Below are 288,358 nucleotides of genomic sequence, written 5' to 3' on the forward strand. Positions count from 1 at the left end.
ATTTTTGTACATTTAGTATGCTGCAACTTTACCAAATTTGTTGAAGAGCTGTTGTAGTTTGTTGGTGACATCTTTAGGATTTTCTATGTGCAGTATTATGTCATCTGCAAACAGAGACAAGTTTATTTCTTCCTTTCCAATTTAGATTCCTTTTATTTCTTTGCCTTGTCTGAGTGCTGTGACTAGGACTTCCAAAACTATGTTGAATTAAAGTGGTGAGAGTGAGTATCTTTGTCCTGTTCTTGATCTGACAGAAAATGGTTTCAGCTTTTCCATGTTGAATATTCTATTGGCTGTGAGTTTGTCACATATGGCCTTTATTATGTTGAGGAACATTCTCTCTATACCTACTTTGTTAATACTGTTTATTATAAATGAATGTTGAATTTTGTTAAATGCTTTTTTCTCCATCTATTAAGATGATCATATCATTTTCATTCTTCAGTTTGTGAATGTGGTGTATCACATAGATTAATTTGCTGATATTGAAACATCCTTGCATCACAGGGATAAATCCCACTTAATTATGATGCATGGTCCTTTTAATGTATTGTTGGATTTGGTTTGCTAATATTTTGTTGAGGATTTTTGCATCTATGTTCATCAATGATATTGGCCTGTAATTTTCTTTGCTGTATGGTATTTTTGTCTGGTTTTGGTATCAGGGTGATACCGGCCTCATAGAATGAGTTAGAAAGTGCTCCTTCCTCTGCAATTTTTTTGGAATAGTTTCAGAAATAGAAGGGTTAACTCTTCCCTAAATAATTGCTAGAATTCATTTGTGAAACCATTTTGTCTGGGACTGTTGTTTGTTGGAAAATTTTGATTTTTTAATTACTGATTCAGTTTCACTACTGGTAATTGGTCTGTTCATATTTTCTACTTCTTTCTGGTTTAGTCTTGGAAGATATTAACATTTCTTGTAAAGCTGGTTTACTAACTGCTGAAATATTTTAGCTTTTGCTTGTCTTTAAACTTTTGATCTCTCCTTCAAATCTGAATGAAAGTGTGACAAATAGAATATTCCTAGTTATAGGTTTTTCCCTTTGATTACTTTAAATACATAGTTCCATTTCCTTCTGTCCTGCAGAGTTTCTGATGAAAAATTAGCTAATAATCTTATGGGAGATTCCTTGTACATAACTCATCGCTTTTCCCTTGCTCTTTTTAATATTCTCTCTTTATCTTTGTTTGCCTTTTTTTATTACAGAGTGTCTTGGTGTGGTCCTCTTTGAGTTGATCTTTTTTGGTACTCTCTGTTCTTCCTGGATCTAGACGTTTGTCTCCTTTCTCATGTTAGGAAAGTTTTCAGCTATTATTTCTGCCCTTTTCTCTCTTCTTCTTGGACCCCTATAATGCAAATGTTAGTATGCTTGATGTTGTCCCATATGTCTCTTAAACTGTCCTTGTTTCTTTTTCTTTTTTCTGTTCGGCTTCAGTGATTTCCACTACACTGTCTTCCAGCTCTCTGTTCTCTTCCTCTGTATCATGTAAGCTTCTGTTAATTCCTTCTAGTGTATTTTTTTTATTTCAGTTATTGTATTATTTATCTGTTTACTTTTTATGTTTTTTAACTCTTTCTTAAAAACTTCTAACTTCTAGCTCTGTTCATTCATTCTTCTCCTGGGTTCTTTGATCATCTTTATAATTACCTTGAATTGTTTATTGGGCAGATTGCCTATCTCCACTTCCCTTAATTCTTCTTCCTGGGTTTCATTTGGAGCATGTTCCTCTGTTGCTTCATTTTGCTTGATTTACTGTTTTTATTTCTATATGTCTGGTAGGTTGGTTACATTTCCTGACCTTGGAGAAATGGCCTATTATAGGAGATGTCCTATGCATCCTAGCAGTGCACTCCTCTCTGGTCATAAGTGCTATATGCTGATAGGGCTGGCTCCCAAGGCTAAAAAGTTAGAGAGAGAATTCCAATATGGTGTTTGCCAGCATCAGTGTCCATCTGGTAGAACAAGTTCCCAAGAAAGGCTGCCACTAGTGTCTGCGTTTCCAGGGTGAGCTGCAGTTGCCTCGTGCCTCTCTGTGAGGCCCTCCAAGATCAGCAGCTGTGTCTGACACAGGCTCCTTTGAAATTACTGCTTCTGCCCTGGGTTCCAGAGAATGTGAGAATTTTGTGTGCTCTTTAAGTGTAGAGTCTCTATTTTCCACAACCCTCTGGGTCTCCTGAAAGTAAACTCTGTTGGTCTTCAAAGCCAAACATTCTGAGGACTCGTCTTCCCAGTGCCAGGACCCAGGGCTGGGGAACCTGATGTGGGGTTCAGATCCCTTGCTTCTTGAGGAGAAACTCTGCAATTGTAATTATTCTCCCATTTGTGGCTTGCCCACCAGAGGGTATGGGTCTTGACTATACCGTGACTCTATCCCCCCCATCCATCTTGTAGTTCCTACTTTATATCTTTCTTTATAAAATATGTTTTCTAGTAGATTCTGGTCTTTCTCATCAATAGTTGCTCTGTAAGTAGATGCGCATGACCAGAGGTGAGCTCAGGGTCTTCCTACTCCACCATCTATGCCAAGCTCCAAAAATATTCTTTTACTTACTAATTTTAGATTTTGTCAGTTAATCTTGCCTATAGTAATTATTACTCTGCTGTTCTAATATTTTCTATTTCTCTCATTTCTTCTACATTTATTTATTGATAGTTTTTTTGAAAGAAGACTGTCACATAATTATTATTTTTATATATGTATATATGTTTCTATATATTTTGGTTATCATCTAATAATCTCCATATTTATTTTGTTGCTCAAATTATTGTTGCTTTAGCCATTGGAAGTTCTTTCAGAGAGTCTCCTGTGTCCTTTTGGTATAACCTCTCCTTTTCTTCCTTAATTTTTGGAACTAGCAGATGCTCCAGAATCACCTGGTATTTTCTCTGCCTCAGCTCCAGAGTTAGCCATTTTTGCTTCCTTTATCTGGAGATTGTTGTTTGGAAACCAAGATCTGAACACTGGATATATTTTTGCTACTTAAGTGTCATTGCTTCTAATCTCTTTCAGTGGACAATGATAGAACATATATGTATGACTATAAGTCCATACATTCACACCATAATCCAGCAATACAAGTTTCGTTATAGTCTTCTGTCCATGCTTATTTGTATCTTCTTTCCTGACAGTGAGAAAATATTCCTGTTATGAACAAATTGTTTATTTGTTCAACCCTAGTTTGCAGGTAAAATAATATCAGAATTAATAATATATTCCTCTGTGAAAAACAAATTTACCAACTAGAATATAGTGTATATGTGTAGTTATTTTTCATTTAGCCTTACAGTATCCAGTCAAACAATATTTACCAAACTTAGTTCAGCTCTTTTTTTCCCCGTCTCTTCAGTAAAGTAATGCCATACTTTTGCAATACAGTTAGATTCATGTCACAGTCAACATTCTGTTCTAGGATTCCCCAGCAATCTGGTGATTTTTTTATTTGCATATAGTAAATTTCACTGTTTGTGGTATGCACTTATAAGAGTTTTGACAAATGCATAGAACAGTATGAAAAAAATCTCTTCCATAATCTAAAATCTCCTTATGTACCTACACTTACCACAACCTGACAACCACTGATCTGCTCTCCATCCCTAAAGTTTTGCCATTTTCAGAATGTTATATAAATGGAATCACACAATATATGGTCTTTTGAGTTTGGTTTCATTCACTTAGAAAAATGCATTTATGATTCATTTGTGTTTTTGTGTGAATCAATAGTTGTGTTCTATTGCTGAGTAGCATCCCATTATACAGATGTACCACAGTTTGTATGCTCATTCGTCTGCTGAAGAATGTTTCCTATTTGAGTTAGAGCTACTGAAACATTTTCATACATGTTTGTACTTAAGTTTTTATTTTTCCGTAGGAAATACCTAGAAGAGGTTGAGGTGTGTTATATGGCAACCATATGTTTAAAATTTTTAAGAAACTGAAAAACTGATTTGGGGTTTTGTTTGTTTGTTTGTTTCTTAATTTTTAAAATATTTGGCTGTGCTGAGTGGCTTGCGGGATCTTAGTTCCCCAATGAGGGATTAAACCCGTGCCCTTGGCAGTGAAAGCACGGAGTCCTAACTACTGGACCGCTAGGAAATTCCCCTGTTAAAATGATTCTGAAGGTAGCTATACCATTTTGCCTTCCCATCAGCAATGAATGAAAGTTTCTGTTTTTACAAATACTTGCCAGCATTTGTTATTGAAAGTGTTTTTGATACTAACAACACTCATAAGTGTGTAGTAGTATCTCATTATAGTTTTAATTTGCCTATTCTTAATATTTAATGGTGTAGAGCAATTTTATATACTTATTTTCCATTTATATATTTTCTTTGTTGGAAAATTTGTTCAGATTTTTTACCTACTTTTAAAATTTTGGTTGTTTCCTTATTCTTGAATTATAAGAGTTCTGTACACAGGTCCATTATCAGATATGTGTCATATAATTAAATGTGTCACATGACTTAATTTTCTTAACAGGGCAAACATTTGTTTTTATTTCTGTAAATTTCAATGTGTGATCTTTTTTCTTTTATGGATTTCACTTATAATGTTATAACTAAATATGCATCATCACCAAACTTAAGTTCACAAAGGTTTCCACTATGCTTCTTTTTTAATGTTCTATTTTTAACCTTTAAAACTATGAACTGTTTTAAGTTAATTGTGTATAAGTTGAGACATATGTGTTTCAAGGTTTTTTAAAATTTTATTTTATTTTTTGGCTTTCAATGGCTAAGATTTCCAGTAGGATGTCTGAGTCATGACAGAAGATAGAAGTTAGCTGTGTAGGTTTTGTTTGTTTGTTTTTTGAATAATATTTGTTAGGTTCAGGAAACCTCATCCTATTTTTGGTTTTCTGAGAGTTTTTATCACAAATGTATGTTGGATTTATTTATATGCTTTTTCTGCATCTGGTGTGATATTCATTTGGTTTTCCATATTTAATCTGTTCCTATGGTGAATTTTGTTAATTGCTTTTAAATATCGATCCAGTCTTACATTAATAGAATGAGCTTCGTTTATGATATAGTTGGTCATATATTGCTGGATTCAATTTGCTAAAATTTATTGAGGATCTTATGTATCAGTGAGGGACATTAGACTTTGATTTCTTTTCTGGTAATGTCTTTACCAGGATTTTGTATCAGGGGGTTGCTTGCCTCAAATAATGAGTAGAAAGAAGTTGTCTCCTCAATTTTGTGAAAGAAATCATTTAGAATTCATACTATTTCTTCCTTAAATATTTGGAAGTACTCATCAGTGAAATATTCTGAATCTTTTAATTTATTTTTGAATATTTTTAGCTATAAATTTAATTTATTTAATAGGCATAGAGTATCCAGGTTAGTTATTTCTCCTTGAGTGAGATTTGATTGTTTATATCTTTCAAAAAGTGGCCATTGATCTAAGTTGTCAAGTTTATGTTCATAAAGTAGTGGCATTATTCACTCACTATCCTCTTAGTGTTTGTGGAATCTGTAATGATGTTCCCCTTTCTTTCATGATATTGGTAATCAGTGGCTTCTCTCATTTTTTCTTGATCAATCTGACAACAAATTTATAAATCTTGATGATTTTACAAGAAACAAGCGTTTGGGTGTCATAGATTTCCTTAATTGTTTTTCTCCTTTCTATTTTATTGTGTTTTTTTCCCAATTTGTATGCTTTTCTTCTTTGTTTATTTTGCTTTACATTCTCTAGTCTCTTAGGGTGGAAGCATAGGCTACCAATTTTAGATATTACTTTTTAAAAAAATTTTTATTGGAGTATAGTTGATTTACAATATTGTTTTAGTTTCACAGCAAAGTGAATCATTTATGCATATACATATGTCCACTCTTTTTTTACATTATTTTCCCATGTAGGCCATTAGAGAGTATTGAGTAGAGTTCCCTGTGCTATACAGTAGGTCCTTTTTAGTTATCTATTTTATATATAGAAGTGTGTATATGTCAATTCCAATCTCCCAGTTTATCCCTCCCTCCTCTTTCCTCCCTCATAACCATAAGTTTGTTTTCTACATCTGAAACTCTATTTCTGTTCTGTAGATAAGCTCACTTGTACCCTTTTTTTAGATTCCACATATGAGATCACATGATATGTCTTTCTATATCTGACGTACTTCACCCAATATGACAATCTCTAGGTCCATCTATGTTGCTGCAAATGGCATTATTTCGTTCTTTCTTATGGCTAATATTCCATCGTATATATGTACCACATCATCTTTATCCATTCCTCTGTTGATGGACATTTGGGTTGTTTCCATGTCTTGGCTATTCTAAATAGTGCTGCAATGAATATTGGGGTGCATGTATCTTTTTGAATTACGGTTTTCTCTGGATATATGCCCAGGAGTGGGATTGCTGGATCATATGGTAGCTCTATTTTTAGTTTTTAAAGGAACCTCCATACTGTTCTCCATAGTGGCAGTAGCAATTTACATTCCCACTAACAGTGTAGGTGGGCTCCCTTTTCTCCACACCCTCTCCAGCATTTATTGCTTGTAGATTTTTTGATGCTGGCCTTAGATTTTTATTTCTAATATAAGCATTTAATTTTAACAATCTTAAATTTTACTGATGCACTTTTGATGTTAATATGTTTCTCATTGCTTGTAATATTTTATTACTCTATTATCTTCTTTCTTTCATTGTTTCTTTTATTAAGTCACCTTTAAATCTTACTGCCGTACCTTCAACGGTTCTCTCTCTCTCTCTCTCTCATTCTCTTTATGTTTAGTATTCTCTCTTTGCTTTTGGATTCTGGCAGTTTTACTATTTATATTTATCCTACTAATTCTTCTTGGGGTTTGTAGTACATTTTAAAGCCATGGTTTGAAGTTATTTTTGTTTTTGAAAATTCTCTGCCATTTTGTCTTCAAACATTGCTTGTGATCCTTTCCTTCTCATACTGATATTGAATATATATTAGAACTTTACATTGTATATCTTATGCTCAACTATAGTTTTCTGTTTGTTTGTTTTTAATCTATATACCTTATTTTGGATATTTATATCTGATCTACCTTCCACTTCACTAATTCTCTCTTCTGCTGCATGTAATTTTCCATTAATCCCAAATGTTAGTTCTTACCTTTAGTTTTAGGTATTTTGTTTTGTTTTCATTTCTAGAATATCCATTTTGATCTTTTATATAGACTCAATTCATCTGACAAATTCTTAGTCTAAGCTTTTATTTTCCTGAACATAATAAGTATAATTATCTTAGTCATGTCTAATAATTCCATTATTTAGATAACTATGAATTTCACCCCATTGTCTGTTATTTTTCCTGGATTTTGATACTGTTGTTTCATCTCTGCTAACATGATTATTTTTGACTGATAGTCAGATATTATTTATGAAAGAAATTATCTCAGGTGTTAGATAATATCTTCCTCTAGAAATGTCAAGAGGATTTATTTATTTATTTATTTATTTGCACATGGCTATGGAAATTTATTTTATTTTATTTTTTTAAATGTTATGTTAACATATTTATTGGAGTATAACTGCTTTACAATGTTGTGTTAATTTCTGCTGTATAGCAAAGTGAATCAACTATATGTACACAAATATCCCCATATCCCCTCCCTCTTACGTCTCCCTCCCAATATCCCTATCCCACCCTCCCTATCCCACCCTCTTAGGTGGTCACAAAACACTGAGCTGATCTCCCCATGCGATGTAGCTGCTTCCCACTAGCTATCTATTTTACATTTAGTAGTGTATATATGTCAATGCTACTCTCTCACTTCGTCCAGCTTACCCTCCCCCCTCCAAGTGTCCTCAAGTCCATTCTATACGTCTGTGTTTGTATTCCTGTCCTGCCCCTAAGTTCACCAGAACCATTTTTTCTGTTTTTTTTTTAGATTACATACATATGTGTTAGCATACGGTATTTGTTTTTCTCCTTCTGACATCCTTCACTCTGTATGACAGACTCTAAGTCCATCCACCTCACTACAAATAACTCAACTTCATTTCTTTTTATGGCTGAGTAATATTCCAATGTATATATGTGCCATATCTTCTTTATCCATTCATCTGTCGATGGACACTTAGGTTGTTTCCATGTATGGGTTATTGTAAATAGTGCTGCAGTGAACATTGTGGTACCTGACTCTTTTTGAATTATGGTTTTCTCAGGGTATATGCCCAGTAGTGGCATTGCTGGGTCATATGATAGTTCTATTTTTAGTTTTTTAAGGAACCTCTATACTGTTCTCCATAGTGGCTGTATCAATTTACATTCCCACCAACAGTGCAAGAGGGTTCCCTTTTCTCTACACCCTCTCCAGTATTTATTGTTTCTAGATTTTTTGATGATGGCCATTCTGACTGGTGTGAGATGATACCTCATTGTAGTTTTGATTTGCATTTCTCTAATGATTAGAGATGTTGAGCATACTTTCATGTGTTTCCAGGCAATTGGTAATTCTTCTTTTGAGAAATGTTTATTTAGGTCTTCTGCTCATTTTTGGATTGGGTTGTTTGTTTTATTGATTTTAAGCTGCATGAGCTGCTTGTATAATTTGGAGATTAATCTGTTGTCATTTGCTTCATTTGCAAATATGTTCTCCCATTCTGAGGGTTGTCTTTTGGTCTTGTTTATGGTTTCCTTTGCTGTGCAAAAGCTTTTAAGTTTCATTAGGCCCCATTTGTGTATTTTTGTTTTTATTTCCATTTCTTTAGGAGGTGGGTCAAAAAGGATCTTGATGTGATTTAGGTCGTAGAGCATTCTGCCTATGTTTTCCTCTAATAGTTTTATAGTGTCTGACCTTACATTTAAGTCTTTAACCCATTTTGAGTTTATTTTTGTGTATGGTGTTTGGTAGTGTTCTAATTTCATTCTTTTACATGTAGCTGTCCATTTTTCCCAGCACCACTTATTTAAGAGGCTGTCTTTTCTCCATTGTATATTCTTGCCTCCTTTATCAAAGATAAAGTGATCATATGTGCGTGGGTTTATCTGTGGGCTTTCTATCCTGTCCCATTGATCTATATTTCTGTTTTTGTGCCAGTACCATACTGTCTTGATTACTGTAGCTTTGTAGTATAGTCTGAAGTCCAGGAGCCTGATTCTTCCAGCTCCATTTTTCTTTCTCAAGATTGCTTTGGCTATTTGGGGTCTTTTGTGTTTCTATACAAATTTAAAAATTTTTTGTTCTAGTTCTGTGAAAAATGCCACTGGTTGTTTGATAGGGCTTGCATTGAATCTGTAGATTGCCTTGGGTAGTATAGCCATTTTCACGATGTTGATTGTTCCAATCCAAGAACATGGTATGTTTCTCCATCTGTTTGTATCATCTTTAGTTTCTTTCATCAGTGTCTTGTAATTTTCTGCATACAGGTATTTTGTCTCCTTACGTAGGTTTATTCCTAGGTATTTTATTCTTTTTTTTGCAATGGTAAATAGGAATGTTTCCTTAGTTTCTCTTTCAGATTTTTTATCATTAGTGTATAGGAATGCAAGACATTTCTGTGCATTAATTTTGTACCCTGCAACTTTAACAAATTCATTGATTAGCTCTAGTAGTTTTCCAGTGGCCCATTTAGGATTTTCTATGTATAGTATCATGTCATCTGCAAACAGTGAACAATTTTACTTCTTCTTTTCCAATTTGGATTCCTTTCATTTCTTTTCCTTCTCTGATTGCTGTGGCTAAAACTTCCAAAACTATGTTGAATAATAGTGGTGAAATTGGGCATCCTTGTCTTGTTCCTGACTTTAGAGGAAATGGTTTCAATTTTTCACCATTGAGGATGTTGTTGGCTGTGGATTTGTCATATATTGCCTTTATTATGTTGAGGTAAGTTCCCTCTTTGCCTACTTTCTAGAGAGTTTTTATCATAAATGGGTGTTGAATTTTGTCAAAAGCTTTTTCTGCATCTATTGAGATGATCATATGGTTTTTATCCTTCAACTTGTTAATATGGTGTATCACATTGATTGATTTGTGCATATTGACGAATCCTTGCATTCCTGGAATAAACCCCACTAAACCCTACTTGATCATGGTGTATGATCCTTTTAATGTGCTGTTGGATTCTGTTTGCTAGTTTGTTGAGGATTTTTGCATCTATGTTCTTCGGTGATATTGGCCTGTAGTTTTCTTTTTTGGTGACATCTGTGTCTGGTTTTGGTATCAGGGTGATAGTGGCCTTGTAGAATGAGTTTGAGAGTGTTCCTCCCTCTGCTGTATTTTTTAAGATTTTGTGAAGGATAAGTGTTAGCTCTTCTCTAAATGTTTGATAGAATTGCCTGTGAAGTGATTGGGTCCTGGGCTTTTGTTTGTTGGAAGATTTTTAATCACAGTTTCATTTTCAGTGCCTGTGATTGGTCTGTTTATATTTTCTATTTCTTCCTGGTTCCGTCTCAGAAGGTTGTGCTTTTCTAAGAATTTGTCCATTTCTTCCAAGTTGTCCATTTTATTGGTATATAGTTGCTTGTAGTAATCCCTCATGATTCTTTTTATTTCTGTAGTGTCAGTTGTTGCTTCTCCTTTTTCATTTCTAATTCTGTTGATTTGAATCTTTTCCCTTTTTTTCTTGATGAGTCTGGCTAATGGTTTACCAATTTTGTTTATCTTCTCAAAGAACCAGCTTTTAGTTTTATTGATCTTTGCTATTGTTTACTTCATTTCTTTTTCATTTATTTCATATCTGATCTTATGATTTCTTTCCTTCTGCTAACTTTGTGTTTTGTTTGTTCTTCTTTCTCTAATTGCTTTAGATGCAAGGTTAAGTTGTTGATTTGAAATTTTTCTTGTTTCTTGAGGTAGGATTGTATTGCTATAAACTTCCCTCTTAGAATGGCTTTTGCTGCATCCTATAGGTTTTGGATCATTGTGCTTTCATTGTCATTTGTTTCTAGGTATTTTTTTATTTCTTCTTTGATTTTTTCAGTGATCTCTTAGTTATTTAGTTGCATATTGTTTATCCTCCATGTGTTTGTATTTTTTACTTTTTTGTTTTCCTGTAATTCATATCTAGTCACATAGCATTTTGGTCAGAAAAGATACCTGATACAATTTCAATTATCTTAAATTTACCAAGGCTTGATTTGTGACCCAAGATATGATCTAACCTGGGGGATGTTCCATGAGCAGTTGAGGAGAAAGTGTTTTCTGTTGTTCTGTCTGATGGAATGTTCTCTAAATATCAATTAAGTCCAACTTTTTTAAAGTGTCATTTAAAGCTTGTGTTTCCTTATTTATTTTCATTTTGCATGCTCTGTCCATTTGTGAAAGTGGGGTGTTAAAGTCCCCTACTATTATTGTGTTACCTTTGATTTCCCCTTTTATGGCCTTTAGCATTTACATTATGTATTGAGGTGCCTTTATGTTGGGTGCATAAATATTTACAATTGTTATATCTTCTTCTTGGATTGATCCTGTGATCATTATGTAGTGTCCTTCTTTGCCTCTTGTAATAGTCTTTATTTTATAGTCTATTTTGTCTGATATGAGAGTTGCTACTCCAGCTGTCTTTTGATTTGCATTTTCATGGAATATCTTTTTTCATCTTCTCACTTTCAGCCTGTGTGTGTCCCTTGGTCTGAAGTGGGTCTCTTTTAGATATCATATATACTGGTCTTGTTTTTGTATCCATTCAGCCAGTCTATGTCTTTTAGTTGGAACATTTAATCCATTTTGATTTCAATTAATTATCTATATGTATCATCTTATTACCATTTTCTTAATTGTTTTGTGTTTGTTTTTGTAGGTCTTTTCCTTCTCTTTTGTTTCCTGCCTGGAGAAGTTCCTTTAGCATTTGTTGTAAAGCTGGTTTGGTGGTGCTGAATTCTCTTAACTTTTGCTTGTCTGTAAAGATTTTAATTTCTCTTTCAAATCTGAATGAGATCCTTGCTGCATAGCATAATCTTGGTTGTAGGTGTTTCCCTTTCATCACTTTAAACATGTCCTGCCACTCCCTTCTGGATTGCAGAGTTTCTGCTGAATGATCAACTGTTAACCTTATGGGGATTCCCTTGTATGTTATTTGTTGCTTTTCCCTTGTTTCTTTTATTAGTTTTTCTTTGTATTTAATTTTTGATAGTTTGATTAATATGTGTCTTGTTGTGTTTATCCTTGGATTTATCTTGTATGGGACTTTCTGTGCTTCCTGGACTTTATTGAATATTTCCTTTCCTATGTTAGGGGAGTTTTCAATTATAATCTCTTCAAATATTTTCTCAAACGCTTTCTTTTTCTCTTCTTCTGGTACCCTTATGATTTGAATGTTGTTGTGTTTAATGTTGTCCCAGAGGTCGCTGAGATTGTCCTCAATTCTTTTCATTCTTTTTTTCTTTATCTGTGGTAGTTATTGGAGTTATTGTGGTAGTTATTTCCACTATTTTATCTTACAGGTCACTTATCCATTTTTCTGCCTCAGTTATTCTGCTACTGATGCATTCTAGAGAATTTTTAGTTTCATTTATTTTTGCTGTTCATGATTGTTTGTTTGCTCTTTAGTTCTTCAATGTACTTGTATACGTTTCTTGCATTTTCTCTATTCTGTTTCCAAGATTTTAGATCATCTTCACTATCATTACTCTGAATTCTTTTTCAGGTAGACTGCCTCTTTCCTCTTCATTTGTTTGGTCTGGTGTGTTTTTACCTTGCTCCTTCATCTTCTGCATATTTCTTTGTCTTCCCAGTTTACTTAATTTTCTGTGTTTGAGGGTCTCCCTTTCACAGGCTGCAGGTTCGTAGTTCTTGTCGTTTTTGGTGTCTGCCCTCAGTGGGTAATGTTGGTTCAGTGGCTTGTGCAGGTTTCTTGGTCGAGGAGATTGTTGCTTGTGTTCTGGTGAGTGGGGCTGGATCTTGTCTTTCTGGTGGGCAGAAACTTATTATGTGAACTTATTATGATTTTAGGCAGCCTCTCTGCTAATGGGTAGGGTTGCATTCCTGTCTTGCTAGTGGTTTGGCATGGGGCCTCCAGCACTGGAGCTTGCTGGCTGTTGGGTGGAGCTAGGTCTTAGCTTTGAGACAGAGATCTCTGGGAGAGCTCTCAGTGATTGATATTATGTGGGGCCAGGAGGTCTCTGGTGGTCCAATGTCCTGAATTCTGTTTTCCTACCTCAGAGTCTCAGGCCTTACACCAGACTGGATCCCCAAGACCCTGTCAGTCACACAGCTGCCTTGAGTCACGTGTACTCTGTCCAGATGATCTCAACCCCACACTCCTCTCTCAGGGCTGCCTCCTTGAAGTAGCACTCACTGTGGAAACTGGGCAAAATGCACATCCCAAAGATGAAGGAGGAGGTGAGCGCATATGGAATTTTATAATGCTAATTAACCTCAATAAAATACAAATTTTTTTCTAATCTGGGTTTCAATTCCTAAGAGAGAATATTTCTGCTCCAGGTTCAGTCTTCCCACAACCCCTCACTCCACAGTGTGAGACACCGAGCTCTAGTTTTGAAACCCGAGCCCTTTTTGATCCATCAAAGATTGTGTTTAATTTCTCAGCCTTTCAATTTCCTTCCTTAGATATTGGCCAATATTAAGAACCAGTGGTTTCAAACACTTGTTTCTCCTTTCTAGATTTTCTTTGTCTCCTAGATCTTGAGCCTGTAATTCTTCACTCTTTTGATAATTTTCCTGTGCCTTTAAATGTATTGATATGTTTTAAAAACGATTTCATTATAGTTTTATGATTCTTAGTAAAAACAGTGGTCCAGATAACTTATCCTATCATTACTGGAAACAGAATTTGACATACACAATGTTAAAACATACGTAATGTTATTTTTCTTCCTAAAATGCTATTTGAGCATTTCATTAACTAACTTTACCCTTTATCATATAACGCAACAACTCAATTATATCTTTATCTCGCCCGTCTCTTCTTCCATTTTAATCTAATATTAATATTACCCGAAATTTTAGATGCAGACTTTATGGAAAAAATAATGCCAAAAGTGTTAATACTCTGCCAGTTTTTCCCTATCTTCTTATAGCCAGTGTTACTGATAGAAAAATTAGTTGTCAATCCCTGTGACTATATGGTAATACATTTTTTTTTTACTCTGATATATTTTTTTTGTTTCTCTTTGACCTTGAAGTTTTAAAATGTCACTATAATATAACTGTATGTGTTTTTCCTTATTATCACATGCTACTTGGAGGTCCCTGTTATTCTACTCACATCTTGATGAATTTCTTGGTAGTTTTCAATGATTATTTCCTTCTTTTATTTCCTTATGTATGTCTATTAGATTAATACTGGCATTGGAATGTATATCCTTAGCCTTTTTTCATACTTTCCATTTCTCTATTTTTACTTGATTTATTTTTGTGGTGTCCTTTGATCTTGTCTTCTAGTTATTTAATTTGGACTTTTTTTTTTGTTGTTCTATTGTGCTACTCATTCATCAACTGAATAAACCCATTGAGGTTTGTGTGTTGTGCTCTTCAACCTATGTATTCATTTTTTTCATAAGCAATAGTATCTTTGAATTATAAGGTATTAAGCTGTTTTTTTTAATTACTTATTCTTGACTTCTATATATTCTTCCCTATTCTTACCTTTCTTACCACTCTATATCTTGTGTATCTGCCACACCTCATACTTAATTTTACTCATTTTATATCCTTTCATGGTTGTTCATTTAGATCTTTTTCTTGGGCATACATTTTTCTCTTTGAATGCACTGGTTGTTTTTAGATATCTTTTGATTCCACTACATGAACTCATACATACACTTAAGCAATTCTTTAAGCATGTCAGCATCCTCCTCTTGTGCAGTCCACTTGGGATATGGAACAAAATCTACTGTCAGGGCAAATGATCCTAGCTGAGTTCTAGAACATTGGGGAAAGGATTGAATACACTATCATGTAGATGCCTCCATTGATGGTCTTTTAAGATCAACTGTTTCTCATTCCTTCCAAGGAATCCCATAACATAAGGCATAGCCCCAATGTTGTATCCCTAGCTCCTGCCAGACATCATGAAATCTTGTTGAAATTGCTTTCTTTCAGGGATCAACTATAATTTGGGCCTGGTCAGCCTGATTGCAACCACTACGGGAATCCTTACCTCTGTTAATTGACCAACAGGCCACTCATATCTATGCCCTCTATCTCCTGTAGACATGAAATCTTTAGCTTTGTTCCTGTCTTTACAACTCTTACTCTCCTGAAATGTCTTCAACTGTCTAGGCTGTTCTCTTTAACCAAATCCTGCCAGTTCAGTTTCTGTCTCTCTGATATTTCCCATCTTGTTCTGTTTCTACACATAATCCTTTCTTTGCCAAAATGCTTTTTGCCTTTTCCAGTATATAGGGAAAACATATAGCATGTATTTAGCATGCTGTCTTGTACCTGAACTCATACATCTAGGCTTTTCTGCTATGCATAGCTTAATTTATTCCCAAAGAGTTCTACATATTGCACATAAAATCCTGCACCTTCTTATTTATTATGAAATTGTGCCATTAGGCATATTCATATTTTCATGTAGTAAATATTTGTAAAATGTCTGCCTGGTTTTCAATTTAGGGGCTGTATCCTGATTAATCTGACAAGTTCTTAATATACCAGTTGATAATTTCATTTTTCAGAAATGTAAAGAAATGATAGGGGAACTATGGCTCTAGCCCTAATTATGCATAATAAGGAGAAATAAGTTGGTGGAGTGCAGATGATAAGAACCTTGGGAGAAAGTTATCATGAAATCTTTTAGTCTCTGATAGCCAGACAGGAAATATAGATTTTACCCTAGACTTACAAAGATAAATTGCAAATCATTCAAATAAAAGGTAGGTAGTTTTACATGTATTTAATTTTAAAAACTCAAAAGAGTAACAAAATTCTCATAAAGAGATTTATACTTATTCTATTAAATGGTTCAGAGGATACCATTTTTTAAATGACACTGGTAAGAAGAATGAATTGGGAGTAGCCTATGAGGACAATGAAGTTCCCCTGGCAAAAAAAAAAAAAAAGGCTGATTTTTAAAGAACAAGTGTTTCACGTGGCAAGAAGAAAAAGAGCAAAATAACTTTATAAGCGGGTATCATGTATCTGTCTGATATGTGCTGATATGTGTCTCAATGGTGTCCAAAGGGTTCACTGAATAGTGTTAGATTAAACTGAAAATGAGATAAAGTTTGGAATAAAAATTCTTGGATCTTTAAAATTTGATCTTAAAGATATGCTCAGAACAAGAACATTTAAAAAAATGATCAGCAATCAAAAAAACACATAAAAGTATAAAACTAGTCAGAAAGACAAATATAAACTTAATTGCACAGGGTGAGATAAAAATTTCATTGAACATTTTTCTAAACATAACTTTCAAATCACATTTTTAAAGCATATCTTTCTAAACTATATCTTATTTTGATCTCTATCGATTCATTTTGTATTTTATTTTTCACCTGAATTAGAATTTTTTTAATCTGGTGTATTTATTGAGAGATGACCTATTCATCCCTAGGTATATTATAATATATTAGTTTGTATTTGATTATTCTTATGTTTTGGGTAAATTTTTCTTTAAAATTTTCCTTTTTGGAAAGGGCTCAGTGCTGAGAGCTAGTGAGTGCACTTACAGAACAAGGGTGCTTTGATGCTCATCAAAACTTGATGCTTATCAATGCATTGCCTCTACCTTTCCATTTTCACCTCTCTCTAATACAATGAATACTGAGATTTTTAAGGGGCTGTGTCCCCCTTAAATTCTATTTGGTCACATACTTGAGGAGCACTTATAACTTGGGACTGGAGACACAACCAATACATTTGGCTTTTCAATGTATTAGAGAAAGAAATGTGCACAAAACAATTCCATAAGTTTGGTCGACAGGACTCTCATTATTTAGGATTACTACAAGCAAAGCTTTGCCATTAGTTAGGTGATCTGGTCAGAGCTTAGTTGAGATGTCTCTATGAGCAGAATCTTTATTCACTCTTCCACCACATTATGGACATCTGGGAAAGCCAAACTTCAGGAAAGGTCTATTTCATTAGTGATTCCTGCTCATAAACTGTGAAATAAAATTTCCTTTCATGTCATCTTTTACCAAAAGTTCTGGAAACTTCCATGAGTCAAGGATTTGAAGAAAGGCAAGTTAGGCTTCATGCATGACAATATTCTTTCTCTCTTGCCTGATTAAAATGAGAGAAAGAGAGAACCCTGAGGAGTATTTTTAATACATTTTCCCCTGACACTGCATAAACCTAGGAACGTTTATATGCTAATCAAATCAGAATAGGAATTATTAGTGACTGGAGAGCCCCAACATGGCTGTTATTTTCCCATCAACATATGATAACAGCTCTGACGCTGAATTAAGGAGCTGAATATTATATAAGCCCCCAAAGGTTATAGTACATGACAGGTTTAAGCAATATTGAAACCTGGAAACACTGCCCCACGTATTACATATTTATTCGGTATTACAAATTGTAAATATTTAAAAATACACAAAGATACAGTGTGGGTAAATTCTTAATGTTTAATGAAATTATTCATGATATACAAAGAGTCGAATAACTCAACAAATACCATGAAGGTTAATGCATGCAAATGAATCTGAAGAGTCCAGCAAAGAGAATAACACACTATGTCCTTTCCTAGGATGATCATGAAATGAGTTAAAATAGCCTGATATTCATGGTTACAGGATATCTCTGGGGATAAAAGGAAGCAACTTTCACTGAAGACCTACTAGCAGCTAATCGAGATCCAATATCAGATCTCCATCTCACAGGCTGGAACCCATTGATTATTTGTACACTTCTCATTTTAATACCTTTTAAAGGAAGAAGCCTGTTCCTGGTTAAAAATCCATTTATTTAGCTTGTCTTTTGGCAGTTTATCTTATCACCTATTAAGAGATCAGCAGCTCGTCGGAAAGAGCTATGCTATGTAATCTCAGATGAGCAAATAATGGGAAATTCAAGAAAAAGCGAACAAAAAGAGCTGGTGTAATAGGCCCAGTAGGGACAATTTTATTTTGATATCCAGGGTTTCTAGTGTTATTATTTATAATGATCACAGATCATAATATTGGAGGTATAAATTTACACTTCCCATTTTTAACCCTGCAATACCCACACAAGAAAACCTTGTCCACAGTGAATGGGTAAGCAGAAGAATTTCCTTACCAGACTCAATTTGCACCTACATTTAAAATGCCTTTTTCAAGTTCCTATCCTCAGTATCAATAGCAGAATTGTTCTGATGTCTACAGAGCTTTAAGGAACTGAGACAGAAAAGAGGTGTGGATAAGGTTTCAGCTAATGTCCTATGAAAAGTACAATATTTATAACACAAAATGAAGATTATTGGAAAAAGTATCTGTTAATAGTAGAATGTTACAACTATCTCTGGATAGTTTAATTGCTAGGATTTCATCTTTTCAATATCTATTCATCTATCCATCCACCTGTGTATTCTGACTATATATATAGTCAGAATTCTTATTTTTTTAATTGAAAAAGGAAACGATGTTTGTGTGAAACTCCACTTTCTTTCTAGAAGCAAAACAGTTACATTGGATTTGCATGCATTTTTCATGCTTTCTAAGAAGATACATTCCATCGTATAATTTTTCAGTTAGGTGTATGTTGCTTTTTAGTATATTGATTTTATTAAATGAATATCTTTGCTCTTAAAAGAAACATTATTGATTAGTAAAATTTTTCACTTAATTGGAGTAATAAGCTTAATTTTTGAGTGTTAATTAGAAGGAATTACTTAGATTACATCAAATGGGTAAGATTTTATGAATCTTTTGAGGCACAATTTTCTTATTAAAAGGGAGATAGAGACCTGGTTTTATGTAACAGATTTGATTGGTTTGGGAAAAATTATCTGTCATTTCCTGAAAAAACAATAAAATATTACATCACTTAGATTCTATTTAATCTTCATATTTTTGAGGTGGATTAGTGGGTGTTTAATTCAGATTTAATGGTTATTTGATTACTAGTACTTATGTAGATATAAATGGAAAGACCTATTTCCATCCTGTTCAATGATTTCTTCTTCTCCCTATGTAACATACAAACAAATAAACAGACACAAATAAATATATGCATAAAATGTTAAGGTTTGGTCTTAGGATCCAGGCAAATTTGAGTTTTAATTTACTTGCAGAAGTTACCGACAACAAGGAAGCCAATTTATGTAATCACTCAGAACCTTAGGTTACTGGTGAACAAAGTAGAGGTGACAATACTACCCAACTTATAAGGTCATCTTAACTAATTTCTAACAAGTACAGGACCTGGGTTCTAATAGTCATGCAATAAATGGTAGGCAACTATATGTGCTAATCTTCTGGTAATAGTCAATACCTCTATTGACCAACCGATTTTGAAAATTAATCATAGTGCTTGTTGACTCAGCAGCAAGAAGTTGGTTTCACACATGCCAAATGGAATGAATGGAGCAAGCAAGCATAAAAATCATTTTTGAAAAATCTCAAAGCCTTTTCTAAATTCTAAATATTCAAGCTAAAACCATTCTGTATAGTTAGATAAATACTCAGAATAAAGTTTTTTATTAATGTTGCAAAGAGTAATCCTATCATGTCCCAAAACTTGCCTGTACTGTTTCCCACTATACTTCATTACCAAGTATAATCTGAGGTAGAGAGGAAAAACTTAAAAAAAAATATTTGTAGTATAAATTAATTGAACAGAGGATTTTTATTCAAGGCTTACTCAACCAAGGATATGTTGTTTCTACTTAATATTCAGAGTATGTCAGAATGAGATTAAAGTCCAATCTTTTGTGGGACTCATAAATAAACAAGGAGAATGATTTAAAATTTCCAACTGGGACAACAACACCTATTAGATAAATTTCTGCAAAGTTAGCCCAGCATTCAAAATTCTTCACAAAAATTCTACAAAAATTTTAATCCTTATCTCCTACCATTGCAGCAAATCCACTGCATGTTATTTTATCAGAACAACATACATTTCTTCTGTGACTTTTAGCCATATTTCACTTAGTATGCAGAACATCATTCTTAACTCACACATATAAAAAAATGCTTTCATAATTCAAAGTCCAGATAAAATATCATTAGTTCTATAAAGACTTTCTAAGTTCCTGCTGAAAATTAATCACTTCCTCTTCTATTATCCCATAGTCATTGGGTACCTGTCTCTAATGTGTCTATTATCATATTTTGTTATAAACAGTTTTATTTATAATTTTCTTGGGACACAGCATGAACTCCTCTAGGATAGGACTTTGTTGATAAGTTCATGTTTGTATACCCTGTACTTAGCTGGTATTTAATTTTGGTTAATAAAGTCTGTTGATTTATTGAATTAGATTTAGAAAGAGTAGGCAAGCAGAAAAGAACAAATATGAGATAATAGTTTAACATTTCACACTTCTAAGTACTGAACTAAAATTCTGGTTGCTTGCAGGATGCTTCAAATTCAACCTTTTTCAATTAAATTGTGAGAGTTTTAGTGGGTAAATAACCATTCTATCATAATTTTCAGCAACAATCTGATGGGATTAAAATGTAAATCAGGGTATTCATCACACTTCCTCCTGTCAATGGCAAATATTCTACATCTCTGGATTTCTCAGAGTAATGGACATGTCCTTGTTGTCTTTCTCTTTACTGGAGACAAGTGTAGCTTTGCTCTGAAGAATATTCTCAGCAGTTGAATGTCATTAAAATTAAAAACAGTGATGAAAGAAATGAGCAGAAATAAACAATGAGCAGTTCATACACTAAAAACAGTGACATAAGGTGGAGAATAATGGAAAATGAAAAAAATATATATAATGATGACTGGTTGACAGATTGCCATCATTTTACTCTCTGGGGTTTTGTCACAACCTTCAGTAAGGAGATAACATTGAACATCTGGTGGACAACCAGTGCGGAACCTCAATGAAGCTGAGCATGTGCAGTAGAAGAGGGATGAGCGTGAGGCTGTGGCTCGTCTCCTCACACATACCTAAGAAAATAAAATGAACCAAGAACAGTATTGAAATAAAAATAGTTGACTTCTAGGAAAACACTTGAGTTGTAATATACATAATATCCTCTGACCTCAAATAATATAAAAATCAACTGAAAAATGTTACTCTTGTTTATGTCATATACCAGCTATCTGACCTTGGGCAACATTTAACCTTAATGAGCCTAAGATTTCTCACCTGTAAAATATGGAAAATAATAACTTTCAGTATGATTAGTTCTATTGTTATAACAATTAGGATGATATTGCTATCTGTACTCTGCAAACTGCTATATGAGGATATAGGTACAATGTAAAGATAAGCATTGCTTTTTCTCTTATAACTATGTAATTAGCCACAGTTTTGTTTGAATTTATTTATTTATATGTTTATTGGTGTTTGAAGAATAGTCTCCTACATTAAACATTTTTTAGATTATTTACTGGCCTGACATGTCTTTGCATCAGTGACCTCAATTTGACTGCAGGCTTTAGTGATTGACATATCTGATCCCTTCTAGCTGCCATCACCTACCATCAGTTGTACACTGGTAAACATTTAAGAACTGGCTCTCTGTCTCTTGGGGGGAAATGCTGATATGTAGCATTTCCCAATTTCTTTGGTGTGAATACTCTCACTGTGGCCTTCAAGCTGTCAACATGTATCACGTTGCAAAGTTGGAAGAGTTGTGCATAATCATCTCTCACTACTCTGCATAGTCAATATAAACTAATTTCTTCTAAGAGTCCGTGAAAAATTGAGAATATTTCTAGTTTCTTTATTAACTTGCTATCTATCTCTGAACCAAACAGGGTTTTACTAGTAAATACTGAAAAGAACAGTGGAAATTGGTGAAAATAATAAATAATTCAATAGTACTGGTGCCAAGTTCCAAGAAGTATGAAGATAGTTGTGTCTGGATTTCATTCAAATATAAACGGGGCTGAAGTTTGCTGAAACACCTAGAGCCAGATTTCTTGCTAAGAGCCCCAGTGAATAAAGACCCTTTGCTTCTGCTGCCCTGATTACTGTGTATCTCACCTCTCCTAATTACAACAACCTGCCCCAATGAGAAATCTGTTTCCAGGGCAAAAAAACCCCAACCCTAATATTAACGTTGAGTGGTCCAAAAAGGACAGAGTTCTGTTTCATAGCTCAGCTGTTTTTGCTCTGAGGTTCTCAGGAAACAGAACCTGGAGAGAGGGGCACCCTTCTCACCGAAGACAGGTCCTCCTGTACTGGAGCAGTGATGATCCTCATCTCTAGGCTGTTCTGTCTTGTAGGGTTCATTTTGTTTTCTGCCCAGTAACTCCCCCAAAATTAAATCTGACTCCCAGATAAAGATGAGAGTTTCCTATCCAGATTCCAAATATGTCTACTCCAGAACTTAGGCAGTGCCACCTTTGACCTTTATCATGGCCTCTTTTTACTATAAACCATGGAATTCTTTCCTTCATTCCCATTTGATATATTTTTGCTCCATTTTCTTTTAAATCTTGGAAAAATTTTTTTTTCATGAAATATATTTAAAAGACAATTGTTAAGGTTGATTCTAGCCTGGGTATATTCTCCCCAGTGCCTTCTTTCTGTGGTTCCTGTGCATTATATCATTTTCCCTGGCAGATGCCAGTACCTTAAATTCTTGAAGATACTGACACTTTTGGAAGCTCCCCTTGTGATTGTTTTTCATTTTTAATCAGGGCAAATATTACTGAAATAACATGCATCCAGTGAGTATCTAGAGCTGTCTTGATCTGACTTTCGAGTTCCTTCCTTTTCCGAGCTGAGCAACTCCAACTCTCCCACCATGAGCTCCTCTTAAATGCTGCTAAACACCATTGCATTAGACACAGCAGAAAACAACACTAGACTACATTCTCCCCCCTCAAGAGCAATTGAAGATTTGCTTTATGCAAATAACATTTTGTGTTTAGGACTAATTGGCAAATGTATTCCCCAAATGATAACACTAGTTCAGACTCTAGAAAGTGGAGCAGAGGAATGGTATACCTTCTCCTGATTCCCAAAGACTAAAAGGCAATAGGCTTTACTGAGATAATTCTGCTCCATAGAAACCCTTCAGGCTCACCTCCCAGAGAACGGCAATTGGAGATGAGTCTTGACCCAGCTCTGCTAAGAACACAACATACCACATCTTCTTTTATGGTTCTGAAATGAAACTAACAACCTTGGTGTCAGATGCTAAAAATCGTAACAGATGTAACTTGCATAGAAAAGTATCAAGTATCCCATTGAATTTACCCATCTCATGCTGAGAGATATGAAAGAAGATTGTGTTGCATTAGAACAAGCAAGAATAAACATGACAGTTAAAGCTGCCAACTTTTAACTCCTTGGGTGTCTGCTTATTACCATAGATACGATGGAAAGATTTTATATCACTTTTCCTTCCAACTTATGCTCCCATGATTTTGCTTTAATCATTCAATACTTAATCATGTCTAACATATATTTAAGTTCTGAGACTTTGCAGCTTTATGATGTTTTCTCATTGGATCCTTGCAATAAACCTTGAGGGGAAATTTGGCCGGGAACTAATATGGTCACTGTTTAACACAAAAGGGAGCCTAGGCTCATAATCCACCAATGGTAAATTTAAATTTTAAGCTTCTTTCTAGATGTTCAAATTATAACTTTTTTTAGGTGCTTTAGGTGCTTACTTCTCTTTCGAACATATTCATCTTTCTTTCCACCCCCATGATCAAGGTTGTTTTTAAGCTATCTAGTATTGACTTAATCATTCTCCTACATGAAATTTTGCACATTCATTTGACTTTAACTCTGAGGCAATCTTATTCTCTGAAAACTGGTAAAATCCACGATATATACATCAAATGAAGAGGGCCCAGGGGACAGTGAAAGTTGATAAGCTCTCAGAGAAACATGGGAAACGTGTAGTCATAAGAGTAGTGAGTCTTATGGGAGCATCTGGTCTTTCTTGACCAGATCTAATAAAAACCTAGAGTATGGGAAAAATAACAAGAAATGGAGAAGGGTGTGTTTTCTCTCCAGTACAATCATAAAATGTAATGTTTGTTTCCTCTATGGAGTAGAATGGAGAATAATGATAAATATTATTAAGAGGATGAACATTAAGAATGTTCATCCTCTCAATAATCAAAAAAAGAAAATTAAAACACCAACAAAATAACATTTATACCTTTCAAACCGATGATCTTCGGAGAAAAAGACTATGTCTAGTATTCTTCAGGCTGTGAAGAAAATTTACTACTAAAGAATCATGTATTTATTGATATAGATGAGAATTCTGGCAAGAAAACAACTTCTACCTAGTAATTTCATATAGTAGATTTTGAAGTAAATATTTCCTGATTGGTTAATTATAGTACATTTCTATTTGTTGGTCATTTAGTCATCTCAGAAATATTTGTTGCTTGTGTGTCTTTGGGAAGATAATGCATACTCAAACCCATCAAATAATTATACAAAGTTATAAATAATAATGATATATACATAATATGTGTGATAGTATTCTAGGTTTTTAGAAGAGAAAAATAATCCCACAAGAACAAGTAGCCATAACAGGCCTCTCAAAGTTTGAGTGACATTTGCTTCATCTTATGGATAAAACTTAAGGATATAGAGAGCAAGGAAGAGGGAATTCTAGATGGAACATAGCTACTGGAGAAGGAATGTCGGAATATTTGATACCCAGTACACATTAATCTGAGTGACTGGAACATACAAATATGACACTGGATAGGAGATACAGAACCATTTCCTTCCAACTTACTCATGTACTATCACTATCTTACCTCTAATGCATTTTTGATGAGATTTTAAAAAACCATGATAAAAACATGAGAATTTAGATTCTTCTAGTTTAGTTGATTTAGATCAAGACCTTGAGTAGTTTCATAAATAGAAACCTAATTCATTTTATTTTCAGTAATTGAATCTTATGTTCTAAATTAACTGAGTACCTTTTCATTCCATCTATTCTTAAACTAAAGATATACAGCAATTTCAGTGAGAGGCTATTTGAATGGCCTGTTATTCCTAAAAGAGCTCAATGAGTTCAAAGTGACTATTGCCAACACATGTCATTTGTGTTTACATTTACTTTCTATACTGGATTTGATTGTATTTAAACACAATCTTACGTAAAGTATGTCCCTTAATTCTCCCTTCAAATATACTTCAGATTATGTGATAAATAAAATCCAGCTGCCCAATAGAATTAACCTTAGCTGGGGAGAGTACAGGACATGTCTGCTCCCCGGAAGAATGTGGCTAATGAAGAGACATGCATTCTTCTCTGAAATTCTATTACCATAATTATCAGGGAGAAGCTTTTTGTTTCAAAGATTCAGCATTTTTAAATGAATATAGTTATATTCGTAGTTCATTTTGTTCTCTTATATTTTCTTAATCCTCCAAATGACAGCCTCAGAAAATAATGGCAGAAGCTATATTGTGTATAAAATAAGTCTATTCTTTAAACTCCTAGGTACAGTACATTTTATGTTATCCTGGGATACAGACCCAATTCACTTTCATTTTTCATGAATTTCAAAAGCCTCCAGCTTGTTTACTAGTAGATTTTATATAATTTCTACTCTTAGAGCATTTCTTATCATCTGTCTAAGGAAATGGTATTCTTCAAGACAAGAGTGATCTCCTCCACCTACAACCAAATGCATTTTGACCCCAGGATTGCTTATAATACCTTTCCTTCTTGGACATTCTTTTTCCCCCCTTTATTTATTTTATTATTTTTTTTTAAATTTATTTATTTATTTATTTTTGGCTGTGTTGGGTCTTCGTATCTGTGCGAGGGCTTTCTTTAGTTGCGGCGAGTGGGGGCCACTCTTCATCGTGGTGCGCGGGCCTCTCACTATCGCGGCCTCTCGTTGCAGAGCACAGGCTCCAGTCACGCAGGCTCAGTAGTTGTGGCTCACGGGCCCAGCTGCTCCGCAGCATGTGGGATCCTCCCAGACCAGGGCTCGAACCCGTGCCCTGTGCATTAGCAGGCAGATTCTCAACCACTGTGCCACCAGGGAAGCCCCCCCCCCACGTTTGTTTTAGTAAGGACTATCCATTCTCAGCTTAGAGGCTTCTCTACTCTGCTGCATCCAATGTTGATAGAATCTATTGTCTACAGATACTCAGATCTTCAGAGATATATGAGAACAATTTAATGTAGTAGTTTCAACTTTACCATAGTGATGCCTTTTATCTGTAATGTTATGAAACTTCTGAATCATCTTATATCTATTATATCTTGTATTCATGGGTAACTCTCATGTTATCTGCACTGATATCAACACATCACTTATTTCCCTTCCTTTCTGAACTACATGTTTGTGTTGTTTATGTGGAGATCTGTCCATTTTTATGGCTTTCTTTCTTGTCCTGTCTGCTTATAATCCTGGAGATAGTAGATTTGTTCTCTCCTCTACCTCAGAAAACTCTGCAGATTATTTATTGTTATATGACAAACTCAATGCCTTAATATTATGCCAGTGCTTTGTTTTATTAATGAATCTTATATTTGGGCAGGGTTCAGTGGAGATGGCTCATCTCTGCTTTACAGGACATCAGCCGGGCAGTTTGACTGAGGCTGAAGTATCAATTTCCAAATGGTTCACATGCATGCCTAGAAAGTTGGTGTTGGCTGTCAGCTGAGATCTAGACTGGTGGTCTTTGTTCTTCTACAAAAGACCTTTGCCAAGGGGCTGCTGGAGCTTCCATGCAGCGTAGCAGTTGTACTCCAAGTCTCATGATTTTAAAGAAAAGTTATCTGACCCTACATGCATAACATATCATGTGAAAGAGGATAACTACAGTAGACCCTTCCATTGAGTAAAGGAAGTATTAGGATATACATAAAATTCGTTGGCTTACAGCATTTTTGAATCATAGCTAGGTACATGCTGTCCGTTCATTGATTAGTTCTCAGTCTTATTCTCTGAAAATGATTCACCATGGCTTTTGGTTTTTCATTCAGAATCACCCTTTACTTTCCATCAGAAATACTCCATTTTTGCAGCTAAGTGGTTTTCTTAAGCTTCTTTTGTTGTAGAGAATTAGGTGCTCAAAAGATATATTTTTTTCATTTTGTCTTATTTCTGTACTTTTCAGTCCATGCTAGCTAATTACTTTAAAAAAATTAGGAGAGTTTCTATGAATCAAATAAAATCTGTTCAAAGCTAATATTATCAAGATAGGCTATTTTGTGCCCCAATAAGGCTACAGTGGAACAACTCCTTTAATATTCTTAGAAACCCTATTGCTTAACTACAAAACACGCTCTTAAGAATATTAGACGCCCTATTAGTCATACCCTTAAATCTTTCTGAGGTCTAAAACAATAAGGTCTTACAGTCAAGTCATGGAAACCTTTAGCGTCAGGCCATTCTATTCTGATAGTCCACTGAATTTGGTATTTGCCTAAAGCCATTTCTTACTTTGAGAATCTATTTTCTGGTAGAGACCAGAAATGAGAAACATTCCTATTTCCAACCCTTCAGCTCTTGGGTTCTTTATATTTTGTCTAAATTCTGCTCAATAACTTAATGAGTACTTAAATTCTTTTCTCATATTTTATCTTAGGCAGCTGGAAAACTTCAGTTGGCAATTTCTATGTCCTTTCCTGAAAATCTATCCAGTGAAATATACAGTGAAATCTATCCATGACTTCATCAGGACTCTCTATTTCCCATGTTGCCATAGGCAATTGTGATGACAATCTTTTGACCATTTCCTAAAGGGGGACCTCTTTTCTCAAGCCTGCAGTGCACATAGTTTAGATTTGTGTACAGTGGCACTCCATTTCCAGAAACCAAGTTTGTTTTAGTTGTCTATTGATGAGTAAGAAGTAACCCCAAAATGTGATGACTTCAAATAATGATTTTATTTCATCTTATCATTCTGTACCTCAGGAACATGTCCAAGGCTCAGCTGATGTTAAGCAGACAGCCAAGCTTAGCACCAGAGCGAGGATGGCTGGAAAACTGGCTAATATGAGCCTCTCTCCTGCATGGAATATCAGGGCTTTTCTCAGTATTCTGTTCAACTGAGTAGTTGGGTTTTTCACTTCGTGGCTCAGGACTCTAAGATAGAGGAACAGGAAATTGAAGCTATCTGTTACTTAAAGACCGGACCCAGAAACTGGCACAACATCACTTCTCTGTATTCTCTTGGTGAAACAGTCACAGAAACTGCCCAGATTCAAAAGCACAGACCCTCCATTTCTCAATGGGAGCAGTATCAAATAATGCATGGCTATCTTTAATCTACCACAGGGAATGTTTAAATAACAATATGATTTCTAGCACAGACTTTTCAAATTGGATTGATTTACATTGTACAATCAGACACAAACCTTTAAATAAAGGTGGTGATCTGGGTTATACATTTACATACTCTTTATTGGAGAAGACTTGGAACATATTTTGATCCCTTGTTTTCTGTTTTTTCAAAAGATTGATATGGTTTTGAGGAAAAGAAACATAACTCCTAGGTGTTACACTTGGATGCTTCTATTTTATTTGATTCATGTTTGCCAAAACATTTATCCTTAATACAACTTTTGTTCTTTGTATCTTTCTCTTTGTAGCTGTCCATTAACTACAGGAAAATTTTCCCAAGAGTAGGAAACTACTCTGAAGGTCCATGTTCATTTTCTCTGATCATTTCATTTTTTACGCTTTCACCTCCTATTAGTTTCTGCTAAAGCTGATGAACTTCATATGCTATTCTTTGTTGCAAGCTAAGAGATCTTTCTGTCTCTCCCTGAAATTTTATCTGCTATCTCTTGCCTTGAAACCATCAAGCTTGCTGTTTTTATATCTTAATTGGTTTTCTTAATTTACCCATATTTATTCCCTAAAAGATGGCAGGATAAATTTTTCAATTTCCTCCAACTCTTTACAGATTTCACAACATTTGAATTTGCAGTATACTAAAAAAGCATATATCTTTTCATTTCTAATGTCTTCTAATAAGGCTCCATTAACATTTACTCTCTGTTTCTTCTCATACTTGAGCCTGATAACTATGTAGCCAAGAAAAAAATTGTAAAGCAGAGAATCATATTTTTTGCCTTGTAAAAATAATAATTTGCTTGACCAAAACTTTATTTTCAGATGTTATTTGTTTCTTTTTTGTCTTGAAATTTAGCTTATCAAATCTAGAAATTGTGTAGGATTCTTGACCCACTATAATCCAGAAATATACTTAGACTGGGCATAAAGCAAGACTATGACCTTCTCTGAACTCTGTCCTTTTTGTAGAATAAAAACAAAGAGCAGCCACAGAAATGTAGAAACACTGACAGAAAACCTGTGAAGTAAACCTCAACTCAAAAAAATTCTCTATTTGATACAGAAAGTCCTTTTTTGTTTTTTGTTTTTTTCTAGTCTTCTATGGATTACTCCATTGTAATCTATAGTATAACATTGTCAAGGATCAGAATAAACTCTTTTAGGATTATTTCATTCAGGCTATGAGATTGGGACTAGAGAAAAAAAAAAAAAAAAAAAAAAGGCTAAACTGACCCTAAAATAAATATATGTCAAATTCCCTTTTAAGGATTGTTCTCATTGGACAATAATAGGCGTGGAAAGGAAAGGTCACTGCTCCACCAGACTGTTTTATGTTATGTTTTTCCTCTGACAACACATACACACAACACACATAAGCACACAATTGAATTGTTTATGTTAAAGAATTTGGAATGTTTCTTTCATTGTCATCAACATTAGAAATTCCTTAAGGTATGCTAAATACACACTGTTGAATACTTGGGATACACTGCTGTCAGGATAAAAATTAAGACACATTTGTTGAGCATTTGCTGAGTGACTAACCTTGTGTTAGGCATGTTCATTTGTGTTATCCTTATTACAGGTGGTAATACCAGGCAGTTTACCAAATAAATAATATAGACTATAAATGACAAAATCTATAGGAATTCCAAAGAAAGTCACCTTGATGAGTACTTACTCATAAAATACAGATTTCATAAGAAGAAAACTAAGCAGTATGCTCATTTTACAAAATACTCAACTGAAGGGAATGACATTAGTTTGAACCCAAAAAAAGAACCCTGCTGGAGAACAAAGTGTATATCTTACTTTTTGAAGCAAGACTAAAGCCAATAGAGATATTCTTCACATTATACCATACAAATTTTCCTTCTTCTGCAACCTAAGGGAGTTCTTCTCTCTCAGGTGAACCACTAAGACAATGGTCTTTGGAAGAAGACTATATAATCCTTGGGTAACAGTACTTGTCTAGAGATGGAAGACTGGGTGAGGTAACAAATTCAGCCTCTTAAGGGTTCTCAGTCATACCTTCATTTCTACCTATACACATTACTTTTGCGCACAGTCATACTTCTCGTTTTTTATTATATAATGTACCCAAATTGGTTAATTTTTTTACAGCTGCCATAGGAGTTAGAGCAAGAAAATTTTAATATACTACATTAGAACACATAAGGGAGTGTCAAACTATGGCCCACAATTGAAACCTGATTGTTTTTATACAACCACAGGCTAATAATATTTTTTACATTTTTAGGTGGTTGAAAAAAAACAAACGAAAAATAATATTTCATGATGCTTGAGAATTTTATGAAGTTCAAATTTCAGTGCCTATAAATAAAGTTTTTTTTTTTTTTTTTTGAACAAGAGAATGCTCATTTGTTTACCTGTGGTTGATGGCTGCCTTTGTGTTACTACAGCAGAGTGGAGTAGTCGGGACTAAGCTATATGGTCCATAATGCCATATTTGCATATTTACTATCTGGCCCTTTACAGGAAAGTTTGCTGACCATTGTAATACATGTTCAAGCAATTCTTTCAGAATTGAAAATTCTCTTAAACTAATGTGCATTGTAAACCCGGAATAGTGGAAGGCCTTGATTAATTCTTCTTTGGACTTGGGTTGAGGGTGCTCTCAGGCACAGAACAAATCCTTGCATTTTATGGACAGCATCTGCTGACAGTGACTTGAAATCAATATATTTGCCAATCAGATGAAAAAGGTGAAAAAATGGTTTAAAATATAGAGTAGACTGCTGTAAACGTTTCCATTTGATTCTTTATACACTGACCAAATGGAAGGAATCAATGAGACTTGTAAATTCAGGGAAAGGAGATATTGTCAATAGTTTTGCAATAAATTTCCCACAAACAGTAATGTTGGTGGAAAACAATAATACTTACTTCTTTAAAAAACGTCTTTTATCTGCTGATTTCAAGACATTGCTTTAAAAAGCTTTAAAACTCCGCTCTTTTTGGTAGCATACTTTTTCCAGTGGCATAAACAGAATGCTTTCTTCTTAGTTCAGAATTTCTATTTCCATAGGTAGGTTGTCCCTGAAATTGTTCCTGATTCATCAATCCTTGATCTTTAGAATTATCTTAAGGTATTTCCAACAGGATTGAGGTTCTAACCTTAGCTTCCTGAAAAAAATTTTTCCTATTGGCAAAGACTTCCATGGGCTATCCAGATAGCAAATAGCCACCAAAGTCACTTTGGAATTTTCAATTGACATCATATCAATTTTAAAAGGACAGGTTGGAAAATAGGACCCAGATAGTATCAAGGTGACATTTTTAGTACAAAAAATAGTAGTGCAATGAGTTTGTATCTTAACCATTCATGAAAAGAATGTTGTGATGTACTTCCAACCTCTGAACAAATTCAAGAAAGGTAAGTCAGCCCAACTATTCTAAGCTAAATCAAACCACCAAAATATATCATTATAATGTGGAGATAGTGAGGGGTAATACAAATCATCCACTATATTTCTGTCTTATTCATCTCAAACCAGGTGAATTACCTCTCAGTTACATCATCTTATCCCACCATCCATGTATTGCCTCCTGTTGTTTCTTGTGCCTGGAATTATTCACATTTTTCCTTTCTTGTAATAGCTAACAAAATGACTCTCAGACATTGGGGACCAGTTAAGGATTAGAAAAACCAGTACCAAATGGTAAACCAAATAGACAATTGTTTAGTTCAGGTTCCAGGCACAAGTAGAAAGCACAGTAAATATAATCTTGGTAAAAATTTTATAATAAATAGAAATAGAGGTAAGAAGACTAATTTAGACATGAGAAGGAATTGGAGAGGCTCACAGACTCGTTTCAGAAACATAATCAAGAAAATGATGGAGAAAGCTATAGCAGAGACAAACTGACTTGAAGTTCATACATCAAGAGTACAGATTCTCCACTTATATTTGGAATCTAAAATATGACACAAATGAACTTATCTATGAAACAGACTCACAGACATAGAGGACAGATTTGTGGTTGCTAAGGAGGAGGGTGGTGGGGGGAAGGATGGATTGGGAGTTTGGGATTAGCAGATGCAAACAAGTATATATAGGATGGATAAACAACAAGGTCCTACTGATTAGCACAGAGAACTATATTCAATATCCTGTGATAAACCATAATGGAAAAGAATATGAAAAAGAATGTGTATATATATATATATATATATATATATATGTATATATATATATATATATATAATATATATATATATATGAATAACTGAATCACTTTTCTTTACAGCAGAAATTAATACAACATTGTAAATCAATTACACTTGAATAAAATAAATTTTTAAAAAAAGAGTACATATTTTCCCTATTTAACTTCCCTGTATGGGCCTGTGAAATTCTAGTTAACAAGTTTTGTTGAGATTTCTGCCACATACTTATGCTGAGGTACTTGGTAAACACTCAGTTTAAATATTTTCTTCTAGTAGTCTTGACAACTTTCTTTCCCCTGATATGTCACAAGATACTCTCACCTTCCAGGTGGCTGACAAACAGTGATGGGATAAACTTTATGCAGGAACTTCTTTTCAGTTTTGCTAAAGAACATAGGGCTACAGGAAGACTAACCTTGCCACTTGGATCTGGAAAACTATTTCCATTGGAATATTAAACTTAAATAAAAATATTTCTCATTAATTACTGTATTGAACATCATAGTTATTATTTAGTGGACCCAGTATAGTGATTTAGAAATTCAATCACGTATCAAAGATGGTGAAGCAAAAGCATTTTATTTTCTGTTCTTTAATATCTACCCAAACTAACTATAACACAAATGCCATTTGAGAACCTCATTTTTGTGTCAAATCATAGTAAAAGCAATTCCACATTCTGTAAAGCTTTCAGAGTCTGACCCTTGTTTCTACGACATATAGGCTGAAGGAAGTGCCAGAGGGGTGGCTATGTTTTCAATAATGCTGCTGACCATGGATAACACTTTCCTATTCTATTTCTGGCTAACACTGCACTTCAAAATTTGAAACCCAGTCAACTACACTGGTTTACAAAAGCACACCAAAAGCGAAAATCTACTTACACCAAGCATCCTGAGATGGTAACTTTATAATCAAGGGAAACCATCCTACTTGATCTTCTTACCCTCTTTCATTCTCAACAAACTGCCTCTTCTTAGCTCCTGTTCCTAAAGGTACATTTCAAAGTACATAAGAGCAAGAAGAAACCTGTCAAAGAAGTAACATGATCTATCTGGCTTAAAACACTTTGAGCTTTGGGTTAAACCACACTACTAGGAAAAGGAAAAGAGAAAGAAAAGAAAACCAAACATATGTAAGAAAACAAAACAAGATATGGTCACAATCTCAATCCATAAACAATGAATATTTACTTATGTAACAACATCTGAATTCATCAAGAGATATATGCTTCCACTGATTTTGAGAAAGATTCAGATTTATCTCAAATTCAAATAGTTCACTTTCTTAGTTTCTACTAACAGCACTTTACTTAGTGTAGTGAGGCCTCTTTAACTCCTGTGAACTGAGGAAAACAAAATAATGCCCTAGAAGGAACTGAGATGGGCGAGATGGCCTGACCAGGATCACACAGCTGATAATCAGCAGAACTAGAACTTAAACCAAGTTCTACCTGGCACTGTGTACACATTCTTTCCACTTAAAAAAGTCAGGTGTGAGTGTCATCTTTTAGTTTCTATTTAGGTTATTAATGCTTGAGTTCTCACATACAGAAAACTGAATTTTGTCTGACTAATGTATAATTCTTTAGTTGTCTACCTCCTTAGTGTTTAATTCTGCTTAACTCTTTAAAATGATACTAATAATAATGAGGATGAGGACGGTGATAAGAAGTGACAGTTATTAAGAACTTACTTAGTTCACATATTTTACTAAGATCCTAGAATCCATCTTTTTGTTTACTATATGATATAATAAAAGGTAGATACAACTATTGTCCCCCATTTTGCAGATGAGAAAAGTAAGCCTTATTATACAGATTATATATACTTTCAAGATCACACAGCCACTAAACGGCATAGCCACATTTTACGCTCAGGTCAACCTGACACCGAAAATCATCTTTCTTAACACTACGCTATGCCTGTACTTACAGATAAATCTCCTTTATTCTGATGCAAATAACCGTTCATCCTTCAGAGTACTATCCATTCAAGCTACCTAAAATTTACCTTGACATATAATATCTCAACATCTTTATTAGTTCCACAATGTTGAAAGACCTAAGGCCAAATTCTGTAGTTTTATTTCTAAAATATTCCACAATCTGGACTTGTGCTAACTTTCTCTTATTCTCTACTACCCCATTGCATAACCCCTCTGATGGAGTTAAAATGGTCCTTCCACTGTTTTCCCTAAGGTACTGTGCACATTTTCATCCTGGCTTCTTTTGTATACGTATCGTATCACATCTGGGGTATTCTCTGTCCTCTTCCTGTTTTAAAATACAAAATAGTCTGATAATCTAGCCATATAATCCTCTCCCTTCCAAGGAATTTCATAGACTATTCTACTCTATTATTCTACCCCCAGAAATCACAGCATTTAATATCTCTGTTGCTTTTTTGTTCAACTTACCTTGTAGAGGCTTAGGATTTATAAACATCTTACAGCATTATTTAATTTTAAAAATATATAAAATTCAACTTCCTTCTCAGTTATAACTTGATGAGGGTGGGAACAGTGCCTTATGTGCTAGACTTCTCTATAGCCTCTAGCACTGTGGCTCTTTACTAGTGAATGCATTATAATGATTTGCTGATTTAATTTTATGTATAGACTATGAGTTCAGAATTTGAACATAGAAAAAAATCATAGTTCCAAATTTATATTGGTTAGACAAGAAATGTAACATTAAATTTGCTTAATTCTAGCAGTAAGTGAATTTTAGAAAGAAAAACATGGTATTATGATTGTGATTTTTTCATATTATTATGCTATTTGTCACAGGCGGCTTCTGAGATGGCTTCAAATGATCTCTTATTCTGAGTATTCATGTCCTGTGCAATTCTCCACCCTTGAGTGTGGGACAGACAAGGTTACTTGCTTCTAATGAATAGAATGTGGTAAAAGTGATGTGATGCTACTTATGTGATTCAGCTATATAAGATTGGGACTTCCATTCTGCTGGTAGACTTGCTGTCTTGCTGGCTTTGATAAAATAAGCTGTCATGTTGTAGAGGCTCACACGACAAGGAACTGAGGGCCACCTCTAGCCAACAGCCAGCAATGAACTGCAGCCCTGAGTCCATCAGTCTACAAAGACCTGAGTCTTCCTAACAACCAGGTCAGTGAGCTTGGGAGTAGATCTTTCTGCAGGTGATCTGCAGATGAGACTCCAACACCTGATAACAGTTTTTTGAGAGACCCTGAAGCAAAGGATTCAACTAATCATTTCCTGGACTCCTGCCCCACAGTAACAGAAGTGATACATGTAATGTTCTTTTAGGCCATTAAGTTTTGAGATATTTTATTCATTAAATAATTTTATTTCCTTCATGTACACTTACATGGTTTCATTTCCATAAAATCAATAACTGAGACTTTACATCTTGATTTGTTGTAGTCCATATTCTCTGCCTGAGCAAGAGTAGTCAGTCATGTATCCCAATTCTAAGAGTAAAAACTGACAAGGGTTTGTACCTGTCTTATCTCATTTCAAAGTTACAACAATGCTGTGAGGTACACTGATATGGGTGGGAGCAGATGTCTATATTATTGCCATTTTAGAAGATACCAACACTAATAAAGGTTGATGTGTAGAAAAGAATGGAGCATGTGTCGATTAAAATGAAAGTAAAATTATATTTTAAGGTCTTCACGTCATTGAGCAGTTGCCTCCTTCACAGATGTTTATGATTTCTCCTGCCCTTTTAATGGAAAAATTATGAAAAGAAAAGAGACTGTAATTGTATGTTTGTGTGTGTGTGTGTGTATCAGAAGGCGCATCAATACCATTTTGTTTGAGAATATTGTATTCCCCTCTCGGTAAAAGCATGCCATCCTCCACTTTCCAGGGAGATGAAAGAATCAAACCATTTATGGCATCTAGGCTGGGTGAATTTGAGATCCCCACAAATAACTTGTTCTCCTTAGACTAGCTCAGCATCGTTACACATAAAGCCTGAAATACATGTGTCCTCCTTGTGCAACTGTACAAATTCATAGAGGACTTTGTGGTTTTCCCCAGCATTTGCTTTCACACCTTTTTGTGCCACGGAGCAAATATTTACCACAGAGAAAAATAACAACAATCTGTTCTAACTGGTAAGCACGCAATGCCAAGTTATAGCAGCTTTCTGGAGACTAAATATCCTCGGTTAATAATGTGTGTGTGTGCATGTGTATGTGTTATCATACACTTCATCAACAAAAGATCATGACTTCGTATTTATGAGAAATGCCAGAAAATGTTTTAAAACTGAAAGAAATATTATAAGCAGCATACCTGTATATGAATGTATGTACATACATATGTATGATTATATAAAAATATGTATGTATATCTAGCTTGTTTTTTAATCAATAGTTTGTTAATCCAGACACTATTCCTGGGGCTGATTATGATCAAGCAGTGAGAAGCTCTCCGGAACTAGCAAGGACTCCATAAGTATTCAATATTCAGGGTCATTGCTAGCATGGAGCTTGTTGTGTGAGACACAGGCAGACGTGAGGTACTTCTTGGGTCCTGCACTAAAAGGGCTGAAACCCACCATCATTATTCCCTTTCAGTGTTTTTCCTCAGGGGAAGCAGTACTCATTGTCTTGGAAAAACTGTTCCTAAAACAAAATCTACCTTCCCACACCTTGCCCCTGATATTGTATAATGTATCATTCAGATTTTGTGCTTTGCCTTTTTTTTTTTTTTTTTTTCTACATCTGTGCTTTCTACATTGGATCTGGCCCTAAATTCTTCACGCAGTGTCAGTCTTACCCCTCTCTCCAGGACTCAGGAGCCTTTCACAGGGGCACTGGAGTCGTACTTCAGGAGCCTTGTCTGGTACTTAGAACAAGGGCCATTGTGCTGACTGAGAATTTTCTACTTTACACCGTACTCAGAAAGTTGTTAAAATAATTAAATTCTGGATTAGACCTCCATTTCTTAATTTCTGTCTGAATCATCTTAATCCCTGTAGTTATACCTTCATTTTATGGAAGAAATGGTTCCCTCAAACTCTCAATTTTGGTAAATTGGCTCATATTTTGTTGCTCTGTGAAAATTAACTCTTTGGAATAATTTCTTTTGTGAATTCTATTTAATGAACAATTATGTCCAACTTATTTTGTTTTTAACAACCAATGAAATAGGGGAGCCTTGCTGCTATGCAAATAAACCTCCAAAATATGCTAGATTAACATGGTAAAAGATAATCTCTGACTTAGGCAGGAGACTGGTGCAGGTGTTTCTTGTCTACAGGTGGATTTCCTCTGGGCTGTGATCCAGAGGCCAAGGAGTCTTGTACCTTTTGGCTCCACCTTCTCCTATTGACTCATGGGTTCTGTGCTGAACGTCAGTCGGTGGTAGGTGTGAGAGACTGGGAAGAAGGCATGCCTGCATTCCGCTCCTAGTCACACGGCTCCCCCTGTATGCAAGGGGGCTTGGAAATACCCCAGCTGGGCCTCTGCCTCCTGCCACAACTCACTATAAAAGGGAAAATAAAGAGTGGGAATTATAAACATTTGGTGCTTACCTAGCTGTCTATAATTTCTCAAAATTTCTTCCTCTCTAACTCATTAAAATTTATCTTACAAAGACTAATACGCAATTGCACACTTTTTATATTGGATTCTAATCATTTGGGGGTGGTTGGCTGTTTCTATAGAAAATTAAAAACAGCTATGAGGCAAGGACCATGAATAAAATTCCTGCATAAGTAGAGCAAAAGGAAAATTTCTGAAATACGATAATAATGTTACTAACAGGTATACTTTGCATTTGTATAGTGTTCGTAGAGTGTCTTTTATTTTTCAAAGCACTTCCATAGTGTTTATTATATTTAGTTTTAGTTTTGTTTTTTAAAATTTCTATGTCAGTTTTACATCAACTGCATTTTTCTTTTAAAATTTATTTATGTATAGATTAATTATATTTAATTATATTTAGTTTTTAAATTTATCTGGTGATATGGGAAGATAGGTATTATTATCTCCAATAAAGCATAAAGAAATTTTAGCGCAATGTGGACAAAGCAGTTCTTTTTGTATTAGTAAAAATTAACGTTAACACTAGGACTCGAATGAATGTTTTGGGTTTCACAATCCATTTTTTAACAAAATGAAACAAATTGCAAGCTCTTTGACAGGAGGCAAGTTTCACTTTCAATTTTCATTAACTATTTGTACTTTGAAAAACATTGTTTTAATTAAAGAACCTATGAAGCCAGTGGTATAAGTGATTAGAATTTAGCGTGGCTTCTGCTTATTCAATTTTTACCTTTTCCCTTCATGAGCACATGGTGAAGACATCTCTCATTGTATTGCTTTAGAACTATCTCTTAACAGACCATTTCTGCAGTTCCAAGGGTATAACCCAGAGTTTTCTTGCTGCACCATAGGATGGTCTATAGGTTTTTCTTCTTGACCTGAATGCTAAGATCAGGGATGCGTCCTAAATATTTTAGTACCCTTTAGAATCTTGTTATGAGAGTATGGTCCAAATTTGGAAGTTTTGTCTTTTTTCAAATTGCAAGGATTTTTACTTAATGAGTGTCATGTATTTACTCTTCCTTTGTGTAGTAAGACATATTTAATGTTTAAAATTTAAATTGTTTGAGTTTCAAGAGAGTCTCAGCTTATTAATTAGTCTTCCAGGATTCAGTGGTCAAGGTTGTATTCCCTCAAGCTGGTCCCTTCACCATTTTAAAAGCAGTAGTTTTATTCTCCTCCTAGCCTTCATTTTCCAGACTAAGAGTCCCTAACTCTTTAGTCTCTTCCTCTGAGGATATGCTACACACATAAATCAGGCTTCCAAGAAAGCTAAAGGAGGTAATTATTATTTGCATTTTGGGCATTTAAAAACTCAAAGCTCAGAAGTGAGGATACTTAATTCTAGCTCCTTCACCACATTATAAATTTCTCCTGGGAACACAGCTCCTTCTGTTTGCTTTATCTACATCTCTACTCCTTAAGATTCTAGTGATACAACCATTCAGATAACATGACTCTAGTGTTCTGAATAAGAAATACATTAAGACCCATCAATTTACTAATCCCAATTCTGGTTTCTAGGTCTTTCTCTGTAAAGGATAGTAGACTTGTGTTATTATCTAGGGGATTACTTTACCAAAAGAAGGAGTCTGTTTAGAACACTGAGGTGAGAAATTTACTTTTACTTTCTATATTACAAAAGTATTTCTGTCTGAATGATATGGATCCATGTCTACCTCTCTTGAGTGATGTAGGTACAATCCAAGTATACTGCAAAAAATCATCTGCCCCAAACTGAATGGTTTCCTATATGGTTTAGTTGCTACCAGAGGACAAGGCAGAAGTTATTTTACAAGTCTTTTTTAGAGTTTAAATCAAATTTAAAACCTCTTTTTTCTTCTTTGGTCTCAAAGTTACATTTTAATTACAGTGCAATAATTTGAGGAACATTGGTAATAGGGAAAACTTTTAGACCTTTTGTTCTTTAGTGCAGTCAAGGGAAACCTCATTAGAGAGGATTTTCTTAGTTAGCAGGGTTTCGAGGTTAATGAGCTGTGAGTGATAATATATAGTAGTAATCCCTCCTGGCAGTAACAGGTTGTATTTTATAAATTCCTTAATCTCAGTAGGAAAGGAGGTGATGGGAGAGGGTGAGAAGGAAACCAATTTAAGGGGCTTGGGGATGTTCTTAAAATCCCACTACTGGTATGAATCATAATTGAAAACTTCACATGTTCAAACCTGAAAAGCTAAAAGATGAGTGGATAGAAACATTTCTCCATAAACTGATTTCAGTGAAAAAATGGTGACTTGTGATTTTTCAAGCTGAACTGAATGAGGTTCCCTGATATTTGTCATCACCAGGGGCTAATTTCCTTTTCCTTCACAAGAAGGAGCCAACAAAGTTTGGAGTCACAAATTTTGGATAAATATGATAGAGATTATAAAGAGTAGGAGGATGAAAGTAGATGAGGGTGGTGTTAATAAGGAGACATCCTGAAATAAATGCAATTTGGGGGATAAAATTTATACAACTTAACTCCAAAGTATAGATTATCATCTCTCAAATGAGACTTTTTATCAAATAGTCTTACTTTTAGTTACAGCACAGTGACTTGTGCCTTTTTACTCAGAATCATAATTTTGAGGTTTATATGCTAAAATAAATAACACTATCATCTATATAAATCTTATAGCCTTGATTTAGAAATTTAAGTCCTTAAGAGAAGGACATATTGGCAATGGGATAGAATTTTGTTACCATTGCAGAGATGTCCTTAAAGAATTGTATTATTTTTCAATCTCTCTTAGATAAAGTAGTTACCTAGAGTTTTGTAAGCAAACTTGAAAAAATAAGGTCCAAAACTTTTCCTAGAGTTTAATGTTAATATAGTCTTATTCCTTAACGAGATCAGTTCTAAAATATTTTACTGAGAATTCTAAATAGCTGAGCACAGTGAAGGTAACACTTCACCAGAGCTCATTAGGCTGGGAAGTACAAAATGGAAGAGATTGAGAAAAGATGTATGAAGCTGCCACACTACCCTAGAAATTGAGAGTGCTTTACCCATAACCTTTTTCTTCAGATTTCTATATCTGGTGTCATAACTCTCATCATATATAAAAACTTTTAGATATACTATTTACAATCTATTTTTTCTTTTATTCATGGTTTAAGTCCTAACATTGATCTTGATGTTCCACTTACCTGAAATATAAGAACAAATATGACTGGAAAAGAGAAGGATGCAAAGGCTGAGCCCACTGTGCTATATGCTCTGGGCCAAATGCTTCAGGTTTGTCCAAAGCCTTTTCTTTCTCCCTCCAGTGGAATAAATTGTTACCACTGTCATTTCCTTAGAAATAGGTAACATTAACCTTTAGCAATTCCTGAAATTAATCCATTCCCAAACTCCGTTGTATTTACTTTCCCCAAACTACTAACATTAATAGTCTGTTCTCAAATTCCACTTGGATTAAGTCCACCAAGTTTTCTGGATTAATTCTTATTTAATTTAATTTATTTATGTTTAAAAATACTGCAAACACTATATATAATGAACTGTTAATGTAGAAATCATTTGAGTTTTGTTTGATTCAATATTCTCATTTACTGAGTGTTCACTATGTTCAAACCATCTGCCAGGTACTCTGCAGAGGTAAAGACAGTGTTAAATGTAATGATTATTCCTAAAAAGAAAACAAACAAACAAGCAAACTAGATGTGGTCATGAGTCTAGGTTTTAGAGAAGATTCCTACTTCCCATGTTCTATGCACACCAATCCATAATCCATTCCTGTCATCACACCCTCTGGAATATATTTCTAGTTCTGCTACTTCTCTACAGCTCCACCACTGCCATACTCATTCAAACCACTATCATTCTTTACCTGGACAAAAGAAATAGCTTTGTGAATGTCCTTCCTCCCCCAACAGCTGCCTACTAATCCTTGTAGTACATTTGTCCAAAAGCAGCCAGATTTTTAGAAATTTCAAAGTAGATCATGGTCCTCTACTGCCTTAAATATTCCCAATGAATTAAAATAAAATCCCAAATCATTTATCTGTTTTCTTGCTTTTTCTCATAACACTACCAGTCAGTTAAGGCAGTGTCACCTGGGATCAGCATCACTCTAGGTCAGAATCACTGGGATGGAACCCAGGAATTGGCATATTAACAATCCCTCCCAGGTGATTCTGATGCATGGTAGAATTTGGGCTTATTGACCCACAGCCCTTTTTTTCCTTGTTGTGTTTGTCCCAACCCTACATAATTTATTTCTGATCTTTGAACCTGGGAATACAATTCTATTGTCAGGAATTTTAACCCTTTATCTGCCTGGAAGGTACCTACTCTTGATCTTTGCATGACTTCCTTCTAGTCAGTCAGGTTCCTGTAAAATACTATCCCTTCAGAGATGTTCCCCTGACCACACCAGTCAATGTTGTCCTCCTCATCCCTTTCTCCCACGTTAAATTTAATTTTCCTAATAGTGATCATTACTATTTTAACTTATTTGTTTTTGTATCTATCAAGATAATAGACTGAAACTGAAGTCCTAAGACAATAAATGCCTTATTCTAAAGCAGGGTGCAAGGCTGGCCACAGGACCGGTAAAAGGAGGATAGAAAAAAAAAAAACAAAAAACAAAACTATTTGGTACCCTTGCAGAATCATTCAACTCCAGTGTATAAAAGAAGTTTGAGTGGCCTGGAAAAGCACTGTATAATAGAAAAATGAAGTGAGGAGGTGGCTGATGAGCTCTGGGTCTCACCCTCTTCCTTAGGTAAGGATGGGCATGTTTTCCTCATCATCCCAAATGACAACAGAAGACCTCAAAGAATTGAGAATTACCATGTGTAGAACACTGGATTTGTGTCTGAGAGAATCTCAAGTGTGAGAGATGGGCTAGTTACCTGTTCTGGCAGTGAAAGGGTGGAAAAGTAGTTGGATACCTTGGGTGATCTGTGCTCCTAGACTTTGAAGAGGAAAAACAGGTATGGTAAGCATCTCCCTTAGGCCGCATGGTGTACACTTAAATCCCACCCTAAAGTTCTTCAAGAAAGGCAAAAAAACTTCATAGAAAGAAGTAGAAGGTCCTCATGGATGGTCTTAGGCTAAAGAGGGTGTTCTGAGCAACCAGCTGTAGGAGAGAGAATCAACCACATAAACGGAATGACAGGTCTCCCAGGAGCCCACTTGAGCAAATCAGTTTTACCAACTTACCCAGCCACAGAGAGTGGACCTATCTCACATTATTAGTCAAGTAAGGACTCCACTCACCTACCTGCTCCTCCTTTCTTAGCTCTGAGCCTGGAAGGATCAGCATAAGTCAAAGTTAACAAACTGGAAAATGAATAAGCTATTTGTAAACCAGGGACATGCGGATGCCAGCCATGCTACTTTTCATGCATTGCAAAGGTTTTGTCTATAGCCTGCTGGGCTAGGAAAGAGGAGCAACTATAACACTGAATAAAATGTAAGGTTTTGATTCTTACTGTATCTGGACTTATTAATTGTCTATATACATTTTCTATAAATATGATCATGCTGTATGCAAACAGAAAATTTTAGTAGTTCTTGTCATTCTTTTTCTTGCCTAATTGCTCTGGCTAGGACTTCTAGTACTACATTGAATAGACATGGTGAGAGTGAGTATCTGGTCTTGTTCTTAAAGGAAAGGCTTTTAACTTTCACTGCTGAGTATGACATTAGTTGTGATTTTGTCATATATAGCCTTTTTTATGTTAAGGTACAGTCCTCCTAACCTAATTTGAGAGAGTTTTATCATAAAAAGGAAATTGAACTTTGTCAAATGCTTTTTTTATTGTAATTTTATTTTATTTTTTTTAACATCTATATTAGAGTATAATTGCTTTACAATGGTGTGTCAGTTTCTGCTTTATAACAAAGTGAATCAGTTATACATATACATATGTCCCCATATCTCTTCCCTCTTGCATCTCTCTCTCTCCCCCCCCTCCCTATCCTACCCTTCTAGGTGGTCACAAAGCACCGAGCTGATTTCCCTGTGCTATGCAGCTGCTTCCCACTAGCTATCTATTTTATGTTTGATAGTGTATATATGTCCATGCCACTCTCTCACTTTGTCCCAGCTTACCCTTCCCCCTTTCCAGTGAATGTGTGTGTGTGTGTGTGTGTGTGTGTGTGTGTCTGTGTATCACATTTTTATCCATTCATCCATCGAAGGACATTTAAGTTGTTCCCATATCTTGCATATTGTGAATAATGCTGCAATGAATGTGGGAGTGTAGATATCTCTTTGAGATGCTGATTTTATTTATTTTGGATATACACCCAGACAAGAACACTACATAAAAGAAAATTACCAGCCAATATCTCTGATGAAAATAGATGCAAAAATCTTCAACAAAATACTAGCAAACTAAACTCAAGAGCACATTAGAAGGATCCTACAACTTGATCAAGTGGATTTATTCCTTGGATTCAAAGATGCTTCCAGGGCTTCCCTGGTGATGCAGTGGTTGAGAATCTGCCTGCCAATGCAGGGGACATGGGTTCGAGCCCTGGTCTGGGAAGATCCCACATGCCGCGGAGCGACTGGGCCCATGAGCCACAACTACTAAGACTGCGTGTCTGGAGCCTGTGCTCCGCAACAAGAGAGGCCGCGATAGTGAGAGGCCCACGCACCGCAATGAAGAGTGGCCCCTGCTTGCCGCAACTGGAGAAAGCCCTCGCACAGAAATGAAGACCCAACACAGCCAAAAATAAATAAATAAATAAATAAATAAATAAATAAATAAATAAATAAATAAATAAACTCCAATCTCTTTAAAAAAAAAAAAACATGCCTCCATATATGCAAATGAATAAATGCTATATACCACATTAACAGAATAAAGGACAAAAATCACGTGATCATTTCTATTGATGTTGAAAAAGCATTTGACATTTGCATTTCTCTAATGATTAATGATGTTGAGCATTCTTTCATGTGTTTGTTGGCAATCTATATATCTTCTTTGGAGAAATGTCTATTTAGGTCTTCTGCCCATTTTTGGATTGGGTTGTTTGTTGTTTTTGATATTTTGATATTTTATTCAGTCATAAAAGCTACTGAAATTCTGCCATTTGCAGCAACATGGATGAAAATGGAGGGCATTATGATGAATGGAAATCAAGCAGAAAAAGACAAATATTGTATGGTATCACATATATGGAATATTAAAAAATTATAAGTCAATTTTATAGAAACAGAGAATAGAATGGTGGTTGCCAGGAGCTGTGGGGAGGGAGTTGAGAGATGTAGATCAAAGAGAACACACTTTCAGTTATAAGTAAGTTCTGAGGTTCTAATGTACAGCATGGTGACTATAGTTAATAATACAGTATCATATACTTGAAATTTGCTGAGAGGAAACCTCAAGCATTCTCACCAAAAAAGTAAAATAAAAAAGAGTTAATTATGTGAAGTGATGGGTGTGTTAATTATCTTGATCTTGTTAATCATTCCACAATGTATATGTACATCAAATCATCATGTTGTACACTAAATATATACAATTATATGTCAATTATTCTTCAATAAAATTGGAAAAAAATTAGTTATCTAAAAGGGGACCTTTTATTACTTGAAAATCACCCCCAAATCATGGGAATTTACATACTTTTTACCAGGAGTATGATAATAAATTTAAAGAGATACAGGGAGACAGACAATAAATGTATTTTCCGATTACATTGTTATTAGAACTCGTTCAACATACAGGTTGCACTTACTTGCTGCTCAGCCATAAGCACCAAGAAACAGGGATCTCATCTATTATTGTTCACTGAAGTATTCCTAATATAAGATCAAAGCTGGTATCAAAGACTGCTAGTCACTTAATGAAATGAATATCTGTGAATGAATGAATAATTGAAAGAACAAATCCACGAACAAATAAATAAATACAATTGGTAAATCGGTGTTTAAGTTATGAGTCTGCCATTTACATCACTGAGTGATAATTACTAAACCTCAGTTAATTTCTAAATAAATAAATAAATAGATAAATAAATAAATAAACAAAAGCACCTACCTCTGAGGCAATTGTATGAATGAAATAAAATAATGCACATAAAATGTTTAGTATAGTGCCTGACCCATAATCATTATTATGATTATATTACTTTATTTTAGGAAGCAAGACATATACATGTGTAATATTACATTAAAATACAAAAACAATAAATCTCTTAGTGATTAAAAGGTCATGCAGGATTCAAGTTCTGAAGCTTTAAAAGTGGACAGGATTTACAGAGCTGTAGAGGAGCTGAGGGGTCAGGAGTGCAGAGTTAAGAAGGAGACAGGAGGAACATCCCAAGTGTCTGGGACCTTCTGGGTAAACACTATCAGCGTTCATCCCTTTATCCCCACACACCTAAATTAACTCATCAGCCTCCTAAATGATCTTAATGTCAGCCTTTACCTTTTTATTTTCCTCAAAATACTGCTTTGTTGATGGCACTCCCATACCAAAAAATTAACAAAAAAAGCAAAAACAGAAACAAAAAATACCCAATCAAAAATGCCCCACAGAAACTCTGTACAGAATAAAGCTGAAAATCTTTATATTGGTGTTCTAGGCCCATTGTTAAATGTCAGAATGCCTGGCTTCAAGTCATATTACTCCTCAGCAAGAAATTTCTTCAAGCCATATTCATCTCTTTACCGTCCCTTGTCTGTATAACAAACTTTTAACACTTGAAGTTTTTATACATTTTGAATTCTTTTCAGGAAGCCCCTCTCCACTCTCAGCCTGCCTCCCCCCACCTCCTTCTTCAGAGTCCAGCTCAAGCTGACCATCCTGGGTTCACTCTCTCCTCCCTCTGAAAAGCCATTCTTCTACTTGGTCATAAAGCCTTTCTGTCCATTTATCACATGGCTTAGTACAACCTGCTTACTGTGCTCTCACATAATCTCATAATTATATGAGATTCTATTTCATATCAATACTCTGTTGACAGATACTCTATTTTTTACTTCTGTGCATCCTTCTCAGTAACTAATAGAATATTGTGTACATGATCTGTTTCATAGAATTGTGCTGTGATGTGCACATTGTGTGTCCTGATGGCTAAGGGTAGTGCCAGAACTAAAGTTGTCACTACTTCTTATCAAGGGGACAGATATGACCCCCCTGAAACTGTGGATCACCTTGAGGAAAACCAAGGGAGACACATGCTCGACAATAACCCCAGCCTCAGTCAGCAGCATCAACTTCAACTATTAAGACTTATTATGCTCAGTCAATATTGAGAATATCTATTTCTGGCTAGTTGAAAAGAAGTCAAGTACTTTTTCAAGAATGTTTCTTTATATTTACTTGGCTTCTGGTCCAGGGAAATAATAGGAGTTGGAAGAAAGAAGAAAAATTTGTATTGGTCACATAACCCCAAATAGGCTCTAAGATAGACAAAGATAGATAAAGAGGGGTTCAGGTCACTTGTGCTACTTAGAATGAATTATTTAAATATCTCCAATAGAACCAGTTGAAGTAAATTTGGAAATAAAGGGTAATATTACCGCAGTCATATTGGTGACAAGAGAGCTAAAAAAATAAGGAAAAAATAACTGACTGGTAATATTTTAAAGGGTGACCAGTGCTCACTAGCAGCTGCAGTAAGACATTAAGTAATAGAGCACAGTAGTGTTAACTGCTCTCCTGGTAAGAGTGGTAAATGAAATAAACCCAGCATCCAGGGTATCATTAATCTATAGTGAATAATGGCAGTGGTAGTGTAAGGAGATTAAAAAGGGCATTATAAACATTTGTGGCTGTATAATATACAAATTAAAAATGTGAGAACGCTTGCAGCTGCATAATCTACAAATTAAAAAGTGTAATAGCATGACATTAATTACTGACTGATCAATTTCCCCATAATTGCTAGCATGTATATGAACAATTATAGGTCCAAAATGTTATTTGAGAAAGAGACATTGACCTTGGAACTGTAAAGAATGATACTCTGTTATAAGGTAATACCAGATCCTATCAAATTCGGTTCCAGTATTTGTAGCAGCTGCCAGCTCAGCACAGGGCTGTAATCACTGCACTATTTCTTTCGATTATGGAGTCAGAGGGGTTACACATTGTTGTCTCTTTTTGAACAGAAACACCCAGTGACCTTCAGCCTTCTGAAAATGGGACCATCAGGCCTCATTTCCAAGTTCAAACAGTTTTAATAAAAATGAAATAGCAGGAGATAATGTACTTTACACTTCTAGGCCAATGAAACAGTTTGGAAAGTTAGAAAGACACACTTCGTTCAGTGTGGATATTCCAACTGGGATTATGGCTGTAGATCTAAACGTTTCCAGACCAGCCATTTTCAAGTTGACAGCTAATAGTAAGTAACCAAAGACTCAAATCTTTGATTAATGTTGGAAGCCAGAACACTTACCTGCATTCTCTAGCCCTCCTTAATAGCAGATGACACAGCAAAGCAGTGCTCTTGTTGACAATTTGCTGCGATGGTGACCAATAAAAAAAGTGAGCTGAGATTCAGCACAGCAGTTGCTACATCAGATGTGTGACTTTGGCCAGAGGGAGCTCTGTTAGTGCCATTTTTGACACTGAATTACAACTTCATGTCCAGGAGTTACCAGCATTCTCAGTCCCCTTCATTCATTTGTTAAATGTGACAATCTGGATTTTGCTCACTACCTTTCTCTCTTTTTTTTTCAAACAGATCTTTATTGGAGTATAATTGCTTCACAATACTGTGTTAGTTTCTGTTGCACAACAAAGTGAATCAACCATATGCATACATATATCCCCATATCCCTTCCCTCTTGTGCCTTCCTCCCACCCTCCCCATCCCACCCCTCTAAATCGTCACAAAGCACTGAGCTGATCCCCCTGTACTATGCTGCTGCTTCCCACTAGCTAACTATTTTATATTTGGTAGTGTATATATGTCGATGCTACTCTCACTTCACCCGAGCTTACCCCCAACCCATGTCTTCAAGTCCATTCTCTATGTCTATGTCTTTATTCCTGCCCTGCCACTAGGTTCATCAGTAACTTTTTTTTTTTTTTTTAGACTGAAACTGTCTTCATCAAGATCACACTAACTACCTGCCTAATGGACATTTTTCACACCTAACTTCATCTCACCTTGTGGGACTGGACTCTGCTGCCCACTCCCTGCATTCAGAAACTCCTTTTTTAGGCTTTGTTGACCATCTTTCATGGCTGCCTGAGTTTTCTCTGCATTGCTGGCTTCAGTGATACTAACAGTATCAACCTCATTCCTTTTTTCTTTCTTTCTCTCCATTCTTTCCCAGTGCAGTTCCTTTTATTCTAGTATTTCTCAGAGCTAAATCTCCGGTTCAGACCTCTTCTCTGGGCTTCACAGTCTACAGCCAAAACCCTACTCAGCATGAAGAAAGGGTGGGCTCAGGCTTTCATACCAGCCATAGAGTTAAAAGTACCCCTCCTGTTCCGCTAACTGTGACTGGTACCAGAATTCCACTCCATTTTTCAGGCTCCCAAACCCCTCATGCAAAGTCAACCATCATGGCCTGTTTATATCAACCTCTAATTTTTTTTGGAATCTTTCTCTGTTACTTTCTTTCACTGTTACTCTCTTCTTTGTTTTCTTCCCCAAGATTTTTATCATAGTTTCATATTTTTTTTCCTCTTCCATTTTAAGTACTGCCCCCAAAACACATCTTTCACCTCATTTTCTGCAGGGTCATCCACAGTCATTAGCTGCCCCACTTGTAACTTTTCAATTACTTTGTATTTTTACTGAGTAAATTTAAGCCTTTCATCATGACCCCTTCCACAACCAGGTCCCAGCTTAAGTTTGCAAATGCATGTGCCACGGCTTTCTGATCTTGCGTGTTTTCTTTAATAACAATTAAATGCAGTAAATGCTTTAAACAAGGCCAGCTTTATTAAACTTCAAGGCCTTCAAAATACTGTTCCCTCTGCCTAGATTCCCACTCCCTCCCTTGTTCCCTTAAGGAGTTTCTCATTATCATTTTTCCAGGATCGATTTAGGATTTAGATGTCATTTTCCCTCAGCTTCCTTCCTTGTCACCCTCCACAGAGCCAGCCCTCTCATATTTCCTTATCCCCACAGATACTTCCATTCCACACTTCTCAAAGTGTGCTGTTTGTCTAAATGGCTGTTCCCCATCTCCTGTGTCTTTGTAAATGTGCATCCTATCAGAAAACCTGACATGTAGTAGGTGTTCAGTAATTTATACTTTATGAATTGTATTGAAGTTGGTAAAACCAAAAGAAGTGCTTGAAAATTGGAAATAAAAAGGTAGATAAAGGACTGCTCCATTGGGGGTACTTTGCTAATGGTAAAGCAGTTGCAGTGAAGGTAACAACAACAATATTAGCAATATCAAATGCTAACACTAGTCATAGTGTAACTAGCAATAGTAACACAAATGCTAATCACTTCCTATGTACCAGATATTGTGTAATTTGTGGGGGGGGTGCATGAATTATCCCATTTGATCTTAACAGATAAGGTAACTGAAACTTAAAGAGTTAAAAGAGAAAACACCTTTCAGAATCACACAGAAAGTGGTGAAGCTGGGATTCAGTCCATGGCTATCTGATTCCAGAGTTCATTCTATTAATCATTAATTATCCCACCTCCCTGATCCCCCTCTTCCCAGTCCTACTGAAATTATATTTTCATTGAATAGCTCATATTTTTTATTGAAAATACCAAACTAACGTGTTATTTTGGATTTATTTAGACCCAGAACATTTATCTCTGTATAGTCATACTCTTAGCCTGCAGATTTTCTTTGTAAAAAAAATCCTAAATACTTTGAAGTTTTCATTTGAAACATTTTAAACAATCACATATCACACATACACAGCAAACAAATTTTCAAATAATACCAGCTCCTTCTCCCAAAGTAATATTCATCAATTTCTCCACTTAACTGTTCATTCTATTCAATACAATTATGGAGATTTGAAATACACAATAGATATTGATTCAGTCTCTCACATAGAGACGATTTTAAAATAAGAACTTGGGAGGACATTTTGAGTGAAACTATTTACATAAAAAATAAAATCCTGACATATAGCTTGAGTTTGGCCTTAAAAGAAGACAAAAACATATAAAATTAAAGGAGTAACTATTTTCAGGAAATTTTAATAGGCTCTCTCTTTTGTGCTAATCAAAATAATTAGTATTTCTATTATTCCTTTGGAATCTCACTATAGAACTCTTCACTAAATAAAGGAATTCAGTAGTTTAAAAAAGTGATTAGCATTTATATTATTACAGGGGCAACGCACTAGAACATTATTTCCTACATATTAGAATTCATAGTTATGAAAGCTAGTATTTCTACCACATTGCTGGAAATTTGTGTAAATTTACTAACCATGGAAAGGAATTCACTAAGGAGGTCATGGGACTGGACCTACAGAAGAACAAAAAACGAACAGAAAGAAACAAAAATGAGAGATGAGTGATTTTCAAGCATCAAAATGAATTTGCTATTAGGTGTCCTACCCATAGGGTAGGCAGTCAGTAACCCCTCAGAATGGGCCCAGAGCATATTCCCCTGGGACCAGCCTCATGCTCTTGCTTCTGCCCTGGAGAAACTGAGACTGCTAGCAAATCTGAAAGTGTAGGAGGAAGAATGTCAGACTTCTAGTTCTCTATTGGTTTCTCCATGGGAAATATTATAAAGAAAAAAAATCTCAAATTTAGAAAAATAATGGGTTGCTTAAAAAAATCATCAGGTAATCTGGTTATTATTGTAATTAAATAATTTTCACAAAAGTCTGTTTCCATGAATAAACCAACCTAGTATGAGTGATCCAGCATAGATACAATTTGCATCAAGAATGTGACAGTTCTTCATTTCCATGGCATCATTGTTTTGGTTTGGTTTGGTTTTGGGGGAATTAGAAACACTGACAAACCTCTCTACAATGTTGCTCAGTAACTCTCTATGTCTTCTTCCATTATTCAGGTCACTAGGGAAAGCTCCAGCCTGTTCCTCTTCACCTGACCCTAACCAGCTCAGATGTAATGAGGAGTTTCACGGACAAGAATGGATCAGGGTCAAGGTCACTTATTGGCATCAGGTATCAAGTCATGGTCTGTTTCTCTTTCAGGGTTCCATCCTCTGGGTCCCTCTTCAACTGTCCAACAGCAGGCAAACGTGGAATGAGCCTCAACCTCTTCTGGCAAGAGGGTTGGTCCAGCTGAGAAAGATCTGGGAGAGGCAACTTAGAGCTGTCTGAACTAGGCTCATGACAAACTTCTTTTTTTGTAAAATTCTTCTCTTCCTCTCTTCTACATTTATAAAAAAATCACTTTTTTATTAAAAAATATACTATATATAAAATAGGTAACTAATAAGGACCTACTGTATAGCAAAGGGAACTCTACTCAATTCTCTGTAATGACCTATATGGGAAAAGAATCTAAAAAAGAGCAGATATATGTACATGTATAACTGATTCACTTTGCTGTACACCTGAAACTAACACAACATTGTAAATCAACTATGCTCCAATAAAAATTTTTTAAAATGATACTATAGTGTTCCACTTCCATCATGACAAAGAAGTGCCCTCTAGTTACCCATTAGCAGTCAAATCCTCCCCCAACCTTAACCTTAACAACCATGTGTAATACAGTCTTTCTTTCCTTCCTCCTTTTTTTTTTTTTTTGCCTTTATTCTTTCTAGACCACCATAATATGTTCCTGAGTTACAAAAATTACCTCTCTATTGCCTTTCATCATCTGCTTCCACCAATCTAATCCCTACATTGCAGCAAGATAGAACCATTTAAAATACATGTGATCGTGTCATATCACTGTTTTATTCCCTATCTTAATGACATCTTCTATACTTTTAAAATTCTAGATTCAATATTTCTTCTTAATCTGGCCCTTCTCTGCACGTCCTCCGTGAATTTCTTATTAACTTTTCCCTTTGACTGCTGAATCTCAGCCTTATGGAATGTCTTTCATTATCTCAGTTGGGTTACATTCTCTCTGAATCATCTGTCTCTTGCACATGCCAACTACTCTTTAAGGAACATGCTTCTTTCTCTTCTTTTTTTATCTGGATCATTCCTAATCTTACTCAACCGCTATTTCTCAGCTTCAATGTTATTTCCTCAAGAAATCTTACTCTCATCTTCCAAGTTCTTGTTAGGTGCCCCTTCAGCTGGCCCTCATAAGACCTTGTACTTCTCCTGCCATAGCATTCATCACACCCCATATTCTAAGTGCCTGTTTATATGTGTGTTTTCTTCATTATGCTGTAAACTTTAAGGGTGGGACTGTGACTGGCCTGTTCATAACTCCATCCCCAAAGTCTAGTACAGTGACTGAAACATGGTAAGTGCTTAATAAATGTTCATTGAATGAATTAATGAGGAAAACATTTTCTCTGGATCACAAAGGGAACCAGGGAACATAACAGGACAATAAACTGTGGGAAAACAAGTGGAGTTAAAGCATTGATAGGATTGATAATGGAGGACAAAGTTAAGCTTTTTCCCACAACTATATTTTTCTATATGCTAGTATTAATTACATATGTGGTGAATATACCTTATAATAAAGATCTCTATTATGTCACATTCTATATCATCATTTCAAAATGGTGAGTAAAAGCATACTGTATGCCATGAAAGATGATCCTAAACTGGTTGCAACCCATTTCCTATTACGGAGGAGTATCCTTAGTAAAGCTTCACTTCTCAACTGCAGATATGTTTGTGCCAGGTTGGAGCAAAATGAAACCCACACATCCCTAAAATTGTGAAGTCAGTCCTCACCCTAAATTCGAGTCAATAAAGTTAGGAAGACTTTCAGTTCAGAATACAGAACACCTCATCGCACATTTCATATTCCATATTTCTAGACTAAGTTATTAGAGATGCGTACACCATTTGCTGTTGCTTTGTGACATTGGCAAATGCTTTTAAATTTTCTAAATGTTTTTTAAAATGTGTGAAATGTGTTCTTTTCAAGGACGTGAAAGTGAACTGAGACCAAGTGGCAGTGGACGTGTTAGCTATAAATCTACTCAATACATAAATATATGCATATTGAATTTTTCATCACTAAGCAGACTATAAACTATCTACCTGTTGAATGTGTTATTTGTAATGTGCAAAGTTCACACTTCTAAAAGAACCATAACTTTTTCCTTCATATTTTGTTCTGTGACATGTAAAAGTGAGTTTATTTTTCCTAAAACATAAAAACTAGACTTTTGTGAATATAACACTGCATGACTAAGAGCTAGATTACAAAATATTTTGACTATTAAAGAATAGATATTAGTATAGCATTTTGTGTTAATTGTAAAGATTATTTTTCCCAACATACTTAGTGTATATCAATTTTTTGTTCTGTTAATCTTCTGAATAATGTAGCAGACATGGCAATTAGTTTTTCAAAAATTTAATTTAAAATTATCTATTTGGACTTTATACATTATATATACACTCTCCATTATACATATCTATTGAATTGTTGAAATTTGTAATGTTTAGACATTTAGTGGATGAACTGTTCTACCATGGTTATTTGTCACTTGACACCTTATAAAAAGAAGGAAAAAAAAAAAAAACTCTACCGTTGAGCATGTCTCATAGAAGCTGTCTCCTCTTAAATAAGTATAAGGATAAAATATCAGTGAGAACAGCACTGTCCTTTGGAGAAAGGACCTTGCCTTTAGGTTTTTGTAATCTACAACTGATTTAATAAGATTTATTCTTTTTATGATTTATGAAACACTACTTGTAGTTGAGAAATAATTCAGCATTATTCCAGACAGGATATGAAGAATGAATCTTTTCAGCATATAAAAGGAACTTATTCTGCTATTCTTTTAGGCAAAGAAATAAGACTGCTAATCTTAGACACTGTTCCCCTGCAGATGGTACTGGTCAGATCTAGTCCCTGTGGATGAAATGTGAATTTTATGCCTTTACTACAGTAAAAAGATTGAACTGGAGCTTTAAAAAGAGTACGTATTCCTAGGTAAATGGAAAACTGACTTCACTCTGAACTGCAGTACTTGCTGGAAGCATTTTTTTTTTTTTTTTCATAGTTGGCTATGAAAAATAAGAAAGACTCAAATGCATAAATTGTGGCAGATGCTTCCTTAACTTACCCTAGTGAAATAATTTTGATAGGTGGTTATGAATTTGTAAGTAATGTTTACTTCTGAAATGGCATAATTGCTTTTGGAACTATTTGAGGCATTTTGAATTGTATCTGTTTTTATTGTAATATGGAATTGTATTACCATTTTATGAAGTGGCATCTTTCTGAGGCATGGAAGTTCTGAATACATTTGTTATCCATCATGAGGAAACCAGTTAAGTAAATATTACAACTATAATTGAAATTCTTCTTTTTTACATGAATAAATGAAAACTATTTTGAATCTGAAGGCAGTAACATCTATCTGCAGACTGACAAACTATGTATTTGTTTGGTTTGAAAAAAATGGTGTCTGGCTTCTATAGTATGACTGAGAGAAATGTCTGTCTCCTGCATTACAGAGCTTCTGAGATATAAGAGCTCTCTCTTTGGTGGAGGTGGAAGAGGCCAACTGGATGGACCATAAAGAAAAAGAGCCTTTATCTATGTAATTACTATTGAATGGGATAAGTCCACACACAGTATTTCCATCTGAAGTGCTGTGTCTTATCTATATTGCTACATCCCCAAATCCCCCTAAGTTTTCTAATTATTTCCATAAGCATTTATTGAGCACGTAATTATTGTTAAGATCTTTTGAACACTCAAAATTTATAATGACATGATTAATTTGCATTTAACAAAATCCCCAAACATTGATCATATTAAGTAATATTTTTCTTATGTGGTTCAACCTAAAGATGTAGGACCTGGATTTCTAGGTGGCTAAATCAGTACAACTGACCTTTGAAGAGAGAATTATCTCATGGAAAACTGGTCAAGCAATTCAAAAGAACAACCAGGACTTTAGCTTCTGGCCTTTACCTGAGTTTAAAAGAGATTTTCTGGGAGGCCACCATCCACTTAATTATGCGGGAAAGATTATATTGGGGAGAATGACTTGTTCTTGTTGAGGATTGTTTGGACGATATATGGAACATGTTATATAATGCAGACAAATTTGTTGGTCAGATAAAACATGGATCAGGAAGGTGATTGGTTGCAGGGATATTTAGAGTGAACGTAACAAGTTTGAAGACAGGCAGAGAGACCACCTATACCAGTGCTTCTCAAACTTTAATGTGGATACGCTCTGGGGGAATCTTGATAAAATCCAAACTCTGATTCAGGAGTTGGACCCAAGAATCTGCATTTCTAACCTGTTCCCATGTGCTGTTAGTGGTACTGGCCCATTCAGCACACTTAAAGAAAGTGAGATGTTACAAAGAACTTGAAATCCATGTACAGTATCTTCACCAGCACAGTGAGTAGGGCAAAATAATGCATTAATAAGTAAGTTTGACAAAGTAAAAACAATGTTGCATTTTCCTTGCTACAATTCCAATGTCTGTTCACAAAGTTCATCTCTGTGTAATGATGACAATATCAAATCCCTCTTCTTTAAGGGCTATGGCATTATTATTTTACTTTCTCTTAGGTATGGCTTTTTTCATTCATGCAAAGAAAGGAGATGAAAAAAAGTCATTGTTATTTTCAAAAGAGGAATCAAAGAAATTATTACAGACTATAGATCAGTAAGAATGATCTAACTTCCAGACATAATTCTAGAATAATTATTGAAGAGCTGGCTTGTAAGTGCCTAAGTCACAAAAGGAGGACTTCCTGAGAATTTACTAAACACGAGTCATATCCCAATAGCTTAGCTTCTTTGGCAGTAGACATAACAAGTCCAGATTTCCACAAGACATTCGACAATGTCTCTCTCATTAAATTTAAGAACAAAGGAAATTTGTTTTTACCAATTAGTATTTGAAAAATCATATCAAAGTGAGGGTGATTAATTGGTTGAGGTACACTGGATAGAAGTTTCTAGAATTAGACTAGTTTCTGGGTTATGTATGTTCATTTTTATTAATATATTTGATAATAATTATAATAAAAAAGACATTGGCATCAAAAATTCTATATAGCATTGAGCTGTGAGAGATAGCAAAGACATTAACAGCTACTGTGGATATACTGATACATACAGTTGATGTTTTAATAGTTACAATAAGTCATATATTAAACTTATAAATAACAGCAATTAATGCTTTTATTTAACAGTCCTTATCTTGGAGTCAACAACAAAGTTTAAATACATTAACTCATAAAACCAAATGTATAATTTTATGAGGAAAATTTATCAGACTCTCAGAGGAGTGTTTTTCCTCTAAAAGCTAAGAATCATTCTTAAATAGTCCAAGATATGAAGACAGAGGGGAGAGCTGAGAAGTGTTCCATCAAAGAGGGTGGGGCTGGAGTTTGTCCACGTGCAGGAATTGATGGACAAATGGACAAGTGACAGTGCTTGTTTAGATTAGTTAAAATTGAAAGGCATATAACAAGGAAAGGTGTAGTATCAATATGTGCATGGCTTCTGTAGCAACAGGTAAGAGTCTACCCATGAGGAGGTGCAAATATTGTGTTGAACTGAGTCAAAACAACACAACCTGAAAAATTATAATGTTGTCACATGTTTAATTTCATTTTTTAAATCTCAGAGCTTTTTCCTGTTTATTTGCTATTTTCAAAATGCAGTTAATAATTTTCTAAAAACCCATAATACAAATCTTTAATAAAAGAATGGGAATCTAAGTGAATAAGTGACACAGGATACTTTTTTTTTTTCTTTTTGAAGAGGCACCAGTTACTCAGTTCAAGAGGATTCCTGGGTACCTTAGTCCCGAGGTCAAAGGCAAGGATGTGGATTTCAGGAACCTCTTGCCTCACAGTTCTGCAAACCTGGAGAATCCATTGCTCTGGTTGTACTTGCTTGAGCTTTTTACTTACTTCCAACTGCTCTCCATATCCTCACTGGACCTGACTTGGCTTTCCTTGGTTGAATGTCTTAATAAAATGTAAACGGAATTAGGAGGACTGTGAGTGTGTGTGTGTGTGTGTGTGTCTTCTAAGTGAGGTACATCCTCCAAGTCACAGCTGGCCCATTAGAAAAAAGAAATATAGTAAAATGAGTAAAATATATTCTCATTCACAATTTCCTAGAGGCCCCTTGGTTGTTAATTGAAACTTTTGTCTACTTTATTGAACAATAAAAGTGGCAGCAACTACTCCCAGGTGTCCTTCAGAATTAAAAAGAGGATAAAGGGTTCCTGGCAAAGGTGACAGAAATTAATGCAGTGAGCCCAGCTATCAAACATTCTGATATGTGAATTGCCTGATATTTTTATAATGCTGTCTTATGATTGGAAATGTTATCGCTTCTATTGAATCAATAGAAAATGTTAAAGCTCCACAGAACCCCAATTACAAACTAAAGCTGGAAGGTTAACATCTGGGAGCAGCAGAGATAGAAACAATCTCTATTGTCATACCTTCCTGACAAGTAAATGTCAGAAACATAATGCCTTTGCCTGGTCTCAGCATGAAGCACATGTAAAAGAGTGATTGTAAGGCTGCCTCAAGTCAAATCGCCTGTCATCTCAGCTTTGACACGGAATTACTTTTGTTTTATGCATCTATTAACCTTGAACTATCAGCATTTGTTTTAATGTTCCAGGTTGAATGACCTAAATGTTCTTCTCTCACTCAGAGGGGATCTGTGAGAGGGGAGAGCAGGTGGCCAGAGTTGGAGCTGGTCTTTTGGGAAGGCAGAGTGAATGTGACCGGAAGGACCACCTTCCTCCCAAATGGCGATGCTCTGCTTTGAAATCCATTACAAGGGTATTCTTGTGTGTTTTAAACAGTTGCCCTTTTCCTCAGAGTCTCCTGTGGAAATGTGAACATCACACATCATGGAGAGATCACATATGATCATTGATCATACGATTATCACACAATCTATTTGGAAGACATCCTTGACACAGTCCGTATGGGAGGGGCAGAGGGAAAAGATAACCTCTGTTTCTTACAGTGGAAGATAAGGCAAGGAGTGATTAAGTAACTTGACTTTGACCTGAATCCTGATGTCATCTCATTTCTCATCTCTTTTCACTCTTGTTAGACCTTGCATATTAAATGCTTTGCATCTCACACATTACCTTCGGTATCATCCTTTAAAGAATATCCATTTCAGGTTCATTTCAACATTACACTAGATAAGGCAAATTGGACAGTTTTGTGACTGGCTCCAGAACTTCTGTTCTAGTGCTTTGTGTGTGTGTGTGTGTCTGTGTGTCTGTGTGTCTGTGTTTGCTTAATCCCAAGGCAACTTCAGTTTCATCCAACTCATGGCCCCAAATTATGAAGTAATTATTTTTCTTGTATTGTTTTATTCAGTGCTGTGTATCTGAGTCTGGGCTCTAGAAATCTTATTTTGCCCTTGATTCAATATTTCGTGTACCCAAAAGCACATTTTGAGCATAATTTTCTCTAATCTTATTGTCCCAGATGAGCTTGTTCCTTTTTGAGGTCCAGCTTCTTCAGCTGGACTTCTAGGCTGGATGTAGCTCAGTTTTCCTAAGAAGGAAGTAATGCAGTGGAAGGTTTTATCTGAACTGTGACCTATCTTCAACACAAACTCTTTACAGCGATCAGAAAACTTCTGAGTCTTCCTATCTGCATTCTCATCCACCTTTCCATAAGGCCAATTTTCTGCATTTCTAAAATCTTGAATTCTCAACTAATTTGCAAAGAGAGGTGACTAACATACTTTGCCTTTCCTGGTTCAGGATCCTGTCTCTATTCAGTTCCTGAAGTTTCCTTCATGACTTATCCGGGCACGTATTCATGGCCACTCTCTTTTTCCCATCAATCACAAACTCTGAGCATGGGGTCCTGGGGCACATAATCATTCTCTTAGATAGTAAGCCTTTCTATGGTGTATACTATGTGCCAGTAACTACTATCAGAATTTAAGACCTGTAACCTCATGGACTTTACATAAGAATCTTATAAGATAGAAAGTCTTATGTTCCCCATTTTATAGATGAAAAAACTGAAGTTCAGAGACGTGAAGCCTGAAGTCTTAGAGTTAATAATTAGTAGAAGCTGGAATTGAACCCAATTTGCTTTTAATCTCTGCTGCACAACCACCCCACCAGCCACCTAAGGAGCTAAAGTTTATTAAAAAAAAAAGAAGAAGAGAAAACATTTATTTGAACACCTATCATAAACTAGACACTGGGAATATTTAATATAAATATGTTATTTCATCCTCACAAAAACCATATATTATAAAGACTCAACATCGAGGGAAAGTAACTTGCACAAGGACATACAGTTGCTAAAACTCTGATTCCAAACTCCAAGTATATATAACACTTGATGGGGTATTCACTAGTGATGTTGTGGCATAGAAAGTATGCAGTGAAGAATTTAGGGTTTTCATCCTAAAAACTGGAGGAGTAACCAAAGCCATACATTCTATCCCAACGAGCCCTGTTCCTGGACACCAACATTTTCCTGTAACCCTTTCCATTTCCAGAATCATTATCTCTATCATCACTTCATTTTAATAAACCTCTTTTGCCAGAAGTGACTATCTTTATAGCAGGGATGAACATTGCATGGTCAGATAAGGAAGTTTTAAGACAATAGTTTTGAGAATGAATTAATGCAATTTGCAGCAACATGGATGGACCTAGAGATGATCATACTAAGTGAAGTAAGTCAGGCAGAGAAATACAAATACCATATGCCATAATTTATATGAGGAATCTAAAAAAAAAAAAAAAATGATTTAAATGAACTTATTTACAAAAGAGAAACAGACTCACAGACATCGAAAACAAACTTATGGATGTCAAAGGGGAAAGGGAGGAAGGGATAAATTAGGAGTTTGGGATTAACAGATGCACACTACTAAATATAAAATAGATAAACAACAAGGACCTACTCTATAGCACAGGGAACTATTCAATATCTTGTAATAACCTATAATGGAAAACAATCTAAAAAAGTATATATATATATATATATATATACATATGTATATATATATATATATATATATATATGTATATATATAAAGTGAATCACTTTCCTGTACACCTGAAACTTAACACAACATTGTAAATCAACTATACTTCAATAAAAAAAGATAATAGCTTTGAAAAACATGGCATCTCAAAGTCAAATTAGGTATGTGTTTAGTAAGCTCAACTTTATAAAAACAGATTTCAGTATTCATGTTGCGGCTGTATATTTTAGAGTCTTGATTGCCCTACAATCAGACCCCATGTTTATATTTATTTCTTTCCTTTGTGAGAACATCAGCTTTTGTGAACTGTTTCAAATTAGCTCAATTCTGAAAGCAAGGTGGCTGACCCCAGCTTCTATTGAACCATAGCAACAGAAAAATCAAACTGTAGTAAGTGACTTCATTTTTCTATAAGTAACTATAAAAATACTGTCCACTAGTTTGGAAAAGTACTGTCTTGGTGAAATAATGCTTGTGGCCAAGAATTGAATAATTACTGTAACACTCATTTGACAAAATTCTCTTTGAAGTAGAAAAAGTTTACATTGAAGGAAACTAGAGAACAAGATTTGATTATGACAGTATTTCTCTGTTTCAGGCCAGAGGACATTTAAAAAGATGTGTACTGCAAGAATGATTGGATGAGTGTCAACAGATAAAGCAATTTTAGTGCACGATGATGGGGATAACTGTAAAAAGACACAATATTACTCATATCACAAAGCTCTAATTCACATTTATGCCAGCAGTCCTGTGCACCAAATTGCTTATTTTCTCTGTTGTATTCTGGAGCCTTAGGATCAAAGAACTTTAAGTCTTGCAGACAAGTTTATGAAAACCCAAACAGTTTGAGGAGAATCGTTACCCTTGGAGGTCACCCTGAAATAAGAGCATTGCTCATTTGCCTTCTCTCTTCTATTTTAACTCAGAAAGAGCACTAATCATTGTAAGATAAAGTATTATCAGATGATTGAGTTAAAATCCATTGTTTGTGTTCAGGTTGTATAAAATATATACAAGTACAAATGTACATATATGGGGTGTGTGTGTGTGTGTGTGTGTGTGTGTATATATATATATATATATATATATATACACATAGAGAGAGAGACAGAGAGACAAGAGAGATAGAAAGAATCAACCAATATATATATTATCATATGTCTAGCATTGTACAAGGGTCAGTGGGGTAGGAGATGCAGGAAAGTTCATCACTTAGACTCAACTGTCCACAGAACTTGCTTTTTAATTAGAAGACAATTGCATGCACATGAAATCAAAAAAATGGAAAAATAGTACATAGCTGCATATTATATTTAGTAACATAGACTTATCATTTCAGAAACTCAAAAATTCCCTGATCCAAAGACTTGGAAAAGAACAGAGAGGTGTGGAATAAAAGCCCTGCCAATTACATACAAGCAATTGGCTCATTTATGTATTAAGACAATATTTATCAGTAACTTTTGCAAAAAGTGAGGGAGATTTAAAAAATGAATACAGCACAATCTCTTTCCTTAAAGAGCTTACAATTTAGTGGGAGAGATGGACAAGTAACAAGCATCCAGTGCCCAATACATTACATGGTTGTAAGCACAAATTGCTGCATGTATTATTCAATTTACAAACAAACTTTGTGCTAGCTTTATCTGCTCTACAGGTGGACATTATGTTTGCAAGAAATAAGCAACAACAATAAAATGATAAAATAGGAGAATAGGGATTTTGCAGTGCTGCTTCTACTATTGAGGCTTCTAGCCTTCAAGTAATATCCTCATGCAAAAATTTAAGAAAAACCTAACTTCTGTATTACAAGCAACAGCAAAAAAATAATTCTTTACTTACTGCCTTGCTAATCTTTATATGACAATATAATACCCAAGAAATGAGTGATTGGATAGATGAATAAATGATCCCTTTCTCTTTTAAGACATAATCTCATAATAGTTAATGTCACTAAGGTTCATTCCTTAATAATTTAATTTCTTCATTTTTCTTTTCAATTTTTCACAATGTAATTTAAACATCATATCTGTTTGTCTTTGTTTTCTCTGGGTAAGATTTTTGAGAACAAATTCTACTCTAGGCCATTTGTAATCTTATTCATACCATAAAATAATACTATGTATATAATAATTGCAACCCATCTCCTGAGAAAACACACACACTAAATATCTTGATATATCAAGGATTAAGATGGATCTAGGTATGAAACCAAGTTTCACCAAGCACAAAACTGTGATTATGACCAAGAGATGGCCCAAACTTCAGTTTTTTCATCTGTTAGATGAGGGATATGCTATCTACCCAATAAGGATTTTGTGAAAATTACATAGAATGACATCTGTAAAAAGCCCATAAGAATGCTTTGTCCAAGAAATGCCAGATCTATTTCTTTGGTATCCCACACACTCATACACACACAGGTAATGAAAGAGGTGTTGCATTCAGGGTCATTACCCACTGACACACATGGTGTAAGGTGCTCAGTAGAACAGAAGATGAGTGATGCCCTTTGAAACTGGGGAAAGTAATTACCCGAATAGGGTCTGTTGGGTTCTGAATTATTGAAACCAACAACCGTCATTATTCCATTCAAATGGTGGAACTGGGGCTTGGTCTAGTGATATGAATAAATATCAATCTGGTACATGACTGGACACTATGTATATAATATATAAAGTCCATTGATGGTAAAATCATACACCACATGTAATATCAGTGCTATGTACTATAGTATTTTAGAATAAAATATCTACTTTGGTCAATTTTTTTCATACTTTTCTTTATGTTCTGTCCCTTTGGCAATTACACATAAACTACTTCTCTGTGCTTTATATTTTACTATATTCTCATTATTTCTAAATATATGTTATATATGTATATATATTATTTTCTCTGTGCCTTTCTTTATGTCATTCTCCTGATCGGTATTTTCTTCCACATCGTCTCTGCTCTTCTGAACTCTTCCAGGCTTTGAGAAACAAACTTATTTACAAATTCCAGTCTCATCAGGGGGCCTTCTTCCTTCTGCCCTCACATAGTTGATCTTTCCCTGGGCAGCTTTAGAACTCAACATCCATACCTTATTGAGTTCTTGAAAAACAATTCAAGGTAGACCATTTACTCTATTTTTATACATCTGGTTGTCCAACTTTATAACTGTTACAATCTGCTTCACAACATGGACCATGAATACAGTTCAGGCACTTTAATATTTCTAATTAATATTTTATTTCTCTCAAGAGCTCCTAACAAGAATGTGTTCTCTTTTTTGAGTCTCAGCCACCCTGCATCCCCATAACCCAAGACTGGAGGTAGAGTAGGGGCTGAGTCTAATAAGACTACCTCCAACATTGCTTCTTACTCTCACATGATCTGACAGTTAAAGAGTGACCCTTAAGAGCTGGGTCTTGCAGCAATATCTCCCTGACTCATTTAGTTTATTGTGTAGGCAATGGGATTCCTTAAGGAAAAGGATCCAGTTCCTTCAGACTAAGTTTCATCAACAATGCACCATTGTCAAACTCCCTATGTATTACAGGCCCGTGTGTACCCCGATTCTGTTCTGTTACAAGACAATCACAAAATAATGGGTTAGTTTTAGTTACCCTTCTTTACCACATTTGGCCTGGTTTAGCCACAGGGACTGGCTAGGAGATAATTTCCAGTCTCAGCCACTTCCCTGACTGGAACCAGCTTTCCTCCCAGTGCCTCCTATACCTTTACCTTAAGCCAAGGTCTAGGATCAACTTCTTGATTTTCAGGGCAATTTATACAAGAGTTTCATGGTCTATTCCTTCTACAAACTTTGGGGGCAGTCACCCTGTCCAGTGACTAGGTCTTCTTCAAATTTTGGGCATTAGGAATCAAAAATCTTCACTTCTAGAACACCTTTAGGAAAATGAAAGTCTTTGGGCAAAATTATTCACCTTTTTTGCAAGAGCAGTTTAATTTACCATGAGTCTCAGAGAGTGACAACACTGATCGAGTCATGAAATATTTTTTTTAAAGATTATTTTTAAACAGTGGAAGCCTACCCATTTTACAGTAAAAAAATCTGATTATTCATACAACCCTTTCATTTAAAAAAGAGAAGGTCTTCCCTGGTGGCGCAGTGGTTGAGAATCTGCCTGCCAATGCAGGGGACAGGGGTTCGAACCCTGGTCTGGGAAGAGCCCACATGCCGCGGAGCAACTGGGCCCGTGAGCCACAACTACTGAGCCTGCGCGTCTGGATCCTGTGCTCCGCAACAAGAGAGGCCGCAATAGTGAGAGGCCCGCGCACCGCGATGAAGAGTGGCCCCCGCTTGCCGCAACTAGAGAAAGCCCTCGCAGAGAAACGAAGACCCAACACAGCCATAAATAAAATTAAAAAAAAAAAAATTAAAAAAAAATTAAAAAAATAAAAATAAAAAAGAGAAAAGCTAAAAGAGAACAGGCAAATAAAAACAACATAAGAAGAAAAACATATATCCTCTCTTCCTAACTAAAGGCAATTATCTTAAGTATCTTCTTTGTATCTTCAGAAATTAGCACTGCATTTGCACATAATATTCATCAGGATATAAAAGCATATAAGCATCAAAATTAGGTATGGGAGGAAACTTAGAGACAGAAAACTTGAAATCATACTTGAGCTGTGACTAGCCCAAGGTCATCACACTAGTTTGTATCAATAGAGTAAACATATTTCACTGATTATGATAATATCCAGTTTAAATATTGTTTTGCTAAACTGTGAAGACCTCAAAGAGGAGGACCTCAACATTAACTTCTCTTAACTTTCCTATAGTAGTTAATACAAGTATGTATAGAGTGGACACACAGTGGTTTATTTCACAAGTTTATGTTGAAAGAATGAAGGAAAACATGAAATTTTTATATGTTGTTCTATTTCTTCCCACGCAATTTCTACATGTCATCTTGAAAATATAGACGGAGCTTAATATGAAACATTACAACTGGATTATATGGATCATACTTTGTAAATTATTTCTTACTCTTTGACAATCTAGATAAAGTAAAATGCTAGTGGCAGGCAGAAAAATTATGACATGAAAAATTTATTTTCTATCTATTGTTGTCATATTTATTGACATTTTCAATGAATGTACTTATTTTGAAATAGCTTACACCATTTCCATATGAATCATTGCTGAAACTCAAGAAAAACAGCTAGTATCATTCAAGAATGGCCCCGTGTATAAATGAAGAAAGAAAAGTATGCCATTAGCTATCTTTCTGTGTTCCCTTTCCATGCTCCTTTAATCCTTTCAGAAATATCCCTTTGTCCACACTTAATGCCTGTTTAATGCTTATTGGCTACCTGAAAACCAATTCACTTGAACATGTTCCTTCCACCATGAAGCCACTGAGGACTGAGGTAAGGTTCCACAGCAGTCTCTGAGTTAATCTCAAGTCAAAACAGAACCTCCTGCTCCACTGTCCTAGCAAACCAGAATGTAAGACGTTCAGAAGTTTCTTCCATTGAAAATTCTCATTTTAATACATATATATATATATATCTCCAGATTCAAGAATGCATGTGAAGAATTATTAGTGGATGGAAGGCACCTGAAAATTCTAGAGACTCTATAACCATTTGAAAAAAAGATTTTTTTTTTTTGTATTATAGGGATAACTGTGTCTATATCCCAATGGTTTTAAACTTTAACAATTACCAAAACTGTGCTCACTCTGAAAACATGAATAATATTCCTATGATTGAAAGCAACCAAGGTTTATAGTAACTTTAAGGGCTATTAAGCAAGTTCCTATATGAATCCAGAGAACAAATTGTATAAGCATTTAGAATGTGCTGATGATAAAGGGATTCATAAAAGTTGTTATGCTGATATTATATTGATGGATGTTTGAATATAAGGTGAGTTATTAACCAGGGAAAGTGAAACTAATGTTTAAGTGTTATGATATATGTGTAATTGAAAGTGAATTTTCTTGGCAAAATGGGGGGCACAATGAAAGAGAAGAATGAGTGAGTTCAAATCAAGATAATAACACAGATAAATCCATTTGCAATGCCATTATAAGTAGCCAAGTTTTACACAAAGCCAAGAAGTTTAACCCCTAAAGAAATCTAGTCCAAAAATATTTGAAGTGTTGTATCGGTTTGTAGTATTTCAGTAGATGACACTCAGTTCTGCTTCTTAATTAGATCTATGCAGTCATCTTTCTTCCTCCTCTTCACCATGTCTTTTTCAATGTTTTTGCAGCTGCATATCAGTAAAACTAGTGGATGAGTCATTTACATTCTCTTTGGATGCTGTCCTAATTATTGAAAAACTAGAGTTCTGCATCCAAACCACAAAAGTTTGTTTAGAGTGTGGACTCTAAAGGCTTATCCATTTGCCCCACAGCATAAACTTGGACCTAATAATGGTTGGAAAGTGGAGACACAAAGACACATGGACACATTTCTGATTCTCCTCTTCTGTTACTTTCCTCCATGGCCCTGTTGCCTTTTCTGCAAAACTACACTTCATCACAAGACCAGGGCATAAAGTGGAGAGGAAATGCTCACCTGCCAATACATATCCAAAAGAGACCTCTCCCTTCTACTTTCTAGTAATGCTGTCCACACCCATCATTCACATTTTCTAAGCAGTTTTATATTATTAACCTGGTCACCTAATCTGTGCATGTAGGTATACATGCTTTTTCTCTTTTACTTCTAGTCTTATCTTTATGGATACAAAAATGAACTTTAAAGGTGCAGAAGATATTTTTTTCCCTGTTTCATATTTCATGCTCAAGTAATCTGATACGAATATATATATGTATATTTACATATACATATATATATATATATATGAAGACTAAGGGACTATTTTTGACTATTTTGAGCAAGACTTAATAAGCGTGGTAATGCTGAGGTGGTGTTGTTTTTACAGTCGGTTAGTTGGTTAAAGCCAAACAAGCCTATACTAGAGGGAAGAAGAAGAAAACCTATTCTACTACTTGAAGAAAACAAGGTAACTTCAAAACATGTTAGAGAGAAAGCAGAGTCATATGGAGTTCTCCCACAACGAAGTTTTTATTCACATTTTATGCTGTAGGAAAAACTTGAGACCAGGAAATGGAAAGTTGTTCAGCATCTAATCAGCTTAAACTCTCCAAATTAAAAAATAAACATAAAAAATAAATGTTGACAATACTGTATTATAGGATAATTGACAAAAAGTTTTTAAATCCTGAAGAGAAAGATATTTTTCTTAAAAAAGATTAATAACTGAAGAACAGAAAATGTCAAACATCAAACAATTATATCACTTCCAGTTTATACAAATTTATCCCCTGTCGAAACAAAATATAAAGAAACCAGAAAAAGTGGATATTGGGAATAAAAAGGCTATATTGTTGTTTTATTATATTGAAATTCTATAGTATATTATTAAATAGATAATTGATGAATTCATTTGGATCTGTTATGGCAAACTGTCCTTGCAAACATTTTCTAAGGTACATTGTTAGAAACAGTGAATTCCTTAGATCTAGGTTGTATTGCTTTTGTATAACTTCTCCCAATGTCTCACGTAACGTCCTTATTGTTAAGTGGGAAAATGTGAGTTATATGATAGTGCCAATATGTAGATTTATAGTTAGTGAAAAATTTACTCCAGCTGCTCTCCCATTTAAAATGTCATAAATAGGTCTTTACCAACCTAAGAATTACTACACTTCTGCCCTTGGCCTTGCAAAACAAAGATACATCAAAAATTTAAATAAAAATATCAAAGGTTTATTTATCAAAATTGTGGTTATACAAACTATAAGAAAAATAAATAATGCCATAGGTGATTTTAGATTCAAAATTGTTCTCCTGACTGAGATATTAATGCATCATCAATAGGATACCATAAAATTGGAATAAATTTCATAGTTTTTAATTTAGCTCCAGAAAGGTTAATTTTTAAAGTTTTGGGTAGTGAAAAACTGGTTTAAAAGCTGTCATGTAGAAAGATCTGAGATTTTTAGCTCAAGGCCAACTAATAGGAAGCCATATTGCAATGCAATTGAACTTAGACTTCATTAATGTATGGATTTTGTTGACGTAATGAGAAGTCATTGTTCTGCTGCATTTTACATAGATCATATCACCTCTGAAGCTCATGCCTCACTAGTGGTTCTGCATTTTAGGGAAGCACTGGCAAAATGAAGAGTCGGAGTCAGAGGAAGTTGTTCAATATTGAAAACTGTCTAGAAATTAAATTGCTCTAATTACTATCAAAGAAACTGGGTATATTCAGCCTGAAGATTAAACTAAGGGTCATTAATATAAAAAAACACTGACAAAAAGAAAGGCAAAATGTTTTATTTCTTCTCTTCCAAACAACTTAACTTAAACCATTGCAAGGAAGTTACAAGGATTCTGGATTTGACTCAAATGAGTTTTCAACAATTGAAGAGTTTGTCCTCTGTATGATGCAGCACAGAACTACTCTTACTGAGATATTCAAGCAAAGATAGTATATATATATATGTGTGTGTGTGTGTGTGGAAAGAGTTATGAGGAATGTTGCTCTGGTGAAGGGTTGTATGAGAAGACTTCCATGGTCCTTTTTAGTTCAAAATTATATGATTCTACCTATGCATTGAACATAAATAGTACATGCTTGTTGTGAACAGGTGCTGAAGAAGTACCCCAGATATCAGGAAAAATGGAAAATTGCCCTCTGCCTTCAGTATTTTTTTTTAAATTATTTATTTATTTATTTATTTATTTATGGCTGTGTTGGGTCTTCGTTTCTGTGCGAGGGCTTTCTCTAGTTGCGGCAAGTGGGGGCCACTCTTCATCGCGGTGCACGGGCCTCTCATTATCGCGGCCTCTCTTGTTGCGGAGCACAGGCTCCAGACGCGCAGGCTAAGTAATTGTGGCTCACGGGCCTAGTTGCTCCAAAGCATGTGGGATCTTCCCAGAGCAGGGCTCGAACCCGTGTCCCCTGCATTGACAGGAAGATTCTCAACCACTGCACCACCAGGGAAGCCCCTGCCTTCAGTATTTTTGTCCCACCATTTATATACTCTTTCTAACACACTGTGATAAACTGACTTAAAGAAAATAACCTTTCTATAGGTAATGCTAATTGATTTTATGTAATTATTCATCAAATAAACCATTTTTACATTTATAGAAATTGCATTGACAGAGTTAATACTCTTTTCTTCTTTAAAAAAAAATTGACCTCTATCTTCATTTATTAAACAATTAAAAATTTTAAATTAATGTAATGGAACATTAATTATCATTCACATCACCTACATAAATAGTAATAATTATACACACGTATCCCCACATACACATAGTAGAAGAGAGATTGACTGTTACGGTTTTTATTAAGGGTCATTTTTCCAACTGGTTTGTCACTCTGGAAATGACCATATTGACAACTCAGAATTGGTGTGGCCTCTTTTTCTGCCTAGAAAAAATTAAGAAGAAACAGAAAAGGGGGCATCAGAAACCTGCTATGATCTGGCACAAAAAGCATGCTGATGAATTTGAATTCTGTGGTGCACAATTTTGCATATTCAAACTACTTTAATGTAAGTGTCTTACTAAGTATTTGGGATGGTTGTATACTCTCAACACCTGCTATTTGTGAAGGACTGAAAAGAACCACTATTGGCTTTTATGAATCATGGAAGAGTAGTTAAAATGCAGTTGGTTTTTCAAGATGTTTGGGAGCAAACACCCCAGTGTCTCATGGAGGTTGAGTGGCAGCACAGGTTGTGGCACAGGCAGCAGTTTCAGCATCAGAAGGACCAAGGTGATGCTCCAGCTGCACCACTTAATATTTGTGAGGCTTTGAAAAGGCCCTGTATGAATCTCACCTTCCTCATCTAGAGTCTCAGAAGAGCTTTTCTTCTTTACCTATCACCCCGAGTTGTTTTGAGGATCAAAAAAAAAAAAAAGAAACTATTTTTGGGGGGACTTATTAAAAGACAGAACAGAGTAAGGCATTATTATCCTCAATGCACATGTGCTTTGCTTCATAATATCTTAGATTCATTTGTTTGGCTTTTGGTCTCTTAAACGTTCAAAATTTATATTGAGCCATTTACAATGGCTCAGAAATTGCTTATTTTCAGGAACTAGAAAAGGCATAACTCTTAGAAGTCACAAGAAAATAGACATGTGATAGGGTAGAATAGGAGGTGGCCAAGCTCTTCTGGCAGCTGGAGAAAAACTGCCTGTATTTGTACTATGTGAATGTGGTAAACCAGTAAATGCAAGGAGAAACATCTGCTTCATGCTTAAGATAACAGTTTGAGTTGATTAGCAAGATTAAATCTTGCTCCAAATTGACAAACTTTCAAAACCTCATCCTCAGTCTTTTCTAAGCAACCCAACAACCTCTTGTCCTTAAATAGCTTTATTTCTAGAGTTTAATAGTCACTTGGGGTAAAATTATCTGGTCAAGAACAGAACTTATGATGATTATGTCTGGTCTAAAGTTAATAAGGCCTAATGTATACTTTACAAAAACAACTAACAGAAAAGGTGAAAGGGAATCAATAACCCACAACCTTTCCCTCTAAATGACTTTAAGTAGTGACTTTAAAAGGTTCCAATTTTTTCTAAATTGGTATTTGTAGAGTAGGTTTCATGAAAAGGCTCAGACTTAAGAATGTCCACTGAAAGCTGTGCTAACTCTTTAACCTAACCTAGTTAAGAACTATTTGTGGGTAACGGAGCTGTGACATAATGTGTGGTAGACTGGGAGATGAGGAAAGTATAGAATAATTTTCAACAGACACTGACTGTAAAAAAAATTCTGATTTCTCTGGCATATTTCAGTGGAGAAGTCTTCTCATTTTTCTATATTTCTGGATCCATCATTATTCATTTTTATTCTATGCAAGGCAGAAAGACCCTAAATAGAGTGGGGAAAAGTACCATATTTTTGCTAGCAAAACTGAGAGTAAAAACCCTTTAATTAAAAGAATAGGCTGTGCTGGTAATAAATTTAGCCAGACTAACTGTTCTTCTGTCTGAAGATCACCAGACTATCTGTAAGCCTGTACAGGCACATTTGCAGGCTTGAGGGTCATGCCAAAGCTGGTTTCCATCAGAGACCTTGTTTTAAGATCTCTTCAACATGGGACTGAAGAAGCAAATTTAAGGTCAACTGCTGTTGTTATAGTTACAACAAACTCCAATGTGTATCATAATGGCTTTGTTTGGAAATAATAGAATAGAGTCAATCATGGTTTGAAGCTGTTGACAGTAGAATTATTTTCACTGCAGACATTTTATTGGTATTATCTTTATCAGCCTCATCACCATCATTCTCATCATAATCGTCAAGTTCTTGCTACACACTGAGCTAGTAGAGATAGAAAGAAGAGTTAAGTCACATCCTCTGCCTCTGAAAAGTCATTTTGAAGGGATAGCACATATGCATAGAAGACCCAGTAATGATTCTATATAGAATGGTATCAAACAAGATACACAGGAGTTTATGGAAGAAACATCATTGGGAGCTAAAGAGAACAATGGACAAACCTACATTCATTCATTTATTCATCTGCTCAACAATGTTTTATTTTATCAGTTAGAAATATATTTGTCTGAAATTAACGGAAAATGTAAGATTGGCTAAAATAAATAGTTTTCGCTGTTGTTGTTGTTGTTGTTGTTATTCTCCCATAATAAGAACAAATGGTAGGTCTAGCTATGCCATCAAGGACACAGATCATTTTTATCAGTTGTCGCATTCTAAGTGTGTTGGCTTCTGCTCCATAACTATTACCTCTCCTTTACTCGATATCGCTATAGCTCTGGGTAGTACATCTGCAATCAAGGTAGAGTGAGGTAATAAGGGCATGAAATAGTAAATCGCCAAAAGTGGTGGAGGAGAATGGAGTAAGGAAGGTAGGAAGACTGGGGGAGAAGAAATAAAAATAGAAGATAAAGAAGTTATATAAAGGGAGTTAAAAGAGAATTATTTCAGGTAGGTGGGGCAGTGTAAGCAAAAGATTAGACGGAGAATGATAATGCTTTGTTTTGGATAAAAATTAGCAGCACAACAGGAATGTCTATTATAGGATATCAATTTAGCTAAAATTATTTATATATCTTGCTTTATAAGAGTGGCACATCTGTGATCTCAATTACCAGTTGAAGATTGCCAGGCAAAGATGAAAATAAAATGAAGGAACCTATCATGAGAATAAACCACACCCAAGGAGTTCTTAGAATTTGATTTAAGAACAGAATCGGGAGCCGCAGGCAGGCAGGCAGCAGTTAGAAACAGGTAGGTTTCAAGATTCAAAGTAAATAATCATATCAGAATCTATTCTTATTGATTAGAAATACTAAAGTCTCAGAGGTCAAGCCAATGCAAGTGGGTGAAGAGTGGTCGGGAATCTGATGGAAATTTGCCACAATGAAAAGAGTTTAAGAATAAGTCATCTTAAGTTTAAGAGTTCAAGAATAAGTCACCTACTCAAAAAAATATATATTTAAACCCCTAGTCTGTAGGTGAAGGTAAGAGCAGCACATTGACCTGACTGGAACTGTACTAAGTACAGTTGTGACATGGACAGATTCTAATATCACTTATAAACTATTGTCAGCAAAACAGTACTCTCTAGGTTTTTGTTTGTTTGTTTGTTTTTTAATTTGGAGCCAGATAATATATGTTTGATCTAAATACACTTTCAAATGGATCTAACTATTCTCCACCCCTGTACCTTATCTTATTTTGGACAAATCTTCTTGGCTCACTTTATGCATTACATTTATCGAATCTGCTAGAAATCCTGTGACATAGATGTATATATTAAGGGCTGTATAAAATCAGTTCTACTCAACCATACCTAATAACTCACCAGGGCCTAGTATTACTTTTCTCTGTTCTTTAGAGATGCACTGACTTTTCATCTAGTCATTTCTTGCAATCTGTTAGAAATTGAGGGTGATAAAAATATGTATTAATTTTGTTCAATCAATTTTGTTCAAGGATGTTTTCCTTAGTCATTCCAGTCTTTTCTGACTCCAAAAGACACACACACACATGCACACACACATTTTATTGCTACTTTTGCACTGTAAGCAGGCCATTTTTCATTATCTATGCAAAGTCTTAGACTACTTAACTGTAAAAGTCCACTGCAGGCCATCTTCTGGACTTCAAAAGAAATACACTCCATTGCCTCTATAAAAGGACTTTTCTATACTGTATCAGAATATGCTCCATGGTGGTTTGCCTGCTCTGAGATTCCATCCTGTCAGTAAGCACCATTTTATACTGACATACCCAGTGGAGGTTACAGTTTTTCTATACTCACATAGAAATGATCCCCAAGATAGAAAAAAATCACACAATTTTCTCTTTAATTCTTTGAGAAATCCGTGAGTTTTATTATTGTAATTATATCTCAGTTAATTACTTAGTAGCCTAAGTTCATGTGTTTATTTTATTTTACTATGATTCCAGACACCTCAAGAAAATCTCTAGGAAAAAAAAGTTTTAATAAAAGCATGAGGCTGTCAAGTGTGTCTGTTTCCCTTCCTGTTGATTACCTACATATGGGTGACAAATATTAGCCCTCTTGCTGGAAATTAGCTTGTCTTCACATGATAAATTAAACTAGGAAAAAAATTTTTAAGGAAACAGATAACTAGGTGAAAGTTAGAGATAAGAGCACCCTCCATTCCAGTTCTAGAAAACTGGGGATTCAGCACAGTCCATTCAAACTCACATATTTACTGAAGGCCAACTCAGAGTCTAAAACTTCTAATAAGTCTAATTTGGGTTACGGAGGAGGAAGTTTAGAAAGGGCTTTTTCTTCTTAGAAAAAATTTTATTCTTGAAAAAATAATATTGTTCTTGAAGCCAAATACATACAGCTGATTCACTTCACTGTACAGCAGAAACTAATACAACACTGTAAAGCAATTATAATCCAAAAAAAAATGACATGCAAATGGCATATTTCTCTAAAGAAAGTGCCTCCGTAGCTTCACAGAGCTCATTTGGGATTATCTGCCATCTCCGTATTGGCCAATTACATTAACAAACACTTGAGGTTAAGATCCACATTCTGCTTTGTACTGTCCCCTTCTATACAAACATAGCTAAAGTTAACCCAAACAGAAATAAATAAGATTTGAGTTTTCTGCTTTATTGTCATGTCAACTTCTGGTTTAAACATTTCAACCAAGAATTTTTCTTGAGTGAGAATCAGCCCACTAAAGTAGAGTAAATATTTTCCTCATATTTTTTTTTTCTTTTTCTTTCATTTAATCCCTTCTCTCTCAATAAAAAGATTTTGTCTTTCTGTTGTCCTGTCACAATGCTCCTAAATAGCTACAAGAGATAACTCATTGTAAAACTTGTTCTCACTGATGATGTGGCAATAGTGCATGGACAGCCTAAGATGACAGCACAGGTTTCCTAAAATCATACATCATAGTAGGTAAGTTGTTCAGAGTTATTCTGATGTGTTAATTAAATGCCTTTATATCCTGAGCCAATTAAAAACAAACAATCCACTTATAATAGAAATAGAGCATTAGGTGAAATGAAAAGTTCCTCAAGAAATGGTGACTAATAGGAATTATGTCCTCCTTTCAGCCAGCCCAACAAAAATTGCCTTACTGAGTCATTTTTGACTTGAAATAGTTTCCTTTTCTCAGTCTATAAAGCCATGAATGCAGATTTGTGTTTCTTATGGTTGCCATTAATTTGGAAGCTGTCACTGCATCTGGGAGGGCCTGTTGTGACTTTGCAGGACCATATTTAAAAATATAACCAGAGGCAAGAATTTCTCTAGAGTTAGTGAGGTGTATTTTAGATTCTGACAGAGAGGTAAGCTCAGGACTTAAAGCAGCAACCAAACTTTTCAGGATCACAGAAGCAAAATTACCTTTATTTATTTGTCTAGGAAAGAAGAGGAGGAAGGGAATACAGAACTAGAAAAGCTTCTTACCATATTTCACTATGCTGGTAGAGCTCTCAAGAAAAAAATAAACCAAAAATCAATGTTAAATATAAGCCATGATTATACATAAAAATTACATATTTATTTCCCTGAATAAATGATATTAGGCCAATGTTTTCATTCAATCTATAGTTCCATTTTTGTTTCATGTTACCAAAGAAATTGTTTCTCTTGGGAGGTCACTCTTTACCCTATTTTCTGTCTGAGACTAGTCAAATAGGAACAGACATTTCCCAGAGTTATTGAGAGAGGAGATATCAAAAACATTATACATGTACCTCTAACTTTGCTTTAAGGATGTAGGCATACACATGGAATAATTGTTAATTCATGGATTCCAAGTAGCATGCTCAGTTAATCAGAATGCCATAGAAAAGGCTGCATTTAACACCAGGCTACAATTTAACTCTCCAATATTAATGTGCAATTCTGTATGTCACTTAAGCTGGCTTCTACAGTTTTCTCATTCATAGTATCATATTTATCGTGTGCTTCAGCTTACACAAAGCCCTAACTGTAAAGTATCCTATCACATATATCTATCTCTATTTTAATGCATCGTCTCTACTGAATTCCCATTTTTTTCAATGCAAAAGTGATAGATATTTTTTTCTTCTAAAAGGTCAGTTGGTTTGCCCAAAATAATTTTTTGAATAAACTTGAATATACACTTTACAGCTTATACCAATATTAAACAAAATATTTTAAATATTGAAATACAAAACACAAACCATAGAAAGCTAGAAAGAAATGAATATATCTGTGTATACAATCTTAGGATGAAGAAGAACTTATTTAAGCAATGACACAAAAATAGATACTGTAAAGATAGGATTGTATAGTATTTAAAAAATACTCTCAGAGGTCAAACCATTCTAATTCATTCTAATTCTGTCTCTATTACTGACAAACTATATAACTTTGGACAAACTACTTAACCTTTCTAAACCATCTACCTGCAGCTACCTGGGAATAACAGGACTTCCGTCATAAAGTTCTTAGGAGACAATGAGTGTAAAGCACTTCACAGAGTGTTTGGCTAACAGAAAACCCTTGTAAATATCATTACCATTACATTTATAACTGAAACACTGGATACATTTGACTATATGCCCACACAGAGAAAACTAACTTGCAAGCAATGAGTAAATATACATGGCTGCCAGTGAGTTAACATTCTTCAATATAGAAAACTTAGTAATCAATTAAAAAATTTGAATATCCACTTAAAAGATTCAAGGAAAAGAGTAGACAAAACACAAAAGAAGGAATATAAACTTTTAATATTCTTGGAGGATTATTCAATCTTCAGGATGTTCACTGGTGATCAAAGAATTAAGTTATGAGAACAAATAAGTTCCAGCAATCAGTTTGGCAAATATTTACATTTCCAAGTTACAAAAACAATTGTGGTAAGTACTTAGGTAAATTGTACTTTTAAAAGACACAGATAGACATATAAATTGGTAGGTATATTCTGGTGAATAATGATATATTTTCTTACTTGCACATTTCCTTTTATTAATAGTTTAAATGTTTCTTTAATAGAATATTTAATTCATTTGAAAAATTAAAAAAACTATATATCTATATCTTTGTGGAATACATATGTATGGCATATATATATATATATATATATATATATATACTATTTTTTAATATAATTGACTATTACTTGAGAGAACAAATTTTAATAGCTACAAAATATTTTATAGTATGGGTATATTATCAATAGAATATATGTAACCACAATCATTTTGTTGTCCATTTTAGTATGATTCCAAAATTCCATCATCATCATAATGCTACCAAGGAAAGAATAAAAGACCTTGAAGGATTGTTTTGTTTGTGGGAAGCCAGTCAGAGAAGGGGTAGAAAAGGCAGAAAAGTGAAGTGAAGGGAAAGAAAACTGTTCTAGACAATTATTTTTGCAAAGTTTTATTATGTATGTGTGTATTTATTTATTATTGCCACTTTTTAAAATTAGACATATCCTTAAGATGCCCTGGGAGAGAAGAGTGATTATGCCTTGGAAGGAAGGTTAAGAAGGAACACCTGAAAAAATTGAGAGGAAGGAAGGAAGCGTTTGAAGTCTGAGCAATATGGCAGAAACAGCATCCCCACAGATGAAGACCAAGGACGAGGCCTGTGATGGTGGGAGGCAATGAGGCTTTTGAAGCAGAATTTGTGTTACAAAATGTCCTTCAATATGCCCTGTTATTCATGGATTGAATTCCCTTTCTCTGCGTGCATGCTTGCAGAAGTATTTGCCTGAATACAATAAGTATCTTGTGCCAAGGATGGTTTGGGTTCATCTTAGAGAAGTGTAGACACAAAGGGAATACACTGTTATGGGAGATGGTGACTTGAGTGAGGAGAGTTCATCAGAAACAGAGATGTGAATGAAAGAAGACCTTAGGACCACAGTCCCCTGAGAGTTAAAGAAATCATAGGGATTTCCGTAGTTCATAGGATGGGATTGAAAGATTGCTGTATACCCAGATAGCTATTACCTAAATTATTCAGGGAGGGCTCAGACATCTTAAGAGTGTTGAGATTATTGCCAGCAAAGAAAACACCTGATCAACTAATAAACAACGAGCTGCTAACTTCCAAACAAGGCAGAATGTAGTAAGTTCTACATACTGGTGAACAGAAGGGGGTCCAAACACTAACAAGAATACCTACCCCCTTTTCCTAGATCAACTTTGACAATAGAAAGAAATTTTGATAGAAAAGAAAGCAGACCCAGGAACTATACCAGCTTGAAGATGCTGTCAGCCAGATGGATGGGCTGACAATAGCACTTCAAGGACAGGCTTATGCCTGCAGGAACAACCCTAGGTCCAAATGAATGTGGCTTAAAACAGCTTTGTTAGCTTTGGTCTGAAGAGTAAAGACTGGAAAGGTAACCGAGGGAGTATATAGCAACCCCATCCCTGAGGATCTTTCAAAACAGGGATGATTTAGGAAATTTTAAGATTAAAGCATAGAGTCAAGTCTTGCATTACGCAGTATTAAAACAACAGGCAACATTCATAAAGGTAACCACATTCAGTGAAATGTATGCAAAATGGATCTTTCATCCCTGCAAGAGAGGAGAGGAGAGTTGAGGAGGATAGGAATACCAGAACATGAGGGCACAGGAAATTTCAAGGTACCACAAAGACGGGTCACCCCGTGTGATATCAACACGACAGGTGGAAAGTTTGCTGTCATTGAATCCAATCTCAGCTCTGCTACAAACTGTGGCTATTTATTTTGCCTTATTAATTCTCTGAAGTTAATTATTTTTTTTAATTTTTGCCAAAGACCTCAAGGAATATTTCATTCCAAAATTTTGTTTTCACATCGAATCTAAGGGTAGTGCATAGTGTATAACACCATCAATTTCCAACATTTTGTACATATACACACACACACACACATATACATATATTTGATTTCTGTTCTTGGAGCAGTGGGTTTTCTCCTGTACCTTTAAGCCATTGAACAAGTGAAATCAGCTAAGGGAATTTAAGGTATGAGATACCTTAAATGGGAATGATATACCCATTGCAGTGCAATGGTGAGAATTAAAGGATAAGCAAGGTATCTAGAAAAACCAGTTGTTCAGTTAATGGAAGCTAATACATAGTGTGAAATAATGAACGTGTGTGCAGAAAGACAAATTTTAGGGCCTTCCATGTTGTTTCTGCAGGAGACAATAACTTTCCGAGGTTACTTTCAGCTCTGTGATCCTCCGTTTTTCAGAAAGGCAGGCCAAAAGGAACCTATTTTTCCCTTTACAAAGACAAAGTAATGCATACTTTAAAATAGGATTTTTTAGGTCTTTCAAAACATAGAACAACAAAAGAAAATATCTTCATCATTTAAGACCTAAAGCTTTACCCACAAAAGTCAAACCAGCATGATATTTTTTCTCATATTAATCTTGGAAGATTCAAATTAAAAAAAAAAAAACAAAAGAAGAAAAAAATCATCAATATATTGCTTTGCTTTAGAGCGGTAATCATTTTGGCCTTCTCCTGAGCTCTCCTTAGCTGCTCCCAGCACTACTACCTGTTGGCTCTTTCTTGCCTTTTGTTGCAGTTCTTTCTTCTCCATATCCTGGCATTTGTCTGAGACCTCCCACAATCTTACTTGGCTTCTTTCTCTTCAATCCCTGATTTCTTTTGGACTGCAGATATTCTATGTTTATTTTACCTTAAATTCCCTTAGCTGGGGCTTCCCTGGTGGCGCAGTGGTTGAGAATCTGCCTGCCAATGCAGGGCACACGGGTTCGAGCCCTGGTCTGGGAAGATCCCACATGCTGCGGAGCAACTAGACCAGTGAGCCACAATTACTGAGCCTGCGCGTCTGGAGCCTGTGCTCCACAACAAGAGAGGCCGCGATAGTGAGAGGCCCGCGCACCGTGATGAAGAGTGGCCCCCACTTGCTTCAACTAGAGAAAGCCCTCACAGAAACGAAGACCCAACACAGCCAAAAATAAATAAATTAATTAATTAACTAATCAAAAAAAAAAAATTCCCTTGGCTGATTTCATTTGTTCAATGGCTTAAAGGTACAGGAGCAAACCCACTGCTCCAAGAACAGAAATCAAATATATGTATGTGTGTGTATGTGTATGTATAAAATGTTGGAAATTGATGGTGTTATACACTATGCATTACCCTTAGATTCGATGTGAAAACAACATTTTTGAATGAAATATTCCTTGAGGTCTTTGGCAAAAATTAAAAAATAAAAAATCTGTCTGCTGAACTAATATCATTAATGTTTCATTAGTCAAATTCCCCCTTTCACTTATGTGATTATAAGTACCTAGCTGTCAAGATCCTCTGTAATCTTAGTTTGTCATAAGTAACCTCACTCTTTCCCTTATGCATTCCTTCTTTTTTAGTCAGGCCAGTATTCTCAATGAATCCTCTAGAAAGCAAGGTTAATTTCTGTTTTATGCCTATCCTTAATGTATTACTTTTTTACTGAATTGTCCTTATGGGTTTCCATTTACCCACTCTTACACATTTTACACACTGTACTTCAGGTCACACAGCCTCCAGAAACCTTCTCCAGGACAGCCAGCCTACAGTTACTTGTCCTTAACTGACCTCACACAGCACCATATGCTCATGATGATTCCCTTACACTGGCATATTATCTGCTTTGGCATAAAGATAGGTTTTCTATCTGATAAGAAGCTAGAAGTGAGTGAATCCAATCTCCTACTCACAGTAGCATAAGCATGACATTGGCATCATAAAAAATTGGAATTGAGTCCATCTCGGCCACTGACTGTGTTTTCTTAGATAAGTTATTTAAAGTTTTCTGATTCTTCTCACTTATGGAATGGTAATAATACCATAAGACAGAATTGTCTTGAAATATAGAAATAACATACATTTTGTGCTCAAGTAGTTGATCAAAAAATGACAATGCTTTATATCAATATACTTGCAGTTTGAGGCCCCATGTTGTCTGCAACATTACCCTAAGAAAGGTATCCATTGTACTCATGGTGTTGTCTGATATAAGCTAGTCAATACAGAGTAAATCTTTGGGTAAAATCAAATACTCTGTTGCTTCTACCCCTCTGTTTCTTATACTTTGCCCAAATGTAGTTCATGCTTCTGAACTTTCTCTTGAATAGTTCAGGGTATCTCCTCAACGGAACAAACTATTCAGACCCTGCTGTTTTTCTATTACTCTTCCAACAGAAATGCCTTATCACTATTATACAGCCTGTTTTATCTAGCCTATCAGGCTGAAAGAATGGTCCTCAACTTGGGGATGTATAAAAAATTTCTAAGAGGTAAAAGAAATGGATAGATTCAAGAGAATTAATTTCCAGATCCTCACTGTGGTATCCAGAACCTCAACTACTTGTGATGTAGCTACTCCTTTCCTATCTCCATTTCACAATCATAATTTGGTTCATTGACAAAAGGAAAACCAGCAGAGCACCAAAAAAAGGGCAATTAGATCATGTCTTTAATCAGGTACTGTAATTGCTTTTTTTTTTTGGTACAATGTGTGTATAGTTCTTTATCAATTTGTCACAGGTGTAGATTCTTAAAACCACCTCTGAAACCAAGATACAGAACTCTTCCATTACCACAAAGATCTCCCACATGCTACCCTTTTATACTCACCTCCTGCCCAACCATCCCTAACCCCTTCACCACTACTAATCTGATTTTCATCTCAAAAATTTTGTCATTTCAGGATAATAATGTATAAGATCCATCCAAGTTGTTGCATGTATGAATACTTCATTCTTTTTGTATTGTTTTATATTCCATAGTATGGATGTACTGCAATTTGTTTAACCATCACCTATTAAACGGTATTTTAGCTATTTTACAATTTTATTTATTTATTTATTTATTATTCTATTTTTTTATTGGAGTAAAAGTGCTTTATAATGTTGTGTTAGTTTCGGCTGTACAATGAAGTGAATCAGCTATATGCATACATATATCCCCTTCCTCATGGACCTCCTTGCCCCGTCCCGCCTCCCACCCCATCTAGGTCATCATAGAACACAGAGCTGACCTCCCTGTTGATAAAGCAGGTTCCCACTAGCTACTTATTTTACACATGGTAGCGTATTTATGTAAAACCTAATCCCCCAATTTGTCCCACCCCATGTGTCCACATGTCCATTCTCTACGCCTATGTCTCTATTCCTGCCCTACAAATAGGTTCATCTGTACCATTTTTCTAAATTCCACATATATGCATTAATTCATCATATTTGTTTTCCTCTTTCTGGCTTACTTCACTCTGCATGACAGATTCTAGGTCCATCCACATCTCTACAAATGACCCAGTTTCATTCCTTTTTATGACTGAGTAACATTCCATTGTATATATATACCACATCTTCTTTATCCATTCATCTATCCTTGGACATTTAGGTTGTGTCCATGTCCTGGCTATTGTAAATAGGGCTGCAGTGAACATTGGGGTACATGTGTCCTTTTGTATTATGGTTTTCTCAGAGTATATGCCTAGTAGTGGGATTTCTGGGTCCTATGGTAGTCCTATTTTTAGTTCTTTGAGGAACCTCCCTACTGTTCTCCATAGTTGCTGTATCAATTTATATTCCCACAAACAGTGCAAAAGTGTTCCCTTTTCTGCACACCCTCTCCAGCATTTATTGTTTGTAGATTTTTTGATGATGGCCATTCTAACCGGTGTGAGGTAATACCTCAGTGTAGTTTTGATTTGCATTTCTCTAATGATTAGTGATGTTGAGCATCCTTTCATGTGTTTGTTGCCAATCTGTATATCTTCTATGGAGAAATGTCTATTTAGGTCTTCTGCCCATTTTTGGATTGGGTTGTTTGTTTTTTTGATATTGAGCTGCATGGGCTGCTTGTATATTTTGGAGATTAACCCTTTGTCAGTTGCTTTGCTTGAAAATATTTTCTCCCATTCTGAAGGTTGTCTTTGCATCTTGTTTGTGGTTTCCCTTGCTGTGCAAAAGCTTTTAAGTTTCATTAGGTCCCATTTGTTTATTTTTGTTTTTATTTCCATTTCTCTAGAAGGTGGGTCAAAAAGTATCTTGCTGTGATTTATGTCATAGAGTGTTCTGCCTATGTTTTCTGCTAATGGTTTTATAGTGTCTGGCCTTACATTTAGGTCTTCAATCCGTATTGAGTTTATTTTTATGTGGGTGTTAGGAAGTATACTAATTTCATTCTTTTACATGTAGCTGTCCAGTTTTCCCAGCACCACTTATTGAAGAGGCTGTCTTTTCTCCATTGTATATTCTTTCCTCCTTTATCAAACATAAGGTGACCATATGTGTGTGGGTTTATCTCTGGGCTTTCTATCCTCTTCCATTGATCTATACTTCTGTTTTTGTGCCAGTACCATACTGTCTTGATTACTGTAGCTTTGTAGTATAGTATGAAGTCAGGGAGCCTGATTCCTCCAGCTCTGTTTTTCTTTCTCAAGATTGCTTTGGCTATTCGGAGTCTTATGTGTTTCCATACAAATTGTAAAATTTTGTTCTAATTTTGTGAAGAAAGCCATTGGTAATTTGATAGGGATTGCATTGAATCAGTAGATTGCTTTGAGTGGTGTAGTCATTTTCACAATACTGATATTTCCAATCCAAGAATATGGTATATTTCTCCATCTGTTTATGTCATCATTGATTTCTTTCATCAGTGTTTTATAGTTTTCTAAGTATAAGTCTTTTGCCTACTTAGGTAGGTTTATTCCTATGTATTTTATTCTTTAGTTGCACTGGTAAATGGGATTGTTTCCTTGATTTCTCTCTCTGATTTTTCATTGTTAGTGTATAGGAATGCCAGAGATTTCTGTGCACTAATTTTTATCCTGCAACCTTACCAAATTCATTGATTAGCTCTAGTAGTTTTCTGGTAGCATCTTTAGGATTTTCTATGTATAGTATCATGTCATCTGAAAACAGTGACAGTTTTACTCCTTCTTTTCTAATTTGTATTCCTTCTATTTCTTTTTTTTTTTTCTCTGATTGCCATGGCTAAGACTTCCAAAACTATGTTGCATAAGAGTGGTGAGAGTGGACATCCATGTCTTGTTCTTGATCTTAGTGGAAATATTTTCAGTTTTTCAATATTGAGTATGATGTTTGCTGTGCATTTGTCATATATGGCCTTTATTATGTTGAGGTAGGTTCCCTCTGTTTCCATTTTCTGAAGAGTGTTTATCATAAACGAGTGTTGAATTTTGTCAAAAACCTTTTCTGCATTTATTGAGATCATCATATGCTTTCTTTTTTAATTTTTATTTATTATTTACGGCTGTGTTGGGTCTTCATTTCTGTGAGAGGGCTTTCTCTAGTTGTGGCAAGCGGGGGTCACTCTTCACCGCGGTGCATGGGCCTCTCACTATCACAGCCTCTCTTGTTGCTGAGCACAGGCTCCAGACGCACAGGCTCAGTAGTTGTGGCTCACGGGCCTAGTTGCTCCGTGGCATGTAGGATCTTCCCAGACCTGGGCTTGAACCCGTGTCCCCTGCATTGGCAGGCAGATTCTCAACCACTGCCCCACCAGGGAAGCCCTCATCATATGCTTTTAATTCCCTTAATTATTTAATATAGTGTATCACATTGATTGATTGGTGCATACTGAAGAATACTTGCATTCCTGGGATAAATCCCACTTGATCACAGTTTATGATCCTTTTAATGTGTTGTTGGATTCTGTTTGCTAGTATTTTTTGAGGATTTTTGCATCTATGTTCATCAGTGATATTGGTCTGTAATTTTCTTTTTTAGTGATATCTTTGTCTGGTTTTGGTATCAGGGTGATGGTGGCTTCAAAGAATGAATTTGGGAGTATTCCTCCATCTACAATTTGTTGGAAGAGTTTCAGAAGGATCAGTGTTTTTTCTAAATCTTTGATAGAATTCGCCTGTGAAGCCATCTGGTCCTGGACTTCTGTTTGTTGGTAATAAAAGATATGTTGAACAAAGATATAGAAGAACTAGAGAGCAAACAAACAGAGATCAACAACACAGTAAATGAAATGAAAAATACACCAGAAGCAATCAATAACAGAATAACTTAAACAGCAGAACAAATAAGTGAGCTGGAAGACTGAATGCTGGAAATAACTGCCAAGGAGCAGAATAAAGAAAAAAGAATGAAAAGAATTGAAGACAATCTCAGAGACCTCTGGGACAACACTAAATGCACCAACATTCTAATTATAGGGGTCTCAGAAGAACAGAAACAGAAAGCATCTGAGAAAATATTTGAAGTGATTATAGTGGAAAACTTTCCTAACATGAGAAAGGAAACACTCACCCAAGTCCAGGAAGCACAGAGAATCCCACACAGGATAAACCCTAGGAGAAACACACCAAGACACATATTAATCAAACTAACAAAAATTAAATTCAAAGACAAAATATTAACAGCAGGAAGGGAAAAACAACAAAAAATATACAAGGGAATCCCCATAAGGTTAACAGCTGATCTTTCAGCAGAAACTCTGTAAGCCAGAAGGGAGTGGCAGGGTATACTTAAAGTGATGAAAGAGAAAAACTACAACCAAAATTACTCTACCCAGAAAGGATCTCATTCAGATTCTAGGGAGAAATCAAAAGCTTTGCAGGCAGGCAAAAGCTAAGAGAATTCAGCACCACCAAACCAGCTTTACAACAAATGCTAAAGGAACTTCTCTAGGCGGGAAACACAAAAGAAGAAAAAGAGCCACAAAAAACAAACACAAAACAATTAAGAAAGTGGTAATAGGAACATACATATTAATAATAACTTTGAATGTAAATGGATTAAGTGCTCCAATCAAAAGACACACACTGGCTGAATGGATAGAAAAACAAGGCTCATATATATGCTGCCTATAAGAGACACACTTCAGACCTAGGGACACATACAGACTGAAAGTGAAGGGATAGAAAAAGATATTCCATGCAAAAGGAAATCCAAAGAAAGCTGGAGTAGCAATACTCATATCAGATAAAATAGACTTTAAAATAAAAGACTGTTAGAAGAGATAAGGAAGGACATTACATAATGATCAAGGGATCAATACAAGAAGAAGATATAACAATTATAAATATTTATGCACCCAACATAGTAGCACCTCAATACATAAGGCAAATGCTCACAACCATAAAAGGGAAAATTGACAGGAACACCATATTAGTGGGGATTTAACACCCCACTTACACCAGTGGACAGATCATCCAAACAGAAAGTAAATAAGGAAACACAGCTTTATTTATTTATTTATTTATTTATTTATTTATTTATTTATTTATTTATTTATTCATTCATTCATTTATTTAAACATCTTTTTTGGAGTACAATTGATTTACAATGGTATGTTAGTTTCTGCTTTATAACAAAGTGAAACAGTTATACATATACATATATCCCCATATCTCCTCCATCTTGCGTCTCCCTCTCACACTCCCTATCCCACCCATCTAGGTGGTCACAAAGCACTGAGCTGATCTCCCTGTGCTATGCGGCTGCTTCCCACTAGATATCTATTTTACATTTGGTAGTATATATAAGTCCATGCCACTCTCTCACTTCATCCCAGCTTACCCTTCCCCCTCTGCATGTCCTCAAGTCCATTCTATAGTCTGCATCTTTATTCCTGTCTTCCCTCTAGGTTTTTCAGAACTTTTTTTTTTTTTTAATTCCATATATATATATATATATATATGTTAGCATGTGATATTTATTTTTCTTTTTCTGACTTACTTAACTCTATATGACAGTCTCTAGGCTCATCCACCTCACTATAAATAACTCAGTTTCGTTTCTTTCTATGGCTGAGTAATATTCCATTGTATATATATGCCACATCTTCATTATCCATTCATCTGTCGATGGACACTTAGGTTGCTTCCATGTCCTGGCTATTATAAATATTGCTGCAATGAACATTGTGGTAAATGACTCTTTTTGAATTATGGTTTTCTCAGGGTATATGCCCAGTAGTGGGATTACTGGGTCGTATGGTAGTTCTATTTTTAGTTTTTTAAGAAACCTCCATACTGTTCTCCATAGTGGCTGTATGAAATTACAGTACCACCAACAGGCAAGAGGGTTGCCTTTTCTCCACACCCTCTCCCACATTTACTGTTTGTAGATTTTTTTATGATGGCCTTCTGATTGGTGTGAGGTGATACCTCATTGTAGTTTTGATTTGCATTTCTCTAATGATTAGTGATGTTGAGCATACTTTCCTGTGTTTGTTGGCAATCTGTATATCTTCTATGGAGGAATGTCTATTTAGGTCCTCTGCCCATTTTTGGATTGGGTTGTTTGTTTTTTAGATATTGAGCTGCATGAAGCTGCTTGTAAAATTTAGAGATTAATCCTTTGTTATTTGCTTCATTTGCAAATAGTTTCTCCCATTCTGAGGGTTGTCTTTTCATCCTGTTTGTGGTTTCCATTGCTGTGCAAAAGCTTTTAAGTTTCATTAGGTCCCATTTGTTTATTTTTGTTTTTATTTCCATTTCTCTAGGAGGTGGGTCAAAAAGGATCTTTTTGTGATTTATGTCTTAGAGTGTTCTGCCTATGTTTTCTGCTAAGAGTTTTATAGTGTCTGACCTTACATTTAGGTCTTTAATCCATTTTGAGTTTATTTTTGTGTATGGTGTTAGGGAGTGTTCTAATTTCATTCTTTTACATGTAGCTGTCCAGTATTCCCAGCACCACGTATTGAAGAGGCTGCCGTTTCTCCATTGTATATCCTGCCCTCCTTTATCAAAAACAAGGTGCCCATATGTGTGTGGGTTTATCTCTGGGCTTTCTATCTGTTCCATTGATCTATATTTCTGTTATTGTGCCAGTACCATACTGTCTTGGTTACTGTAGTTTTGTAGTATAGTCTGAATTCAGGGAGTCTGATTCCTCCAGCTCTGTTTTTCTTTCTCAAGGTTGCTTTGGGTATTCGGGGTCTTTCATGTTTCCATACAAATTTTGAAACTTTTTGTTCTAGTTCTGTGAAAAATGCCATTGGTACTTTGATTGTGATTGCATTGAATCTGTAGATTGCTTTGGGTAGTATAATCATTTTCACAAAATTGAGTTTTCCAATTCAAGAACATGGTATATCTCTCCATCTGTTTGTGTCATCTTTAATTTCTTTCATCAGTTTCTTACAGTTTGGTTCAGTGAGTTGTGTAGGCTTCCTGGTGGAGGGGACTGGTGCCTGTGTTCTGGTGGATGAGGCTGGATCATGTCTTTCTGGTGGGCATGACCACGTCCGGTTGTGTGTTTTTGTGTGTCTGTGAACTTATTATGATTTTAGGCAGCCACTTTGCTAATGGGTGGAGTTGTGTTCTTGTCTTGTTAGTTGTTTGGCATAAGGTGTCTGGCACTGTAGCTTGCTGGTTATTGGGTGGAGCTGGTTCTTAGAGTTGAGATGGAGATCTGTGGGAAAGCTTCTGCCATTTGATATTACGTGGGGCTGGGAGGTCTCAGGTGGACCAATGTCCTGAATGCTGTTCTCCCACCTCAGAGGCTCAGGCCTGACACCTGGCTGGAGCACCACGACCCTGTCAGCCACAGGGCTCAGAAGAAAAGGGAGAAAAAGAAAGAAAGAAAGAAAGAAAGAAAGAAAGAAAGAAAGAAAGAAAGAAAGAAAGAAAGAAAGAAAGAAAGAAAGAAAGAAAGAAAGAAAGAAAGAAAGAAGGAAAGAAAGAAGGAAAGAAAGAAAAAGAAAGAAAGAAAGAAAGAAAGAAAGAAAGAAAAAAATAATAAAATATAATAAAGTTATTAATATAAAAAAATAAAAAATATTATTAAAAATTAAAAAAAAATAAAGTAGTCAAAAAAAAAAAAAAAGGAAAGAAAGAAAGAAGAGAACAACCAAACAAAAAACAAACCCACCAATGATAACAAGTGTTAAAAACTACTGGAAAAAAAAAAGAAAAAAACGGACAGACAGAACCCTAAGACAAATGGTAAAAACAAAGCTATACAGACAAAATTACACAAAGAAACATACACATACACACTCACAAAAAGAGAAAAAGGAAATGAATATATATATATATATATATATATATATATGAATATATATATATATATATGGAAGAGAGCAACCAAATCAATAAGCAAACATATCAATGATAATATACTCTAAATACTAAGCTAATATAATGATAAAACCAGAAACAAATTAGATGCAGAAAGCAAACCCCAAGTCTACAGATGCTCCCAAAGTCCACTGCCTCAGTTTTGGGATGATTCGTTGTCTAGTCAGGTATTGCATAGATTCCATAGATGCGGGGTATATCAAGTTGATTGTGGAAATTTAATCCGTTGCTCCTGAGGCTGCTGGGAGAAATTTCCCTTTCTCTGCTTTGTTTGCACAGCTCCTGGGGTTCAGCTTTGGATTTGGCCTGGCCTGTGCATGTAGGTCACCTGATGGTGTCTGTTCTTCACTCAGACAGGACGGGATTAAAGTGACAGCTTATTAGGGGGCTCTGGCTCACTCAGGCAGGTAGGAGGGAGGGGTATGGAATGTGGGGCAGGCCTGCAGTGGCAGAGGCCGGCATGACATTGTAAAGGCTTGAGGTGTGCTGTGTGTTCTCCTGTGGAAGTTGTCCCTGAATCATGGGACCCTTGCAGCGGCAGGCTGCATAAACTCTCGGGAGGAGTGGTGTGGATAGTTACCTGTGCTTGCACACAGGCTTCTTGGTGGCTGCAGCAGCAGCCTTAGCATCTCATACCCGTCTCTGGTGTCTGCACTGATAGCCATGGCTCGTGCCTGTCTCTGGAGCTCATTTAGGTGGTGCTCTGAACCCCCTCTCCTCGTGCATCTGGAAACAATGGTCTATTGCTCTTAGGCAGTTCCAGACTTTTCCCCGGACTCCCTCCCAGCTAATTGTGGTGCACTAGCACCCTTCAGGCTGTGTTCACACAGCCAACCCCAGTCCTCTCCCTGGGATCTGACCTCCAAAGTTGGAGCCTCAGCTCCCAGCCCTCACCCACCCCAGTGGGTGAGCAGACAAACCTCTCAGGCTGGTGAATACTGGTCGGCAGCAATCGTCTGTATGGGAATCTCTCTGCTTTGCCCTCTGCACCCGTTACTGCCCTCTCCTCCATGACTCTGAAGCTTCCTCCCCGCCGCCCCCTGTCTCCACCAGTGAAGGGGCTTCCTAGTTGTGGAAACTTTTCCTCCTTCACAGCTCCCTCCCAGAGGTGTAGGTCCTGTCCCTATTCTTTTGTTTCTGTTTTTTCCTTTTTCTTTTGCCCTACCCAGGTACTTGTGGTGTTTCTTGCCTTTTGGGAAGTCTGAGGTCTTCTGCCAGCATTCTGTAGGTGTTCTGTAGGAGTTGTTCCACATGCAGATGTATTTCAGATGTATTTGTGGGGAGGAAGGTGATCTCCACGTCTTACTCCTCCACCATCTTGAAGGTCCCTCCTGAAACACAAACTTTAAATGACACAATAGACCAGATAGATTTAATTGATATTTTTAGGACATTCCACCAGAAAGTGGCAGAATACACTTTCTTCTCAAGTGCACATGGAACATTCTCCAGAATAGATCACGTCTTAGGTCACAAATCAAGCCTCGGAAAATTTAAGAAAATTGAAATCATTTCAAGCATCTTTTCTGACAACAACACTATGAGATTGGAAATCAATTACAGGAAAAAAACGGTAAAAAACAGAAATACATGGAGGCTAAACAGTGCACTACTAAATAATCAAGAGATCACTGAAGAAATCAAAGAAGAAATAAAAAAAAACATTCATAGAAACAAATCACAATGAAAACATGATGACCCAAAACTTGTGGGACGCGTGAGAGAAGTTTATAGCAATTCAATCTCACCTCAAGAAACAAGAAGAGTCTCAAGTACACAATCCAACCTTACACCTAAAGCAACTAGAAGAAGAAGAACAAAGAAAACCCAAAGATGGTAGAAGGAAAGAAATCATAAAGATCAGAGCAGAAATAAATGAAATAGAAATGAAGAAAACAATGGCAAAGATCAATAAAACTAAAAGTTGGTTCTTTGAGAAGATAAACAATTTTGATAAACCTTTAGCTGGACTCATCAGGAAAACAAGAGAGGACATAAATCAGTAAAACTAGAAATTAAATAGGAGAAATCACAACTGACACTGCAGAAATACAAAGGATTATAAGAGACTACTGCAAACAACTATATGCCAATAAAATGGACAACCACAAAGAAATGGACAAATTCTTGGAAAGGTACAATTTTCCAAGACTGAACCAGGAAGAATTAGAAAATATAAACTGATCTATCAAAAGTAATGTAATTGAAACTGTAATTGTTCTTTTATTTTAGTTGTCTAATGCCATGTAACATATTATCCCCAAACCTAGTGGTTAAAACCAACAATATTTTTTTTTTACTTCTTATGATCATTTATTCATTGTCTTTCTGCCTGTCTTGGTTGAGCTCACTCATGGTGCTATAATCAGCTGATGGGTTGGCAAGAGTGGTGCTCAGTGTAGATCCTAGGGGGGCTGGGCTCACCCTCTCATGTAGTTTCAGAGTTTCTTTCCCCATATTCTCCTAAGAAATCAGTAGACTAATTGGGGCTTCTTAACTTGGTGATGGAAGTGTTTGAAAAAGGCAATGATAGAAGATCTAAGCCCTTTCAAGATTTAGTCTTGGAAGTTGCCTACACTTCACCTGCATTTCATGGTCAATGCAAGTCACCAAGCCAGCATATACCCAAGGGGAGGAAATTAGACTCTACATTTTAATGGGATGAGATACAAAGTCACACTGCAGAGGGGCTGCAGGATGGGAAGGAAGATTGTGATCATCATTTCAAACCATTCACCACATGCCTCCAACCATCTCATTAAATGATGCATTTCAAATAGTGTATTACTTTTTTAATGAAAATGTATTTATAAAAATTATGTTACATTTGTACAGCAAAGTGAATGCTGGCAGCCACCAGAAGCTGGAACAGTCAAGGAACAGGTTCTCCAATAAGACCTCCAGAGAGCATGCAACCCTATTGATGCCTTGATTTCAGCTCAGTGATACTGATTTTTGGCTTCTGCCCTCCAGAGCTACAAGAGAATAAATCTGTGTTTTAAACCAAAAGTTTTGTGTAAAGTTGTTACAGCAACCATGAGAAACTAATACATCAGACACTTTGAATGATAGCAACAGCAATAATTACCAAAAAAAGAAAAAGTTTAAAAAGTTTGTGTAAATGTATGTTTAGAAAGTTCTATTACTCCAGCATACAATGTAAATAAAAACACATCTTTGTATGAAAATAAAATTATATTACATTTATGCTTTGATAGTGTCTAATAATAATCATTATAACATGTTCTGTAAGTATTATTTTTTAACACTTAGAGCTCTTTGGTTAAAGAAATATTTTAAAAATTCAATTTATGTACATAATTTGTTTCAAAAATATGTTAAGTCAATCAATAAAATATCAATCAATAATAATATATGTACTATTTTTTAAAAAATACAATTCTGCAAGGGAAGAGGAATGGAAATGTGATTTTAAAAAGTAAAGAATGGATATAAAGTTTCCAACTATAGAATCATAACTAATTTGTAAACCATGTTAAATAAAATCTGGTGGGTATTAAACTACTTTGTCATTGTATTTCATTGGAAATCTTTAATAGTTTTATTTAAAAGTATTATTACTTACAGTGCACCAGCATTTATACTCATTTTAACTACATTTATAATAAAAAATTTAGAAGCCAACTTAAAGTATTCTTTTAAGGAGTACATAACCAAATTAATGTGAACATCCCTTTGCCAGAACACATTACCAATTATGCTAAGTTTATTCCATCACTTTTAGGTCACCCTAACACTCATAGGTAACCATTGTTTTTCAACATTCAGGAAGTCTGGTTTTCTTCTGGAGCTACCTAGCATACTAATTTATTTGTATAGTATAATTCAATCATTAGACAATAATCATGTTTCTTTCTTCTCCAACTCATCTCTTTATTCCTGAGATTTTTAACCTTTTTATGCCATGAATTCCATTAACAGCTGAGTGAAGGCTATGACTCATTCCCAGAATAATAATTTTAAGTGATAAAATAAAATATATAAGATTACACAAGAAACCAATTACATTAAAATTCAGTTACAATATATTATAAAATCTAAAATTGTGATGAGTTATGTGTATGATTGTCTCACATAGAACAAAATTCAGCAGCAATTCAAATAACTACTATAATTTTGAGTGAAATCTCAAGGTATCTGTGGCAACAGTAATGCAATGTGAAAATATCTGTGGTACCTATTGTTGACAGCCTGAGGAACTGTTAATAATACTGTGGTTTGTAGCCTACATTCACAATTGAAGTAAACACTAAATTTTATTTAGAAGTTAATGAAGAGAAAGATGCAATTTTTTTTCCCCATCCAAATTCATAACCCACTGAAATTTACACATGAATCTTTTAGGAGGTTTTTGGACTCCAGGTTGAGTCTCACAGGTTTAATGTGTTTAGTTTTTATCTCCTCAATTAAACTGGGACTTTTCTTCAGAAACCCAGTGAGCATATAGGTAAGAACTCTGTTCATAGGAGATGCTGAATGTATATTTAGAGAAATAGTTAATGAACTACTAAAGTTCAAGGTCACTTGCCCTAGATTGCAAAAGTATGAAATACCTTAGCTTAGACTCAATTTTTAGGTCTGACACTAAATTGTGTTCTCATGCATTGTGCTATGCTATATGACAGTCATCAATCTATTTATTGAAATACCTATTCATTCTTTAAAAATATTAACTATATTCCTACTACAAGCCAAGCATATTCTAAGTGTTCAACATAAACATCTGCTTAATTATTGATCCACTCATCTTGCTCTCTGTCACCTATAGATATGTTTATACTATTCTTTGTGTTGTTATACTGCTTGTTTTTCATGGATTTTACTTCTTGACACCAACAGAACATAGTTATCTGAAACTCTCATCATATTTCTGGGATATGTTCATGGAATGCCTGGTCCCAGAATGAAGGCATAACTCTGTTAGTACTTTTAGGCCTATAAGTACGTTTTCATATTTTATGTACTATCACATGTTCATTAGATGATGAATTAAATAGCCTCTCCCAGAAAAAAAAAATTAAGATCAAGAATGGAACGTTAACTAAAGCTGAAAATAACATATACTGTCTTCAGCATAAAATAAGGCACCTGAGATTCCACATTCCCTAGAACATGCATTGTGTAAGCATTCATTTGGACAAATATTGAGTGCCTACTTCCTACTATTTTCTGTAACTGAATGTAACTATGTTGTAACATACGTGAATTTTCATTGCTGAAAGTGGCATTCCATTGTGAACAAAATTTTCATCTGTGTGAAAGCTAAACTTTGTCACATAAAAATATAAACCGCAATCCAGATCTGAGTTTAGTGGTCTGACCTACTGAATTTGCCACTAAAATAACAGTAGATATTCTGATAGACTCTCCCTTTATATTCAACCCTGGGTTTAAGATTATTCTCAGAATGTTAAAGTCATCTGTCTGATACTTGGCCTTTATATCTAAATTGGTCTTACATTTAATCTAACCCACATCTATTTGTTTCCTGTAAATTCCCTCTTTAAGCCCCTAGGTGGAGAGAAAAAATATGCTTAATGACTCTTCTTTAAATATAAATAAAAAATACCACTTACTGCTCTTCTTTGACGAATTAAAATTGATGTTCTCCTTCTGGATGAGAGACTATTTGGCTTGGGTGAGCACACAGTGGCTCCTATCACAGGTGATGCTGCAAAATTTGCTCTGAAGAAAACAAAGGGTGGCTATGACTGAGACAATTTGTCAAGCATTGTACAAAGTGTACAACCTCTGACAAACTAATCATGTTGGAAGGGTTTGCTTTGTAGATCCAAGAAAGTTTTTCCAAAACTCTTTTGTTTTCAGACTGCAATAGGCAAGAAAGCCTTGGAAAACTTTAGAAAAATATAAGCCAGGGCTTCCCTGGTGGCGCAGTGGTTGAGAATCTGCCTGCTAATGCAGGGGACACGGGTTCGAGCCCTGGTGTGGGAGGATCCCACATGCCGCGGAGCAGCTGGGCCCGTGAGCCACAACTACTGAGCCTGCGTGTCTGGAGCCTGTGCCCCGCAACGGGAGGGGCCGCGATAGTGAAAGGCCCGCGCACCGCGATGAAGAGCTGTTCCCGCACCGCGATGAAGAGTGGCCCCCACTTGCCGCAACTAGAGAAAGCCCTCGCACGAACCGAAGACCCAGCACAGCCAAAAATAAATAAATAAATAAAAATAAAAGTAGCTATAAAAAAAATTAAAAAAAAAAAAAACATAAGCCAACATTGAAAATGGTGACTGACGTCTACAGTGAAGAAAACCTACCTTACTGCTAACAGGATGGCTCATCTGTAGGAGGTGCAGTTCTTTCTTCTGTTCTCATTAGATCTAGGATCTGGGGCTAAGCATTCCTGTGTCTCGGTAGTAAAGTTGCCAAAGGAAACAAGACATATGGTCAAAGGACTATCTTGGCCCCTGGGTTTTGCAAGACCTTTGCTTTTGCAAAAACCCTTTTGAAATGGACTAAGAGTTCCTATTCTGTCAAAGGAGAGTGATATTCCAATTGACAACTTGTAGGATCAAGAACGCTTCTCAAATGATCAATCCTATGTCCCTTCCTTTTATCTCATATAGTTTCATAAGTCTCTAATTCCATGTGGAGTTAAAAATCATAATATATTAAACATTTGGACATTTGGGAACTTGATGAATTGTCCTTCTAAAACTTTTCATTTTTTTTTTAATGTCAATACATTAGTCCTATAATAACCGACATGTGAAAGGGAATAGCATTTATATTGTTACCTGAAAAGTACAACCAAACATTGTACTTTGCTGGAGTGCCTAACATTTGGGGAAGATTTTTATCACTCAGTACAAATACATTTTAATTGCTTCCTGAGCAAAGACATCCCAACCAAGCTCTTTGTCTGGGTACGCACTGTTGTATTCCTGAAGTATTAATTCCTGGCAAACAGTGCACCCACCTGGCCCCAAAGAAAAATTACATAACAATGAGCATGCATTCAGCCTCAGAGCTATGAGTTGCACTTGCTACCTCGCTACATTTACTGCAGTGCACGATCTGTGGATGACAAATGGTGTCTCTCTCTACCAGATCATGAAGCAAAAGTATCCAAGTATTTCTAAGTGTCCTCTTTCTTCTTCTTATTCTCGTTTTTATTTTTCTCTTTTGATATTAGGAATGATTTTAGAGATGATTACACTCAATTACCTCATTTTGCAGATGAGAAAATTGAGACTCAGAATGGCTAGGAAGTGGCAGAAGAGAGCCAGATTGGAAACCAAAACTTAAAGACAACTTTCATCTCAAAGTATTGGAGGAGGGTCAGAGCAACTTCTCTTCAGGCTCTGTTAGAGTCAACATTTTGATTAAAAAAACTCATTCCTTTCATTCTATAATAGACATTATAGAAATGCAGCAGGTTTTCAAAAAAGAAAGACCATCCCCTATAGATATTTGGAAAAGAGAATCATTCTTTAATTTTCAAATTAGATAATATTATTGTCATGGAAATTCCCCCATCTGTATACTACACCTTTAAGGGACCCCTTCACACCCTTAGTGACTCTATAAATACAAGACTAAAGACATTAAAATAAATTTCTCTTGAATTACATTTTCATTGAGATACAAGAGTTTCCTATGCATGTCCTTATGCTATAGATAGATTGACTCTCCAACTTTCATCAACCTTTATCTCTTATTTGATAAGAATTTTTATACTGGTCAGGTTATTTTTGACACATACACACACACGTATGTGTGTGCATAAACACATACACACTTACATATACACACTCATATACAGAGGACTCATTTTGTATCAAATATCCAAAATACCTTCAAACTGATTCCAGTTTTTAAAAAAATTCTAAAATTTATATTTTCTGTATAAAAACCACCTGCTTAGTAGACCTCTTCGCTGGCTCTTTATTTTGTCACTATCACTAAAAACAACTTTATTTAATATATCTGTTTCATAGAGAGTTTTCTTGACCAAGCTTTCTTTTGCAAAACAAGAAGAATTGAAGGATCATCTTCCTAACAAAGTTCTTATGGCTAGATGATAGTAGCTGATGAAGATACTCTCCAGACTTCTTTCATGGTACAGTTCCCCATCCAGACAATTTGGCAAAAAGACAAAGCATTCTTAAACAACTGATGATTGTAGCTACTATGGTGTCCTCCAACCTCAAAAGGAATGAAATTGAAACTTGCTTTCAGCCCTAAATTAGATTTAAGGTGGGATAGGGAACAATTCTCACATATCTCTGAACACACAAGGACACGGTCAGGAGTAATGAGCAAACTGAGACTGTGAGCCATGTAAGGAGGGGAACAGAGTCAGGGCTGTAAACATGGCTTCGTATTATTCAGAGGACAATTTGAACGTTCATGCATTTTGTTTATACCAGTAAGTGCTGCTGCTACAGCTGAAAGTCAGATCATTCTGCTTCCAAAAATTTTCCAGTGTAAGAGGACATGCCAACAAGTTTGAATAGAAAATACAAGAGGGAAAATGGGACAAATGTTTAGTATTTTACAAAATAAAACTGTAAGACCTATCAGGAAGTGGTATAAATATGATAGTCTGCTCTGTTTGTCTACAGTGTTTATTGTTTCCTGAAGTCTTGTCCTTATGCTCACTCTTTCAATTTTAATTTAGATTCCCTCATGTCTCCTCAAAATATCCTTTAAGCCAAAGTGCAAAGTTAATTTTTATTATTAACTCTCCTCTTATTTAATTGACATGTATAGGATACTGCCAAAATATTTACTTGTCAACATTCCCAGTGAATCTTAATTTTACAGTAGGTGCTTATGATTACATGAATTAGGTTTGGATTCTTTTATCATGTTTTGTTTTTGTTTTTCTTATCCCATACAGTTTTAAAAGCCTACACTTCATGCCAGCTACCATAGAGTTATACCCACTGTGAGCATCCAAGGAATCTATGGACACCAATGAAGATTAGATGAATAGGGCTTCCCTGGAGGCACAGTGGTTGAGAATCTGCCTGCCGATGCAGGGGACACGGGTTGGAGCCCTGGTCTGGGAAGATCCCACATGACACGGAGCAGCTAGGCCCGTGAGCCACAACTACTGAGCCTGCACGTCTGGAGCCTGTGCTCCACAACAAGAGAGGCCGCGATAGTGAGAGGCCCGCACACCGTGATGAAGAGTGGTCCCTGCTTGCCGCAACTGGAGAAAGCCCTTGCACAGAAACGAAGACCCAACACAGCCAAAAATAAATAAATAAATAAATAATAATTAAAAAAAAAAAAGATTAGATGAATAGGCATAAAGCTATTGAAAATGTCAATCCATATTCAACATGCATTTCTGTTTGAGTTCTTGCTTTAGTTGATGTTCAAGAATAAAATGTTAAATAAACAAAAAAAAACAGGAAAGGAAAAGCTTTCTCAATATTTTCAACTTTTTCAAGAATAACTTGTTTTGCTTCACTGTAGTTTGAAAATATGTCATTTTGTGAGATTGATCCAATGCTGGGATAAAGAGTATGTTCTGAAAATCTCTTTTAGAAAGATTTATAATATTAACCTCAGGCTACTTTAAGTCCCCGTCGATCTTTATGAAAACAGCCAAGAGATCCATTTGTTTTCTGAACAGTAGAAAGTCTCTGTTACCTTTTGTCAACCATGATTGAACAAATGACTTTGGGTCAAAGTGATTCAGTTGTGAAATGCCTGGGGTCCTGCCAGCCCCTTGGAATAGACTCAAAAAGCAGTCACTTTGGACCTGAGCTGCCCATTGTAGCCAGGGGCTAAGTAGTCCTACTCAATTTTTCTGGGACTAACACCGTTATGAACCATTTTAAACCCAGGATTAATAGGAAACAGTGCAGTGGCCACATGTTGACACATGGCTAGCATGACTGGTCAGAAACTGAAGGTTCTATCAAATTATTCAGTCTGGCCTTTCATTATTGTTTTCCTTTTATGCAACTAATTAATTATGTGATAATTTCAGTAAAAGATTCCCTTTCTTGATTATTCCTTATTCTCCTAAAGGTGCCAGAGATCTGTCCAAAGCATGGAAATAGAATGACAGACTCATTGTTTAGCTAATAGGAGGTTAGGATCTAATACCTATTACCCCAACTCTACAGTCTTGTTCAAACCCAAATCCTTTATGACATCGCTATTGCCAAAGAATTTCTTCTGCCAAGATTTAACCCATGTAGGCATTCCTCTTTCCTTAAACAAGTTTATTGTGTTTCAAGAATCATTAATGGTCCACATTTATATAGAGAACCTGCTTCCTCCTGATGTTTGTTCTAAATCCTTGCCCTCTTCATCACCATCCCCACCACCATCACTCCTCAGGGCACACACACATACACATATACATACACCCCATTCTGGTTCCACTCCAGCAGCCTAGTCAATTCAGGATTGTTTATGAATCTGAAGCTTCTTTCCCTGCCTTGATTCTAACTTCATTTAACTTTCATTGCTAAGGTGTCTGTATGAGTTGGTTCCAAGTCTATCTAATATATGCCAATGATGAAATTATTATCTCAAGATATGGTTAGTTTAATAATTTTCTTATTGCGTTGTGTATTAATTCCTGGCTTCAGGAAGTTCACAGTCTGGTTTTAACGTTTGTCTTTGGGTGCCCTTGAGTATATTTTTCTTTGAATATATTACACCTGGATTTGTTGTGCATTTTTAATTTTGGACTCACAGAAGACAAGAAGCTTGCCTACTTATCTTGCTCTGCAGAGAATCATTCATATATTAGTACTTAGCAAGTATTTTCTCCTGTTGCTACTGATGATGATTAATAGTGTTCTTCTTCAGCATTTTCCAAACCCTTACAAAATACATTAATTATTTCCAAAAGGACCCAGGAAGGAAAGAAAATATCATCACTGACATTTAAGAGATGAGGAAAATGAAGTTCTGTGTATTTAGGTGAATGATCCAAAAATTTACTATAAGTAAGAAACAAAATCAAAGAAAAAGAACTTGACTATCTCTTCTTCCAGCTCCTAAAATTTCCAATTCAACTTAATTCAATTTAACAATGTAATGAATCTTCAGACATAGTATTTTGTTAGGTGCTATGGAGGGAATGAGAAAATATGGTCTGATCTCCTACCTCAAGGAAGAAAAAGAAGATAAGATACACAGATAAGTAACAATTAGACAGCAATTTATTTTAATTTAGGGTAAACTTAGGCAATACTACTCTATGAAATAAATAGTCCTAGGATAGATTCTTTGCTTGGAAGTACTCAAAATGTGCCAAAAAATAGTAGGAAAACTGGAATATTTTTTCAGTTTGTAATAGATCTTCTTATTTAAATGCTAAAGAGGGCATATAAAACGTAACAGCTCTGTTTAGTAAGAGACAGACATCTGAAAAGGTTTTGGAGAAAAGGTGGCAATTGTGGACTTTGTGACATTATTCTGGTGACAAACTACAGATAGATAGGAAAAGGAATAGAAATAAAGATAAGTCATTGGGGAAGGGTTGTCAAGTCTAGAGTGGGAAGACGAGTTAAGAAGCTATTGTGAAGTCAAGATGAGACTGAATGGGGCCTAAATTATAGGAATAGTAACGGGATTAAAGAAAAGCTAATGAATGGACAGATAATTCAGAGGTAAATTAATGCGAAGAGAGAGGACAAAGAGAACCAAAATTCACCAAAGATTTCCTTCAGGCAATAATTAATTGCCAGGTAAATTGTGCTTCATGAGGTCAAGAAGAAGGTAGAGTTGTTGGGAAAGGTCTGGAATGAAGTCAGACTTAAGCTTGGTTTTGAATGATGCCTAAGGCAGATGTGTGGGATCTTTTATGATCTTCTTCAGTATTTCTTTGGCACCAGAAGTAAAGTTTGTTTTTCCCTATTTTCACTGACCTTGTCTTCTTATTACCTGAAGAGACTTGCTGATTATCTTCAAATTTAACTCAGTTTCTTAAATGTCTGTCTAAGAAATTTAATTTCTTAATGATTTGATATTTTTCATCTTTTCTTACTCAAAACATCTCCCAAGATAATAATTAAAAGTTTTTTACCCTCTCCTATATTCAAAATTTTTCTAAAATGTGGTATCTTTTGTGAAGCTTTTCATAAGTAACTGATAGAAATGGGTTTCTGGTATTTTCTGAATGTTTAATAAAATTTAGACAATGTTCCAAGCTCTTTAGCAGTATTAGCTCATTTCATCCTCAGAATATAGCTCACTGAAGTAGGGAGTATTATTAATCCCAGTTGAAAAATAAGAAGGCTAAGTAACTTTCCCAAGGTTTCACAGGTAGTATGTGACAGCCTGAACTTTTAAACACTAGAATACACTATTTTTCTAGCAACTCCACACTCTAAATAAGAAAAATCCTTTTATCATCACAATCAGGTTTTGTTTGTGATAACTATAAATCATTACTCCTCTCTAAACATGGACTTTGATGAAAGATGATTGGTGTGGGAGTACAGTTCCACAAAATAAGTGGGAAGTTGAATGTCCATTCTTTGAAATGGTTAAGAATCAAAAAATTCTGAAAGAACACTAAGCAAGAACTGGAACCAAAAAACAAACAAACAAACAAAAAAACACACAATTAAGACAATTGTTTAACTACTGGAATAGGTTGGTAAGAAATCATCAACTAAAGATCCTTCAGACATGAATTACCTTGAGTCATTCCCCAAACTTTCCATGATTTTTCTTGGGATTCAAATTATCTGGCAAGATGACTAAAACTTAGTCACTGTACTGTTCTTTTATTAAACTACATATTAAGAAAAATAAAGCTAATTAAATTCAAACAGTGGAGAATAGCAGTCGTAGGTGAAATTTTTAAAAATACTTGAAACAGATTAAAAATGAAAATATATTATGTAGAATCAAAACATGCAGAATGCAGCTAAAACAAACATTTATGATGAAGTGCTTAATTTATAAATCAGTGCTTAACTCAATAATATAAGCTCCTACTTTAATAATTTTTAAAAAGAAGAACAATATGAACCCAGAGAAAGCAAAAGCAAAAGAAATAATAAAGAACACAAATCAATGACATTAAAAACAAAAACAATAGAGAAAATAAATAAAATTAAAAGCTCTTTCTTTGGAAAAATCAATAAAATTGGCAAACCTCTAGCAAGACTAACAAAAGAGAGTAAATACAAATTACCAATATCATGAATTAAGTAATGGTCATCTCTATAGAACACAAAGGCATAAAAAAGTTAAAAAAAGAATATTATGAATAAGGCTAATCACATAAATTTAACAATTTAAATGAAATAGACCAATTCCATGAAAATCACAAAGTACCAGAACTCATCTAATATAAAATAGGTAATTCTATAACTATGAAAGAAGTAGAAATTACAATTTAACCACTCTTAAAAGGGAAATCTCAAGGCTCAGAGTTTTTCACTGGAGAATTCTACCAAACTTTTAAGGAAGGATCAACAGTAATTGTACACAATCTCTTCCAGAAAAGTGAATAGAGGAGAGACTATCAAACTTAACTTTATTATTGTCAAACAGAATTTTATCATTCTGACACCAAAATGAAAAAAAGAAAATTAAAAAATAAGACAACTACAGCTCATTATCCCTCATGAACATAGGTACAAAAATTCTTAACAAAATATTATTATATTTAATGCAGTGAAAAATCAGAACCAAGTGGGGTTTATTTCAGGGATGCAAGACTGAGTCAATATTCAAAAGACAGTTTAGCTTATCAATAAGCTAAATTAAAAAATACATATATATATATATATATATATATATATATATATATATACCAGAAGCCCTAGCCATTTCAATACAGCAAGAAAAACAAATAAAATCATATAGATTGTAGAGGAAGAAATAAACTACACTATTTACAGTTGACATGATGGTTTGTATAGAATAACCCAAAATATTTTAAAAAATCAATATCAACTCTAGAACTAGTAAATGAGTGCTGCAAGTTCATAGGATACTAGGTTAACATAGAAAAATCAACTGTATTTCTATAAACTAGCAATGAAAATGTGGAAACCAAAATAAAATAAAATTCCACTTCAATTACTCCAAATAAAACACAGATGTAACAAAATGTAATCAGTACTTATGCTTAAAACTAAAAAACCCTGAAGAAAGAATTCAAATAAATGGAGATGTACTATGATTGGAAAACTAAACAGTAAATATGACAATTCTTGACAACCTATAAGTTTACTGCAATTCCTATCAAAATCCCAGCAAGATTTTTCATGTAGATAAGCATATTCTAATAGTTGTATGTAAAGGCAAAGGAACTACAATAGCTAAAACAATTTTGATTAAATAAAAAAAAGGAATAAAGTGAAGGAATAAATCAACCAGATTTTTAAGACTTACAGTGGAAGCTACAGTATTCAAGGCAGGGTAGTGTTAGTGGAGACATGACAGAAAGCTCAATGAAATAGAAAATAAAATATTTTCAATAAATAGAGCTTAGAAAATCAGACATCCACAAGCAAAAATAGATTAAAAAATAAAAAATAAAATAAAATAAAATTGAACCTTCACCTAAACCTCACACCTTATACATAATTTAACTCAGAATGGATAATAGGTTTATATGTAAATATAAAATTATAAACTTTTAGAAAATAAAACATAGAAAAAAATCCTTGGGCCCTAGGGCTAGGAAAAGAGTTCCTAGACACAACATAAAAATTATGAGCTATAAAATATAATAAATTGCACTTCATCAAAATTAAAAATTTTGCAAAAGCTCTGGTTAAGGGAATAAAAAGTCAAGATGCAGATTGGGAGAAATATTTGCAAACTTCATAACTGGCAAATGACTCATATGTAGATCATAAATAGTTTAGCATGTTCACACCAAACACATGTTCACTGTTCAGTATATGACCCAGCAATTGCACTCCTGGACATTTATCACAGGGAAATGAAAGCTTATGTCCACATAAAAACCTATACATGAATGTTCATAGCTGCTTCATCTGTAATAGCCAAACATTGGAAATGACCCAAATGTCATTCAATGGGGGAATGATTAAACAAACTGTTACATCCATATCATAGAATAAGACTCAGCAGTAAAAAAAGGAACAGACTGCTAATATACACAACAAATATGTTTTAAGGGAATTAATTTGAGAAAAAAACAAAAAGCAAAAAGGCCAATCTCAAAAAATTACATAATCCATGATTCCATTTATACAAACTATCCAAATGATAAAATTATAGAAATGGAGAATGGATTAGTGGTCACAAGAGGTTAAGGATGTTGGGACAGTGAGATCAGACTATTGACTATAAAAGTATAGCACAAGGGAGATCTTTATGTTAAGGAAACAGTTTTGTGTCTTAATGGTGGTCATGATTAAACAAATCCACATCTGATGAAATTTCATAGAAAAACACACACAAATGAGTGCAAGTACAAATGGCAAAATCTGAATAAGTTCTGTGGGTTATACTAGTATCAATTTCCTTTGTTTTAATATTGTGCTATAGACATGTAAGATGTTACCATTGGCTAACAAGTAGTACCTTTGTGTGCTATTTTTGCAAAGTCCTGTTAATCTATAATTATTTACTTATTTTCTAGCACAGGCAAGATCAGCCAGTAATATGTTAAGTAGATGTGGCAAGAGTGGACATTCTTGCATTTTTTCTACTCTTAGATGAAACAAATTTTTTTTTTTTTTTTTTTTTTTTTTTTTTTACCATTAACTATAAACTTAGCTGTAGGTTTTTCATAAGTGTCTTTCAACTGTTGAGGATATTCCTTTTTATTTCTAATTTTTTGAGAGCTTTAATCATGAATGGTTATTGGATTTTTCTCAAATGCCTTTTTATGCATCTACTGAGGTGATAAAGTACTTTTTGAGCTGTGTTTTTTAATATGGTGTATCACATTGATTTTTAGATATTAAATCAGTCTTACATTTCTGGTATAAATTGTAGTTGGTCAATGGTATATAGTCTCTTTTATATGTTTGCTAATATTTTGTTGAAGCCTTTTGTGTTTAAATTCATTAAGTATTTTATCTTATTTAAATTCATAAGTAATTTATCTATTATTTCCTTTTAAAGTCTTTATATAGCTTTTTTGGGGGGTAATACTGACCTTTTAGAATGTGTTGGGAAATCTTCCATCCTTCTCTATCTTCTGGAAGAGTCTGTGAATAATTGATATTATTTGTTCTTTAATATTTGGTAGAATTTATTATGCATTTTGGTCTGGGCTTCTCTCTGTGGGGAAATGTTTAATTTCAATCAAATTGCTTTGCTATTGGTCTATTCCAGTTTTCTATTTCTTCTTGAGTCAATTCTATAATGTGTCTCTAGGCAATTATCTTTTTACCCAAATTGTTTAATTTGTTGACATAAAGTTGTTCATGTTATTTCCTGAAAATTATTTTAATTTCTGTAGGATCCTTAACGATGTTCCCTTTTCATTACTAATTTTTGTATTTGTTCCTTTTCCTTTTTTTCTTATTCATTCTAATAAAAATTTTGTAGTTTTTTTTGTTTTTTACAAAGAACCAACTTATGATTTCACAAATTTTCTCTATTGTTTTTCTATTTTCTATTTAATTGATTTCTCTTCTAATATTTATCATTTCTGTCCTTCTTTCATTGGGTTTAGTTCCTTCTTTTTCTGGTTTAATAAGATGAAAACTTCTGAATTGATTTGACATTTTTTTCTATTGTCGACCTTTAAATTTTCTTCTAATAACTATTTCACTGCATCCCAGAAATTATAATATAATTTGACTTCATATACATTCACTTCCAAATATTTTCTAATTTCCTCTGTGATTTTTTACTTTACCCATTGGCTACATAAAGGTACTTTGTTTATTTTTCCAAAGGTTCGGGAACTTTTCAATTTCTTTGTTATTGATTTCTAATTTGATTATAATTTGGTAGTAGAACTTAATTTGCATGATTTCAACTCATACATTTGTTGAGACTGGTTATCTGGTCTAAGACATGGAGAATATACCACATGCATTTGAAAAGTATGTATATTTTGCTCTTGTTGATGGAGTATTTTATAGATGACAGGTAGGTCTAGTTGATTGACAATATTGTTCAAATGTTTATGTCTTTGCTAATTTTCTTAATTTTTGTTCTATCAATCATTAAAAACAATATATTGAATTATCCAACTACTATTATTTAATGGTTTATTTCTCTTTTTAATTCTACCAGTTTTTCCTCTGTATATTTTGGGCCTCTGTTTTTAATTACATCAATTTATAATTGTTTTATCTTCCTTATGAATGAATACTTTCTTCATTATGAATATCCCTCTCTGTCATAATAATCTTTGAGTCTTTATCTCAAAAAAGGTCTTAGCATTGCTTCTGGCATTTCGTAGACATTCTATAAACAGTAAATAAATATATGTGTTGATGCACTTATTTAATAATTATTTATCACTAGGCATTAGAATATTTACTATTATTCAATACTGGCCTTGTTACTGATATTTTATACCTTTATTTATGTACAGGTGCTGTTCTATGTGGATTTATTTACTGTGGTGTATATCTCCATAACATTCTATAATATTTTAAGTTCTTTGCTGTTTGGTTTAAGTCTCACTATTTTTTAATGAATGATGATATATCAGAAACTTTGACTTGATTAACTAATATCCAATGTCCCAGCAACCCTTGTTTTATTGAGTCAACTATGAACTCTGGTAAAAGACTACACTTTCTAGCCTCCCTTATAGCTAAGTGTGGCCATGTGACAAAATTCTGGCTAATGAGATGTAATCATAAGTTGCCAGGTTGAATTCTAACTTAGGGTCCATAACAGGGTACTTCCTATTTTCTGCCTGGAATATGAATGTGATTATTCTCTTGTGAGTCTGTAAATGGAAAAATATGTATGCCGAAGGATGTGAGGCATAAAGGTATAAGGAACTTGGATTCTTGATGTCTTTATGTTATGTTATGTTAAGTTAAGTTATGTTAAGACCTAACTTCTGATTTTCTATTGAGGTCTCTGTATCATGAACCCACATTCAATTTCTAACTGATACAGATGACCGCTATGATGCTGCTGCTGATGAACAAGCTCCTGTCCAGGTCTACCTAAACTGTTACCCAGGACAAAAGAAGTGAAATATGTAATATCCCAGATCTTTCAGGTTCTGGAATCATCCAAACCAGTGGTCTATTTATTTCTCTCCAAACACTTACTCTCTCGTTAATGGGCCCAGAACAGATTCTGACATAGCTGTAGAAAACTTAAAGTTTTTATCATTTAAAGGCTGTGCACTTGGAGACCCAGAAGAGAGTGGTTAAGACTAGTGACCTCATACAGGATTGCCAGAGGAGGTTACATTTTCCAAGGCATTATTCATGGAATGAAAATTTATAAAGAAACATAGTCACTTAAAACATTTCCTAGATATGCTGACCTTCAGTCTTTGTTGAGTACCAATTTTCCCTGAATATTTGTTATTGCCAAGGCACTGCATTTCGACAGTGATTCCTATGCCCTTGAAACAGACTTTACTGTCCTGGAACTGCTGGCTACTCAGCAGATACTCAGCCTGCCCTCATCTCTAGATGCTCTGATGATGCCACATCTGCACATTCAGCTAGCTCCTGCTGACTTTCTTTCTTTTCTTTTCTTATTTTGGCTGGTTGAAAAGACAACCAAGTTAAATTTCCCAATAAAGGTCTCAAAAAGGACTAATTCTTTAAATCTATTTGCACTCATTCTTAACTGATAATTGAACTCTGTGTGCAAGGAGGCCAGAGGTGTGCAATGAGATACAGTTCCCTCACAACAGCGTGAAGAATCAACCCTTTACCACAGTTGCTGCTAACATACAGAGCAAATAACTATTTCAATGACTCAGAGTTTGGGGCATTTGAGTGATCTGTCCTCCACTGTGTTTGTAATTGCCCTCTAAACCTGATCCTCCCCCCCAAAACAGGGAGCATCTGAATAAAAGTTAACTACTACCTTGGCAGATGAAAAACTTGATTAGTTCTAATGGAAGCAGGGGAGTGCTGTTGACATTTCATACTTCCAGTTCTTGCATGGCAATAAGACATAAGGACTGATTTATAAAAGAGAGTGTGCCTATCAAGCATGAGTGAGACAGAGAGAGAAAGTTCAAGTTGCACAAAATAAGCTGCTAATTTCTTTTCCATTTCACTGACAATGTGCTCTTTGAGTTCAGAGCAGCTGGGATGAGAACAATGGATGTTCCCAACCTATGCTCCATTTAACTTCTGCAACTCGACAAGGTCAAACAGCAAGGAGAGAATCTCTCTCTCTCAGAGGTTTATACTGTGGCAAAGCTAGGAGACTGGGGGGCTATCTAAAAGACACATATGATTTCTTTAAAGAAGCTCCTGTATCTAACCAGAGTTTTTATCGGCAAAGATTTGGATGCCTTTTTACTGTTATTTCTACCGTGAAATTCATAGGATTTATATATGGTTCCTTGTTACAAGCATGTGTGTTGGGGTGGGAGAAGGTGAGCATGAGCACTTGAGTTTGAAAAGATACGTGCTGTCTGTTGTCTAGATCTTCACTGATGAAAAATGAATCCCAAAGGATTTGCTGTGCATTGGCTCTACTGCCACTGACAGGGAATTTTCAAACTCTTTTTATTTTTTTATTTTTTGCAATTAACAATGTCTACCAAAGAGCCTTAGTATTCAATACACTTCCCTACAACCCATACCACCAGAATGGCAGAGTCCTTTGGGATATAGGCTTCATTTCTTCTCTTCTGATGAGTATACCAACTCCTCTCTGATCTGCTCATGTAACTTGGATCTCAATTAGCACAGATTTGTGGCATTCTGCTTTTAGTGGGTGGGAGGTGAAAGAACTAGGAATGTGAGCTAATATTCACCAAGACCATCTTGTCAGTTTTGCAGTTCAGGAACCATCACCCACTATTAGAATTTATATTCCACCTTAGTACATATGATATTAGATTCTGAGAAACTAAGTACTTACTTATAAAAATGTAACCTTTGCTTAAATATTGGAAAGCTACACTTTTTACAAAACTTACTATTTTAGTTTCAAGATCAAAGGACAAAATTAATCTGGTGGTTTGACTTAATAATGATAATTTTAAAAACATGGTTTTCTTTTCAAGAAAGCAAATGCATTTCATGCACACACTAATATCATCTTCAGGCCTATATTCTGGTTTATTTAATACTAAATAAAAAGTTAAGGTGAAAATATGAATTAATTGATAAGACTAATTCTCTGCAATTTACTTTTCTAACAATTTACTGTAAAATAATTATTTGAAAAGATAAACCATGTTTTGACCCTCACCCTTTTCTCTAAAGGTACATTCTGCTTTTCTTCCTTATGCTCTTCTGTGTTCTAGGCACATGGAAAGACATACAGTTTTCCATCTTTCTTTTTCTTCATAGATTGACTTTTCTCATATTGTAATCCCATTTGGCTGAAAGCACAAGTAACCTCTATGCTTCAAGGCCCAGAACAAACTTCTCTCTATTCACCTTTTCTGGTTCATTTGAGAGGCGTGAATTGGTCTTTCCTTGAGTTCTTCACCTTATCTGAGGACTCTTCTATCAATCATAATCTGTACACACTGAACAATGCAAGTGTTTATGTAGCCCTCTCCTACTTAAGAGGTGAGGAGCAGGGACTATGTTTGCCAAGTGAATGAATGTAGACCTTGTATCTATTTGTCTTTCCCAAGCTAATTATTTGCTTGCAAAAGTTGTTTTCAGAAAGGCATATTTGCTTATTTAAGAAAATATATGTCCTAATCTTAAACTTATATTCCATATACTTCTGTACTATATTAAAGGTAACAGATTATCCATTATAAAATTATGTTACCAAACTCTGATTAATGCATTTGTTAATTTTTCACCCTGTGATGGACATTGATTATTATTCAGTACTTTTAATATTTATATATTTAGTTTAACAACTAGAATAAAGTGAGAAATTGAACCAGTTATACTAAATTTTATGTCAAACTATAAAAATGTATTTAGAAACATTTATTATCCAAGACTAATAATTTGGGATTAAATTAAATGGGAATTATATTGAAAAGTTAACGTACTGTTTTCAAAGAAATATATTGTTTTCTCTCTCTTTTTTCAAGAAATTGCTTTTGTCTCTATGTGAACTACTTGAAATGAAGATGAGATGTTCTATTGGAAACTCTTGTCTACCAACATGCAATACAAGAATTGCTTTGTTAATCTCTTAGTTCTTCTTATTTAATGAAACTTCCTAACCTTGAATGTCATGTCCAAAACAATGATCTAAAATTAAAACAAGAAAAAAAAAATTAAAACAAGAATATATATATATATCTTATTCTTATATTTATATATTGCCTGTATAAGTATAGATCTCAGCAATAACTCTATATTTATAGAGTCATAAAGGAGAGAGTTGTTTCTGAGAAGATATTGCAAGGAAGAATTGTTGTTCAAAGTAGAAATTCAATTCAAAGGCTGATAGATTCTAGAAGTAACCTGAAGCATATGCTTAGTAAAGCAAGAATGGTAACAGCAATCTAAGAGAAGAAAACAGAATTCATTGGAGATATTAAACATGGAAGCCCTAAAGTTTAGATTATATTCATGATCAAATTCTTCTTCTTCATGTATACATTCTCATTCTATTTTTCATAATATAAGTAATGATTCCAGTACCTCAGGTAATTTCCCAAACCATTCCATCTCACCATAATCCCTTAATTCATTAAGTTATTATTGTGCATTGTCTTACATCAACCTTGGTTGTGTCAGTGTCTGTCACTTACTAACTATGTAATTTTTTATGAGATTTCATTTCCTCATCTACAAATGTAGCCTAGTCATATCTATTTCTTAGTTTCAGTCAGAAAAGAAGAACTACCATAAGTGATATAGAATAAAGGATGTATTATAGGAATGTAACCTTGCACAACTTGGGAACAGGTTATACAGTCTATGTAAGAGTGTTATCTGTGCTTATGTTTCTGGGGCTTGATGTCAGCAGTTGGAAAGGAAGGACACAAAATGGGGAAGAACAAGGACAAACTGAGACCACAGGGTATAATGGAACTCATGTTGATGTCTCACCACCACTTCCAAGCCTCCAACATTGATGATGCAGGGTATGTAAAGAAGAAGCTGGTACCCTTTCTCACGGACTTTAATATGCATCAGATCTAGGAGTTAGTTAGACATGTTGAAGCAAGACCTGACAGCAGCTAAAGGAGCTGCAGAGCTGGTTGATGCCCCATGCCAGTGAGATGAGCCAGCAGATAAGCAACATTTGTGTGCTCAAGTAGTACAAGAGCACTGCATCAACCATGTGATTGTTAAAGGAATAGGGCCATTCACTTCAACCTTTTAACTCTAATGCAAACCGTCTCTTGGATCTCACATTAACCCAGAACTGCACAAGGAGGGAAGGTCAAGGAAATGTAGACACATTAACTCAGAACTGCACAAGGAAGAAACTCAAGGAAATGTAGACTCAACTTAGCTAAGATGACAATGCAAAGCCATCACAACATCCTGTCTTCTCAGAGTGTTGGGTTTTTGGAACAAAAATGCCTATAAAATCATTTTAAAGACTTTAAAGCACAAAAGTGATAAAGGGTAGTATTATTTCCACAAAGTTTCTTTACAATGTTCCGATCATTGTTTCACCTGTGTAGTTATATTGAGTATAACTAGCCATAAGCACAAATAGTAGATCCTTGTGTACTGTGATTTGATAGGAATCAATAGGCCTAAGGAACCTAAAATTTCCAAATAATTGTCAATTATAAAAAGACAAGCAACTGCTTTGTCTATTCAGTGTACTCCTATGATATTTAGCACAGAGCTTGACACATACCAAGAAAAAAAGAAAAGAAGGAAGGAAGAAAAGAAAGAAAGAAAGAAAGAAAGAAAGAAAGAAAGAAAGAAAGAAAGAAAGAAAGAAAGAAAGAAAGAAAAGAAAAGAAAGAGAGAGAGGAGGGATCAAGATAATGGAGTAGGAGGACACCACACAAATACATCAAAACTGCAACTGCATATACAGCCACTGTCACTGAGAACAACCTGAAGACTAGCAGAATGGCTTTTCTACAGTAGCTGTAAAGAAAGAACCACATGAAATCTGGTAGGAGGGAAGGACAGCAATGTAGTCAGGACCCACACTCTGATTGGGTGACCTAGATGAGATATCACAGGCTCAGGGATCATCCCTATGGAGTGAAGGATTCAAGCTCCATATTAGGCACCCCATCCCTGAGTTCCAGCACCAGGAAGATGAGCCTCCTTACCTGGTTTGAAAACCAGTGGGGCTTACTAGAAGTCTGTAAGAAACTGAGTCTCCATTCTTAAAGAGCACATTCACAGACTTGCTTGCTCCCAGTCCCAGTTTAGAAGCAGCAGATGGAAAAGTGCCTGGTGCTATGGCTGGCCTTCCAGGACTTCCCCAGTACACCCCCAGCCCACATCAGGCACATGATTTAGCACGGCTCCTTGCTAAGGCAGAGACTGCCATTGCCATTGTGTGTATGTATGCACACCAGAAAAAAAGCAGAGCCAGCTCAGAAGTGTAGCTCTATCTCTTCAGGACCCAACCACATTTCTAACCAAGATGGGAACCACCATCACCATTGCACATGCACACAGCAGGGGAAAAGCAGAGCAAGCTCTGAAATGCAGGTCCAAGCCCTCAGGTCCTGGCTATGTCCCATCCAAGGTGGAACCTGCCATCACACTGAGGAAAAGCCCAACTCCCTCAAGGCTCCTGCTCTAACCCCTCAGTCTTTGGCACCATCCTCCAGTAGAATAGCAGCCATCTTTGAGCCTGGGAGAAGTCTCAGCTTGCAAACGACTCTGGCTCTAGTCACCCCAGTGCCAGCCCCACCTCCCTTAAAGGAAATGGCTGCCAGTATAACCAGGGAAGAGGCAACATGCATTCACTTCAGATCCAGTTCTTCCACCAAAAACCACTGGGAACACACAGATTGCACAGGGATGCTCCCTATGCAAAGACACTCTCTCATGCCTGAGATAGGTACCAGTTTCACCTAATTTTATAGACACGAACAGAGAAAGTCAAACAAAATGAGAAGACAGAGGAATATATTTCAAATGAAACAAGATAAAACCACAGAAGAAAACCCTAATGAAATAGGTAGGGATAATTTCCCTGATAAAAAGCTCAAAACAGTAGTAATAAAAATGGTCAATGAACACAGGAAAAGAATAGAAGAATACAATGAGAACTTCAATAATAAATGAGAAGATATAAAAAAAGAACTAGTTTTAACTGAAAAATATGATAACCGAGATGAAAAATACATTAGAAGGAATTAAGAGCTGATTCGGTGATACAGAAGAATGCATAAGTGACCTGGAAGACAGAATAGTGGGACGAACCCAATAAAAACAGCAAAAAGTAAAATTAATTAATTAATTAATTAATTAATTAATTTAAAAAATAAGGATAATTTAAGGTACCTCTGAAACAGTATCAAGTATACTAACTTTGACATTATAGGAGTCCCAGAAAGAGAAGAGAAAGGAGAAGAAAATGTATTTGATAAAATTATGGCTTATCCCTAACCTGAAGAAAGAACAGATATCATCTGGGTCCAAGAAGAAAAAAGAGTCCCAAACAAGGTAAACACAAAGAGACCCACACCAAGACACATAATAATTGAAATAGCAAAAGTTAAAGATAAATAGGGAATTTTAAAGGCAGTGAGAGAAGGAAAAAGAATCACAGACAAAGGAAGCTCCATAAGGCTATCAGCTTATTTTTCAGCAGAGATTTTGCAGGCCAAAAGGGAGTAGTGTGATATATTTAAGTGATGTAAGGAAAACATATACAGAGTAGGATACTCTACACAGCAAGTTTGTCATTCAAAATTGAAGGAGAGGTAACACATTTCCCAGATAGTAAAAACTAAAAGAGTTCATCACCAGTAAATGGACCTTACAAGGAATGTCAAAGCATCTTCTTTAACCAAAAAAGAAAAGGTTATAATAAGAAATAAGAAAATATATACTGGAAGAATCAGTAATGTCAAAATGACTATACTACCCAAGGAATCTACAGATTCAATGCATTCCTTATCAAATTACCAACGGCATTTTTCACAGAACTAGAACAAAATAATTTTAAATTTGTATGGAAAGACAAAAGATCCTGAATAGCCAAAGCAATACTTAGAAAGAAAAACGGAGCTGGAGGAATCACACTCCCTGATTTCAGACTATACTACAAAGCTACAGTAATCAAAGCAGTATGGTACTGGCACAAGCACAGAAATATAGATCAATGGAACAGGATAGAAAACCCAGAAATAAACCCATGCACCTATGGTAAATTAATCCATGACAAAGGAGGCAAGAACATACAACGGAGAAGACAGTCTCTTCAATAAATGGTGCTGGGGAAACTGGACAGTTACATGTAAAAGAATGAAATTAGAACACTCCATAACCCCATACACAAAAATAAACACAAAATGGATTAAAGACCTAAATGTAAGGCTGGATAATATAAAACTCTTAGAGGAAAACATAAGCAGAACACTCTGACATAAATTGCAACAATACCTTATTTGATGCACCTCCTACAGTAAAGAAAATAAAAACAAAAATAAACAAATGGGAGATAATTAAACTTAAAAGCTTCTGAACAGCAAAGGAAACTATAAACAATATGAAAAGACAACCCACAGAATGGGAGAAAATATTTGCAAACATAGTGACAGACAAGGAACTAATCTCCAAAATATACCAACAGCTCATGCAGCTCTCTATGAAAACAAACAAACAACCTAATCAAAAATGGGGAGAAGATCTAAATAGACATTTCTCCAAAGAAGACATACAGTTGGTCAAAAATCACATGAAAAGATGCTCAACATCACTAATTATCAGAGAAATGTAAATCAAAACTATAGTGAGGTATCACCTCACACCAGTCAGAGTGGCCATCATCAAAAAATCTACAAACAATAAATCCTGGAGAGGGTGTGGAGAAAAGGGAACCCTCTTGCACTGTTGGTGGAAATATAAACTGGTACAGCCATTATTGAGAACTACATGGAGGGTCCTTAAAACCTAAAAGCAGAACTACCATATGATCCAGCAATCCCACTCCTGGGCATATACCTGGAGAAAACCATAATTCAAAAAGATACATGTACCCCAATGTTCATTGCAACACTCTTTACAATAGCCAGGACATGGAAGAAACCAAAATGTCCATTGTCAGAGGAATGGATAAAGAAGATGTGGTACATATATACATACAATGAAATATTAATCAATCATAAAAAAGAATGAAATAATGCCATTTGCAGCAACAGACCTAGAGATTATCATACAAAGTGAAATAAGTCCAAGAAAACCAAAATCATATGATATCACTCATATGTGGAATCTAATTTAAAAATGGTACAGATGAACTTGTTTATGAAACAGAAATAGACTTACAGATATTGAAAACAAACTTATGGTTACCAAAAGGGAAACATGGTGAGGGGGATAAATCAGGTGCTTGGGATTGGCATACCCAAAATATTTACATATAAGATGGATAACCAACAAGAACCTACTGTATAGCACAGGGAACTCTACTCAATATTCTGTGATAACCTATATGAGAAAAGAATCTGGAAAGAAATGAATATATGTATATGTATAGCTGAATCACTTTGCTGTACACCTGAAACTAACACAACATTGTAAATCAAAATTAGAAAAAAGAAAAAAAAATCCAGTAACAGTAATTATCCATTTTGTTCCTAAATCTGTGTTCAACCCAACTCTCTGCATTTTTTAAAAATTCAAAAATATTTACTGAATGTCGGCGCCTAGTCCACAGTGAGGGGGACAAGAAGTTAGTTTCCTTAGGACAAAGGAGGTGCCCTCGCACCTGCAGGACAACCTGTTGACCCATCCGTAGGGAGGAATAAGCTTCCTGTTATGACCGCAACTGCCAAGAAGCCAGCCGTGCAGCGGTTTCTACCAGAAGTTTTTTAGATACCGTGTGGTTGACAGGGTCTTGCTGTTCTCGCTGGGTGTCAGGCCTGAACCTCTGAGGTGGGAGAGCCGAGTTCAGGACATTTGTCCACCAGAGACCTCCGGTTCCATGTAATATCAAACAGAGAAAGCTCTCCCAGAGATCTCCATCTCACCACTAAGACCCAGCTACATTCAACGACCAGCAAGCTACAGTGCTGGACACCCTATGACAAACAACTAGCAAGACAGGAAGACAACTGCACCCATTAGCAGAAAGGCTGCTTAAAATAATAATAAGGTCACAGACACGCCAAAACACACCACCAGACGTGGTCCTGCCCACCAGAAAGACACGATCCAGCCTCATCCACCAGAATACAGGCACCAGTCCCCTCTATGAGGAAGCCTACAAAACCCACTGAATCAAACTTAGCCACTGGGGGCAGACACCAAAAAAAACGGGAACTATGAATCTGCAGCCTGTGAAAAGGAGACCCAAAACACAGTAAGTTAAGCAAAATGAGAAGACAGAGAAACACACAGCAGATGAAAGAGCAAGGTAAAAACCCACCAGACCAAACAAATAAAGAGGAAATAGGCAGTCTACCAGAAAAAGAATTCAGAGTAATGAGAGTAAAGATGATTCAAAATCTCGGAAAAAGAATGGAGAAAATACAAAAATGTTTAACAAGGACTTAGAAGAACTAAAGATAAAACAAACAATCATGAATAACACAGTAAATGAAATTAAAAATGCTCTGGAAGGAATCAATAGCAGAATAACAGAGGCAGAAGAATTGATATGTGACCTGGAAGACAAAATAGTGGTAGTAATTACCACAGAACAGAATAAAGAAAAAAGAATGAAAAGAATTGAGAACAGTCTTAGAGACCTCTGGGACAATATTAAATGCACCAATATTCAAATTATAAGGGTCCCAGAAGATGAAGAGAGAAAGAAGGGGACTGAGAAAATATTTGAAGAGATTATAGCTGAAAAATTCCCTAATATGGGAAAGGAAATAGTCAATCAAGCAGAGGAACTGCAGAGAGTTCCATCCAGAATAAATCCAAGGAGAAACAGGCCAAGACACATATTAATCAAACTATCAAAAATTAAATACAAAGAAAAAATATTAACAGCAGGAAGGGAAAAACAACAAAAAATATACAAGGGAATCCCCATAAGGTTAACAGCTGACTTTTCAGCAGAAACTCTGAGCCAGAAGTGAGTGGCAGGACAAATTTAAAGTGATGAAATGGAAAAACCTACAATCGAGATTACTCTACTCAGCAAGGATCTCATTTAGATTCGACAGAGAAATTAAAACCTTTACAGAGAAGCAAAGCTAAGAGAATTCAGCACCAAAAGCACTAAACGAGCTTTACAACAAATGCTAAAGGAACTTCTCCAGGTAGGAAACACAAGGGAAGGAAAAGACCTACAATAACAAACTCAAAACATTTAAGAAAATGATAATAGGGACATATATATCAATAACTACCTTAAATGTAAATGGATTAAATGCTCCAACCAAAAGACATAGACTCACTGAATGGATACAAAAACAAGACTTGTATATATGCTGTCTACAAGAGACACACTTCAGACCTAGGGACACATACAGACTGAAAGTCAGGAGATGAAAAAAGATATTCCATGCAAATGGAAATCAAAAGAAAGCTGGAGTAGCAATTCTCAAATCAGACAAAATAGGCTTTAAAACAAAGACTATTACAAGAAACAAAGAAGGACACTACATAATGATCAAGGGATCAATCCAAGAAGAAGATATAACAATTGTAAATATTTATGCACCCAATATGGGAGCAACTCAATACATACGGCAAATGCTAACAGCCATAAAAGGGGATATCAGCAGTAACATAATCATAGTAGGGTATTTTAACACCCCACTTTCACCAATGGACAGATTATCCAAAATGAAAATAAATAAGGAAGTACAAGCTTTAAATTATACATTAAACAAGATGGACTTAATTGATATTTATAGGACATTCCATCCAAAAACAACAGAATAAACTTTCTTCTCAAGTGCTCATGGAACATTCCCCAGGATAGATCACATCTTGGGTCACAAATCAAGCCTTGGTTAATTTAAGAAAATTGAAATCATATCAAGTATCTTTTCTGATCACAACACTATGAGAATAGATATCAATTACAGGAAAAAAATCTGTTAAAAGTAAATATGCATGGAGGCTAAACAATACACTACTAAATAACAAAGAGACCACTGAAGAAATCAAAAAGGGAAAAAAAAATACGTAGAAACTTATGACAATGAAAACATGATGACCCAAAATCTATGGGATGCAGCAAAAGCAGTTCTTAGAGGGACGTTTATAGCAATACAAGCCTACCTCAAGAAACAAGAAATGTCTCAAATAAACAACCTAACATTACAACTAAAGCAATTAGAGAAAGAAGAACGAAAAAACCACAAAGTTAGCAGAAGGAAAGAAATCATAAAGATCAGATCAGAAATAAATTTTTAAAATATGAAGGAAACAATAGCAAAGATCAATAAAACTAAAAGCAGGTTCTTTGAGAAGGTAAACAAAATTGACAAACCATTAGCCAGACTCATCAGGAAAAAAATGAAGAAGACTCAAATCAATAGATAGAAATGAAAAAGAGAAGTAACAACTGACACTGCAGAAATACAAAGGATCATGAGAGATTACTGCAACAACTATATGCCAATAAATTGGACAACCGGGAAGAAATGGACTAATTCTTAGAAAAGCACAACCTTCTGAGACTGACCAGGAAGAAATAGAAAATATAAACAAACCAATCACAAGCACTGAATTTGATACTGTGTAAAAATCTTCAAACAAACAAAAGCCTAGGAACAGATGTCTTCACAGGCGAATTCTATCAAACATTTAGAGAAGAGCTAACACCTATCCTTCCCAAACTCTTCCAAAATATAGCAGAGGGAGGAACACTCCCAAACTCATTCTAGGAGGCCACCATCACCCTGATACCAAAACCAGACAAAGATGTCACAAAGAAAGAAAATTACATGCCAATATCACTGATGAACATAGATGCAAAAATCCTCAACAAAATACTAGCAAACAGAATCCAACAGCACATTAAAAGGATCACACACCATGATCAAGTGGCCCAGGAATGCAAAGATAGTTCAATATATGCACATCAATCAATGCGATAAACCATATTAACAAATTGAAGGAGTAAAAACATATGATCATCTCAATAGATGCATAAAAAGCTTTTGACAAATTCTACACCCATTTATGATAAAAGCCCTCCAGAAAGTAGGCATGGAGGGAACTTACCTCAATATAATAAAGGCTATATATGACAAACCCAGAGCCAATATCATTCTCAGCGGTGAAAAACAGAAACCATTTCCTCTAAGATCATGAACAAGACAAGGTTGTCCACTCTCACCACTGCTATACAACATAGTTTTGGAAGTTTTAGCCACAGCAATCAGAGAAGAAAAAGAAGTAAAAGGAATCCAAATCAGATAAGAAATAAAGCTGTCAGTGTTTGCAGTTGACATGATACTATACATAGATAATCCTAAAGATGCTACCGGAAAAACACTAGAGGTAATCAATGAATTTGGTTATGTAGCATGATACAAATTAATGCACAGAAATCTCTTGCATTCCTATACACTAATGATGAAAACTCTGAAAGAGAAATTAAGGAAACACACTCATTTACCATTGCAACAAAAAGAATAAAATACCTAGGAATAAATCTACCTAAGGAGACAAAAGACTTGTAGGCAGAAAATTATAAGACACTGATGAAAGAAATTAAAAATGATACAAGGAGATGGAGAGATATGCCATGTTCTTGGATTGGAAGAATCAACATTGTGAAATGACTCTACTACTCAAAGCAATCTACATATTCAATTCAATCCCTATCAAACTACCAGTGGCATTTTTCACAGAACTAGAACCAAAAATTTTACAATTTGTATAGAAACACAAAGACCCCAATAGCCAAAGCAATCTTGAGAAAGAAAAACGGTGCTGGAGATATCAGACTCCTGGACGTCAAACTATACTACAAAGCTACAGCAATCAAGACAGTATGGTACTGGTACAAAAACAGAAATATAGATCAATGGGACAGGATAGAAAGCCCAGAGATAAACCCACACACATATGGTCACCTTATGTTTGATAAAGGAGGCAAGAATATACAATGGAGAAAAGACAGCCTCTTCAATAAGTGGTGCTGGGAAAACTGGACAGCTACACGTAAAAGAATGAAATTAGAACACTCCCTAACACCATACACAGAAATAAACTCAAAATGTATTAAAGACCTAAATGTAAGGCCAGACACCATAAAACTGTTAGAGGAAAACATACACAGAACATTCTGTGACATAAATCACAGAAAGATCCTTTTTGACCCACCTCCTACAGAAATGGAAATAAAAACAAAATAAACAAATGGGACCTAATGAAACTTAAAAGCTTTTTCACAGCAAAGGAAACCATAAACAAGATGAAAAGACAATTCTCAGAATGGGAGAAAATATTTTCAAATTAAGCAACTGACAAAGGATTAATCTCCAAAATTTGCAAGCAGTTCATGCAGCTCAATATCATAAAAACAAACAACCCAATCCAAAATGGGCAGAATACCTAAATAGATATTTCTCCATAGAAGATATACAGATTGCCAACAAACTCATGAAAGGATGCTCAGCATCACCAATCATTAGAGAAATGAAAATCAAAACTACAATGAGGTATCACTTTGCACCAGTCATAATGACCATCATCAAAAAATCTACAAACAATAAATGCTAGAGAGGGTGTGGAGAAAAGGGAACCCTCCTGCACTGTTGGTAGGAATATTAACTGATACAGTCAGTATGGAGAACAGTATGGAGGTTTTTAAAAAGCTAAAAATAGAACTACCATACTACCCCGCAATACTACTACTGGGCATATACCCTGAGAAAACCATAATTCAAAAAGAGTCATGTACCACAATGTTCACTGCAGCTCTATTTACAATAGCCAAGACATGAATGCAACCTAAGTGTCCATTGACAGATGAATGGATAAAGAAGATGTGGCACATATAAACAATGGAATATTACCAGCCATAAAAAGAAATTAAATTGAGTTATTTGTATTGAGGAGGGTGGACCTCCTAGAGTCTGTCATGCAGAGTGAAGTAAGTCAGAAAGAGAAAAACAAATACCACATGTTAACACATGTATATGGAATCTAAAGAAAAAAAAAAGGTTCTGAAGAACCTAGGGGCAGGACAGGAATAAAGACACAGACATAGAAAATGGACTTGAGGACATGGGGAGGGGGAAGGGAAGCTGAGACAAAGTGAGAGAGTGGCATACACTACCAAATGTAAAATAGATAGCTAGTGGGAAGCAGCCACAGAGCACAGGGAGATCAGCTCGGTGTTTTGTGATCACCTAGAAGGGTGGGGTAGGGAAGATGGGAGGGAGACACAAGAGAGAGGACATATGGGAATATATGTATATGTAAAGCTGATTCGCTTTGCTACAAAGCAGAAACTAACACACAATTGTAAAGCAATTGTACTCTAATAAATTTGTTTAAAAATATTTACTATATATATAAAATAGATAACCAACAATGACCTACTGTATAGCACAGGGAACAATACTCAATATCTTGTAATAACCTATATGTGTGTGTGTGTATATTTATAGGGTTAGGCAAAAGTTTTGTTTGTTTTTTTCCATAAGATGGCTCTAGTAGCAGTTGTCTTTAACTTCATTAGAAATAATTTTGTTAGATTGTATGTGATAGCTGTCATATCAACATGCATTTAAAAAAACACATCAAAATTGGTTAATTTTTTTGTAGCCATTTTAATATTGAAGATGGAAGGAAAAAAGCAACATTTTTGGCATTATTATGCTTTATTATTTCAAGAAAGATAAAAATGATACTGAAAAGCAAGAAACGATTTGTGCAGTGTACAGAGAAGTTGCTGTAACTGATCAAAAGTGTCAAAAGTAGTTTGCGAGGTTTTGTGCTGGAGATTTCTTGTTGAACAATGTTCCATGTTTGGGTAGACCAGTTGAAGTTGATAGCAGTCAAGACACTGAGAACAATCAGTTTATACCACATGGGAGATGACAGACATACTCAAAATATCAAAATATCCAAATCAAGCATTGAAAATCATTTGCACCAGCTTGCTTATGTTAATCACTTTGATGTTTGTGTTCCACATAAATTAAGCAAGAAAAAAAACCTTCTTGACCTTATTTCTGCATGCATTTCTCTACTTAAACATAAAGAAAATGTTCTGTTTTTAAAACAATGTGACAAGTGATGAAAAGTGAATACTGTATAATAATGTGAAATGGAAGAGATTGTGGGGCAAGCAAAATGAACCACCACCAACCACACCAAAGGCCAGTCTTCATCCAAGGAAGGTGATGTTGTGTATATGGTTGGGTTGGAAGGGAGTCCACTATGATGAGCACCATCTGGAAAACCAAATGATTAATTCCAACAAATACTGCTCCCAATTAGACCAACTGAAAGCAGCATTTGATGAAATGCGTCCAGAATTAGTCAACAGAAAACGCATAATATTACATCAGGATAATGCATGACTACATGTTTCTTTGATGACCAGGCAAAAATGGTTACAGCTTGGCTGGGAATTTCTGCTTCATCCACCGTATTCAGAAGACATTGCACCTTTGGATTTCCTCTTATTTAAGTTTTTCCAAAATTATCTTAATGGAAAAAAATTCAATTCCCTGTTAGACTGTGTAAGGTACCTGGAACAGTTCTTTGCTTAAAAATATTAAAAGTTTTGGGAAGGTGGAAATATGAAGTTGCCTGAAAAATAGCAGAAGGTAGTGGAACAAAAGGATGAATACATTGTTCAATAAAGTTTTTGGTGAAAATAAAAAATGTGTCTCTTTTTTTTACTTAAAAACCAAAGGCACTTTTTGGTCAACCCTATATATATATAAATCACTTTGCTGTACACATGAAACTAACATAGCATTGTAAATCAACTATATTTCAATAAATATTTTTTTTAAAACCTAAAAAAAGAGAATATATATGAAAGGAAAAATCTCACTGGGAAAGGCAAATATATAGTAAAAACAGTGGATCAATTACTTAAGCTAGTATAAAGGTTAAAAGATAAAAATTGTAACATCAACTATGACTATAATAAACACTTCAGGGATAGACATGAAGATATAAAATATGACATAAAAAACATTGAATGTTGGGGGGAGGTAAAAAGTACAGATTTTAGAAGGTATTTGAACTTAAATAACTATACATTGAAAACAAGTAGATGTAGTTATAGGTCAATACATATAAATATCATGGTAACCACAAATCATGAACTTACAACAGATACACAAAAAACAAAGAGAAATAACCCAAACATAATGCTAAAGAAAATTACCAAACCACAAAGGAAGAGACTAAAAGAAGAAGAGATCAACTGAAAACAAGTAACACAATGGCAATAACATGCCTATCAATAATCACTTTAGATGCAAATGGACTAAATGATACAATCAAAAGATTTTTAGAATAAAAACACAAGACCCATCTGTATGCTGTCTCCAATAAACTCACTTTAGAGCTAAAGACACATACAGATTGAAAATAAAGTGATAGAAAAAGATATTCCACACAAATGGAAATGAAAAGAAAACTGGGTAACAATACTCACATCAGACAAAGTAAACTTTAGAACAAAAACAAAGAATGCCAGTATATAATGATGAAGGGATCTAACCAAGAAGAGGATATAACATTTGTAATAATATATGCAAGTATTTTATGAGCACCTAAATATATAAAGCAAATATTAGCAGACATAAAGGGAGAAATTGACAGTAATACAATAATAGCAGGAGACTTTAATAGCCCACTTGTATTAATAGAAAGATAATTCAGGCAGAAAATCGATATGGAAACAGTGGCCTTAATGACACATCAAACCAGATGTACTTAATAGATAGCTACAGGACATTCCATCCAAAAACATCAGAATAAACATTCTTTTCAAGTACATGGCAAACTTTCTCCATGATAGATAACATGCTAAGCCAAGAATCTTTCCAACCACAATGATATGAAACTAGAAATCAATTACAGGAAATTAAATAGAAAAAACAAGCACATGGGGACTAACCAATGGGTCAATAAAGAAATCAAAGACAAAATCACAAGTAACTTGAGATGAATGAAAACAGAAACACAACACAACTTTCCAAAAGCTATGGTACAAAAAAAAAAATCTACAGGACACAGAAAAGAACAGTTCTAAGAGGGAAGTTTATAGCAATTCAGGCCTACCTCAAGAAACAAGAAAAATCACAAAGAGATTAAGTTTCCATCTAAAAGAATTAGAAAAAGAAGAACAAAACAAAAGTCCAAAGTCAGCAAAAGGAAGGAAATAATAAAGATCAGAGTATACATAAATAAAACAGATATCAAAAAAGAAAAAAATAGAAAAGATCAATGAAACAAGGATCTGATTTTTTGAAAAGAAAAATAATAGATAAACTTTCAGCCAAGCTCATTAGGAAAAAGATAGAGGGCCCAAATAAACAAAATTAGAAATTAAAGGGGCTTCCCTGGTGGCGCAGTGGTTGAGAGTCTGCCTGCCAATGCAGGGGACGCGGGTTCGAGCCCTGGTCTGGGAAGATCCCACATGCCGCAGAGCAACTAGGCCCGTGAGCCACAGGTACTGAGCCTGCGCGTCTGGAGCCTGTGCTCTGCAACAAGAGAGGCCGCGATAATGAGAGGCCCGCGCACCACGATGAAGAGTGGCCCCCGCTTGCCACAACTAGAGAAAGCCCTCACGCAGAAACGAAGACCCAACACAGCCATAAAAATAAATAAATAAATAAAATAAATAAACCCAAAAAAAGTTAAAAAAAAAAAAAAAAAGTTTGAACAAGGCAGTTATACCTGTGCCCTCTTCAAAAAAAAAAGAAAAAAAGAAATTAAAGAGGAGAAGTTCCAACCAATATCACAGAAATACAAACAATCATAAGAGAATACTAAGAACAGTTATACACCAACAAACCAGACAATCTAGAAAAAATGGATAAATTCCAAGAATCATACAATCTTCTAAGATTGAATCAGGAAGAAATAGAAAAATCTGAGTAGATTGATCGCTAGTGTCAAAATTGAATCAGTAATCAAAAAACTTCCAATAAACAAAAGTCCAGGACCAAATGGCTTCACAGATAAATTCTACCAAACATTTAAAGAGCTAATGATATCCTTCTAAAACTATTTGAAAAACTTGAAGAGGAAAGAACACTTTCAAACTGATTCAACAAGGCCAACATTACCCTCATTCAAAAACAAGATAAAGACACTACAAAAAAAGAAAATTACAGGCCAATATCTCTGATGAACATAGATGCAAAAATCCTCAGCAAAACTTTAGCAAACTGAATTCAACAATACGTAAAAGGATTCATATACCATGATCAAGTGACATTTATTGCAGGGATGCAAGGATGCTTCAAGATCCACAAAGCAATCAAAGTCATACACTACATTAACAAAACAAGGAATAAAAATCACATAATCATCTCAATAAATTCAGAAAGAGCTTTTGGTAAAATTCAGTATCAATTAGTGATAAAATCTCTCAACAATGCTGGTATAGAGAGAACATACCTCAACTTAATTATGGCCATTTATGACAAACCAACAGTTAACATCATATTCAATGGTGAAAAGCTGAAAACTTTTCCTCTAAGATCAGGAACAAGACAAGGATGCCCACTCTTGCCACTTCTATTTAACATACTATTGGAAGTCCTAGACATAGCATCCAGACAAGAAAAAGAAATAGATAATATCCAAATTGGAAGAGGAGATGTACAGCTGTCACTATTTGCAGAAGACATGATACTATGTATAGAAAACCCCAAAAACTCCACCGAAAGACTCTTAGACCTAATAAATGAAGTCGCTGAAGTTGCAGGGAACATTAATATATAGAAATCTGTTAAATTTCTATACACTATTAATGAGCTTCAAAAAGAAATCAAGAAAATAACCCCATTTACAATCAAATCAAGAATAAAATACTTACGACTAAATTTCACCAAGGAGATAAAAGACCTATAGTGTGAAAACTATAAAACACTGATGAAGAAACTTGAAGTTCATACAGATAAATGGAAAGGTATCCCACATTCATGGATTGAAAGAATTAATACTATTAAAACTCAAAGAAATCTATAGATTTAATGTAATCCCTACTAATACACCCATGACATTTTTCACAGAACTAAAACAAATAATCCTAAAATTTGCAAGGAACCATAAAACTACAAATAGCCAAAGCAATCTTGAGGGAAAGAACAAAGCTGGTGGTACCATGCTGCCTGACTTCAGACTATACTACAAAGCTACAATAATCAAAACAGTACCAGCACAAAACTATATATAGATGAATGCAATAGGATAGAGAGCCTAGAAACAAACACACACACACACACACGGTCATTAATTTATGACAAAGAAGGCCAAAATATACAATGGGGAAAAGGTAGTCTCCTCAAAAAGTGGTACTGGGAATCTGGACAGCTACATGTAAAAGAATGAAATTAGAACATTTTCTCACACCATATACAATAATAAAATCAAAATGGATTAAAGACCTAAGTGTAACACCTGAAACCATAAAATTCCTAGAGGAAAACATAAGCAGTACCCTCTTTGACATAGGTATTGGCAATATTTTTTAGATATGCCTTCTCTTTTTAAAAATTTTTATTGGAGTATAGTTTATTTGTAATGTTGTGTTAGTTTCTGCCATACAAAAGACGTGAATCAGTTATACATATACATATATCCACTCTTTTTTACATTTTTTCCCATATAGGTCATTACAGAGTATTGAGAATTCCCTGTGTTATATAGTAGGTCCTTATTAGTTACGTATTTTATATATAGTAGTGTGTATACATCAATCCCAATCTCCCAATTTATCCTTCCACCACTTTTCTCCCTGGTAACCATAAGTTTGTTTTTCACGTAAGTGACTCTATTTCTCTTCTGTAAATAAGTTCATTCATACCATTTCTTTTTAGATTCCACATATAAACAATATCATATGATATTTGTCTTTCTCTCTCTGACTTACTTCACTCAGTATGACAATCTCTAGGTCCTTCTATGCTGCGGCAAATGACATTATTTCATTCTTTTTTTATGGCTGAATAATATTCTATTGTATATATGTACCACATCTTCTTTTTCCATTCCTCTGTTGATAGACATTTAGGTTGCTTCCATGTCCTGGCTATTGTAAATAGTGTTGCAATGAACATTGGGGTTCATGTATCTTTTTGAAGTATGGTTTTCTCTGGATATATGTCCAGGAGTGGGATTGCTGGATCATTTGGTAGCATTTTTTTAGTTTTTTAAGGAACACTCATACTGTTTTCCATAATGGTTGTACAAATTTACACTCCACCAACAGTGTAGGAGGATTTCCTTTTCTCCATACCCTCTCCAGCATTTATTGTTTGCAGATTTTTTGATAAAGGCCATTCTGACTGGTGTGAAGTGATACTTCATTGTAGTTTTGATTTGTCTTTCTCTAATAATTAGTGATGATGAGCACCTTTTCATGTGCCTCTTGACAAAGGAAACAAAAGCAAAAATAAAGTGAGACCTAATCAAACTATCACACTTAAAAGCTCATGCACAGTAAGGGAAACCATCAATAAAACAAAGTGCTAACCAACTGAAAGGGATAATATATTTGCAAATGATATGTCTAATAAAAGGTTAATAACCAAAATATATAAAAACTCATACAACTTAATATTAAATGGACACATACACACACACACACACACACAAACACACACACACACACAACCAAAATGGACAGAGGACCTGAATAGGCATTTTTCCAAAGGAGACATACAGATGGCTAACAAGCACATGAAAAAATGCTCAGCATCACTAATCATTAAGGAAATGAAAATCAAACCTACAATGAGATATTACCTCATATCTGTCAGAATGACTATTATCAAAAAGACAACAAATAACAATTGTTGGCCAGGATATGGAGAAAAGAGAATTGTAGTAAGCTGTTGGTGGGAATGTGAATTTGTACATCCACTATAGAAAACAGTATGGAGGGTCCTCAAAAATTAAAAATAGAACTATCATATGTTCTAGCAATTTAACTCCTGGGTATATAAACAAATAAAACTAAAAAACTAATTTGCAAATATATATGCACTCTTTTGTTCATAGCAATATTATTTACAACAGCCAAGATATGAATGCAACCTAAGAGTCCATCAACAGATGAATGGATAAAGATGTAGTACAGAGACACACACACACACACACACGGAATATTACTCAGCCATAAAAACGAATGAAATCTTGCCATTTGTGACAACATGGATAGACTTGGAGGGTATTATGTTTAGTGAAATGTCAGACAGAAAGAGACAAATACATCATGTTACAATTTATGTGGAACCTAAAAAATAAAACAAACAAATATTATAAATACAGAGAAAAATGTTGTCTTAGCACAGATGCTGGAAGAAGCCTGTCACTCCCAGCCCTCTCTTGGCACACACACACAGAGGCAAGATCTTCTGTGCTCACAACTGCCTGAGGTTAATCCAGCTCCTCCCTTCTGGAATGCTCAGGTGCAGCTCAAGGTAGCTCAAGACAGAAGTATTGATAAAAGTAAGAAGCATTACTGAGGGAAAAGGGCAGTCCATCCTCCTGTACAATCTGACAGCATTCAGCACAGAGTCTTATACTTGCTTTAAAAAAAAAAAAAAAATAAGCCAAATCTTGAACAAAAGAACTGAAAGAGATATCATATTGTGATACAAAACTGAGGTGGACAAAGGAAAAGGTATTCTAAAAGCACTACCAACCATTATGTTCAGAAGCCAGTAGAGGAAGCTGTTTAAATTAATACATGTAAGAATATACTATATGAGAGTAAAGATTATAAAAGGAAGTGAATAAGTGTGTACTATTTACAGTAAGTCTCAATGCATATACTTAAAATCTATTGTCTACAATCCAGTCTAATTTTCACGAGGGCTGGAACCTTGCCTATCTTGTTCATTAGTGAAACTCAGCACAAATCTCTGTACCAGAATAAATAAATTCAGAAGGAGAAAAAATTTCAAACTAGACACAATAGAAAGCATCAGATTGCCACTAAAATATGAATGGTTATTTGGAAAAATCATTGGGATGACCACTAAGAACCCCTATTTATTCATTATATCAATATTTGCTTATTCCTTCTATAAATATATAGCTAAACATTCATCACGTTCCAAGCACTAAACTATATGTTGAGTGAACAAGAAATCTAGCTCCTGCCACCATGGAACTTATGAGGAAAATACACAAAGCATGGGAGCAAACAAAATTAACTTGAGATTCTAACATATATAAGTACAATTTTCAAATACTTGTATATCAATAAAATATAACTTCTTATAGAAATCCATTAAACTACTTATATAAGAATTGATACTTGATTCAATTTTGACAAGAAGGAGGAAGTGGAAAGGAGAGTGTATAAATTAGCTATTGCTAACACACAGCTCCAAAACTCAGTGGTGTAGAACAATAAGCATTAATTAGTGCTCACAAATCTATGACTGGGAGGAGTGATTGTTCCTGTTATGGGTGAGCTTATTCCTTTATTATCAACTGTGGGTCAGGTAAGCATCTCTCATCATTTGGCTAAACACTCTTATATGTCTAGTTATCAGCTGGTTCTACACAGGTTCAGGATGGCTCACCTGGAACATCTGGACTCTTGCCTTAGGTCTTGCTTCCTCTAGCAGGTTATCTCAGCCTTGTTCAAATGACAGGATGAGGGATTGAGAGAGAAAGAGCATTTTAGTCCCAGATCAAAACTGGAAGTGTTGGTTCTGCTGCCTTCTCAGTATTGACAAAAACCACGTAAGTTCAGCTCAAACTCAAAGCATGAGGAAAAAAGATATCTTGATAGAAGGAATTAGAAAGTCACATAGGAATGAGCAGGTTCAGATGGAAGTGTGGAGAGTTGGTCTATCTCTTCAATAAATCTACCTTACATAGAAACACTGGAATAAGAGAAAATGACAGAAATACCAGAAAGAAGTAAACAGGCCATCAATGTGTAATAAAGAAAGAAGCATAATAATGGTCATGACATGCCTTAGAATTTAGTAAATACATTCAAGCAGTAGAAAAAAAAAATATGAATCTATTTTCTATTTAACAGAGTCAGACACTGTTTTAAACACAGGGTATATAAGGAAAACATAGTAATAATAAACTTTTTCCTCTATTTTCCTTTGGGAAAAAAATTAACAAAGACATCAATAATTATAGATAATATAACTTTAGATAGTTCTAGAAAGAAAATCAAAGGGGACAGTGGAATGATAGGTTCCAGGGTTGCAGAGTGTGTGAGTCTACTTTAGCTAAGGGAGTCAGGACATTTCTCTTTAAGGAAGTAACACATGAGCAGAGATTTAGATGACAGAATGAGAAAGCCATGTGAACACATGGAAGAAATGAAGAAATCAGCCAGCACCAGGTTACTTAGAAATGAAAAAAGCTTGACTCATTTACCAAAAAGAAAATATTTTGTGAGGTTATATTTTACAAAGCAAGGCAGAGAAATGGGGTAAGGCCAGAACAGGTATGGCCTTGTGAACCAGGTAAAGGCTTTTGGATTTTATTCTAAGTATAACACAGGAATCCATTAAAACATTGTCTTCAGGGCAGCGATATGATATGATGGAGGTTTTAAAAAAAATACTTGGTTATTATGAGACTGAATTAATAGAGAGGCAAAGAGGAAGCAGAAAAACTATTGTGTAAGTACAGGATGGGCAAAGATTGGAAAAGGAAAACCAGTAAGGAGATAGTTCTAATAACCCAAGATGAGAGTCGCTGGTGACATGGGCTACAACTAGACTTTGTGAGAAGGAGAGAAGTGGTCAGATCCCTGAGCTACTGTAAAGGTAGAGCCCTGTATATTTGTTGATTAGGCAGGAGATAAGAGGAAAGAGAAATGTTAAGGACTAAGGACTGAGATTGAGTTGAGATATAGACAGCCAAATGGAAAGGTTAAGTCAGCATTGGATACGTGACTGATTTTTAAGGAGAGATCAAAGGGAAAGAAATAATTTTAGAGTACCAACATAGAGATGAATCTGGATAAAATAAGCTTAGGAAGATATAGAATAGAAACAGTAAAAGTCTGATGAAAAAAAAGTCTGAAATATTTAGAGACTTAGACATAGGTAGATAGAGAAAAATATTTTATTATAAAAGAGCCCAATCATATCAAATGCTTCAGAGAGTTTGGGAAAGAAGAAGCTCATGATGCTGTGTGAAACTTGAGTATCAAGCACTAGGCTCCTGGTGTAGAGATGTCCTCTAAGGTCAGTGGGTTGTAGCATTTTGGGAGAGGTAATAATCTCACTTGAATCATAAAGTGACATTAGAATTCTGGTTAAGCTCTAGGCTTGGGGAGGGGGACTTAAAAGGAAGGATATATTGAAAAAGACAGAATGTCTTACAGAGGTTAAATTCTGACCAAGTACTTGCAAATCCTCCTGATGAAGAGAAAAGAAAGAGTCTCTAAAATATTCATGTGGATCAAGGGAGTTTTAGTTTCCATTCAAGAAGGAAAAAACAAGGACTGGATTTACCTTCCCAATGAAACAACCAAAGGAGCAAACAAAAATATATGGAACACGCATTTTCAAGACACTGAGTATCAAGCAATAAGGGACAATGATGTCTGAGAAACAGTAACCAGGTGAGGTGAACTCTGTGATTGGCTCAGCTTGTTGCCTTGAGAGAATTTCCAGGCTGTGGAACTTTTCTTCAATAGGTACATTGTAAGAAAAGATAAGCAATAGACATGGAGAAAATACTTGCAAATCATATATCTGATAATGGACTTGCACCCCAAATAAATAAATTAAATTATCAAAACTTAATAAGAACACACTAGGAAGCCCCTTCGCGGGCGGAGACTGCGAGTGGAAGAGGGGGGAAGCTTCGGAGCCATGGAGGAGAGCGCAGCAACAGGGGTGCAGAGGGCAAAGCGGAGAGATTCCCGCACAGAGGATCAGTGCCGAAGAGCACTCACCAGCCCGAGAGGCTTGTCTGCTCACCCGCCAGAGCAGGCGGGGGCTGGGAGCTGAGGCTTGGGCTTTGGTTGGATTGCAGGGAGAGGACTGGGGTTGGTGGCGTGAACACAGCCTGAAGGGGATAGTGCACCACAGCTAACCAGGAGGGAGTCCGGGAAAAGGTCTGGAGCTGCGGAACAGGCAAGAGACTTTTTCTTGCCTCTTTGTTTCCTGGTGCGCGAGGAGACGGGATTCAGAGCGCCGCCTAAACGAGCTCCAGAGACGGGCGTGAGACGTGGCTATCAGCGTGGACCCCAGAGATGGGCATGAAACTCTAAGGCTGCTGCTGCCGCCACCAAGAAGCCTGTGTGCAAGCACAGGTCACTATCCACACCGCCCCTCCCGGGAGCATGTGCAGCCCCCCACTGCCAGGATCCCGTGATTGAGGGACAACTTCCCCGGGAGAACGCATGGCACTCCTCAGGCTGCTGCAACATCACACAGGCCTCTGCTGCCGCAGGCTCGCCCCGCATCCGTACCCTTCCCTCCCCCCAGCCTGAGTGAGCCAGAGCCCCAGAAGCAGCTGCTCCTTTAACCCCATCCAGTCTGAGCGAAGAACAGACACCCTCAGGCGACCTACACGCAGAGGCGGGTCCAAATCCAAAGCTGAAAACCCACAGCTGTGCGAACAAAGAAGAGAAAGGGAAATTTCTCCCAGAAGCCTCAGAAGCAGTGGATTAAAGCTCCACAAACAACTTGATGTACCTGCATCTGTGGAATACCTGAATAGACAATGGATCATCCCAAATTGAGGAGGTGGACTTTGGGAGCAAGATATATTATTTTTTCCCCTTTTCCTATTTCTGTGAGTGTGTATCTGTATGCTTCTGTGTGAGATTTTGTCTGTATAGCTTTGCTTTCACCATTTGTCCTAGGGTTCTGTCCGTCCGTTTTTTTTTTTTAATTTTTAAATTTTTTTCTTAATAATTATTTTTTATATTTTACTTTAATAACTTTATTTTATCTTATTTTATTTTATTTTATCCTCTTTCTTTTTTTCTTTCTATTTTTGCTCCCTTTTATTCTGAGCCATGTGGATGAAAGGCTCTTGGTGCTCCAGTCAGGCATCAGGGCTGTGCCTCTGAGGTGGGAGAGCCAACTTCAGGACACTGGCCCACAAGAGACCTACCAGCTCCACGTAATACCAAATGGTGAAAATCTCCCAGAGATCTCCATCTCAACACCAAGGCCCAGCTTCACTCAATGACCAGCAAGCTACAGTGCTGGACACCCTATGCCAAACAACTAGCAAGACAGGAACACAGCCCCATCCATTAGCAGACAGGCTGACTAAAATCATAATTAGGCCACAGACACTCCAAAAAACACCACCAGACATGGACCTGCCCACCAGAAAGAAAAGATCCAGCCTCATCCACCAGAACACAGGCACTAGTCCCCTCCACCAGGAAGCCTATACAACGCACTGAAACAACCTTAGCCACTGGGGACAGATACCAAAAACAACAGGAACTACGAACATGCAGCCTACGAAAAAGAGACCCCAAAAACAGTAAGATAAGCAAAATGAGAAGGCAGAAAAACACACAGCAGAAGAAGGAGCAAGGTGAAAACACAGCAGACCTAACAAATGAAGAGGAAATAGGCAATCTACCTGAAAAATAATTCAGAATAATGATAGTAAAGATGATCCAAAATCTTGGAAATAGAATAGACAAAATGCAAGAAACATATAACAAGGACCTAGAAGAACTAAAGAGGAAACAAGCAACTATGAAAAACACAATAAATGAAATGAAAAATACTCTAGAAGGGATCAATAGCAGAATAACTGACGCAGAGGAATGGATAAGTGACCTGAAAGATAAAATAGTGGAAATAACTACTGCAGAGCAGAATAAAGAAAAAAGAATGAAAAGAACTGAAGACAGTCTCAGAGACCTCTGGGACAACACTAAACACACCAACATTTGAATTATAGGTGTCCCAGAAGAAGAAGAGAAAAAGAAAGGGATTGAGAAAATATTGGAAGAGACTATAGTTGAAAACTTCCCTAATATGGGAAAGGAAATAGTTAATCAAGTCCTGGAAGCACAGAGAGTCCCATACAGGATAAATCCAAGGAGAAACACGCCAAGACACATATTAATCAAACTATCAAAAATTAAATATAAAGAAAGCATATTAAAAGCAGCAAGAGAAAAACAGCACATAACACACAAGGGAATCCCCATGAGGTTAACAGCTGATCTTTCAGCAGAAACTTTGCAAGCCAGACGGGAGTGGCAGAACATATTTAAAGTGATGAAGGAGAAAAACCTACAACCAAGATTACTCTACCCAGCAAGGATCTCATTCAGATTTGATGGAGACATTAAAAATTTTACACACAAGCAAAAGCTGAGAGAATTCAGCACCACCAAACCAGCTTTCCAACAAATGCTAAAGGAACTTCTCTAGGCAAGAAACACAAGAGAAGGAAAACACCTACAATAACAAACTCAAAACATTTAAGAAAATGGGAATAGGAACATACATATCAATAATTACCTTAAATGTAAATGGATTAATTGCTCCCACCAAAAGACACAGACTGGCTGAATGGATACAAAAACAAGACCCATATATATGCTGTCTACAAGAGACCCACTTCAGACCTAGAGACACATACAGACTGAAAGTGAGGGGATGGAAAAAGATATTCCATGACAAGGAAATCAAAAGAAAGCTGGAGTAGCAATTCTCATATCAGATAAAATAGACTTTAAAATAAAGAGTATTACAAGAGACAAAGAAGGACACTATATAATGATCAAGGGATCAATTCAAGAAGAAGATATAACAAGTGAAAATATTTAGGCACCCAACATAGGAGCACCTCAATGCATAAGGCAAATACTAACAGCCATAAAAGGGGAAATCGACAGTAACACAATCATAGTAGGGGACTTTAACACCCCACTTTCAGCAATGGACAGATCATCCAACATGAAAATAAATAAGGAAACACAAGCTTTAAATGATACATTAAACAAGAACGTCTTAATTGACATTTATAGGATATTCTATCCAAAAACAACAGAATACATATTTTTCTGAAGTGCTCATGGAACATTCTCCAGGATAGATCATATCTTGGGTCACAAATCAAGCCTTGGTAGATTTAAGAAAATTGAAATTGTATCAAGTATCTTTTCCGACCACAACACTATGAGACTATCAACGCTATGAGATATCAATTACAGGAAATATCTGTAAAAAATACAAACACAGGGAGGCTATACAATACACTACTTAATAACGAGATGATCACTGAAGAAATCAAAGGGAAAATCAAAAAATACCAAGAAACAAATGACAATGGAGACACAATGACCCAAAACCTATGGGATGCAGCAATAGCAGTTCTAAGAGGGAAGTTTATAGCAATACAAGCCTACCTCAAGAAACAGGAAACATCTCGAATAAACAACCTAACCTTGCACCTAAAGCAATTTGAAAAAGAAGAACAAGAAAAACCCAAAGTTAGCAGAAGGAAAGAAATCATAAAGATCAGATCAGAAATAAATGAAAAAGAAATGAAGGAAACAATAGCAAAGATCAATAAAACTAAATGCTGGTTCTTTGAGAAGATAAACAAAATTGATAAACCATTAGCCAGACTCATCGAGAAAAAAAGGGAGATGACTCAAATCAATAGAATTAGAAATGAAAAAGGAGAAGTAACCACTGACACTGCAGAAATAAAAACGATCATGAGAGATTACTACAAGAAACTCTATGCCAATAAAATGGACAACCTGGAAGAAATGGACAGATTCTTAGAAATGCACAACCTACCGAGACTGAACCAGGAAGAAATAGAAAATATGAACAGACCAATCACAAGCACTGAAATTGAAACTGTGATTGAAAACCTTCCAACAAACAAAAGCCCAGGACCAGATGGCTTCACAGGTGAATTCTATCAAACATTTAGAGAAGAGCTAACACCTATCCTTCTCAAACTCTTCCAAAATATTGCAGAGGCAGGAACACTCCCCAACTCATTCTACAAGGCCACCATCACCCAGATACCAAAACCAGACAAAGATGTCACAAAGAAAGAAAACTACAGGCCAATATCACTGTTGAACATAGATGCAAAAATCCTCAACAAAATACTAGCAAACAGAATCCAACAGCACATTAAAAGGATCATACACCATGATCAAGTGGGGTTTATTACAGGAATGCAAGGATTCTTCAATATACACAAATCAGTCAATGCGATACACCATATTAACAAATTGAAGGAGAAAAACCATATGATCATCTCAATCGATGCAGAGAAAGCTTATGACAAAATTCAACACCCATTTATGATAAAAACCCTGTAGAAAGTAGGCATAGGGGGAACTTTCCTCATCATAATAAAGGCCATGTATGACAAACCCACAGCCAACATTGTCCTCAATGGTGAAAAACTGAAACCATTTCCACTAAGATCAGGAACAAGACAAGGTTGCCCACTCTCACCACTAGTATTCAATGTAGTTTTGGAAGTGTTAGCCACCACAATCACAGAAGAAAAAGAAATAAAAGGAATCCAAATTGGAAAAGAAGAAGTAAAGCTGTCACTGTTTGCAGATGACATGATACTATACATAGAGAATCCTAAAGATGCTACCAGAAAACTACTAGAGCTAATCAATGAATTTGGTAAAGTTGCAGGATACTAAATTAATGCACAGAAATCTCTTGCATTGCTATACACTAATGATGAAAAATCTGAAAGTGAAATTAAGAAAACACTCCCGTTTACCATTGCAACAAAAAGAATAAAATATCTAGGAATATACCTACCTAAGGAGACAAAAGACCTGTATGCAGAAAATTATAAGACACTGATGAAAGAAATTAAAGATGATACAAATAGATGGAGAGATATACCATGTTCTTGAATTGGAAGAATCAAAGTTGTGAAAATGACTCTACTACCCAAAGCAATCTACAGATTCAATGCAATCCCTATCAAACTACCACTGGCATTTTTTACAGAACTAGAACAAAAAATTTCACAATTTGTATGGAAACACAAAAGACCCCGAATAGCCAAAGCAATCTTGAGAATTAAAAATGGAGCTGGAGGAATCAGACTCCCTGACTTCAGACTATACTACAAAGCTACTGTAATCAAGACAGTATGGTACTGGCACAAAAACAGAAATATAGATCAATGGAACAGGATAGAAAGCCCAGAGATAAACCCATGCACATATGGTCACCTTATCTTTGATAAAGGAGGCAAGCATTTACAGTGGAGAAAAGACAGCCTCTTCAATAAGTGGTGCTGGGAAAACTGGACAGGTACATGTAAAAGTATGAAATTAGAACACTCCCTAATACCATACGCAAAAATAAACTCAAAATGGATTAAGGACCTAAATATAAGGCCAGACATTGTCAACTCTTAGAGGAAAACATAGGGAGAACACTGTATGACATAAATCATAGCAAGATCCTTTTTGACCCAGCTCCTAGAGAAATGGAAATAAAAACACAAATAAACAAATGGGACCTAATGAAACTTAAAAGCTTTTGCACAGCAAAGGAAATCATAAACAAGACCAAAAAACAACCCTCAGAATGGGAGTAAATATTTGCAAATGAAGTAACTGACAAAGGATTAATTTCCAATATTTACAAGCAGCTCATGCAGCTCAATAACAAAAAAACAAACAACCCAATCCAAAAATCGGCAGAAGACCTAAATAGACATTTCTCCAAAGAAGATATACAGATTGCCAACAAACACATGAAAGAATGCTCAACATCATTAATCATTAGAGAATGCAAATCAAAACTACAATGAGATATCATCTCACACCCATCAGAATGGCCATCATCAAAAAATCTAGAAACAGTAAATGCTGGAGTGGGTGTGGAGAAAAGGGAACCCTCTTGCACTGTTGGTGGAAATATAAATTGATACAGCCCCTATGGAGAACAGTATGGAGGTTCCTTAAAAAAACTAAAAATAGAACTACCATACGACCCAGAAATCCCACTACTGGGCATATACCCTGAGAAAACCATAATTCAAAAAGAGTCATGTACCAAAATGTTCATTGCAACTCTATTTACAACAGCCAGGATATAGAAGCAACCTAAGTGTCCATCATCGGATGAATGGATAAAGACGATGTGGCACATATATACAATGGAATATTTGTCAGCCATAAAAAAGAAACGAAATAGAGTTACTTGTAGTGGGGTGGATGGAGTTAGAGTCTGTCAAACAGATTGAAGTAAGTCAGAAAAAGAAAAACAAATATAGTATGCTAACACATATATATGGAATCTAAGGGAAAAAAAAAAAAAAAGGTCATGAAGAACCTAGTGGCAAGACGTGAATAAAGACACAGACCTACTAGAGAATGGACTTGAGGATATGGGGAGTGTGAAGGGTAAGATATGACAAAGTGAGAGAGTGGCATGGACATATATACACTACCAAACGTAAAATAGATAGCTAGTGGGAAGCAACCACGTAGCACAGGGAGATCAGCTCTGTGCTTTGTGACCACCTAGAGGGGTGGGATAGGGAGGGTGAGAGGGAGGGAGATGCAAGAGGGAAGAGATATGGGAACATATGTATATGTATAACTGATTCAATTTGTTATAAAGCAGAAAGTAACACACCATTGTAAAGCAATTATACTCCAATAAAGATGTTAAAAAAATACTTAATAAGAAAATAACAATTTTTTTTAATGTGCAAAATATTTGAACAGTTACTTCCTTCCCTTACATCAAAGAAGATATATGCATCGCAAATAAGCACATAAAAAGAGAGTTTTTAGTCAAGAGGAAAACTCAAATTATAACCAAAATGAGATATGACTATGCACATATTTCAAAGGCTAGAATTCAAAGTTTAGGCTTAAATGTGGAGACACTGAAGCTGTTATGCCCTAATGGTGAGAATGTTATGCCCTAATGGTGAAAATGTAAAGCGTTGCAACTCCTTTAGAAAATAATTTGTCAAGTTCTTCAATTTTTAAACATACATGTAATATATGACCCAGCCATTCCATACTTAGGTTCTTAACCACAATAAATGAAAACATACATCAATGCAAAGATTGGTACATGAATGATTGTAGCAGCTTTATTTCCATTAGTTCAAAACTGCAAACAACACAAATGTCCAAAAATAGGTAATGGATAAACAAATGTGGTATATTCATAAAAAGGAATAATACTCAGCAGTAAAAACAAATGAATTGTTGATACATGTTATAACATGGATGAATTTCAAAGTAACAATGTTGAATAAAAGAAGCCAGGCAAAAATGTACATATTGTATTATTCCATTCATATAAAATTCTAGAAGATGAAAACTGATGTATAGCACCAGATAATAGGCCAGTGTTTGCCTGAGGATGGAGTGTTAGAGGAAGGACATTGCAGGAGGGAAGGATATTAAAAGGGCATGAGGAAAATTCTGAGGGTTCATTCTCCTGATTGCAGTGATGTCTTCTCAGTTGTTTATATATAAATCAAAACTTATGAAAATGCACACTTTAAATATGTGCAGTGTATCATATGTCAGTTAAACAATAAATCTCTTTAAAATATAACTAAAATAAATAATAACAATGGTGTCAACTTACAGGGACGTTTCAAAGAGCTTGGGTGAGAAAGAGCTTGCTTAGATGAAAGGACCAGGACTATAGTATAGAATGAACATAAAAAAGAATCTTATATTTATAGATTGTGCCTCAAAGTCACAAATAAATAAATAAATAAAGGTTACAGAAAAACACTAATGAAAAACAAACAAAAAATAAAATAAAGACACAAGGTAAATATATATAAAAATTATGTATACATATATATAATTTATATATATGCATAATTTATATATAATATTTATAATCTTTTTTCCTCCCCTATGAACATTCAAGGAAGTGATTGGTTCAACTCTTGAGGCCAATGATGTTATGTTAATAGGTAATAAAAAGTAAAATTCCTGATACTGTTTCTGACCTCAGATGAATAAAAAGAAAAAAAAAAAAAAATCAGACATTGGGGAGAGAGAAGTGAACTCCAGAGTTGAGAGGCTAATTGCTTCACTGTTAAGGCATAGGCCTGGATCAGTCCAACAGCTATGGGTGGGAATCCTTACTACCAGTTGAACCTCATGCTGATCACTGGAACTCAGATCTGCAGCTTATTTACCTGGGAAACATAATAACACTCTGGGCATTACAGAAGTTAAACAAGTGGTGCAAAGTTCTTAGCATGGTGTTTGACACATTGCCTCTACTCAGAGATGTTAAATCCCTCCACTTTTCTGGCTTTCTTTCTTTCTTTCTTTCTTTCTTTATTTTTGACTGTGTTGGGCCTTCGTCTCTGCGAGAGGACTTTCTCTAGTTGCAGCGAGCAGGGGCCACTCTTCATCGCGGTGCACAGGCCTCTCACTATCGCGGCCTCTCCTGTTGCGGAGCACAGGCTCCAGACGCACAGGCTCAGTAATTGTGGCTCACGGGCCTAGTTGCTCCGTGGCATGTGGGATCTTCCCAGACCAGGGCTCGAACCCGTGTCCCCTGCATTGGCAGGCAAACTCTCAACCACTGCACCACCAGGGAAGCCCCTTCTGGCTTTCTTAATGTGCTCAAATTGCCCAAGTCAGAAGATTAGATCCCAGGATCCTGTGTGAAGTTTCTAAAGAGTTCTCAAAGCTGATGAGCATTAAGAAATCATAAATAATGGCAAATCTCTGGGAAAAGTGGTAAAAGTAAAATCTCTTAACAGTAAAGCACAACATTAAATTAGACTATCCTCTGAAAGAGGGTATTAAAAAGATGCTATAAAGAAATATCTTTATAGATAAAATTAAGCCGCTTTGAGCTAAATGTGTCCAATAGGTTGTCTTCCTAATGTCTTGAATTATTACACCTCAAGAGTTGTGATTTATGATAATGCCAAGTAGTAGGAAGGCATGGATCATCATGTTGAAAAGCTCTAGTCCAGATGTTGACAAGAGCAGCATATTGGTTAATGAGTTTATTGAGAATATCGGGTGTGATATGATATGGCAAGTGCTGAAATTAGGCCAAAGACCTGTGTTCCATTCTGACGCATAGAACTAACTCAGTAGTGAGGTATTTCAGAAGCCAAATATCCTGAATTTATAGGCAGGGTTAACAAATAAATTAACTGTAGGTCCTTGTTAATAACATGGGGAAAATCTAATACCTTTAAAGACAAAATGGATGTGAAGATATTTTTAAGCTAAAGTTGAAATCCTTACCACACTATCCTTACATTAAGATCATTATGAAATTGAAGATAAACTGAATTCTCAAATAATAATGGTGAAAGCATAAGCACCCAAAAATTCTCAACAGTAAAAATGCAGCGATTTCTGCACCTGGGATGAAAAGCTATAGAGCCCACTTATTGGGTGAGGAGATAGATTCCTATCTTGTCAAATGTGGAAGACAAGGCCAAGCGTGTTCACAGTCTTTCCTGTTGCTTTCTACCACCCTGTAGCTCAACCAGTCTTACTTCATACTTACGTCCAGAGGCAGCAGAGGGAACAAAGAGAACAACTCAGTCATAGTGGAGGGGAAATTTTAACTTTAGTATAGAGAGAATTCTTTTCTGAAGCCAAATCCAGCCCAGTAAGCAGGTGGAATAAACCACTATATATTGGGGGTAATATAAAATATCTCCTGCTTTCTGAAAATTATATCTTCTACTAACCTACCACAGTGCCCGGAATTTCTCCAGTTAGAATTTATGTTTGTATATAATTCATGGATTGGCTATAGAAATGAATCTCTTACAGATCCCTATTAAAAGGCAAGTCACATAAAAAAAAAAAAAAAAAGCAAGTCACTGTGAAGAGATATGATATCCCTTGGAACTGCACATGGATGTGTTTATTTAGGGAGATCCTGGAGAAAACAGTTGTAATGTAAGAAATTTTTGAGGAAAGGAAATTTAAAGAAGAAGGGAACTTGGCCCAAGAGAACAGGTGGGTAAAAAACAATACTGAGTGTCTAAAGGGAGGGAGCAGAAATCGGAACAAGGAAGTGGAAAAACTCTGAAGAAAAATGTTGTCTATATAATAATATGACGGTAGTACTTCCATTGTTCTCACACAGATCTTTCACATTTATTTGATACCTGTGTCACTTACTATACTCTGCTGGTTTACTCAATAAGAATTTATTGAACACCTACTGTTTTACAGCTTTCTTAAACTGAAACTCCTCAAAAGTTGACTTTATGGCAGGAATTAAGAGCAGATAATTTACTTAGGAGGTGATTCCAGGAAACACAGATAAGAAAGTAGAGGATAATAGTGAGAATGGAAATACTATAAAAAATGTACATTAATGTGCAAATTAACTGATGTTCAATACCTTTAGGGACTTTCTGAGAAACTGTCAATTGTACCTTTGAATCTTCCCTCAAATGGCAGGGAAATTGGGCCATGTTTCTACTGATAACTTTTGCCCATGTAATTCCCTACCCTTCCGGATTATGCTTGCTAATGGTGAAGAAAGTGCTTGTAGTACCAAAGACCTCAATCAAGAAAAAAAAAAAGAGTTGGCAAACTAAGTGTGCTGGGACTTGAGCTTTGCTTTAGAGGATCTTAAAGATGGAGTAGGTATCAACAGAAACCCTATATTTATAGTCTGGATGAAATAGTGGGAAAATAGTCATAACAAAAGCTCAAACAGATAAAATACAGACTGAAAATTCAAATGTATAGAGAATAGAGAGGAAGATGTTAATTAAAACAGTGATTAAATTAAAGATGGATTCCTGAAAGAGGTTAGAATTTTACCAACTCTGAAAAGTGTTAACATGAATTATCAGAGCCTTGGTTGAGTGGTGGAGGTAGAGTGATGAGATCAATGTACTAATCTAGTATATTCACATTAATTTGGAAACTGGAGGAGAATTTTGTGAGTGGTAGAACCTTTATAATTGCCCCATGCTGGAGTATGAAGCCCAACAAACAGCCAAATCCAAATGAACAAGATTACAAAGTCCCAGAACTGAAAAGAACCATATACACAAAGACATAGTCTAAATTTTTATCTCTGAGTGTTTTTGGTTTTTGCTGTACTTTACAACAAACCAGGTATTGCCTAAATTCAAAATCAGAAAACCCTGAGACCATCAGTCTGTATGTTCTAACAAGGTTCTGAATGACTCAGTGTGAATTTTTCTCTGGAAATGTTCAATAAAGCTCACTTTATTGAAATGTGATTTGGAGCTCTGAACATATTTTTCTTCTCCTAATAATATGTATGCTATATGTTTATATATATTTATAGCAGACAATTTTCTGGAAAACCTTTTTTTCCTTATTTATTTTTTTTTAGTAACCTGTATGAAAATGAGAAAACATGCAAATATTTTCACATTATGCACTAATTTATGAAATATTTTTATAATTGCCTATACTTCAATTTGCCCTGTTGTACAACATTCCAATAAGTATTACCAAGTTTAGCTTTAAGGGACCTAAATTCAGGTGTTCAATCTTTAAAATGAAGTATCATTCTCCAACACTCCAGACAATATTATTATTTTTATTCTTGTTAGATAGATTGTAAGAACTAGGAGGGTTTTAATTATAACTAGTGTGAAAAACTTTGGAATAGGAATAACATTTTAGAAAAACAATCTATCCCATAACAGTCTAGCCTAATGTATACAACTTATTCATTTGCATAGCATTAATCGAGATCTAGTATAAGTCAGATTCTAGGCAATAGCCCAGAATTTTAACTTTTATCTTAGGATAAAAACAAATAAGACAATATATGAAAGGATAGTTGCAATACATATGATGGATACAATGTACCACATGTACCATTTGTACTGTAGTATTATACAGTTTATTTGGGAAAGTAGAGGACACTAACCCAGGCTGAGGTTTGGCTATGGGAAATGCCTGAACATTTCTAAGTGTCAAGACAAGTCAGAGTTGCACTTTATCTGGATACTGCTGGCAGTTCTGATAATAAATTGAAGGCTACAAGTCTGGAGTCAGAGAAGGATATGGCATAGACAATATACGTAAGAAATGATAAGAATGAGGGCAAGGGGATGAGTGAAGTGGATCACAGAAAGTACTTAAGAGAAAAAATGAGCAGGACTTGATGACACATTGTGACATAAGCAGATTTAGGATAAAGGTCACAGCCAAGCATGAGTTTAAATGGTATGTATGTGTGACAGGGGTGGATGTTGATGTATAGAACTAAGATAAAAAATCACATCCCCGATGAGTGTCTTTCAGAGACATTATTATAAGTTTGACATTAACTTTGTATTTAGAGGTTCACATAAAAATATTCAGTTAGAACTTTGTAATTGCCCCATCCTGGAGCAACCAATCCTACCAACCATTATATATATATATATACACATACATATATATGTGTGTATATATATATATATATAAACACATACATATATATGTATATATATATACATATGTAAATGGACTTAAATTCGTAAGCATAGGTAATCGCTACCAAAGAAAAGTTATAGAACAAGTGTCCTCTCTTCAACCTACAAACAATCAGACTCCAGAAACCTTAGTGTAAGCATAATTTTCTCTATGTCATTAAATAATTTCCCCCTACCAGGGAAGGAAGGCATAGAATTCATAAGTTTATGGATTCATCTGTGATTATTTTTTTCTCTCATCCCTTGCATCTAATCCATCAACAAATCTAGTTGACCCTACTTCCATATATATGTGCCAAGCTTTCTCTCCATCTCCACTTTCACACATTTATACATTCCCATATCTTTTTACCTATTATAGTAAATACTGTATTTTCTTAGCATAATAGCCACAAACAACCCAAATGTCCATCAACTGATGAAAGAACAAACAAACAAAATATATACAATGGAATACTTGTCACCCAATTTTTTTGTTGTGGAATAAAGTACTGATACATGCTGCCACATGGATAAAGCTTCAAAACATTATGCTATGCGTAAGAAGCCAGTCGCAATGACCACATATTGTATGATTTCATTTATATAAAATGTCAAAAATCCACAGAGACAGATAGGAAAATTAGTGAGGGGCTAAGAGATGAGGAGAGGGGAAGCAGGATGGAGAGTGACTACTTACTAATCAGTACAAGGTTTCTTTTGGGGATGATGAAATGTTCTAGAATTAGAAAATAGTGATGGTTACACAACTTTGTGAATATACTAAAAAACATAAATTTTTGCACTTTAAGATGGTGAACTTTATGACATATGAATTATATCTCAATAGGAAATCTAATATAAGGTTTCCTAATTTGGGGAGGAGGGTGATGAAAACATTTGCTAGGGTGACAGCAATAAAAAAAGACAAGCAGTAATATTTATCTGGCAAAATTTGAAAGAAGGAATGAAACAACTTGGTTACAAATTGAAAATACAGCAAGGGAAGGAGACCAACCAGGACAACTGCCTTACTGGAATGAAGTAATTTGAAAAAGTAATCCAGTTGTGTGAGAAGAAGATTAATTTACTTTTGAATATGGTGAGATTTGCACAAATATGATTTTTTACATGGAGATACCTTTAGGCAATTGAATGTATGGGACGAAAGTGCAAGCTGCTGGAGACACAAAATGAGAGTCATCAACTTAGAGAAGGCACTAGGAGGCATGGGGAAATGTGGAAAGAAGGACAGAAAACTGAGGGCTGGAATTCTTCCAGGAGTATCCTTCACTTAGGGGATGGTCTTTCAAAGGGATCTTTGAAAAGAGAAAGTGAAAAAGGTGGCAGAAAAGTGTCTTACCGCATAGGCTAGGAGAGAAAAGTTGCAAGAAGGAATGAGGCGCATTCTAAGGAGCTTTCAGAGAGTCTGGGTGAGGGAAAACAAAGTGAAGCAAACTGTTGGACTATTTCATTAAGTTATACACACTGAAGGGTAATTAAGAGCATATCTAATTAGGATCCAGAGGAGGTGGGGGAGGTTTTAAACTGATCTGAGGTTGACACTTTTAGATGAATGAGGATAATTTAATTTTATATATGAGAGGCACTATATATGGCCATCAAGAAAGCAAGAGAAAGGGGAAAGTCACGAAGCTTAGAACATGAAATGCCTAGGACACCAGGCTGGGAAAAAAAAAGAGAATGTACATGGAAGGCAAGAGAGAGGCATAAAAGTAGCATGATTCAATCCATTCTTAAAACTTGAGTTTAAGAAAGATATAGATTGTATTTGAGACTGTCTAGAGACTAGAGCTTGGAAAGAGTAACAGGTGTGGAATAGAGATGAAAGTAGTACATCCAAGTAGCGAGATAGGCATGGGTGCACTGTTCGGCAATGCACACCATAAGAGTAAAGTCTCTTATGCAACAGACTCACTCAAGTGCAGAAGTAGATGTGATATAATTATCTGTCTTCATATATTACAAATATCGTTGGCTACTTAGTTAGAACACTAATCTTACAGAAGACATTTTGTGGATTTCTGCCTCCCTGATGTGAATGATTTGTGAATGCTACTGACAGTCCATTTTTTCCTACTTTCCCTCTACCCAACTGCCTGACATGAAAAGACAGTCTGTCAAAATGTGAAAATGATTTTATATTTACAAGGCAAAGGAACCTTTAAATGACCTTAGAGGTTTACATGAGGTAGTCACAGCTCCAGGATGATCGGTAAGCTTGCTGTTGACAGATACCACTTGATGGACTGGAAATCAATTTGATCAGCTGTTGTTATGGATTATAGTGGCCTTGGCTAATTACAAAAGATTGTCTTCCAAGATCCCACAGTTTTCAGAGCTGACTTTGAGCAGATGTACACAGGATTAAGCTGCAGGCTTGACAGTTTTCCCTAATTATCTGTTGCAAGGGCAACTCTTGGATTGTCTTGACACTTATGTCAAAAACAGGCTGAACTTTTATTTCTTGTTAGGGCACAGGCTTTTTTTGTCAGAGTCATTTATGTTTAGGTGATGAGGCTAATCACATCATCGTCATTTACCTGGACTTGGAAGAATGGAAGAGACTGCAAATATGAAGAAATGGATATAAAGTTTTTAAAAAATCTACCTAAAGCAGATGTGATCATTGACATGAAGGAAAATAAAATAAATATTGTGTAGATTCAATTATTCAGATACAACTAGAAAACATGTGTTCATTACATGAGTTTATTTTTAAAGGAGGTTAAAAGAAGAGAGCAAGTAAAAAAGATTGTATTATATGTTGTAATCAACAACACTCTTTACCAGGCCTAATTATAAGCAGGTCTTACAAAAATTTAGGTTCACCATCAAGAGACTAAATTGTGTCATCCCTAGGAAGATTTTGACCAATGTATAGTTGAAGTAAGTGTTTTGCTTTGCACAAGGTAACCACTTAAAAAGAGAAAGCATTCCTTGGAATATATATTAACTTATATCTGTTAACTTAAGATGATATTGCAGCTAAGTGAAAATAAAATCCAGATATCACTGCCTGTGAAGAACAAGTGTCTGTGGAGCGAGAGTTAATCTGATCATGGGTAAGACAGCCTGCATAGAGACGGTGGTGTGTGGAAACAGTAAGGTAGAGAGAAGAGAGAAGGGTAAGTGGGGTAGCATAGCAAAGAATCCCTATCTTGGATGTGTGAATGAGGTCTGGGGCTTTGGAGAACAGGGTTTTAGACTGGGGCTGAAGAAATTGAAATCACAAAGATTTATGTGACATCAATCCAAATGTTTTTGCTGGACACCATGAATGGCAAGATATATCCTTGAGTGGGGAAGAAAATCCTCCTTGCTTGTCCTGTCCAGAACCCAGTTTACACTTGGCAACATGAGGGGTTTGGGATTTCTATGTGGATCCCTGGGAGCAATTGCTGAGTAAGATGGAAAATGAAGGAAACAGGAATAATGTTTGAACAAGGAATGTTATCCAAAATGGCAGACGCTTTTTATAATATGGATTTAGAGGTAAACTTGGCTTGATGTGACACAGTGACTTTTTGGAAGGTTAAAAGCTTATTCCAACATTCATTCAACAAATATTTACAGTGCATGCTTTGTGAACTCTTGAGTTAGGTATTGGGGATTCATCAGTGAAAAATAAAACAGACAAAAAACCCATAATCCTGTGAAATTTGAGATATTGTGACCCTTTTTGTACTAACAACCTTGTGAAGTCTGAATAATATTAGGTTACATTAACAAAATGTTAAAGAAACATGAATTATTACTTGATTGATTAAAGAATTTAATCTATACTTTATTTCAAAAAAATTATCAGTTCTGAAGAATTTACTCATTGAAGAAACGTACGTGATCTTTTCAACTTCTTATCTAATTTTAAGGTTTTATAATTTTTGTTCAGTTAATTACTTCTGGAATTAGAAATAGAGTTACAACTGAGACCAGCTATAGTAGGAAAAAAATCTCAAAATATTTAAAAAATTATGTGTTATAAGATTGGCTTACTTAGAAGAGACAGTAGTTTCATTGAGCCATTTTAGGTTGTTCCTTCAGATGCTAGACCATAAAAACAGATGACGTGTAGAAGAAACTACAACCAGTGGCCTGTAAAATGGCTGTAATCCCATCAAACTCCAAGAACAATTATACTCCAAACTTATAACACTAGACCTATCAAGTTATAATTTGTATATACCTATTTTAGAAACTGCATCATTTAACCTCATTCACAAAGGTGTTAGGAAGATTAACTAACTAGATAATTTCACAAAGTGCTTAGATAATAAAATGTAAAGGGATAAATGCCAAGGATTATTGCTTTAGACCCTCTGCCAATGCTAAGAGACCAAAGTTAATGTTTTGTTTCATTTTCCACTGTCTAGGTAGCTCAAGTTCCTTAGTTCCAAGAATGGGAGTGGTGGGAAGTGGGAAGTTTCCCTCCAGGAGTAAGAGAACATAGATTCACATCCCAAGGGGAGTCAAAGTCATGGGCTTTATCAGAGCATTTCTCCACTTAAAAAGTGTTGGAAAACAATTTTTCATGTGTGTCTTGTGCTTTTCATTTCTTGCAAGCAGAGACACTGATTACTTTTGCTTTGGATTATCTTTACAAGGATGTTTATATACTCAACAGCCTTGGAAAATAAAGATTTTGTCTCCCTCAAGAGCCAAGGGCAGGTTTGCTTGTAACCTTGGAGCATAAAAATAGAGCTACTTCTAGAACAAAGGGTAGGCATGTTTATTACCCATTTTGAAAGATTTGGATACTGTGTAATGTAACTCTCCTGTAATGTAACTCATCTGGATATCTTTGTGTCAGTGGGCTCTCTGTGTCATGAAGTGGGAATTGAGGCTTAGGGAATTGGTGTAAGAAAATGCTGATAATCTGGCTGCTGCTATTGTCCTAAGTAACATAGTCCTTTGTCTCTGACCCAGGAGGCTCATGTGTTCTGCTAACATCCATGACATTGTGGCAGGCTAAATTGTTAGCCTGATAGTAGGATAAAATCTCAAACCCTTGACAGTTCTTGAGAAATACATATATTTCTTACATATACATATATATGTGTCTTAATTTAAAAAAAAGTAGCCTGTTTTGGAAAGTGTCTGAAAGGATTTAAGATTTACTCTCAACATTGTCCTTAGACCCCTGTAAAGAAGTAATCATAAGTCAGGGAAAATAATTTTAGAAGTTGAGCAAAACAACATGTAGCCATGAAGCATGATTCCATTTGATGTGGAGGATTAGCTCATCAACTCTGGCTCAGTCACACTTTCCTCCTGCCATTCCATTCATTTTCCTTCTCAATCCTGCACAGTTACTCACTGAATGATTACCACCATGACCCATTCCTCTTTCACCCTAAGGCTGAAAGACTGTGCTTCCCAATGTTCACTATTTCCTGATTTATGACTCTGCAGCACTTCACTGAGTGAGGGTTTGTGACAATTTATGTCGTTACACAAATTATACAAATTGCCATTAACTGATGTAATGTACTATAAAGAACTGGAAGCATGAATAAAAATTTGTTTGAATTTCCTTTCTACGCGTTTGTAATATTTTATCACTTAACTTTTCAATTCAACTAATAGAAATATATACCCTTAGAAGAAATAGCATTTTGTTTACCACATCCATCTTATCTCCCCTTATTTTTAATTATTTAGTTACTTTTCCTTGTTAAAGTACCTCTTTTTAATTAAGGATTAAAAAAAAATTTAATGAAAATCTTTGAATTACCAAATCAGCCACTATATCTAAAGTTAGAATAGGAAGAATTAAAAGTCGAATGCCATATTAAAAAAAAAAAATTATTCAGGGTGATTGGGGATTGAATGAAAAAAAGATCAAGTAATTAAGGAAATCAGACTGTGTAGAACCTTATCTGAGTGATGGTATGAGTAAATCTAAAGTTCAAAGTCAGATTTTCCTCATTTCCATTTCCCCTTTCCGCCTTGGATGAGCCATAACTGTTGATTTCCAGGACAGACATGTGAATTTGGGTTCTGGTCTACCTGTTTCATGTTTACTAATGACAGCAATAATTTGCAGAGGTAATCCAATTACAATGTCTGAAAATTGTCCAGGATCACCTTATGTAAACGCAGCTGTTCTTTTGCTGCTAAGTAACGTAACGTTTAGATGGAGGTTCAAAAGAAGATGTAACCAACCTATCGAACAAACGTCACTGAGTATCTACTTTACATTACAGGTCTATAGTTGAGGATATTTAAGAGAAGAAAACTGGAAATGGAAGAAAAGGAGAGAATGGGCTTTTGGAGAAAATACAGAATGCAGCAAGGGAAGAGAGAAAGTATCTTAATACATGATTGCTCTGCCTATGATTTCTTCCTCAACCAAACCAACTTGTCTTTCCACACTTCATCCAACTTCACAACATACTGACCTAGGCATACCCCTCTCACTTACATTTAAAGCTTAATTTCTTCTGTCTAGAATCTCAGAACATTAATGCATCTAAAAGGAATAGAGAGAAAAGATGAAAAGACAACAGAACTTGGGAGTGATGAGGATCCACCTCACCATGCTGATTAAACCGTAGAATTTTGATCCTTATCTTTAATCTTCACTTCCTGTTACAAATGTAAACACAGCTACAGGACCTAGCAATACCAATATCATATAGAGAAAAAAAAAGTTATATACATTCAATTTGGACCCCTATGTCTGACTGTCTTAAGGGACCCATAATTTGGTTTTATGAACTGTCAGATGTTAATTTTGTTAAGATTCCAGAATTATTACTTAGGACCAAATGGTATCCTTAACAATCAAAAACACTGAAATGCTATGGAGTCTGAAAATTGTAAAGGTCAAAATGAAGCCTGAGGCAGGCGTTTTGATGTTTCCACATAAGCCTTTGATTTCATTGGTGTTTATAGTGTTTTATGTTAATAGAAAATTTCCCTGATATTCCCAAAAGGGTTTCCAGAACTCAGCTGGTTTTCTAAGAGAAAACAGAGTTATTAACAGGATTTGGGGGTTAATTGAACCTCCTTTAAGTAATAGAATATAGATATAGACATGAAGCTTACCTTTGTTCTTCCTGGCAGTAAATCCTATCTTTCCTTACCACCACCCCCAATTTAAAGATTATGAGAGTGAACTGTAGGGCAAAAGGAGTTGATAGAAATGCACCTGACCATAGATACAGAATAAGAAAACATGGAAGTTAGTTTGAGAGAGAGATATCATATAAATCATACAGGATTTTGTTTTGCTTCTGTTTTTTTTTTTTTTTTTCTTCAATTGTAGAGTTTTTTACCTCAGCACTGTTGATACTCTGGACCTTATATTTCTTTACTGTGGGGCCTGTCCTGTGTGTTGTAGGATGTTTATGAATATCTTTGGCTTCTATCCACTAGTTGCCAGTAGAACCTCTGCCCAAGTTGTGAAAACCAAAGTTGTCTCCAGACATTGCCAAATGTCCCTTGGTAGTCAAAACCACCCCTAGTCTAAACACTGCTCCAGGGGGCCCAAATAAGTCTATTCAATTGCTATTGCAATCACAGTAATTTTGAAGAATTGATTGTGTGCCCTCGGTCAAGTTATTTTCCATTTCTGGGCTATGCTTTTCTCTTCTGTAATATTAAGTGATCCAAAATCTTGTCTAGCACTAAGACCAGAAGAGTGTAAGGTCTCTATTCCATAAAGGTGCTCTGAACATTTTCTGACTGCAGTCAGAAGATTCAGTGAGTATTTTGTTATGAGCTACCTAGAACAGATGTAAAACTTGTATTGCGGAGCCTTCTCTTTTCTCGTATAACTGACTTATTCAAGAAGGAAATAAGTAGTGACAATGGTATTTATGGCTATTTGGACAGATGTGAACTACAACAATAATGACATCTTAAATGTGAGAACATATAATTCATTCAGAATAAAATATCAAGAATCACACAAATAGGAAGACATAAACTCGGAGAAGGAGTCAGTGAGCCAGGGAAGGAGCGCTCTGCCAAATTCTACCCAAACTCCCTCACCTACTGCAAGCCATCCATAAAGTAAGAGGGTACATTTCATTTGTATTACTTTATTAAGGGTTCTACATTCTCTAAAACACCAGTTAACTGTCTCTTGTGGATTAAAAAAGGTATAAACAAGACTATGTTATTCAATTCAGAGATACAGGAGCTCCTCAGGCCCCTACCATATCTTGAAGGCCTGACTTAGTCACTATGAAAGACACATAATAAGAAGAAAAATAGAATATAAGCTCTGTTATTAAGAAGCTTTAAATCCAGTTAAAGTGACAGGATTAACCCAAGGGATTCAATAACAAGTGATAATTAGATACTATATATTTAAGTACTAAATTGTACTTAAGCATCATAGGAGGGCTTCAGAAAGAAGAAGAAGGTGATATATTAGGTGAGACGTAAAGCTTATTCAGCCCAGCATCTATGCTTGCAAAGAGCCCTAAAACATATGCTTGGATAACACCTGAATTTTTTTTTTTTTCATTGTATTCGGTCATAAATAAAGATGAAATTTTAAAAACATATATATATATATATATATATATATATATATATATAGGTGATGGGGAGCTGCCTGACATATTTTTAAAGACTAGGGATGTTGCAGCTTCTTATTTTTCCTGTATATGTTTTATTGAACTCCATTCTGATGGGTTGTGGGTATCTGGCCTAGGGTCCAGAAGGACAGAAAGAGGAAGAACTTGCAAATGTAGAAGTCACTGGGGGGAAATGAGTTACATGAAATGTTTCTTCTTAGATTTCTCTGTATTTCACATGATAGCACCGACTAGTGACCAAAATTGCCAGTTGGAGAAGGCTCATCTTATCTTGTTTCTTCCGTATTAACACACAGTATTAGCTTTTGCTAACCATAAAAACACAAAAGTTGGCTTCCAATTCATCTTAATAACTAGGATACCTATTTTGTAAATCTTCTAATATTTTTACTTTTCATCCCTTTTCCAAAGAGGTTTTGATTAACTGAAGCCACACAATACCAAGCTTTGATGTCAAACACTGTGTCCCTCCTGGTATAAAGGAATCATCAATTTGGAAATTCCTTTTGAAACTACTAGTAGTGTCTTTGAACTTTGGTATCTATGGAATATCCCAGCCAAAGTGGGTGACAGCAGTTAATATCTCTCATTAGGTAGCTTTAAAGATGAATCATTCTCCCACATACAACACCCAAAACATGTTGCCTCCTGTTTGTTTAAATGGTTTTAATGTTCATCACAATGAAGTGGACTAAGTGTAAAAGTAATGTTACTTGAACCAAAGGGATATATTTGTATCTTAAAGCAATTAAAAATAAATTAAGCAGACGTGGAACATACACTCTTCCACTGAATGTAATTTGGTGACGTTACATCTGTAGATCCTGCTTCTGCTCTTGCTTTGTTTAATTTCTCTGATACTTAATAAAGGCATGATTTGGACAAATCGCATCATATACATGAACTCTGTCTCTTCATTTTAAAATGGGAGGGTTAAACTAAATAATCACTATGACCTCCTCAACTCTAAGAATTTGTAAGTGTAATTTTAACCTCTATTTTTATCAATCTTGCATGCATTAATATAAATAGTAATCTTACCATTTCACATGCAGTGTTTGAAATGCTAATTTAGTTTTGGAACATTTATTCTTTGTAACGATTATAATCCTTATTTCTGTGAATATCTTACTTTCTCAGCAAAATGTTAAGTATTTTAAGGATAGGTTTAATATTATGTCCTTATATTTTTTTCAGTGCCATGATTGATGACTGATAGATATCTCAATTGCATTTGATTTATTAGAATGCTTGACCCATTGATAGGTTGTCTCCAAGTCCAGGGAATGGAAGAAAGGAACCAACATTTATTTAGCATTTACTGGGCCAGACACACCTGTAAGGTAGACAACATGTTCCCATTTTATAGGGAAGGAAACTTAAGGGAGTAAAATGTGGTAGACCTAGAATTGACCCCTTAAATGTCTGATTCCAACAGCTATAGATTTTTTCTATTAAACACATTATTAATTTTTTTTTCAGAAATAACATTTCTTGACTTTAAATTTTGCCTAGGTCAATTTCTTTTGCCAGTTTGAGTCCAGTGCCATGGTTATCTATAAAATTAATATGCCACTGCCTTCTTCTTCTTTTACACACATGGATATATTCACAAGTGTACACTCACACATTCACCAGAACACTCACACATTCACCAGAACACTCACCAGAAACAGATAGAATTTACCTCTTAGGAAAAGAAGGAGGAAATGAGAAAAGAGAGTCAGTCATTTCATCTGATCTGCCTCTCAATCTCTCTTCAGTTTACTTATCTTTTTATTTTTCTGATAATAGAAGCTATTTGAAAACTCATACCATATAAACAAAACTAGACTGAGTAATGTTTATTGATGATAACCGACTAGCCCTTTAAAGTCTACAGATGACACTTGAGAACTCTTAAGCTGAAGAGCACAGGGGAGGAGTTAAACGTCTTAATTAAATGTGCTAATTTAAACATCTTTCCAATTGAAGAAAGAAGTAAGGCCAAGACCTTGCTGCAACAATTGGGAATGGAATTGTGAACCTGAAGTTTACAACTTGCTATGATACAGGTAGGTGCTCAGGTATTGATCAACACAATCATGAAGGCAACCAACATAATGGGGTGGGGAAAAATAAGAATTTATGATGAATCTGTCCATCTCTCTCTCTCTCTTTCTCTAGTGATGTGGTCCTTCCACTGGTGAAATTCCCTAGGTATTGACACCATAAGCTATTTTACTGTGGCCCTCAAATTGTTCTCATGTTTTATTGATGTACCCAGTTTCTTTCTCATTTCCACCAGCAAATACATCTGGCCAGGGATTTTCATATCCCATTGTGAGAATAACACTTTGATTCAATTCTTAGATTCCCTAGCCTGCTACTTAGAGCAATCACAGAATTATATGAGATTTCTAATGCAAATTTGCTTTGCAAATAAACAAGAGGGCAGGCAGAAATACACTGGAATTGTGAGCTTCCAAAACTTTGGACAAAATTGTTCTTGGCTCTTAGTTTGCACATAAACTCTATCCCATCAATGATATTTAAATTTTGATTCAAAGTCTATTCTTGCTTATTTATCTACTTTTCATAATGTTGAAACTTAAGTACTGACCATGTATTTAAGATTTTTTTTCCTAGAAAACACGCTGGTCTTTATATCTGGATCTAGTTTAATTTCATGCCCTAATAAACCATGTAATCCTAAGTAATTTATCTTATGGGTGTCAATTATTTTATACATAAAATAAGTTTATTGAAGTGCATGCCCCTTCTCCTTTTATCTCAAAAATGCTAAGGATTACCACCCATTCATCTGTTTATTCATTCATTCTTGGTAATTATTAATTATTAGTTATTGAGGATTTTTTCTTCGTTCTTTGTATATTTTTGCATAAACTAAGTATTTTCCTTGGCCTAGTAAGACAATTTTGAAGAAGGAGGTATTCACACCATTGAGAACTTACTGCTCAGTAATATAGAGAAAAGAAAAGGAAAGAGAGTAAAATAAACATGCCAGAATCAATAAGCATATCCCTCCAAAAGCTTGATTTCAAACTGCTTACTAATATAGTTTACTTTTAACCTCAGAGATACCTCAAATCCACTTACCCATGCAAAATCCCAGCTTCTCAGTTCCTTGACCTCCTCACTTCCAATGAGCTTTCCATCCATATCACATGAGCCATTCAGTTCAGTGGTTATAATCTTGACCTTACCATCACCTATACCTCTGAAATATTAAATCCTATTATCTTACAATCACCTCTCTCATCCCAGATTATTTACTCTAGTCCTCTGCACACAGTCAGTTGACTTTGCAACTTTTCTACTCCCTGTCATCCCAATCATATCTTTGTCTCCATTTTTAAGCTATGGAGGTTTTGTGGTTCAGTAATATAAACACGCACATGTAAATACCCTTTGCACTCCTGTCCTCTGCCCTATAAATGCTCCTTGAAAAGTCCAATCCTCTTTAAGTCTAAATAACTGCTTACTCTATGTGTATACCTGAAAAGCTGAATATGGTTATAGGAGATCACACAACTCTGTTGATTGATTTCACTTTGAATTTATCAACATGTCAAGATAGTCTTACTGTACCTTCCTAGCAAATTTCTTTCTTATTTTAGAAAACTACTATTTTATACACACTACTTTCCTCTCAAATATCTAAAGCCCCTTCTTCAGTCTATCACTCACAACTCATGACATCATATCATTTTTTAAGAAAATAAACAAAAAGAAAAATAACCTATCTATCCATCAAGTGGTCCATCACTTTACATACATCTCTGCCCAAATTACTTTGCCTTCTCCTGCATTATAATGAAGCTAACCTTTCCAGATGGGCCATGAATCCTTGTCACTTTCCTAGTCCTCAAGGCCAAACATTGACTACAATTCTCCCCTCACCTACCTCTCTGACATCATCAGGTCTTCCCTTAAAACAGGATATTTTCCTTAATTATGAAAACATGCCTTAATATAATGTTTTGTAGAATCCTCCTTTGATCTCATTCTTTTTCTATCCTTCACCTCATTTTTTTGCTTCTTCTAAGAGTGGAACTAATAAAGTATTTACTCTATTCACAGTCTCCAGTTTCTCACTTCACATTCTCTCTCCAATCACTATTATTCCATTTAAATTTCCACTTCTCTATAAATAGCTCTTAACAATGTCACAAATGATCTCCCTCTTTGTCGTGGTCCAAACGTGGGTTGGAAAAGAATTTCCAGACACAAGGCAGAATGTAAAGGAGATAGAATTTATTAGAGGGAAGGGTCGCTGCCAGAACAGCGGGTGGACTTCCTAGTAGTCTGGGAGAGTCTAGCCAGAACATGTGCTATAGATCAGTTTTTATAGCTAGAAAACAAGGGAATGGTCTGAGGTGAAAATTTCGTTTAATGATTGGTCAAGGCACATATACCTTCCTTCTATAGGGTGGGAGTGGGACAGGCCAGATGCCTTTCCTTATTTGGGACAGGTCCCGTTGCCTAGGTGGGAGTAACCCAAGTGGGCTCAGGAATTTTGTAACCATCGCAACATGGTGGGGAGGGTGATTAAGAGTCTGGTAGGGGGTGTAACGCTGAAACTTTTCCAGGCAGGGTCGTCCTTTGTCCTTGAAGCACCATTGTCCTTGAAGGACCACACTTTTGACATTTCTGAGTGGTAATCTTCTATCCTCATCAAGATGACTTTGTATCCATATTTGACACAGCTGACCACTCCCTCTTTCTAGAATACATTTCCCCATAAGTTTTTCTATGGGGAAAACTAATCTATTTTTTTTTCTTATGTCTCCATTCTTTTTCAACATTTCTTATCAACCTCCATTTCTGCATCCTCTTTTGCTCAACATATTAACCTTTGAATGTCCTAAGCTAAGGTTTTGGCTTTCTCCTCTAACCACAGTCTATCCCTAGGTGACGTCATCTGAATTAAAAAATATATATTATTAATGAATTAAATAAATTTAAATACTGTTTCTATAATGTTGAATCATAAAAAATATATTTCCAGCTCAAATGTTTGAGTTTAAAACCCATGTGTTCAATGAATACATGATACCTCTTTTTGGATCTATATGAGCATCTTAAAATCAATACGTCTAATTCAGAACTCTTTAATTTTATACTCCAAAATTTTTTTTCTGTCAGTTTTTATTAACTCAGTATGTGACACTACCATTCATCATGCTGCTAGGACTCAGATGTTTTCTCTTACCCTTCCTTCACCATCAACAAGTCTTATCAATCCTATTTGTAGAATGTATCTAGAATCTGCTCACTTCTTATCATTACTGTACCTCTAATCCGAACTACCACCACCTGCCATCAAGACAACTAGAATGGCCTCCCACCTGGCTCCTCTTACTCCTCTCCATCATCTTTTCTCCACTGGTTTTATACAAAAGCCAGAATAATCTTTTGAGAGCATGCAACTGAACACATCAGACCCTCTCCAACATACATACACTTATGACCCACCAATGACTTACTATTTCAATTAGAATAAAATAAAAATGTTCTTACATAGACTATACAGCATATAAAGTCTGACATGACCTGGAAAATGCCCTTCAACTTGACTTGATCACCTACTATCCTTGTTTTCTACTCTCCAGTTAAGCTTTCTCTTTGTTGATAACACAAATATTTGGGGATAATTTCACATATTTCCTCCCCACGACCACCTGAAATGTTCTTCCCCTGCCACTTTGCAGGCTTGCTTCCTCGTAAGTCTGGTTTTACTTTAAATGAATTATCCCTGACAATGGCCCTTTCTGACTAGATAATCAATGGTAACCTCAAGCTAGCCTCTCTACACCTTCATTATTTATTACTATTTAAATTTATCTCCTATAGCTTTGTTTAACCATTAACTGTCTCCTCTCACTGCTTTAGGACATGGAATTGGTCTTTTCTACTACTCTAACTCTAGGCTTGAGTTCAACACCTATGGGCTGGATGAATAAATGTATAGCTTGCTATAAAAAATGTGTAAAATCAAGAAATCAGGAAATTCATCAAATTTTCTAAATGGGAAAGGAGAAAACATGGCATAATATTACTTTTAAACAGAGGTGACCAGTCAGGGAGATATGAAAGTCTGGCATTTTCTGTGAAAAAATAAAGTTTTCAGTGTGATCTGAAGAGGGAGTTCATAAAATGGAGTGAGGTAGATTAGCTTGGAAAATGTGGACTCAGTTTGAAAAAGTTATCATGTGATATATTAAGGTGTCTTCACTTTACCCTCACATACTGAGAAACAAGCACAGCTTTTTACATTGAGCTGTAACATGATAAATTGTAAGCATAACAAAGGTAACTGGGGTAGTTAGACATCATGAGAAAAACTGAAATTTCAGGATAGTGGAGACTGGTTAGGAGGCTTGGACAGTGGCCTAGAAGGAAGCAGAAAAGGGCCTGAAACGAGGCGGGATGAAGAGCACGGAGGATCAGCCTCTAACTCAGGGTTTCACTTGAGTTGCCAAATGTTCCCATGTGAATTTAATTTATTATTATCTCCAGATATTGATACTTAATTTCTGATCCTATGAACATAACAGATGTCCCTGACTGATGGTGACTTCACAAATTTGAAGATGTCTACAAATCTCAAACTGAAACTTTGAACTTGACCCTGCTATTTACCTGATTGCTCTTTATTTTGAAATGTCCCACCAAGAAATGAAACTGATTCAGCACCATATTCTAATTATTTCAAAAAAACAAGTGTGCAAACATACATACATACAATCTATTCTATATACACACGTGTATATAATATCTAAGAATGTGCATCACCTATATATATCTATATATTAACTGCTGTGAATGTATTCAACTATATCTATATGATACTTATCCAAACAAATAGTAAGTTTATATTGCAGAAAACATACATATAGACAGGCCAAATAAAACTAAGTAGTAAAGAAAATATTATTTTCCATCAAGAATTTTTAAAAACTTGAATTTTGAGAAAAATGAAACATTTGTTGTTTTCAAATAGATGGGGAAGAAGAAAGTTTAAATCTAAAGTGAGCTAGTCTGATGGAAGAATGAGGGTATGAGTTTACAAGGTGTGGGGAACAGAAGAATCTGGAGCTATTGATTGTTGTACAATGACAAAAACTGAAAATTTGCCTTAGATTATTGAAAAATGTGAAACTCTGCCTTGTGAATAGTCGGGCGTGACAAATCTCTCATTTCCAGTTGTAGGTGTTCAAATTGCATTTGCAGTCTAGACATAATTGTTTATTTGCTCACCTAACTACTCATTTAAGACTTGGAAAAACTGTAGTCCATAGACTACTGAGGAAGTAATCAATGAGAATGCCTAGCTACATTTCAGGTAGAATTGCACAACCGTAATAACATCTTAGAGATTCATAAATTGTATTAAGAATAGTGATACATCCTCCTCCTAAGCACGCTGTGAAGTGATGCCCATTCTACAGGGACAAGGAAGAGGGAGGCTGAAAATAGGCTGAAGATTGGAGCACACAGTGAAGGACACTTGCTGTATACATTCACAGCATGACTTATTTTTCTGGTCATTTAAAATTGTTGTTCAGTCCCAACGTGGGAATAAATAACTGTAAAGGGTTTCTAAAGTAAGGACACACAAAATGTCTGCTTTCCAGCAGTTGACGAATAATAATTCCCCTCTCGGAAAAACCTTCAGCAAAAGAGCAACTTAGCATATAGACAGTCTCCCAGTGACCTGCCATTAGCTGAGAATAAGTTGGGAAAAAGCATCGATGCCAATGAAACCTGCCTCAGATCTAAAACTTCCACTCTATTAATTCTTTTCTTTGGCAAACATAGAAATGAAAGGTGGAAGGAGGAAAATCTGAGAAGGCTGTGAGGTATGAGAAACAAAGAGCCGTGTCTTGCTTTATGCAGGGCTTTTTCACAGCCTCCCTCATTTCCTGGGTATTGTTATCCAAGAGACCAGGTCGGGTGCTGTGTGCAAATACAAGATTATCCCAGACAAAGAGTGGTAGTGCATCAGAGTTAATCTATGTGCAATAGATCAATAGCATGATCCTTAAGACAGAGAAGTGACCAAATCAAATGGGCTTTCTGTTTGCTTTGTTATTTAGGCTTTGAAGCTCTATTTTTAAAATTTCACTTTGTCTTGCTTCTTAAAGCTGGTCATGCAAGTAAAAGACCACATATTCTAGTCTGGGCTAAATACCACTTGGCCTAATAAAGGCAAGTCAGTGCAAATTTGTAGCTGGGCTTTTTTAGACACAAAAGCGCAGTTTGAGATAGAGTTGTACAGCACTCCTTAAATATCAAATAGGAGTTGACTTTTTTGTGTTCTTTGGAGATGTGTTTGGACTTTGGAAATATTTCCATTATAACTTCTGTAATCCACCTTTCTTTTCGGTACTATCCTGAAAAGAAGAACATATTTATATCATGCACTCATTCTCCAATGGATGGATGTGTTTCATTGCATCTCTTACCTAAGAATTCTTATCCTTTTCAAGGTTCCCTGTGGCTCCATCAAGGCAGATCACACAGTTTGTGATCTGTAATCATCTGTTTGCATTCCTAGGATCCAAATCACTTAGAAGAAACCATGAAATTTTGCATTTCTTTACACAAACTCATCTAAATTTTCTTTGGGAAATAATAATAAGTTCATTTAGGGAGTAAAGGGAAACAGAGTAGGTATTAAATGTACAAAAGAGGTTGCTACCCTTAAAATAAAAGTGGAAGGTCTTCAGAAAGACGCTTTAGGCCTAAAATGCCAACAGAAATGTCTCTTACTTATGAAGTCATTGGCTTGTTAGACAACAAACTCCATTCTGGCTTCTGATCTACAATCACCACTGGGTAATCACTAGCATGGTGTCTTGAAGAAAAAGATTTAGCCATGACCATTAGGAATCCACTAAAACCTTGAAGAAATTTTAGTTATTATAACAGCAGAACATTTCAAACATAAATTTAGTAACATTTTTCTCCCCTGACGACCATTAAATACAGCACTGGTTTTCAGAATGTGATTTCCTGAGTAGAATAAGCATCGCTTGGGAACCTGCGAGAAATCCAAGTTCTCGGCCCTAACGCAGACCTAGTGAGTCAAGAACTCTGGGAGTTGAGCCCAGCAAATTGTGCTTTAACAAATCTTCCAGGTGGTACACTTAAGGATGAGAACCATTAATCTACAACATAGGGACATTTTTAAACAAAGGATTTGATTTATGTTTGCTTTCATTTTAAAAAATATATTTATTGTACTATCTGAGGCATATACTCTCAACAAAAGGAGATTTCGTCCCTAATGAGAGAAAATTGTTTTGAAGGGGGGGGGGGTGGTGATGGGAAAAATCTTAGATGTTACAATAGCTATTGTCCTCAAAGAGCCACTGTACACAAACAGATGTAGTTTATCTGTGGCATTAAAGTATTATGAGTGAGAGAGGCAAATAGAAAAAAATATATATAGAAAGTCTCCTTAGGGGGTCAACACTGAAAAAAAAAAAAAGAATTGAGAATCCCTAATCTAAGGAAACCCTCTAATTTAAAACCAATTTTATCCCTAAATTCTCCTCTCCCCAATTACATAAACAAGATACTAGGTTTTGAATTTCTGCCAAGAATCAATTTTATTTAATAATAGGTGATTCATTCCAAAATAAAGACATGCCTATATTACATATATTTCAAAAATCATAAATATATAATATATACCTATATAAAATATTATATATATTAAAACTTATTTTCCAGAGTAGAAAATCAGAGAGGAGGAACCAAGATGGCAGAGTAGAAGGATGTGCTCTCACTCCCTCTTGCAAGAACACCAGAATCACAACTAGCTGCCGGACAGTCATCGACAGGAAGACACTGGAACTCACCAAAAAAGATACCCCACATCCAAAGACAAAGGAGAAGCCACAATGATACAGTAGGAGGGGTGCAATCACAGTAAAATCAAATCCCATAACTGGTGGGTGGGTGACTCACAGACTGGTAAACACTTATACTACAGAAGTCCACCCACTTGAGTGAAGGTTCTGAGCCCCACTTCAGGCTTCCCAAACTGGGGGTCCAGCAATGGGAGGAAGAATTCCTAGAGAATCAGACTTTGAAGCCTAGTGGGAATTGATTGCAGGACTTTGACAGGACTAGGGAAAACAGAGACTCCTCTCCTGGAGGTCACACACAAAGTAGTGTGTGCATCGGGACACAGGGGAAGGAGCAGTGACCCTGGGGGAAACTGAACCAGACCTAACTGCTAGTGTTGGAGGGTCTCCTGCAGAGGTGGGGGTTGGCTGTTTCACAGTGGGGACAAGGACACTGGCAGCAGAAGTTCTGGGAAGTACTCCTTGGCATGAGCCCTCACAGAGTCTGTCATTAGCTCAACCAAAGAGCCCAGGTAGGCTCCAGTGTTTGGTCGCCTCAGGCCAAACAACCAACAGGGAGGGAACCCAGACCCACCCATCAACAGTCAAGTGGATTAAAGGTTTACTGAAATCTGCCCACCAGAGCAACAGTCAGCTCTACCCACCACCAGTCCCTCCCATCAAGTCACTTAGATAGCCTCATCCACCAGAGGACAGATAGCAGAAGCAAGAAGAATTACAATCTTACAGCCTGTGGGAAAAAATCCACATTCACAGAAAGATAGACAAAATGAAAAGGCAGAGGGCTATATACCAGATGAAGGAACAAGATAAAACCCCAGAAAAACAACTAAATGAAGTGGAGATAGGCAACCTTCCAGAAAAAAAATTCAGAATAATGATAGTGAAGATGATCCAGGACCTCGGAATACGAATGGAGGCAAAGATTGAGAAGATGCAAGAAATGTTTAACAAAGACCTGGAAGAACTAAAGAACAAAAAAACAGAGATGAACAATACAATAACTGAAATGAAAAATACACTAGAAGGAATCAATAGCAGAATAACTGAGGCAGAAGAACGGATAAGTGACCTGGAAGACAGAATGGTGGAATTCACTGCTGCAGAACAGACTAAAGAAAAAAGAATGAAAAGAAATGCAGATAGCCTAAGAGACCTCTGGACAACATTAAATGCAACAACATTCGCATTATAGGGGTCCCAGAAGGAGAAGAGAGAGAGAAAGGACCAGAGAAAATATTTGAAGAGATTATAGTCAAAAACTTCCCTAACATGGGAAAGGAAATAACCACCCAAGTCCAGGAAGCACAGTGAGTCACATACAACATAAACCCAAGGAGAAACACACCAAGACACATAGTAATCAAATTGGCAAAAATTAAATACAAAGAAAAATTATTGAAAGCAGCAAGGGAAAAATGACAAATAACATACAAGGGAACTCCCATAAGGTTAACAGCTGATTTCTCAGCAGAAACTCTACAAGCCAGAAGGGAGTGGCATGATATACTTAAAGTGATGAAAGGGAAGAACCTACAACCAAGACTACTCTAGCCGGCAAGGATCTCATTCAGATTTGATGGATAAATTAAAAACTTTATAGACAAGCAAAAGCTAAGAGAATTCAGCACCACCAGAACACCTCTACAACAAATGCTAAAGGAACTTCTCTAACTGGAAACAACAAGACAAGAAAAGGACCTACAAAAACAAACCCAAAACAATTAAGAAAATGGTCATAGGAACATACATATCGATAATTACCTTAAACGTGAATGGATTAAATGCTCCAACCAAAAGACACTGTCTTGTTGAATGGATACAAAAACAAGACCAAAGATGGCGGAAGAGTAAGACGCGGAGATCACCTTCCTTCCCACAGATACAGTAGAAACACATCTACACGTGGAACTGCTCCTACAGAACACCTACTGAACGCTGGCAGAAGACGTCAGACCTCCCAAAAGGCAAGAAAATCCCCACGTACTAGGGTAGGGCAAAAGAAAAAAGAAATAACAGAGACAAAAGAATAGGGACGGGATCTGCACCAGTGAGAGGGAACCGTGAAGGAGGAAAGGTTTCCACACACTAGGAAGCTCCTTCGTGGGCAGAGACTGCGGGTGGCAGAGGGGGGAAGCTTCGGAGCCACGGAGGACAGCGCAGCCACAGGGGTGCGGAGGGAAAAGCAGAGAGATTCCCGCACAGAGGCTCGGTGCCGAGCAGCACTCACCAGCCTGAGAGGCTTGTCTGCTCAGCCGCCGGGGCGGGCGGGGGCTGGGAGCTGAGGCTCGGGCTTCGGTGCTAGCTGGGAGGGAGTCCAGGAAAAAGCCTGCAGCTGCTGAAGAGGCAAGACACCTTTTCTTGCCTCTTTGTTTCGTGGCGTGCAAGGAGAGGGGATTCAGAGCGCCGCCTAAACGAGCTCCAGAGACGGGCGCGAGCCGCAGCTATCAGCATGGATCCCACAGCAACAGGGGCGCAGAGGGAAAAACGGAGAGATTCCCGCACAGAGGCTTGGCGCCGAGCAGCACTCACCAGCCCGAGAAGCTTGTCTGCTCACCCGCCGGGGCGGGCGGGGGCTGGGAGCCAAGGCTCGGGCTTCAGTCGCATCGCAGGGAGAGGACTGGGGGTGGCGGTGTGACACAGCCTGAGGGGGGCTAGTGTGCCACAGCTACCCGGGAGGGAGCCCGAGAAAAAGTCTGCAGCCGCGGAAGAGGCAAGAGACTTTTTCTTGCCTCTTTGTTTCACGGCGCGCAAGGAGAGGGGATTCAGAGCGCCACCTAAACAAACTCCAGAGACTGGCGCGAGCCGCGGCTATCAGCGTGGACCCCAGAGGCAGGCGCGAGCCGCGGCTATCAGCACGGACCCCAGAGACGGGCAGGAGACGCTAGGGCTGCTGCTGCCACCACCAAGAACCCTGTGTGCGAGCGCAGGTCACTCTCCACACCGCCCCTCCCGGGAGCCAGTGCAGCTCGCCGCTGCCGGGCTCCCATGGTCCGGGGACAACTTCCCCGGGAGAACGCATGGCGCGCTTCAGGCTGCTGCAATGTCACGCTGGCCTCTGCCGCCGCAGGCTCACCCCGCCTCCGTACCCCGCCCTCCCCCCAGAGTGAGTGAGCCAGAGCCCCCGAAGCAGCTGCTCCTTTAACCCCGTTCTGTCTGGGCGGGGAAAGGACACGCTCAGGCGACCTACATACAGAGGCGGGTCCAAATCCAAAGCTGAACCCCGGGAGCTGTGCGAACAAAGAAGAGAAAGGGAAATCTCTCCCAGCAGCCTCAGAAGCAACGGATTAAAGCTCCAAAAACAACTTGATGTGCCTGCATCTGTTGAATACCTGAATAGACAACAAATCATCCCAAATTCAAGAGGTGGACTTTGGGAGCAGGATATATTAATTTTTCCCCTTTTCCTTTTTTTGTGAGTGGATATGTGTATGCTTCTGGGTGAGATTTTGTCTGTATAGCTTTGCTTTCACCATTAGTCCTAGGGTTAGGTCTGTCCGTTTTTTTTTTTGTTTTTTTTTGCTTGTTTTTTTTTTTTACTTAAAAAATTTTTTTTTCCTAATAAATGTTTTCTTAATATTTTTTTCCTTATTTTCTATTTTTAGAAATTAAAAAAAATTTAATAAGTTTTTTCATATTTTTTATTTTTAAAAAAATTAAAAATTTTTTTCTTAATAAATTTTTTTCTTAATAATTTTTTTCTTATTTTTGATTATAAAAAATTAATAAATCTATCTTTAAAAATTAAAAACAAAATTTCTGAATACATTTACTCTTAATAATTTTTTTTTCTTATTTTTTATTATAATAGCTTTATTTTATTTTATCCTCTTTCTTTATTTCTTTCTATTTTTTTCTCCCTTATACTCTGAGCTGTGTGGAAGAAAGGCTCTTGGTGCTCCAGCAAGGCATCAGGGCTGTGCCTCTGAGGTGGGAGAGCCAACTTCAGGACACTGGTCCACAAGAGACCTCCCAGCCCCTCGTAATACCAAACGGTGAAAATCTCTCAGAGATCTCCATCTCAACATCAAGACACAGCTTCACTCAACGACCAGCAAGCTACAGTGCTGGACACCCTATGCCAAACAACTAGCAAGACAGGAACATAGCCCCATCCATTAGCAGAGAGGCTGCCTAAAATCATAATAAGGCCACAGACACCCCAAAACACACCACCAGACGTGGACGTGCCCACCAGAAAGACAAGATCCAACCTCATCCTACAGAACACAGGCACTAGTCCCCTCCACCAGGAAGCCTACACAACCCGCTGAACCAACCTTAGCCACTGGGGACAGATACCAAAAATAACAGGAACTACGAACATGCAGCCTGTGCAAAGGAGACCCCAAACACAGTAAGATAAGCAAAATGAGAAGACAAAAAACCATACAGCAGGTGAAGGAGCAGGGTCAAAACACACCAGACCTAACAAATGAAGAGGAAATAGGCAATCTACCTGAAAAAGAATTCAGAATGATGATAGTAAAGATGATCCAAAATCTTGGAAATAGAATAGACAAAATGCAAGAAACATTTAACAAGGATGTAGAAGAACTAAAGAGGAACCAAGCAACGATGAAAAACACAATGAATGAAATTAAAAATACTCTAGACGGGATCAATAGCAGAATAACTGTGGCAGAAGAACAGAAAAGTGACCTGGAAGATAAAATAGTGGAAATAACTACTGCAGAGCAGAATAAAGAAAAAAGAATGAAAAGAACTAAGGACAGTCGCAGAGACCTCTGGGACAACATTAAACACACCAACATTCGAATTATAGGGGTCCCAGAAGAAGAAGAGAAAAAGAAAGGGACTGAGAAAATATTTGAAGAGATTATAGTTGAAAACTTCCCTAATATGGGAAAGGAAATAGTTAATCAAGTCCTGGAAGCACAGAGAGTCCCATACAGGATAAATCCAAGGAGAAACACGCCAAGACACATATTAATCAAACTATCAAAAATTAAATATAAAGAAAACATATTAAAAGCAGCAAGGAAAAAACAACAAATAACACACAAGGGAATCCCCATAAGGTTAACAGCTGACCTTTCAGCAGAAACTCTGCAAGCCAGAAGGGAGTGGCAGGATATATTAAAGTGATGAAGGAGAAAAACCTACAACCAAGATTACCATACCCAGCAAGGATCTCATTCAGATTTGATGGAGAAATTAAAACCTTACAGACAAGCAATAGCTGAGAGAGTTCAGCACCACCAAACCAGCTTTACAACAAATGCTAAAGGAACTTCTCTAGGCAAGAAACACAAGAGAAGGAAAACACCTACAACAACAAACCCAAAACATTTAAGAAAATGGGAATAGGAACATACATATCAATAATTACGTTAAATGTAAATGGATTAAATGCTCCCACCAAAAGACACAGACTGGCTGAATGGATACAAAAACAAGACCCATAGATATGCTGTCTACAAGAGACCCACTTCAGACCTAGAGACACATACAGACTGAAAGTGAGGGGATGGAAAAAGATATTCCATGCAAATGGAAATCAAAAGAAAGCTGGAGTAGCAATTCTCATATCAGACAAAATAGACTTTAAAATAAAGAGTATTACAAGAGACAAAGAAGGACACTATATAATGATCAAGGGATCGATCCAAGAGAAGATATAACAATTGTAAATATTTCTACACCCAACATAGGAGCACCTCAATACATAAGGCAAATACTAACAGCCATAAAAGGGGAAATCGACAGTAACACAAACATAGTAGGGGACTTTAACACCCCACTTTCACCAATGGACAGATCATCCAAAATGAAAATAAATAAGGAAACACAAGCTTTAAATGATACATTAAACAAGATGGACTTAATTGATATTTATAGGACATTCCACCCAAAAACAACAGAATACACATTTTTCTCAAGTGCTCATGGAACATTCTCCAAGATAGATCATATCTTGGGTCACAAATCAAGCCTTGGTAGACTTAAGAAAATTGAAATAGTATCAAGTATCTTTTCCGACCACAACGCTATAAGACTAGATATCAATTATAGGAAAAGATCTGTAAAAAATACAAACACATGGAAGCTACACAATACACTACTTAATAATGAAGGGATTATTGAAGAAATCAAAGGGGAAATCAAAAAATACCTAGAAAAAAATGACAATGGAGACACAATGACCCAAAACCTATGGGATGCTGCAAAAGCAGTTCTAAGAGGGAATTTTATAGCAATACAAGCCAACATCAAGAAACAGGAAACATCTCGAATAAACAACCTAACCTTGCACCTAAAGCAATTAGAGAAAGAAGAGCAAAAAAACCCCAAAGCTAGCAGAAGGAAAGAAATCACAAAGATCAGATCAGAAATAAATGAAAAAGAAATGAAGGAAACAATAGCAAAAATCAATGAAACTAAAAGCTGGTTCTTTGAGAAGATAAACAAAATTGACAAACCATTAGCCAGACTCATCAAGAGAAAAAGGGAGAAGACTCAAATCAATAGAATTAGAAATGAAAAAGGAGAAGTAACCACTGACACTGCAGAAATACAAACGATCATGAGAGATTACTACAAGCAACTCTATGCCAATAAAATGGACAACCTGGAAGAAATGGACAGATTCTTAGAAATGCACAACCTACTGAGACTGAACCATGAAGAACTAGAAAATATGAACAGACCAATCACAAGCACTGAAATTGAAACTGTGATTAAAAATCTTCCAACAAACAAAAGCCCAGGACCAGATGGCTTCACTGGCGAATTCTATCAAACATTTAGAGAAGAGCTAACACCTATCCTTCTCAAACTCTTCCAAAATATTGCAGAGGGAGGAACACTCCCCAACTCATTCTATGAGGCCACAATCACCCTGATACCAAAACCAGACAAAGATGTCACAAAGAAAGAAAACTACAAGCCAATATCACTGATGAACATAGATGCAAAAATCCTCAACAAAATACTAGCAAACAGAATCCAACAGCACGTTAAAAGGATTATACACCATGATCAAGTGGGGTTTATTTCAGGAATGCAAGGAGTCTTCAATATACGCAAATCAATCAACGTGATACATCATATTAACAAACTGAAGGAGAAAAACGATATGATCAATTCAATAGATGCAGAGAAAGCTTTCGACAAAATACAACACCCATTTATGATAAAAGCCCTGCAGAAAGTAGGCATAGAGGGAACTTTCCTCAACATAATAAAGGCCATATATGACAAACCCACCGCCAACATTGTCCTCAATGGTGAAAAACTGAAACCATTTCCACTAAGATCAGGAACAAGACAAGGTTGCCCACTCTCACCACAATTATTCAACAAAGTTTTGGAAGTGTTAGCCACAGCAATCAGAGAAGACAAAGAAATAAAAGGAATCCAAATCGGAAAAGAAGAAGTAAAGCTGTCACTGTTTGCAGATGACATGATACTATACATAGAGAATCCTAAAACTTCCACTAGAAAACTACTAGAGCTAATCAATGAATTTGGTAAAGTAGCAGGATACAAAATTAATGCACAGAAATCTCTTGCATTCCTATATACTAATGATGAAAAATCTGAAAGTGAAATTAAGAAAACACTCCCATTTACCATTGCAACAAAAAGAATAAAATATCTGGGAATAAACCTACCTAAGGAGACAAAAGACCTATATGCAGAAAATTATAGGACACTGATGAAAGAAATTAAAGATGATACAAATAGATGGAGAGATATACCATGTTCTTGGATTCAAAGAATCAACATTGTGAACATGACTCTACTACCCAAAGCAATCTACAGATTCAATGTAATCCCTATCAAACTACCACAGGCATTTTTCACAGAACTAGAACAAAAAATTTCACAATTTGTATGGAGACACAAAAGACCCTGAATAGACAAAGCAATATTGAGAACGAAAAATGGAGCTGGAGGAATCAGGCTCCCTGACTTCAGACTATACTACAAAGCTACTGTAATCAAGACAGTATGGTACTGGCACAAAAACAGAAATATAGATCAATGGAACAGGATAGAAAGCCCAGAGATAAACCCACGCACATATGGTCACCTTATCTTTGATAAAGGAGGCAAGCATATACAGTGGAGAAAAGACAGTCTCTTCAATAAGTGGTGCTGGGAAAATTGGACAGGTACATGTAAAAGTATGAAACTAGAACACTCCCTGACTCCATACACAAAAATAAACTCAAAATGGATTAAAGACCTAAATGTTAAGCCAGACACTATCAAACTCTTAGAGGAAAACATAGGCAGAACACTCTATGACATACATCACAGCAAGATCCTTTTTGACCCAGCTCCTAGAGAAATGGAAATAAAAACACAAATAAACAAATGGGACCTAATGAAACTTAAAAGCTTTTGTACAGCAAAGGAAACCATAAACAAGACCAAAAGACAACCCTCAGAATGGGAGAAAATATTTGCAAATGAAGCAACTGACAAAGGATTAATCTCCAAGATTTACAAGCAGCTCATGCAGCTCAATAACAAAAAAACAAACAACCCAATCCAAAAATGGGCAGAAGACCTAAACAGACATTTCTCCAAAGAAGATATACAGATGGCCAACAGACACATGAAAGAATGCTCAACATCCTTAATCATTAGAGAAATGCAAATCAAAACTACAATGAGGTATCATCTCACACCGGTCAGAATGGCCATCATCAAAAAATCTAGGAACAATAAATGCTGGAGAGGGTGTGGAGAAAAGGGAACACTCTTGCACTGTTGATGGGAATGTAAATTGATACAGCCACTATGGAGAACAGTATGGAGGTTCCTTAAAAAACTAAAAATAGAACTACCATACGACCCAGCAATCCCACTACTGGGCATATACCCTAAGAAGACCATAATTCAAAAAGAGTCATGTACCAAAATGTTCATTGCAGCTCTATTTACAATAGCTAGGACATAGAAGCAACCAAAGTGTCCATCATCGGATGAATGGATAAAGAAGATGTGGCACATATATACAATGGAATATTACTCAGCCATAAAAAGAAATGAAATGGAGGTATTTGTAATGAGGTGGATGGAGTTAGAGTCTGTCATACAGAGTGAAGTAAGTCAGAAAGAGAAAAACACATACAGTATGCTAACACATATATATGGAATCTAAGGGGGAAAAAAAAGGTCATGAAGAACACAGTGGCAAGGTGGGAATAAACACACAGACCTTCTAAAGAATGGACTTGAGGATATGGGGAGGGGGAGGGGTGAGATGTGACACGGTGAGAGAGTGTCATGGACATATATACACTACGAAATGTAAAATAGATAGCTAGTGGGAAGCAGCCACATAGCACAGGGAGATCAGCTCGGTGCTTTGTGACCGCCTAGGGGGGTGGGATGGGGAGGGTGGGAGGGAGGGAGATGCGGGAGGGAGGAGATATGGGAACGTGTGTATATGTGTAGCTGATTCACTTTCTTATAAAGGGGAAACTAACACACCATTGTGAAGCAATTATACTTCAATAAAGATGTTTAAAAAAAAAAAAAAAAAACAAGACCCATATATATGCTGTCAAAAAGAGACCCACTTCAGACTTAGCAACACATACAGACTGAAAGTGAGGGGATGGAAAAAGATATTCCATGCAAATGGAAATCAAAAGAAAGCTGGAGTAGCTATACTCATATCAGATAAAATAGACTTTTAAATAAAGAATGTTACAAGAGACAAAGAAGGACACTACATAATGATCAAGGGATCAATCCAAGAAGAAGATGTAACAATTATAAATATATATGCACCCAACATAGGAGCACCTCAATACATAAGGTAACTGCTAACAGCTATAAAAGAGGAAATCAACAGTAACACAATAATAGTGGGAAACTTTACTACCTCACTTACACCAATGGACAGATCATCCAAAATGACAATAAATAAGGAAACAGAAGCTTTAAATGACACAATAAACCAGATAGATTTAATTGATATTTATAGGACATTCCATCCATAAACAGCAGTTTACACTTTCTTCTCACGTGCGCATGGAACATTCTCCAGGATAGATCACATCTTGGGTCACAAATCAAGCCACAGTAAATTTAAGAAAATTGAAATCATATCAAGCATCTTATCTGGCCCCAATGCTATGAGATTAGAAATGAATTACACGGAAGAAAACGTAAAAGAAAAAACACATCGAGGCTAAACAATATGTCACTAAATAACCAAGAGATCACTGCAGAAATGAAAGAGGAAATCAAAAAATACCTAGAGACAAATGACAATGAAAACACGACGATCCAAAACCTATGGGATTCAGCAAAAGCAGTTCTAAGAGGGAAGTTTATAGCTATACAAGCTTACCTCAAGAAACAAGAAAAATCTCAAGTAAACAATCTAACCTTACACCTAAAGGAACTAGAGAAAGAAGAACAAACAAAACCCAAAGTTAGCAGAAGGAAAGAAATCATAAAGATCAGAGCAGAAAAAAATGAAATAGAAACAAAGAAAACAATAACAAAGATCAATAAAACTAAAAGCTGGTTCTTTGAGAAGATACACAAAATAGATAAACCATTAGCCAGACTCATCAAGAAAAAGAGGGAGAGGACTCAAATCAATAAAATTAGAAATGAAAAAGGAGAAGTTAAAACAGACACCGCAGAAATACGAAGCATCCTAAGAGACTACTACAAGCAACCCTATGCCAATAAAATGGACAACCTGGAAGAAATGGACAAATTCTTAGACAGGTATAACCTTTCAAGACTGAACCAGGAAGAAACAGAAAATATGAACAGACCAATCACAAGTAATGAAATTGAAACTGTGATTATAAATCTTCCAACAAACAAAAGTCCAGGACCAGATGGTTTCACAGTGAATTCTATCAAACATTTAGAGAAGAGCTAACACCCATCCTTCTCAAACTCTTCCAAACAATTGCAGAGGAAGGAACACTCCCAAACTCATTCTATGAGGCCACCATCACCCTGATACCAAAACCAGAAAAAGATACTACAAAAAAAGGAAATTACAGACCAATATCATGGATGAATAAAGATGCAAGAATCCTCAACAAAATGCTAGCAAACAGAATCCAACCACACATTAACAGGATCATACAACACAATTAAGTGGGATTTATCCCAGGGATACAAGGATTCTTCAATATACGCAAATCAATCAATGTGATACACCATGTTAACAAATTGAAGAATAAAAACCATATGATCATCTCAATAGATGCAGAAAAAGCTTTTGACAAAATTCAACACCCATTTATGATAAAAGCTCTCCAGAAAGTGGGCAAAGAGGGAACCTACCTCAACATAATAAAGGTCATATATGGCAAACCAACAGCAAACATCCTTCTCAATGGTTAAAAACTGAAATCATTTCTTTTAAGAGAAGGAACGAGAAAAGGATGTCCACTATCACCACTATTATTCAACATAGCTTTGGAAGTCCTAGCCATGGCAATCAGAGAAGAAAAAGAAATAAAAGGAATCCAAATTGGAAAAGATGAAGTAAAACTGTCACTCTTTGCAGATGACATGATACTATACATACAGAATCCTAAAAATGCCACCAGAAAACTACTAGAGGTAATCAAAGAATGTGGTAAAGTTGCAGGGTACAAAATTAATGCACAGAAATCTCTTGCATTCCTATACAATCATGATGAAAAATCTGAAACAGAAATTATGGAAACACTCCCATTTACCATTGCAACAAAGAGAATAAAATACCTAGGGATAAACCTACCTATGGAGACAAAAGACTTGTATGCAGAAAACTATAAGACACTGATGAAAGAAAGTAAAGATGATACCAACAGATGGAGAGATATACCATGTTCTTGGATTGGAAGAATCAATATTGTGAAAATGACTATACTGCCCAAAGCAATCTACAGATTCAGTGCATTCCCTATCAAATTACCAATGGCATTTTGTACAGAACTAGAACAAATCTTCTTAAAATTTGTATGGAGACATAAAAGACCCTGAATAGCCAAAGCAGTCTTGAGGAAAAAAAACAGACCTCGAGGAATCAGACTCCCTGACTTCAGACTAAACTACAAAGCTACAGTAATCAAGACAATATGGTACTGGCACAAAAACAGAAACATAGATCAATGGAACAAGATAGAAAGCCCAGAGATAAACCCATGCACATATGGTCAACTAATCTATGACAAAGGAGGCAAAGATATACAATGGAGAAAAGACAGTCTCTTCAATAAGTGGTGCTGGGAAAACAGGAGAGCTACATGTAAAAGAATGAAATTAGAACACTCCCTAACCCCATACACAAAAATAAACTCAAAATGGATTTGAGAACTAAATGTAAGACTGGACACTGTAAAACTCTTAGAGGAAAACACAGGAAGAACACTCTTTGACATAAATCACAGCAAGATCTTTTTTGATCCACCTCCTAGAGTAATGAAAGTAAAAACAAAAATAAACAAATGGGACCTAATGAAACTTCAAAGCTTTTGCACAGCAAAGGAAACCATAAACAAGACAAAAAGACAATGCTCAGAATGGGAGAAAATATTTGCAAACGAATCAACGGACAAAGGATTAATCTCCACAATATATAAACAGCTCATTCAGCTCAATATTAGAGAAACAAACAACCCAATCCAAAAATGGGCAGAAGATCTAAATAGATATTTCTCCAAACAAGACATACAGATGGCCATGAAGCCCATGAAAAGCTGCTCAACATCACTAATTATTAGAGAAATGCAAATCAAAACTACAATGAGATATCACCTCACACCAGTTAGAATGGGCATCATCAGAAAATCTACAAACAACAAATGCTGGAGAGGGTGTGGAGAAAAGGGAACCCTCTTGCACTGTTGGTGGGAATGTAAATTGATACAGCCACTATGGAGAACAGTATGGAGGTTCCTTAAAAAACTAAAAATAGATTTACTGTATGATCCAGCAATCCCACTACTGGGCGTATACCCAGAGAAAACCATAATTCAAAAAGACATATGCACCCCAATGTTCATTGCTGCACTAATTACAATAGCCAGGTCATGGAAGCAACCTAAATGTCCATTGACAGGCGAATGGATAAAGAAGTTATGGTACATATATACAATGGAATATTACTCAGCCATAAAAGGAATGAAATTGAGTCATTTGTTGAGACGTGGATTGATCCTGAGACTGTCATACAGAGTGAAGTAAATCAGAAAGAGAAAAACAAGTATCGTTTATTAACACATGTATGTGGAACCTAGAAAAATGGTACAGATGAACCGATCTGCAGGGCAGAAGTTGAGACACAGATGTAGAGAACAATGGACACCAAGGGGGGAAAACCACGGTGGGATGGGGATGGTGGTGTGCTGAACTGGGCGATTGGGATTGACATGTATACACTGATGTGTATAAAATTGTTGAATAATGAGACCTGCAGTATAAAAAACAAACAAAAAAACAACTAATACTAAACTTTCTTTGGATTATTTGTATGGATATATGTTAATATAAACGTTTCAGACATTACATGAAATTTCTAAAAATCTAATATGTTCTGGTATAATGTTATGTCATAATTCTAGTTATTACTTGAAAATGTATATCTCAGAAATAACTATATTTCCCTGTCAATTGCATTATTACGAACGTTCTTCAAATCTTTAACCGTGGTCATTTTAAAGTCTTTTGTCATTTACAGAGAGTTCTGAGTGTACTCTGATGCTTTTGCAAAAATGTTCCTATAAAAGTGTTTCATCTTCAAGGAATTTATGGAAAAGACTCTGACAAGTACAGGTTTCTGGTAGCTGACTATACTGCTGAACTGAATGAATAAGCATTTTCAGAACTCTAATGGAAACTGATGAATTCATAAAAGTGCTAACAAAAGATCAAGGTGAAAAAAAAATTAATTACATGGGACTGAGTGAACTAATGAGAATGATTATAATTTTTGTGACTTTCTGTTTAAAAAAAAAAAAAAAAACCCAGGAGGTCTAAATGTAATACCAATATCAATGACAACTAACATTTTGTAATATCTTGTAGTTAAAAGTTACAAGCTTTCGATTCCAATAAACATTTGTTCAAATCCTAAAAAAAAAAAAAAAAGAAACAATACTGTAACAAATTCAATAAAGACTTTCAATAAATAAATAAATAAAGGCTGTTTTACAGAGGCAAAAAGAAAAACAAAAGAAAATCAAACACCTGAAAGATTGAATTAATTAATCCACTAATTCTTTCCAAAAATAATTTATTGAGTGACTAGTATGTGATAAAAAACTATTTCAGGCACTGGTGATTAGCAGTGAGCAAAAACTTCCTGCCTTCCTAAAGCTCACATCCTACTGACCTTGTTCATGGAGAGATACACCATAAACAAGATAAATAATTGAAAAGTATAGATTTTTAAATGGTGACTTATTCCAAAAAATAAATAAACAAAAGAGAAGGCTCAGTGTTGGGTGGTGTCTGGAGGATGATCAAGGAATTACTGGGAAGAAGATTATTAAAGTTGTATACGGTAGGAAGGGAGAGCTCCATGGAAGATGCAAGAGTTTTAGACTCACAACAGTGATGATGAGACAGTCAAGAAGGACTGTGGAGAACAAAGTACATATGATATCTTTGAGGGACAAGGAATAAAAAAGTCTGATGACTTCAGATTTTATGGAAAATAAAAAGAGGTGATAACATTAAAGAGATATATTTGGGTAAAACTGTAGAAGCCTTCAAAACCTAAGGTCCACCTCTCTGAAATAGGTAAATATTGAAGGTGTTTAAAGCATGAAAGGAGCAAGATTCAAGAGGTGTATTGATCAAATAAACAAGGAAGTAGTAAGCAAAATGTATTAGAAAGAAGGTAAGTGGAAAAAGGAGTCAAATGTCTATCAGACTACAAGCTCCTTAAAGCATAGGATCTGTGTCTATATTAAAGTCAATGTCATCTAGAACTATGGTATATGTTTTCAGTGTTCAATAAATATCTTTCACATAATTTATCTAGACACAAAGATATAAGGACTGGAACTAGTATTCTGGCAGTGGAAAAAATATGGCTACAAGAAACCTTACAAATCAGTTATTGAAAAGATTCAGTGAATTAATGTGGGAGACATAGAAAGAATGGAACATTTCAACGGCTTGAGTCTCGTGGAGAATTATGAAGACAGTATGCTTATATTAACCAACATTTTGAGATCGTTTTAGGACATCCAAGATGAAAGTTCCATGGATATAATTGGAAAGAAAATCTGGAAAAAAGAGACAATTTGGGGGTTACTTGTTACTATAAATGTAGTGGTTAAAATCATGAGGTTGAATGGTAGATGACCAATTGAAAATTACTCTTCTTTCACTTCCAAAAATTCTTTTCCCCCTCCCTGATTTCAGTTGCATTTACAAAATAATACCTCCTCAATGTAAAATTTAGGATTAAGACTTTATGATTTCTCATAAAAGTGGAATACTCAAGACGCAAACATTGTGAACAAAGCCATATATAGAAGATGCAAGAGGGAAGACAAGGAGATAAAGGAAAGAAGAGAGATGTAAATATATTTGCCACAAGTATTTAGGTGACTAAAAAGTCACAAGCGATCTTTGTGAAACCAGTAGCAGTCAAGTGATTGGTACAAAAGTCAGACCCCTGGGTGCAATGGAGCATACAACAGCATGTGAGAGGCCTCATTAATCATTCTGTTTGCCTTGGCATGCATCTACCACCCACCTCTCTGGAGTCTTCAAAAGCCATGATGAGATAGATAGATAGATAGATAGATAGATAGATAGATAGATAGATAGATAGATAGATAGATAGATAGATAGATAGATGGTAGGTAGCCTCCTAAAAGTTAAGAAAGATATAGAATCTCACTTAAAATTCAGGACATCTAACCACTTAGGAGTCATTAGAGACCGAGATTGGGGTTACTCAATTCTAAATATTAAGTTTTTCTTCATTTTATGTCACCACTTACCTATGATTTTTACATATTCAATATTTAATACCACCAAGTGATGAACAAAGTGTTTTTGTTTGATTAACACAAGATGGTAAGTGCTTTGGAAGTCATTATCCTGAATACAAAAAGATTTAAAATAATCCTTCAAAATGTCAAGGCATATATAGTATAAGCAATTGTTAAATATTTTTCATAGGGGAAGAAATTAATTTAAAACATTTGTGACATTTAATACCACTCAGGACAGTTGTGAAAAAAATGCTAACACTATGATACACCTAACAACCCATATTGTCCTTTCTGAGGTCAGAATAAGCCCAGGCAAAATAATGCTGTCCTGAAGGTTCATTTTTGATAGCACTAGCTCCCGGTTTTCAGTATTTCCCTTCCTACACTTGGTGCCCCTCTTTCCTTATGTGTTTCCAACTAACACTTAAGTAATTCCAGGGGATTTTTAGCTGATAAGGGTTTAAAGTATTAGCTCATAGTAGATATTTGTATTTCAAGAAGGAACTTAGGAAGACTAAACTTTGAGATCCAAAGGGGAAATGTGCAAAGATTTAATCTCAGTGTATATATGTGCCACATCTTTTTCTCAAACATTGGTGAAAATGGTGGGGAAAATATCTGGAAATGATGAAGACTTTTGGCAAACCCAGATCATACCTTATAGGTGCTCCAAGTCTACCTAACAGTCTGTTAACAGAATAGAAATTATTAATATTTGGGGAATTACATTTCACTCTCAATTGACCTTGAAAATGATTAAGGCCATCTTTCAATAACTAACTCCAAACAGCTTAGCTGAGTTTACATAAAAAGTCATTTCCACCTCTGGAAATGTCTATTAAAAATGATTTTTTTTCTTTCTAATAAAATAAAAATCCATAGCAGTCCCTCCTCATTCAAAGTTTTGGACTTAGTACAGTAAGCATTGGAGTATATTCAACAAAGTCAATGGTATCTCTTGTTTCACCTTCCAAGGAGTTTCTGGCTTCTTAGATACCAAGGGAATTAATTTTCATCAGGAATTTCCTGCTTCATCAGTAAGAACTAATCATGTACAAGATTGATGCAGTGTCAGCAGAAAGTTTTATAGCTTTGACTTAAAACTCTCATGTTGTCTTCATATCTTTAGAAAAAAAACAAAATTCTTTCTTTAGACTTATTTAAGAGGTAGTATAGCATAATGGAGTATTTGTTGGAAAACACTGTTACTAATTTGATGTTACTTTATGCAAATTACTAAGTTTGTGCCTCAATTTCCTCATTTATAAGTATACAATTTTCTTCAATATAAAACTAAATGGAGAGTTGGGTAATGATCTCAAAAATTTCCTTTGGTCCACATGGATATGTCACTTCTCTGGACTCTAGCAGTTCTAAAATTCTCCCTCTTAAAAAAAAAAAAATGGAAAGCTTATTAATTCTGGGCATCATGTGCCATTATCTCATTTGCTTATTAATCTTTTGCTCAAGTAGTGCCTGTGCCCCAGAAACAGTTTATATAATCTAGCACTGCTCTAAATCTAGATCCAGAAGAAGGAAATAACTTCTGAATCTCCCAGCTTAGATCTGTGAAGTAAGGATACTGTTCCTAATTTAGTCCTCCTTTGAAGTGGCCTTCTTTTTTTTTCTTTTTTTTCCAGGACATTGGATAAATTTTTATTGAGCCTTTTAGTTTACAACATGAGGTAAAAGACAAGTCAGTTCCCTTTAAGTGATATTCTACACAGCTATAGTAAAATATTTTAAACTTCAAGGATTTATAATGGATTACATTTCTTAAAAGTTGGGGATCAAGTAAACAAGTTCTAACTTAATTTCTTGAATTTTCCAGTTGACTCTTCCCTTACAATAGTAACCAGTTCTAATTAGACACCTAAATTTCTTCAAGGCTGTGTTTTATTGTTGCTTATGTCTTTACTATTTCAGTCAATATCCACTAATTCCACTTCAAAAATAAGTTTTGCATTTGGTGGAATTTTGGCATCAAGCTGTCCTTTCTTTCCATAAGCCCATTCTGGTTCAATCTCCAGTTGATCCTTTTCTACTTTACTCATAGTCAAGAGTGCTTCATCCCATCCTCTGATAACTTTGCCTATCCCAACCTTAAAACATAAAAGCTTGGCATTTTTCTTCTTCTTCGAACTCGTTTCAGTATTAGTAGCAAAAACAGTCCAATCTTGTAGTGTTCCTGTATACCAACAGTGAACAATATCACCCTTTTTGGGAAAGTTGGTTTTATCTCCTTTTTTAAGAACAGATTTTGTATATTTTGGCCTTCTTCTTCTGACAGACCTTGATGTTCACAAGAAAGCAGAACAGAATGTGGATACACTGTGACAGAGTAAATCTGTTATGTCTCCTTTTTCCAATGACCTTTATCTCATTATTACTACCCCTCTGTCAAGTATCTAGTGCAGAGGAGACTCTTCACTCCATGCCTCCCAGCCCTCACTCTCACTCCTGTGGCCCCCACAGATGATGTTTCATCTAGGTTTGCCAAGACATGAGCGATTCCCTTAAAGGAACTGCCTCTGTGTACCATTCCCTCAAGAACCCTGATTAATTATCCTAGGTAAATGGAAATATGTTCCTAATATAATATAAATGATGAATGTTGGAATAAGTCTTATTTACTCTCCCTGAAATGCTAAAACTGCAGCTGTGTGTCACCTTAGCTCAAATGATTCAGCTGTCGAAAGACCTAACAGTGTTGTCAATATATTATTTTGAGCCAAGTGCTGATTTGTCTTGTGGTAGTATATACGGTATATAGCCCTCCAGTTCTCTTGAAGGTTTATCTCTTAAAATTCCATATACTGTCTCTACCCATCACTCAGACTAGACTAGTCACTGCTCCCACATACTCAGGTTTAAAACACAGCTTAAATTTAACTTTTCTGAATCTTCACTTTCATAGAATTTTATTTGTACCTACCTTATAGGATTATGAGAATTCAATGTAAAGCACTTAGCACAGTGAAATGGCAACCATTATTACATTACTTGTTATATTTTCTCTTTTCATTCCTTTAGCACTGAGACAAATATTTTACATAAGTATTAGTCAAATTAATAATGAGTTGAGTTAAACTGGATTAACACTTTTTAATTGGTTAGATTAAAAATAAAGAAAAATAGCACCCAAGAAGGTGGATGGGGAAAGCAACAACAATAGTCTAAATAAACACGGACTGAGTCAAGACAAATGAAGGGATTTCAGCAAATCTCTGTCAGATTCCACTGAGAAAGCACCAAAAATGGTGACTGTCCTACCTACGTGGATCAATTTTCTTTTCCAAAGCAATCTTTAATAATTATAAAAAAGTGTTACAGACATGGCTGCTTTATTTTTGCAATAGATTTGTGCCTTTACATTTTTACGGAACTCAGTCAACTTTTCAGCTTTTCTCTTCAAATCCTTTCCTTTTCCCATTAGTCTGTTAATAATCATTGCTTTCCTGGCATCCCTATTTTGTCATGTTATTATGCATTCCTCAGCATTGTGAAAAATGAAAAGTGGAAAAATCACATATTTTCAGCTGACTTAACACTGCATAAAGTGCTGAAATTATTAATTGAACATCTTGATTATAAATTACGTGGAAATAATGTTGAAGAAGCAGCCCCTAGTCATACAGGATTATTATTAGGGCTACACACTGAATGATTTGAATATCATTCTGGTAGTAGTAAATATAGTCAATGCCAGTGAATATGAGCTCATAGATTTTGGCTAAATATCAACCAAATCAAGCAAGTAATTGCCTCGGCGATTTTGAGGTTTACATCCTAAAACCACGTTGCTACTGCAACTTTGCCCCTTTAACTGCTGAGGACTACATCAAGAGTTTAGGGCCAAGCTAATAGCTATCTCTCTTCTGGAAATATTTAATCCAAAAATCACAACATTTTTAAAACCTCAGTAAAATTCACTCCACTAATTTCAAAGAGGCGATAATCCAAAATGAAGCTTGGTGGATATTCACCTTTAAATAGTACCATGAAAAATATGTTCATCTTGGACCAATTAAAGCATCATCCACATTTTAACAAGTGTTAAACTTGCTAAAGATAATAAACCAACTTCAATATCAGAGTAAAATTTACTAGCATATCAACATTCAATGCTTAATTATGGGCTACTTTCATCTATTCTTTGAAGTAGGACTGGAAAGATCTCTATCTAGTAATATATTGTATATTATTTGGAGTCAGTTTAGTTGAGGAAACAAATCTCAAAATTTCAATGGCTTAAAACAATAAGCTTTCACTTCTTACTTACATAACATTTCTGTATGCATGCCCAGATTGTCAAGGGAGCCTACTTCCACGTAGTCATGTAGAAACTCTGGAATAATTTTATGTGTCAACTTGGCTAGGCTGTAATATCCAGTTATTCAATCAAACCTAATCCACGTGCTGTTGTGAAGGTACTTTGTAGATGTGGTTAACATCTACCGTGAGTTAACTTTAAGTAAAGGAGATTATCTTTTGTAATGTGTTGGGTTTCATCTACTCAGTGTAAAGGCCTTAAGAAAAAAACTGAGTTTTCCCCGAAGGAGAAGACATTCTGCCTCAAGATTAAAGCATCTGCTCCCAAGTTTCTAGCCTGCAGGCCTGCCCTACTAATTCTGGACTTGCCAGCTCCCACAATGGCATGAGCAAATTTCTTGAAATAAATCACTTTATATATGTTTATATTTTATATGAATGACTATAAAATGTAAGCATATATATATATATTTCTGTTTCTCTGGAGAATCCTGATACAGACTCTCCAACTCCTTCCATTTTCATCTTCCTCTTTTCACTGGCAGAGGAGAAAGAACACAGAAAGAGTGTGCAGAGAGAAACATACCTGAAGGTTTTATAGATCCGGAAGTGCCACAGAACATTATCTGTTTACACTCCTTGAGAAATACTTGGTCACCTGGTTATGCCTAAATGCTGGAGAAACTAAGAAATGTCACCTGTCTGGGCCCCAAAATAGAAAGCTGGTTTTGGTAAAGAGCTAGTAGTCTCTACCAAAATTTTCAGTAACGTGATCTGTAAGACAATATTTGTAAAATTGTGTTTATATTGAGTAATTTTCATTTTATATTTCTTATTTTATCATTCAATGAGGCATTTGAAGTGAGTCTTACATTTGGATGGGGAGAAAAAGTCATTTTAGGCTGCAGGAAAAGAGGAAATTTGATGAAAGAGAGAAGGGTAGGAAGAAAGAGAAAGAGGGATCTGTTTGATGTGAAGAAGAGATACACCTCTCTAGAAATTGGATCTTTTTTGCCCATCCCTCTCTGATAGTGAGGCACCATTACAGATGGGAGTTGCATATTCCTTGAGCATGTTTGAACAAAAACACCAAAAAGTTGGATACGCTTATTTGGTTACTAGAGTGAGTGAAGGGGTGGAGATAAGTGAAGCTAGAGAGAATGCATGGTCAAGAATTTGAATTTTACTCTTCAGACAATAAGGAGTTAAGTAAAGCTTTTACACAAAGATTGATGTGATCAATGTCAAAGTCAGACATTAGACTTGCTTTATTGAAAATGAGTGGGTAGGGGAGAGACTTGAATTAGACAAGTTAAAAAGAAGATTTCAAAAATGGTATAAGACAGAGCTAAACGCCTGTGTTGTGGAAGGTGCAGTGGGAATTGAAAGAAAAGGAAAAGGAGTAATGTCATGGTAGTGTTATGGACAGAACTTAATGCCTCATTGCATATAGGGATTAAGTTGGAGAAAATATTTTAAAATACTGCTCAGATTTCAAATCCTGGTGTTGGGAGGCTGGTATAGGTTAACTTAAATTAGGGGTAATTTACCTATTCTCCTGAATACGTAAACGTCTCTGAAAAAGATGATCAAGGTACTAAGTCCTACTTGTAGCACACAGAGCCCAGAGGAGGGCATGACCCTTTCAGGAATGCCCAGTTTCCTTTGCCATCTTCACACCTCTTGTATTACTATCCCTTACTTCATCACTCCAGAAAGACATTTAATGTTCATTAAGGAGGTATAAATAAATTGCTCCCTTATCAACCCAGCAACTGGGTCAATTTCACACTGAGTCGTTAAATGTCTTAAGAACTGGTAATCTATCATGTTTTAATGACAATTTTAAAATGGTATTTCAAAACCAAAAGATTTATATCCTATTAAGAGATGATTATAATATATTAATATAAGACTTGACTCACCTATTGAGAGCTGTGTTTTATGGAGGAAGGAGAGGGGGATAACTACCTTGTAATATTGAAAACAGCTAACCATTTTGGATATTCCAGTTAGCATTCTTTTAATTTGTGTTTTGACAGACACATAGGTAGCCAATATATGATAACTTTACTCATATTTGAATGGGACATTTTAAGTGGTAAGTGTGAACCCAAGAGCTGGATCAAAAACAAACCAAAAAACAAACAAACAAAAACAAGCAATATGCCAATTGTTAAAAGTAAATTAAACCCATATATAAATGATGACAAAATAGTTACATAAGTAGTAGATGGGAAAATATGTATCACAGGGACAGTTCCCATGTGATCCTTTCTCCTCACTAAAGATTACAATAGATGAAGAGAGACATTCTCATTGCTAGCTGTCCCCCTTGTCCTTGTCTCTGTTCAGCCTTTCTGATAGCCAGGCAGGTCATTTGCAGGGATGGCTGTCTCCGTATATATTCTGGTGGTAAACATTCGCTTGAATCTCACAATATTTAAATAAATTGTTTTTATAATAAATAAAACTCCTTTTGCCTGAACTGTTCTTGCCACTGTTGTTATTATTCTGTACCTATGATTTTATTTTCTTCTATCAAATCTTTACAGTAGCACATCAGTGTAATAGATCACATTGAGGAGGAAACACCCTTTATCACTGAAGAACAATGTTTCAAGTATGTTTTAGAATTACAGCTAATGCGCTCAGCTAAATTTGGCAGTGCAAAAACTGATAAAAGTTATAAAAACTAATAGTCTTGCTCTTTCTTATATCACCTCATATTTCTTTACCTCTAGGTTATAAAGTAATGCCAAACATATAAAGAGAGTCTTAAGAAAAATTGATGAAAACAAAAACAACTCAACAGTAAAATGGGCAAAAGACTTGAACAGGTAATTAGCAAGAGAGGTAAACATAAGGATTTAACTTTACTAGGTACCAGAAAAAGGAAAAATAAAAACCATAATGTGATACCAGAAAAAAACTTGCCAGAGTGCCTACAGTGTAAAATAGGTGTACCAAACAAAGGCAAGGATATGAATCAACTTGCATTCTCATACATGTCTGGTGGAAGTTTAACTTGACATAACTGCTTCAGAAAACTCTTTGGCAATATATATAGTAAACCTGAACTTATGCATATCTTTCTGTTCACAAATCGCACTTCTGGATATATATCTAAAAGAAATCTAATTTCATTCTTTTACATGTAGCTGTCCAGTGTTCCCAGCAGTCGGTGGGAGTGTAAATTGATACAGCCACTATGGAAAACAGTATGGAGGTTCCTTAAAGAACTAAAAATAGAACTACCATATGATGCAGCAATCCCACTACTGGGCATATACCCAGAGAAAACCATAATTCAAAAAGATACATGCACCCCAATATTCTTAGCAGCACTATTTACAATAGCCAGGACATGGAAGCAACCTAAATGTCCATCAACAGAGGAATGGCTAAAGAAGATGTGGTACATATATACAATGGAATATTACTCAGCCATAAAAAGGAACAAAACTGGGTCATTTGTAGAGACGTGGATGGACCTAGAGACTGTCATACAAAGTGAAGTAAGTCAGAAAGAGAAAAACAAATATTGTATATTAACACATATATGTGGAATCTAGAAAAATGGTATAGATGATCCTATTTGCAAAGGAGAAATAGAGACACAGACATAGAGAACAAATGTATGGATACCAAGGGGGAATGTGGGTGGGTGGGAGGAATTGGGAGATGGGACTGACACATATACACTACTGATACTGTGTATAAAATAGATAGCTAATGAGAACATACCGAATAGCACAGGGAACTCTACTTAATGCACTGTGGTGACCTGAATGGGAAGGAAGTCCAAAAGGGAGGGGATATATGTATATGTATGGCTGATTCATTTTACTGTACAGTAGAAACTAACACAACATTGTAAAGCAACTATACTCCAATAAAAATTAATTAAAAAAAGAAATCTATACATTTTTTCACCAAATGATATATAAAAAATTTTTACTACAGTACTATTTGTAATAAGAAAAAACTAGAGACAGCACAATTCTCAATCAATAGTAGGATGGATAAATTTTGATATAATTACACAACAGAACACTATACATGCAGCAATGCTACACAACTACATGTAACATCATAAATTACTTTCGCAATAGAATTTTTGAGCAGACACAAAAAGCATATAATATATGATTCTATTTATATAATGTTCAAAAACAAGTAAAACAATGTATGGTATTAGAAGTCCGAATAGTGTTTACCCTTGAAAGGAAAATGGTGATTAGCAGGGGACATGAGGAGGCACCTGGGTGGATATTAATATTGTGTTTTTTATTTAAGTGCTGGTTATATGACATCTTCAAATTCAGAAAAAATTTCATCAAGCTCTGATATAATTTATATACTTTTGTCCATGTATGCTATACTTTAGTTAAAAGCCTGCATTAATTTATACACATGCATGTATGTGTGTGTGTATTTTTTTCCAGGTATTCAAAAGTATATATTATTGGACATTGGACATTATTTATCTCCAATATCAACACAGAGCTGTTTTCCTTAGGGATGTGATTAAAGTGTAAGATGAACTATGATTAGATCAATGAGCATGGTCTATGCAGACACTTTCAATGCCAACCTCAGAGTTACTGGTACCATTTTTACTTGCATATTAATTTTTCAAGAGTTAGGATTTGAAATATCAATTCCTTCAAGATACTTATTTCATTGCCTCTCTTATTATTTCTGCCTCTCCATTCTCCATCATTTACATCTCTTTGATTGTTGCAGAAGAGGACAGGTTCAGCAATATAATTCATTGTGTAAAATTAGCAATTAAGTATTGTCATAAGAAATTTTTTATAATAAAATTTAATTTAAATTGATATAATTTAAATAATCTAGGTTGTAGACAAATTCAATATTGGGGAAGAAAACATAGTTTTAAAAAGAAAGACAACTAGGTATTATATACTTCCTAATGGAAATACATGATACCACTTAAACAAGTAAAATTTTCAGAAAGATCAAATCTAAATATGATTAAATCTTTTGACCAAAACTTGGTCAATTTTTAGAAAATGAAGGAGACAGAGAAAATATATGAAGCAATGATATGAAAAACATGATTATCAAAAGTGATACTGTGGGAAACTCTATAGGCCAAAGTTTCAGTTTCATAAGTAATTTTCAATGAAAAAAATAATGAAGGAGCAATCTACAAATTGGAAGAGAACTAAAGACATATCAAGTATCACAGTAAATAAACCCTTCTTGAATTTGGATTAAACAAAATTTTTTTAAAGTATTTATTTATATAATTGGCATATATGATCATAAGAAGCACTTCTTACTAATTTTTAGGTAGCCTAGATGTATGATAATTTATTTTTTTAAGACTTCTTATCTTTCCAATATGCCTTATTGAAATATCTACAGATGAAAAGATATAATATCTGGGTTTCACTTTAAAATAATATGGAATGAGGTAAAGGAGGGAGAGCAGTATAGATGAAAAAAGATTGGCTAAGAGTTGATGAAAGTTGAACATAGATGAAATATTCATGGTTATTAATTATACTATTCTCCGTAATTTTGATTAGGTTTGAAACTTTCCATGATAAAGCTAAAGTTAATGCAGGGAGGTGGATCCTTGAGTGCATTTGAACTTATATGCATCATCTAGAAAGATAATTATAGCAGCAAAAATATGAAGACAGATATTAGACTATAGAACAAATGCACAGATGTGAATCTTGGATTCAGAAGCATCCCATTTAAAAAAAGATTGTTCAAAAAATCTAAGAGGTGGACAAGGGCAGGTGAACACCCACTTGATTGCAAAAGCCAGGAACAAAACAACACCTCCCTCACTTTAGTCCTTTGTGAATTAGTCACGGTATCAAGTTGTTAGAGAAGTGCTTTAATTTGATAACGTTTGTGTTTTGGGGATACTTTTTACTGGGTTAAAATTGTTGCTGTTAGAAAAATCAGTGTCAACCATGAAGTTATGTTGACCTTCCTGGCAAAGGTGAGATGAGGCAGTCAGGCTGAGAAACGAAGACAAGAGGGGAAATGTGCAAGGAGGGGTACAAAATGTCAGAGAAAACTTTCTTTTTTTAATGGGCTGGATTTTTTTCCTTTTGCCCAGGAAGGCCTGTTATGTTTTGTCTCAGGAGAGGCTTAGAGAAGCGCCTCTCGCTGCCCTCTGCTAGTGTTCTGATCATCAGTGTCAACAGAGTAGCTCTGCTATGCCTTTCGCTGCAACAGAAAGATTGAGAGCAGTTCCAGATCAGCCCAATTACAGTTTATGGAGCCTGGCCCCTGAGAAAGCAAAAGATCAGCACTTTCTCTGTGAAGCCTCCGCAAAGATTCACTCTGCCTCCTCCAAAGAATCCCTTGCAGCATTGTTTTATTGAGAAGCAAAAGATTTTGGTTCTGGTTCCAGATCTGCCACTTTTATCCCAGAGTTTGGCTCTTATTTTGTAAATGAGAGACTTGAAATAGATGATCTGGAGATTTTGTTGAACTTTATCAGTCTTTAAATTTATACTCTTCATTTACCTCTGACAAGTATAGATAAACTTCTCCATAGCTCTTCTTTTTGAGATTGAGTGAGAACAGAGGGAAGTACAGGGATAAACCCTAGGATGATTCTCATATTTGTTTAAGTTGTACAACGTTTGTTTTGGTTTTGTTCTGTCTTTGATCACTTGTTTACTTTATTCTTTTTTTGTTTGTCTTATTTTTATAACTAACTTATATGTTAGATGTTACAGGGAAAAGGGGTGATTTTCTTAATAGGACAGTAGACTAATACAAGTTATATTACCTTGTGACTACAGAAATAACCCTCCCTTATTCATTCCAATGCTGGGTGCCCCTATGATTCATCCCTTGCAAATCCATCCTTTATGCACAGATTTATACACCTTACATGCACGTCTAATCACAACAATCCCCTGCTCAAGCAAATCTCTGGCTCCCCACTTTCTAGAGAAAAACTGATACTCATTTGTGGCTCTTTGTAACTTTTTTTTTAATAGAAATTTTCACAATTCATACTGAAACTGGTGTAAAATACTTCACTAATTTGGAATACAAAAACCATCATATCACAATTATTATCTCACATGCTTTTCTTTATAGGAAGTTTCCTATCTTTCTCTTGAGAACTCTTATTTGAAATAACCAAGTCCCTCAAGGATTAGTCAGTCCGAAGGAGTGATTCCAAAGGTCAGGTTTGAAAGGAGAGATAAGTGGGATGTAAAAGCAATACTCCCACAGCATGAATTTGGTTGTGACACTTGGTATACCTGTTAAATACGGGTCATACACAGAAGGGCTATGTCCCTCTCGTTCTGGTTTCTTCTAGTCCATAATTGAGATACAATATTCCATTCATATTCCCAAAGCTCAGTTTTAAATGACACTAGAGCTGGGCACAGAGACTCTTCACACTTCATGTCTATGTTCTTGCAGAATTAGTTGATTTTCATGAATTCTGAGCCCTTATGTAGTGACCAGGTTAACAACTTGGACTCTGTTCCCTCACTGTGAGTTCCCCTTTAAGATCTTCTTCTGCTAGTCAACATTAGCCAGGATCACCCAGCGAACTCTGGCAAGTTTCATGAATTTTCATACCTAAAGAGAAGAGGATGATATTCAGTTCCATTTCTTATTATCAACATCTTCAATTTCATAGAAAAAAAAAAAAAAGTTCCAACCCTTCCACTGAGCTTTAAATACCAGATTAGGGTCTTTTTTAAGGACACACACACACACACACAGAGAATCAAGATCCGTTTATATCCTTTCTCCATGCAAGGGGCCGCTGACTGGCATTGGGTTTATATACTTATGGGAGGTCATGTAAGTGTGTGTTTTTGTTTTTTCTTTTATCAAAGATCATCTGTTCCAAAGTCAGTAGATAAAAAGATTACTGGTATAATGTTTAAAATATATTTTATCCAGTAGTTATTATAAATAGCTACTTATGCCATTATTGACTTTTCAGTAAATAATAGTTGTGTGTATGAAGGAACAGTATTATTCTTACACTTGTTCACCAGCCCAATGCCCAGGCACATGATATAAGTTCAAAATGTGTTAGTTGAATAAATTAATGAGGAAAGTATAGATCTATGACACATAAACTATGCATCAAAATATGAAGAAGAGTTAGTAGGTAGAAGGAATAGAATGCACCAAATATTGGAAGTCTCTGTAGTGTAGAGTTGGATGAGGATGGGAAAGACAGAGGAAATGTAGAGAGGTAAGAGGATCATAAAGATACTTATGCACATTATTACGGAGTTGGACTTTAAAGTCAGCGGGAAAATTTTTCAGAACAAAAAGCAGAGGAGTTTATTTTAGAAATATCACTGTGGCTTCAACATGGAGGACCAACTGTAAATAACCAAAACTTCAGTCTGCTTTAGTAATCTAAGCAAGCAATTCCAGAACCCTGAATTAGGGTACTAACAGAAGAGTAGGGGAAGGACTAAGTATATATTTAGAAGGTGGAACTAACACAATCCTAAAATTGATTATAGGTGGGGATGAAGGGAAAAGATGATACAAAGTTAAAGTTGAAATTTTTGTTGGACAACAGAAAGGATGGTGGTGCCATTAGTGGTGGCAAGACAGAGAACATAGGAGGAGAGTGTTGGGGTGAAGGAGAAAGACTGAATTCAGTTTCAGGCATTAATTTTGGGCACACAAGCAATTGGCTCTGTGTCTCTCAAGCTAAGAATGGAGATCCAATGGAGATGCAAATTTGATGGCTTTCAATATATGGCACAGGAATGGCAAAAAGATTTTATCCTGAGTTTCTATCTCAAAATAATCTGCCATTTTTCTAGAGTGCTATGTTGACAAGGACTTTGAGGTGAAATGTTTTCATAGTTGTAAAAATGAGTTAATTGATTAGTGAGGTATGGCATGCATACAGAGAAGAGTGGGAGTGTAAGTATCAATATATTTGCAACATTCATTTATCCTGATCTGGATAGTAATTGATGCCATGGGATATATAGGATTATGGACAGCATGTATATTAAATGAAAGTGAAAAGGAATTAGGGCAGAATTCCAAAGTACCCTAATATTTTAGAAGCCTAAAAAATACTGGTGTCTGATAGTTTAGGGAATGGATTAAGAAGGAGTTTTTGTTATCAGTTTATCATTGATATAAGCAGAGTGGGATTACAGCAGGCACAAACAAAAATGCTACGAAAATTTTGGGATATTTCTTATCTTCAGTGCTCTCATTTTGTGCCAATCACATTCCAACATCCTGACCCTTGGAGGAATTAAAGAATCCCTTACTAAAGCTGAATCAATTTTTGCATAACCTTCTACTCTGGTTGCCATCGATGTGCTGCTGCCTTTGTTCTGTAACCAGGTGTCCTCTCATATGTCAGTCCCCATGTCTGGGTCTCTGCCTTTCTACTTTGCCCAAGAGCTGACTTGCTAGCCTTCTTGACATTCTGGTTCTCCCTCCCAGGCCCTTGTTTCCTTACTGGCACTGTCTTACCAGCATTGTAAGTAAGCCACATTATTGGCTACCACATTTTCCTGTTATGGACCATTGGCTTGCCTACCTTCTTGGATCTTTCTATTAATAAATTAATTTATTGTATATTCATTACCTCCTGCATTACAGGTTCTCTCTCACTTTTTCAGTTCTCTGGGTATACCAGTCCTCTACAGTAAATGAGAGAGACAAATAATCCAATAATCACAATACTTCTGTAAATCTTGTCACAGAGGTGATATAAGAGAACAGAGAAAGGGGAATGCTACTTGTTTTCTGGGATCAATTAATGTTTCCCAGAGCAGAAGTCACTTGGTTTGAGCTTGAGAAATAAATTGGGATTATCTCTAGCTTATTCTCTGATCCCATTGATAAATCAATTAGAATGAATTTTGAATATATTTAACTGAAAACTCAACAGTACTTTAAACAAAGAAGTATTAATTTTCTCACAAATAAAAAGAATTTGGAAGGGTGAGTCTATGACTGATACAGTGGCTCCATAGTCGCCAATGACAAGGATTCCTTCTCTGTCATTCTCAGTGCTTGGTTTCCATCCTTAAGTTCACTTCAGAGCACAGTATGGCTGCTGAAGATCCTACTGTCATACCTGTAGTTCAGGCAACAGAAAAAGAAAAGGTTAAATGGGGAAAATGGGTACAATATAGAATATAGGGGATGGGTCAGTGGATAGGGAGAGGAGAACATAGAAGATACAAGAAAGAAGACAAAAAAGAAGAAATTGAGGAAAGGAGCAAGATGGTGGCCATAACAGTAATGCTGTGATTTTAGAAAGAACAATATATACAGAGCAATATATTCTCTTTGGATTAAAAAAACAACAACAACAAAACTAACAAGTACACAGTGTACTATTTAAAACTGAACTATGAGTTGTTCATTGATTAGAAGGGCAATAATTATATCAGCAATGCTATTTTCTTTCTTTTTTTTTTTTAAACATCTTTATTGAAGTATAATTGCCTTACAATGGTGTGTTAGCTTCTGCTTTATAACAAAGTGAATCAGTTATACATATACAATATGTTCCCATTTCTCTTCCCTCTTGCATCTCCCTCCCTCCCACCTCCCCATCCCACCCCTCTAGGTGGTCACAAAGCACCGAGCTGATCTCCCTGTGCTATGCGGCTGCTTCCCACTAGCTATCTATTTTACATTTGGTAGTGTATATATGTCCATGACACTCTCTTACCCTGTCACATCTCACCCCACCCCCTCCCCATATCCTCAAGTCCATTCTCTAGTAGGTCTGTGTCTTTATTCCCGTCTTGCCACTAGGTTCTTCATGGCCTTTTTTTTTTTTTTTTTCCCTTAGATTCCGTATATATGTGTTAGCATACTGTATTTGTTTTTCTCTTTCTGACTTACTTCACTCTGTATGACAGACTCTAACTCCATCCACCTCATTACAAATACCTCCATTTCATTTCTTTTTATGGCTGAGTAATATTCCATTGTATATATGTGCCACATCTTCTTTATCCATTCATCTGTCGATGGACATTTAGGTTGCTTCCATGTCCTGGCTATTGTAAATAGAGCTGCAATGCTATTTTCAAAAGCTGTGTTCTTCCAAATTTATTTCCCCCAATTGGAAATGGTCCAGGAAACCGTCTTTTACTTCAAAGGAATTGGACTGTATTTTGTTTCTGGACTGAAGAAATTGTTTCAAAACTTGAACTGTGTATTTATGGGTTGCTTTGCCAACTTGTAGTGGTAATATCTTTTGAGACACTCAGCATGGTTGACTTTGTCAAGTGTAACAAAGAATATTTCAAACATTGGGGGCTTGGCAAAATCTGCAGTGTGGTTTGCCAGGTGCTGTTCCATCAATTTTTAACACCCATTTTTTAAGAGACATTTAATCCATTCTTATTTCTTACTGCTTTACTTCTTAACTCATCAAAATGTTATATTTCAAGAGCTCTTTGATGTGTATGATACCTTTGGGTTTTTCTCCCCCTCTTCAAAACAGGAAGTTACGTTAGCCAAGGGGATAAAAGAGAGGAGAAAACCTTTGAATTTTGAAAAAGGTGTTGGTTCTGGTTGAAAAAGCCTTGAGGTTTGAATCATTGCTGAACATGATTGAAAGTATCATCATGGAAATTAGGAAACTGATTATGAGTGGATTTTTTAATATAATCATGGATGCAGTGTCAGAAAATATCATGAGTTATCTAACTCCATCCTCCACTGAAGGAATGAATCTCTCCAACATGTCATTTCATGGCTTGGTCTGAATACCTCTGATAACAAAAACTCAGTGCCTGCTAAGATCAGCATATCTTTTTTCTCAGTAAATCAGGAGGGATAGACTTGAATTCTTTTCCACTGTAACTTTTTTTCATCCCTCTATCTGACGAGTGTTCCCAACATCCCTCTCTCTTACTTTGTGTTCCCAGGATTCCTCCCTCTGGTGATATGTTCCTGACATTCCTTCCTCTGAGGGTTTTTCCAGTATCCCTCTCTCTGATTGGTGTCCCCAGGATTCCTCTCTCTGATGACCTATTCCCATAATCTCCCTCTCTCTCCCCTGTAATTTCTATCCTTTGGCTTTAATATGCCTTGCTGGGCCACACAGAATCCATGTTTTTCTTCTGCTACATGACAGCCTTTCAAAGTTTGAAGACAGCTATGTCTCAACATGAGACATGTTCATGAAACATCAGGCAACATGAACATGATTCTCATGTTCTCACAGTATAAAATGCCAAATTCATTACACTAGTCATATGGCCAGGTTTTATGTCTATCCAAAGCTAAGGGAACCCTGGGGACTTACTGGTGGTCCAGTGGTTAAGACTCTGCACTTCCACTGCAGGGGGCACGGGTTCCATCCCTGGGCAGAGAACTATTGATAAGATCCCTGCATACTGTGCAGTGACTCTGTGCATCAATGTTTGTCAATATTACTTGTGAATTGTATCTTCCAGAATTAAATAAGATCATCTAAATGTGCCAACCAACTAAGAGAGTTGAATAAATGCAAACTTTTTCCTGGACATCGTATTTCTGTTTCTATTAATGCAGTCTAAATGTTTCCACATGTCTCTATTAACAACACACACACACTCACACACACATTACATGCACACACACATTACATATGTAAGGAAAGGAACAAGAACAATTTGTACAGTATATGACATTAGGAACCGCTTCTAGGATTTTATTCAGAGCTAAAGTGGATTTTCAGTAATTAGAAATTGATGGTGAATGAGGACAACATATATATATTTATTTCTTGAGTCTACGGAATCAGATTCGCAGCAGGTACTGTCTTGAAATTACTATAGAGTTATAGTAGATTCACTATTTAGTATAACACCATTTGAAACAAATCAGCCTAGATGTTTTAGAAATTTATAAGGGAAGGGCAGTTAAGTTACAGAAATCTGTGGTACTTATCAGGCTGGATCTACTTATCAGATTTTACAGATGCTACATGGACTTCTCAAACACAACATTATTCTCTTAATCTAAATGTAAGTTAATGGAATTCTAACATTATAAAGATTTAAAAAGAAGAATGTCCTTGAATATGATCCAATTATGTCCATTGCTGAAATCATTTTTAGCATCTTAAATTGTACATAGGAAGCCTTCTTGAATTTCCTCAGCTGAAATGTTTCTCTTTCTCCCAGATATCTCCATAGTGCTATTTGTATTCTGGTTATTGTATAAGTCAAAAGTGGTGCAGTGTCAGGAACCTTATCTTACAGTGAAAATGACAGAATTTTGCATCCAAATACCAGTATTAATAGCTAAGTAACTGTGTATAAGTTACTTTAATGTCTTGTTGGCACAGTTTCCTGTAAAAAGGGAATAGTAATTACCTCTCAGGGGTATGTGTGTGCATATGTGTGTGCATGCGTGAGTGTGTGTGTGTGTGTGTGTGTGTGTGAGGGGAGGAATTAAAGAAAACACATGTCAACTCTAAACTTTCAAATGTTTGATGACAGCTATATTGTTTATTTATGTTTTATCTTTTTATGCCCAATGAGTAGTTTGTACAGATTTAGTAAGCCTCACTGTTTACCTAGCAAACTGTAGAGTTAGTTAATCAAACCAAGTATTTCTTTGTGGTTGTTTGCTAAAGGTTCTGAAGAGAAAGAAGCATGGTTCAGATCAGGGCTCCCCTCTTTAAAAACAAAGCAAACAAACAAACAAAAACAAGCTTATGAATATATTCTCACCTCCTGCATTTACTTCCCATAAACCCCCACCTCACCCTCAGTGACTCCCAAGGCTTTGGGGAAATTAAAATCAGATACCACTAGTAATTCAATAATATGATTAAGAATTACCACTCAGACTTACCTCCAATATTACATGTAATCATAAATCTCTACAGCCAGTTACATTAAAATTTATGATCAAAATATTTATCTACTAGCATATTTGAATTTTTTTGGAAGCTCTAATATATATGACAGGAAAAATATCGGCATATAACAGAGAGGGAAAAAGTGTCACCTTTTAGACAATACAGTTATCTTTCAAAAAAGCTAAAATAATCTATTGAAAAAGCATAATATGGTGGACAAGTACAGAAAGTATATAAAGATAATTGTATTTATAAGAAGTAGGAACAACTGATTCAAAAATATAATAAAATTACATTTGCAAGTGAACAAAAAAACATAACTAAGAAAAAAATCTTAACAAAAAATCAATTTGAAGTTATCTAAGAAAATACTAAACTTCCCTGAGGGATATAAATTTTGTCCTAAATAAATTGAAAATAAAATGTTGTAAAGATGTCAGTCTCACAAACGAATTTATAAGTACAATGCAATTTCAATACAAATTAAAAAGGATTATTTTGGAAATTGATAAGATGATTATAAAATTCATATGGGAGGATCAGTGGGTAAGGATAGTTTGGAAAGAAGAAATTTTTACTACTATATATTAAGCGGTATTATAAAATTATAAGGTTCAAACACTTATGTGTGATATGGAAAAATCTGCTGAAAGACCTGGCGTAAGTGTAGTTGGGACAAGAATGATATGGATTGGCATACTTGCCTCTGCAGAACTTGGTGGGAATACCGACCTAACATCACCCTGGGAAGTAGAAGAAAGAGAAAACATTTAAGATTTGGGGCCAGGTTGGGGGACATAGTAGATAAAATCTGAAAGATATAGTATTTAAACCAAAGTGACTAAGCTTCAAACATGTCAATGATTGGAATATTTAAGTTTTCCTGGGGGGGAAAAAAAGTATTTCTAGGATAAAATACATACCTTGAAATGAAATAGAATATGTTACCTACCAAAATACATGAGTAGATAATTTATAGAAAAACAAGGAAAATTTTTGCCCACTGTTATTTATGACAGTCCATTTTATGCCTCTTAGATGTGTATATCAAATTCTTTATAGAAAGCATACAACTTTCATAAAAATATGTAACAAATATTATATGAAAGATAATTCTGGGGGTTCAAATTTTTAAAAAAAATCTAATTAGGAATTTTAGACTTTCACAAATAGAGAGGTGAGGAAATACCTGTTATGATCATAAAATAGTATCAAAGCAAAATAAATAAGCACTTCTCAAGCTTTTGCAAAACTGTTCACAGAGTTGTCACATTTGGGTAAATGAGTTAGAGGAGTGGATAAAGGAAGTGCTTCTCTGATGCATGCTTTTATTTATTAAGCTACCAGAGAGAGCTAATCTCAACAGATTCACTTAGTAGTTAAAATTATTACAGAGCAGAAAGCCTACATATTCCATTATGAGTCAGAATTTTTATTGAACCACCTAATTAAAGTTCTTTCTTAAACTGCTTAATGAGGAGTTGCATCATGACTCCTGGACTGAGTCAGGGGTTTTCAAGGATTTAAAGATGAAGTAAGCAAATAAATAGCTGGATATATTCTTAACCATCACACAGTTCATGGGAGTCAAAACAACACAAACATTGTTATGTACAGGTGTTACTGAGTCTAAGCTCACAATGCTTGAAGCATGACAGGCCAATAAATCCAGTTGTTGGGACAAAGGATAGCGACATTATTCAGAAGGCCAGCAGGCTGAGCAGATGGTGGACTTGTGTCCCAAAGAACCATCCTGCTTGGGTTTGGATGCTAGTTTCTTTTATAGAACAAAGAGGGGGAGGTAAGGAGGTAAAGTAAAAAAGTTGATAAGGTGATAAATATTTCCTTGTTCTGGCCGGACTCCAGAGGGGATGTGTTAATATCTTCTTTCCTGCAGCCATTTATAAGTGGACCTTGTCAGGATGTTTCCTGCAAGCTTAAACAAAGGTATTTTAGCTTCACACTCAGGCATGGGAGACAGGTTTCCTGGAGATGGGCAATTATGTATACTTTAAGCTATAGGAAACACCCCTTTAGTGATTAACTTGTAGCAAAAACAATAGAACACAAAGGTTAAAGTAAAAGTAGATCCAATACGGAGTCAGATTTGTTCTTCCCTATTACACAGGCATACTTTGGACCTATTGTGGGTTCTGTTCCAGACTACTTCAGTGAAGTGAATATTGCAATAAAGCAAGTCACATGACTTTTTTGGTTTCCCAAGTGCATATAAAAGTTATATTTACGCTGTACTATAGTATATTGAGTGTGCAATGGCATATGTCTTTAAAAAAAACAATGCATATATCTCAATTAAAAACCCCTTTATGCTAAAAAATGCTAACCATCATCTGACAATGCAGGATTGCCACAACCTTCAATTTGTATAAAACACAATATCTTTGAAGAGTAATTTTTAAAAAAATGAAGTTTAATAAAATGAGGTATGCCTGTATTGCAATAAAATGTAGAAGCATTGACGACTATCATCACTATTTTCTTAGAGAAAGCTGCTCTTTTTGCTAACATTTTCTTCCCTCAGACATCTACTTTTTTTACAGATAGAGTAGCCCCCCTTGTCCATAGTCTTGCTTTCTGTGGTCAACATTGGTCTGAAAATATTAAATGGAAAATTCCAGAAATAAACAATTTATAAATTTAAATTTGCCCTCTTTTCTGAGTAGTGAGATGAAATCTCATCTCATCCCACTCCATCGGGACCCAGATGTGAATCATTCCTCTTTCCAGCCCATAGTCACTACCCTCCCATAGTCACTTAGCTATCTTGGTATCACAGTGCTTGTGTCTAGTGACCCTTATTCTACTTAATAATGAACACACAGTGAAAGAGTGGTAATGCTGGCAACTCGAATCTGTCAAAGAGAAGACCCAAAGTGTTTCCTTTTAGTGAAAAGGTGACAAAGAAAGAAAAAAATTGTATGCTGACGTTGATAAAATCTACAGTAAGAACAAATCTTCTAACAGAAATTGTGAAGAAGGAAAAAAATTCTGTGTTAATTTTGCTGTCATACCTCAGGTGCAAAAGTTATGGCCACAGTTCATGATACGTACTTAGGATGAAAAAGTCTTTAAATTTTTACAATAAGATATTTTGAGATAGAGAGAAACCTCATTAACATAACTTTTATTACAGTGTGTTGTTATAATTGTTCTATTTTATTATAAGTTATTTTTGTTCCTCTTTTCCTGTGCCTATTTTATAAATTAAACTTTATCATAAGGGTGTGGGTATAGGAAAAAACATAGTCTACATAGGGTTCGTACTACCCGTGGTTTCAGACATCCACCAATGGTCTTGGAACTTATTCTCCACAGATAAGGCGAGACTACTGTAATTTAATTTTCCCTGTTATTACCATTGCCTCCTGACAATTTTTTTCATCATGGACAATCATTCTAATAGCTAAAGCGTACCTTTTTGTTGGTAAATTCTTTTGTGAAATGTTTATTATTGCTACATGAGCATGAGTGCATTTTATACTCTGCTATAGATCTCAGTTTGTTACTTATATCACCAGGCACCCAATGTTGCTTTGTGAATATCCAGTCTATTGCATCTAACTGCATGGTCCTCCATCACATTCTACCTAGTCACTCCCCAGGCTGTGGATGCTCTCTGACCTCCCACTAGCTTGTACAATAATGTTGTGGTGAGCATCTACTTGCTTATCCCCTTTAGCAATGTATATCCTTTGGAATGTATATCTAGGAGGAAAACTACTAGCTCATAAACTGCCTACTAATTGATGAATTTCTGCCAGAATGCTGCTTGGGACAATTGCACCTGTGCACACGTCCACTCTAATATTACCTCATCCTGGCCTCACTTGTTCCCAAAATGGCTGGGAGCAGGGGATTCACCACTGTGGGTATCTGGGATCCCAGCTCCCTACCCATCACTGGTTGGGGGCTGTCCCTGCCATAATCCCCTCCCCATTTAGGAACTGACTTCAGAAGGCCAGCCTGGGTGGAGAGGCTCCCAGGACTCCCAGACCCAGGGCTGAGGGTGACATGTCCCAAAGAGAAAGCCTAGCCACTCCCTGTGTTCCCCTCAAATCCAGGACTGGGGCAGGAGGGCCTTAAGTTGTTTCAGTAATGCCATGTTCTTTTATTCAATTGAAAAAAAACAAATGCTCAGCTTGGAACCTAGGCTGCCTTGGGCTTCTCTCTGAGTGGCAATGCAGCACCTCTGCACTCTCAATTAAACCTGAGACCACTGACAAAAAACTAAACAAACAAAAAAGCCCTAATATCTATACACATGGGCAAAGTGCTATTCTTTGGTAATGAGCTTGAGCATTTCTTCATATGCTTAGTGTTTCCTCTTCCCACACTACACGTTGCATTCTCTGGCCGTTTTTCTTTTGTGGTTATTGTCTTTTTCTTGTTTATTCTCAGGAAATCCTTTATGTTCTAGATATTAGTCCCCTGTTATTTTTAGAAATAGAAAATATCTTTTCCCTATTTGTTATTCATTTGTAAGCTTTGTCCACTGGAAAAAAAAAACAGTTTTAAACAAACTTTATATTTCATGGTTTGGGAATTTTTAATGCCTTTCCCCACAACAAGATCACAAAGATATTTTTGTATATTTGCCCCCATTAATTTAAAACTGTTACTTTTCATATTTGTCCTTAATCCACCTGAACTTCATTTGTAAATGGTCATTATCAGTTATCTAAATTTATTTATCTCAATATGGTGAGATAGAGAAACAGCCTTTATTTTCCCTATTGATTTAAGTATCAGTTTTATTATGTGTTAAGTTCCCAAATTTCCCATACATAAATGGTCTGTCTCTAAACTTTCTGCTCTGTTCTCTTGGTCTATTTGTCTATTTTTGTGCTAATATCAGACTAATTTTTATTGCTATGTCATTATAGTAGGTCATAATTTCTGAGAGGCAATCTCCCTATCCCGATTTATACTTTTTCAAAGTTGCATTATTCTTCCATATATAATTTCAGAATGAGTTTATCAAGCTCTTAAAAAAGTTCAATTGAAAATCTGATGGAAATGGCTTTTAATATTGATATACAGACAACTTGTTAGAACCAGCATCTTAAAACCTTAAATCATCTCATCCAAGAGTATGGAATTAATTTTGAACTTTTTTGAATTAATTTTTATTGGACTATAGGTGCTTTGCAATATTGTGTTAGTTTGATATTTTATGTCTTTTATTGGGATATTAAATTTTTCTCCAAAGAAATTATTTTATATTTTTGATTAGGATAAATTGTAAGTAATTGATAATTCATGCTGCTTTTATGAAAAATATTTTTTTGTATACTGATTTCTGGTTAGACCATTATTATGACAAAGGCTCTACCGCCAATATTACATTATGTTAAACAGTGGTGATAATGTCATCTGTATATTGATCCTAACCTTAAGAGATAATCTAATGTTTTGTCTATAAATATTTTACTGTAATTTTTTGATATAGAACCCTTGCCAAGTTAAGGCAGTCATTTCTATTCTTGTTTGTTAAATACTGCTTTTTAAAATCATAAATAGATGTTGAATTTTTAAAGTAAACATTTAATTGAAATATACATTTAGAAAAATGGACAAATAACAAGAGCAAAACTCAAGGATTTTATTTATTTTTTAACTTAATTTTTATTGAATGAAAGATTCTTTAAATTTTTTAATTTGGAGTATAGTTGCTTTACAATGTTGTGTTAGCTTCTGTTGTATAACGAGGTGAATCAGTTATATGTATACATATACTCCTCCCTCTTGTACCTCCCTCCCACCCTCCCCACCAATCCCACCCATCTAGGTCACCCCAGATCCCTGATCTGAGCTCCCTGCGCTATACAAGTTCCCACTAGCTATCCGTTTTACACATGGTAGTGTATAAATGTCAATCCCAATCTCCCAATTCATCCCACCCCCGCTTCCCTCCCATGTCTACATGTCTGTTCTCTACATCTGCATCTCTATTCCTGCCCTGCAAATAAATTCATCTGTACCATTTTTCTAGATTCCACATATATGTGTTAATATATGATATTTGTTTTTCTCTTTCTGACTTACTTCACTCTGTATGACAGACTCTAGGTCCATCCACATCTCTACAAATGACCCAATTTCATTCCTTTTTATGACTGAATAATATTCCATATTTGCAAATGAAGCAACTGACAAGGGATTAATCTGCAAAATATACAAACAGCTCATGTAGCTCAATATCAAAAAAAAAAAAATCCAAAAATGGGCAGAAGACTTAAATAGACATTTCTCCAAAGAAGACATACAGATAGCCAAAGGTACATGAAAAGATGCTCAACATCACTAATTATTAGAGAAATGCAGATCAAAACTACAATGAGGTATTACCTCACACTGGTCAGAATGTCCATCATCAAAAAAATCTAGAAACAATAAATGCTGGAGAAGGTATGGAGAAAAGGGAAACCTCTTGCACTGCTGGTGGAAATGTAAATTGATAGAGCCACTATGGAAAACAGTATGGAGGTCCCTTAAAAATCTAAAAATAGAACTCCCAGATGACCCTGCAATCCCACTACTTGGCATATACCCAGAGAAAACTGTAATTCAAAAAGACACATGCACCCTGATAATCATTGCAGCACTATTTACAGTAGTCAGGACATGGAAACAACCTAAATGTCCATCAACAGACGAATGGAAAAAGAAGATGTGGCACATATATAAAATGGAATATTACTCACCCATAAATTCTATACTGCTTTACAATTTTCAAAAGTTTCACACACATGATTTCATGTAATGCCATATTAAGCCTTTTTCTCCCCTACACTTACATAGCCCCTCCTCTTCCATCTCCCCAATGTTACCCACTAGTTTGTTCTCTATATCTGTGAGTCTGTTTCTTTTTTGTTGTAGTCTCTAGTTTGTTTTATTTTTTAGATCCCACATATAAGTGATATCATACAGTATTTGTCTTTCTCTGTCTGACATTTCACTTAGCATAACACCCTCCAAGTCCCTCCATATTTCTGCAGGTGGCAAAATGTCATTCTTTTTATGGCTGAGTAGTATCCCATTGTATCTATACATCCCATTGTATGTATATGTATATGTATGTGTGTGTGTGTATATATATATATATATATATATCTGTATATATATATATATATATATATATATATATATATATATATATATACATATATATATCACCTCCTTTTTATCCATTTGTCTGTTGATGAAAACAGGTTGCTTCCATACCATGGTAATTGAAAATAATGCTGCTATGAATTGTAGTATATGTATCTTTTCAAATTAGTGTTTTTGCTTCTTTCAGATATATATCCAGGAGTGAAATTGCTGGGTTATATGCTAGTTCTATTTTTAGTTTTTTGAGAAACCTCCACACTGTTTTCCATAGTGACTGCACCAATCTACATTCCCACTAACAGTGTAGGAGGGTTCCCTTTTCTCCAAATCCTTGCCAACATTTGTTATTTGTCTTCTTTTTGAAGATAGTCATTCTGACAGGTGTGAGGTGATACCTCATTATGGTGTTGATTCGCATTGCTCTAATGATTAGCTATTTTGAGCATCTTTCCATGTGCCTATTGGCCACCTGCATTTCCTCTTTGGAAAAATGTCTATTCAATTCTTATTCCCATTTTTTAATCAGGTTACTTGTTTTTTGATGTAGAGTTGTATGAGCTGTTTATATGTGTTGGATGTTAACCTGTTATTGGTCATATCATTGCAAATATCTTCTCCGATTTAGTAGGCCATCTTTTCATTTTGTCAGTGGTATCCTTTGCTATGCAGAAGCTTTTAAGTTTAATTAGATCACATTTGTTTATTGTTGTTTTTATTTTCATTACTCTAGGAGCTGCATACAAAAAGATATTGTTCAGATTTATGTCAAAGAGTGTTCTGCCTATGTTTTTCTCTAAGAGTTTTATAGTATCCAGTCTTACATTTAGTTCTTTAATCTATCTTGAGTTTTTCTTTGTGTGTATGGTGTTAAGAGTATATTCTAATTTAATTCTTTTACATGTAGCTGTCCAGTTTTCCCAGCACCACTAATTGAAGAGAATGTCCTTTCTTGATTAAATATCCATGCCTCCTTTGTCATAACTTAATTGACCATAAGTTTATGTGTTTATTTCTGGTCTCTCTATCCTGTTCCATTGATCTATGTGTCTGTTTCTGTGCCAACACCTTATTATTTTGATTACTCTGGCTTTATAATATAGTCTGAAGTCAAGGAGCGTGATTCCTCCAGCTCTGTTCTTCTTTCTCAAAGATGTTTTGGCTGATTGGGGTCTTTTGTGTTTCCATACAAATTTTTAAATTATTTGTCCTAGTTCTGTGAAAATGTCATTATTAATTTGATAAGGATTGCATTGAATCTGTAGATTGCCTTGGGTAGGATTGTCATTTTAATAATATTAATTCATCCAATCCAAGAACACAGAACATCTTTCCATTTGTTTGTGTCATCTTCAATTTCTTTTCATCAATGTCTTCTAGTTTTCTGAGTACAAGTCTTTTGCCTCCTTAGGTAGGTTAATTCCTAGGTATTTTATTCTTTTTGATGTGATGGTAAATGGGATTGTTTCCTTAATTTCTCTTCCTGCTAGTTTATTATTAGTGTATAGAAATGTAATGGGTTTCTGTATATTAATTTTGTTTCCAGAAAATTTACTGAATTCATTTTTGAGCTCTAGTGATTTTGGGGTGACATCTTTAGGATTTTCTACATATAGTATCATGTCATCTGCAAATAATCACAGTTTTACTCCTTCCTTTCCAACTTGGATTCTTTTTATTTCTTTTTTTTTTCTTATCTGAGTTTTGTGTCTAAGACTTCCAAAACAACATTAAATAAGATTGGCAAGAATGGACATCTTTGTCTGTTTCTGATCTTAGAAGAAATGATTTTCACCATTGAGTATGATATTGCCTGTGGGATTTTTCAAATATAGCCTTTATTATATGGAGGTATATTCCCTCTATGCCAACTTTCTGTAGAATTTTTATCATAAATGGATGTTGAACTTCAACAAAAACTTTTCTGCATCTATTGAGATGATCAAATGGTTTTTATTTTTCTATTTGTTAATGTGGTGTATCACATTGACTGATTCATGGATTTTGAAAAATGCTTGCATCCCTGGGATAATTCTTACTTGATCATGATGTATAATGCTTTTAATGTATTGTTGGATTTTGCTGAAAAATTTTGCATCTATGTTCATCAGTGATATTGGCCTGTAATTTTCTTTTTTTTTGGTGATATCTTTGTCTGGTTTTGTTATCAGGTGATGCTGGTCTCATAGAATGAGTTTGGAGTGTATCTTCCTCTGAAATTTTTATGATTAGTTTGAAAAGGTTAGATGTTAACTCTTCTCTAGGTGTTTGATAGAATTCACCTGTGAAGCTGTCTGGTTCTGCACTTTTGTTTGATGGGAGTTTTTAAATTACTGATTCAGTTCCATTACAGATAATTGGTCTGATCATATTTTCTGTTTCTTCTGGTTCAGGCTTGGGAGATTGTACCTTTCCAAGAATTTCACCAGTTCTTCTATGTTGTCTATTTTATTGGCAACACACATTCTTCTGAAGTGCACATGGAACATTCTCTAGGATAGATCACATGCTAGGCCAAAAAACAAGCCTTGGTTAACATAAGAATATTATAATCATATCAAGCATCTTTTCCAACCATAATGCTATGGGACTAGAAATCAACTGCAGGAAAAAAAAAAAAAACTGCAAAAATGTGGACTTCCCTGATAGTCCAGTGGTTAAGACTTCACCTTCCAATGCAGGGGGTGCAGGTTTGATCCCTGGTCAGGGAGCTAAGATAACACATGCCTCATGGCCAAAAAACCAAAACATAAAACAGAAGCAATATTGTAAAAAAATTCAATAAAGACTTTAAAAATGGTCCACATTAAAAAAAAAAATTTAAACTGCAAAAATCACAAGCAAGTGGAGGCTAAGCAATATGGTACTGAATGGCCAATGGATCACTGAATAAATCAAAAGGGAAATTAAAAAATACCTCAATACAAATGAAAATGGAAACACAATGATCCAAAACTTATGGGACAGAGCAAAAGCAGTTCTAAGAGGGAAGTTTATAGTGATACAATCTTACCTCAGGTAACAAGAAAAATCTCAAATAGACAACCTAACCTTACACCTAAAGGAATTAGAGAAAGAAGAACAACAACAAAAAAAAACCCAAAGTTAGTAGAAGGAAAGAAATAAAGATCAGAGCAGTAAATAAATGAAATAGAGCAATAAAGCAATAAATGAAATAGAGACTAAGAAAACAATAGCAACTCACCAAGAAAAAAAAACGAGGGGGCCCAAATCAATAACATTGGAAATGAAAAAGAAGTTACAACCAACACCACAGAAATACAAAGGATCATAAGAGACTACTATGAACAACTACATGCCAATAAAATGTTTTATTTTTAAATAAAATCTTTATTTGGAACAATTTTATGTTTATATAAAAGTTGCAAAGATAGTACAGAGAATTTCCAAATATTCTCTAATTTTAAGATCTTAATTATCATGGAACATTTGTCAAAATTAAAGACCAATATTGCATAACTATTGTCTAGACTTCAACTTTTATTCAAATATCAACAGTTTTCCATTAACATATTTTTCCTGTTCCAGGACCCAATGCAGGATGCTACGTTGTATTTAGTTGCCTTGTCTACTTGATCTCCTTTGGTTGGTGATAGTTTGTCAGTCATGATTTGTTTTTCATGATCTTGTTGGTTTTGAGGAGTATTGGTCAGATATTTTGTAGAATTTTTCCTAATTAGGGTTTGTCTGATTTATTTTCTCATGAGTGGCTAGGTTAACTTATATCCAGGGTATATAATAACCACATGCTCTCACTGGTGATGCTAACTTGGATCACTCAGTTAAGGTTCTGTTGCCAGGTTTTTTTCCACTGTAAAGTAGCATCCTCCCTTCCCCCTCACTCTTGTTTATACTCTATTCTATGTAAGGAAAACACTAATCCCATCCTACACTCAAGGGGGTCGGGGAGGTGAGGGAATGATTAAGCTTCACCACCTGGAGGGGTTAGTGTCTACATATATAATTTGGAATTCTTTTTTAAGAAAAATTTGTCTCTTCTCCTCCTTCATTTGTTTATTCAATCATTTAATTATTTGCTTCATGTATATTTATTTTATGCTTTGTGTTATGTACACAATTTTTTCTGTGTTTGTTTTTGCTTCAAACTGAGCTTTGGCCTTTGGGAACTCTTTCAGGTTGGTTCCTTGGTCCTTTTGACATGCCTTATTCTTTTATTTATTTATTTTTATTACTTCTTTATTTTCTGGTCCTAGAAACTGTTCCTAGTTCATCCTCTATTTTCTCTGCCTAACCTTTACAATCAGCATTTTCTCCAAGGGTTTCTGTTCCTTTAATTGTAAGATGACATTTCAAAATCAAGATCTGGGTCCTGAGAATACTTGTTACTACTGAGAGATGCTGAATTTCATCAAAAGATTATTCTACAGTTGTTGAAATAATCATATGACTTTTCAATATTTTATTCTACTCTTAAGGCAGATTACACTGATAGATTTTCTTTATTGGATTATCTTTATATTCTTTGTATAAACCAAGCATGATTGTGAAATACAGTTTTAATATACTGTTGGTTTCTTTTATTTAGTATAATTTCCATTATCTTCATAGGTAAATAAGCCTGTATTTCTATTTTGTTTCATTGACTTTATCTACTTACTGTAGGATAAAAATTATATTAGCCTCACAAATGAGCTGCACAATTTTTACTGTATTTCTAGGGGGGAGAAATATAAGTAAATCTATCTATCTATCTATCATGTAAATAATAAACATACAAAATTATCTGTTACTTAAAATATGGTAGCAGTCAGTTGTGCCTGAATTCAGAGGAAAGGCAAAATTTTGACTAAGATTTTAATTTCTTTATTACTTTTCACTAATTTTTCTTTCATCAAGATGAGCATTTTATATATTTTTTAGGAATTTATCCATTTCTTTTTAGGGTTCCAAATGTAAGGCCTAAAATTTTTATAATTGTCCTCTTTATTTTGCATTTCATTTTAGTATTTTGTTTAATTTGCATTGTCTGCCTTCTTTCTCAGTCTTATGAGAGTTCTTCCTATTTTGCTAAACTTTTCAAAAGACCAGAATTTTATTAACTTTCTTATCACTTTTATTCTTTATTTTGTTGATTTATTCCTTTAATTCTTTGTTATTTTCTTTCTTCTGTTTTCTTTTTGTGGATTAGCATTATTGTTCTCCTTCAAATATTTGAGTGCCTACTTTTTTGTTGCTTTTTGTTTTTACTTTTTCTTGTTACTTATGCTTTTCCATCTAAGTAAATCTTCTTCTGCATTCTGCAGATCTTGACAGGTTGTGTTTTATTACCATTTACTTCTATGTATTTCTTAATTCTTTTATAATTTCTTTTAAATACAAGAATTATTTAATTATATGCTATTTAGCTGCCCCAACATATGGGATCTACTTAGCTGTGTTTTTATTTTTTTATTTTATTGGATTGTGATTAAAATACATAATAATTGTGATATTAACATTCTGAACTATTGAGGCTTCCTTTATAGCCTGCTTTCTTGACTCTTTGGTAATTAATACATGAGTATTTGAGATGCATAGAAGTCCTCTCACTTGTTTGTGAAGATATAGCCCAAGTTTATTGATTACATTTATATTTGGAACATTAGTTTCAACACTCTCATCCTAAAATATTAGGATCAATCTCCTCTATTAGATCCCTGAGTTGGTCCATCCTCCAACCATTTTCACTATGCATTGGGTACTTCTTTCCTAAAGCCATCCTTTCCAGAGACCTGACTATCTGTTCTAGTGTGTTCCAATTATATTTTAGAAATATTCTCAGTCACAGGATTTCTTCATATTGTACTTTCAGTGTAGTATGTATTTTTATGATTTCTATGTCACTTTCTTTCTTGGATTTTTAAACTTTTTTTTCCTGGAAATACTACAAATTTTTAAGCAATCCATGAAAAAAATTTCACTTCTTACATGTCTGACAATAGTTTTTTAAATCTTATAATTTGTTTATATTTTGGTTGAGTATAAAATTCTTGGTTCATGGAGTGGTTCATTTAGAACACTGAAAGCACCGTTTAATTGACCTTTAGCATATTGTATCACTGATGAGACAGATTTAAATAAGTCCTTCTAGTATATGAAAGTAATTATTCATAGCTGAAAAATGACTCCTAAAGATGTCCACATCCTAATCCTTGGAACCTGTGAATATGTTGTCTAGACTTTGTTAAGGATTTTTCTTGTTTTCTGTTTTTTGGTGCTTTATTTACTTTCTTTCTTTTCCTAGATTCCTAAGGTGGAAGTTGAAGTTAGTGATTTGAGAGTTTCTTCTTCTCTAAAATAGTCATTTATTGCTATAAATTTCCCTCTAAGTACTTCCTTAGTTGTATACCACAAATTTTGATATATTGAGTTTCTGCTACTCATCTGTTCAAAATACTAATTTTGAGTAAATTCTAACTAGAATTAACTAAATTTTGATTTTCTTTTTTATTTAAGTTTTTAATCTTAGGTTGTTTATAAATGTGTTATTTAGTTTACAAATATTTTACATTTCCTCATTTTCTTTCTTTTATTCATATCTCACTTAATGGCACTGTGGTCCAAGAATACATTTTGTATGACTTGATTCCTTTTAAATTGATTCAAAGTTGTTTTATGGCAAAGAATATGAACTCATTTTGTAAACGTTGCCTATGCACTTGAGACTTCTGTTGTTTTGGAATGAAATGTTCTATAAATGTCAATTAGGTCAAGTTGATTAATAATGTTGTTCAAATTGTCTATATTTTTGATTTTCTGGCTACTTGCACTTTTTAGTTTGCTGGCTTGTTTTTCAGCTCTTTTTCTTTTCCTTTTTTATTGAGGTGTAGTTGATTTAAAACATTATATTAATTTCAAGTGTACAATATAGTGATTCAAAATTTTTATAGATTATACTCCATTTATGGTTATTATTAAATATTGGCTATATTTTCTGTGCTGTATGATATATCTTTGTAGCTTATTTTATACACAGTACTTTGCAGCTCTTAATCTCCTACCCTTATATTGTTCCTCCCCACTTTCTTCTCCCCACTGGTGACCACTAATTTGTTCTCTATATTTCTTGTTATTTTGCATAGTTTCTATTGTTATGTCTTCAAGTACACCACTTTTTTCTGCTTATCTAATCTACTGAGTAATCCTATATATTGTATTTTTTATCTCAGACATAATAATTTTCATGTCTTAGTGTTTGATTTGTGTCTTTTTATATTTTCCATGTCTCTCCTTAATATGTTCTGTCTTTATCTTCTTGAGCATATAAAATATAGTTATAATAACCATTTTAATGCCATTTTCTATCAGTTTTGTCATCTGTTTAATTTATGGCTCAGTTTTGATGGATCATGTTTTCCCTCCTTTATGGAATTTATTTCCAAGTTTTCATGCCCAGTACTTTTTTATTCAATGTAAAAATTTGTGAATTTTACCTTGTTGGGTGCTGGATATTTTTGTATTTTTATAGATATTATTTTTGTGTGTACTGGATGAAGTTATTTGATCATTTTTGATCATGATTTTTAAGTGCTTTGTTGGGTAGTACTAAAGCAACATTTGGTCTAGGTTAAATTTCCCCCCACTTTTATGGCAATAACTTCTTAGTGGTCAAAGAGGTCCCATGAATTATGAGGTTTACCACTCTGGCTACAGAGAACAGACACTATGACCAGCCATGTCTGTGCTTTGGTTATTGTTTCCTTTTATCTTATTGGTCTCTTTTTCTGGCCTTGTGTAATTTCTTCATGCACATGCTCTGACCAGTACTCTGTTTATTACTCAAGGTGAATCCCGTTCATATGTCCAGAGTTGTCTCTCTGTGCCACTTTATCTTCTCTGGTAATATGCTCTTTATACCCTGGACATACTGGTCTCTCTAAATTCCCAGGTCTGTCTCCTAAGCTCTGAGAGACAGCTAGCCATTGCCTGGGTTTCTCCTGCCTGCACTACAGCCTAGAAATATTTGCCAGGCAGTAAACTGGAGTAGTCATAGGGTTCAACTTCCTTTCCTGCCCTCATCTCTCAGATATCACTGTCCTTCATTACTTGATGTCTAATATCTTGGAAACTGTGGTTTCTTTTTTTCTTCTTCTTCTTTCATTTTCTGTTATTTCATGTGGAAATTTAAATCCAGTCCCTATTACTCCATCTTTTTTTTTTTTTTAATTGATGTATAGTTGACTTACAATGTTGTGTTATTTTCAGGTGTACAGCAAAGTGATTCAGGTTATAAAATGAATAAATATATGAGTAAATAAAAATAATATAAATCCATTTTACATATATATATTCTTTTTCAGACTCTGTTCCCTTGTAGGTTATTGCAAAATATTTAGTATTGTTCCCTGTGCTATACAGTAGAAACTTGTTTGTTATCTATTTTATATATAGAAGTGTGTATATGTTAATCCCAAACTCCTAATTTATCCCTTACCCCTCTTTCCTCTTTGGTAACCATAAGTTTGTTTTCTACATCTGGCTCTATTTCTGTTTTGTAAATAAATTCATTTGTAATATATATATATATATATATACTTAGATTCCACATATAAGCATATCATATGATATTTGTCCATCTTATTTGGAAGAAAAAGCTCTGACTTGGTTGTTGATAGAAAAACATTTTAATTACTGATGTGGCAGATTCAAGTAACAATTTTATTGGAGGTCATGAAGGCTGTTATCCATATCATGTGTTCTACCAACATAATTATCATGCAAATCAAGGTGATATCTCATCACTCTTACCTGACTAATTGAGACAAGGATGACGATGGTATAGTTAATTGTCCTTAAATTATCTTTTATCTATACCATTCAACAATAATAACCTTAACTTGATTGTGGACTCTCCTTCCCTTTAATTTATTTGGTCACTAGAGAAGGCAGATTTATTTTATTATGGCCAGTTAGGAATCTTCCCATTACATTATAGACAATTAATTGAATTGACTGAACACATTGTGTTTTTTGTTGTCAATTTCCCACATTTAAGGAACAATAAATTTTCCTTGTTGTTTTTATTTCTTTGTCTTCCACTTAATTGTGTATTTACTCCATAGAGGAAATAGAGTGTAGTGTGGGTTTCAAGCTCACTGAAAAATGATTCTCTAGTTACATTTTATTCTTTGCCCTCCAGAAATATAAAACCCTTGAGACATATTAATGCTCTTGACTGTGGATAACCCTTATAACAGGACAACACACAGACTTGTCACTCTCAGCACTGACCCATGTGATTCAAGTACTAGAGGGAGCTGCTGGAGTGAATTCTTTCAGGCAGGAGGCAAGGCGGGCTTGTGGGGAAGAGGTGAAATCATTGGGGTTTGATTCTTACTGACTATGTTTCCTAGTAATACTGACACAATAATCATCTGAGATGTGAGGCATCTCCCATTTTAGCACTTAATGTGCTATCTTTTCTGCACAGGGACAAAACAGGCATTCTTGCAAGGAAGAGAGTTGAGAGGAACCAAGGATGACATGAATACAAATGTCCCACCAGGAGTTCAACAAAGAGAAGAAAATGGATTTTGTCAGGGCTTTCCCTTTTTTCCCCTTATTTTTGTTGTTTTTATTTATTGTTATTATTTTTGAGGGGCACAGTAATAAAGATTAAGTTCTGAAACAAGATAATTAAAAGAGTATAAAACTGGACATCTAACTCCTGTTGTGGCCCATGCATTCCTGGGTAAGAGAAGATAAGAAGAGAAACAGAGGCAAAGCCTTCACTGATAATGTTTCCCTTCACCTCATTTTTGTTATTTTTTCTGAAAGTTTAAGGAATTCAGGTTATTTTGGCTTTCCTTGGTTGAGTTGGTCCATTTTCTCAAAACCTAAATTACTTGGTATCTGCTTCATCATACACAGAAAAGCAGAGTTGTTTTCACAGTTACTTAATTAATCAGTTGTTTTAAAAACATTCAAAGTACTTTAAAATAAACTAATTTGTTTAATTTATTATAGCTGTAACTATGCACTGCCCTTTCCACCACTGCAATGAATCTTCAGTAAAAATCAATGACAAAACTGGCCTAACTTATTTAGATAAAACTAATGATTATTTTATGAACTTTTAATAATTTGGTTTACTCTATAATATAATTATATCATTCCAATATTCCTAGATAAAAATACAATGAGTAAAGAAAATAGTTATTATTTAACTTTCCTACTTAAATTTTTACTTTTTCATAATCATCAACCATTCTCTAATGTCTTTAACTATATACCACTGAAAAAGAGTGAGAGTTATAATGATGGAGAAAGGTCTTATATCTTTCCTTTGAGGAGATCTTGAGGACAACTTATAGTGCTACATTTCAGCTTTTGAAGACCCTCTTAAGAGCTTTGCTTACCCGCATGTATCCCTCTTCTGATGTCTTGAACTTTCTGTGGACTAAAATGTGATATTTTTACTACTTACTGAATAACACATTCTTTCCAACATATTTCTAATTTTGCCTCCTATGGTTGTGTAATGGTTTAATATTTGTAAACTTTTTCTCCTCAGCAAGAATGCAGACTCTTAGCAATGAGTAGCTATTGGGCATGGTGCTTTTTCATCACATTAATGCAAGAGAGTTCTGCAGTAGAACCCACATCGAGAGGTGAATTAATTAATTAATTAATGTGAAGTCAAAGTTTAGAATAGGAATAATAATATCTTACAAAGGCACTGTATGAGTTTTAACCAGGATATTAATCCTATATCTCTGAAATGTATCTGACTTTTAACAGTGACCTTGTATGGAGGGCCTCTCTGGCATTTTATCTGACTCAACTAGTGGCCAAACTCAGCCCACCCATTTTTCCTGGCAACAAATAACATGGAGTTTATAAGACCCACAGGAGCCTGGAAAGCTAATTAATTCTGAGGAAGCATCCTCAAATGACTAGAAAGAGAAGGAAGCATTTTCAGGGAGTTAAAGTAGTTACAAAGAGAGGAAATGCAGTGAGCTGATAGGAAAGCTGTAGCTGTAAGAAAGGAGGGAACTTTCATGTGGAGCACTCTCTGGAGGTCTAGGGTCTGCAGATGTGTATCATGTGGGCTTCAAAGTGGAAAAAATGCACCCTAGAAAATGTACAAGACATTTAGGTGCCTGTGGGAAAAACTTCTATTTATCTCTTAGATAAAATATCAAAAATGTTTTAATACATTGATTGACATTGTTGTTCTGTCTTGGTACCTATTTAAAAGGTGATTCTGAGACCCAGTTCTACTGTTGGGGAAGAAGGTTTTCCCCACGCCAGTAATTCTCCAGATACCAGCAGTGTCCTACAAGTCTACTTAATTCTGACACTATCTACCTAGAGATAGCATCAGATCCCACAGGTTAAGGACTCAGTCCTGTAAGACTGCTTCCCCCAATTTCAGACACTGGTTGAAAGCCCAGGTTACTATCTGTGTGTCTGTCCTTCTCCTTGGAGGTTCCAAAGCCCCCCACCTTGGTTTTGATTAATTTGCTAGAGTAGGTCACAGAATTAAGAGAAACATTTTATTTACTAGATTACTGGTTTATTATAAAATAATATAACTTGGGAATAGCCAGATGAAAAAGATACATAGAGCAAGGTATTGGGAAAAGCCACAGAGTTTTCATGCCCTCTCTAAACTGCCAATCTCCCCAAGTATGCAGGTGTTCACCAACCCAGAAACTCTTTGAACTCTATCCTTTTGGATTTTTATGGATATTTCATTACATAGGCATGATTGACTAAATCACTGGCCACTGGCAATTAATCAGCCTCCAGACCTTCTCCCCTCCTTGGAGGTCAGAGGTTGGGACCAAAAGTTCCAACCCTCTAATCATGTGGTTGAGTCTCCTGGCAACCAGTCCCCATCCTTCGGTGTAGTCCAAAAGTTGCTTCATTAGTATAACAAAAGACACCTTTGTTACTTTCTAACCAATTAGGAAATTCCAAGAGCTTTAGGAGCTCAGTGCCAGAAACAGGGACAAAGACAAAATATATATTTTTTTATTATAAATCACAATATCTCACTATGTAAGGAGTCCATATTTCACATATCATAGGTGAGATAAGTGAGAGAATCAAGCTATCCTAAAACAGTACTTGTGAAAGTGTGGTCCCCAGACTAGCTTTGGGGATGTGGCCCAGCAATCTGTATTTTAACAAGTCTTCCAAATGATTCTGATGTGTGTTGTTGTTCTTGTTGTCGTTATTATTATTATCTTATTAAACATATCTTAGATGAGTTATTTAACTTCTCTGGGTCTCTTTTATCTTCTCAGGAAAATAGAAATATATATATATATATTTAAAACTATATATTTTTAACATAATTCCTGTATACTTATGACATGCACTTAAGAAAAAAATGTTCCCTTACTGCCCTTTTTAGAGTCTGAAGAAAAATATGAGGTTTATTGGGATAATGCTGAGCTTGAGCATAAAATTAAAATATATGAAATTCTTGTATGGTCTATGCTGTATGGTCTATGCTGATAAAGTTGGAATACCTTCAACACTATGTATTAAAGACAACTGTCTATCGACTGCTTGCAGAATGGCTTCTGTAGCTGAGGTACTAATTAAGCTCATAGTGGCACATCATAAGGAATAGATGACGCTTTTGGCCTTAGGGATACTTCATTTCATGTGGTAGTTGGACATTAAAGTTATTTTTCTTAAATAAAAGAAATAGAATATTGCAGATAAAGTTGAAATTTATTTTATTACCTTCTCCTTAAGAGTAATCACTACCATAAATTTGTTGTGGACTCTTTCCGTCATTTTTTACACTTTTAGTATATGACTATATACATAAACATTATCTTGTATTGCTCAGTGTGTTTTAAAAATTATATAATTTCTGTCATACTATTTGTTTTGCTTAGCACATTATATTTTCTTAATGTTTAGAGAGCTACCCATCTTAGGTATACATTTAATGTTTATTTAAAAAACCTGACATGTGGAATTTTGGGCTTCTGACCCAGGTTGCAGAAATGGAAGAAGATTCACTCTAACCCTTGCAGGGGAAAAGAGCCAGACTAACTTCAAATTCATGCATTTATTTGAAACAATTAGAGTACCAAATTTGGAGAGCAAACAACTGTCCCAAAAATCTAAAAAGAGTTGGTACCTGTAGGGACAGAAATGATGCAAGCATGTTCTTATACTGGGAAGAAGCAATAGAGACTGCTAAATATTTAAGCTTTAAGATATGATAATTTGATTTTAAGGCCAAGCGTGAGTTGACAGGACAGCATGAAAGCCTGAGAGCAGCAAAATTTGGGAGGTCATAAGCTCTTTATTCACAAACACCACCAGATAGAAAGTTAAAAAGTACCTATTGTGGTACAGAGTTAGAAAATGAAGTAGCAGCCATGCAGGAACAGTAGGAAATTCTGCCTAGACTCTTTTCCCCTATCTCTACTGTAGAACAAAATCTTACACTGTGAGGGAAAAGACAACAAGTGCTGATATCATAAAGCCTTGAGGAAAAATCACTGTATCTGGGAGAAAAGAACAGGAGGGGAAAAACAAAAGGACAAGATTGTAGGCTGGACCCACAGCTACAAATGAGGGAAGGGCAGGAGAGTTGAGAAGCCTGTATCCCCAAGATCAAGGAACACAATGCTTCCTAAAGGTTTAATCAAAATGACAAGGAACACACTCCCTCATAGCCTCTACCATCAAGTTAATGATCTTCAAGACAACAAATACTGCTGGAAAAAAACACAGGAGAGGTAAAAGAATGAACAAAGAGACCCACTCCAAGGCACAGCACAAAAGGAAGACTTAAAATTCAAAACTGAATAGACATTATCCTGACAAACCAACACCTACACATACTGAAGCCTGTGACAGTTCACAAAGGTGAACTACAGCAACAACAGAAACAACAAATTTTAAACCCAGCCCAATTCTTATCTAAACTAATTCAAAGCCTCCATCAGAAGACTAGCAGAACTTATTTTTATTTCCAGGCTTAAAACCTTGTTATCTCAGTCTCTACTGATTTATATAACATGTCTAACTTTCAACAAAAAACAACAAGGCATAGAAAGTGCAAGAAAATGATACTCAGAAAAAGAAAACAATTATCACAACTGAACTCAGGTATGACAAAGATGTTGGAACTACTGTACAAGAAATTTAGAGTAATTATGACTAACGTGTTAAAGGCTCTAATGGAAATATGGAACAACATGCAAATCAGAGGGTTAGTTTCAGTGGAAGGGATAGAAACTATAAGAAAGGGACAGATGGAAGTCCTAGAACTAAAAAAACAGAGTGTCAGATATGAAAAATGCCTTCCATGGGATTATCAGTAAACTCAACACAATGGAGGAGAGAATCAAAGAACTTGAAGATAGATCAATAGAAATTACCAAAACTGAAATGTAAAGAGATAGAAAGGGTGAAAAATATTTTAAAAGGGAAAAAAGAGCATCCAAGAGTTGTGGACAATATCAAATACTCTAATATATATGTGATTGTATTCTCAGAATGAAAAGAGAGAAAATAGATTAAAAATATTTGAAGGTATAATGTCTGAGAATTTTTCAAAATTAACAACAGACACCAAACAACAAATCCTGGATACTCAAAGAACACCAAGCAGGATAGGATAAATATCACTCCAGCCTCCAAAAAATCCTCCTGGACATATCTTACTCATTGCTGAAAACAAAAAACAAAGAATATCTTGAAGACAATCAGAGGGAAAAAAAGGAACATTTTAATCAGAGGACAAGGCAGGACTTACAGCCAACTTCTTGTCAGAAACCCAGCAAGCTAGAAGAAAATGGAGTAATGTTCTGTTATCAATTTATTTTCTCTCAGTTCCAAAGTGACCCTTAATATCTTTATCTATGAAAATTGAACTGGGCCCTTTATTTTTCCTTTGCTTGTCAGTATGATGCTAAGTTTTTTCCACAGAAGACATCAGAGGAAATTACTTCCTTTTAGAAGGAAGTAATTTTGGGACTCCAATGAGTTCTTAGTAGGTTCTTGCAGTGCCCATGGCTTTTCCTGTGCTCATCTCCTAATGTGTGGATGACTTTTCCTCCATACGGCTACTGATGTGAATAGTCATCAGCAACACCAAGCAGCTTGGAGTTTCCTCCAGCAATTCTGTTGGGATGTTTAATAGCAAAATATCTTCAGTGAGATACTTGTTGTGAGCAACCTTTCCTGACACCCTAGAGGCCATATTTCTAGAAAGGTCCAGATAGTAGATTTCCATCACATTCTGCCAAAGCAGCACCATATATATTCTTTTTACATTCAGTGAGCCAAAATCATGAAATCACCAATAATTCTGGATCTTAGTCCAACGATGAAGGTTCTTCCTTCTGTGTTTTATCTCTTCCCTAGGGATAGACACTACTCCCTATAGTTGTTATTTCTATAGTCTTTACAATTCTCTTAATTCTTCCTATCCAAACTCTTGTTCCTCTGATTCTCTTTTATAAGCTAATAATTCTTTATATCAAAATTTACCTGTTCATATCACTGTGTTTTTTGTCATGTTATCAACCCTGATTGATACAATATAGCATAGATTCAGGATCCCCTTCTCCTCCCTCAAGCAGCTCTCCTCATGAGGACCCCTTCCATAATTTGCCTCTTCTATATTGAGTCTTTCACTTCCAGGTGTTCAGAAGAGAGACAGAGAAACATAGAAACAAGATAAATAGCTCAGAAGTGGCTTATGTGACTTCTTCCCACACTTTAGGTCCCAACCTAGGTGCAAGGGAGGCTGACTAATATTTTAGTACTATATTCCCAGGAAGAAGGAATGGGCTTGATAAGCTTCTAGCCAGTCTCTGCAACAACATATGAAACTTCTTATGTTCTAAACTGAAGTATATAATACCTTTCTCCACCACCCACAAATCTTCCCCATCCTTTATCTCTTTCTCAGTAGATGTTACAATCATTTACCATTTATCAGGCAAAAACCTTGTAGTCATTCATAATGCCTGGCTCTCTTAAGCTTCAACTCTATCAGTGAAGTTTTTTGCAAATCTAACTACCTTACTCTTTGTCTAAGCCACATGAACCTCTGCCTTGGACTATCTCAACGAATACTTAATTTCTAGTTGGCCTCCCTGTTGCCACTCTTTTCTTTACACTATATTCTCCTCAGAGGAGTCAGAGGCAGCTTCAAAAACCTGAAAACGTCATGTGATGATCCCACTTTCATCCTACCAGTGGTTCCCCATTACACTTAAGACTAAAATTTAAAGTCTTCTCCATGACCTACCAGTTCCTACAAATTCGGATTCTCAGTTACATTCCTTAACCCTTCTTGCCTGTGTTTACTCCATTCTGATCATGCAGGAATTCTTGCAGTTTTTGTCTCTTTTCTTGTTGTTTTCTATCCCAGAAATGCTCATTTTTTTGTTATTTTAATTGGCACATTTTGTACATTCAAATGTAAACATCTCAGAAAATTCATCTTAGTCATCAATCTAAAACGTCACCTTCTATTTTGATTAATTTAAATTTTTGTCATATCCCTAATCATTACCAGATATTATTATATTACTTCTCTGTTATATTAATCTCTTAAGCACTAGAATATAATCTCCATGCAACAAAGGCTTTTCTATCTTGTTCCTCACTGTAAAACAGTGTCTATAAAGTTCTAGAGATTGAAAAGCTTATGAATATAAGTTGAATGGATCCATGAATGTTAGACTTGAAGAGCAAGTATCAGCCAACCACATTTGGAGGGTGGATCTGAGGTGAAAAAGGAAGCAGAATTGACAAAAAACATTGTATCTTTTGTGAATAAGGAAACAATGTATAGCACAGTTGCGAAACTGTAAGAGTTTCAGTAAAGCAAGAAAATAGAATGTGAAAATACCAAAGATAAAATATGAGGATCGTGAAGTAGACAGGTGTTAGATACTGAACTGGGGAGTTTGGATTTTATTACAAGCAGAGTAAAAAGACATTAGTTGTTTGACTTTAGTAGGGAAGTCACCTGATCAGATTTGTGGCTTAAGAGGATCACATCAGCTGCAATGTGAAGAATAGCTTAGAGAGAAGGGAGACTGAAGGACAATGACACCCATGTTAACCAGTAGCCTAGTTGAGATATGGATCTGGTTTGGACCACGATGATGGCAGCTGGAATAATGAACAGAAAGATCTAGGGATGCTTCAGAAATAAAATCAACAGAATACAGTTGTTGTTTTTTAATGTGGGAATGAGAAAAAAGTTGTGTTGATCTTCAGATAAAGAAAAGGTCAATTCCAAATTCCCTACTTAACAAAATTATTGGTTTCTAGTTTTTGCCCTTAATCACAGAGAAAAATGTTAATAATTAGTCTCTTAATTTTGATAGGACACAATCTACACTGATGATGAAAGTGGTTTTCTTAGAGTCATGAAAATGGAGAACATTATCCCATTTGTTATTTTAATTGAATGATGATTTGTGTGTTTAGTAGGTCAAGGAACAACCCTTTCCAAGGACTCCCAAACATTCTCACAACTTGCTACACAAAGTATTCTTGGGTAGAACAACATTCACAAACCCTTGAGGAAAAAAAAAAAAAAAAAAAAAGATAAACACCTGCCAAACACTGGGAGCTCTTTAAATATTATTATAACATGCAATGTAATTATAACAATTCAATATCCTGGAAAATGAAATAACCAGTTTCCCTGCTTGGTACAAGGAAAGTGAATGTGAACTGTCCAGGTTGTGCAACTTTCTCTCTGGTATTCTGCCAAACAAAGAACTGCTACTGTATAAAATTTAAGGGGAGGATCTTAATGAAATTTTACATTCATAATTCCTGTTTTGTTTCCCCCACACATGGACCAGAATATCATTTCAAAAATAAGCCCAGGAAATTCCTTAATTTTATAAGTAAAAATAAGTGTTTAGGTCTGGGAGGGAGTGGTATAGATTTCTAAGCCAGTTCCATCATTTTAGAAACTGTAATTTGAAATTAAGCATGGTTTCAGACATAGAAAACAAACTTATGGTTACCAAAGGGGAAAGAGAAGGGGAGGGATAAATTAGGAGTTTGGGATTAAAATATACATACTACTATATATAAAATAGATAACCAACAAGGACCTTCTGTATAGCACAGGGAACTATACTTAATATCTTGTAATAACCAATAATGGAAAATAATCTAGAAAAGAATATATATTTTTTCTATATATATATAGAAACTCTAAGTGGTACTTTGGGGGGCTCCAAGGAGCTCCAGTCCTTTATGTCTCAGAGCAGAAAGAATTCAGCAAGAAGGAAAGTGATAGAGAAGAAGTGATTTATTAGAATAGGACACTTGTTGAGGCTGACAAGTGGGTATGTGAGAGGGTGCCTCACCCCATGAACTTAGCTGGCTAGTTTTATAATCAAAGGAAAAATGGGGAGGGGGAAAAGACCACCTTCTTCCTCATTCTTGAGTAGATGTCATGCTTCCATCATCAACTTCTCCCACAGTTTGGGCAGGGGAGTTTTCTTGTCTCTACATGGTCAATCCAGGACTGTCATGGCACTATGGAAAAATTATTTCAGGTCTCAATACAATGAGGGTCTTTCACTTTGAAATGTCACCTTTCCATAAATTATTGCTTTTTATGTATGCAGAGAGCATGTCCTAGGGGTCATTAACTTACTGAGCTCACTGGGCAGGATGTGAGTCTCATGCCACCGTTATTTTATTATTTGGGGGCATGTCTCATGTTTCTGTTGCATGTTTGTTTTACTGCTTGGTTTTGTGGTTAAGCAAACCTGCTTTCTTGAGTGATCATTAACTTACAGGGGTCTCCCATACTTTTCCTTTACTTACAATCCCTAGTGGGGTTAATTATTTTTTCACTTACTTTGTCCCTTTACTCTGTCCCTATCATATAGATATATATATATGCATAACTGAATCACATTGCTGCACACCTGAACCTAAACATAACTTTGTAAATCAACTGTACATCAATAAAAGATTTTTTAAAAAGGAAAGAAATTAAGCATGGTTTCTATATCAAGATCTTCTTTCCTACACTTCTTACAGCTGCAAAACTGGTTATAAAACTTGTAGAGCCCAGTGTAAAGTGAAAATGTGGAGTCCCTTGTTCAAAAAATATTAAGAATTTTGAAATGGCAACAGCAGAACATTAAATGGAATAGGAGGCCCTTCTGAGCATGGTGTCCTGCTCCTTGGTTTGAACAAAAAAAGTTCCTCACTTTGATCATTATTTACAAATGACTGCGAACTCAGTTGAATTTTCTTTTCATTTTAGATAGTTCATCCTGTAACTCTGCTTCTGCAGTCAGGCAAATCATATCCCTGAAAACACAACCTTATCTAACATGGTTGACTGAAAACCTGGGCATTCTTCATCTCACTCACTATAAAAGCAAACTCTAATACATTCTTATGAACTGAGTCATGTAAAAATGCTCTCATCTCTTTAACAAGACTCTCAACTCTTTAATTTGCCACTTGATATATCCACAACGTCTTTCAAATCATTGGAAAAATTGCTGCTGGCTCAGCAATTTTAATGTACATGACCAGCCACTCCACCTAAAACACTGGTTGATTAAGAGAGGTAAGTGTTAAAAGTCAGATAAACTGATGTTATACTGAATTTGCTGATCAATGCAATTAAAATGGCTAATCTAACAGAACTTTGTTTTGCTAAAATTGGTGAGGTCCTTGGCTGCGGCCGTGCCTCTGCACTAAGAAGGGGGTCTGGGGAAGGTGCCTTTTCCTCCTGGCCCTTTGCACCAAGTTAAGTTCCTCCTTCTCTCGTCCTTCAGGGCAGCTTGTAATTTCACAGGCGACCTCGAAGGCTCTGCTTTTTCCTATACTACAGGCTACAGAGCCTCTTTACCCTTGCTTCCTTTTCTATTTTATTTCCTGCCACGTCAAACCTCTCCACCCAACCCTCATATCAGTTCCACCCACACCACCCCTTTCAGGGGGTGTGCACGTGTGCACACACACCCCTATACTAAATTCTCCAGTCTAACCAGAATTAAGTGTATGAGAGGTAGAAGAGCAAAGACTCATGATAAAACTAAAATGTAAGTTCCACATAGCCACAAAGGACTATGGTGGGTATAGCTTTTATTTAACATGAGACAGAGTAGAGAAAATCTGCCTATGTAATTATCTCCCGGCTCCTTTGTTGTTGAAACCCCGAATAGCAGCCTTGACCACTGTTATTTTCCTATAGCAAACTTCATTTCTCAATGTAATATTGCCTTTGAAGCCATGCTTATTCAATGTAAGATGAAGTGGAGATATGTTGGTTACTTAGTATCTCTGAGTATCATTGATAAGATATCTTATTTTTTAAGTAAAATTATTCAGTAACTTCTATTATGCAAACCTAAGTTTCTATACTTTTCTGTCTTCTCTTTTTTTTTTTAAATAAAGTTTTGTTAACTTCACCCTATCTCTGAGCCATTCTGTCCTTCAATCTCAAAAGTCAGTCTCTGTGGTCCATAACTGAAACTTCTTTCTCAAACTACGAAACATTCTAAAGTAACCAGTTGTAATCTATGTTTACTTCTAATAATCACTTGTATTCTACATTTATTCCTCCCTTTTTCAAAAAAAACCATCATTCTGACTTTAAGATAAATCAATAATTAATAATTTATGAGTTATGATCCCCGTTGCTGCACAGACCAATTCCTTATAAGCAAATCATGTATTTAATTTTAACTTGTATCATAATCACTTAAGTAGATTTGCTTGACTCAGCTACTGTGATTTTCTTTTACCTTTACTTATGCAAAATATCTTTCTATGTATTTATGTGTATCTATCAAATAAGATCCTTTGAAAATGCTAAATCACAAATCTAATTACATCAATATTTCTATGGCCATGCATACATACACACATACCCTCAAAAAAAGGAGAATTAATTCAATCTCATGCTTATTTCAGTTAAATCTGAGTATAAAGTATAACATATCTTCCACATCTCAAGTTCTGCTAAATTTTTCAATTTTGACTTGACAGGAAGGGAACAAGTTCTATTTATTTATTTCTGGAACCAAAATACAGGGGTTGAGGGGATTGCAGTTGTGGTAGAATTTATTATGACCTCTTTCTCAAAATCATTAGACAGATAAAAATATTTATTTAGAAATTAATCAAATAATGAAAGATTGAAAAAGTCCCACATTACTTTCTTTAAGATCAAGATTATGGTCATAGTTGAAAATCTTCTGGATTCTGTAAGAGGTAAGGTCACAGATGAAGATGCTATCATATAATATTTGCTAATTTGTTTTGTCAGCTGAAAACGTATGCATCAAAATTTTCTGTTTCTTGTTTTTCATTGATGGAAGTTGTCTTCTGCTTATATTTTGGCAGCTAGGTCTGAAAATTTTGCTGGTGGTATTCTTAGTAAAATTTTCTTTGCTTAGTCCTATCAACTCATTACCACCACATTACTATAATTTGATTCAATCAATCAACTTGAAATAATTCATACTTTAACTTATTAGTGTATCAAACTTCCTTTGTGAAGAAAAAACTCATGGTCATGTTGAGACCTATCTTAACTTTATAGCTAAATATCTGAGGCTGAGCTAAGAAAAAAGAGTTACATTTTTCCAACAACATTTGCCTCACATTTAATTATTAGTTGTATCTTCTGCTAGGTTTTCAATTAGTATATTTATCAGATATTAAACTATGGATATAAGATGGAAGAAAGAGCCTGTCTTAGTCCATTTGGGCTGCTCTAACAAAATACTACAGACTGGGTGGCTTGTAAACAGCAGAAATTTATTGCTTATAGTTCTGGAGTCCAAGATCAAGGTGACAGCAGGTCTGATATCTGGCAAGACCGCACTTTATAGATAGCTGTCTATTTGCTCTACCTTCACATGGCAGAAGGGGCAAGAGAGCTCTTTGAGGGCTCCCTTATAAGAGCACTAATCACGTTCACTAATCCCATTCATCCCCCCGCCGGCTGCCACCTCCAAGTTCTGTCACCTTGGGGGTCAGGATTTCAACATATGAATTTGGGGGGACATAAATATTCAGACCATAGCAGAGCTCAAGAATTAAAAAATACAGTCTGATACTTCCATAGCAGTCCAGTAGTTGAAACTTTGCCTTCCAATGCAGGGGTGCGGGTTCAATCCCTGGTCGGAGAGATAGGATCCCACATGCTTCATGGCCAAAAAACCAAAACATAAAACGGAAGCAATATTGTAACAAATTCAATAAAGACTTTAAAAATGGTCCACATTAAAAGAAAATCTTTTTAAAAAGTGCAGTCTGATTCTGGGCTATAGAACAGACCAACTCTGTGACCAAAGGTATTATGTAAAAGTTCTGATATTTAAGCTCCATCACTGACATAAAAGGTTATTGGTACCCACCTCACTAGCTGATCATGAAAAGGATTCAAATGAAGAAATTACATTAAGATGCTCTTATCAACTCTGAACCTAATATAAATTGTCTCCAAGAGGCCATTATTAAAATATAAAGAGGGGAGAAATGGTCATTTGGGAGATGGGGACTGGCCATAACCAGGATCTCTGTTAAACATATTAGCACATATCAATCTGACTGACTGCCTGTCCTCTTAGAATAAGAGTGAGGATGATCCCAAGGTCAACTGATGCATTAATAAGGGAATGAATTCAATCATTAAAAACAATCTAGAGCCATAAAGCCTGGGTTTGAGTTCTACCTCTATCATTAGCTGTGCTACTATATGCAAGTTATTTTGACTCATTTTGCCTCATTTCCCCACCTGTAAAAAGTTAGTAATAAACCTACCTCATAGGGTTATTGGGAGAATTTAATGAGTTAATATATTTAAAATGCTCATAAGCAGGCTTGACAAATAGTAAGTGCTCTGTGCTGTTCACTGTTATTGGTATCAATTAGCACGTGTTATGGAGCATATGGCAACTGGTTGAGATTATGATTGTTAAAAACCAGGCCATAACTAATGTGGCAGACAAATATAGAATTTGTACAGTCCACACTCTGTGACAGGGAAGAACAACTTTTGATATTTTTATGCATTACTCCTTTTCCAAAGCTATGGATGGTTTACTTAAAAGCAGTGGACAAATCTAAGTGATAATTAATATTATGCACTAAAGTAAATGTTTTAAGCTTGGGAGTAAAGATGAGAATTCAAGACTTGAATCAGGATGTTCTGTCTTGACATTTTCAAATCTTTGAGCAATAAAGAAGATATTGGGCAATAAATAAGATACAGAGCAAAGTATGTTAGGAATAAGGAGAACTCACACTCCCTAACCCTGCTCCATGGACATTTCCCTCTGATTGACAGAACCTTAAAGACAATACAGATCTAGGAACTCCCCTGGTGGTCCAGTGGTAAAGACCCTGCACTTCCATTGCAGGGGGCATGGGTTTGATCCCTGGTTGGGGAACTGAGATCCCATATACCATGCAGTGTGACAAAAAAAAAAAAAAAAAAAAAAGATATTACATATCTAGACATTAATGAAAAAAATTACAGAACATATTAAATGAGATAGTGAATATAAAGTGTCAAGAACTTTATTGGCATGTTGTCATTATAGCTGTGGGGTGGTTGTTATCATTTATTTGTATCTCAATTTCCATAAGGTCAAGAACTATGTCTCTTCTGATCAGTGTTCTTAGACCTATATGGTGATGCAGAAACACAACACAAAATATAATTTCAAAAAAATACTGAAATACAATGGACATCTCTCAAAGGCATATTGAAGAGGGAGCTAAATTCTTTGACACATGCCCCAGAGACCATTTTAGCCTTTCTCCTTTCTCACAGTCTACTCCTTCTAAATCTCTTGCTTCTCTTCTTCAACTCCAGTCCAAATTGACTTTTCCTTATTCTTTCTAATCCAAACCAACATAGCTTTTCTCATCATTTGGCACTTTCTATTCCAGAATTCTCTTTAGAAGATAGGAGAGGAAAAGCTGTGAAACCTGTGGTAGGAACAAAAGTTTAGAAGCATAAATTCTATTCAGCAGACATGTTTGGTAGTTTGGCCTGGATGTTTGGAAGTTAATTCGGACGCAATGCCTGTGACAGAGAAGGACAGAATGAATGCACCAGGAATTAGGCAGGAACTTGGAAGATTACTTTATGTAGCAAAAAACCTGAAATCAAGAACAAAAGACTTACTAGCAGGACTTGTTATTTTAACTCAAGTTCAGATTCAAGTGATTCTTTCATAGCTCCTTTCAGTCTTTAGCCTCTGTTCTCCAGGTTTCTCATCTCTTTCTCTCAGATCTTCTAATGAATTCTCACCACTTCCTTTGACATGTTCAAAAATTCCAAATTGCTCTTTAATTTTTCAACTGTGATTGGTTATTTTTCTTTTTTTGGGTGGGTGTGTGGTGTTACTATGAGTTGACCATTCTAAAGCTCTCCTCATTGGATGCTTTTCTTTTTAAATAAAATAGCTACAGATTACTTATTATTGCAGCTTTTAGATGCACCTGAAAACCATGCTTCTTTCTTAAGACTCCACAAAAGTAAATTTTATGTTATATAATTAGATTGTTACAGAATTTAGTGCAAAAATTAATCCAGGTTTTAATTTTCTTCATTATAAGTCCCTTCACTGGAAAAATATATTACATCAGGAGGGTCCTTCAATAACCTTAACCCAAATTCAAGAGTAAGGAGAGAAGGAGAAATGTGAAGAGAGAGCTTTAAAACACTTTAAATGTCCAATATACAGAGAACCACTTTTAGGACAACTTAAGATCTCTCACCTCATGCACAAAGTGTTAGGGCTGGCACTGGGGAGGAAGAGCATCTTAGCTCTCTAATTACTAGCCCTTGGGCTTTTCCTAATGGAGAAAAATAGACTCCCCCAGGTTCCTCACATTTGGTCTTTTGATTGAGTTTAGTTACAGAAACCCGGATGCTTAGTGCATCCAGAATGTTTGTTTTCATTTAATTTTCAGCCAAGACACTGGACATTGATTTCTCCTTGCATTTCACTTAAAGTGAATTCTCAATTGTGGATGGGAAAACTGAAGCCAAAAATCTTTGCCCTGAGCACAAACCAAAGTAAAATCAAAGCATTGCTGAGAGTGAATTGTTCAGTTAAATTTGCTTAAAAAAAATCATCAAGCAATTGCACTGCTGAAATGGATGAGACATGAGGCAGAAATCAGACGAAAAACTCTCAGTATGCCAACTTGTGCAGTAATCTTCACATCAAAGAACTTCAAAATAGGATTTGTGCCAGTATTTTAACTTTTAGCTAGCTGACTCAAATCCTTTCTGGAAGTAAGCAGGTTATAAATTATAACTACATAAATTAATAAATCTCATGGTAATATCCAGATATCACCCAGTTCAAGGTTTGCCCACCCCATCCCCATTCCATCCTGCATACTTAGGGTCAAAGCTTTCTTCACATCAAGGCTTTTTTTCTTCACAAAACTGAGTGGATATATGTGAATACCCATGCAAAAGAAGAACTTCCTGGGGAAAGGAACAGTATGGTATGTTCAAGGGCTTGAAGGTATTGAAAAGAGGCCTGGGGAGCTGTTACACTGACATTTAAACGTGAGGAGAGGGGTGAGTGTGTTGAGGTGAGATGAGACTAGGAATGCAAATTCAGATGAGTTTGAGAAGGAGGAGCTTCTTTGCTATGTTGGGGACTTTATCCTGAGCACAATGCCATCCAGGGGCTGGATAATTCACACTTGGTTTATAGAATATTTTCGTTGCTCACAACCTGTATAAATTTGTATGACCCCCTTTACTTATTATGGCATCAGTTTAGACATCTATAAATGATGGAAGTCAGACAAAAACTCTTTCTATGTTTTGTGTGTGTGTGTATGACATATTTACCTACACACACACACACACACATGCACACATCTTCTGAAGGAAAATAATAAGTTTTAATACAACTATAGATTTCAATTCCTAATAATTATCTGGAATATAAATATTTCTATAACATCTAAGCTTTCCAGGTGGCTCTATCACCATATAGTCCCACTTACTCTATTTATGCAATATAACCTAGGTTTTCTTGATCCCTAGTTTTTCCTCACTTTGTGCCTTCTCTCTGCAACTGTTCTGATGTCATGACATCTATTAAAGTTATGGCTATCCCTTAGATTCCAGTATAAACTCTCCCTCCTCTAAGAAATCTTTCATGTTTCCTCACAATTAATCTAGAATCATCTTTCTTCAAATCCTGAGAGTATATGTATGCTCTTTGTGCCTATTCTGCCTTCACTTCGAACTCCTTGTCAACCAGTATTTCTTACTAGATTACCAGCTACTACAGGAAGGGATAGTTACATGCTCATACTTGTTACTTTCTCATACACTTCTCCTAGTAACTCCAAAATGTTTTGTAGATACAAGTTATTCAATAGTACTTTGTGAAATTGTATTGAATGTATAATTCCAGTCACTTGGTAGAGAAGGCTATGCTGTTACTTATCAGTGCTTAAATATATGAAGGGCTTCACTGAAATTAATTTTTAATGCCATAAATAGGATAATACAAATAAACAGTATCTATGGGGGCAAGGAAGAATTTCTCAGTAGATTGCAGTAGGGAGAGGGCGTGCATATTTTTTTCTGGAGATTTCTTAAAAGTCTATTCCCATTTTATAAACTAATCATCCCGCATCCCTTTATCATAGCCCATCTTCCTTGTGAAGGTAATGTATACACACAATACTACATGGGAAATCTGAAGACCAGTATTCTAGGACCAGGTTCTCCTCTTCATTATAGTTTAACTTGGGCAGGTAACTTAACCTCTTGAACGACCACGTCCTCTTCCATAAAAAGGGAAGAAGAATGCCTATGCTTTCCATTGACAAGGCTCTTTTACAAATCAGTAGAGATAAAATATTTTAAAACAAATCATATATTTTATTCCATCTATTTTTTTTTTTTTAGTTTCTTGAATATATAGTGGAGATTAATTCTCCATAACTATGTGCATGCTGTTTTCTGTGTGTAAAAATCTATTCTCTTCTTTTATATGATGAATTCTAATTTTCTTTATAAAATACAGCACAGTGATCATCTTATCTAGGAAGACTTCATGGATGCCCACACTTGCTATATGCTCTACCATAGCCTTTCTTGTGCTGGATCAGAATTCTTGATTTGATTTTCAGTCTCCATTACGATGATGCAAAATCCTTCATTGTGGGGACCAGAACCTATATAACCATTATATCTTCAACACATTGGTGTTCACTAAATATTTACTGGCTAAATAAACTTTGAATGATCTTTCAGACTTGAGTCAGTCTTCTATGAGTTGGGTATAATAATCTCCTTGTTTGCAATTTTGTGAAAACTGTGGTCCAGTTTCATAAAATTGACATTAGTAGAACTTGAATCTGGGGTCTGATAGAGAGCCCAATGCATATTTATGAGGGCATCTTACCTCCAGAAAGCTTTTCTTTTCTATTTTGTCCTACAGACACTTTACAAAATATTTCTCAGGAATGATGGTGACAAAAAGAAGCTGGGACAGTGGGTCGGCTTTGTAAAAAGGCATGCTTCACTTGGTAATTTATTTTTCTTAAATTTCTCCCTAATCCTGTTTGAATATGCTAATCTCCCTGGTTTCTTCATTAAGTCTGCTTTAGAATAGTTTTATATACAATAGCCTCCCACACTGGAGAGGTGACTAAACTTTAATGGTTGCCTTAGGTCCCCCTACATCAATTTATTCAAACACACAGAAATATGGAAATGAAATAGACCATAAAGATAAAATACATTATTAAATGACATTATTGTTACTATTATTATTCTCTCATCAAACAAGGAGATGAATAGCTGAATTGCACACCATATGGTAATTGCTTGGAAGATAACCACAACTTACGGTTACGCCTTCAGCATCCAATGACATTGTTTGCTGCATTTCAGGTGCCAGTGTGGCAGAGGGCCAGCCCAGGAAAGATGAACTGGCAGAGAGAGAATGACAGACATTAGGCATAGTACTTTTCATGTCAAGCCTTTGGCATGTTCATTGTCAAAAAAAATCTGTTCTCAGAAATGACTTCCAAAATACGCAAGTTATACTATGAAGGCATATGATGACTCCTGCCATCCAGGAATATGTTAATATGAGCCATCCTGGGAGATGCCAAATCAAAGCCAAGATAATGGGTGATTCCAGATGTCTGTCCAATCCCATTCCTACTGCACAAGGAAAGTTCAGAAATTTTAAAAAGGAAAGTTTATATAGAAGTTTTTAATGGGTGATGACTTTCAGTAGTCAATTTTGAAAGTGATAAGGAGCCACTTGAACCTTTATTTCAGTATGTACAACCTTCCATTTTCTGGATCTGTATTTAAATTATAGATTTGAATTGTCTCCCTTCCCAGCAGTAAGAGGGTGAACTTTACATTGAAGGTGAGATTCTTACTTTGGATGATTTTTAAAATATCTTAGTTTGAATAGTATTACTCAGTTTACTAAATGTTATTTTACACATTATGTCATTTTATTGAATCTTCCTAAGATCATCATCAGGGAAATATCATTTTCTATTTTCTTTCCAGATAAAGCATCTCAAAGAAACAGAAATGACTTGCCCAAAGCCACTCACCTGGTTTTTAAGAGGAGTAGAACCCAAATCTTTTCTTCTTCTCAAGTCAAATGATCTCAAGCAATTTTACCTGTGTTAACTGGGTTATCATTCATTATAATTTTCTTCTGGGATCCAGTGTAGTAGCTCCAAAATTGTTAGGTTTTGGGATCTAACAAATGATATGCTCTTTATGAATTATGAAATATATTTATCAACTCAGGCCATAACTGCTTGATTGCTAGAAAATTAATGGTAAGAATGATTCTCCCATATCTCAAAAGTAAAAAGATTTAACTCTGTAGAAATGCCCAAAGGCATAAAATATGCCTATAACACAACTATTTCTCCAGCTGATATCTTTGACTCACCTCACAGACCTGCCTTAAAATAATCAGTAAATCAAACTCTATTCCCTACAGTGAGCTAGACTTTCAAGATGTAATAGAACCTTAAACGTAGAAATACTCTTGGAATTTTTTCAGAACTGTAGAAATTTTGATCCAAAAGCACAGCTGAATATTCATGGAGCATTTTTATTTATCCAAACTTATCCTTGGAAAAGACAAATTTGGAATGATCATTGTAATATCTCAGGCAGCAAAATTATACATAAACGTTTGCTTCTTTCATAGCTGTTGTTGTGTTATATATATACACAGATTCACATGTGAATATGAATATATGAGATTAAAAACACATTTAGAGCTCTAATTGTATTTTATGAATCTTTCACTATATCCTGGCTATTAAAACTTTCCTAATAAAAAAATAAAAATAAAGAATCCCTATACTGAAGGCCTTTATTGACTTTCTATTGTGAACTTAACCCTGGCCTGGGAACTGTGGTGGTTAGGAAAATAATAAAAGATGCTTCTTAAGGACTGTACACTTCAACAGAGAATCAAGATATACATGTAAGAAACACAACATGTGCTCAATAGGGCACTACAGGTGTTTTAATAATTAACACAGGATAGCAGATTCTGTTGTGAATGTGCACATGTACAAGCAGCTCCAGACAAATCACTGAGGCAAGACACAAATTGATCTCCAGCTGCCTAGCCTTTGGAGATGCAGGAGCCATTTAGTGACTATTTGCCCAGTGCACAGAGAATTCCAGAGTAACACTGGCCCAGGGCTTGTGCTCCTCCTTTGGGCTTTGCTATCATTGAATTGTGTTCCCCCAATATTCATATGTAGAAACTCTAGCCACCAATGTGGCTGTATTTGGAGATAGGGCCTCTAAGTTGGTAATTAAAGATAAATAAAATCATCACAGTAGGGTCCTGTTTTGATAGGAATGGTGGCCTTCTAAGGAGAGATACCAGAGAGCTCTCTCTATCTGCCAAGTGAGGACACAGAGAGAAGGTGGCAAAGCAGGAAAAGAGTGCTCCTCAGGAACTGAACCAGCCGGCACCTTGCTTGGACTCACCAGCCTCCAGAATTGTGAGAAAAGAAATCTCTGTTGTTTAGCCTCTCAGTCTATGGTAGTTTGTTATGGTGGCCTTAGCTGACTAAAACAGGCTTTATCACTGAAGAGGCCCTAAGGGCATGATCTGCTCTCCAACTATACTCCCCTTTGCGGACTCACTCTGACCATATTGATTATATGTGCCAAGCAGACACATGCTACAGGCCACTGGGTTTGCCGTGTACCCCATAACCAGCACAGCTCACCCCTCACTTTCTTCTATTTTGCAAATGGCACTTTCTTAGTGAAGACTTCACTGATCATTTTAGATTGCAAACCCCTTCAATACTCCTTATCCATTTTCCCTGCTTTTCTCTTTTATATTTAATCCAATTTACATACTGTGTAGTTTACTTGTTAATTGTGCTTATTTTTTCTCTTTCCTCACTGGAAAGAAGTATCAAGATAGCAAAGATTATTGTTTTGTTAATTGCCATATCCTTAATACCTAGCACATTATTAAGTGCCCAATAAGTATAAATCATGTTCAATATAATGTTATCATAGACCTTATAAATTTCAGAAGGGATAAGAAGAGGTTAATAAAGGTTAGAAAACAATGGCAAAGAGGCCTATGGCGTGTTACAATATAGAGTTTATTCACTGATTCAACAATCAACAGACCAGTCAATGGTAATGAAATTGAATTTGTAATTAAAAAACTCCTAGCAAACAATCAGTTCTTGAGCACACACTATATACCTGGTACTGGGATTAGTGACCTTTAGAAGCTCATAGTCACCAAAGAGAGAGAGGAAAAAAGAATGAAAAAGAGAAAGAACAGAAAAGTAATGAAACAAAAATAAATATGATAGATAATACTATTCCTTCTCATTTACTAGAGTTATAAAGTCAATCAAAAAAATATCCCTTGCTATTATTGTTTTCTTTTTACAGTTGTATTAAAGAATATATATTGTGTGTGAACAGAATGGCAGAGGGAAGGGAAAAGTGGAGAGGATGAAAAAAATTTATTTTTGGATCACCTACCAAGTTTAAAGTTACTTTTTGATATGTATGCAAAACCACAGCTAAAATTGCAGTAAAAGATATTGGGGAAAGAGAGAGAGAAGTGGAAATTTTATATTATATAAATTAAGAAACAGTCAAAATGACTAGTCAAAATTAATATACAAAGGTCAGAGAAATCAAGAGCAAAGTGAACATTTGGTATATCAAGTCAGTAACTGTTGTCTCCTCCAAATGCATCCCAGGAAAGACAACTTTCAGAGTAGAAATTAAAGATATGAAGAAGAAGTACACATTCTCAGAATTTCATTTTATTCACTTTGGAAGGGATAATTTAGGATTAGCATAAAGAGATATAACATACCATATACTCTCCTTCTCCTTGATATATATTTGCTGTTATTCTTTCAATCTTTGTCCTTCTGGGAATAGAAAGCTTTATGCAAATATGGTAGGAAGAAAAGCTGCTTAATGGAGCACACTGCAGCAAACATTATTGATCAATTTTGTTTTACTTGTAAGAATGACTGAATGTGCAAGTAATTGAGAGGTCATTTTGTAGCTTGAACATTTTATTTTCTAGAATGTGTGTTTTGTCACAGAAAATTTATTTGAGAGAAAATAAAGAATGAGAGATGATGTATTGAACAGAAAAAACATACTATTTGACTTTTCTTGGTCACCTTCTTGATTTCATGGAACCATCTTGCATTATCAGTGGTGAAATTTTGCCAGCTCAAGGCTAAAGCAAATGTTCTCTTCCAGGGTCTCTCATTTTCCCTTCCTTCTTAAATGCTTTATTCAATTCCATCAAACCACTTGTTTCTGCCTCTACTAGTGCTTTGTGACTTCTTTCTCAAAATTTACTGTCTATTAAAAAATTTACTGTTTATTATTTTAATTTGTGTGTAAATATTTGGCATCACTTAAAGTGTAGACACTCTCTTCCTAAACCTTATTCACCAGCAAATACACATGCAACCATCCCCAAATTGTTATGTATTTTAAGAGAGGACACAAAAGAAAGTGAAAGAATGAGGCTCTGATAGGATGCAAATTGAGTAGGTAGAAAAGTAGCCCTCTCCTTCTGCAGATGTAGGGTTAGTGGAGATAGCGACTACTGCTGTTGAAGTGAAATTGTGCAAGAATGAACTAAACTATCTAAAAATATAATCAGCCTGTCTCTTTCTTTAAACTTTTAAAATCCCAACTGTTTTATCTTCATGCACAATATGTACACGATTGTTTGAAAACAGAAAAGAAAAAAATTAACATTGAAACCATGTCTGACTTTAGATTGAGGCCAAATAGGTAATCATTATGAATGTGATTTAAAGGAATCTCACTCAAAAACATCTCCCCTGTCTCTTTACTAAATTATCTAGTATTGCTTTATAAGAAATTGTTTCCTGCAAGTTACAGGACTATTTCTAGTTAAACTGAAAGTGAAACACAATAAACCCAATCAACAATTAACACTTAATGTGATTGGGATTCAGTTCTTTCCCATTATACCTACCTAATATCGGCCTCCTCAAAAAGGAAATCCACAGGTGAGATGTGACTTGAAAAGAGGAGATAATGAGAGGTTTAAGACAAGTGACATCCTGGATTCAGTTTTACAATACTGGGTATTTAAGGAAAGTCATTGGGCCTCAGGAAAGAAGGGGCAACAAGACAAAGATTCTAACAGAGAACAACTGGAAATGTTTTCAGACACTGTTATTGTGTCTGATCATATAAGAATTAAGGCATAGTTATTGGCCTCAAAGATTCTATTCGTACAAAATGGCAAGTTCTTTGATACATATATGGACTGGTTACCATGAAAGCCCTAAACGTTCATGTCAGCAGATCAGGGTTCAAGTGTTGGCTCTGCTTTACTATCTGTGACTCTGTGGGCAAACCACACAACTTCTCTGAAGCTCAGTTTCTTCATCTAACAACATCTTACCATCGGGCCATGTGTATCATTTAAGTGATATCTATATTTTCATAATCTGTAAAACAGTATGTAGTTGGGAGTTGTTGTCACAGAAAATAAATATTGTCTACTTGCTTCATCATCTGTCAACCCTGAAAACCCACCATCAGCATTATGTGTCCAGAGATAATACTGGACATCAATTATTTCCTTCAGATTAACAAAGTGAAGCTAGGAGAAGAGAGAATCACTGCCATAAAGGTACAAAGGATTGAAATAGTTTTCCTGGATAGGGTTCCTCATCAGTGGAGACTTCCCTGGAGATTTAGAAATTACCAGGTCCTTAGCCAATGGGAAGGACTTCAATCTGCAGAAAGAAGGAATTGAGAATATTTTCATAAAAAGTAAAAGCATCTGGGTCTCTTTGAGGTTGGTATAGAGATTTGTATAAGAAGCATTTTGGAAAATGTGAAAGGAAACAATGCTTCTCAGAAGGATATGAATCCAATTTACAGATTTTAATTTTATTCTATAAGCAAGGAAATCCTTCTGACAAGAATAATGACATAAGGTACACACGCTTGAAACAGAGGTTAAAAAGAACCCAGGGATCCATTGTAGAAACTAGTGTGATTGTCCAAGGATGGGATAATAATAGTTCCAATTTTAATAGGGAGTGAGATCATGGGCAGTCAGGGCTATAGGCAGGGAACAGTTGCAATGAGAATGAAATAGACTTGAATAGATATAAATAGAACTGAAAAAAAAAAACTGAGAGAGCTGAATGAGGATGATGAAGGAATAGTAGTTATAGAATAAAAAATATAGCAGTCTTGGCAGCCATGGTATCAGTTTTCTACTTCAAGTCTTCATTATGTAGATAATAATAGTGAGGTTCAGAAAACCTAAAAATTTGCCTGGGTAGCAGCACAACAATTTAAGTAATTTAAGTAGGTTTTCTGCTTTTCAGTTTATGATTTTTCTATACTTCAACAACAAAAACAACAACAAATTCAATCCTGGAATATCAGGAATAGAGAACTACTTTTAACTGAAATAGAGCCATACAAGGACAGCATTAATGAGTTTACATAACATAGGCCTATCTTGATGTGAAACAATATTTAAGTGGAAATTGCCCATAAGCAAAGCAAGCAGATAGAAATGAGAGATTAAAACACAGTAGAGAATCTAAAAAAGAATATATATACATACATATATATATATATATATATATATATATATATATATATATATATATATATATATATATATATATATATATTTGAATCACTTTGCTGTTCACCTGAAACTAACACAACACTGCAAATCGACTATAGTTCAATAAAAAAATTTTAAAAATACAAAAGAGAGATTAACAATATGAATATGTATTGAGGTTAATTTATTTTTTTTATTTTTTAACGTTTTTATTGGAGTATAATTGCTTTACAATGGTGTGTTAGTTTCTGCTTTATAATGAAGTGAATCAGTTATACATATACATATATCCCCATATCTCTTCCCTCTTGCGTCTCCCTACCTCCAACCCTCCCTATCCCACCCTTCTAGCTGGTCGCAAAACACTGAGCTGATCTCCCTGTACTATGCGACTCCTTCCCATTAGCTATCTATTTTACATTTCGTAGTGTATATATGTCCATATATACACTACCACTCTCTCACTTTGTCCCAGCTTACCCTTCCCCCTCCCCGTGTCCTCAAGTCCATTTTCTAGTAGGTCTGCATCTTTATTCCCATCTTGCCCCTAGGTTCTTCATGACCATTTTTTTTTTTTTTTTTTTTTTTTTAGATTCCATATATATGTGTTAGCATACGGTATTTGTTTTTCTCTTTCTGACTTACTTCACTCTGTGTGACAGACTCTATGTCCATCCACCTCACTACAAATAACTCAATTTCATTCCTTTTTATGGCTGAGTAATATTCCATTGTATATATGTGCCACATCTTTATCCATTCATCTGTTGATGGACACATAGATTGCTTCAATGTCCTGGCTATTGTAAATAGAGCTGCAATGAACATTGTGGTGCATGACTCTTTTTGAATTATGGTTTTCTCAGAGTATATGCCCAGTAGTGGGATTGCTGGGTCATATGGTAGTTCTCTTTGTAGTTTTTTAAGGAACCTCCATACTGTTCTCCATAGGGGCTGTATCAATTTACATTCCCATGATGTTAATTTAGATAACCTTTTGATTCCAATCCTCAAAATATTCTCACTGGTATTTTAGGAAAATATGAACTTGATCGTGACAATGTAAGAGGAAGGTAGAGTATAATTGGCTGGAATGTTCTGCCATGCTGAAAACTATTCAGTGTCTTATCATTACTTGCAAGATGGGATCCAATTGGTTAAAATGACTTAAAAGACTATCCATTATATAACCCCTTCTTATCACTCTAGGATTATCTCTTACCACTCTCTCATCCTCACTCCATGATCCAAACAGAGAAAACTCTTATATATGTGCCCAGTAAGGGTGGGTAAAAAAAATTGCTGTAGTTGCTGTCTGAGTTTTGACTGATATGTAGAGTGAGCTGAGAAAAGGGGTTAGGAGTGGGATGAAGACAAGGAGAAAGTATTCTATGCAAAAGAAGGAACAGAGACAAAAATCGTGGAATATGAGACAGAACAGTGTTCAAGGAACTTCTAGAGACTCAGTATGACTACTAAGTGAAAGTAATGGGTGGTGACAGGCAAAAGTAAGATCACAAAGGGCTTGGTACATCTTGAACCATTTTCAAATAATTATCTATGTTTCTTCCAAAGAAAACTAAACCCAGCAGAGGTTATGTCATATGTTTCTTTGGGTTTGGTCCAAACCTAACATTTTGCTGCCCATTAAATATACATAACAAACATTTACTGTCAATTTTGAAGAGAAAACATAGATTATTTGGAGGTTTCATAATTTATAATCCTTTTAATAATTTAAATAATCACATTTCAAAATACCATGATTTTGATGATTGGATGATTTATTCAGTTTGGGGTCTGGTATGGACACCATGTCTTCACCAATTATGTATCTCATTTTCTAGGCTTTATGTTCTGTCCCTAAGAGACCACCTTACATCGATCTCTACCACATTATTAAAGGATATGTTTATATTCATTTGGCTCAACGTAATTAAAAATTGTATTCTAGGTGGTATTTATATGTTTTATCTCTTCACTAGGCTATGAGATTCTTGGAGTATTTCACTGTTTTTTTAATGTTTTTTACATTCCAGATAATTGCACAGTGCCAGGAATACAGTAGGAATTCAATAAATGTGTATTGGATACGAGAACTTAGGAAACTATGTGATATCACCCTAGAATAGATCGTAGAGACAATAAGTGATGTGTGAGAGGACCAAAAGATTAACTAATCAAAAGTTAAAGAAATATTTATTGATGACATATGTTGTACTCAGTCTTGTACATCACTAAGCCCATTAAGAAACAGCAACGCAATATCAGAGTCTTCTATTAGCTAACATTTAGAGAAAATTAAGGAAGAAATTGAGAAATATTGTGAGGGCACTGGACCAGATGTCAGTTACCATAAATTACAGTGGAAACTAAGTGAAAAAATTAGGTAATAATCAAACAGTGAAAACGTGAAGAAGAATAGAACTTGTTAGCCTGAGAAAGCGGTTGTACTCTTGGGAATTTACATAGGAACAGTTTTTAAATAGAGGAGTAAGCAAAACAAAACAAAACAAAAAATGAACAAACAAACAGAAACTATCTGAAATTCAATAATTTCACATACTTTCAATCCAACTGAAAGAGAAACATTCAAGCAATTATCAGGAAGTGTGACAGATTATTTTCAAAAATAACTTCTTGGAAGTCCCAAATTTCAATGTTTGTCCCCATGAGTCTACAGAAAACACTGTTCAGCTTCATTGGACCCTCAGCTGTAGATTTAGGAATAAGAAAATGAAGAGAAAACAGAATGCCAAAATCTGGGCTCACCTTTCTGGGTTTTACTTTTCTCCAAGGTAAAATTACCCCAAATTGTCACTACTTTGTATGTTCCCTAATGTCTTCCTACAAATTTACTCTTAATATTTTGCTTAACATTTCTAGTTGCTCTAAAAGAAATAGCAGTCCAAAACATCTAGTCTGCTATTACTGCAAGAGGTATTCCCCGGATGCTGTTTTTAAGCCCTTGAATTTCATAGAATTTTGCTGTCAAGAATTCCAGGGACCAGACGCAGTACTTCAGGATAAGGGTATCCTACCTTTGGGATAACAGTTAGTGGAACTAAGAGAATACTAATTATCTGAAGACAGAAACTTCCCCAAGTGTTTATTTGGATTAGAATTTACTTTCACAGCCATTGTCAGTAAGTAGTAATTCTACTTAGATCTCATACACTCTCTCACTTTATTTCTGTTTTTGGCAGAAAAAACCTTTTGAAATCCAAACTTTTTTTTTTTTTAACATCTTTATTGGAGTATAATTGCCTTACAATGTTCTGTTAGTTTCTGCTGTATAACAAAGTGAATCAAATATATGTATACATATATCCCCATAATGCTCCTTATTGCGTCTCTCTCCCACACTCCTTATCCCACCCCTCTAGGTGGTCACAAAGCACTGAGCGGATCTCTCTGTGCAATGCAGCTGCTTCCTACTAGCTATTTATTTTACATTTGGTAGTGTACATATGTCAATGCTACTCTCTCACTTCATCCCAAATTACACATTCCCCTCCCCATGTCCTCAAGTCCATTCTCTACATCTGCATCTTTATTGCTGTCCTGCCCCTAGGTTCATCAGAACCTTTTTTTGTTTTTTTTAAGATTCCATATATATGTGTTAGCATATGGTATTTGTTTTTCTCTTTCTGACTTACTTCATACTACATGACAGACTCTATGTCCATCCACCTCACAACAAATAACTAAATTTCATTTCTTTTTAGGGCTGAGTAATATTCCATTGTATATATGTGCCACACCTTCTTTATCCATTCATCTGTCTATGGACACTTAGGTTGCTTCCATCTCCTGGCTATTGTAAATAGTGCTGCAATGAACATTGTGGTACATGTTTCTTTTTGAATTATGATTTTCTCAGGGTATATGCCTAGTAGTGGGATTGCTGGGTCATATGTAGTTCTATTTTTAATTTTTTAAGGAAACTCTATACTATTCTCCATAGTGACTGTATCAATTTACATTCCCGCCAACAGTGCAAGAGGGTGCCCTTTTCTCCACACCCTCTTCAGCATTAATTATTTGTAGATTATTTGATGAAGGCCATTCTGACTGGTGTGAGGTGATACCTCATTGTAGCTTTGATTTGCATTTCTCTAATGATTAGTGATGTGGAGCATCCTTTCATGTATTTGTTGGCAATCTGTATATCTTCTTTGGAGAAATGTCTATTTAGGTCTTCTGCCCATTTTTGGATTAGGTTGTTTGTTTTTTGATATTGAGCTGCATTAGCTGCTTGTAAATTTTGGAGACTAATCTTTTGTCAGTTGCTTCATTTGCAAATATTTTCTCCCATTCTGAGGGTTGGCTTTTTGTCTTGTTTATGGTTTCCTTTGCTGTGCAAAAGGTTTTAAGTTTCATTAGGTCTCATTTGTTTATTTTGTTTTTATTTCCATTTCTCTAGGAGGTAGGTCAAAAAGGATCTTGCTGTGATTTACGTCAAAGAGTGTTCTTCCTATGTTTTCCTCTAAGAGTTTTATAGTATCTGGCCTTACATTTAGGTCTTTAATACATTTTGAGTTTATTTTTGTGTATGGTGTTAGGAAGTTTTCTAATTTCATTCTTTTACATGTAGCTGTCCAGTTTTCCCAGCACCACTTATTGAAGAGGCTGTCTTTTCTCTATTGTATACTCTTGCCTCCTTTATCAAAAATAAGGTGACCATAGGTGCATGGGTTTATCTCTGGGCTTTCTGTCCTGTTCCATTGATCTATATTTCTGTTTTTGTGCCCGTACCATACTGTCTTGATTATTGTAGCTTTGTAGTATAGTCTGAAGTCAGGGAGCCTCATTACTCCAGCTGTTTTTCTTCTCAAGATTGCTTTTGCTGTTTGATATTATGTGAAGCTGGGAGGTCTCTGGTCGACCACTGTCCTGAACTTGGCTCTCCCACTTCACAGGCACTGGACTGACACCCAGCCAGAGCACCAAGACCCTGTCAGCCACACGGCTCAGAAGAAAAGGGAGAAAAAAAGAAAGAAAAAAATAAAAATAAATAAAATTAAGTTATTAAAATAAAAGAATTTAAAAATTATTAAAAATTAAAAAATTAAAAAGTGATAAAAAAAAAGAAGAGAGCAACAAAATCTCCCAATGATAACAAGTGCTAAAAACTATACAAAAAAAAAAAAAAAAAGAGACAATCAGAATCCTAGGGCAAATGGCAAAACAAAGCTATACAGACAACATCTCACAAAGAAGCATACACATACACACTCAGAAAAAGAGAAAAAGGGGAGACAAATATATATATATATATATATAAAGGAAGAGGGCAACCAAATCAATAAACAAATCTACCAATGAGAATAAGCTCTAAATACTAAATTAAGATAAAAATAAAACTAGAAACAAATTAGATGCAGAAGCAAACCCCAAGTCTATAGTTGCTCCCAAAGTCCACAACCTCAATTTTGGGATGATTTGTTGTGTATTCAGATATTCCACAGATGCAGGGTGCATCAAGTTGATTGTGGAAATTTAATCCACTACTCCTGAGGCTGCACAGAAAAATTTCCCTTTCTATTCTTTGTTCGCCCAGCTCCTGGGGTTCAGTTTTGGTTTGGGCCCCACCTCTGCATGTAGGTCATCCTCAGGCATCTTTTGGGAAGTCTGAGGTCTTCTGCCAGTGTTCAATTGGTGTTCTGTAGGAGTTGTTCCACATGTAGATGTATTTTTGATGTATTTGTGGCGAGGAAGGTGATCTCCATGTCTCACTTCTCCACCATCTTGAAGCTTCACCCATGAAGTTACTTTAATCAGTCTTTTTCTGGGACACTGTATGCCTCAGACCTTGGTCTTTACAGTTAACGGGGAAACACTGTTGGGAACACGAGCAGATTTCAGGCCCTCACGTTCCTTCACTCTTTGTTGTGCCAGCAGTGGTGGTGGTGACTGTTGTGGGACCATCTGTCCAGGGAGGTGAGCGGCGGCCTTCTCAAAATCCAAACTTTTAACCCTCTTTCAAATTCCAGTAAGTGAAGTCAGTCTTGGGCGAGCGTTTTGTCTTCAGTGTCCTTGCAGCTCAGGGTTCTATTCCCATACCTTTTGCTCTATTTTTATATTCCCAGAAACACTTGTTCTGTCTCCTGAGTGTTCAAGATATTTCAATGCCCATAATTTTCTCCCATAGATTCTATGTTCTTGAATTTCTTCCTTTCTTTCAAAAATCTTGTTCCATCCACCTATTAATTTGGGATTTTGTTTGATTCTTTTCTTATAAGTGACTGTTGCACATGTTGCAAGGTGACTAGCATCCTTAATGTCTGGGCACTAAATACCAGCAGCAAGCCTCAGACAATCCTCACAGTAGATATTTTGAAGTTGTCTACCCTTCCAACTTGAAATGCACATGTGTTTTAAGAAGATGTAATGTTTAGGAGTTGAAGGTGGGGATTGGATAACTTTAATTAGCCTTTTTAAAATGCATAACTTTTAAACTGGAATTGTAGACTTGCCTAAGTTTCTCAAAATAATAGTGTTTAAACTCAGTAAAATAGAGGGGGAAAATACAAATCTCAAACGTCTTTTTCAAGTATTACAGTTACATTATACACTGTTATTCCAAGCACTTATGCAACAGTTTTTAGATAATCCCAAGTATAAAGTGACCTTTTGGATAGGAGCAAAAGGCCAACTTCTTGAAGCATGGATGACTACTGGTGTATGCCAGCAAAATATGCTGGCTTGCAAATATTATTCTTGCCTTCCTTTTTTTTCTTTTTCTTTTACATTTCCATTTATAAATATGCTTGGTAGAGCAAACCTAAGAGTGTTTCTTGGCCAAATTCCCATCTGTTTAGAAATATATCCAGTTCCCTAGGAGTTTAGTTGAGGTCAGTTAGGGTACTAGATTGGTTTAGTTAGTGATCTAAATAAATAAATACATTTATAAGTAAGTACATTCATTCAGCTTAATGTCCAATTCATTATACATCATGGTTATATGAACTGAAAAGTAATAATTTAAAGACTCCACTGTGTACCACGGGCCAAAATGGATAAAAGACTCAGCAGAAAAAGAGATTTGCTATATCAGCAATATTTTATTTCCTCTCTCTGCAATGAAAACAGCTCAGTGCTAGTTTTTATAAAGTTAAAAAAAAGCCTTGAAAAATGTATTCCAACTTCAAGAATAGTTAAAGATTTAAAATATAGCCACACAGTAAATAGAAATTAAATTATTTTATTACAACTAATAAAGAAACGTATTCTAAAGGGTTAGTTAGTATTGGAAATGTAAGAAGGTAATGGAAAGGAAGATAATGAAAAGAAAGTAACTTTTTTCAATAGCAATCATAAAAAGAGTTGCTCAAATAGGTAAATACAACTGAAATTGCCAATCTAAGTTTAGAAATTCATAACAAAATTCATAATCAATTCATCACAAACCTCACTACCTTTTAAAGGTAGAACTTACTAAGCAGCTTTTGGTATTTTGTTACATGACATGGAGACACTATTATAATTTTCAGTATTGCCCATTAATGCTCTTAGATGGTATTGAAGTAGGAACAACTGCTTTTTCTTTCATAGCTATATGTTTTGAACTTTGACTATTCTCTTGAAGTTTGACTAATTCTTCCTTGACAACCATTACTTCAAGATGCAATTTTTATGTTTAACTCTAGCAAAGTCACTCTACTTACCATTTCTCCTACTGAATTTGTTACTTTGTTTTATAGACTAGAAAACTAGATTGCAAATTTTTTACATATGTGTGTAATATTAAGGTAGATACAGTACAATCTGTGAATCACATCATGGTCTGAGGTTAACCTACTGTGAATAAAAGAAATGAGTGTGCAACTTTGTGGTATTTATTTTGGGTGCTTATAGATTTTAGATTGCATTTCTGATTTTGAGAAAGTGCAATTTATCAGACAAGAGACTTATGGAAAAGTGGGGAAGGGAAATTTTCCTTTCTATTAAGAGTATACTAGATAATTCAGACCAATATTCCACCTGACTACAACTAGAAATACTGGACAAAATTTAAATATACTTGATACGTGTAGTGGTGTGTGTACATTTATGTGTGTGCATGCATGTGTGTGTTTGCGTGTGTGTGTGTAAAATGCAAAGCACAAAGAGCTAACAAAATTGTGAGAAATTCCCATCTGGGTATGAAGGAAGAGTGGAAGCAAATGAAGAATTTGTGTCTGTTTTTCCTGTAGGGAATTATACGTTCCAGAGATGGAACCTAGGAGATAGAGGAGCACTTTCAACAGCTAAGAGAAGCTAGGGATAGAAATATTGATATCCACGGCACTCCAAAGAGGGTGTGAGGCCCCGTCTTTTGGAATCCCACAAAAGGATAGCATTGAAAAATAATTATGAACTTCAAAAGTAGAAAGACCCTTTTAAAGACTGCAGTTCAGTTCCATATACCTTTCCTTCTCAAGTTGGACAAAGAAGACCTTGGATTTCTAGTGGACCCAGGTACCTAGCAGGAGGAAATGTAAATGATTTTGGAGAAAAACTTCATACTATGTATTAATATATCTGTGAATGCTTTTACTAATGCCATCTCCAGCATACAGTTAACCACAGCAAGACTTATTTGGAGATTTAAAAATAAAATGTAAACATTTTATTCAGAAAAAATCTTTCAAATGCTCTAGATTTGGATTTTAGTTGTGACCTTTAAAATATCTGTCACTACTCCAAGAAAGATGGAGAATATTTTTCAGAGAACTGGAAATCTAACAACTTTTATTAAATCCTAAAACTGAAAAGTGCAATAATTGAAAACAGAAACTCAGGGAATGAATTTAACAAATTACATACAGCTGAAGAGATAATTAATGAACTAGAAAATAATACCTAGAATGAAGAATAGAGAAAAAATAGATTTAAAATATAGTATAAAATGGACATGGAATACAGCAAGAACGTTTTACTTATTTGTACTTGGAGTCCTAGAAGAAGAGGAGTGAGAATGAAGCAAAAGTAACATAGCAATATACAAAATAATATAAGGATGAGATATAATGGCTCATAATTTTCAAAACTGAGAAAGACAGCAAGCCACATACACAAGAAGCCCTAAAAAGCTTAAGTAAGATATAAATCCACATCTAAGCTCATTAGTATTAACTGCTAAAAACTAAAAACAAATAGAAAATCTTAAAATCATCAGAAAAAAAAAAAAAAAATTCCCAAACAGCATCTGACTTCAGCAAAGAAACAATATAGCCAAAATACATGAAATATCTGTAGAGCATTGAAAAAACTAACTTCCAACCTAGAATCTAAATCCAGCAAAACTTACCCTTCCAGACTGAAGGAAAATTAAACATGGGGAAAAAACTGAAAAAAAAAAAAAAAATCATCAGAATTGTACTAAAGGAAATAGAGTTTTCTTTAGGCGAAGAAAAATCATTCCAAATGGTGGCTGGAAATGCAACAGGAGCAAGGAAACTGATAAATTGTTCTAAATATTGTCTTAATAATACAAAACTCATAATTACTTTTGAATTAACATATAGTGAGAATTTAATTTCATGATCTACAACAGTAGAACGTACATTTTTATGTGCACACAGAATTATTCTAAAATTAAAACATATGCTGGCAAATAAAATCAGTCCCATCAACATTAAAATGATTGAAGTCATGCATAGTTCATTCTGTGACCACAATGCAATTTAGCTAGAAATCAGTAATAAAAAGGAACTACAGAATCACTCTATGTTTGGAAATTTAAAAATGTACTTCTTAATAGTCCCCAGTTCTATTGATGAATTCAAAATCAAAATTAGAATATATTTGAATCTGAATGATAATGAAAATTCTACAATTCAAAAAGTGCAGCTAAAAATGTGCTTAGAGGGAAATTTATAGTCATAAGTATTGATATATAGCTATAGTCAATAATCTTCAATACCTTTTTAACTCTTGGTTCACATATAATTCACAATAGTTAGAACATGATTTTTAAAAGGTTAAAAATACAACTCCAATACAAATATAGAGTGAATATATGTTAAAGATTCCTTAAGTTACTAGTAAGGGAACAAGTAAGTTGATAAAGCTGGTTACAAAAACATTTGAGAAACGGGATAGTATAGGTAATTTTAAAATGAATATTATAAATAAAATTAGTAGATTAAATACAAAATTGGTTAATTCCTACAAGGTAATAATCTGTGAATTTCTCTTCTCTATCAGACAGAATCTACTAGTAAATATATAACTTCAAAATCTTTGGACTTTAAGTAAACGATAAAAAGCAAAGTTAAATTCAGGTGCAATTTCCTAAAGAATTAAATAATTTTTTATGTGAGCGTGACACCAGAATGACACTGAAAACACTAGCTCTTTTGTCTTTTGCCTTATAGCCAACCTTTGGATGACTTTTCTTGACACAGCATTCAAAAATTTTAAAGTGCTGTGGCAGGTGCAACAAAGGAAGCGTAATCCTGTCTCCAAGCATTCTCAATGTAGTTTGTAAAGCAAGACAAGAATCAAGTACAGAACAACATAAATAGCTGTAATTAATGCAATTAATATTTAATAGTTAAATACATTCTTCAGCTGCAGTGAAAAGAAGTAGAGGAACTCTAGCAGACAATCAATGAGAAAGAAATTTTAATTCTTCACAATTCTACATTGATGAATCAATGAGATCGCAAATCAAGGTGTCCAAAGCTAAAATCTTATCTAACATTTCCACCATAGAGTCTGTCTCTTAGGGTTGAAACTCTTGAACGTTATAGGTAGGGAAACTGTAGAATTAATTTTTATATTCCTAGCAAAGTTCCTGGATTAGAGCAGATACATCATGTATATTGACACAATTATTAATCTTTTACATCCGACACTTTTGTATTCTTACCTCTTGATCTCCACACATCCTAAGTTTTACTATATAGCTAGTTCTCTCTTACTGTGGGTGAGGCACTCTTCTAGCCAATTTACCTGCTTTAGCTTGTCTAATCTTCCCAACAACCTTATAAGGTTGACACTATTTTTCACTCTATATTACACATGATTAAGCTTAGACTCAGTGTGGTTATAAAATTTTATTAAACTTATCTATCTTATAAGAGGCAAAACCAGAATTTCACCTCAGGTATTCTTACTCTTATGCTTTTAATCATTTTTATGTAACCTTGGTTTCTGTCATATGACAAAATTAAATGAAGTGTGGAGATCAGGACTTATTTGTTATTTGTTTGTTCATTTGTTGTTTCCAGTATCCTGGATAGAAAACATAAAGCTTAAACAAAAATGGTGTCTGTGTGCAAAAGCAAAGAAAAAGGAACAGTGTAACTTTAAACATGTATTCAAGATGAGGAAAGTCATAAAACAGACTCCATGAACACGTGACCAGTGGATATCCATTTGTCCATCTTAGCTGTAGCTTTCACAGGAGTTTATGTAAGAAAAGATACTCCAGGTAAATAAACATTCCAATCCTAGCCTGCATATCTGTCATGGGCTGAATATTTGTGCACCACCTCCACCCACCAATTCGTCTGTCAAAATTTTTGCCCTGAATGTGATGGCGTTAGGAAGTGGGGCCCTTGAGAAGTAATTCTGTCATGAGTGTGGAGCCGTCTTAATGAGATTAGGACCTTTATAAAGGAGACCCCAAAGATCTCTCTTGCCCTCTTTCTGTCATCAATGGTGCAATGAGAAGTCAACAGCCTTCAACCGGAAGAGGGTCCTCACCAGAATCTGATCATGCTGACGCTCCGATATCAGACTTCTAGCCACCAGAACTGCCAGAAATATATTTCTGTTGTGTGAAAGCCACTCAGCCTACAGTTCTTTATATCAGCCCAAATTAAGACAACATTGACTGATAATTCTGTTTTAAACTCCAAAGCAAATTAATTGTAGTTACCTAACAAAAAGCTGACTTTAAAGATAAATCTTTTTCATGATAAATAGAGAGCAAGGAAAAGAAAAAAAATGATGCCAAGGATAACCAGGCTTCTTCCCTAAAGCCAAGCTGACTTAAGGTATCAAATTCATTCCTCTTTACCTGGACCCCAATGTGGGCCTGCTAGCGTTTCCAAAGTGGATCTTGGCTCTAGGTCTGTATTAACAGAGCAGCAACACAGAAAAGACACCATAGAAGAGGAAAAGAAAATATTAAAGGAGAACATAATACTAGAAGAGGGAATTTTCTGGAAGTATCTTTCTGAATGAAATCATTATCACTGGTCTTGGACCCATAGTACTTTCCTTAGGAGTTTTATGACTTTGACCTGTTTGAGGGAGGACAGTGAACTCAGGGATCACTACTAAAGTTAGGTGTTGTTACTCTCACTACATAACAAAGCAGCCCCAAAATAACTGATATAAAATCACCATTTTATTATATTCACACATTCTATAAAGAATTTAAGCAGGGCTCAATGGGGTTAACTAATCTATGTCCCCCTTATGTTGGTGGAGTGGCTCAAAGCCAGGCGGCTAGAGTCATTTTTCAGTATCCTTACTCATATACTTGGTGGTTGGTGCTGACTGTTAACTGGGACCTCAAATGGGTTGAAAATTGGAACTCCTACTTGTGGTCTCGCCACATAACTTTCCTGTGGTCCTGTTCACAGCAATGGCAACTGGGTTCCAAGAATGAGAGTCCCAAAAATGAAACGGAGAAATGTATGCCATTACTCCTGTACTAAGGCCATGTTTTGAAGCTAAATATAGGTGTTTGATTAATTTAATGTCACAGGGCGTCACTTTAACTTTCACTGTACTCTATTGGTTAAAGCAGTCACAGAACTCTGCCCAGGATCAATGAAATGGGTCATAAACCCCATCACTGAATGGGAGGAATGTCAAGGTCACATGGTAAGAAGAGCATTTGATATATCAGATATTGTTTTAGGCAACGTGCTAAGATATGTAGGTATAGAGAACAAGGAATCAGGCAATACATGCTAATATTATGAGTCCTGATGTCTATGTAACCCTCCAAGGAGGGGGAAAGCTGCTGATTCTCAATCCTCACTCTAAAATATTGGGCAACTTACTAAAAACTTACTAACTCAAGCTAGAAAATAATTTCAGTGTTACTACTGGCTTTAGTTTGGGGCCAAAATTAGCATATGTCTTTGAAGTTGTTGGTTCTTCTCCTGTATACCCAAAGTGTTCTGAATTTGAAGGATGCTCATGAGTAAACTAGGCAAGAGGTGTAACAAATCCAGGGAGAATGAATAGCCTGTGTACAGTCTTGGGGTAAGTGACAGAAAGGGAAGCAGGAAGACCCAAGAAAAAAAGGTCTGTGTGAGTGAGCACAAAGAGTGAGGTGTTATGCCTAGGGCAGCTGAACCCAGAAAGCCAGGAGCCAGGAGATATAGCCTAGGTTAATGATACAAGTCTTCATCCTATAGCATAAAGGCAGTGGGAAGCCACTAGAATATGGGTGCAGGGTGGGTGACATAGTTTGAAAAGATTATTTTGGAAGAAGAATAGATAACAGATCAGAGTGAGAGAAGACAGGATAGAAGCAATGTACTCAATTAAGGGGTATATATAATGGTCTAGGTGAGAAATCACAGCAGTATGGATTAGGGTAATGGCTAAGGAGGTCAAGGGAGGTAGAGAGATTTAAAGCTACTTCAGATAAATTGATCATTCTGGGCTTAAGTGGTCAGAAAAAGTTTTTATGTAGATTTGGAAGTTGAGTTGAATGTTGAGAAATAGACAAAAAACAACTATATGGCTGGGGAGGGGGTAAAAAAAATCTCAAATAAGGAAAACAGCTTATGAAAACAAATGCACATTGGAATGTGCTAAGGCCATGTTCTGGAGCTAATAAATAGAAGTGTTTGGTTGTGTTCATGTGACTTGGAAGGCCTTGAACATCAGCCTAAATAGACTAAAACAGGCTATGAAACTTAGCCTAAAAGGATTTCAACACAAATTTGGTTAAAAGTGCCCAATGATTATATTTTTGTATAATGCTATACAATTAAGATTTGAGTTATAGAATTAAATAGAGCAAGCTTTAATTCTCAGTATTATTATTTACCAGATCTGCAACAACAGAGAGATTACATAATCTACTTAATATATATCATGTAATCTCCCTAATGTGTATCCCTTAAATCTAAGATTTTTAATCTTTAAAATTAAAGAAAATAATAATGCCTATCAAATAGAATTTTGGGGGAGATTAAATGAGATAATGCATTATACTGCAGTATCTGGCATGTAGTACATGCTCATAAATATTAATTATTGCTATTATTACTATGAGCACACTTACTGTTGTTGCTTGTTATTCTTAAACCATTTATTTTGGGAGGTTATAAAAGACAGAAATAATCACTCATTAGTGTCATCAGAGATTGCTTTTGCAGGAGATGAAACTTGAACTGGGCATAGTGTAATAAGTATGGTGACTGCATTGCTCCTAGTAGGCATCAAACCTACGGCAGGCAGCAGCAGATGATCTGTACCATCCAGCTGTACCCTAGTGTCCCCTACCATGTTAGTCATACTAACACAACTTTATTTCTTGCCATTTCCCTTCCCTCCCTTAGGTTTTCATAGTGTACCATATGGAGCCAATAAGTCTCATGATCATTAACGCAATTCCACAAATACTAATTAAATATCAGTGCCCCTGGCACCATGGGGAAATAAGAACTAAAGTCTTGATTCCTGTCCTCCAAGGAACCATGGTCACATTTATTCATGTTTAAAAAAAAAAACAAAAAAACACAAAAACAATAAAATACGGAAGAGTGGGTATAACATTCAGTGGACTACCATGAAGAAAAACGCAATGATGTGAAAATACCAAGTATGTCCAGTGAATGGATAGCAGTTTTGCACCCCTGAATCTTAAGATTCACATAGGAAAATAGAGGGAGTTAGTTAAAAAGGGAAGGCAGTGGTCACAGAAGACATTTACTACTCTCAGCAGATGATTAGGACTCATTGCAGAAACAAGTGAAATAGGACCTTAGATACTCACATTATTGCCTTCAATGAAGTTTGTACAACACATCAAAGAGCATGGAAGATAATTTCTTTCCTTGCTCAACTTAGGATATGTTTGGGAAAATGAGTTTGCTGTTGCTGCCTTTGGCAGTCATCTTCCTGTGGAAGACAAGTGACACCTGAGGAGAGAGGTTGCAAGTGACTTTCTGGCCCACAGCTTAACAATTTCAAAAAACTTTGATGTTTGTCAATATTCCCAAAAATATATGTATTAAAACAGTAAAAGTCTTTGGGTGCTGTTAATTTTTTTAAGCTAACATTTTCTTAGGGCTTACTAAGCAGTGCAACACGGACACAATCCCTTTTCCACAAAGATGGCTGCTTCTATCCCCTCACACAGAAAAATGCAATTAAATTAAAATCTAATTTAAGTACATCTAATTCAAGTACATCTCACAGTTTATTCAGAGTGGAGAATAACTCAAATTATGAGCTCTCATTCTCCAGGCAAAACACATTAATACTGCTTTCCTTTAATAATCTATTTTTGATACTAGATTTTTATTTAATTATTTATTTTAGAAAGGCTTGGGGACAGGAAGAAACCTATAACTAATATGCCCAGGTTTTGCTCTTCTTTAGACAATGTGGTGAAAACAGCAGATCTAAACTACAATCCTAGAGAGTGCTAATCTCCCCTCACTTTCTCTTCATAGCATTCACCCTAATAGGATCCGATCTGATTTAAACTCTGCCACTTTAAATCAGCTTTCAGTCTTGCATCTAACTCTTCTCCTGGGTTTTACTGCCATATTGTCATGTTAAAGTGTAAAACTCTGCATCTGCTGAGGCATTTGGCTGGAAAAGCAAGTATGTCAATGGCCATCCCTCACTGCCATCACACATATGGAATTTCTGTGTTCAGCTCTGCCATCTGGTCATTAGGTCTAGATTCATTCTTCATTGAATAAGGACCATCTACCATATCAGTGCCTCTTACAATATGCTATCCTTTTCATGGTGTTATATTGAGGTTCTTCTCTGATGACATTTTCTCTTCCCTAATAAATATTCTACAAAGAGAAACATTTAATGCCACTTGAAAAAAAAAAAAAAAAGAACCACACACAAGGCAATAGATGTAATTGGAACATGAGCGATCAAAATTTCAAGTAGTTGCAAACACAATACTAGAAATTTCATAATTACAATTTTGAAAATTCTACCTTGAAAGTGTACAAGTCTATAGACATAGAGCAACCTTAACAGAGAAAAACCACTTAACATTATAAAGAGAATGCAGGTTAATTGTCCCTGCCATTCTCTTTCCCTTATTTATGACAGTCATTATCTTGGGACTGGATGATATTTTCTTTTCTATCACAAGGGCGTGGCCCCAGGATGGTATACAATTCCTTCTAAGATATACATTCTGTCACTACTGAACTATCCTTACCACATAGGGAAATAAAAACACCTGACTAGTTCATTTCCTCCTCCAACATTTTATTTTGGGAGGAATAAACAAAGTAAACATCAACTTAATTCAAAAGTTTAAAGGAAAACCCTCAGCAACCAGTCAACATGATTTGTTGGCTAATCACAATAGAATTGGGGTAGAACTTTATTAACTTTATAGTAATAAGAAAAGAAATTTAAAACCTGTAGGCAGATTCTTGAAAAAAGAAGATAGTGGCTTAGGACTGCCTTGAAGGAGAATTTTGTGTAATTGAGGCTTAAATTTAATATCCTGAAATCTTTATAAACTCTCTTCCAAATCCAACCCATCCTCATGTCCAACCTCCCCGCATGTTCCATCAAAACTTAACCAATATGTGCTTTGTTCTATCCAGGATTTGCTAGGACAGCTGCTTAAACTTTATTGAACATACAAATCACCAGGGGTTCTTGCTGAAATACAAAATCTGGGGTGGAACACGGAGTCTGCATTTCTAATAATCTCTTAGGTGATACCAATGTTGCTGGTCTGAAGAGGATGCTTAAGTTTATCCAAGTGTCTGTTTCTCCTACCCCTCCAATCTCCCTTACACCTGGGAGAGAGCAATTTCATACAAGAAGACTTGGAGCCACGTTAATTTAATTTAATAAGCATCTTCTACATGCCAGGCATGATGCATTAACTATTTTTCATCATTTAAATCTCACATAAATCCTGGGCAATGGTTATTCTTTTCCTATTTAAGAGTTGAAGAAATCATAGAGATATTAGCAAAGGCAGGATTGGTCCTATTTCTGCCTGACTCCAAATCCTGAGCTATTAACTCCACTCATCCTTGCTGAGTCACAATGTGGTATTAGACTTTTAAGATGTCACACAAACCAGGGCTCTTCCCATTTGAAGGGAAGCTCCTTGTACCTCTGAATCTTTGTCCATGTTACTTTGTTCTCTTTTTTTTTTTTTTTTTTAAATATTTCTGTGAATTTTAAGGGGAAGATGACAACGTATTCCATCTCAACTCAAGATAACCAAACACTTTTCACAGATAGAAAAACATACAGCAATTGAATGATGTAACTAATGTAATAAACAAAATTTGAAAGTAAGTCAATTCAGATTGTATGTAAAATGTAACATAAGGAAGATTCCTTATATTTTCCAAAGGAGAAAGAGATGATTGGTAGTGGGTGGTGGAGGAGGGTGCAAGGAGTCAGTCTTTGGAAGGTTCAGTCTTCCTTCTGCATGATCTTTACCAGTTTTTTTTTTTTTTGTTTTGTTTTTTATTCACACACACACACACTGTATTTTATTTTTACAAGACATAAATAGACTGACACCAAGCATTGTACATGGATGACCACAACAAAAGCAACACTGATTGCAATTACCAAACATGAAACACACTCATACTATGTCATAATATTGACATTCAGTCCAGTAATCCTCCACTGTAACAGCTCCTTTACTTTGCAGTGAAAATTGATTTGTATATTCTTTGCCTCTGAGTCCTTGTGGGATTTTTTTTTTTTTTTTTTTTTAAATTCAGACAGAAAGTCACAAAAATTATACTCATCCTCATCAGTTCACTCAGTCCCATGTAATTAATTTTTTTTTTCATCTTGATCTTTTGTTAGCACTTTTATGAGTTCATCAGTTTTTCATTAGAGTTCTGAAAATGCTTATTCATTCAGTTCAGCAGTACAGTCAGTTACCAGAAACCTGTACTTGTCAGAGTCTTTTCCATGAATTTCTTGAAGATGAAACCCTTTTATAGGAACATATTTGCAAAATCATCAGAGTACACCCAGAACTGTCTGTAAATGACAAAAGACTTAAGAATGACCATGGTTAAAGATTTGATGAAAGTTCATAATAATGCAGTTGACAAGAAAATTAGTTATTTCTGAGATATACATTTTAAAGTAATAACTAGGATTATTACTTATAACATTATACCAGAACATATAAGATTTTTAGAAATTTCATGTAATGTCTGAAACATTTATATTAACATATTTCCATACATATTTCCATACAAATACAAATATAAGATTTTTAGAAATTTCATGTAATGTCTGAAACATTTATATTAACATATTTCCATACAAATAACCCAATGAAAGTTTAGTATTAGTTGTTTTGTTTGTTTTTTTATACTGCAGGTTCTTATTAGGCATCAGTTTTATACACATCAGTGTATACATGTCAATCCCAATTGCCCAATTCAGCACACCACCATCCCCACCTCACCGCAGTTTTCCCCCCTTGGTGTCCATATGACCATTCTCTACATTTGTGTCTCAACTTCTGCCCTGCAAACTGGCTCATCTGTACCATTTTTCTAGGTTCCGCATACATGCATTAATATACGATATTTGTTTTTCTCTTTCTGACTTACTTCACTCTGTATGACAGTCTCTAGATCCATCCATGTCTCAACAAATGACTCAATTTCGTTCCTTTTTATGGCTGAGTAATATTCCATTGTATATATGTACCACAACTTCTTTATCCATTCGTCTGTTGATGGGCATTTAGGTTGCTTCCATGACCTGGCTATTGTAAATAGTGCTGCAATGAACATTCGGGTGCATGTGTCTTTTTGAATTACGGTTTTCTCTGGGTATATGCCCAGTAGTGGGATTGCTGGGTCATATGGTAATTCTATTTTTAGTTTTTTAAGGAACCTCCATATTGTTCTCCATAGTGGCTGTATCAATTTACATTCCCACCAACAGTGCAAGAGGGTTCCCTTTTCTCCACACCCTCTCCAGCATTTGTTGTTTGTAGATTTTCTGATGATGCCCATTCTAACAGGAGTGAGGTGATACCTCATTGTAGTTTTGATTTGCATTTCTCTAATAATTAGTGATGTTGAGCATCTTTTCATGTGCTTCGTGGCCATCTGTATGTCTTCTTTGGAGAAATGTCTATTTAGGTCTTCTGCCCATTTTTGGATTGGGGTGTTTGTTTCTTTGATATTGAGCTGAATGAGCTGTTTATATATTTTGGAGATTAATCCTTTGTCCGTTGATTCATTTGCAAATATTTTCTCCCATTCTGAGGGTTGTCTTTTCGTCTTGTTTATGGTTTCCTTTGCTGTGCAAAAGCTTTGAAGTTTCATTAGGTCCTATTTGTTTATTTTTGTTTTTATTTCCATTACTCTAGGAAGTGGATCAAAAAAGATCTTGCTGTGATTTATGTCAAAGAGTGTTCTTCCTATGTTTTCCTCTAAGAGTTTTATAGTGTCCAGTCTTATATTTAGGTCTCTAATCCATTTTGAGTTTATTTTTGTGTATGGTGTTAGGGAGTATTCTAATTTCATTCTTTTACCTGTAGCTGTCCAGTTTTCCCAGCACCACTTATTGAAGAGACTGTCTTTTCTCCATTGTATATCTTTGCCTCCTTTGTCATAGATTAGTTGACCATAGGTGCGTGGGTTAATCTCTGGGCTTTCTATCTTGTTCCATTGATCTATGTTTCTGTTTTTGTGCCAGTACCATACTGTCTTGATTACTGTAGCTTTGTAGTATAGTCTGAAGTCAGGGAGTCTGATTCCTCCAGCTCCATTTTTTTCCCTCAAGACTGCTTTGGCTATTCGGGGTCTTTTGTGTCTCCATACAAATTTTAAGATGATTTGTTCTAGCTCCGTAAAAAATGCCATTGGTAATTTGATACGGATTGCATTGAATCTGTAGATTGCTTTGGGTAGTATACTCATTTTCACAATGTTGATTCTTCCAATCCAAGAACATGGTATATCTCTCCATCTGTTGGTATCATCTTTAATTTCTTTCATCAGTGTCTTATAGTTTTCTGCATACAGGTCTTTCGTCTCCCTAGGTAGGTTTATTCCTAGGTATTTTATTCTTTTTCTTGCAATGGTAAATGGGAGTGTTTCCATAATTTCTCTTTCAGATTTTTCATCATTAGTGTATAGAAATGCAAGAGATTTCTGTGCATTAATTTTGTATCCTGCAACTTTACCATATTCATTAATTAGCTCTAGCAGTTTTCTGGTGGCAGTTTTAGGATTCTCTATGTGTAGTATCATGTCATCCGCAAACAGTGACAGTTTTACTTCTTCTTTTCCAATTTGTATTCCTTTTATTTCTTTTTCTTCTCTGATTGCCGTGGCTAGGACTTCCAGAACTATGTTGAATAATAGTGGTGAGAGTGGACATCCTTGTCTCGTTCCTGATCTTAGAGGAAATGCTTTCAGTTTTTCACCATTGAGAATGATGTTTGCTGTGGGTTTGTCATATATGGCCTTTATTATGTTGAGGTAGGTTCCCTCTATGCCCACTTTCTGGAGAGTTTTTATCAGAAATGGGTGTTGAATTTTGTCAAAAGCTTTTTCTGCATCTATTGAGATGATCATATGGTTTTTATTCTTCAATTTGTTAATATGGTGTATCACATTGATTGATTTGCGTATATTGAAGAATCCTTGCATCCCTGGGATAAATCCCACTTGATCGTGGTGTATGATCCTTTTAATGTGTTGCTGGATTCTGTTTGCTAGTATTTTGTTGAGGATTTTTGCATCTATATTCATCATTGATATTGGTCTGTAATTTTCTTTTTTTATAGTGTCTTTGTCTGGTTTTGGTATCAGGGTGATGGTGGCCTCATAGAATGAGTTTGGGAGTGTTTCTTCCTCTGCAATTTTTTGGAAGAGTTTGAGAAGGATGGGTATTAGCTCTTCTCTAAATGTTTGATAGAATTCACCTGTGAAGCCATCTGGTCCTGGACTTTTGTTTGTTGGAAGATTTTTAATCACAGTTTCAATTTCATTACTTGTGATTGGTCTGTTCATATTTTCTGTTTCTTCCTGATTCAGTCTGGGAAGGTTATACCTTTCTAAGAATTTGTCCATTTCTTCCAGGTTGTCCATTTTATTGGCATAAAGTTGCTTGTAGTAGTCTCTTAGGATGCTTTGTATTTCTGCGGTGTCTGTTGTAACTTCTCCTTTTTCATTTCTGATTTTATTGATTTGAGTCCTCTCCCTCTTTTTCTTGGTGAGTCTGGCTAATGGCTTATCAATTTTGTTTATCTTCTCAAAGAACCAACTTTTAGTTTTATTGATCTTTGCTATTGTTTTCTTTGTTTCTATTTCATTTATTTCTGCTCTGATCTTTATGATTTCTTTCCTTCTGCTAACTTTGGGTTTTGTTTGTTCTTCTTTCTCTAGTTTCTTTAGGTGTAAGGTTAGATTGTTTACTTGAGATTTTTCTTGTTTCTTGAGGTAGGCTTGTATAGCTATAAACTTCCCTCTTAGAACCGCTTTTGCTGCATCCCATAGGTTTTGGGTCATCGTGTTTTCATTGTCATTTGTCTCTAGGTATTTTTTGATTTCCTCTTTGATTTCTTCAGTGATCTCTTGGTTATTTAGTAACGTATTGTTTAGCCTCCATGTGTTTGTCCTTTTTACGTTTTTTTCCCTGTAATTCATTTCTAATCTCATAGCGTTGTGGTCAGAAAAGATGCTTGATATGATTTCAATTTTCTTAAATTTACTGAGGCTTGATTTGTGACCCAAGATGTGATCTATCCTGGAGAATGTTCCGTGCGCACTTGAGAAGAACGTGTAATCTGCTGTTTTTGGATGGAATGTCCTATATATATCAATTAAATCTATCTGGTCTATTGTGTCATTTAAAGCTTCTGTTTCCTTATTTATTTTCATTTTGGATGATCTGTCCATTGGTGTAAGTGAGGTGTTAAAGTCCCCCACTATTATTGTGTTACTGTCGATTTCCTCTTTTAAAGCTGTTAGCAGTTGCCTTATGTATTGAGGTGCTCCTATGTTGGGTGCATATATATTTATAATTGTTATATCTTCTTCTTGGATTGATCCCTGGATCATTATGTAGTGTCCTTCCTTGTCTCTTGTAACTTTCTTTATTTTAAAGTCTATTTTATCTGATATGAGTATAGCTACTCCAGCTTTCTTTTGATTTCCATTTGCATGGAATATCTTTTTCCATCCCCTCACTTTCAGTCTGTATGTGTCCCTAGGTCTAAAGTGGGTCTCTTGTAGACAGCATATATATGGGTCTTGTTTTTGTATCCATTCAGCCAGTCTATGTCTTTTGGTTGGGGCATTTAATCCATTCACGTTTAAGGTAATTATCGATATGTATGTTCCTATGACCATTTTCTTAATTGTTTTGGGTTTGTTTTTGTAGGTCCTTTTCTTCTCTTGTGTTTCCCACTTAGAGAAGTTCCTTTAGCATTTGTTGTAGAGCTGGTTTGGTGGTGCTGAATTCTCTTAGCTTTTGCTTGTCTGCAAAGCTTTTGATTTCTCCATCAAATCTAAATGAGATCCTTGCCGGGTAGAGTAATCTTGGTTGTAGGTTCTTCCCTTTCATCACTTTAAGTATATCATGCCACTCCCTTCTGGCTTGCAGAGTTTCTGCTGAGAAATCAGCTGTTAACCTTATGGGAGTTCCCTTGTATGTTATTTGTCGTTTTTCCCTTGCTGCTTTCAATAATTTTTCTTTGTCTTTAATTTTTGCCACTTTGATTACTATGTGTCTCGGCGTGTTTCTCCTTGGGTTTATTCTGTATGGGACTCTCTGCGCTTCCTGGACTTGGGTGGCTATTTCCTTTCCCATGTTAGGGAAGTTTTCGACTATAATCTCTTCAAATATTTTCTCTGGTCCTTTCTCTCTCTCTTCTCCTTCTGGGACCCCTATAATGCGAATGTTGTTGCGTTTAATGTTGTCCCAGAGGTCTCTTAGGCTGTCTTCATTTCTTTTCATTCTTTTTTCTTTAGTCTGTTCTGCAGCAGTGAATTCCACCATTCTGTCTTCCAGGTCACTTATCCGTTCTTCTGCCTCAGTTATTCTGCTATTGATTCCTTCTAGTGTAGTTTTCATTTCAGTTATTGTATTGGTGATCTCTGTTTGTTTGTTCTTTAATTCTTCTAGGTCTTTGTTAATCATTTCTTGCATCTTCTCAATCTTTGCCTCCATTCTTATTCCGAGGTCCTGGATCATCTTCACTATCATTATTCTGAATTCTTTTTCTGGAAGGTTGCCTATCTCCACTTCATTTAGTTGTTTTTCTGGGGTTTTTTCTTGTTCCTTCATCTGGTACATAGCCCTCTGCCTTTTCATCTTCTCTATCTTTCTGTAACTGTGGTTTTTGGTCCACAGGCTGCAGGATCGTAGTTTTTCTTGCTTCTGTTGTCTGCCCTCTGGTGGTTGAGGCTATCTAAGAGGCTTGATGGGAGGCTCTGGTGGTGGGTAGAGCTGACTGTTGCTGTGGCGGTCAGAGCTCAGTAAAACCTTAATCCACTTGACTGTTGATGGGTGGGGCTGGGTTCCCTCCCTGTTGCTGTGGCGGTCAGAGCTCAGTAAAACCTTAATCCACTTGACTGTTGATGGGTGGGGCTGGGTTCCCTCCCTGTTGGTTGTTTTGCCTGAGGCAACCCAACACTGGAGCCTACCGGTGCTCTTTGGTGGGGTTAATGGCAGACTCTGGGAGGGCTCACGCCAAGGAGAACTTCCCAGAACCTCTGCTGCCAGTGTCCTTATCCCCACGGTGAAACAGAGCCACTACTCGCCTCTGCAGGAGACCCCCCAACACCAGCAGGTAGGTCTGGTTCAGTCTCCCCCAGGGTCACTGCTCCTTCCCCTGGGTCCCGATGCACACATTACTTTGTGTGTGCCCTCCAAGAGTGGGGTCTCTGTTTCCCCCAGTCCTGTCAAAGTCCTGCAATCAATTCCCACTAGGCTTCAAAGTCTGATTCTCTAGGAATTCCTCCTCCCGTTGCCGGACCCCCAGGTTGGGAAGCCTGACGTGGGGCTCAGAACCTTCACTCCAGTGGGTGGAATTCTGTGGTATAAGTGTTCGCCAGTCTGTGAGTCACCCACCCAGCAGTTATGGGATTTGATTTTACTCTGATTGCGCCCCTCCTACCGTCTCACTGTGGCTTCTCCTCTGTCCTTGGACGTGGGGTATCCTCCTTGGTGAAGTCCAGGGTCTTCCTGTCAATGATTGTCCAGCAGCCAGTGGTGATTCTGGTGCTCTCACAAGAGGGAGTGAGAGCACGTCCTTCTACTCTGCCATCTTGGTTAATCCCTCACTTTGTTCTCTTAATTCCTGCATATCTGAAAACTAGTTCAATACATATTGTAATCAAACTATGTTTGTTAAAGTGAACTAAATGAGCCCACAAAAGACAAGATTCACACATAAGGGGTGAAAAGAGATGGAGTGTAACTGCTAGGAGCAAATGTTGTAGTGTTGCAGAGGCTAAGTTTGAATGTTTGCTTTTCCACTGATTGGTTGTATGAATTGAGCTAAGTCTTTGCCTGAGTCTCAATTTCCTCATTTGTATGGTGTGAAAATACCATAAATTGCAAGTAGTTATTGTGATAATTTTATTTAAGTGTGAGGTTTTTAGCATCATGCTAGCACACATTATGGTTGCAATAAGGGATAGTTTTATTATTATAAGGGAGTAGCCTCATTATGGAATAGGACACTGCGAGGTGTAGAGGACCCAGAGTACTGGTTCTCAAACTTGCTAAGTATTGTACAGTGGTCCTTCTGTATCTGTGATTTCACTTTCCCCATTTTCAGTTACTTTTGGTCAACTTTGATCTGTAAAGGTCAAATGGAAAATTTCAGAAATTTTCATAAGTTTTAAATTGCAAGTTGTTCTGAGTAGCGGATTAAATCTCTCACAGTGCCACTCCGTCCACCTGGGACATGAATCATCCTGTTGTCTAGTGTTTCTAGTTGGTCACTTAGTAGCTGTCTTGATTATCAGATCCACTGTGGTGGTATCACAATGGCTATGTTCAAGTGACCCTTATTTTACTTAATAATGAACCCAAAGTGCAAGAGTAGCAATGCTGGCAATTTGAATCTGCCAAAGAGAAGCTGTAAAGTACTACTTTTATGTGAAAAAGTGAAAGTTCTCAACTTAATATGGAAGAAAAAAAAATAATATGCTGAGGTTGCTAAGATCTACTTTGAGAATGAATCTTCTATCCATAATATTGGGAAGAATGAAAAAGAAATTCATGCTAGTTTTGCTGTCACACATTAAACTGTAGAAGTTATGGCCACAGTCATGTTAAGTGGTTAGTTAAGTTAGAAAAGGCATTGAATTTGTACAATAAGTTATTCTGAGAGACAGACAAAGTAACTTCACATTCACGTAATTTTTGTTACAGTATATTGTTATATATGTTCTCTTTTATTACTATTCTTGTTAATCTGTTACTGTGCCTAATTTATAAATTAAAATTTATCACAAGCATGTATAGGAAAAAAACATGGCATATATAGGGTTCAATAGAATGCATGGTTTCAGGCATCCACTGAAAATCTTGGAGTGCATCCCCTGCAGATAAAGAAGGGACTGAAAAAATCACCTGGGCAGTTTTTAATACCACTAATGCTGTATCCACATACTAGAGCTTCTGATTTAATTCGTATAAGGAGTGGTCTGAACTGGGCATCAGCAGGTTTGAAAATTCTCCAGGTAACTGTAATATTTTAAAATTATGATGTTCTTGCTGCATTCCAGACTAATTAAATCAGAATTTCTATGGGTGAGACCCAGGCACCAGTATTTTTTAAAGCACCCTATATGATTACAATGTGGAGCTAAGTTTGAGAACCACTGCCTCATTTAAAATCCTCAGTTGGTTTTAAACTTTGGCTGCACATGAGAATCATTTTAGGAAATAAAAAATATTGATGGTGAAGCCCCATCCTAGAGCAATTTCTGCCTATCTCTAGGGATGTGACCCAAGAATCGATAGTTTTTAAAGGTTCCAGCAGGTGATTTTTAATGTACAGCTAGGGTTGAAATCCAGTATTTGAGTGGTTCTTAGACTTTTGTATGCTTCACAACCACCTAGAGGGACAGTTAAAATGCAGATTTTTGGCCCCCATCACCAGAGTTTATAATTAGGTAAATTCAGGATGTGGCAAGGGAATTTGTATCTATAACAAGTTCTCAGATGAATGTTGATGATTCTGTTCAATAAAATCATAAAAGAATAAACTGTGAGTGCATACAGATATAAATAAAAATAAATGTGCAAGTTTGATGAGGAACAATATGGTTACAATGTACTTTCTCACAAAATAATTATTAATTGCAAAAGGGAAAAGAATAACTACTAGGAGAAACATGGATGACAACACCTAAATCAAGTGATCAAAATGAACATCAGGACTTTCCTGGTTGTCTAGTGGTTAAGACTCCTCACTTCCACTGCAGGGGGCGCAGGTTTGATCCCTGGTCAGGGAAGTTCCACATGCTGTGAGGTGTGGTCAAAAAAAAAAAAAAAACGAAAAGTGAACATCATCAGTTATGGGGCAAATAAACTTATGCACCACTTGATAGGGCACATTGAGAAGATGACAACTCTACAGTGATTTTCCTGCCAAAGAATCATAACCTGAACCCAATCACAAGGAAACATCATACAAACCTACATTTTACAAAATAATCTCAAAAATAATCTTCAAAGGCCTCAGGGTTCTAAAAGTCAAAACCAAACAAACAGAACACAACAAAAACAAACAAACAAGCAAACAAAAAAACCCTACAGAACTCTTCCAGACTGAAGTAGACTAAAGAGATATGAAAACTTAGTCCATGATACTGAGTGGGTCCTTTCCCCAGGCAGGATCTGGGACAACTGGCAAAATTTGAATGAGTCTGAGGAGTAGATGGCAGAAATGTACCAATGCTAATTCTTTATTTTAAATGTTATATCGTGGCTATGAAGGAGGATAGCCTTGTCTACAGGCATTACACATCAAAACATTTGTGGGCATCAGGTTGACAACTTGCTATCAAATGATTTAGGAAAATAATAACATTTATTGTGGTGTGATCCAAGCACAAAGAACCAGATAAATTCAAAGGCCAACATTGCCGGAACAGAGAGTTACTGGACTCTTATCACTCTTTCACGAAGCAACCATTGCATATCTCTGAGCTTTTCCAAGCAGCATGCCTTGCTCCTTTCCCATCCCATATAAAGAAAAGTATTCATCCCACTGGAAATATGCAGACCCTACCCAATCAGCAGGTGACTCACAAGTCCCTTTGTTCCCTGGCTATAAAAGCAGACAAGCAACCCATGCTCATCATCGACTTTCCTTGGCTAACAGGATGTCGGCCCGCTGTTCTTACAGCGACCTTTCTCTTTAACAAACTCTATCTTCCTTACATTCTGCCTTGTGTCTGGAAATTCTTTTCCAACCCATACTCGGACCACAACATTTTGGTAGCCCGTATGGGGATATCTCTTGGGGGGATCTCCTCCCCCACCTCCTCCTCTCATTCCTTGGGACGCTTTGCAAACAGGTGAGTGGCTGTGGAAACAACAAAGGAACTCTGGCCAGAGCCACATCCTCGTGTGTTCTGAAGGCTCCACAGCTCACTTGGCCCCAGTAACTGCCACCCAGAATGGGTGAGGGCCCCTCTGTCTTCCTTCTGACTGAAGACTAGGTCAATTGATATTGTGTGGGCACGGGTCAGGCATTTCAAAGCCATTAAGGTGCCTGCCGATTGAAGACTCCCATGAAAGGAAAAGGGGGTCAGGGAACAGACCAGGCTATTAGAGCATCTGCCCCCATCAAGACAACTTCCATGCAATGTGAGGCACATAATGGTTGAAACAAAACACAAAGCCCACAGTCCCTTGGCCACTGCCTCCTCAGTAGGATGAGAAGGCAGAATCCTCACCCCTCTTTTCCTGTTACTTCCGTTTCCTCTCCTCTGACCCGGACTGACTTCAAATGACCTCATCACCTCTAGATCATCCTGAGAACTTCTTCAGTTCCTGGCTGACCACCGGGAATTCCCCTCTCTGTTCACTGGTGCCTTAGTTGCACAGTTCTCAATGGTGCCTTAGTTGCACGGAGATGTCACTGAGACAAAGAGGGACGCCTTTTGCCCATCAGTGTTTCTCAGTACCCTCATTCTACAGCAGTGGGGCTAAGAATGGGTTCAGTTATGTCTATTCCCATAGGCACACCTCTTGGTTGTATTCTCAGGAATTAGAAGGAATTAGACTCAGACAATCCCAAAAAGAAGAGATTCATTTTCTTTTGTAACACGACTTGGCCCCAGTACAAACTGGGGGACCAAGAACAATGGCCTCTTAATGGAACACTAAATTATAACACCATCCTCCAACTTGATCTTTATTGTCGGAGGCTGGGAAAGGATTCTGAGGTTCTGTACATCCAGGCCTTCATGGTCCTCAGTCAGAATCTGAGCCTGAGGGACTCCTGCTGCATATGTCTCTCCATTGCTGCTCTACTGTCTCGCTCGCCCCCTTCTCCCCCTTCATCAGTTTTACCGCCTCGCCCTTCTCCATCTCCCCTTCCATCAGATATTTTAGAAAACTCTTCTTGTCCCAGGTCTCAACCGCTTCCTTCTCAACTTTCTGCTCCCCAACCCCCACCTCCTTACCAGAACACGGACCCTCTTTCCCCTACCCACACTCGGCCATGAACAGCCCAACGCTCCGAGCCAAGTCCCAATATACTTCCCTTATGAGAGGTCGTTAACAGAGACCTAGACACTATCAGAGTTCATGTACCCTTCCCCATGTCTGATCTCTCTCATATCCAAGGGGAACTAGGCTCCTTCAGCCAGGAACCCTCCACTTTTATCAGGGAATTTCAGGCCCTTACCATAGCCTTTGACATAACCTGGCAAGATAGTCATGTGCTCCTAACTACCTGCTGTACTCATGAAGAAAAGACCAGGATCTGGGCCATGGCTCAGGCCTGGGCAGATGAGGCACACGCTCAAAATCCTAATGAGAACCGAGTGGGGGGAGAAGCAGTCCCATGGGTGGACCCAGGATGCAAATACCAAGCAAATGAATATGGGCCAACAGGAGGGCTCACTAGGAGAAATTACATGATTACCTGTTTATTAGAAGATATGAAAAAGGCAGTCACCAAACCTGTCAATTATAATAAACTCAGAGAAGTTACACAGGAACCTTCTGAGAACCCAGCCCTTTTTCAGGCCCGATTAGCAGAGGCTATGAGGAAATACACCAACCTAGACCCTGAGATCCCTGAAGGTCAGGCTATACTTGCAGCTCACTTTATAAGCCAAGCAACCTCTGCCTGACATCAGGCAAAAACTACAGAAATTAGAACTGGACCCACAAACCCCATTGTCTGTCCTACTTGACACGGCCTTTAAGATCTTTAACAACAGGGAGGAAGTTTCCAGGTAAAGGCGAGAACTAAGAGAGGAAGAAAAACTAAAGCGACACACTCAATATATGGTCCTTGCCATTACTCAGTCCCACCCCAACAGGGAACCACAGAAATCCCTCCCTCTTCTCAGAAACCACTACTGACTTGCTACAAGTGCAGTCAGCAGGGGCACACTGTCAGGAAATGCCACACCCCACCACCTGATACCCCATGCTCTTACTGTCGCCAAAAGGGCCATTGGAGAAGGAGTTATCCCTCCTGCCCTCAAGCAGGTAGGTCAACACCAGAACTATTCAATACCTGGGTACTTCAGGACCTGGCCCCCCGGGACAAAATCAAGGCCAATTGCCTCTGTCGGTGGCAGTTAACTATAAAGAGCAAGAACCGGATTGCACTCTAGATCTAGGGCTCTTGAAGATGCCTGGGCTCAACCTACAGGCCCCATGTTCCCCATAAGACTGGAGGAGCCCTGAGTAACCCTGGATGTGGCAGGGGTTACTCTAACATTTCTAATTGACACTGGGGCTACTTATTCAGTCCTGACATCCTTCTCTGTTACCACTCGCCTTTCCTCAATCCTCCTAACAGGGATAGATGGACAACCCTCTTATGGCCATTTAACACCTCCCTTACCCTGTTCTCTTGAAAATACTTTATTCACACACTCCTTCCTAGACCTCCTGGCCTGTCCTACACTTCCGTTAGGCCAGGACTTTTAACAAAACTTAAAGCTACTTTATCATTTCAAGACTAATATCTGGTCCTGGTTCTCTTGGCTAACCCCTTTCCTAGGTCTTATTATAGCCTTCCTACTTCTACTGATCTTCAGGCCATATATATTTAACCTCCTTGTTAAGTTTGTCTCTTCTAGAATACAACAAATGAAAGTCCAAATGGTAAGGTGACAAGAATACCAGCCAGTCAATACTTGGGCAACACTTGAACAAGCTGCCATCACGTTCCATGGAGCCTCTATCCCTCTCTAGATATACCCTGGCAGAGAGCAGGGCCCCTATGATGCCCCTGCCCAGCAGGAAGTAACCAGAGAGATCGTCACCTCTTTTCCTTACAAAAAGGTTACCGAACTCCTGAGAGGGAGCTAGGCAGTTAGAGACATGAGCAGGGTATCCAACAGGGTCAAAGAACTGGCCCTTTAAATAAAGAGAGGGGGAAATGTGGTGTGCTTCAAGGACAAAGAACAAGATAAATTCAAAGGGCCAACGTCGCTGGAACAGAGAATTACCAGACACTTATCACTCTATCATGCAGCAACCACTGCAACATGCTTGAGCTTTCCCAAGCAGCATGCCTTGCTCCTTTCCCATCCTATATAAAGAAAGGTATTCAACCCTCTGGAAATATGCAGACCTTACCCAATCAGCAGGTGACTCACAAGTCCCTTTGTTCCCTGGCTATAAAAACAGACAAGCAACCCATGCTCTTCATCTGGCTACCAGGAAGTCAGCCCATTGTTCTTGTAGTGACCCTTTTCTTTAATAACCTCTATCTTCCTTACATTCTGCCTTGTGTCCGGAAATTCTTTTCCAACCCGAACTCAGACCATGACATTTATTTTATTTTATTTGTACTATAACAAACTTTTCTGTAGTGGTAATTTTTTAAAAAACAAAAATTATTCTTAAAAGTTTAATCCAATTTTCACTCTGCAGAGGTCTTTCTTAGAAACTGGAGTGCCAGTCAAAGCTAGAAGAGGGTTTGCATTTCAGTAGAGACGGAGAACAAATTACTCTGTGAAAAATCCTAATCAAAATTGATTTATGTTGCTTTTTAAAATACCTCATCTTAAACTCCTGTAATTCAGGTGTTCTCTCTCAGCGATGCTGTGTCCTCCCTTAGAGTATTTCTTCACGTTCCCTTTCTCTTCCTCTACTCTCAAATTTTGCCTCTTTCTGATATATTTGTAATTTCTGCTTACATGCCATAAGGTTCCTGTGTGATCAACTTGTTATACCTACCCCCACCATTCTGTTTTATCTCACCTGGTAAAAGCATTAAATTCTTTCTGTCATATTTGCTTTTATCTTGGTTTTGATTTTCCCCACTGATAGGCATTTTTTTCACATAATGAATCTCATTTTTAATATTCTCATTATTTTCTCTATCCCTTTTAACCAAGTAATATTGAAATTTATTCCTAACTCTATGATTACATTTTTATTCATTTGTTTATTTTTCCATTCATTTATTCATTCAATCCACAAACACATATTATACAGTTTTAAAATGTTAAATTTGTGCTATGCAAGTACAGAAGTACAAATAAGATACGACATGGTCCTTGATCTCACTGTAATTCCATTGTGCATTTCATAGTGAGCTGTGCTATGCAGTGTTGGCTGCTGCTTTGTCTATGACTCCATGGCAGTCTGTACATACTCTGATGAGAGGAAGAGTTCCACAGTGGAAGTCGAATTTGAGTTCCTCTTGACATATGATTATATGTTTGTCTATAGGATGAGAGCACATTCAGATAGGAGTGAATGAACAGGAAGGCTCAAGTAACAATGGGCCTCTGGTTTGGTCTGAGTGAAGAGAACAGTGCAAGTCAGGAGAGTCAGAATCCAAGACTGGGACTATAAGATAAAGTTTATCCTAGAGAGAAGCTAAGGTGTTTGGACCTGAACCTGTATAAAATAAGAAACCATAAAATAAAATTTTAAACGGAGGGTTGTTATAATCAAAATTATGTATTAGAAAGACTGCATAAAGAATGTATTGGCAATGGGATAAACTGATCCAATGTATCCAGGCAAGAGTCCTGGAGGGAGAAGATCCAAACCTACACAAAGGCAGCAACATCAGGGAAAAGGAAAAGGGGGCTCACTAGAGATGTTTGGGAGATCCTCTAGTGATTTTTTTTTTCTAGATAACCCTCCCACTACCACCACTGCCTCTGATAAATCTTGAACTGCTTTGTGGATTCCTTCTGCTTGATATTTGTTTCCAAAGTTGAGTTTTGAAAGCTCAAAAGTTTTGTGAAGAATCTGATTGAGAACAGTGAGCCTAGATGCAAAGGAACACAAGAAAAGCATGAGTGCTTCCAAGGCCAAAGAGAGGCATAAGTACCTGAACTAGAGTTGTTATGCTGGGGTTGAAGAAAAGCAGAAGGATTCAAGAAGAATTACATTGGAATTCATGATTTAACAGATATGGTGGGAGGGTGATGTCTAAATGAATTTCATGTTTGAGTTTGAACTGACAATTGTTATTTTACTTTCCTGAAATTGTGACAGAAAGTAAATGATAAAGAGTCAGACTAAGTAAGACAAAAGAATTAATTCTATTCTGGGCATTTGAATTTTAGCCATCCATGGATATTCAAATGAATATGTTCAGGAAGAAAGCAGATGTATATGACAGAAGCCAGGAGGATGTTCGTCTAGAAGATTTAGATTTAGAAATCACTATGCTGTCAGTGTGTGCTAAAACCATGACACTAGGTGGGATTTTCAAGGGATAGTGCAAGAAGAGAAAAAAAGAAAAATAAATACAAACAAACAAAAAACTTGCCTTGAAAACAAAACATAAAGAAACCCATGTCTAGGAGTCAGGTGGAAGGAATCAACATAACAGTCAGAGATGTTATCAGAGGCCAGTGAGGGGTGCCATGTGACAGCCACACTTTCCTCCTTCCTATCAGTACTTCCCACAGCAGTCAGAGTAATCTTTAAAAAACAGATACTAGATCAGGTTACTCCTCTGCCTAAGGCCATTAAAGGCTTTCCATGACCTTTGCAATGGAACCATAGAACCTACCCATTTCCCCAAACCCAGGAGTCCATGCACAATCTGGTCCCTGTTTACTTCTCCAGCCTCATCTTCTGTCAACTCTAGAGTCCTTTCCCTCACCCAGTCACTGGGTCGTTCTTTGGTCCTGCATCCTCATCACGTGTAACTGCACCATACCCTCTGCCAAATGAGCTTGGCTCCATGTTTTTCACCCATGGCTCCATGTTCTTCACCATTATAGTAGCCATGTTATATAGCAGTTTTTTGAAGAAATAAAAAGAAAAGACAAAGACCTTAATCTCGAGGAATTATAATTCATTCAACACAACAAATATTTATTCATTAAACATTCAGCAAATACTTAAAACTCAGTTGGAGATAAGACATATAAATGAAATTGCTAGAGAACATGAAATAACATAGTCAAACACCATGTAACAGTCACGTTTTCATTGTTTTAGGAATACAGAAGAAGGAACAATCTCTGTGAGCCTTAGTGTTCTGAGAGAACTCCATGGAACAAGACCGGAGATAGATTTTAAAGAATTAACAGAATTCAAAATGAGAAAAGAGTAAGTGGCACACATTTTATATAAACTGAATAACAAAATGAAAACTTAAAATAATATGCGTATCATTCCATACACTGCCCTGTACATAGTGAGAAGAAAGAATGAATGTTGGGTCAGTTAGTAGAAAAAAACATATATGAAGCTAAGGAGTTTTAAACTGGCCCCAAAGACAGTATGTAATATATACATATTGCTTCACCTTAGCCTTAAATGTCTTTGATTCTAAAAGCTTTGGAATATATCTTATGTTTCTTGCCTATTACAATAATTGCCTGTTACAGTAATGCCACTTTCAACACACTTCAAACTTATTTTTTCTTTATTCTGGAGTGTATCTTTTAGTGTATCCTTTAAATTAGAAAAAATATCTATAAACTAAATTTTAAATGATTTATTTAAAATGAAACCAAATTTTATTGTTTATATAAAAATATCATATGGAATTATACAGGTATAAATTTCTACAAGTATATAATAAAATATATTTTAAAAGATCCTCCCAATGGATAAAATTTAAATTTATATTACTGTTAAATTGATTTAAGTAAGTCTAATATTGCAACAGTTTAAAAATTATTGCTTTTCAGTGACTGTTCTCATTTGTTAGAAGACCTATTTTTCTACAATATTTTTTCTTCAGTATACATTTGTAAAATCTATTTAACATTTTCCACCTTTATCCCACTTTTATTAGCATTATCTCACACTGTTCTTTTCATTTTACTACGTGGTTTTTCCTACAGTTGATTTTGTGACATATGCCTTTAATATACTAGGCTGAATTTTCAAAGCATAAAACCAACATTTTCTAATTATTTTTTGCCAAGAAAGCATTGATTTGACCAAAATCATATGCATACATATAAAATATTAAAATAAGTAAATGGAGCTGTTTTGTTATAGTAGATGCCATGTCCACAGCATCCTGCACAAGCTCTCTGTTCCTTTTGTCCCCCCACTTCTGTCCCACAAGAAAGTTCCTAAGATGTCCTGGAATTTTTTTGGTCACAACGTGAAGGCAACTATTATAGAAGCTAGTTCCTATTAGCCATTTTCCTTCAATTTTACTATCTGTCACTAAGCAAATGGTACTATCTTTGGTCATGGAACAAATCTGTGTGTTCTAATTTTCCCCAGGAATAAAAGGCAGAAAACTGAGAAATGTACTCTTCCCAGCCGCCCCCCACACACACACACACATACTATGGACATTTCTGTTTGGCTTTGTTCAACAAGATAAACATTAGATACCAACGTGTAATAGAAGTTCTTTTTCTTATTCAACATATTTGAGACCTATATTTGGTCAAATAATAGAAAAAGTTAAGATAAGCTGGGAACGATGGAAAATATACTTGTGTTCCTTGCATATTTTAATTTTAAGTATAGGCATCAACTTTCATTTGCCAGATTTTCAATGTAGAACCAAAGCCTTTACTTGAATGGTGCGTTTTCTGACTGGAGTTTTTTTTGTTTTTTTTCTTTTTTTTTCTTTTTTAAATGCCACACTCATTATTGATAATTCCTTTAAAATGAAGAGAAAAATTATAAGGTGCCTAGATTCTTTCTTTTTCTTATACAGTGTCTCTCTCACAGTTGGACACTACTTTTTTAAGACTTGCAGTTTTTGAGTACAACTGGTATAATTAAGACGTTGCACAAACTCAGCTGACTCTGGGTTGGTAATGTAGTGCTCATGCAGGGGAAAACATATGTTTTGGCATCTATTGGTCATGGGCAGTACTGACACAAGTCCCCCCCTTAACCCCCTGGTAACCACTGATATTTTAACTGTCTTCACCTTTTTTCAGAATACTATAGAGTTGGAATCATACAGTATTTAACCTTTTCTTACTGGCATCTTTCACTTAGCAATAGGAATTGAAATTTCCTCCATGTTTTTTCATAGCATGATAGCTTATTTCTTGTTATCACTGAATAATATTCCATTGTATAGATATACTTCAGTTTGTTTATTCATCCACATATTAAAGGACATCTTGGTTGTTGTGACCTCACTTTTTAATCCTAAATTAGAATCAATAGATCACTTACATTTTAAGATCTACTGGTGTCCATCACTAATACCCAAATACGTTCCCTTAAAAAAATCTGTAGAAGAATTATACATTCCCTCTTCTTTAACTTTCAAATATAATTTGTATATAAAATTTTTTCAGCAAGGTTTTAAGCTAATCAGTGTATCATAAATAAAAGTAATGCTCGATCCCATTCTTCATCTGTCCCTGAGAAAGGTGAGGACACAATGCAGCTCACAAAATTATTTATTCATGCAAATAGCAATAATTGAGTAAATGGTACATTCTTGTCTTTGAGCTAATAGAGATACAGTGGTGAAAAAATAAACATATATTTAATCCTTATGTTCAGGAATTTGTGTCATTAGAATGAAGATGATAAAGGTAGTAATATTTATTTTAATTAAGGAAATATGTTCTTTTCCTTTCTATATTCTTATTCTTGGTTTGTGCTTCTATTATTTGAAATATGATTTTATGGAAAGATATGTAAAGCCACATGATTTAACTTGTTCACCCATCACTTTTCTCAAAAAAGAAACTGACAGTTTGCTGATCTCTTTTCAGACATTTCATTGTTTTCTGTTTCATAAATACAAATATTAGTGAATTCCTATAACATTTTCAGTTCCTTGTTTCCTTCATTTTTTTAAAAAAAATGTAGTTATTAAGATTTCTACTTCTCCAATTTAATTTTGTGAGGCACTAAATCTTGATCTTACAATTCAGAATTTTTAAAGCTGCTTATATAGCTCTTCTTCATAAATTGGCCTTGAAAATCATAAAAAAGAAAGAAACATCACCTCCACCTCCAACGTGTGATGGTCTCTTTATTTTCTCCCATATCCTGATGCAGTCAATTACCTAGGCTATGGGAAAATTAAAGCTGTTAACCAACTTTCTTCTCTCATTGTGTGCCTTAGATTTTAAATGCATGTGGCATAATCGGCACTAACAACAAAGTTCTCTGCACCCCCTACCAATCCTCCCAGCACATCTCACTAATTCATCACTATCCAATCAATAATGGCCCCTGCTGAGAAGGGGTGAGAGAAGGATGCCTTTCTTTTTCCCATAAATACTTGAAATTGGCCTAATTATAATGTCTTGTGCTTGGATGCAGTGACAATAGCCTTCCATTTAGATGAGAAGAGACATACACCTAGACACCCCTAACTAGGTGGAGAAATACCTAGTTAGGCAGATTAAATAGAAACGTTCCACGTAAGTGTGTAACTGCAGAAGCCATCATCGGCCTATATTCCTATTGCATAAAAATGAATCCTATTAAAAAAAAAGGTGGTATCAGACAGAAATCAACTGTACAGAACATTTCTCTTTTTCCACTTTCACATGTCCCTTTCTCTCAGCCTTTGTTTCTTTCCCTACCCTCTCCCTTCCTATTTGCCGCCCTATTTTCTCCTTAGAGAACTTCCTTGCTCTCCTCTCACCTTTCACTTTATTTCATTCCTTCTGCTTTACCTTCTTTTCTCCTGTGTCTCTCTTTTTAAATCTTTCCTCTTGGATTTGAAAGTAACATAACCAGGATAGTGATTTGGGACGATCAATCTTGCATCACTAAGAAGCATAAACTTCAAGGGGATTAGACTGTATGCATGGAAATGATTAGAAAATTATTACAGGCAGGAGATTTTCCAGGTAAGAGATGATGAGGTTCTGAAATGGTGGTCGTGAGAAAGGTAAAGAGAAGATAGATGTGAGAGGTGTTGTAAATATAGAATTGACAGCTTCACAATTACAGGGGAGACTGGAACACACCTTCAGAACACTCAAGGAATCATTTGCACATCATAACCGTGAATTTTTCAACTGCTAATTCGATCATTGCAATGTGAACTTCAGCAATCTGCCCTTTATATGCATAACAATATCATAAATAAATCAGGGGAAAGCTAATGAGAAAATATATATCAATGGGCCAAGTAAGCGCCATGCAGAAAATCAACAACAGTTTGTAATTCAGTTCAATCATGTGCTGGGTAATTACATATTATGCAATCCAAAAGAATGTGCACTTTCTATTGTAAAATCAGATTGAGTCCTGAATGTAGGCTATCTGTGAACTCAGACTTCTACATAGGGACTAGGGTGGGTTTGCATGTTTAGATGTGCTGAAATATACATTTGAAAGGAAAACAAAAAAACTTCTCTCCAATGATCTCTTTGGAAAAATAATACCATTGGGCATCGTGCCTTGGAAACCCACATGGCACGGTTAATGAAAAGCCAGGAGTTTGGAGAGAATATTGAATTTGAAAGTCTCTGAGAGTGTTCCCCAAATGGGTTGTTAACTCCCTGTGACAGAGAACATTAATGCTAGATGATGGCAGTCATTCGATTCTAAACACAAAGCATATTGTCTGTGATTAAAGGCAGATGCTGGAGGAGGGCATCCAGGGTATTGTGGCCAGAGCTGCATTAGAACTATTCCTTGGCAATTTCAAAGCTGTGACCAAAAGTAATAATAATAATAATCATAATAAAATAAGACAATTTGCCTTCTTCCCCATATTTAAGGGTAGATGCCCATGACTTTTCTAAAAGCTTAAAGTACAAATGTTTTTATACATTTGGGGAAAGACTCCAATACTCTTTTATATATATATAAATTTCATAGATACAAAGACCACAAAATAAACAAACTGCAGGCCACAGCATGATATCCACAGCAACCATTTAGAACACATATGTGAGTGAGGGTCTGTTTGCCTGTAAATCTGTTGTGTCTGTTTGTCTGTGTGGCTTGTTAAATAGTTCTGGGGAAAAGGCAAGTGACTAATCTATTTTTGTCTCTATAATATTTTAATGCATAAAAATATAACTATTTTTTATAGTGATGGATTTTTTTCCACAAGTATTTTGTGGTATTTTTCATGAAATATCCTTTCCTTCTTTTAAACTTTTACAACTTTATTGTATCACTTTTATTAGAGCATAACAGATTAGATTTATTAGAATTATTTATATACATCTTGCAACTCTCCTCCTAGACCATAAATTACTTTGGGTGAAAGCCTATATCCATTCATTTATTGTTAATTGAATACTATTCATATGCCCAGAATTTTCTATAAGCTTTATATATATTATCCCATTTAATGCAAATGATCATATTCATTAGATATACTGTTTCCTCGATCTTACAGTTGAGGTAACTGAAGCACAGAAAAGTTAACTTGACCAAGGACTCATGGTTAGTAAGTAGCAAAGCTGACTCAAAAACTTGACTTCAAAACCCATCCATGCATTTTATGAAGAGCGTGAGAAACAAGGCATAGCTCAAGGCTTGCCAAAAGGAAGGAGTCTAACTACAACATACTTCCTTGAAAAAATTGTATCTCAAAAGGCTTCACCCTCAATTTGAGACTGAATCAGAATAAAGAGTTTCTCACTCCCCATTCAGCACATACACCCAGGACTACAAAGGAAAGTGTCTTGCATCCGAGAAGATCAAAAGAGAAATTATATCCTAAGAGTTCATAATCACAGCTTGCAGTGCTGAGATTGAAACACAAATTCCTATCTCCAGGGTTGTCCAAATAAGTTCAAGCCATGGATTTAGTTTAAAGTGGACAATGGACACAACATGTGCTTGCAAGAAACAGATGAAAGTGCTTTCTAGAAGAGCATATTTTCATGTTAGGCTTCAAATAATTATATAACTTTCTAAGAAAAATAAGTTTTCACTCGAAAGGAAACAAGATACTATGAGTGAGGACAAGTAGAAACAAAAGTTGGAAAGGAATTTAAGATTTTGTATAATCAAACACAGATTTTAAACAACTGTTTACTATTGAAGCCGAATCCAGCCTCTTTACCCTGACACCGAATTAAATCTTGGAGGGTCTTGAGTGAAGTAGAAAAGGATAGCTTTATTGCTTTGCCAGGCAAAGGGGACCACAGTGGGCTAATGCCTTCAAAACTGTGTGTCCCAACCTGGAGGGGGTAGTGAGAAGTTTTACAGTAATGGTTCAAAGAGGGCATGATCAGCTCATGGACATTCTTCTGAATGGTTGATAGTGAGGTAAGTGGGAGTCAGCATCATCAACCTGGTTTCAACTAGTCCAGGAGCCAGCATACCATTGGCCAGCATACCATTAATTTCTCCCCCCTGGTGGGAGTTTCAGTATATCAAAGGAGCTCAAAAATATTGTCATGTATACACCTTGACGGGGGAAAAAAGACCCTGCCCCAAACCTGCACTATTGTTTCTTTTGACTGTTCCTCCCTTGCCTCTGCACCCCTCCCTTCCTTAATTATGGAAGGTCATGGAGGCTAAATGAAGCCTATTTCCTGTAATCAAGAAAAAGGGGACAAAGAAAGGCTTTTGTGCCCAGGAGTCCCACAGTGCCCTGTTCAGTATCACTATATTTACATAAATAAAATGTGAGGTAAAAATAACTAGAGAATAGAAACTTTTTTAAATGACCCAAATTTAGAAAGAAAATAGAACTTTGGAAACAAACAAAAAAATTCAGACAAAAACTTCCCTTATAAATTTAACTGCAGATTAGACATAAATGAAAGAAAAATTAGGTTAACTGAAAATAATTTGAAAGAAAAAGTTTTATTCTAAGTGGTAAATTTGTTGGTGTGAAATTGTTTATAATACTTTCTTTTCATCCTTTTAATGTTTTTAGGATCTGTTGTGTTATTAATATCTGTAATTTGTATTTCTCTCAATCAGTTTAGCTAGGATCTTATAAATCTTGTGAATCTTTTTGAAAAAAACAACTTTGTGGTAATCAAAGGGTTCATTTTATTTGTTTTGTTTTTCTAAAAAAATATCAAAGTTGTGTGCTGCCTGATGTCCATTGTCTGCAAGTAGTTGTTTCATATCTTGTACTCAGTTCTCTAATTGTTTAAGGTGAGAGGACAAATACGATACCAGTTCTTCTTTTATAAGCATAATTTTCTTTGTACTGTTTTTATTTTCATGATTTATTTAATATGCTTGATTTTTTAATTATTATCTCTCATGACTACATTTTACTATACAGAACCTAAAATAAAAACTAAGTAAATATTAATATATAATTAAATTAATAAGTAAATACATGCCATATAAAACACATTTTGCCTAATGACCATAATATAATGTATTCAGTGGTTATACTATGCTCCAGGCATTATGCTAGTCATTTTTTCAATTATTTATTCAATATGACCAATCCATTAAATATTTATTGTTATATATCTGTGGTCAGCAAATTATAGCCTACAGGCCAAATCTGACCAATCACTTGTTTTTGTAATTAATGTTTTATTAGAACACAGCCACACTAAGTTGTGTACATATTGCCTGTAACTGTTTTCACACTACAATGGCAAAGAGGAGTAGTTGCAATAGAGACCATATGGTCTGGAAAGTCTTTATACTATTTATTTTAAAATAAATAGTCTAGGGGAGACCTTCAAGATGGCAGAGGCATAAGACGTGGAGATCAACCTCCTCCCCACAAATACATCAAAACTACATCTACATGTGGAATAGCTCCTACAGAACACCTTCTGAACACTGGCAGAAGACCTCAGACTTCCCAAAAGGCAAGAAAACACCCACATACCTGGGTAGGGCAAAAGAAGAAAGAAAAATCAGAGACAAAAATTAAGGACAGGACCTGCACCTCTAGGAGGGAGCTGTGAAGGAGGAAACGTTTCTGCACACTAGGGAGCCCCTTCACTGGCAGGGACGGAGTGTGGGCAAGGGAAAAGTCATGGAGGAGAGCACAGCAACAGAGGTGCAGGAGACAAAGCGGAGAGATCCCCGCACAAAGGATGAGTGCTGATCAGCACTCGCCAACCTGAGACGCTTGCCTGCTCACCCACCAGGGCAGGTGGTGGCTGGGAGCTGAGGCTTAGGCTTTGGAGGTAAGATCCCAGGGAGAGGACTAGAGTTGGCTGCATGAAGACAGCCTGAAGGGGGCTAGTGCACAACAAATAGCTGGGAGGGAATCAGGGAAATAGTCTGGAACTGCCAAAAAGGCAAGAGACCATTGTTTCGGGGTGTGCAAGGAGAGGGGATTCCTTTCCCTTGTGCCCACAGAAGGCAGAGCACTGCCTAAGCAAGCTCCAGAGATGGGTGCAAGCCACAGTTATCAGCTCAGATCCCAGAGGCGGGCATGAAATGCTAACGCTGCTGCTGCCGCTGTCACGAAAAATCCTGTGTGCAAACACAGGTCACTACCCAAACCCCTCTGGGAGCATGTGCAGGACACCACTGCCAGGATCCTTAGATCCATGGACAATGTCCCCAGGAGAACACATGGCATGCCTCAGGCTGTTGCAATATCATTCCAGCCACTTCCACCACAGGCTTGCCCCGCATTACAATTATGACTACAATACCCTGCCCTCCCCCAGGCCTGAGTGATCCAGAGAGCACTAATCAGCTGCTGCTTTAACCCTTTTCTGTCTGGGCAGGGAACAGATGTCTGAGGGCGACCTACACACAGAAGCAGGACCAAAACCAAGGCTGAACACCAGGAGTTGGGCAAACAAAGAAGAGAAAGGGAAATTTCTCCATGCAGCCTCAGGAGCAGTGGATTAAATCCCCACAAACAACCTGATGATCTCTGCATCTGTGGAATACCTGAATAGACAATGAATGTTCCCAAAATTGAGGCAGTAGACTTTGGGAGCACTTGTAGATTTGGGGTTTGTTTTCTGCAACTGATTTGTTTGTGATTTTTATGTTTATCCTAGTTTAGTTTTTAGAGCTTGTTATCATTGGTGGATTTGTTTATTGGTTTGGTGGCTCTCTTCTTTTTTTATTTTATTTTTTAATTTTAATTTTTTAAATTTTATTATTATTTTTTCCTTCTTTTTTTCTAACTTTTCTTCTGAGTCGTGTGGCTAGCAGGGTCTTGGAGATCTGGCCAGGTGTCAGGCCTGAACCACTGAGGTCAGAGAGCTGAGTCCAGGACATAGGGACACCAGAGACTTTGTGGCCCCATGTAATATCAATTGACAAGAGATCTCCAAGATATCTCCATCTCAACATTAAGACCCAGCTCCACCCAATGGCCAGCAAGTTCCAGTGCTGGACGTCCCATGCCAAACAACTAGCAAGACAGGACAACAAACCCACCCAGTAGCAGAGAGGCTGTCTAAGCCATACTAAGTTCACAGACATCCAAAACACACCACCTGATTCGGCCCTGCCCACCAGAAAGACAAAATCTAGCCTCACACAAGAGAACACAGGCAAGAGTCCCCTCAACCAGGAAGCCTACACAAGCCACTGAACCAAACTCACCCACTTCAGGCAGACACCAAAAACAATGGGAACTACAAACCTGCAGCTGGCAAAAACTCGAGCCCAAACACAGTAAGTTAAGAAAACTGAGAAGACAGAGAAATAAACTGCAGATGAAGGAGCAAGGTAAAAATAAATGAATAGAAAATAGGCAGTCTACCTGAAAAAGAACTCAGAGTAATGATAGTAAAGATGATCCAAAATCTTGGAAATAGAAGGGAGAAAATACAAGAAACATTTAAAAAAGACCTAGAAAAACTAAAGAGCAAAAAAACAATGATGAACAACACAATAAATGCAATTTTAAATTCTCTAGAAGGAATCAAGAGCAGAATAACAGAGGCAGAAGAGTGGATAAGTGACCTGGAAGTTAAAACAGTGGAAATAACTACTGCAGAGCAGAATAAAGAAAAAAGAATGAAAAGAATTGAGGACAGTCTCAGAGACCTCTGGGACAACATTAAATCCACCAATATTCGAATTATAGGGGTCCCAGAAGAAGAGAAAAAGAAAAGGACTGAGAAAATATTTCAAGAGATTATAGTTGAAAACTTCCCTAATATGGGAAAGGAAATAGTTAATCAAGTCCAGGAAGAACAGAGAGTCCTATACAGGATAAATCTCAGGAGAAACACACCAAGACACATATTAATCAAACTACCAAAAATTAAATACAAAGAAAAAATATTAAAAGTAGCAAAGGAAAAGAAACAATTAACATAAAAGGGAATCCCCATAAGGTTAACAGCTGATCTTTCAGCAGAAACTCTGCAATACAGAAGGGAGTGGCAGGACATATTTAAAGTGATGAAAGGGAAAAACCTAAAACCAAGATTACTCTCTCCAGGAAGGATCTCATTCAGATTCGACAGAGAAACTAAAAACTTTACAGACAACTAAAGCTAAGAGAATTCAGTACCACCAAACCAGCAGTACAACAAATGTTAAAAGGACTCCTCTAGGTAGAAAACCCAAGAGAAGGAAAAGACTTACAATAACAAACCCAAAACAATTAAGAAAATGGTAATAGGAACATACATATCGATAAAAACCTTAAATGTAGACGGATTAAATGCTCCAACCAAAAGACATAAACTGGCTGAATGGATACAACAACAAGACCTGTATATATGCTGTATAAAAGAGACACTCTTCAGACCTTGGGATACATACAGACTGAAAGTGGGCAGATGGAAAAAGATGTTCCATGCAAATGGAAAGTAAAAGAAAGCTGGAGTAGCAAGTCTCATATCAGAAAAAATAGACTTTAAAATAAAGACTATTACATGAGAAAAAGAAGGACACTACATAATCATCAATGGATCAATCCAAGAAGAAGATAAAACAGTTGTAAATATTTATGCACCCAAAATAGGAGCACCTCAATACATAAGGCAAATGCTAACAGCCATAAAAGGGGAAATCGGCAGTAACACAATCATACTAGAGGACATTAGCACAACCTTTCACCAATGGAAAGATCATCCAAAATGAAAATAAATAAGGAAACTCAAGGTTCAAATGATACATTAAACAAGATGTACTTAACTGGTATTTATAGGACATTCCTTCCAAAGAAAACAGAAAAAAATTTCTTCTCAAGTGCTCATGGAACATTCTTCAGGATAAATCATATCATGGGTCACAAATCAAACTTTGGTAAATTTAAGAAAATTGAAATCATATAAAGTATCATTTCCGACCACAACGCTATGAGACTAGATATCAATTGCAGGAAAAATATATGTAAAAAATACAAACACAGGGAGGTTAAACAATACACTACTAAATAACCAAGAGATCACTGAGAAATAAAAAAGGAAATGAAAAAATACCTAGAAACAAATGACAATGAAAACATGATGACCCAAAACCTATGGGATGTGGCAAAAGCAGTTCTAAGAGGGAAGTTTATAGCAATACAAGCCTACATCAAGAAACAAGAAAAAACGTCAAATAAAAAATCTAACCTTACACCTAAAGGAACTAGAGAAAGAAGAACAAACAAAACCCAAAGTTGGCAGATGGAAAGAAATCATAAAGATCAGATCAGAAAGAAATGAAAAAGAAATGAAGGAAACAATAGCAAAGATCAATAAAACTAAAAGCTGGTTCTTTGTGAAGATAAACAAAATTGATAAACCATTAGCCAGACTCATCAAGAAAGAAAGGGAGAAGACTCAATTCAATAGAAATGAAAAAGGAGAAGTTACAACTGATACAGCAGAAATACAAAGGATCATGAGAGATTATTAAAAGCAAGTATATGCCAATAAAATGGACAACCAGGAAGAAATGGACAAATTCTTTAAAAAGTACAAATTTCGAATTGGGCGATTGGGATTGGCAGGTATACAGTGATGTGTATAAAATTGATGACTGATTTAAAAAAAAAAAGAGAGAAGGGATATAGAATCAACAGAATAAAATATTTAATAAAAAATAAGTACAAATTTCCTAGACTGAACCAGGAAGAAATAGAAAATGTAAACAGATCAATCACAAGCAATGAAATTGAAACTGTGATTAAAAATCTTCCAACAAACAAAAACCTAGGACCAGATAACTTCAAAGGCGAATTCTATCAAACATTTCGAGAAGAGCTAACACCCATCCTTCTCAAACTCTTCCAAACTATAGCAGAGGAGGAACACTCCCAAACTCATTCTACTAGGCCACTGTCACAGTGATACAAAAACCAGACAAAGATATCACAAAGAGAGAACTATAGGCCAATATCACTGAAGGACATAGATGCAAAAATCCTCAACAAAATACTAACAAAAAGAATCCAACAGCATATTAAAAGGATTATACACCATGATCAAGTGGGGTTTATCCCAGGGATGCAAGGATTCTTCAATATATGCAAAACAAAAAATGTGATAAACCATATTAACAGATTGAAGGAGATAAATCATATGACCATCTCAGTAGATGCAGAAAAAACTTTGGACAAAATTCAACTCCCATTTATGATAAAAACCATACAGAAAGTAGGCATAGAGGGAACTAACCTAAACGTAATAAAGACCATATATGACAAACACACAGCCAACATCATTCTCAATGGCGAAAAATTGAAACAATTTCCAAAAAGATCAGGAACAAGACAAGGTTGCCCAATCTCACCACTATTATTCAACATAGTTTTGGCAGTTTTAGCTACAGTAATCAGAGAAGAAAAATAAATAAAAGGAATCCAAATTGGAAAATAAAGAGTAAATTGTCACTGTTTGCAGATGACATGATACTGTACTTAAAGAATCCTAAAGATGCTACCAGAAAACTACTAGAGCTAATCAATGAATTTGGTAAAGTAGCAGGATACAAAATTAATGTACAGAAAGCTCTTGCAGTCCTATACAGTAATGGTGAAAAATCTGAAAGAGAAATTAAGGAAACACTCCCATTTACCATTGTAACAAAAAGAATAAAATACCTAGGAATAAACGTACTTAAGTAGACAAAAAACCTGTATGCAGATAATTATAAAACACTGATGAAAGAAATTAAAGATGATACAAACAGATGAAGAGATATACCATGTTCTTGGATTGGAAGGACCAACATTGTGAAAATGACTATACTTAGCAAAGCAATCTACAGATTCAAAGCAATCCCTATTACACTACCAATGGAATTTTTCACAGAACTAGAACAAAAAAGTTCACAATTTGTATGGAAACACAAAAGACTGTGAATAGTCAAAGGTACTTTGAAAAAGAAAAACGGAGCTGGAGGAAACAGTCTCCCTGCCTTCAGACTATACTACAAAGCTACAGTAATCAAGACATTATGGTACTGGCACAAAAACAGAAATATAGGTCAATAGAACAGGATAGAAAGCCCAGAGATAAACCCACACACATATGTTCACCTTATGCTTGATAAAGGAGGCAAGAATATACAAAGGAGAAAAGACAGCCTCTTCAATAACTTGCACTGGGAAAACTGGACAGCCACATGTAAAAGAATGAAATTAGAACACTCCCTAACAACATACACAAAAATAAACTCAAAATGGATTAAAGACCTATATGTAAGGCCAGACACTATAAAAGTCTTAGAGGAAAACATAGGAAGAGCACTCTTTGACATAAATCACAGCAATATCCTTTTTGACCCACCTCCTAGAGAAATGGATATAAAAACAAAAATAAACAAATAGAGCCTAATGAAACGTAAAACCTTTTCCTCAGCAAAGGAAACCATAAACAAGACGATAAGAAAACTCTCAGAATGGGAGAAAATATTTGCAAACAAAGCAACTGACAAAGGATTAATCTCCAAAATATACAATTAGTTCATGCAGTTCAATAACAAAAAAACAAACAACCCAATCCTAAAATGGACAGAAGAGCTAAATAGACATTTCTCCAAAGAAGATATAAAGATTGCCAACAAATACACGAAAGAATGCTCAACATCACTAATCATTAGAGAAATGCAAATCAAAACTACAATGAGATATCATCTCACACCGGTCAGAATGGCCATCATCAAAAAATCTGCAAACAATAAATGCTAGAAAGGGTGTGGAGAAAAGGGAACCCTCTTGCACTGTTGATGGGAATGTAAACTGATACAGCCAATATAGAGAACAGTATGGAGGTTCCTTAAAAAGCTAAAAATAGAACTACCATATGACCCAGCAATCCCACTACTGTGCATATACCCTGAGAAAACTATAATTCAAAAAGAGTCATGTACCATGATGTTTATTGCAGCTCTATTTACAATAGCCAGGACATGGAAGCAACTTAAGTGTCCCTCAACAGATGAATGGATAAAGACGATGTGGCACATATATACAGTGGAATATTACTCAGCCCTAAAATGAAATGAAATTGAGTTATTTGTAGTGAAGTGGATGGACCTAGAGAGTGTCATACAGAGTGAAGTAAGTCAGAAAGAGAAAAACAAATAACTTATGCTAACACATATATATGGAATCTAAAAAAAAAAGTTCTGATGAACCTAGCGGCAGGACAGGAATAAAGACGCAGATGTAGAGAATGGACTTGAGGACACTTGAAGAGGGAGAAGGGTAAGCTGGGACCAACTGAGTGATTAGCATTGACATATATACACTACCAAATATAAAGTAGATAGCTAGTGGGAAGCAACCACATAGCCCAGGGAGATAGGCTTTGTGCTTTGCAGTAAGCAGAGGGGTGGGATATGGAGGGTGGGAGGGAGACACAAGAGGGAGGGGATATGGGGATATATATATACATATAGCTGATTCACTTTGTTATACAGCAGAAACTAACACAACATTTTAAAACAAATATACTCCAATAAAGATGTAAAAAAAAAATAAGGAAAAAATGCAATTGACTGTAACAGAATAAAATAGAACGTAAAGAATAAAACTGAGCACTTCATTCATGATAGGGATAAATTTATTTTATTTTTTTGTTTGTATGTCTGTGCATGTGCTAAGTTGTACTGCAAAATATATTTCTTCCATTTCATCACAGTAAAAAGAGTTTGAAAAACATAAATAAATAAATAAATAAATAAATAAATAAATAAATAAATAAATAAATAAATAGCTAGCTTATTTACTATCTGGTCCTTTATAGAAAAAATTTGCCAAACCCTGTTGTATATTCTTTTCCACAAAAGGAAAATGTGGCCTGAAGAGATTATTTATTTTGAACAAAATCAAATTAAACACAAATCTGTCATACACTTAAAGTCTTCTTAATTAATTCCTGTGCCCCATGACTTAAGACAAAATAATTGTTTGGTTTAACCTATTGCAATAAGGAAATGTTGAACTGAAAGAAATACAAACTCTTGAAATTATACATAAAATGCCTTCTCTTACTTAAAGAATGAAAAATTTTTTCCTTCCTGTTCTATTTCTTGTGATCTTTCTACATTTAACACTTATCCTTTCTGAGAATACTTCTTTGACAACTTCAGCACAAATTCACTTAATTCATTATTTTGGAAATAATGTCACTCAACCAGTTGA

Source organism: Balaenoptera musculus, chromosome 14 (assembly GCF_009873245.2).
Source record: "Balaenoptera musculus isolate JJ_BM4_2016_0621 chromosome 14, mBalMus1.pri.v3, whole genome shotgun sequence".
Taxonomy (NCBI): domain Eukaryota; kingdom Metazoa; phylum Chordata; class Mammalia; order Artiodactyla; family Balaenopteridae; genus Balaenoptera; species Balaenoptera musculus.